Consider the following 222,529-nt stretch of genomic DNA (forward strand, 5'->3'; position numbering starts at 1 on the left):
GCACACAATTCTATCCCTGGGGCAAGGATGACAAAAATATCAATCATGCATGACAGACATTAATCACACTGTTTAATGTTCTACTGGAAGATGCTCATATACTATAGTGAAGAGGGCAGTATAAGAACTAGAAATAAATATATTTGAAGAGGAACCTTGCATGGATTTCCTTCCCTCAAAGTTCTCCACTGTGGCTATTTCTGTGGGAAGGAATGCTCCTTCTATAACTGGGATTGGATGTGGGTGTGGGCAGTGGGGGGAACTTTGCAGAGACCATCCAATGATATTTTGCAAAAAAAAAAAAAAAGTTAAAAAGAGGTTGCATGGTTTAATAGAGTAATGTCCAGTGTAGAGTCATTTTCAGAATTGCTTACTGGTGGTTGGAGCTTGGAGTTGGGAGATGAAAGCCAAAGATGGTAGCAGAGAGTAGACCTGACCAAAACTTGGGGATTTTCATTTGGGAGAAGTTCCAGTATTTCAGATTTTGCTTTTGTTCTCAATTGGAACATGAGCAAAATTGCTGACATTTCTCAGCAAACCAGACATCCTCCAGTTGGGACTTTGGCGAGGGAGGAGATGTGGCTTTCTGCTGCAGAGCTGTCCATCATGGAATGCTGGCAGGTTTTCAATAGAAACATGCCTGTGATTCAGCAAAAGTTTCCTTGAATCTGCACTCGACTTGATGGTACATTTTGCTCCAGCAAACCAGCGTTTCCAACCAGTTCTACTGCAGAGCATTATATCAGTATGGGTGCAGCTCTCAGTAGAAGCTAAGTGGTTGTGCCGGGAAAGATTTTTGCTAATATCAGAGATTGAAGGCAAAGATTTTTGCTAATAACAAACACTGTTGTTGGTGATGTCCCAGGTGCTAGCTGCTAAATTACCAAGATGATGAGTTTTGGAGGGAGAAGGGGTCACATATAGGTCTCAAATCCCGGAAGATGCAGAGTGGGCCACACAGAGAGCTCATTTTGGTTTAAATGACTGTTTATTAGAATAGAAAGTTTGGGGTGTTTATATACAGTCTTATATTTAATTAATAGTTTTCTGACCTGGAAGATAGTAGGAAAAAGGCTGAGGATGAGACAGGAGCATGAAAGCAAAAGCAAGTACAGGCCAGAAGGAAGATTTTCTATTGTGAGATTTGATTATTACTTATATGGCCTCCAAGAGGATGCTGGGTGCTCTAGGTATGTACACATATATGTTCCTGTATCATGAAGGTTACAATATAATTGTGCAATTTACAGGCAAAAAGGGGTGGAGGATGGGATGCTGTATAAGGATTGAGGGTGCGAGAAGGTTAATGTTTATTTGACCACATACCTAACGACCACTTTTTATTACTTCATGTTCTTAATCTTTTCTTCCTCACTCTTTGTTTAGTTCTTTAATGCTTGTAAGCCATGAACAAGTTAGGATTTGCTATTTTTTGCTAATACCGGTGATCCAGGTCATCCCATGGAGATCCATCCATACAGCTCCCCTTGCCAAGTGCTGAGGTGAGTGAGGGCCAGCCACATTTGCAGCATCATTCCCTTTCCCCCATCTTCCTTTCTGAAAACCTACAAAGGTTGTTTGGGATCCACTCAAGGAAAATGAGAATGGGGAACCCAGGTACAGGATTGGATGGGCAGGTCAGGTGCAGGATTGAACAGACAGATGGATTGTCACATTATTCCTATCCTATGGGAATGGTTGGGGTTCCTCATGAAATTTTGCTTCTCTTACAGAAGGGTAGGATCCAGGGCAGAGGTTAGTATGGGCAACTAATAAAGGCAGCTAATATTGAAATAGTCCAAGTAAGCTGTTAAGTTAATATCACTCTGATGTGAATATTGTGGAGGGGGAAGAATATATTTTACACCTTACAGGAATCATGAGAGATGTGGAGCATGGAGTATCCCATCCATAATTTTACATTTATAACTTTAATCCTGGGCTCATGATATGCAACAACAAATGCCTCTTACTGCCACATATGTTAGTTTTGTGCAAGGCCAACCAGTCCTGAAGATGGCTTTGCCTGGAGCAGAATTGGGAATCCATTTTAATTTTAATGGAACAAATCCTGAAGTTCTTACTCAGGTAACACTCTAACTGAAGCCCATGGGAGTTTGTTGCCAGAGTATAGACATCACCATTTGACCATTCTCACAGATGAACATGAGTGTAAAAGATCAGGATACCATGACCAGAGAAATACAGACAGCTGTCCATCCTGAGTATAGTTACTTATGGCTAAGGTGTTTTGCCATTGTTAATCTAGTTCTGAGTTGTATTCACTTAACAAATAAGATTTGCCTTTTATGAGTCATTTAGGAGACTGAGTGATTTGAAGGTGCTGAAAGGGAAACATTATTATGATGTCCTTTGCCACTTCACAGGATGCCGCCTCAGTAGAGGCCAAAACAAATTTAAGCCTCTAATTGGCTTTTTTCTGGCCTGACCAGCAGGCTGCAAAAACCTATTTAGGATCCTCCCTTCGTCTTATACCACATGTAATGGGTGCAGGATCAGTAAAACGGGGATAATAGTATTTCCTGACCTCACAGAGGTATTTATAGAAATGTAGGGCTGGCAGGGATCTCGAGAGGTCATCAAGTCAGCTGCCTGAGCTGAGGCAGAGCCAAGTAAACCTAGAGCATTCCTAACAGGTGTTTGTCTACCCTGTTCTTAAAAACCTCCAATGATGTGAGTCAAAAACCTCCCTTGGAAGCTTATTCCAGAACTTAACTACCATTATAGTTAGAAAGATTTTCCTAATATCTAACCTAAATCTCTCTTGCTGCAGATTAAGCCCATTACTTCTTGTCCTACCTTCAGTAGACATGGAGAACAATTGATTACCATCCTCTTTATAGCAGCCCTTAACATATTTGAAGCCAGTTATCAGGTTCCCCCTCGGTCTTCCTTTCTCAAGTCTTAAACATGTCCATCTTTTTTTACCTTTCATAAAAGGTTTTCTAAACCTTTTATCATTTTTGTTGCTCTCCAGCCTCCAGTTTGTCCACATCTCTCCAGAATGCAAGATTCAACTCAGAATCACCACTTTGCTTAACACCACAGCACTTCCTTAAAAGAATAAATGGACACAAGTCAGACATCAGGAATGGTAACATACAAAAGCCAGTAGGAGAACACTTCAATCTTCCTGGACATTCTCTAACCAATTTGAAAGTAGCCATACATCAACAAAAAACCTTTAAAAACAAACTTCAAAGAGAAACTACAGAACTACAATTCATTTGCAAACGGAACATCATTAATTTGGGCTTGAATAGGGACTGGAAGTAGTTCACTCACTACAAAAGCAATTTTCCCTGTGTTGGTATTGATACCTCCTCATCAATTATTGGGAGCAGACCACATCCACCCAGATTGAATTGGCCCTGTCAACACTGGTTCTCCACTTGTAGGGTAAGTCCCTTCTCTTCATTTGTCAGTATATTTATACCTGCATCTGTAATTTTCACGCCATGTATCTGAAGAAGTGGACTTTTTACCCACGAAAGTTTATGCCCAAATAAATCTGTTAGCCTTTAAGGTGCCACCAGACTCCTCGTTGTTTATATAAAAACCTAAAGTCTTATACAAATAGTTCTGTTTTTCCTGAATTCTTCTGAGCTCCTATGCACATCAGTTGGACAACACTAAAACTAGGCAAAATGTGTCACAATTAACACAAATACAGCTACATTTACTGTACATAATGTAAAGGCTGTGACAAACTAAAAATGCAGTAAAATCAAAAGTTATGGCTGGTATACTCCATCCTCCACTTCATTTGTTTGATTAGCTTTTTGCACTTCTTCACTGGTAGGTGACTGGGTGATTTCTTCGTATATGGGGATGCTTGGTTAGTTCCTCTAGCACCTGTGGATTGACAATAGAAGGATGTTTGAGTAGCTCAGTAAAGTGCTGCTTCCATCTTTCAGAGATGCCTCACTTGTCCTTGATTAAAGTGGTGTCCCCTGAACTCTTTAATGGAGCTGGTCCTGATTTTGATGGGCCATAAATGGCCTTTAGGGAATCATACAATATATTTGTGTTTAGTATCAGCATAATGCTCTATTTCTTCTGCTTTTTTCCCCCACCAGTTAGCCTGAAGGACACAGAACCATTTTTGAGCCTTGGCTTGCAGGTACTTGAATTTACCTTTCTTGTATGTTGATTGTGTCATTTTGCCTTGGATTAAGAAATATCAAAAAGAATACAGAAGCCATGCCAGGCCTTTGGACGGCTTTGCCATAGGATATTCAACCAGCATTCCATCAAGCAATCAACAAACTCATGATGATATATAATGCAGCAGTGATAGCACCCCTCGTGGTTGGCACAAAACATGGTCTGTTTACCTGCCAAGTTGCACATTAAGCAACTTGAAAAATTTCACATGCGCTGTCTCCACTGTATTTTGAAGGTCTACTGACAAGACGAAGTCTCAAGTGTTAACTTCCTTGAAAGCTCAAAAACAATAAGCATCAAGGCAATGATCATCAAAGCTCAGCTTAAATGGACAGGTCAGTTGTCAGAATGGGTGATGATAGACCCCCCCGAAAAAAGTTTAATATGGTGATCTGAAACTTGTAAAGTGCAGGAGGGGTAGTAAATGAAAACACTTCAAAGACACCCTTAAGCAGAATCTCACCTTGTGAAGCATAAATATAGATAACTTTGATTGCCATGGACAGATCTGAATGGAGAGCAATTATCAATAAAGGTTGTAAATACTTTGAGGAGGATGTGAAAAAACGATTAAAAAAAGGGGCCAAACATCATGACAAGTCTTCAGTGGGAGCCTGCACATTCCTGTGTAATATCTGTGAAGAGCAAGATCATGAACAGATTGGACTATACAGCTATGTGAAATCATGTGATGACATGACACCATCACTGGTTACAATGGAGAGCCACAAATCATCATTCACCATGAACTGAGATCTCTTCAATATCTTGGTATGGTTGAACTAATTAAAAAATACAATATCAGCCTTAACTTGGAATTTCATTGCTTTTGTTGGCTTCACTCTAATATTGACATAGTGTAAAGGTGATGATTATCTTTTCATTAAAACAATAGCTTCTAGCCAGCCTATAGTTCTGAAAAGCTTTGTAAAATCTGCAAGTCATAGATACACGTTTGAGTGTATGGGCCTCAAGCAATATTTCAAAATATTTCCTAACACATTTTGTGCATTAATGTACTGTGATACTTTGGAGCACTTTTGCCATGTATTTTTAGTATGTATTGGTGCTCATCAGACCCATTTTATAGAGGATAGATTAAGATTATCCCCTTTTTACATGGGGTTCAAATTGAATTGTCCTATTATGATGATCCACAGACCTATTATAAATTGATTTTTAAGAATCTGTTTCCCAACTGCATATAATATGGCCTCATTGAAATTTTTGTCTCAACGCATCTTCATATTTTGTTGGTGCTCTAAAGACTTATTTAATAGCTTTACAATATTAGGAGCCAGATGAAGAATCTTGGCCATTTAAATTAGCATAGACCAAGCTTCAGATTTTCAAGAACAACTTTTAAACTTTTGGGTTATAGAAATAATGCAACATTTAAATTGCACGCATTTATCAGTCTGATCATCAAATGTGTTAAACTCATGTTGAATCTGAATTATGTCTTTATAATATTACAGCTCAGAACAGTACTTATGTATAAATGTGATTGTTAACCACTTATGTTGGATTAATAAAACTCTCACTGCTTAAACTATAGGGTAGACTGTGGACTATAGGGTAGACTGTGGCAGGAATATATAGCTGTATTTTAACTGCCTGAGTCCATATTTTCAAGCTATTTAGGTCATGAGATTCTGAATATTTTCTTGGGAAGATGAAGTGAGCACTCTCTGATGAATTAGTTTATGTCATTCTCATTCTGAAAACTCCATTCTGTTTTGTGAATGCTGCTTACAGTGTGAACTGCACTGTGGCTTTCACATTTGTGCTGTAGCTTCCATCTTAAGCTGAAAAACCAAGGAGGTTTCAAGAGAATTTCTTACACCTGGGAGAGCAGCTAACAATAAAAAAGCCACCAACAGTCATCAATCTTGACAGTACTCAATTCAAATGGATCAATCCTAGGATGTGCTGGCTGCACACATAGGGTACCAGTTTTCCCAGCTGGGACTATGGAGCAGACTGGAGTTAAGCAACTGATCACTTGATGGGAGAGTTGAAGCTCCTTGGGGAGGGGTCATCTGACAGAGGAAACCAGAACTTAAGTTAAGAACTGTATCTTCTCAAGAAAGGGGTCTCTTACTGGCCATTCATTGGCTGACAGCAGGAAGACTGAGCAGGAGATGTGGGGTGCAGGAGGGTCCTGAAATCCTTAAAGGACACTAACCAAAACCCAAACAGTTCAGAGAGGTGACAACACTAAAGAGAGGAGTTTTGTGTGTAGGTGTCAGTTATTTTTCCATACATCTGTATATCTCTTGTGCTTTGGCTATGAGTAAAGTGTGTTTACATTAGAAATTCCTTTGCAAAGTCTGTGTGTTATTTGCTTTAACTGTCACAAAGTCTCCAAAGTGTTAAACTATAAACTGGAGTACCCACAACAGTGGTCCTCAGGAGAGGGTGTGCTTAAGCTAATGGGGAGAATGGTGGGGGGAGGTCAGCACTGGTCTACGTTATGCAGACTGCAGGAACCCACTTTCCAAAAAGGAACACCAGCATTGGAGTCTGTATGCTAGGAGTGTGATTGAAAGATCAAACTGAGACAATGTCTGGACATTGGTAAAACCCAGTGGGAATAAAAATAGAGCTGGGTAACCTTTTTCAGTCAAAACTTTTTTTGAGAAAAAGGCAAATTCAGGTCAACTGAAACTTTTTATGAATTCATGTCAAATTCACCAAATTATTTTTGAGGGGAAAAAATGAAAAGATCAACCCCTCTCCCCCCCAAAAAAAGAATTAAAATGTTTAATTTCAACCTTTTGAAATGAAACAATGAGTTTTTGATCTGAAATGACTTTCTTTTTGAAATTTATTTCAATTTTATTTTTTAAAATGAAAAATAAGGTTTTAAAAGGCTCAAATTAAATATTTCATTTTGGGTCAAATGAAACATTTTATTCAATCCCAAATGATTTTTTTTTTTAACTTTTCAGGTCAACCTCAAGAAATTTTGGGGGGCTGTTTGTTTTGTTGTTGTTGTATGGCCAGCAAACCAAAAAAAAAAAAACAGTTTTAATCACACAGCTTTACTTAAAAGCATATGAGATCCATGGTTGGGGTCTAATACAGCAGCCTGTTGATTGTCCACAAGGGGTAACTCTGTCAGGGCTATAACACACTGTGATGTAGGGAATATGGAAACCTTGGATAAGCATTAGCAGGTTGTGTTTCCACTGAAGATATTACTTTAAAAAAGAAGCTGACAGAATAACTCCTCCTTTTAACTGAAGGGCACATCATTTATCCAGAAAATATCTGGGGTACATTTGTTGGGATTGGCATTTCTGTCTCTTGCATCATTCTTTTTCCCCCACACTCATTTAAATCTGTTTAATTTGGGATTTATTCTAACTATGCTGTTTCATGAAACATAAATACCAATAACATTTTTAAATCCGACTATAGTAAGCTGTTTTAAATGATGCATGTTACTACAGAGTATTAATGACTATGTAAACTTTTTTCCTTCTGAATGGATATAAACAGATATGGAATAACCTCATTTTAGCTTTTTCACATTATAAATTCATTTTTCTCTCTGCAAAATGTCACTCCCTCTCCAGCAGCTTAATCCCAGGAGGTATGGTAACTGCAATTACTGCATTTAAATATTCCACATATCTGTCAAGACTCAAAAGAATTCTGTGGTGTCAGTTTAAATATAAATATATATATAATTCTAGTTAATAATCATCACTTCAAGTCAGTTTTGAAAACTGTATTACTCACTCAATATCTATGTTGTGTTGTGTATGGGTGAAGCTTATGTTGCAATTTTATCTATTGATTTATTGGCTAAAAAACTAGCCATACTGATTCTGCCAAACACAAGTGTCCATGTACAGAGTTTCTCACAGAGGTAAACTTGTCAATATCATTTTTCTCTACTCAGTCAAGAAAAAAATGCCAGAAATTGCTTAACTTTCTATACAGAACTCTAACTGATGTTGGAATTTCTATATAAATACTCTTATTTCAAGCATTTTCTAACAAAACACATTACAAGTTTTTCATTTCTATTTTCTGTCCTTCTAAAGAGACCTTTTATATTTACCAGTGTCCATACAGAATGTCAATACCTTTTTGTTCTTCTTGTGCCTTTTGATGCAAGTGCTACTTCTGTACATTTTATAATGACACCTTGTAAACTGCCTGAATGACTATGCAATGAAGAACAAGGATTTTAATGGTCCAGCAACTACAACCACAATTTTGATTCAAGATGGGTCATCAGGTTACTGTATTCACCTTTAAGTTAGATGTGTCTATGTACCTATATTTATTTATCCTACTAAATAGCCCTTGCAGTGAAGATAAGTGTAATTATTTTTATAACAATGGAAGATTCAAGATGCTAGAACTAATATCCTTGTGCCCAGCAAGCATAACTAGCACCAATGAATAGCACTTCAAGGCTTTTAATCTCCATGACAACCTTCCTCGCATTCTTCCATAAAATACCACTTTGCATGCACACAAACATACTCAGTTATGCACACCTACTATGTGTTCATAAATATCACCTGCACTGCACACCAAAAAACCTGCTATTGAATATCACTGACTTCTTTCTCTTGCAACATTAATCAATCAGGAATCCAGCTCAAAAGGAATTCCATCTGTATTCTTATGCCTATGGTTCACTGTAGAATAAATAAATGAAGTAATTTTCAATTTCAGTATCTGTTCATCTTTCAACTTTAAATATGGAGAAGGCCACTTCAATGAGTTTTGCTGTGTTACATAAACTGAAGAATGTCTACCCCCTTCACAGTCCAGTCCCAATGGGACAAATGTTTTAGAAAACCTGCCTATCCTATCAGAGTTGGCACAAACATAGTGACCTAAAGTTTTGTTGATTTGTGCCTGAATTCTGTCTAGGATCAGGCAAATTAACTGGCAGAAACCCACTTAAATTTTGTCAGCTAGGATCTAATTACATATTGATGTGAATATGGACAACACCTAGTATTGGAAAAGTCATGTCACAAGCTGCTTAAGAATTATTCTAAAATAAAGGTTCACTTAAAGCTAAGTCTAGAATGTCTAGGAAATGGGGCTTCACAGGATCTGCCTATGCAGAACTCATTGCAGCATAAGGGCCTTAACAGACACTAGTCACCATTTGGCCAGCTGGTGCCCGGTAATACTACAGTCATGCAATTTCTAATTTATGTTGGTAAGAACCAGTTGGCCAGTACCAGAACCCATAAGGTTCATCAGCCATGAAATCTGCCCTTTGCACCAAAATTTTGTTCCAGAAACTAAGTTTTTTAAAAAAATGTCCAGCTCTTGTGGTTGTGCACAAAACTTTCCAAGCTTGAACTGAAAGCAACCAATGTAGTTTTGTCTGCCTAACTCTGCAGACAGCCTTAAACAGTTGCTCTGAGATATGTTAATTTCCCCCATTCATCTAATATGGGATGTTAACTCTGACTCCTTAAAGTGGCAATATTAATGTCAATATTAACTTTCACTGATGATCATATTAGCATAAGTGTCCAGGCAATGAACTTTCCTGTAATGCAAAACAATCTCTCACACTTTCCCAGGCATCGAAAGCCCCACCTGTCCCTAAAACCTCCAACCTTACTCCCCACCCTCTACCCCATGACACCATTTACAGTACAGTGATGTGTTTTAAATACAAAATTCTGCAGCACATGTAAAATAAGTTGAATTTGCTTAATTACATTGTAAAAAGGAATGTTGCATTCATTCTATTGTTCATTTTCAGACTTCATTCAACAAAAGCCCAGATTTCACTGCATTGTTGCTAAGATTTCCTCCCTCAGCCTCACACCCTATTCCTCATGTTATTATTTCCCCTCGTGGAGTAACTCCATTATAATTGGACCAGAAACTCTTATGTATTTAAATAAGATGTTTATGCCTTGCCCATGTCTCCAAACCTGGTAAACTCCATATCACTTTCCATTCCAGGGTGATTCCAGTCTTGGATGCATCTGATGAAGTGGGTTCTAGCCCACAAAAGCTTATGCCCAAATAAATTTGTTAGTCTCTAAGGTGCCACAAGGACTCCTCATTGTTTTTGCTGATACAGACTAACATGGCTACCACTCTGAAAGCTATTCTTTGTTATTTTACTATTTTTTCTTTATTATTTAAGAGGATGGTGAGTTTGGACTTCATCTGTGCAGTGGAGTGTCTACCCCACAAAAGGCCTGAAGATGTTAAATGGCTAAGTGGGCCAGTTAACCACCTAGGCTGCACCTGAAGGAGAAGCCAGAGGGAAAGGGCTAATTAGAGATGAGGCTCAGCTGTACACAAACAGGAGGGGCCTTTATAAAGCCCAGAAGCTGAGCATAGATGAGAGCTGTAGGGAGGAAAAGTGCAGTCACTCTTGGGGTGAGAGAAGGTAAGGTAGGGGGGTAACCTTGGGATCTAGCAGTAAAATTCTGGATTGTTCAGACCTTAATTGCTTGTTGTAGGGTTCCTGGGCTAGAACCCAGTGTAGAGGGTAGGTCTGAGTTCCTCTCCCAGCCACTGAGTAGTGGCGTCATTATGGGGTAGTGGGTCCTGAGAGATTTTGATGCCCCAGAAGGGGAGGATTACAGTGAGTAGAGCCCCTTGTGACAACCTGGTGTATGGACCCATTTGTACAGCAGGTTGATAAAGGTGCCTGTTTGTTTGCATGTGGTTGTTTTTGTGATAAGGTATTTATCCACCTTCATGATAAAAGCTCATTTCACATAGGCTGCATCACAGCCATCAGATGGTAACACTCTTTGTCACAGCTGGTGCTGGGAAGGGATATAATAATAGGCTTTATATTACCAGATCCCTTGATTTGTCAAGAACCTGTAAAAGTGTCCTTTTTTGGGGTGCAACCCAGACCAGTGAAAGGTTGTGTCACTGCCTGCCCTGTACTCCTGGGTGCCTTAAATGCTCTGCTGCTGTGGCTCACAGCAGCCCAGACACCAACAGCTAGCAGACCAGCATCCAGTTCCCTGAGTGTCTGTGTTCTGTGCACTGCTGATTCAGCACTCTGACCCCAGCAACCTGCCTGCAACACCACATCCCACCCTAGTCTCCAGTAGGCTTGGTTAGTACTTGCAGGGTAACTCCAGCATACCCGTGACCTAAACTTCCCCAGAACCATCTGTTGTGAAATATCCAACCCACTCCTGGAACTCTCAGAGAATTAATAAGGTTTGCTGTTCCTTTAAAGAGGCCAAAGCACAACTTGCTACTTTAACTGGAAGTAACAATCACTTCAATTCAAACACAGCACTGGGTTAGTTTAGATTAAAAGTAAAACAAGCTTATTAACAAAAAAGCATGGATTAGTTCATACTAAACAGAAGGAATTTAAAGTAAAATGGGTTACAAACAAATTAAAGTAAAAATATGCTTTCTAGTGGCTAAGACCTAATTTAACATGCTACAGCCTTGGTTCAAGGGAGATTTATTATGAATCTTTTTCTTTCTAGCTATAGGTGATCTTTTTCTCAGTCGGGGCCTTCCAGGGAAGTACAAGGTGATGGTTTCCTTTCTCTTCCTAGGTGAAAGATCTTTGCCTAAGAAGCTTTCTCACATATACTCAGTTCCCAGAGACTTCAACCTCCTTGGTTGAAGGGCCCAACTTCCTCTGCTTGCAAAAGCTCTGGCCTCTGGTGTCTGTCTAGTGATAGATGTGAAATGGCTTCTTCTCCTTCCTTATGTCTTCTAAAACCTACCATTTTGTTCCCAGATGCAGGGTGGCCTCATGCTGTTCTTCCCTTCCTGTGGATTTCCCATCTCCCTGCTGGTTAATATGTTTTTAGTCACATCTTACTTAATTTTGATGGAGACAAGTAAATAGCTTCCCACCTGTTTAGGCATATACTTTAAAGCATAATATAAGTGAGTAGTCATAATTTCTCATAACGTTAATGCATATTACTTATATAACATATAATATTACATATTACTTGATACACTTTTATAATACAGTAATATTGTATTCAATCAGTTGATTCAATTGCTTATCATTTTGAGGTTCAGACCCCTTGTCTTTATAGCCCAGAGAAGGTTTCTTTCTCCTGCTGGGTTGTAGATGCCATGCCATCTTCTCCCCTGCTTGCTAGCTTTGTTTATCTTATATGCAAATAGCCCTTCATTGTCTGACCAGGCAGAGACAGACAAGCAAATACACATTCCTTTGTCTAGGGCGGACAGTGCTTACGTGTTGCTTGCTAAACACGTTTTAAGAACATAACTCTTGCACATATTTCTTTATACACATCCCATACATACCTCAAGCAAGAATATTAATGATTGGTAGTTTTCCAGTGATATCTTACATGACACCTTTTAGATACTACTCCTAACACACTGTTGTAATAATTTGTAAGTATGTCAGGCCTGACAATAGCTGCTGACATGGAGTAGGGGACTACCAATGGACCTGTGTCACAACAAGGAATTATTTCAAAGATCTGACTACTTATGCTGTCTTGCAGTTTATCCATAAGAATAAGTATCTTTAAGTGTACCAGTGCTCCACTTTAAGAATCTTTATATGGCTACCTTACTGATGTTTGTTTAAATTGTGCAACTAGCCCTCAATCAGAGATTGATTAATTGATGGTCCTGTAAGTTCCAGCAGGGATTCTATAAAAAACAAAATTTCCTACTGCTTTTTATTGCATTATATTCCTGTAAAAAAAAAATAGATGTATATACTGTACCTCATCAGATATGCGTGCTTTCTTTTTGCAGAGTATTGCCTCTGGAGAACAAAGTTTTAGGTAAAGATAAAGCTTGAAGCTATAGTTTAAAAAACTATCTATAATTACTTTCAATGTAAAAAAAATCATAATGAGAATAGCTTTACTGTCATATTTGTACTAGTGGGTGTGAGGAGTGATTTAACTTACAGGTACTGATTATGTAATTGTATTGATACAGGGCACACAGCCTACCCTGCCTACTGAACCATCTAGACTGACAAGAGGAGGTGTGAAAACTCTGCCTGCTTCTATTCTGCCACATACTCCTGGCTTTACAAAGGAGAGAGCTTTTTTCACAGGTGGGGATTAGTGAGCCATTAAAGATCTTGATCACAGCTATGAATGAATAGAGGACATGTCAATTCCATGTGCTATAACTTAAAAATTAATTGGGTGGTGAAACCAAGCAGCCCATATGATACACAATATAACTGACTATCAGAGCCTACCTGTGGTTTAAAAACAAAGTTGTAAACATTACAAAATTGCACTGACATACAAGTTACTGATTCTGAAATGTTCCACTTTGTTTGTTCATGTTTTACCTCTTTAGGATAGAATTGTTGCATAAACCCATCTATTTATTTAGATGTGAAGAGACACCACAAACTATTATGGTCTTAGCTACATCAGTGTGTATTAAAGTGGATTTTTAAACCTAAAGCCCTGCAGCAATAGTTATTTAAAAGAACATGAATTTAGAGTCTGCAGAATAATTGTGCCTAAGACAATACTTGACCAAACATAATTAGCTGAATTTAGATAATTTATCAATGTGGGTTTCAGCAACCCTGAATAGAAAAATCATACACTTCACTGGGTATAAATAGGTTTGAAATGAACATTTGGAATGTCTGAGACTATTTTATAAGAATAATATACCCAGGATTTTAGACATGTAATAAAGTGTAGGCTCTTTGACTCAAGAAAAATCTGTTTCTATTCTGCTTTTATTTGCTGATTTTTTTGGTTAAATTTCTTTTTGCAGATATAAAAGATGAAGAAAAGCAAAAAAAAATGAGATTTAAATAAAGGAAAAGTTATAATCAGTTTTTTACTAGGGATAATTAAAGATAAATGTTATGGTATTGTATTTGTTCAATAGCAATACAAAAACACATTTGTCATGTTCACTAATAGACTTTCAAGCTGTATTTTCCTCAACTTTATCTTATTTTCCTGGTATTAATTAAGCTATTAATTGTTCCAAAGAGTGTTGTAGTTTTTATTAAATCTTAAATAAGACAAATCCCAAAATTACATTTTATTTACATTACAGTAAGAGTAATGTTAGAGTTCTGCTGTATTAAAATAAATGGTCAAAACTGCAGTATAAAATTACTACTTTTAAAACTTAACAGTTGGCCTGGAAACAGGAACATCAAGAATGACTGACTGGATTTTACTATTAATTATTCTTAGAGAAGATGAAACAATAGCATGATGAAGAGCTAATTAAGAAAAATTCAGTGTTGTCAATAGATTTGTCCACTAGTGGTGACACTTACAACATGTTGAAAAGGGAACTCTTTCACCTGGTACAACTTCATTCACTCAGAACTGAACTGGTTTTCTCCTACAAACTCTAAGCCAAACTAAGTCTGAGCTAATAGGGGGAGTGTGTAAAGGGAGCTCCTTCCTTTCCTTTACCGCTCATGTACAAAAGGAAACCATAATATATCTGCAGCATACTGAGTCCAACCACTATGACAAGGGTTCAGGGACTGCATCCCAGATACATGCTGCTGAGCTGGGTCTGGTAGCAGAGGGCCAGAGAACACTGCCCATGAAGAGGACATAGGTCAGCATACACATCACATTGGATGATGGCTTTTGACAGCAATAAGCTCTTTTTTTTTTTATACCCATTATTACTTCAGGCAATGCCCTAGGAGAACAAGCCGGCTTCTCTTCTGGTTAGTGCATCAGCAAAACTAAGTTTCAGGTGCAAAATCTTCTATTAAGCGTGATGCGCTAGCTGAAAATGATGCAGCCTGACTTTAAGATCTCAGACGAAGCTTGTAGGGCTTGATGGCATCTTTTTACTTCTATGCTGACCACATTCTATCTCAAAGTTATTGGCAATCATGGAGCCCCATAATTGCAAGTCGCTTTCAGACCAGCGTATAACACCCCTTTTTAAAATGTATGATTGTGGCTATATTTTTAATTTCATGTTTCACATTGTAATTCCCTCAAGGAAAAATCCTTCAGAATTTAATAAGGATGAAAGCAATAGCATTCTACTGAAACTACTCTTCTAAAAATGACAACTTCTATATTTAAAAATAATGAATTTAGATATAATTGTCTATTCACTATAGAAGTGAATGGAGGATATAGAATTTTATAGGTGTGTTTACAAATTCTGTAGAAATGACAGACTTCCTCTGCCCTGTGCTGACTGGGTGTTTGCTCTAACACTCCACCTACTCATCCCTCACAGTCAGTCTCTCTCTCATATCTTCAATCCATACCTGCCCTGCCCCTTTTACCTAAATCTGCCCTGCCCTGTCCTCCTCACCTTCCTGTCCTTCAAAGTCCTTTCTCCCTTCAATTTTCTTTCCATTTAGCTTATCCTCTTCTCTTTCCCCCTCCCCCACCCCCATGGAAATAATATGCCCTTTGCTTCCACCATATTGTTAACTCTGTTTGTGTAATATATTCCTTCCCCCACTCTGGGATTTGTCTTGTAAGTTTAGGCTGTAAACTCTTTGGGGCAGAGATTGTCAGCTACTCTGTGTTTTGTACAGCAACTAGCACAATGTGGCCCCACTCTTGGTTGGTTCTTAAGCATTATTGTAATATTTTTAATAGTTTCTATTAAATTGTGTAATTTTCATGAGGGAAAAAGTTTAATAAAATTGTAAAAAAAAAAAATAAAAATCAAAAGAATAGATGTGATCATACAAGAGACAGGTGATTTGTTTAAATGATCACATTCCACTTAACAACTGCAACAGTGATCATAATCATTTTGCAATTCTGTATAATGTATCTATCTAGAATAATTTAGAAAATCACTAGCGCCATCTAGTGGTAATCATGTATAATTTTCACTTACTTCATGAGCTATATTCCAGGCTTTAGTTCTAATTTGTTATGTTTGAGGAAACAATAATGGATAACAGCAATTAACTGGAGTGATGTATGAACTGCTGTTTTATACCTTTTGATAGCATGAAAAATATGGTTACTTTTAACTATTAAATTTTAATTTTCTATAGACTACATCTGAGAAATAACTGAATTGATCAGGGAGCTGGTAATAAGGAGATGGAGGCTTTCTCCTCAGGCTGGGGTCATTGGTTCAACTCCAGACTAATATGGTATAACTGAAACTCCTTAACATAATATGTGAAATGAAATGGTGACTCTAGTTCATCACAAAAACCACCCTCATATCTGTCACAAATACCTATAATAGTTGACCGTCTTAAAAGATAACACAAACACCGAGCGGATCAGAGAACTTGAACTACCTATCCCCTCACTTCTAGGATAGGATTGAGTCAAAATGGCAGAGCCATAGAGAGAAACTTGCACTCCTACTGCCCAGGCCCCATCTATCCTGTAGAGAAGAGAGGATTTGTAGCTCTGGGAACTCAAGTCTGTCACCTTTCTCAAGCATTAAATCCACCTACAACGATTTTGAGCTATATCCAGGTTTATGCATAGATGCTCACTTGAGGATGCCTCCTGTCCATGAAGTATTATACTGACATGGAAATGTCTCAGTCAATTGTCTGTGCAGGGGTGCTGTACAGGCCACAGGACTGTCTCATAAACTTTGCAGATCTAATAGCCTAGATACCCAAAACTGTCCTTGCTTTTAAAAAGGCATGTATAAAGTTCACTAGTACAAAATTACTGGACTAGCAGAAAGTCTTCTGCCACTAGCATTCTGTCTTCCTCCCATATCACTTTTTATTTGTTGAGGTATCTTTTCCATGGTGGCCTGTGAGCACAATGTGAGGGAGGAGGCATCTAAGTGCCACTATTATCAATGGCTGCGGATGGATACCAGTTTGTTAAATGTTCCACTAGACACTGAGAGCGTAACTTAATAGCTGAGTAGGAAATGCCCTCAAAGTATTCTGGAATTCCACAGAATCCCTCTGTCTCGGAGGGAGGACCACGGAAACACTAATCCTCTAGTCTAAAAGAGGATTCATTATTGCAGATATATAAAGTTACATATCTAGTCTAGAAACCCACTTGTATTGTAATCTACATATTCTGCATTTTGAGAGGAGAAAGTACTTCAGCTATATATCTTCTTTAACCAGTGTCATCACTAATATGTAGATCAGCTTACCATTTATTTTTAATGTGCATTACTATAAACCTATGAAATTCAGAACCTAAAATAGGAGCGATTGTTTCATTGCAACAAGTGATGCAGATAATGTTGTAAGATACAGTGTTTTATTTTGCACACTAAAAAGGCCAGCATTGCAGGTTGAAGTTTTTCTGTTTGTTTTCAAGCCACTACCAAGAGCAAGCCCTGAGGCATGTATTCCTGATCCTATAATCTCACGATAACACATCCCCCTCCTGAAATCTGATCCTCATTCTCCAGTTCCACTCATATCACAGAGATCATAGAATGAAAAACTTTGGGAAAAATGCCTAAACTATTTAAGAGCCATTTTGATACATAGCATTTTTGAGGCTTGTTATAAAATAAGCCTTTGTCTACACTAACACTTTTGTCTGTATAATTTATGTTGCTCGGGGGGGGTGAAAACACCCCTCTGAGCAACATAAGTTTACACTGACAGCAACACTGCTGTGGACAGTTACATAGCTCATTGGGGGTAGTTTAATTATGTCGAAAGGAGAGCACTCTCCAGTTGGCATAGACTAGCTACAGGGGAGATCTTACAGTGGTGCAGCTGCATTGGTACAGCTATGCCGCTGTAAAGTCTCTAGTGTAGACATGGCCTATATCTTAAAATACAAAGCGATTTATTGGTAAGCATTTGAATGTTTGACAAGGATGAATGCAGTATTCCCTCATCTGTGATCCAAGAGAATGTACTTGAGAACCAAAATAAAAATCTCCGGTTATTTTTAACCCTTGTCTATCCAATTTTTGGTGGTGAGGTAATTTGTAATGTGTAGAAGATGTGGGTGACTATGAATTGGGTTTGTGAACTTCTGGTCTAAATCTTTGCAATTATATCATTTGTCTCCAACATTTAATGGTATTACATCTCAGCCATCCTATTTACTTATGTCTATTTCATGACCCCATTATAATAAAAGAAGAAATGGAAAATTAGACAGTGAAATACTTGCTTTAATGTTTATGTAACCACACCTCCTGGATGTGGTGTTCTATCCCATCTAGTAGCACCAAGACCACTTAAAGAGAGAGTAATGAGTCTGCTCTACAGTCTTACCTAAGAGGCAATAGGCTTTTAGCTCATGCATGAGCCTCTACTGCATTTAGCTTCAGAGGTTCCCAGGTTCAATCCTGCCCAGCTATGACTGGGGCCTGTCGGCCTTCCATTAACAGCTAAGCTTATGGTTACAATATAACATAGTCATTAATACATTTAAGATTTAAGGGGCAGTTTAGGCATTTGATAGATGGAAATTTAACCCCACCTTCCTGCTTCAGCAGCAATAAGTATTTTATGTTACGGTATGGCTCTTTATGTTTCCAACAAAATATTATAGCAAACTAAGACCAAAATTTCTTTCTCTGTAGTTACAAACTGGATCATCAGTCGCATATAAAGAAAATTTAGAATCCTACTCCTTTATCTTTGAAATTCTTTCAAGTCATGTAAAAAAAAAGATGACCAGGGAAGACATTAACCAATCTATTATTTTCTACACAAGGCTTATTACTAACAGGAATAATCAGGATTTTGTAACCTTAATTTTATAACTGGAGAAGACACGGAATTTGATGATTGTTTTTGAGAGAGAGAGTTTTGCTGCATCTGAAACATTGAGAAGACCACTGATAGTACATTAATAGATTTTATGTACTTCTTGCTGAACCATAATCCTACTAAATTCTTCACATGTTCTATGTTTAGTTTCAAGCATGTGATGGAATACACCCCTGCATTCACTCCCTATGCACTATTGTAATAATCTTTGGACAAGTTATGTCTTGTAAGGTAGCCTTTGAAAAGTCATACTTTTTGGTCAGTATTGTCCTGATAAAATGTGTGGCAACTTTGTATGAGAAATTAGAAGAGTCCCCTGTATGATGTTATTAACGCATGTTCCAAACCCCACACCTCTGCCCAAGCAGACATCAGAAAATAGGTCTGTCCAAAACAAAGAAATGTGTTTGCCTTAATTTGCATTTAAGTAGTAAGTCATCAAGCCTGAAGGGAAAACAAAGAAGTTCAAACAGGTGACAAAATCCAGCAGGGAATATCCTTCCACATAGACTCTGTCTCCTGGTTCTCAGCTGGAAATGTTTTTCAAGAGGGGGACTGAGCTATAAAAAAGAGGGACAAACACCATAAAGGACCCCCTCTCTTTCCCTGCCCACCTCATTCTCCACACCTGAGAAGACAACAGGAAACAGCCATAAGTCTCTGGGGGGAGGAATCCTGACCTGAAAGTTTGGTCAGTAACCTTGCTGGAAGAAGGTGGTAAGGAATTTTGTTTGAATCTAAAATAATTTGTTAAGTTAGTCACTAATAACTGTTTTATCTTTATTTTTCTTGTAACCATTTCTAACTTTTATGCCTCATTACTTATACTCACTTAAAATTTCTCTCTTTGTAGTTAATCAACTGGTTTTATTCTTTTATCTAATCTAAGTTGAAGTGTCTCAGTAAATCTATTTAAGATAATAAGATGACATATTATTTTCTTAAAGGAATAACAGACTTAAAATATTTGTACTACACAGGAGAGGGCTGGGTAGTACATGATATACATTTCAGGGAAAAATCTGGGACTGGGAGTGTGTTGCAGTATAAGCAAGGCTGGAGAGAGACATGGTATAAATGGCAAGCGGCACTTACGGAAACACTCAGGGTGTAGCTTGCTGTTTGTGAATGGCGCAGGTGGGATCTACTTCAGTAAGGCACCCCTGGTTGCGTAGCCAGGATGACACAGCCCCTCACTGGTCTGAACTGTACCCCGGCATGTCACAAAGAAGTTCTCCGTCAAGTGATTGTGAACATATACATTCCACTGCAGATGTGTATACCCCCACTGCACTCAAGTCAAAGTTTTGCAAGCAATACCACTAGGTCCCTATCATCCTTGTGTGTGGAGCTGAGGGCATAAAAGGGGCTTGACTGCCGCTTCTCACTGTTGGAGCTCCCCAATGCTCTTCAGCTTCAGTTGTATATATATTAGAAACAGATTTTCTCCTTTATACATAGTTATTGTTCACTTTAGTACAATTAGTTAATAGCTGGGGGCGGGGTTGGAATGGGAGGAAGTTGCCATGCAGCAATCCTATGGATTTAAACAATGTGCCACATGCAGGGCTTTTATCCCTGTAACTGATAGACACAAAAGTTGCCTAATTTTCTTAGGGACGGGACATCCCTATCCTATCTGTATCTTGTTCCCCATCAGGATGAAGAACCAGAGGGATTTCCACCTTTAAAGTTCATCTTCTCAAAAACACAATGTCTACTTCTCCAGAGCCTGACCCTGACCATGAGAGAGTGGAATGTTCCTCCACAGGGAGTACCCCTCCGTGGCATGGATCTGAAGCTGGTTTTGAGTGAGAAACATAGATCTTCTTCCTCTCCTGCTGCCTCCTTGAGGTGTTCATGCACTCCTCATCCCACAAAAAGGTGTTTAATAAAGTTCTAAGACCAGTCAAGGTCTGGTTGTCAGTTTCTTAAAAGAAGCTATCTAAGAGTTACTCAACTGAAATGGCAACGTTTCTTATAAACCCACCAACTCACCTTAAGAAACAGTCTTAACACAGGCAAATTAATATTAAGAATCTTAAATTGAAATTAAATCCCATATTTCTCTCTGTTGGCCATGATTCATTTATGCTTTGTCTCCAGGAGTACAGAATCTAAATAATCTGGTGTTTAACAGGAGAAACTGTTAATACTTCAAATTATAGTAGCGTTTCCATATCCCATTAAAATTATTTTATTTTTGCAATCCCTTGGCAGTACTTTTACAAACATCATCTCACAAAATATGTTGTAAATCTTGTGATAATATCATGTTGCAGAAGTATATCTGAATTGGAAAGTTGCTTCTTCTTGATGAAGCATTGTGGCTTCTTTGTTGTCTTCTTTGCTTGCTTGGATGAGCTGAGATGAACAGGATGAGCTATGAGAGTAGCTATCTCATTTCAGAGATATTTATACTCTTCTCTTTCCATAGACTTACTGAAGGTGAGACTTACTTACTTACCTCTTTCACGAGCACGGCTGGATCCAAATATCAGACAATGTCATCTTTTCATTGGCTGAACACCTTTATCTGATGGTCTTGGTAGAATCTTCAGCTCATGAACATGCAATCTGCTAATGCATATGCAGCAGGGTTCTAAATCTTCAATGTTAAGGTTATTTGCTCTTTGTGTAGGAGGAGATTCTCAGAACATTTTTAGAGTTTTAATTCTTTTATTCAGTTCATTTTCTGAGATATTCCTTTTAATTCTAAGGTTTAATTGAAGTTGAAATTCTCTTTTCTTGTCTTCTCTTCCTAACAACCTTTGGAGAGGTGGTTCTTGTTTTTCTGAGTTTGGTAAGGGAGTTGCTTAAGCATTGCCAGATAACTAAATATTTCCCAAATTAATATAAATATTTTACACTCCAATGGCTTCTTATATTATCAACCAGTTATCCAAGATAATTGTATTCCATATTGCTTGATAAAACATCTTACTTCTCATGTAATAACAGTATCACAATTATTATATTAGATGTTTGCATGTAGGTACAAAACATTTGCAAATGAACATCACAAAAGAACCATGTTAAGGGTTTAAGGAAGAAACAAAGGTTTTCACCTTTAAGGGGAAAGATTGGGCCACAACTAGCCAAAACTATTCCCCATTATACGTGTTTTCCTTAAAGTTAAATGAATGAAGACATTAGAGTGCTTATGAGAGAAATCATTTTAATGAGAAAACTTCCAGAATTCTTTATGTAGATTTAAAACTAAGATTTACTCTTTTGTGGAAGAAACGGGAGAAGGAGCGGTGAGAGGCTCTTGGCTTAGCTTTTGTGAAACTGATAAACCAGGTACTACACATCAATTCTCTTTGAGATCACAGAATAAGAATATCTTCACATTCCTTAACCAACAGTTCTCAAGATTTCAACCGACAGTAGCTTCACCTACAGTTTGCAGTTAAACTCCTACCAAACACTACATGCAAAGTAAAAACTAACATTTAGATATATCTTCCCAAGGTATCACAAAATCAATTCTAGAGACTATTAAAACAAAATTGAAATTATACAGGGGCATTCCAGAGTCTACACAATCAGAGTTGGAAGTGATAAGCACAGATTTATAACTTAGTTTTTCTCTTGAAAACTTTCCATGGCCTGTCATTTAATGGAAAAAAGCAGAGATTTCCTAGGAATATCTTGAATTAGAATGAATATTTTATTAAAAAAAATAAGCAACCAGAAACATAAATGTGAGCAAGTATTCTCTGTGTATCTACAGTTACTTTCATACAGATGATATCTCCTAAAATTTAGTAAAGGCAAAAGGAATGATGATAACCTGAAATTATAAAAATGATATTTTATCGCTAACCACTTTTGCATCAATATTGTGATTTATTTCCCACAGCTCCAGATGCATATAAGTATCTACTGGAACCAACTGGCTTGCATTTAATGGAGCTACTGATCAATCTGAAAATTCATGATGTTCAAAGGTACCAGTGAAAAAGCACCATTAAAACCTAGGAACAAAGGAGGAAGAAATGAAAAGCAATTTAGCCTGTGCCCTGTTTGACAGACCTAGGAATGTGGCAGAGTGGTGCTGCATTCATATAAACACATTATACTTGTGATCCACATGAGAACCTAGTAACGCAAACGTTCAGGCAACATCTGAGCTCTCCTTGGTGAAACCACACGGTCACACAGTAGGAGAAATATCATTCCCAAACACTGCTGCTCACGTATCTATTTATTATCTGAACAACCTGTAACAAGAGACCTGATATTGCTATTTTGTGAGGAAATTCCCACTGCCAAGAAGGTGGTGTGTTTGAATTTAGAAGTCGCCCAGCACAGTCAGGAGAAATTTTAGATAAAAAAACTCAAACAAAGATGTAAGAGATAATGAAAGAGAATTAGAAAAAGTTATGTATTGTGATAAACAGCAAGCAGATACTTTTCAAAGGGTGGTGGACAAAGTTAGCAACTGTGAAAGTTAGTGGTAAATAGGATGGAAGGGTGAGTTGACCTAACTTTCTACCTTTCCTCTTAAAGGTTAAATCAAGACTACAGACCTGACTCACTGTTGCCCTGCCTTGTAGTCATTTACACCAGTGCAGAGTGGATGTAATACACTACTATTATGATGAGTCCAGAAAAACCTAGTTTGAGCCAATGTAAAGCAGTATGGTATACAGTTTGGAGTTTTTTGCAGCAAGATGTGCGTAGGGTCTATAGAGGAGATTAGTATTTATTAGTCACAATTTTTAATATAATCAAGGGTGAAATTGTCTGTCTGAATTTCTCTCACAAAACTACCACGGCTCTGCTTTAAATAAGTGGAAAACACTGTCTCATGTTCCCAGGTAGTAGATTGTTTGTTTATCTAGAGGATAAGATCCTATTAATGCTACCAGCTAAAAGAGTCAGGGTAAAATTCTCTGCTACTGTAAACTGGTATAGTTCCACAGACTTCAGTTTACAGAAGCAGAGAATTTGACCCCTTTTCTTTTAGTTCAAGTAGTAGACACCTGTGCTTTTGGTGCTGAAAGTTCTAATTTCAGCCTCTGCTGACAACTCTTCATGGGGCTCATTGCAATGTCTATTAAGCCTTAGGTTGGGATCCTAACCTGTCTTGTTGGGGCTTTTATTTCCCTCTGCGTCCTACTTAGTAGCACCCAAAGGTAGCACCTTCTTCTTCCTCTGAGTGAACTGTGACCATTGTAGCTGCACAGGTTTGACATTTTGTAATAGAAATGGGCTACCTCAATAGAATTTTGATATTGCAAATGTTGCTACAATCCCCCAGCACATCTACAAACACACATACAGCCTCTGCCGCTGGTGTAGAGGCCTTCACACCACTTTTGGGAATGCACTTGTTCTGAGAAAGCCTAACTAGTCATTCTCCATTGTGTTGACCTGCATAGTAGTAGTGACTGTACACAGCCAGCACTAGTACAGCAGAGGCAACAGAACAATTACTCCTTACGCTGCAATCCCATGATACTCTTGCCCTTTCAATGGCAGTTTTGACCGCTCAGTGAACTAACTATGTCCCCTGTCAAGCTGTTTGGATACAGGTCTCAGAGATGCTAAGGTGGTTCTTGATTAGTCATGCTCTGCTTAGCCCCTAAGGCCCCTCTATTCAGGACAGGCCCAAGAACAGCCAAAGTATACTCAAGTAGTCTTCCCAGTCCCTTCTACAGGGCTAATTTCAAATCCCCAGAGCAGCAAAGGAGGACACAGAAACAGACTTTTTTTAAACATTCAAATTTTACAAACTATGAAAAAAACCCACAGTTGTCTCCTGTAGGGTTTCACCTGCTTTACAGAAAAGCCCAAACCCACAAAGGACAAAAAGTAAGGCTGGCTAAACACATATATGGGCACACGCATAAGCACCTCACACAATGCATGTATTTCGTTGGGAGTTTCTACAGCAGTTTCTTCATGCACTGCCTCAGTAATCACGAATGTCTGATACGAGATTCAATCCATACAGAATTAAATAGTGGTAACATAATGAATGTCAATCAATGTGGTGGAATGGAGGACTGGTCTTGTCAAACAAACTTGCTATCATTTTTTTTTATGAGATTACAATTTGGGTTGATAAAGATAACTGTGTTGATACAATGCACGTGGATTTCTGTATGGCATTTGACTTATTATTGCATGACATTCTAATTAAAAAATTACTTTACAAAATCAGTGTGGCAGGTTAAATAAAATAATAATAATAATTTGTATTATTGTAGCACCTAGAAGCCCCAGTCATGGACCAGGACCACACTGTGCTAACTGCTAGACAAACATAGAACAAAAAGACAGTCCCTGCCCCAAAGAGCTCACAATCTAAGTATAAGACAAGAGACAACAGATGAATACAGAGAAACCAATGGGTGAGCACAAGGAAGCAATGAGACAATACTGGTCAGCATGATAGGCAGTGGTCTCAGAACATCAGCAGCCTAACCGTTGTCAAGTTTTTTGTAGTCATCATGGTAAAGTAGCGTTTTGAAGGATGATAATGCATTAGTTTTGCAGCTTTTTATGGGGAGCTCCTCACAAGTATGAGGGACAGTATGGGAGAAAGTATGAAACTGCTCCTTTAAAAAAATAACAAGGGGGTGATGGAGGCTGGCATCATGGGCCAAAAAGAGGTGTTAGTTGATCTTTTGATATTGAATGAGAGATGATAGGTATGGAGGGGATAGGTGGTGAAGGGCCTTGAAAGTGAAGACAAGTAAACTTATGTTTGATGTGATAGAGAAATGGGATGCAAAGAGAGAGATGACATGGTTCAAGCAAGGGGCTAGGAAAATTATCTTTGCATCAGCCATCTGAACCAGGTATTAGTGGGGCGAGATCACATTTGTTGAGGTCACAGACACTGACATTACAGTGATGTCATCCATGAGATAAGAGTCTGGATGATAGTTTTAGCTATGCAAATGGACAGGAAAGGCTGTATGTGGTGGGGTATACAAATCCCACATTGAGCCTGAAGGGGTTAAAAGACAATCCTGGGCCCAGATAACCGCCGCCCCTTCCCCCCCCCCCCGAGCTGCCGAGAATGCTCCAACTGCAGAAGCGGGTTAGAAAGAGCTCAGAAGCCCAGGCAAAGAGGGTTGGACAGGCTGCAGGAGAGAGGAATCTTTCTCTAGGAAGTCAGATGAAGCTTGAGTGGGCTGAGCTTGAGTGGGCACCACAGAGCGGATAAGGCTCTCAGACAGTGCCTTCTGGCACCAACCTTCCCTTTGAGAACCATCAGGTCTTTCAGGGCTCTTCACCATAGGACTCTTTGTGTGAAATGAGTGACTGTTTGAACTATAGGGGCCATGCCCCAGATTGAAGGGACAGATAGGTAGGAAGTAGCCCAGGGCAACGGACTTAGACTTGCTGCAGGGAGGACCCTGCTGGTGTTGTTTCCCGCAGGGCCCTGGTCTGGGTGCAGTGGAAAGGGTGGGCCCGAGTCCCTCTACCCACCCCTTTATGGGCTGAGGCCCAGATGTAAGTTGAGAACAGAAGATCCCCAGCTAAGGATAGGTACCTCTACCACCCTGACAGAGAGACAAAAGGGTGAAAGTTGTGTGCGCTAACCACTACGCTGCTCAGCCCTCTGAACGCCCTATCACACCGTATCTTAGATATATTATGCAGAAAGAGTCAGCAAGATTTAGACATAGCCTGGATTTGAGTACCTAGAGAGAGGTCTGAGTCAAAGTTAATGCCCAGGTAACAGACCTGAGTGACTGGTAGGGTGGTGGTGGTGTCCACAGTGATAAAGAAAAGAGGTAGCAAGGAGAGAAAGCGGGGTAGGGAGCAGAGACCTAATGGGAGCTAGGTCCCTAAATACCTTCAAAAATCTGGCCATAAGAGGTTTGGTTTAGCCTTAAATGGATTTTAAACAGGTTAACTGATAGATCTCAAAATGTAATTATTAATGAAGAATCCCCCTCAAATGTGGTTCTTTCTAATAGAGTTCCACAAGGAATTCATTCTTGGTCCAATGCTAATCAATATCCTTACTAATGATCTTGAAGAAAATATAAAATAATTACTAGTAAAGTTTGAATATGACACAAAGGTTGGTGGAGTACTAAATAATAATGACAGGTCAGTTTTACAGAGTAATCTGGATCACTTGGTAAACCGATTGCAGTCAAACAACATGCATTTTAACACAGCCAAATGAAAGTCATATGTCTGGGAACAAAGACTGTATATTTACAGGTCTGGGAACAAAGACTGTATATTTACAGGTCTCCTGACAAGAATTTAGGATACACAATGGGTAACCAAATCAGCTCCAACTGTGATGCTGTGGCTAAGAAAAACTAATATGACCCATATAGATAGATAAAAATAGGGAGTAGCAAGGAGGAAGGAAGTGGTATTACCAGAGGCGGCCCATCAGCCCAGGCAAGTGAGGCACAGCCTTACCAAGAATTCCCAAAGCTTATAAAATACATTTTACATATCTTTTTTATTTAATTGATAAATATATAGATTTTCAGCTACAAAACACAGCAAAAATTGACAGAAAATTAAACAAAACTGAAATGTAAAAATATTTAATAAATTAATGGAAATAACAGACTCAATCTCCTTTCCTCCTCAGGCTCATGCTAAAGTGCTTGGCACAATAGCATCTCCAAGCCCTGTATAGTTGGTAGCAACTCAGGATGAGACCGATGGTTCTCCACCTGATTGACAGTGTCAGAGTATGTAACAAGGCACATCCCTTGCCCAGCACATACAGATCCTTCAGCAGGGCAAAACCACTCATTGAAACAAAACAAGAATGTAAACAGATACCTCATTGATAGAGAGATATTACCTCACCCACTATGTCTTGCTAATATCCTGGGACTGATACAGCTAAACTGCATACAACCAACAGATATGTACATCACATGAGATGGACATTCCGCACAGTCCAAAGCACTGTGCTACTGGTATACCAATGTACGGATCCTGTGTTGACCACAGCAACTGCCGGGCAGGGGCACAAGCATGACGGAGACCTCCATGACTTGAGCCCCCAGCACCTGGGAGTTGTAGGGTCCCCCTGTCACCGCTGGCCCCTGAGAACTGTGGGGCCAAGCTCCCAGCCGCAGAAAGCAGCAGGGGTGAGAACCCGAGTTCCTGGCCACTGTGGACAGCAGGGAGACCCCGAGCTCCCGGTCCCCGTGGGTGGCAGGGCCCCTGTGAGATCCTGGCCACCGTGGGCGGCGGGAGTGCTCCGCAGCTCCCGGCTGCCGTGGGAGCCCCGGAGCATGGAGCTGCTGTGGGCAGCTGGGGTGCCCTGGAGCTCCGAGCCACTGCGGGCGGTGGGGGAACCCTGCAGCTCTGAGCTAGGCTCCGGTGGGGTGGGGAGCCTGTAGCTCCCTGTTTTGTCATGCACATTTTTAGTAAAAGTCCCAGATACGCCATGGGCTTCCGTGAATTTGTCTTTATTGCCCGTGACCTGTCCGTGACTTTTACTAAAAATATGTGCGACAAAATCTTAGCCTTGGTGATGACCAATGTGAGCTCTGCAGTTTGCACACGGGCAGTCCCATCAGTACCGGTTGGGGCTGTGCACTTATCCAAGGAGGATGTAGGTAACTCCCAGCCCCAGGCCAGTCCCACGCCTGGGCCAGGGGAGCGGTGGTACAGGGCGCTCCGCAGCTCACTACACCCTGCCTCTGCTGGGGTTCCGTAGGCCATGCCTCGCCCCTCGCCCCCCCAGCGCCGGCTCTGCCTCCAGGGCCGCAGCCCGACACGCCCCCGCGCCAGGCTCCTCGGAATCTGCCTCGAGGGAGCGCGCGCCACAGCGCTCAGCTGCTAGGCAGCAACAGCCGAGCGCCGATCACCAGCCAAGCGCAAATAGCCGACGGCCGAGACAGCCTGCCAGGTTTGGGGCGGGCTTTGGCGCCTCGCTTCCGGGACGCCAGCGGATGTTGGGGTTTGAATCGGGTGTCGGTTATGACACTGCTGAGCCTTCGCCGTGAGGCTCGGAGCTGGCGATGCTGCTTGCGGAGCTGCCGTGTGAGTAACGGGCCCTCTTCCCCTGCGCTGCGTGTCCCGCAGGCTGGTGCCAACGAGAACAGGGTTCCCGCTGGGCCTGCCCTGACCCCCCGCTTCACGCCGGGACCCCCCCCCCCCCCCCCGCCTTCCGTCTGCAGCCCCGGGGCGCGCTCCCTCCGGCCCCTTCTCCTCTGACCCTGTCCCCGGGGTGCGGGGGCAGCTCTCCTTCCGGGACCCCTCTTCCTCCGATTTTATCGCGGGGTGCGGCTTTGCCTCCGACACCTCCCCCCTTTTCCGACTCTATTCCGGGGGGGTTGCCCCATCGACCTCGTGTTCTCCGGCCCATGGCACTCCCACCCGTACGCTGATACAGATCAAGATCTTCCTCGTCTCATGGGCTGGGGAGGGGGTTTAACGTGCAGAATAGGACCCCAGCCCCCTCTCCTGTCTCAATAGGGAACACGGGGCAGAAGAGACAACCAAATCCCGTCCCCAGAAGGGAGAAGTCCAACATTCTCCTCCCCAGAGGCAGAACGGAGCCCCTCAGAGAGAGAGAGAGAGAGATTGTAAAGGCATAATGCACCCCCAGTGGAAGTAATTCCCCCTTTTCCCTGTGTAAGCTAACTGAAGCATCTCTGAGAGGACTGAACCGTGCAGGGAATATGCTGTATGGAGTAAAGATTTTATTTTATGTTAAACTTTTAAAAGATGCTCTTTAGGCTCAAGCATCTTAAGGTCTGTTAGCTTGGACTGAATGATGTCGGAGGAGCTCTTGTTAATCTTCAAAATGCTCCATGGACGTTTCTGCTGAAGTCTGAGTATCGTTTGCTGAACAAATAGCCCAGTGGCTTTCTTGCAGGACCTGTCATTATGTTGTCACACACCACAGTGTGAACCTAAGATCCTTTCATATTTAAATTAAGGGGGCACAGTGTGAACTGAAATAGCACCGGTGAAAGCCACATATAGCACTTTGTTGTTTGAACAGCATGGAAAGCATGCACCTGAAAGCATCTTCCCTTTGTTCATTTATTGACATTTCTTTTACTTTAAAATCATAAAGACGTCAGAAATTAAAGAACAAACTTTGCCAGTTTGCAAAAGATCAATTTAGCCTTATTTTGAATGAGTGTTTCCCCCCAAGAGTAGGTGCAGTAGGTGTCTTGAGCAGAAGCTGCTTTTAATACAGATATGATGTCACTTCAATAATACCCCTGCTTTTCACACAGCTGTAAGATGCTGGGGCGGGGGGGTGCAGAGCAGTTTGCGGGGCACAAAGTGGCCGTACTCTTCCAGTCTCTTCTTAGAAACTAAGGTTTACCCATTGGAATTGTCAACATGAGGTGCCACTCACAATAGGCTGTGCAAATATTGAAAATAAGGTTATATGGTGCTAGAATATGCCAGTGGGCTAAACTAGGCTCTTTGGGCTTGGCTCCTTCTTGATTCAGGCTGTGTCTACACTACACAGCTTTTAGCGATATGGCTGTGTTGCTACTGCCGTGCCGCTAAAAGTCGTGCAGTGTACTTGTTGTTTGTTGGCTCTCCTGCCATGTCTATGCCAGGGGTTCTCAACCTTTTTCTTTCTGAGGCCCCCCACAACATGCTATAAAAACTCCAGGGCCCAGTGAGGGAGGAGGGATTCTGGGGTGGGGGCATAGGTGTAGTTTGACTTCTATTTTGGGTAGGCAGGGGCCAGCGAGGCTTGAGCTAGCTCCGCACGGTAGGGTCTGGGGAGGGAGCACCACCTACACTCCCTGACTCACCTCAGTAGGCCACCCATCCTGTTGGGTTTGGGGCGGGGGGGCACAACAAAAATGATAACTCAAAGGGGGAGGGGCTTTGCTACCCTCTCCCTGAACGATTTTCAAACATTTTGAGCTAAGGGCTGTGTGCGGGGAGGGGAATAAGTCAGGGTGCACGCAGGGGTAGCTAGGGGCCATGTGCACACATGGGGTAGCTCAGGGTGCAGGGAGGTGTGTAGCTCAGGGTGCGGGGGGGGGGGGGGGTTCATAACTGTGTGTCCAGAGGGCTCCCCTGCAGTCCTTGTTCCCTGAGGGCTCTGCCAGCCATGAAGCCGGGTCCCCCACCCAGGCGGCTTTTATTGGCTGCGTGAGCAAATGGGGCTGGGACCTGAGGAGCAGTTTCAAACCTCTGCAACAGCAGGAAACAAGGGAACGCTGCGGCTGCCTGGTCCATGGCACCAGCCAGAGCAGCAACTGTCCCTCACTGCCTGGTTCTGGCTTCCCACCTCTGACATGGCCAGGGAGCGGGGAGAGGAGGTGGAGTGGGTGTGTGGAGCTTTCCCGGGACTGCCCTGCTCTTGCACTGTAGTTTTGGCGGGGCAGGGGGGGAGTGCAACACCCCCATGTCTCCCCCATCTATGCCCATGGGCTCAGGGCTTCTGCCCCTTGGGGAGCACCGGGGCTCTGGAATTCAGCCCCGCTGCTCCCAACTCGAGCCCCAGGGGGGGTGCTGAGGATTGGGCTCTGGGTTTTAGCCGTGGGGACCCGCAACCCCCCTGAGAGAGTTCTCGGACCCCCTGTTGAGAACCACTGACCTACACTACAGAGTTAGGTCGACATAAGCTGCCTTGCATCAACCTAACTCTGTAAGCATCTACACTAAAATATTGCTCCTGCCGATGTAACTCGCCCGCTATACTGACTTAACTCTATCTGCGCAAGAGGTATAATGCTTAGGGTGACGCAGTACTTTCATCAACTTTAGTGGCCTCCAGGAGGCATCCTGCTATGCCCCACTGTGACTGCTCTGGTCACAGTTTTGAACTTGGCTGCTGGGCGGCCAGGTATACGTGTACACGTCCCTCCACTTTTAAAGCCCTGTGAATTTTTGAAATTCCATTTCCTGTTCGCACTACCTGGGGAGCTGACTTAGTAACCCGCTCCATGCGGCAAACGTGCTCCTGCCTGGAGTACACAGGATGTGGTGGATTCTCCTGGGTCTGTGGGGAGAAGAGGCTGTGCAGGCACAGCTCCATTCCAGCTGAAGAAATGTCAATATCTATGAGAAGATTGCTCAGGGCATGGGGGAGAAGGGCTACAAGAGGGTCCCTCAACGATGCTATGAGAGAGCCAAGGAACTGCGACAGGCGTACCAGAAGGCAAGGGAGTCTAACAGTTGCACTGGTGCAGAGCCACTTTTACAGAGAGCTGCGTGCCATCCTCGGCAGAGACCCCTCCACCACCCCAAGGGCCCGGGGGATACTTCGAGGGAGTTGGAGTCACAGGCCTCCGGAATGAACAGTGAGGAGGAGGAGTATGGGGAACAGGCCATCGGGGGATCCAGTGACGCAGTTGAGCCAGTCCCTAGAGTCCAGCATAGGCAAGCCTGATGCAGGGGAAGGAACCTCTGGTAAGTATGTAGTTTGCTTTGATATTGCAGGAACACATCTATTTATTCATTTACTCTTTTTTTTAATCATGCTAGAAGAGACAGCAATTCTACCTCTATTGGTTATTTCACTATCTGCTTCTCATTTCCCTGTACAGTTAGGCAGAGGGCGCCCTGCAGAACAGTTTCTTTATGTGCACTTGGATGTCCCGTGAATCCTACATAGAAATCTCAAGAAAACTTGCTTGGAGGTAGTCTGCAATCCCCTGCTAAAGGTTTCTAGGGAGGGCTGTCTTATTTCTTCTGTGGCAGGACACTTTCCAACACCACTCAGGAATTAATTCAGCAGGCACCATTGCAGCACACAGGCTAGCAGCATAGGAACCCTGATTTGCAGTCACACACATGTAGGAACTATTCCCTTTCAGCCTCCGTTACCCTCAGGAGTGAGATATCAGCAAAAATCCCCACTGCCTATGGAAAATCATGCTAATGTTCAGTTGCCCTATCTGCATATATTCATACCCCAGAGCTAGCCCCCCAATCCCATTGTCCCAACTCATCCCCGAGCTGTACTCACCATGGCTGGGACTGCTGTCGTGCTCTATGAATCCCAAGAAGAAGTAAGAATGTAGTGCTTGTAATTTGTGTGGATCAGGAGGAGTAAGTTCGGTATACCAAGTTTCCATTTATCTTGTGAATATAGTCAACACACAGAGGTACTATTGTATCTTTTGCAGCTTGAAATGTGGCCTTGAGGGGCTCTCCATCCACACCAGCGGAGCAGCTCAGCCAGATAAGAAGAAGGAAGAGGAAGCGTGATGACATGTTTCAAGAGATCCTGCAGGCCTCTGTTGCTTTGCCTATCAAGGACAGGGCTTAAAGGATCACCCTCGCAGACAGACTGGACGGGGATAAAGAGGAGATGAGAAAAGCACAGGAAAAGGAGAGAGATGTGCAACAGGAGATGCTAGTGCTTCTCAAGCAGCAAACAGACATGCTGGTGACTCTTGTTGACCTTCAGGTTCAACAGACCTGTTCTTGCCTCTCTGCAGCCCATGGACAACTGCATCCCACATCTCCCTACACCCCACCCTCCCCAAATTCTATGTGGCGCCTGGGGCTGCTGCAGGACCCCTCCCACTTCACCCTTGGGGAGAGTACAGACAATCACAGCCATGCATATGCTGACGTCTGAGAGAGATGGTTGGTGTATGTGTTTGTGAAATGAAAATGGCCGTTATTTCCCTTCAAAGGTTCCTTTTCCCTGTGTTTATAAAGTTTCATTAAATTATATGTCTGTCTGGGTTTGCAATAAAAGTCTATTTGTAGAAATTTAATTAATCTTTATTCACAACATATGCTGGCTGGGGCTGACATTCACAGATAATACAGCATTGCAGATGCCTCTATTGATATTACTACATACACTGCACTCATTATAAGGTTCACACTGGGGTGCAAAAAACCAAAGCCAGGCAGAGCACACTACAGCAATGCACATTCTGCACTACTAAAATGGTCTTTCAAAGCCTCCCTGAGCCATATAGCTCCATGTTGAGCTCTTCTTATAGCCCTAGTATCTGCCTGCTCAGAATCAGCAGACAGCTTTTCCACCTCCCCCCTGGCAGAAACTTTTCCCCTTAGCTTCACAAATATTATGAAGCACACAGCAGGCAGCTATAACCTTTGCGATATTTTGTTTTCACGGAGATCTAATCTCATAAGTAGACAGCACCACTGGCCTTTCAGATGGCCAAAGGCACATTAAAATGTCATTCTGCACCTGTAGAGCCTTTAGTTGAAGCGTTCCTTGCTGCTGTTGAGGTGGCTGATGTATGGCTTCATGAGCCATGTGAGTAACGGGGTAGACTGAGTCTCCAAGGATCACTACTGGCATTTCAACATCCTCAATGGTTATATTCTGGTTTGGAAAGTCCCTGCTTGCAGCCTTCTGTAGAAGCCTGTGTTCTTAAAGATGTGTGCATCATGCACCCTCCCTGACCATCCCACACTGATGTCAATAAAATGCCCCCAGTGATCCAACAGAGCGTGCAATACCATAGAAAAGTAGCCGTTTCTGTTGATGTACTCTGTGGCAAGATGGTCTAGAGCCAAAATAGGGATATGTGTGCCATCTGTTGCCCCACTGCAGTTCGGAAACCCCACTGCTGCAAAACCATCCACTATGTCCTGCACATTGCCCAGATTCATAGTCCTTCGTAGTAGGATGCAATTAATGGCCTTGCACACTTGCATCATAGTAGCCTTCATGGTGGATTTCCCAACTCAAAATTGATTCCCGACTGATTGATACCAATCTGGCATTGCAAGCTTCCACACAGCGATTGCCACTGACTTCTCCACTGTCAGGCTGCTCTCAGTTCGGTGTCACTGCCAGAGGACTGGGGTGAGCTCTGCACGCACTTCAGGAATGTGGCATTGCACATTCAAAATTTTACAGCCACTGCTCATCATCCCATACCTGCATAATGATTTGATCCCACCAGTCCCGGGCCCAGAACTGGTGCTCCTCCATCTGCAGCTGCTCTGTGAATGCCAACAATAACTTGAGTTGTTTCTATATCCCACAGCAAGCTAGCCTCCAAGAAATTGTCATGTTGCCTGTGACTCCGTGTGCGGGATCAGGCGCGTTGTATGCTCAATGCTCATCACAGTAGTGCAGAGCTGTTCAGGATCCATGCTTTTCACAGAGATGGCTGACGTGGGTTTGCAGGGCTTTTGAAAAGAGGCCAAAACTTTATGGGATGCAGATAAAATTATGAGCTGGAGAAAACTGCATCATGTGATGTTGAAACCATGTTCCCAGGCACCCCTGTGTGACTTGTTTGCTTCCATGAGACATCAGAAACCTTTCCCAAAACACCCTGCATTAGATGATGGCGAGTTGCACAGTGTGATAGCTACCCACAGTGGACTGCTCTGCATCAGTGCAAGCGCTGCTAGTGAGGACACACTGCTGACACAAGTTTAGGGTGGCCATGCAAAAGCAACTTACATAAACGTACATCTGTCGCAGTTATTAACTTCTGTCAACTTAGTTTTGTAATGTGGGCTTGCCCTTTATTTTGAAACTGATAGCTTAGATTCTGGAGAACGATGTAGTAGAGTTAGAGAGATGCCATATGGATTGTTTCTGAGGTTTGGTATACACTAATTGTAAATAGACATGACACTAAAATATTGTCTAGGCCAGTAGCACAAAAACAAGTTAAATCACTTATTATGGACTAACTTGCCTAGCATTTCCTTAGGTTTACTCTGTTTTTCCCCCCAAGTAAACATAGTCCAATTGCAAGGTATTGTAAACAAATTTCATTTTTAAAACAACTTTTGTTTCTGTATTAAATGTACTACAGTCCTTCGGAGTCATCTTACCTATTGCCTGCAAGTCCCCATTTCTTATACACTTCAGCTGTTGACTAAATACTTGATTTCAAAATTAGTGGCAGACTTGAGGAAACAATAATTCAGGCAAAATAGTTGACTATTGTCTCACTTTTGTACCCAGTGAGCAATGATTTAGCCCGAATCCTGCAACTGGATCCATGCAGGACAACCTTTGCATTTGTATGGAACCTCGCTGGAGTTGGGGGTTTTGTGCGCAAGCAAAGTTTTGCTCTCACAGATCCTTAATTTGTGAATTAAAAACTCCAGGGCACACCACACTGAGATAAGAGAGCAACGCACTGCTTTTAGTAACAGTTCCTCTTTCTTCTCCCCAAAACCCAAAAGAGAGAATGAAATGTTAGGTTCTGACATTTGTGCTTCTCATTGCCAACCAAACCTAAGTTCCCCCTATCTATCAGGATTTTTCACCATTTAATTAAGCCATAGGGTACTGATGTCTTGGATCCTCTTTGCCTATACAGATGGTCCCTCTGTTCGAGTGCCCTAAAAGACTGAAGACCTTGAGGGTGCCAGTGGCCATTGCTGAGTGAGGAAAAAAACATCTTTCACGGGGAGTTCCAAAGAGGTAAGATACTGTTTTAAACTCTGTTCTTGACTCCCTCACTAAAGAAGGGTGGAAAAATAACTTCTTTGTAGCTTATCAGATTCAGTTAAATTGGCAGAAATGGCATTAAGTGACCATCTTGATTAGCTGATTTGTTTGGCAGTGTAAGGGCATAATAAATGTGATCTACATTATGTAGGTATATAACCTGAAGTTAAAATTGTCCAAAAGTATTAAAACAAAATGAGATTGAATAAAAAGGTTGATGCATTAAATTGTATAACTAGTGATTTCAGATTATTCCAATCACAAGCCTTCACTTCTATAGATATTCCTGCACCAGCAGATGGATTACATGACCCAATAGGTCTCTTCTATGTCTGTCTTCTGATTCCTAGAAATGTTACAGTTTTCTTCCCATGTGCATTGCCAGCAGCTCCTTGAAGAGTGGCTATAGTTTTAAGATTTGTTGCATGTTTCTTGTTTAGTCAAGCAGTGTTTCCCATATTTTTGGAAGCTGAGCCCTTAGTAAGGAAGATGAAGTCAACTACCTTTAGCCCTACTGTGGTGTTAAATGTGAACAGGTCTATCCAGAATAATCGGTCACTCTCTGTAGATCTTCATAATATGATATTCCTCAACTTTGTCACATGTTTTAATCATTTAAATGATTGGGATAGTTCATACCTTAAATCTAATCTACACTGTCTGCAACTTCAGGGAAACACCACTGCATCAGTTATACTTGGATCAAGTTTTCTGCATAAGCATAATAGCTAAAAGTTCTGGAGAACAATTAACAAAATGGATCAGATTTCTTCCTGGTGTAACTCCACTAAAGTCCAGTGAATTATATCAGGGAAAAGTGTGGCCCACTGTGTCGTGGGGTATTTTTTTGCAGAAACTGAAATCTTGTCAGTTGATTGAGAACAAATTTGCATTTAAATAAATGCATAGTTTACTAATTTGATAGGCAAACTGCAAGTTCTTTGCCAGTGTATTTGCAAAAGCATCTTTTGGAAAGTGGACATAAAATTTGTTGTTCATGATTTGGTTCCCAAATGCTGCGGAAGTCAGAGGCAAATTGCATTAATGAAAGGCTTATTGTTAGAGCACTACCAAATTCACAGTCTATTTTCATAAATGTAATGGTCATAGCATTTTAAAAATCTTGAATTTCATGGTTTCAGATATTTAAATCTTAAATTTCTTGGTGTTGTAACAAAGCATGAATATGTATTTGAAAATGGCAAAATACAAACTTGTAAAGCTTATGATGACCCCTCCCCCCACCGCCAAAAAGTGACAACCTCCGGCCCCCACATTCCATGCCACACTTACTTCTATGCTGCTGCTGGTGGTGGCACTGGCTTCAGAGCTGGGTGCTCAGCCAGCTGCCACCTCCCTCGGGCCATCCAATTCTGAAGGAAGTGCCACTGCCATCAGCAGCGCAGAAGTAAGGGTGGCAATACCATACCATGTCACCCTGACTTCTGTGCTGCTGCTGGCGGTGCTACCTTCAGAGCTGGGTGCCTGGCCAGCAGCCGCCGCTCTCTGACTGCCCAGCTCTGAAGGCAACACAGAAGTAAGGTTGGCAATACTGCAACCCCCCTGTAATAACCTTGCGACTCCCTTTTGAGTTGGGATCCCCAGTTTGAGAAACGCTGTATAGTATAGCATAAAAGTACAGAAAAGATCAGATTTCAAAGGGGAGATCAGATTTCACCTTTTCAGCCTTTATTCTTTTCAACTTTTACCTTTCAGAGTGAAAGCTGAATTTTAATTTGTTAGGACTTTGAGGCCATCTGGGAAGCATTGTAAAAGGAAAAATGTAGAAGTAGGTTACTTAGTCTTTTAAGACTAGAGTTTAAAAGAAAATTGAATTAAATACAGTAAAATGCAGCATACCATCCTCAACAAACTGAATACTTTTGACATCTTGTTTTAATTTCCATAGTAAACAGCTAGAAGAAAGGTACTAGAATGAATGAAAATACCCTCTGCCGCTTCCAAAGCCCAGGTAAGTAAGGCTATTTAAATGATTTAGCACAGTGGCTCTCAACCTTTCCAGACTACTGTACCAATTTCAGTGGTCTGATTTGTCTTGCGTACCCCCAAGTTTCACCTCACTAAAAAACTACGTGCTTACAAAATCAAACATAAAAATACAAAAGTGTCACAGCTCACTATTACTGAATAATTTCTTACTTTCTCATTTTTACCATGTAAATATAAAATAAATCAATTGGAATAGAAATACTGTACTTACATTTCTATGTATAGTATATAGAACAGTATAAACAAGTCATTCCCTGTATGAAATTTTGGTTTGTACTGACTTTACTAGTGCTTTTTATGTAGCCTGTTGCAAAACTAGGCAAACATCTAGATGAGTTGATGTATGCCCTGGATAGGGTGACCAGATATCCCGATTTTATAGGGACAGTCCCGATTTTTGAGTCTTTTTCTTATACAGGCTCCTATTACTCCCCATCCCCGTCCCAATTTTTCACTTGCTGTCTGGTAACCCTCCCCTGGAAGACCTCTGCGTACCCCCCAGGGGTACATGTATCCCTGATTGAGAGAGACTGATTTAGCTAACTTACTGTATTTAAATGTTTACAGAACTTGTAGATGCTGCAATACAAAGGCAATAATTTTAATGTAGGATTTCAATTTCAATTCAACAGTATGGCTCCAGCATGTGGCTTGGTAATGCAATGGTTTAAAAGAATGGGTGAAATTTCAATAGTAAAATTGTGTGTTGAAACATGATTCACTTCAGGGTGAGTTCAAGGTGGCATGATATTCTTGATGACTGATTTTCCTAATTTTGTTAAAGGCTTCCCGTAATTATGTTTATGCTTAAAACATATTTTGATCGTTTTTTAAAGCAAATAAATGCTTTAAAAAAATCACTTTGGAAGTGCAACTGCTGGGTTAAACTTAGCTGTGTGTGAGACATATCTATTAAGTTGAGACTTCACTTTTCTGAAAATAGAAGAGTTTAAAATAGCACTGTTTTCTTTCTCTGTTGTGACTGTTAACCATATTCATTTAATGCTAATGGTACCTTTAGATTAATGGAAGTATCAGTAAATTGAAGAAAAACTTTAATTTATTTCTACTGCGGGTCAAAATTAAGATATCTGAAATTAATTTATCTGTTTCTAGCTTTTAGTTTTTGTTCATTTTCTGAATTTCTTGGTAACCTTAATAGTTTGTTTTTGTGTTTTAAATTTGTTAAATCCAAGGTGTTCTCGAATTTGCTAATGGATCTGTTTTGAAACACTATTGTACATTGTACGGGCATTTCTAATATGTGACTTAATGCAGTCAATGGAACCCCTTCACTGAATCATGTATTGCCAAATGGTTGCCACACATACATATGAAAAAGCAATGGACTAAAAAGTAGTAACACAGTTCTTCAAGTTACTGCACAGGCGGATCCCATTTCTGGTGTCCATGTGCCCAATCACAGGTGAAAATGTTTCATACTCTACCATTGCCAATAGGGGTCACACATATGCCCTTTGTGACTTGTGTCCCCTTCCCCCAGGGCTTAAAGGGTACAGCAACCACCACTAAGTTCCTTCTTCCCATGAGGCAAAGTCAGAACAACATACTGTCCCTTTGTAGTAATCTTGTTACTTAATAATTTGTTTATGCTTAGTAGCTAATTTACTTGTTACTGTTTCAATTAGCATGTTCTTAGTAGGTTTAAAAAAAAAAAAAGGCAGCAGCTTATGGCAGAGCCAAGGCTTCAAGCCGTGTCCTCTTGTGGGGAGATCGCAATAGATGCCTTTACTGTCTGGGTGAGGAATCTGTCATGGCTAAGTGTGAAGTTTGCAAGTCCTTCAAGAAGTGCGCACACTAGGAGTGGTAGTCCAAACTGAAGCTTTATCTTAGGGAAAGGTCCATGAGAGTTATGTCTGACTCAGCACAGACCTGATATAGAGGCTTCTGTTTTCCCAGCTCATCTCTCCAAGGCTTCTGTCACCAGAAACGTGACACCTAATTCAGGAGCAATTTAAAAAGATTCGGGTCCATTGGAGTAGTCAGAGACCCTTATTGTTCGAGGACTGAGTGCCCCGGACAGTCTTCTGCAATGCTTTCCTTGTCAGCACTGGCAGCTTTGATCAAAGCCTGCTGTGCACCAATTGTTTTAACTGCAGAGGAAGCTTCAAAGCAGAGGGACATCTATAGCATCCTCCTTGCAGGGACCTTTTATAACTAAATTTGCAGCTCCAAAAGCTTCTTTTGTGTCTTCACTAGACCTTAGGGTCACTCCAGCACCTGAGTCACCAGTCCTGGTGCTTTTCCTGATCTCAATACCAGACAGAGCCCCTCCTCAAAAAGAAAACTAGGGTGCCTCTAATGAAAATATCTTTGAACCAGTATGTCAATACAATCAAGGATTTAACACCCACTCAAATCCTTCAGTCTCCTGTCATGGCTTCTCATTCCTCTATAGACTCTAGCAGGAGTCCTCCCTCAAAGAGAAAGTCACACGGACAGAAAGAAAATAAGTTTAGGGTGGCATATGGACAAGAGCCTCCTAATAGACCTAAAGATGCCTGTTAGTTTGTTTTCAATTGTATGCAAGGTCTTAGAACAAATTTTGAAAGAGAAAATAGTTGAGGACACAGAGGCAAACAGTAATTGGGTTAAAATACAACATGGTTTTACAAAAGGAAGATGGTGCCAATCTTTGAGAAGATAACTGATTTTTTTTATTTATTTTTTTTATACCAAGGGAATGCAGTACATCTAATCTACCTGGATTTCAAGAAGGCTATTGATACAGTTCCACATGGGAAATTATTAGTTAAATTGTAAAAGATAGGGATTAATATGAGAATTGAAAGGTGGGTAAGAAAATTGTTAAAGGGGAGACTACAAGGGGTCATACTGAAAGGTGAACTGTCAGGCTGGAGGGAGGTTACTAGTGGAGTTTCTCAGGGATGGTCAATCTTATTTAACATTTTTATTAATGACCATGGCACAAAAAGTGGGAGTGTGCTAATAAAATTTGTGGATGACACGAAGTTGGGAGGTATTGCCAATACAGAGGAGGACCGGAATATCATGCAAGAAGATCTGGAGGACCTTGAAAACTGGAGTAATAGAAATGGGATGAATTTAATAGTGCAAAGTGCAGGGTCATGCACTTAAGGACTAACAACAAGAATTTTTGCTACAAGCTGGGGACTTACAGTTGGAAGTGACAGAGGAAGAGAAATATCTGGGTGTTTTGGTTGATCACAGGATGACTATGAGCCACTAATATGATGCAGCTGTGAGAGAGGCTAATGCAGTCTTAGGATGCATCAGATGAGATATTTCCTGTAAAGACAGGGAAGTGTTAGTACCATTATATAAGGCACTGGGTGAGACCTCATATGGAATACTGTGCAATTCTGTTGTCCCATGTTTAGGAAAGATGAATTCAGACTGGAACAGATGCAGAGAAGGGCTTCTACGATGATCTGAGAAATGGAAAACCTACCTTATGAGAGGAGACTCAAAGACTTGTTTTGTTTAGCCTAACCAAAAGAAGGCTGACAGGAGATATGACTGCTCTCTGTAAATATATCAGAGGGATAAATACCAGGGAGGGAGAGGAGTTATTTAAGTTAAGCGCCAATGTGGACACAAGGACAAATGGATATAAACTGGCCATCAACAATTTTAGGCTTGAAATTAGGTGAAGGATTCTAACCATTAGAGGAGTGAAGTTCTGGAACTGCCTTCCAAGGGAGCAGAGGGGGCAAAAAATCTAACTGCCTTCAAGACTGAGCTTGATGAAATTGATAAGTTTATGGAGGGGATGGTATGATGGGACTCCTTACAAGCATGTAGCCACTAGCAGCAACTATCTCCAATGGTTGTTGATGGGACACTAGATGAGGAGGGCTGAGTTACTACAGAGAATTCTTTCCCAGGTGTCTGGCTGGTGGGTCTTGACCACATGCTCAGAACCCAACTGATCACTATTTTGGGGGTCAGGAAGGAATTTTCTCCCAGGTCAGATTGCCAGAGACTCTGCGGGGTGGGGGGTTTGCCTTCCTCTGCAGCATGGGGCACAGGTCACTTGCAGGTTTAAACTAGTGTAAATTGTGGATTCTCTGTAACTTGAAGTCTTTAAATCATGAATTGAGGACTTCAGTAACTCAGCCAGACATAGTGGGTCTATTACAGGAGTGGGTGAGTAAGGTTTTGTGGCCTGCAATGTACAGGAGATCTGACTAGATTATCATGATGTTCCCTTCTGATTTTAAAGTCTATGAGATGCTAATTCTCACTATGCACCTTGGTTCCCTCTGAAAGGGCCACAATGTCCCTTTCCCAGGTGGCCATATTGGTTCTTATGCCCTCGATATCCGCAATTTCAGGAACAATATTCCTACAATAGACAATCACCTGCTGAAAACTCTTATAAGTCTGATCACTGTCTTCATCGAGTTCAAGATACAGAGGAATAGCAAATTTTAAGTAATGGTGAAATACCAGCCCATCAGGACAATCCATCTGATGCTATACTTGGTTCTTCTTCCTTACCTGATGGAACCATGTCTCCGGCTACACCTCTTTCAGCTGATGATTTAAAAAATTTTCAGGAATTATTGAAGTTCCTTTGGAGACAGTTCAGGAAAAAGCATATATAAACCTTTTGATATTCTACAGCCAGCATCCCAGAGCAGGGTTGTGTTACCTATTAACGAAGGAATATTGGATCTGGCAGAAGATCTCTGGGCTACTCCTGCTTCCATTTCAGCTACTGCAGAAAGATCAGCTATTGATCATAAATGTCAGGTGCCATCTAAAGGATTTGAGTATTTTTATACTCGTTCAACACCATTGTCACTGATGGTTGTTGCAACTAATGAACAATCAAAACAGGCTGGAAAATCTACTCCTACAGTTTGATGTGTGCTTTCTCTCCATTTGCATTGATTCCAATAGTGTTACGGAAAATAAGGCAAGAAAAGGCTTGAATTATACATTGACTACTGCTTGGCCTTGCCAGTTTTGGTTCTCAGATCTAATACTACTGTCAGATCTTGAACTTGGAGCATAAGTTGATGAAGACTTGATAGCACAGTCTGATTCTCCACCCAAATCTAGCCTCTCTGCATGTCATGACTTGGATGATATCTGGATGTCCTCAACAGACAGAGTGCTCTTCAGAGGAGCAGAGTATTCTTCTTCAGAGTAGATAATTATCTGCTCGGATTGTTTGTACGGCCAAATGGAAATACTTTTCTTTATGAGGAAAGTCTTAACGTTATGCTCCATGTCAGAGTTCTGGTCCAATAATAGATTACCTCTTAGATAGTCCCAAGTGCTTTAAATATATCTCTTCAATCAAAGTCTATTTGGTAATGATATCCGCATTTCATCCTCCAGAAGAGGGAGGTGCAACTTTATCAATCAGTGAATAGATTTATGAAATTTTTTCCCCCACATTTTTCCTCCTGTGAGAAAGATTGCTCCAGCATGGGACTTCAGATTTAGTGCTTTCTTCACTTGTGGACCACTCGCACCTGAGCGCCTTGAACCGCTATCAAATTGTCCAATTCATCTACCGTCAGTGAAGGTGGCATTCCTGGTGGCAATTACATCAAAATGTAGAATAAGCAAATTTACAGCCCCTAATGATAAATCTTCCATACAGTTTTTTAGATGGATAGAGTAACTGTGAGACCACATCCATCTTTTTTTATTCCTGACGTACTCAAATTTTCATATCTACTGATGCAGTAATTTTCCAGCTTTTCTCCAAAACCTCATTCTTCACCTTCAAAATTACATACATTAAATGTGAGATCACCGTTCTATTACCTAGGTAGCACTAGATCTTTTGTTAAAATGCCAAGACTTTTCTTTGTTTATGATAACAAATCAAAAGGGATGGCTAGAATGGGTATGGATGGTATTAGAACTGCTTATGATATTAATAAGAGTCCTCCATCAAACATGCAAACTCACTCCACCAGAGTGCAAACAGCCTCAATAGCATGCTGAAGTTGGGTTTCAATATCAGAAGTACGTAGAGCAGTTACCTGGTCTTCAGCTCATATGCTTACAAAACATTATTAAGTCACAGTTTCAAGATCTGATGCCCATTTTTGGAAGAGCTATTTTGCAGTCTCTTTACAGATAACTTCTAGTTTCCACCTCCTTCAAGAGCAGTTACTTAATCTGGGTAACCGGGGTTCTTCGAGATGTTCTTTACATGAAGATCCCATGACTTGCCCTCCATACTGGCAGTTCAGAGTCCCACAAATGAGGATTCTGGGTGATGAAGGAACTGAGTGGCAGTTGGGGTTGCTGTGCCCTTTATGCCCTCAGAGCATGTATGATCCCTGTTGGACACTTCTAGTGAAAATGTTCTGAACTCCTTTGCTGGGGCACATGGACACCATAAGCTGGATCTACATGTGCAGAACATTTCCAAGAACCACAGTGACTAACAGGTAAGTATGATTCTTTGCATTGATCTTATTATGTTATTGAGATCATCAATATATCCATTATATTTCTACAAAAAAAGTTGAGTACAATCTGTTTATATTCAGATACCAGTTACTCTACACATTTATAATGTACCGCTCACCATAGTGTTTAGGCATTCAATTGACACAATATTGAAGATACCACCTTAGCTGGCCTTTAAAACAGGGCATTTCAACTGGTGGTGTGTGGCTTGCTGATAGGTTCTGAGAGGCGCCTGCTGGGTCAGCAAAATCCCTTGTTCACTAGGATCCAGCGGGAGCCAGGGAAGGCGCAAGCTGCAATCTCTCCTCTCTTGCTCTTTCTGCTCTGCACTTCCAAGCCTACCCATGAAAAAAGAAGGAAGGCTAGGGGATGGAAGTGGAAAGCACCTACAAAAAGTGGAGAGAAACATCAGCCACTTAATTTAAGTGGAGTGTGGTAAACAAACACAACATTGAATTCCATCTGGTGAATATCAGATGGGTGGTACCGGCTTTACTACACTTATCCAGTAGCCTACCTCATACTTAATTTATTTAAGGGTTAGAAACCAGCATCTTCTGTTAATGGACCATTTCCATTAAGTGTTTCTAAATGGTGTTTTACTATTTTAGCCTGTGTCCTCTGTCAACGAACTGATGACTGTCCCGAAAAATATGGAGAAAAGAGAACTTACAAGGAATACAGTCTCACTGTTCATTACTACTGCTTGGTAAGTATTTCATATTGATCCTGAACCGAATTCTAGGAAGTTATCTATTTTTCTGATGAGAATTGGTAAACTAAACAGCAGTGAACCTGCAACTCTTTGTCTGCAAAATTCCAAGATCTCTCTTCTAATTTCCAAATTATTTGCTTTTGGGGAGATTTATTGAGCTTTTTCAGTTATTTTAAAGATACAGCAGCAAAAAGAAAACACACCATAATAGGTTGTTACTCACTGTTGAATAGTCACATTAGCAATTAGCACATTCCCAAATCATAAAAACTTGGTAAAAAGAACGAGGAGTACTTGTGGCACCTTAGAGACTAACAAATTTATTTGAGCATAAGCTTTCGTGGGCTAAAGTCCAATTCATCAGATTTAGCCCCCGAAAGCTTATGCTCAAATAAATTTGTTAGTCTCTAAGGTGCCACAAGTACTCCTCGTTCTTTTTGCTGATACAGACTGACACGGCTACCACTCTGAAAAATTTGAAAGCGTTTTTAAAAATTGGTGGTAATGGATCCATTTTATCCCATCTGACTCTTCATTTAAATGAAGATTTAGTTTCAGAATTTTAGGATCTAAGAACTCAAGCCTTCATTAAAATATTTCCCCTACCCCTTTCAGTATAATTCTGTTTTTAGCAGCATACATGTAATTATTGGTTTGTTATGTGGTGTTCCGCACTCTGCATTATCTGGCTTCATTATAGCACTAGCAGCGGTTCTCAAACTGTGGGTCAGGACCCCATTGTAATGGAGTCACCACGGCTGGCGTTAGCTGGTGGAGTATCCTGTTTGTTCTCTCTATATAAATAAAGCCTGACAGTCTTGTATCTATTTTTCTGTTTTGTTTTTTAATGTAGAAATATCAGGAATATCAAGTCCAGATACTACATTACAGCTGGCTTGAAGCCTGAACCTCACCGACAAAGCCTGAGCCCCTCCGCCCGGGGCCGAAGCCCAAGGGCTTCAGCTCTGGGTGCTGGGGCTTTGGCTTTGCCTCCCCCCGCCCAGGGCAGTGGGGCGTGGGTGGGCTCAAGCTTTGGTAGTGGGGTCATGTAGTAATTTTTGTTGTCAGAAGGGGTTGCGGTGCAATGAAGGTTGAGAACCTCTGCACTAGAAAAATAGTCCTTGTTTCAGCTTAGTAAGTTTGAGTCTTATCAGGTCACAGGTCCAGTAATGCAGCCATTTTAATAATAAAACTTAAACTGAGAACAGCTATGGATACAAGCTAACGAGATTTTAATGTTTTTCGCTGTGACAACATCAGCTACAATTGTTACTTTCCAGAATTAATATTTCATTTAGACTCATAGACTTTAAGGTCAGAAGGGACCATGATGATTGTTTAACTCGAGGCTTAAAGATGATCTGCAAATGGTTTTTAAAAGCTGGTGGGGTACCCTGTTTATTCTCTATGGATAAATAAAACCTGAAAGTCTTACATCTATTTTTCTGTTTGTTTTTTAATGTAGAAGTGTCAGGAATATCAAGTCTAGTGTTCCCTGTTCTTGCTGGAGGAACTCATAGATGTCTCCATTAATTGCATTGATAGAATGGGTTGGGTTTTGAACCTTTAACAAAGATATCCTGTTTCTAAAATAAATTTAATCGTCATTGAAGTTATAAAGTTAAACAAAATTTTAAACAGTCCCACTAAAATTTCTTTTGCTATTTCTTATGGTATTATTGTTTTACTAATTCTTTAGTTGTCATCAGGTTTCCTGGGCAGACAAGACCTGAAGTTCCAATGTAAAAATCTGGGGGGGAATAAACTACTAAATGTACACACACTTGTGTGTGTGCACATGGTTGCAGGCTGCTATTACAGCTTATGAAGATGCAAAAAGGTGAAAGCCCATAGTTTTTCGTTGTAGATTACTTTTAAGGTATTGGGATAGATTCTGGCTCTCACTGAAGCCCCTATTCACTGGTTTGGCCATGTAAGGAGGCTATGGGAGAATTTCCTGATGCAGAATCAGCATAGGGCTGATGTAAGAGGCCCTGTGCAGTCCCCTTTCACAGATCTCTATGTGGAGAGTGGGAAGGGGCATGCTTGTAGCACTAAGTGCTTCAGAGATTCTGGGCTGCAAAGCCAGTTGGGTAACGCTACTGTAAGTGACAGCTTCTTTACTGCAGGGGCCATTTTGGCCATTGACCTTCTTGCTCTGGGGAGCGCCTTCAGTTCTGAGTGCCTCTGAGGAAACAACATAAAACATAGCCTATCGTTGCTGCATAGTGAATTATCCACATGAGTCGTGTTAGTGCAGTGTTGGGCAACCTGCGGCCTGCAGGCGGTCCATCAGGGTAATCTGATTGCAGGCCGCGAGACGTTTGCTGACACTGACTGTCCGCAGGCACGGCCCCCCGCAGCTCCCAGTGGTCGCGGTTCTCAGGCACATGCTGGCCGCTGCTTCCCACAGCTCCCATTGGCCGGGAACAGCAAACTGTGGCCACTGGGAGCTGCAGGGGCCGTGCCTGCAGAGGGTCAACTTCAACAAAATGTATTATGGCCCGCAATCAGATTACCCTGGTGGGCCTAAGGTTGCCCACCACTGTGTTAGTGTCTTTAAACCAATTATGGTTTTTACTTAAGTCCTGTGGATGTACTAAGAGCTATAGGCTCCTTAAGAAATAAAAAGGACACAAGGTGAATTATTTCCTTGATATTTTTTTTCTATTATCACAGTTTCAGATATTTCATAAAAATCTGTATTTATGATTCTTACAGGTAACTGTCACATTTGTGTTCCTGGTGTTTTTTCTCTCAACATAGATCATTGTACACTTCTGTGTTATCTCATTTTCCACCTGTCAAACAAGAGTTCCAAGTTATTCTGATGAATTTTTGCTGTTTATTTTAATATTCAGACAATACTCTTCCAATTTCTTTAATGAGCTTCCAGTCTGGTAATGTATAAAAAGCCTTGCTAAAATACAAATAAAATATCTTGAATACTTAACTTGTCCACTCAATATGTAACAGTATCAAAGGGCCATCAGATTATTTTGGTATGATCTGTTTCTAAAATCCTTGTTGGCGTTACTCAGTAGATTCACCTGTTCCTTGTGCTTTCAAATAAATTGTAATCTGGGTTTTTGTTAAGAACTCATAGAAATGTAGGCCTGGAAGAAACCTCGAGAGGTCATCTAGTCCAGCCCCCTACACTGAAGTAGGATGAAGTAAACCTAGACCACCATCCCAGACAGGCATTTGTTCAACTTGTTCTTAAAAAGCTCCAGTGGTGGGGAGTCCACAAACTCCCTTCATATTCCAGTACTTAATTATTTTTATAGTTAGAAAGCTTTTCCTACTATCTAACCGAATCCTCCCTTGCTGAAGATTAAGCCCATTGCTTGTCCTACCTTCAGAGGACATGGAGAACAATTGATTGCTGTCCTCTTTATAATAGCCTTTAACATATTTGAAGACTGACATCAGGTTCTCCCCTAAATCTTCTCTCAAGACTAAACTTGCCAAGTTTATTTAACCTTTCCTGACGATAAAAGGTTTGGAAAACCTGACCAATTTTTGTTGCTCTCCTCTGGACTTTCTCCAATTTGTCCACATCTTTCTTAAAGTGTGGTGACCAAAACTAGGCACAGTACTCCAGCTGAGTACTGGTCTCGCCAGTACCGAACAGAGCAGAACAGTGTCTTACATATAACTCTCTTGTTAATACACTTCAAAATATTCATCTTTTTCACAGCTGCATCACTATTGACTCATTCATTTTGTGATCCACTGTAACCCCATAATCCTTTTCAACAGTACTACCATCCATTCAGTTATTCCCCATTTGGTAGTTATGCATTTGACTTTTTTGCAATTTCTAAGGGTAGTACTTTGCACTTTTCTCTATTGAATTTCATTTGTTGATTTCAGACCAATTCTTCAGTTGGTCACGGTCATTTTGAATTCTAAACCTATCCTCAAGTGCTAGCAGCTGCTTCCAGCTTGGTGTCATTCACAGAATTTATAAGCATTCTCTCCTCTCCATTATTCCAAGTCATTAATTAAAATATTGAATAGTACCAGATCTAGAGCAGACCCCGTGGGACTCCATTAGATATACCTTCCCAGTTTGACAGCGAATCATTGATAACTCATTGATAACTATCCTTTGAGTATGGTCTTTCAGTCAGTTATGCATTTACCTAACAGAAGCTTAATCCAGACCATATTTCCCCAATTGGCTTATTTGTCATGTGGCACTGTGTAAAAAGCTTTAATAAAATCATTGTATATATATATCAATCACATCTACTGCTTCCCCTATCCATTAGGCCAATAACACTCTCAAAGAAGAAAATTAGGTTTATTTGGCATAATCTTTTCTTGACAAATCCATGCTTGCTATTCATTTTAACCCTATTATCCTCTAGGTGCTTACCTATTGATTGTTTAATAATTTGTTCCAATATCTTTCCAGATATCAAAGTTAGGCTGTGATTGGTCTAGAATTCCCCAGGTTCTCTTAGTTCACATTTTTAAAGATTGGTACTATGATTGCTTTTCTCAAGTCCTCTGAGACCTCAACTATCCTCCATGAGTTCTCCAAGATAATCGCTAATGGTTCCAAGATTGTTTCAGCTAGTTCCTTAAGTACCTAGGGTGCATTTCATCATGGCCAGCCAACTTGGCTACATCTAACTTCTCTAAATATTCTTTAACCTTTTCTTTTCCTATTCTGGCTTGTGTTCCTTCCTCGTTGTTGTTAATATTAATTGGGTTAAGTATCTCATCACCATTAACCTTTTTAGTGAAGACTGATGCAAAATGGGCATTAAACACCTCAGCCTTCTTGATATCATCTGTTATTAGTGCTCCTTCCCTGCTAAGTATGAACCTACACATCGTCTTCGAGTAGTGCCCCTATGGGTGCTCCACTTGAGTGTGTCTGCATCCCTGCGCCTAGGATCAGATATTTTTGATAGCAGTGCCCATTTGGTCCGCACATGCTCTCCCCGTCTTGCTCCAACATGACAGCAGGACACGCTCAGCAGGAAATTCTCACAAGAACATGAGTGGGAACTAGATACCATGGTCCTACACAAAATATTCAGGCGTTGAGGATTCCCAAGCATAGATCTTTCTGCCATGGCCAGAAACAGCAAGTGCCCACAATTCTGCTCAAAAGCAGGACTGGATCATCAATTTCTGGGGGATGCCTTTTCCTTCTATACGCCTATCCTCTTTCCCATTAATACCGAAAGTAATACACAAAATAAAGGAAGAAAAGGCCATGATCATTTTGATATCCCCAACATGGGTCCAGACAAACATGATTCCCTTACCTTTTATGAATGACGATGTGCCCACCAATCACTCTTCATCCGATTTCACACTTCCTGTGTCAGGATGCAGGCCAGATTTGCCACGCAAATTTAGAAGTTCTCTATGTGAAATCATGGCTCTTTGATGGTTCCAAGATGTCGAATGAATTGTTCTGAAGACGTGAAAAAGATATTGTTAAATAGCAGAAAAACCACCATACGTTCTACTTACCTTCAGAAATTAAAGAGATTCTGAATCTGGTGTGACAATATATACATCACAGCTATATTCTCTCCCTTGATGTTGGTGCTGGACTATATCCTAGGACTAAAAATATCAGGACTATCATCAAGTTCTCTGAGGGAACATCTCATGGCAATTTCAGCCTTCCATGATAAGATCAACAGGTGTTCACGCATCGCACAACAAAAAGTTTTCTTAGAAGTATTTGGAACCTCTACCCATAAATTTGAGATGCTACACCACCTTGGGACCTTAACTTAGTTCTAAGATGCCTCACTGGTGCCCCACTTGAGCCCATGGTGACCTGCTCACTCATACATCTCTCTGTGAAGACTGCCTTTCTCATGGCCATCACATCCACACAAAGAGTGGATCCAGACTGCTGCGCTGGGCATCACAAAATGCGGAAGAGATGGCCAGCCCTCTGTGGAGATAGAGGTGGTTAGGGACTATTTAGAAAAGCTGGGCGTGCACAAGTCCATGGGGCCGGATGAGTTGCATCCGAGAGTGCTGAAGGAATTGGCGGCTGTGATTGCAGAGCCATTGGCCATTATCTTTGAAAACTCGTGGTGAACCGGGGAAGTCCCGGATGACTGGAAAAAGGCTAATGTAGTGCCAATCTTTAAAAAAGGGAAGGAGGAGGATCCTGGGAACTACAGGCCAGTCAGCCTCACTTCAGTCCCTGGAAAAATCATGGAGCAGGTCCTCAAAGAATCAATCCTGAAGCACTTACATGGGAGGAAAGTGATCAGGAACAGTCAGCATGGATTCACCAAGGGAAGGTCATGCCTGACTAATCTAATCGCCTTTTATGATGAGATTACTGGTTCTGTGGATGAAGGGAAAGCAGTGGATGCATTGTTTCTTGACTTTAGCAAAGCTTTTGACACGGTCTCCCACAGTATTCTTGTCAGCAAGTTAAGGAAGTATGGGCTGGATGAATGCACTACAAGGTGGGTAGAAAGCTGGCTAGATTGTCGGGCTCAACGGGTAGTGATCAATGGCTCCATATCTAGTTGGCAGCCGGTATCAAGTGGAGTACCCCAAGGGTCGGTCCTGGGGCCAGTTTTGTTCAATATCTTCATAAATGATCTGGAGGATGGTGTGGATTGCACTCTCAGCAAATTTGCGGATGATACTAAACTGGGAGGAGTGGTAGATACACTGGAGGGGAGGGATAGGATACAGAAAGACCTAGACAAATTGGAGGATTGGGCCAAAAGAAATCTGATGAGGTTCAATAAGGATAAGTGCAGGGTCCTGCACTTAGGACGGAAGAACCCAATGCACAGCTACAGACTAGGGACCGAATGGCTAGGCAGCAGTTCTGCGGAAAATGACCTGGGGTGACAGTGGACGAGAAGCTGGATATGAGTCAGCAGTGTGCCCTTGTTGCCAAGAAGGCCAATGGCATTTTGGGATGTATAAGTAGGGGCATAGCGAGCAGATCGAGGGACGTGATCATTCCCCTCTATTCGACATTGGTGAGGCCTCATCTGGAGTACTGTGTCCAGTTTTGGGCCCCACAATTCAAGAAGGATGTGGATAAATTGGAGAGAGTCCAGTGAAGGGCAACAAAAATGATTAGGGGACTGGAACACATGAGTTATGAGGAGAGGCTGAGGGAGCTGGGATTGTTTAGCCTGCAGAAGAGAAGAATGAGGGGGGATTTGATAGCTGCTTTCAACTACCTGAAAGGGGGTTCCAAAGAGGATGGCTCTAGACTGTTCTCAATGGTAGCAGATGACAGAACGAGGAGTAATGGTCTCAAGTTGCAGTGGGGGAGGTTTAGATTGGATATTAGGAAAAACTTTTTCACTAAGAGGGTGGTGAAACACTGGAATGCGTTACCTAGGGAGGTGGTAGAATCTCCTTCCTTAGAGGTTTTTAAGGTCAGGCTTGACAAAGCCCTGGCTGGGATGATTTAACTGGGAACTGGTCCTGCTTTGAGCAGGGGGTTGGACTAGATGACCTTCTGGGGTCCCTTCCAACCCTGATATTCTATGATTCTATAAGAGTGGTGGAAATAAGAGCTCTCATGGATTAGCCCCCACCCCTTTACAGTTTTCTTCAAAGATAAAGTTACTTTGAGACCACACCCAATTTTGTACCTAAAATACCTTCATCCTTCCACTTGAATCAGCCTATTCATCTTCCATCGTTCTTCCCCAAACCACACAGGAATAAAAGGGAGGCAATGTTCCACACAATAGACATTAGGAGCCTACTACCTGGAAAGGACAAAACCCTTCAGAAAATCACCTAGACTATTCCTTTCAGTTGTGGGGAGATATAAATGCTTATCCATATCTAAACAAAGACTCTCAAAATGGATTTCCAATTGTATTAACTATTGCTGTCAGTAACAAGACTTTCAACCCCCACCAGGGACTGGAACACACTCTGCAACATCACTTTTGACCTCTATAGCTTTCTTCAACAATGTTCTCATCACAGACATTTGTAGAGCTGCAAGCTGGGCATCTGCTCACATGTTTACAGAACATTATGCAGTCACTCAAGACTCAGCATCTGATGCGCTATTGGGACTAACTGTATTATCATCCATAAAGAATCCAACTCTGAAGCCCCATCCGCCCAACACGGGGCACTGCTTTGCAGCAACTTAAAGTGGAGCCCCCATAGGGATACTTCTCGAAGAAGAAGAGAGGGTTACTCACCTTGTGCAGTAACAAGTTCTTCAAGATGTGTGTCCCTTTGGGTGCTCCACTACGAGCCCTGTCTCCTCTACTTCAGAGTTTAGACATAGACTCTGCAGTAGATAAGGACCTGAGGGCAGTTTGGTTGCATGTGCGGCCTAAATGGGCACTGCTACCCAAAATCTCCAATTCTTGAAGTATCTCAGTTACTGCAGAATGCATCCGATGAAGTGAGCTGTAGCTTACGCTCAAATAAATTTGTTTGTCTCTAAGGTGCCACAAGTACTCCTTTACTTTTTGCAGAATGTGAGTAACCCTCCTTCCTTTGTCTTTCTTTTGCTTCTAATGTGTTTACATAGAATCTCTTCTTATTGCCTTTTATGATCACTGCTAGGTGTTATTCATTTTGTGCCTTACCCTTATTGATTCTGTCCCTGTATGCTTGTGCTAATCTTTTGCACTCATCCTTGGCAATTTCTCCATGTTTCTACTTTTGGTCTGATTCTTTTTTGATGTTCAGGTGATTAAAGAGCCATATTGGCCTCTGATTCTTCTATTTTTCCTTCTCATCAGATTAGCTTGTTGTGTCTTCAGTATTGTCTGTTTGAGAAACTGCCAGCTCTCCTGAATTCCTTTTTCCCTTAGCTCTTCTTCCCATGGGACCTTACTACCAGTTCTGAGTTCGTCTGCCTTTTTGTAATCCATTGTGCTTATTCTTTTGCTCACGCTTAAAATGACTAGATGTCCCGATATTAGGGGCTTTGTCTTATATAGGCAACTATTTCTTCCTACCCCCACTGGTCCTGATTTTTCACACATGCTATCTGCTCACCCTACTCATGCTCCTTCATTTCCTTAGAATAATGAAACCTAGCTTTTCATGATCACTTTTACCCAAATTGCTTTCAACTTTCAGATTCATAATCCTGTTATAATCGAGTCTAAAATGACTGACTCCCCTGGTAACTTCCTCCCACTTCTGAAACAAAAGATTGTCATCAATACATTTCAAGAAGTTGTTGGACATTTTGGGCGTTGCTGCATTACCCTTCCAAGAGATGTCTGCATAGTTAAAGTCCCCCATTACTACCAGGTCTTGTGTTTTGAATATTTCTGTTGTTTGTTTTAGAAATGCCTCATTCACAACTTCCTCCTGATTTGGTGAGAAGATCGGTTGTGTATCACCCCTGTTCTCTCCCTCCCCCGGCCTCTCCCTCCCCCGGCCCCCTTTTATTTACACAGAGACTTTCAACTAGCTTCCCTTTCGCCTTTTTCTGGACCTCATAACAAGTGTACGTATTTTTGATGTATAATGCAGCACCTCCTACCTTTTTCCCCTGTCCATGTTCCCTGAAAAACTGTATCCCTCTATACCAATATTACAGTCATGAGATTTATCCAATCAAGTCTCTCTAAAGCGAATTAAGTCATAATTTAGCTTATGGACTAATACTACCAGTTCTTCCTGTTTGTCCCCCATATTACTTGTATTTTTGTACAGACATCTAAGGCAAATTTCCCCTCTGTTTTCCCTCTTGTTGTTGTTGTTCCCATGACCCTACTATAATTTTCCATTCCCTGCCGCTCCTCTCCCCCCAATATGTAGCCCTCTGTTTAGGTCACCTTTTTAAATATGGGCTTTAGTCACCTGCATCCCTTGAACCTAGTTTAAAGCCCTCCTCGCTAGGTTGGTGAGTCGGTGTGTGAAAATGCTCTTCTTGTTTAGGTGGAAGTTAGACTAGTCAATTGCTGAAGGTTTTTGTTTTGTTTTTTTTTTAAAGTGACTAGGATAAGATTGCTTTTCTCATTCTGGGCACATCCATGTGTTCTAAAACTTTCCTAAATTAGTGTTGCTTGTTCTGCAACGTCCGCAGCCACTGTCTCCTGGACCCTAGAATATATTAAGTTTGGTCCTAGGAATTAGTCAAATAGATTCCTGCAGTTTCTTAGCAGCAGTATGCTGGGAGGAAGGGAAAGACTATTATGCCTCTGCAATAAAAGAATCACTGTCTTAAACATTTTGTTAAATCAGTCTATTAGAGTTTTCCATATTGATACCAACAGATCTTATAGTCCAGTCCTAGACATTAAAGTTGATTAAAAAATGGTTTAGTGTATTGGAATTTCTTACTAATTTTAACTGTATTTATAGTTGATGTCAAGTGGAATTTGGCAGAGGGGTGAAGAAGATGAAGGAGTTTATGGGTTTTTAATCAAAGACATTAGGAAAGAAGTAAACAGAGCTGCAAAACTGGTAAGAATCAAGCTCCAGTATTATCACTGTTAATCTTTGTTTCATCATTTTTGCACTTTAAACTGAATAACAAATCTGGTTTGTAATGAATCTTTAGATTTTTTTTTTTAAATTAAAGAATGATTTTTCTTTACAAATGGGAAATATTGACCGTTGCATTTTTCATAAGTACGTACTGTACTATGTGTCATATTTGATTCATTTTATGGGGAGGTATATCCTACTTTCAAGAGTCTGAATTCTTATTTTTAAATGATTGTGTATATTGGCAAGTGTGTGTGTGTGTGTGTATATATATACACACACACACAGTATACACATATATAGTAAATATTGACAATGGAAGTTGGCTGATATTTGTTACAGAAGAGACAGTGATTAAAACCCAATGAGGAAAATGTCATTTTCACCTGCCCAACAGATTGGGTGTCAAATTAATTAGAGTCTTTGGGACAAAACACAAAGGACTATAAAACAGATGGTGTGGGTAGACCCTTACATTTTCAGGATGAAACAAAAACATTTAATGTTTTTGATAAGTCTAACTCGAATAGCTGAGCAGGAACCAGTTAAGAGAGCAGGTTGTCTAAAATATCCAGATTGCCTCTATAGCATCTGTTGAGCCCCAAACTGTTTGTATATTTTTATTGATAGAATTAACATATTTTAACAATGGCTGCACTTGTACACCAACCTTGGATACCATGATTAAAATACGGAATGCCAACTTATTTGTCAGAGTTTATTTAAGTCTTTGAAAAGTACATAAAACAGAAGTAAATTAGTAATACTACAATTCTAGCTAGGTTTCAGAGTAGTAGCTGTGTTAGTCTGTATTCACAAAAAGAAAAGGAGTACTTGTGGCACCTTAGAGACTAACAAATTTATTTGAGCATAAGCTTTCGTGAGCTACAGCTCACTTCATCGGATGCATTCAGTCTAGCTAGATTATCCTCTGGAACAGTTCAGTATAGCGCCATTTCCTTTTCTATACTCCTTATGTCAGATTTCTTTTGTTAATGTTATAATTCCAGCAATTTTAATTGGACTTAAGTTTTAATGGGCTTTCATTTCTAAAACTTTCTCTTAGAAATGTAATATCTGTAAGAAAAAAGGTGCTTCGATTGGATGTGTAGCACCCAAATGCAAACGAAGTTATCATTTCCCTTGTGGGGTTCAAAGGGAATGCATTTTCCAATTCATGGAACACTTTGGGTAAGTGTTTTATTGTCAGGTATAATTACACTCCTTACTGAATGAGAGGTGCTTCTTTTTGAAATACACTTGCTCTTCTTTTTCCTACAAGAAGCGGGTGTGGGCATTATAAATGGCCTCCTAATTATCTATTTAATAGAAGAAAGAAAATCTATCATTTTTCTTACAGTTTAGAGAATCATATTTTGAGGTATATTGTCTTCTGGTTAAATTTTCCTCACATTTTCCACTTGGGCCCGAGGGGGATGAAATGCTCCTGTCTGAACCAAGAAGCAGCGAATGGATCATCTGATAGCCATGCCATTACTACAGCATACATATAATATTTGTGAAATAGTTTTTCAGTATTTTTAGGATGCAACTAAATGTTAACTCTTAATATTAGCACACATTTTAATGTTCTACATAAAATTGTGAAGTTGGACTTCAGCTTAAGTATCAGGTTTAAACTCTGAAAAGTAATTATAATAATGATTCCATTTTTGTTGTTTGACTTCAGATCAAATTTGCTCAATTTACAAATGAAAAATATTCTTTTTTTAACTGCCAGTCCTTCAACTTCATCCTGGGACCTGAAAGTCAAGCGGAATTATCCTTCAATGCATCATCACAAAAAAAGCCCCAACAACAAAAAGCCCCCTCCCCTTGGTTGCACTGAAACTACATCTACTGTTCAGTTGTATCCAGGCTCCTGCCGATAGTGTGTGAGCATAAAAAGAACAGTTGATTCTTCTTATCCCAGGTTGAGTTTGCAGGGTTGGCAATGGGGGATGAAGAATAATTTAACTGGTAAACTGAACACGTTTTATATGGAACCAGTGAGATACAATAAATATAAACCCAAAGTTTATTTTTAGAGTAGAACCTCACTTTAAATTACTGATATTTTCTCAGTCTAACACATGCTTTTTCAAAGTCTCAATTAAATCTTAGTTTCTTTGGCTGTTGTGTGGGCTTTGTGGAATTATTGAGAGATTTTAAAAATTAAAATCTGATAACACCAAAGTAATGTATTGTTATTTTAATTAGGCGACACTTTTGTTTTAAGGACCAGAAATGCTTTGCTAGACCAATACAAAACCTTTGGTGTTTTTAGTAATCTTTTTGAACAACTGATTGGGAATCAGAGAATCCGTTTTCTTGCTATTTTATATTAATTTGTTTGTGAACATTTTTGCATATTGAATATATGTTTTTTAACCTGTTCTAAAATGATTTATTTCTAAACTACATATGTGAAAAATTAAAATTAGTAAAGTCTGCAGTTATGATACAGGTTATAGTGTTACTCTCTTTAGTATTAAAAACAATAGTTTAATTGTTTTTGAAGTTTAGTGTCATTAAGCAGAGCTTTAATTTTCTCTTTAAGGTCATATTGTTGGGAGCACCGGCCAGTTCAGAAACTTCCATCTGATGAATCTAGAGGCTCTTCACAGTGCACAATATGCTTGGAATTTGTTGAGCACTTTCCAATGTACAATATACTGAAAAGTCCTTGCTGTAAAAATGCTTGGTTTCATAGAGACTGCTTGCAGGTAAGACAACCTTTTATTCTGTGATGCTCACAACATTTTGTTTTGTACTTAGAATAATAGAACAAATTAATGTTTACATTCTTATTTTCATATTCAATAAATGTAATAAAGCCACATCAAAAATATAAGACTATAACTAACTTCTTCATCTAGCGATTCTGTTGATTATAGGTCTGGGAAAAAACTAACTGGTTTGTCCATGTTATCAGACCAGCAACTTTAAAATACACTCTTAGGGACTGCAAGATTGGGAAGATTCCTTTTTAAAGATGTTCTTTGAGATCTTCACACTTCAGGTTGTCTTCAGGAAGCTTCTACAGAAAGAAAGTCTGTTGGGACTTCATAAATGCCCTCTTGCAGCCCTGAACATTTAGAGCCTATATCATAAAAGGGTGATGTGACCTTAGTTACTTCTGTTCCTTCATTCTCATGGCTCGACATGGGTGTAGGAATCTCTTCAGATGCGGAGTGAATTGGGGGGCGGGAGACGGGAGGTCATTGAAAGGAAAGCACATGCTTTCCTCCTGGAGATGATCTTACAAGCCCAGCCCCTGGGTCAGCAATTTCCCTTGTGAAAAGATAGAATGGGCCACCTTTAGCTTCTAAGTGATAAATCTAAGATGATCCTTGCACTGAACAAGTCAGTGCCAGAAAAGAATCCATGAGTATAATGCCCATCTTCAGGGTACCATGAACTTATTGGATACAAAAGGATGGAAACAGAGTAAATGTGAATAGTTCAATTAATTTTCTCTTCTGTTTTCTGATACAGTATCAAGCTCTGAGTGCTGGGGTATTTTTCTTTAGGTGCACAGTGTGCAATAATAAAGACAAATTTCAGAATGAAATGTTGAGAATGGGAATACACATTCCAGAAAAGTAAGTAACTAACAATAATTTCACAAATAATCCATATTCTATATAGAACTCTAAGTAGGATGATAAATCCAAAACCATGTACTTGTTTATGCAATATAACTAAAAATTGAATTATCATTGGGATTTCCTGGGTATCTACTAGCAATGAGAGCAGTTTATTTTTGTGTTAGGTGCAATTTGCTTCTTTTCAGAACGTTCCTCAGATTTGCAGAATACTAAATTAAGAGAAGCTGCAAATGTGTAGAGTAGGATAGAGATATATTACTACTAATCTACATTTTAGAGATAATATTCTATATATATAAATGCAATGTATTAGAATTTTTAAAAATTCTAGTATTTTTAAATATGGGCAGTTCATTTTTAAATATGGCCAGAGTATTTTTAAATTATGGACAGTTTAATTTAATATGGGAAAGCAGGTGCATTTCCCAGCAACTGCTCTCTCATCCTCTCCACACTGTATTTTCTTCACTTTCTTTGTCTGGCCAACGTGTGCTATCACCCCCTTTATACAGTAGAACCTCAGAGGTCTGAACACCAAAGTTACGAACGGACCAGTCAACCATACACCACATTTGGAACTGGAAGTACACAATCAGGCAGCAGCCGAGACCAAAACAAAAACAAACCAAATACAGTACAGTACTGTGTTAAACATGAACTACTAAAAAAAAAAAAAAGGCGGGGGAGAGTTTAAAAAAAATGATTTGACAAGGTAAGGAAACCGTTTCTGTGCTTGTTTCTTTTAAATTAAGATGGTTAAAATCAGCATTTTCTTCTGCATAGTAAAGTTTCAAAGCTGTATTAAGTCAATATTCAGTTGTAAACTTTGAAAGAACAACTATAGCATATTGTTCAGAGCTAAAAACATTTCAGAGTTATGAACAACCCCCATTCCTGAAGTGCTCATAACTCTGAGCTTCTACTGTAGTCAAGTCCTAGCTGTCTTCATTTCTTTCTCTAGGATCTGCTCAGGACTTCTCTCTTCTTCATCTTTCTTTTTCCTCCCTTCCTCCCTTAATTAACCCTTAAGAGTACTACTACAAACATTGTCAGTTCTACTTCCAGAATTGAGAAAAAGTATTTGTAATGCCTAAGGATGATTTCCTAGGGTATATGGATTAATCTATTTTATTATTTTTTACTGCTGCTTATTGCTATAGTGTCTGAATTTCTTCCACATAAACCCAGAAAGGAAAATATAGACATTGGGAACAAAAGGTTCCAACTTTAAGGTTGATAGATTATTCCAACATCTTATCAAGAAAACATTCAGATATTTTCTCTAGAGTTGTCAAACTATATAAAACACTTATGGATTTAGTTCAGAGGACAATCTTGCATAAAGATGGACTGTTTATCCAAATAGGTCCTTTCTCTCCTGTTATCTTATTGTTATTACACTGCTAAATGGTTGCATTATCTCAAATTATGCCATTATTATCAATCATATTTACATGCTCTGGGAGCTCCAATTTTAATGCGTGGCAAAGGAAAATAAAGTTATTTCAGTACATAAAGCTAAAATTATAGCACTAAAATGTTTTTTAATCCATGTCTGCAATATTTACAGAGATGCATCCTGGGAACTCGAGGAGAATGCGTATCAAGATCTTCTGCAGCGTTACCAACACTGTGACGCTAGAAGATGTCTGTGCAGGAATGGGAGAGACTATAGTAAACCTGATAGGTATTAATATACACACAGAGATTTTGAAGACCAATATGTTTAAAATAATGGGATGGGTATGGTATGTTACAGGCATCTGTCGCAGATAGAATGTTGAAGAGGTTTTTAAAAAGTAAATAATGAAAGCTACGGCAGTTTCAAATAATTTATCGCAAGCTGGACATATTTATCTTATCAATATTTTACAACATGCATCTTATTTTGAAAAGTGATTGACCAATAAGACTTAGTGTACCCAGAGTATAAGAGCCAAGAGAGTTAGACAACAGGATTTATCTTCCATATTCTATCTCTTCTCCAACACAAATAAAGCAGCAAAAGAAGTAATACCATCATCAGCATCCTTTAAAAATCAAAGAGAGGTAGCAAACTACTAAGACAAATTATTTTTTATTTATGCTTAGCTGCTAAAATATCAAGTGTATTAGAATATCTAAAATAGGTATCTTTGAAAGTACCTGGCTAAAGTATTGGACATATCGCAAAATTGACTAGTTCCAGTTGATCCAGCTATCTGATTAGAAAGTTTATGAGAAACACCCAGGTGCTGGGATTTTTAGTTAATAGGGGGAACCTATGCTTCTTACTGTCCTTTGACTCCTTCCTCTCACTTTACAAGTATACTCTGAACTTTCCCAAAACCTTACTTTGATCTCATTTCCTTCCTTCCCTTCACCTCTAAACTCATTGAATAGTCATTTACAATGGCTGTTATTAATCCTCCTCCAATTTCCAAACAAGCTTCAATCCTCTCCAGTCTACTGAAACCAATCACAATAGGATCTCTAATGACCTCTTCCAGCTCAGATCTCAGGCTCTTCATTTTGTCCATCCTCCTTGACCTGCCTGATCTTTTCAGCACTGTTGATCATCTTCCTTCTTGACATCTTTTCTTCCACAGGGTTTGCAAAATACTCTCCTCTCCTAGTTTTCTTCCTACCTCTCTGACCATTTTTTCAATATCTATTTCAATGGGTTTTCCTTCTCCTTTCCCTCTGGATATCCCCAGGAATTTGTCCTCTTCTTTATTCTCTTTGCTTTACACTTTTCACTTTTATCTTCTCTTTGATGTCTCATCTTCAGTTCTAATTTAACATCCCTAAAATTGAACTCCATATCTTCCCTCCCAAGTCCTCTCCAATTCACTTTGTCTCCATCACTGTCAACAATATCCAAGCTTCTGGTCACCACCTTCAAATTCCTGCACTGTTTTTCATCACCAGCCGCATCCCTTCTGCTTTGCCTTATTTTGTCACCTTGTTGGCTTCTTTCATAAATGTCTCAGTATTCTCTTCCACAGTTCCCATCAGTGTGGAGCTTTCTGAGCTCATCAACAAGGCCCCTAACCTCTCCATGTATAAGTCCCTCTTGAAAACCATTTCTGTTGTACTGCCTATCGGAAATCTTGCTGGCTTAAATTGACAAGATTATAAAGTTTTGGCCAAACACCATGATGGCCCATTCTAATTATGTGTACACTGCCTCATAATTGTCTTAGTTTGTGAGCTCCGTTGAGCAGGGATCATGCCTTTTTGCTTTCTGTATGGGAAGCACCTAGTACATTGTGGGCGCTACTGCAAGCAAATATATAATATAAAGATCTAGGCAAATACTTTAATAAAAAAAAAAGTTTAAATGTCTCTTACAGAACAGTCCCAGCTTTTGGAAAGTTGTTAGGTTATCAAATACTGTATCATACAAAATGCTATTTGGAAAAAACAGCCAGGGGACTTTGAAAAAGTTGGGCTGTGGATCCCACAAAGTAGTGAAGGGGAAAGTAACTGGCTGTGCAAATGTGTTGGCTTAAAAAGGGTACACTAACTGCTCCATAGCCTCTTTAAAACTGGATATTCTTCAAAACTGACTAGCATTCTAATCATTGCATTCAGATTTAGGCCTGGTCTACACTACACAGTTAGGTCAATGTAAGCTGCCTTACATCAACCTAATTATGTTAGTGTCTACACTACAGCCTTGTCCTGCTAGTGTAAGTGCCCTACTACACTGATATAATAACTCCACCTCCATGAGAGGCATAGGGCTTATGACAGTGTAGTTAGGGCTACACATATGTGTAGATACTGTGTTACTTGCATCCGCTGTGTTGCTTATGTCAGCTGTTAGCTGTGAAATTGACAAGAAAGCCGGGCAGCTAGAGCCCAGGTGCCCCTGGAGAGCGGGACCCCACTCCAGGCAGGGAGCTGTGTGCGGCTAGATCCTGCTCTCTGCAGGGAGCTGGGGTGAGAAGTCCACGTGGCTGGATCCCACTCTCGGCTCGCAGCCAGGGCAAGAAGCCCGGGCAGCTGGACCCCACTCCTGGTGGGGAATGGGAAGGTGAGAAGCCCTGGGAGGCTCCTTCCCAACCCCTCACCAGGGAATGTTGGCTGTCTTGTCAATTTACAAGGCTTCCTGGTGCAGGATGGGGGCCAAGAAGGCAGGGCAGCTGAACCTCGCTTCCTGGGGGCAAGAAGCCCTGGGCAGCTCTGTCCTCCTGCCCACCAGTGGGGAACGTGGAGACAAGAAGACCTGCGCGGCTTCCCCCTCTCCCAGTGGTTAACGGGGAGACGGAGGGGGAGCACAGTCCACCAGGATTCTGTGGGGCAGCTGGGCTCCTGGCAGGGAGCTGCCAGCAGAGCCGGGAGCCTCGGCTTACAGCTCCCCACACTGCCCCTCTTAGGTCAGTGGAAGTGCTCCTGTGATGGCTGTAAGATGACCTAATATAGGTTAACTTGAGTTTTTAGTGTAGACATACCCTTAGTGTGAATTGGGAGTGCACCCTCTTTGAAAGAGGATACTGTGCAACCCAAGGGGCTAACTATATATAATTTAACTAGAGTTTGGTAAATAATAAGGGATTTGTGGCTATCCTATAAGGGTAGGTGGATTGGATTTACAGCCCAACAGCCTTTGTTTTGACTTCTGTCGTTTCCTCTGTTAATTCTAAGTACAGTGTGTTTTTTCTTTTAGTAAATGGGAAATCAAATGCTGTCAGTGTTGTGGTTCCCGTGGAACTCATTTGGCCTGTTCCCCAATACAGTCATGGGAGGAAAACTGGGAATGTCTAGAATGCAGAAGTATCTTCGCTAAGTCAGGTAATATTATGAAATGCTGGGACATAGTTTGATGTTTGGGTTTTTTTAGGGCTGTCAAGCAATTAAAAAAATTAGTCTCGATTAATCGCACTGTTAAACAATAGAATACCATTTATTTAAATATTTTTGGGTGTTTTCTACATTTTCAAATGTATTGATTTCAATTACAGCACAGAATACAAAGTGTACAGTGCTCACTTTATATTTATTTTTTATTACAAATATTTGCACAGTAAAAACCAAAAGAAATAGTATATTTCAATTCACCTAATACAAGTACTGTAATACAATCTCTTTATCATGAAAGTTGAACTTACAAATGTAGAATTATGTACAAAAAATAACTGCATTCAAAAATAAAACAATGTAAAACTTTAGAACCTATAAGTCTACTCAGTCCTACTTCAGCCAATCACTCAGACAAACAAGTTTGGTTACAATTTGCAGGGAATAATGCTGCCCACATCTTGTTTACAAAGTCAACTGAAAGTGAGAACAGGCGTTTGCAAGGCATTATTGTAGCTGGCGTCACAAGATATTTACATGCCAGATGCACTAAAGATTCATATGTCTCTTCATGCTTCAACCACTATTCCAGAAAACATGTGTCCATGCTGATGATGGGTTCTGCTCAATAATGATCCAAAGCAGAGCGGACTGATGCTTATTTGTTCATGATGTTCATTTTCATCATCTGAGTCAAAGGCCACCAGCAGAAGATTGATTTTCTTTTTTGGTGGTTCAGGTTCTGAAGTTTCCACATCGGAGTGTTGCTCTTTTAAGACATCTGAAAGCATTCTCCACACCTCATCCCTCTCAGATTTTGGAAGGTACTTCAGATTCTTAACTCTTGAGTCGAGTGCTGTATCTACCCTTAGAAATCTCACATTGGTACCCTCTTTGCGTTTTGTCAAATCTGCAGTGAAAGTGTTCTTAAAACGAACCTGTAGTGGGTCATCATCCGAGACTGCTTTAATGGCAGAATGTGAGTAAAACAGAACAGGAGACATACAATTCTCCCCCAAGGAGTTCAGTCACAAATTTAATTAACGTGTTATTTTTTTAACGAGCCTCATCAGTATGGAAGCATGACCTCTGGAATGGTGGCCAAAGCATGACGGGGCATATGAATGTTTTGCATATCTGGCAACACCAGCTACAAAAGTGCCATGTGAACGCCTGTTCTCACTTTCAGGTGACATTGTAAATAAGAAGCAGTTACCAGTATCTCCTGTAAATGTAAACAAACGTGTTTGTCTTAGCAATTGGCTGAAGAAGAAGTAGGACTGAATGGAGTTTTAGGCTCTAAAGTTTTACATTGTTTTGTTTTTGAGTGCAGTTAGGTAAAAAAAATCAACATTTGTAGGTTAAACTTTCACAATAAAGAGATTGCACTACAGTACTTGTATGAGGTGAATTGAAAAATATTTTTCTTTATCATTTTTACAGTGCAAATATTTGTAATAAAATATAATATAAAGTGAGCACTGTAAACTTTGTATTCTGTAATAGAAATCAGTATATTTGAAAATGTAGAAAAACATCCAAAAGTATTTAATAAATTTCAGTTAGTGTTCTGTTGTTTTTAATCGCAGTTAAATTTTTTGAGTTAATCATGTGAGTTAATAGCAATTAATCAACAGGCCTCGTGTTTTTTATGTTTGTTTTGGGTTAACTTGACACCAGTATATTTTTCAGAAGAATAATCAGGTTTTAATTGTACAGGGAATTACCAAAATCAGAAAAAACGCTCGTTGGCTACCTCAGAAAAAATAGACGTTACTGGTCATTTGTTGGAAGAGCCCTCTCCCAAGTGTCCCAGACAGTCACCTGGATCCCAGCATGGCTTTCTTCTCAGGTGTGTAATTTTGCATGGGATGGAAGCAACTGCTTGAAAAAAATACAGAAGAAATTATTATATGAAATAGAAGAAAATATTTGTTTTATGAAATTTAGATGTGAGAACACCACACTTATTTTCATCCTACGTCAAATACTTCATTTACTGAATTGCAGAACTAGGCTCCCAGGCATCCATATTTATGAGTGAAGTAGTCACTTGTGGTACATGTTTCGTGAGTTGGGCATAAACTTCTAGTTTTAACTCACTAACCAGAGACTGATATGCAAACCAGTCTATTGAATTAATAATCCTTCAGTTGAGCACTATATTAAGTGCCCTTACAAAAGCTATATTAAAAGAAACTTGAATATTTAAAGTTAGGCCATTTTTAGCTTAATTTTAATGCTGCAGTGGAAAATTAGCTTTTAAAATGTATACCAAATTTCTTTTCTCTAGTAATAAAGTATATCTTAACTGCAGTTTTAATATTTTGTAGTTCAGTTTTGAAATTAAAACAAATGCAGCTGATAAGGTTCTCATAGCAATTGAAATATTAATTTATAAGGGCTTGCAGTTCAAAAATATGAGCCTGCCTTTATTACTCTTGTATTTATAAAGTTCTTTCATTTGCTTTTGAGGCAATTCCAAGAATTTCTTGCCTGCAGTATCTCATGATACTTTGTCTGCTTGTCATCTAAACAGTTAATGAAAACATTCATAAATATCAGAAAGATGGGCTGGAGGACTAATTATTTTTCTTTGAGTATGTGTCCGTGTGAAAAGCCTGTCTCTGTTTTTGGGGATCACTTTGCCCCTTTCCACCAGGCGTGGTTACTATCACAACAGACAAGTGGGTGTTGGGTGTCATCTCCCACAGTTGCTATGCTCATTTCCACACACAAACTACTTTCCCATTCCTCTTCAGGGACCCTTCTCCTGTGAGGCCATTACAAAAAGAAGGGTCTTTTTGTTTTGTCTGGGAGCTATAGAGGAGATACCTCAAGAGCACAGGGGAGAGGCTTCTACTCCCAATATTTCCGTATCCCAAAGAAGAAAGGGAAGAGGGGGGTATCTTTATCCTACCCTAGACCTGAAGAGACTGAACAAATACATATGCCATCTGAGTAACGCGTGCTTCAACCATCTCCATCCTCATGATGGGTTCATGGCTCTTGATTTAGATATCCTCTTGGCCTACAGGAAGTACTTGAGATTCATGGTGAGGAGGGAGGAGCAAATAACTCTCAGTATAAGGTACCGACATTCAGATTCTTCACAGCACTAAGAATCTTCACAAAGTGTCTAGTGATGTGCCTGAGAAGACTGTTTTCTCGGTGCTCTTCCTAGTATGAAAATGAGTGAGCTCCAAGTATTTATGGCTGACCTTTCTTCCTTTCATAACATTTCATAGGACAAAGTGGTGGTGAAACCTTACTCCAAGTGCATCCCAAGGTGGTTTCAGATTTCCATCTGAACCAACCTATTCCCAAAGCCCAATGCTACATCAGGGGGAATTTACCTATGCGGGGTATCTCCAAAGCCTTATTTTACTCACTGACAGAACCAAACTGTTCAGGCATCTCCCTGGTTGTTTCTGGCTGTACCCAGCCATTCCAAAGGCCAGGCCATCTCATCACAAAGAATATCTAAGTGGATAATACAGTGTATCTTGCTGTGTTACCAGTTGGGTGATGTACCTCTTCCACTGAACAAGAATGCTTACTACACAAGAACTCAAGTGTCATTCTCTGCCAGCTTCAGAAATGAGCCAGTTTTTGAGATTCACAAGGCACCCGTTACATTTTGTGAAGCAGCGTACACTTGATTTAGCTGTCAGGGCAGATGCCATGTTTATTAGAGCAGTACTACAATTTGTTTGACTGATGCAGCTGATATGTCTCATCCCACCATCCAGAGGGGTTACTGCTTGCCAGTTACCTACCGTAGGATCCACACTGACATTTACTCGAAGAAGGGAGAATGGTTACATACCCTACAGTAATTATGGGGGGGTTTTCAGATGTTGTCGTCAATGTGGGCTCTCACAACCTGCACTCTATCCCCAGTTTATGAGTCACACCTAATGTGGGCTTTGAATCGTGAGGGAACTGAGGGAGGATCACAGTTGCTCTGCCCTTTATGCCCTAACAAGTCCAGGAGCATGATAAGGCACAGGGTGCATGCACTGCCCAAAGAAACACCACTATTTTAAAAAGAAAAGGAGTACTAGTGGCACCTTAGAGACTAACCAATTTATTTGAGCATGAGCTTTCGTGAGCTACAGCTCACTTCATCAGATGCAATCAGTGGAAAATACCTGTCACTATTTTAAAGAATCTGATACTGCACACTTGAGGTGCATGTGCACCTACAGTGGGACCCAAACTGATATCTCAAAGAACCCGAGTTACTGTAAGATAAGTAACCGTTGTTTATCATGGTGTGGTAACACACCTACTGTAGTTAAGGTTAAGTTACATTTTTGAAGGCTCCTGTGGGACTACTGCCCTCATTCCATATGTACTAATCAGCTGGCATTCCTTCCCTTGGTTTCCGCAATACAAGAACACACATGTATGTGGCGGGAGATGGCAGTGCGATTTATCACCTCTGAACTGCAGACTCTGGAAAGTTAAAGTTTCAGTGCTAAGGGCTCAAATGCCAGGAAACTTTACTTTTTTATTTTATTTTATTTTATTTTTCTTTTGAGGGTACATGCAAGTTTAACTGTCCCTCTGGGGCATATAAGAGATCAAATAACTGATGACTGTTGTGCACAGAAATTGTACATGCAGCATTCCTCTTTCTTTCCTAGTTCTTGAGTGCTTAATTTTGCAACCTTAACATTGCTTTAATTTTTTTTGCATGTAAATATAGGAATTTTGCCATCTTTGGAGCTAAACAAAATCAGAATATGTGTAACTCTAGAAGACTTAACAGGAACTTACAACATTACTTAGTAATTAAAAGGCGAGATAAAAATTGCAGCAAGTTATTTCGGTAGTGTGTGTTGAGCTGGTGCCAACTAATACCAGCGCTGGATCATACAATGCAGTCTACCTATGGGAGTAACATAACTTCATTTTTTATCATTACTTAATGGATCTCAAGGATTCTCAAATTTCAGTGTGTCCTATCTGGGATATAACACTGTAGAAAACCATAGAACAATTATGCACTGAAAAAATGGAAGTTACAATATTTCCAAAGACAGAATTTATTCCATTTCTAGTACTGAATGGTGGTGGTAATGTCAGCATTTCTATGGTTCAGAAACTATTAGATTATATAAAATAGAGTTGGGTCTGAGGAATGCAAGGTAAATTATTGATGACAAAATTTACTTCAGTGTCTTCTAGTCGTTGGGGCAATCAATTATATGTTGAAAATTGTGGTAAAGAAACAGATTGAGTCCATGGCTTTATAGTAATGTAGGGTTCATTAAATCACATTTGAGATAAACAGATCTACTGTTACTTTCAAATGAATGTTTACATAAAGTTCAGAATGAGAAATTAATTTTGTAATAGCTTTTCCCCTTCCAGGTCACCAAAGATGTTGTGCCAGAATAGCTTGACTCCTTGTACATTATTAGACCTTCCAGCATCTAATAAAATGGTTATGTCCATATCCCCGCTGATCAATTCTTCATCAAGGAATCTGTCAGTAAGAAGAATGTAAGTTAATATTTCTTTCATATCGAACAAGGCTCTCTAGATCGGGGTAGTCAATTATTTTTTTATCAAGGCTCAAATTTCTTGGTCAAGATCCAGACTCCAGAGAAATGTATTTCACACTGCAATAATAGTGATAATAAGTAAATGAAAAGTGTTCTGTTTAAAAGCATCTGGCAGTCCGGGTCTACTCTAGATTGTATAAAATGAAATGTATTTCCTCCAGGATGGATATGGATATATATCCATATCTATCTATATAGAAAGTGCAAAATAGAATGCTTACCCTAAGAACTTGCTGAAAATCCTGATTTATGAAGTTCTTCGATTCCATTCTAGGTGTGTGCGTGCCCACATTCACAGTCGTCAGAGACTTTTGCATTAGCAGTATCCATAGGGCTGGCTGTGGCACCCTCTGGAGTGCCACACTCATGCTGCGATATATCAGGCACCGCTAGCCCTACACCCTCTCCGTTCCTTCTTACCGCCCGGGACGGTTCGTTGTAGCGTCTGGTCTCGCTTAGCAAGAGCATTAGCGGTTCTTCACTGTTCAGGTCGTTCTCCCTTTGTTATTTAGTCAGTGATTAGTGAGCCGTTAAGTGTTTTAGTAGCAGTTTAGTAGTTAGAGCCTGGGCTGGGACTTTGTCCTGGAGCGGGCATGCCGTGCTCCCCAGGCTTCAAGACACGTTCTGAGTGCAGCTGGCCAATGCTCATCAGCAACCCACACGAGAGATGTCTGAAGTGCCTGGGGGAGTCCCATAGAAAAGACAAGTGGCAGATCTGCAAAATCTTTCACCCCCAAACTCAAAAAGAGCAGGACATTTGATTAAGGGTCCTCGTCATGGAGGCTACTCTGCGCCCGGCATCGGAGCCCTCACACTCAGACTCCATGTCTGGTACTTCGGCATTGGTACACAGTGCACCACTGGTACCGGCTTCTGCCCCGCACCATTCCCCCTTGCCAGTACCGAAGAAGCAGTTCATCGCAGGCACCGCATAAGGTTGGGAAGAGGACCTCAGTTAGGCCTTGTGCCAGCAACAGAGGCTCTCAGGGGTATCTCTGATCAGACCCCTTAGCCCAGCCGGGGTCTACATACTCCTCAGCAGGCCAGAAAGCCATTCCTCCTCCACCGTCATCAAGGTCTTGGGGTACCCCTCGATCCGACTCCTACAAAAAGAAGGACAAAGATGTGTTTTAAGCGACTCCACCAGTCGTTGTCTCCTCCACCTGCCGAGCCTGGTCCTTCCAGGGACAAAGGCAGCCAAAAGCAGTCATTTTGAGGGTGCTCACGAGGACAATGCCCTAGTCACTGTACCAGATTCGTTCCCCATTTTCCTCAACCCCCTCCGCCCTTTCCAGTTGGCCTGGTCCCATATCACTTTGGACCGCTCGGTGCTCAACACTATCTTGTTGGGCTATACCCTGCAGTTTGTAGCCAACCAACCCTTCCATCCCCCTTCCCCATCCCTCTTCAGGGACCCTTCTCACGAGCAGCTCCTCATTCGTGAGGTCGAAAACCTTCTGTGCCTAGGGGAAGTGGAAGAGGTTCTGCAAGGCGTGGAAGGAAGAGGATTTTACTCCCGCTACTTCCTCATTTTGAAGGCAAAAGGGGGCCTCGGACCTATTCTAGACCTGTGTCTCCTCAACATCTCTCTCAAAATGTTGAAGTTTCTTATGGTCTCCTTGGCCTCCATCCTCTCATCTCTGGATACAGGACACTTGTACGCCACCCTCGATTTAAAGGACGCATATTTCCATATATTCCCGGGGCACTGGTGTTTCCTCCATTTCACCTTGGGCCAGCACAATTTCCAGTTCATGGCGATGCCCTTTGGTTTCTCGTCAGCTCCGAGAGTGTTCACCAAGTGTATAGCACCATTGACCACTTACCTGTGACGTCTGGGGGGGTCCAAATCTACCCAAACATCAACAACTGGTTGATAAGGGGCCAGTCCTCGGATCAAGTGCGGAGGCATCTCGCTCTGGTCTATTCCACCTGTTGCGACTTGGGCCTAATTTTCAACAACAAAAAGTCAACCCTCACTCCAGTGCAATGCATAAAATTGGGGCAGTACCCGATTCCACTCAGGCCAAAGCCTTCTTTCCCGAGATTCGGTTCTGAGCCATGGTGGACCTCATCTCGTCTCTGCGTGCCCATCCATTCACCACCACCCACATGTGCCTGAGACTGCTGGGTCACTTGGCAGCATGCATTTACATGGTTCAGCATGCGCGACTCTGCCTTAGGTCCCTACAGGTGTGGCTGGTTTTGTTCTATGTACCCAATCGGCACAGTATGGACCGGGTGCTCAGGATTCCAGATAGTGTGTTGTCGTCCCTTACCTTGTGGCAAGATCCCGCGTCGGTGTTGGAGGGAGTCCCAATTCACAGCCCCAGTCTTGTCGGTGACGGTCATCTCTCACGCTTTGGGGAGCCCACCTGGGTGATCTCAGTATTCAGGGCCAGTGGTCCATTCTCAGTTGGGCCTGCACATCGACGTCAGGGAACTCGACGGTTCGCCTAGCCTGGCAAGCTTTTCGAACTCACATACAAGGCTGGGCGGTTCAGGTCCTAACGGACAACAACACAGCCATGATCTTCTATATCAACAGACGGGGTGCCAGGTCATCTGCCCTCTGCCAGGAAGCGCTTCGGCTCTAGGATTTCTGTCTGCAGCACAACATCCATCTTGTGGCTGCTCACCTCCCAGGGACCAGGAACACTTGGGTGGTCCGCCTCGGCAGGACATTCTCGTCTTGCCACAAGTGGTCCCTTCACCTGGAGGTGGTCAGCTCTATCTTCCACAGGTGGGGAACTCCCCAGATGGACCTATTTGTGTCCAGGCAGAACAGAAAATGCCACATCTGCTGCTCATTCCAGGGCAAGGACAGGGAATCACTGTCAGACGCCTTCCTCATCCTGTGGTTGGGGGCTCTGATGTACTCCTTCCCTCCCGTGCCATTGCTCCAAGTCCTCATGAAGATCAAACAGGACAGGGACGAGGACAGGGACGAGGTCATCCTCATAATGCCGGCGTGGCCACACCACACTGGTTCAGCACCCTGCTGGATCTCTCGGTGGCAATCCTCTTCCGGATGCCTCTCAGGGCAGACCTGTTGTCCCAGAATCATGGCAGTCTCCTGCCCCTGCACCGGGTGGCGCTTCATGTGCAAGAATGGCAGTGCTTTTCCGAGGTCCAGTGAGTCCTGCTGGGCAGTAGAAAGCCCTCCACCAGGGCCACCTACCTGGCCAAATGGAAGCGATTCACATGCTGGATGGCGAATAAGGGGGTCTGTCCTGAGCGAGCCCCGTTGCAGCTCATTCTAGACTACCTCTTGCACCTCCAGGTTCCAGGGCTTGTCACTCTCATCCGTCAAAATCCATCTAGCAGCCATCTCAGCCTTCCACCCACCCCTCGAAGGCAGGTCGGTTTTCTCTCAGGATATCACAGCTGGATTCCTTAAGGGCCTGGAGCACCTCTACCTGCACGTCAGGGATCCTGTTCCTCTGTGGGACTTGAATCTGGTCTGCCACGGCTTACAGGTCCCCCCTTCGAGCCTCTGACTTCCTGCTCTCCTTCTCCTCTCCTGGAAGGTGACATTTCTGGTCGCGGTGATGTTGGCCTGCCGGGTATCTGAGATTTGGGCACTCACCTCAGAACCATCTTACATGGTCTTCTACAAGGACAATGTCCAGCTAAGACCACACCTTCCTTCCCAAGGTAGTTTCTCAGTTTCATTTTAGCCAAAACATTTACTTACCGGTCTTTTTTCCAAAGCCGCAAGTCTGAGGAAGAGTGCAGGCTGCATGCCCTGGACGTCCAGAGGGCTCCAGCCTCTATATTAGCCTCTCTAATTCTATATTGACAGGACCAAACCATTCTGTAAGTTGACGCAATTATTTGTCTCTGTGGCCGACAGGCTGAAAAGTCACCCTGTTTCCACTCAGAGAATTTCCTCCTGTATCACAGCCTGTATTCGCTTCTACTATTGTCAAGCAAAGGTATGGCCTCCCAGCAATCATCACTGCCCACTCTACCAGGGTGCAGGCCTCTTCGGCAGTCTTTTTGGCCCAAGTGTCTATTCAGGGCTGCCACCTGGTCATTGGTCCATACCTTCACGTCCCACTATGTGCTTTCCCAGCAGGCCTGGGACGATGCTGGCTTCGGTAGTGCAGTACGGCAAGCTGCCAAGCGGTGAACTCCAAGCCCACCTCCATAGATACTGCTTGTGAGCCACCTAGAATGGAATCAACATGAGCAAGCACTCGAAGAATCAAAAACGTTTACCTACCTTTTGTAACTGTTGTTCTTTGACATGTGTTGCTCACGCCCATTCCATTACCTGCCCTCCTACACCTCTGTTCGAGTTACCAGCAAGAAGGAACTGAGAGGGCATTGGGCTGGCGGCACCTGCTCTATCGCCGCATGAGCGGAGCACTCCAGAGGGCGCCACAGCTAGCCCTACAGATACTGCTAAGGCAAAAGTCTCCGACAACTGCGTACGTGGTTGCACACACACCTAGAATGGAATGGACATGGGCAATACATCTTGAAGAACAACAGTTATAAAAGGTAGGTAACCATTTTTTCCTCTGGGCATTTAGTCAAGTGTTAATAAAAAGGAGGACTTGTGGCACCTTAGAGACTAACAAATTTATTTGAGCATAAGCTTTCATGAGCTATAGCTCACTTCATCAGATGCATTCAGTGGAAAATACAGTGGGGAGATTTATATACACAGAGAACATGAAACAATGCATGTTACCATACACACTGTAATGAGAATGATCAGGTAAGGTGAGCTATGACCAGCAGGAGAGTGGGGGTTTGTAGTGATAATGAAGGTGGGCCATTTCCAGCAGTTGACAAGAATGTCTGAGGAACAGCCGGGGCGGGGGATTTAAACATGGGGAAATAGATCACCTTACCTGATCACACTCGTTACAGTGTGTATGGTAACACCCATTGTTTCATGTTCTCTCTGTATATAAATCTTCCCACTGTATTTTCCACTGAATGCATCTGATGAAGTAAGCTGTAGCTCACGAAAGCTTATGCTCAAATTGTTAGTCTCTAAGGTGCCACAAGTCCTCCTTTTTCTTTTTGCGAATACAGACTAACACGGCTGATACTCTGAAACCTGTCAAGTATTAATGTTTTTTGAGGGGGAAAAAAACAAACGTAGCCAGAAAATATACATATGTACTTATTAAAGCATATCTAGTACAGAAATTACTGGAAAAATTATCTTTACTCTTCCATGATTTCTGTATTTAACTTCCTCAGTTTACACACACAAAACAACCAGCACTAAAAACTCAATCTGAAAATAAACCTGTATTCTTTTTTGTGCACTGTACATTTGCACTTCTACAAACTTAGAAACCAACCCAGTGCCAAGACACCACATTATTTTTTTTTACATGTTCCAGATTTAATTTACCTTATTGAACTTATGTTTAAAAAAAAAAAGATTTCCCCTTGAATTTTGTGTTTAATTGCTTTTAGCAGTTTGTCACAATTATAACCTTTTTCATGAAGGTTTTTGTGTAATTACACAAATTTTGATTTTTCTCTTTTTTCCTTATTGCTCATTTTTCATCCTGAGTTCAGATACATTTTTTGTGAGGTAAAAAGAATTCCGACAGGAGTTAGGGAAATGTTCAAAAAAGCCATCCAACAGGGTGCACAAATTAAAAATGCATTTGGTTGGGGGTAAGAAATGGATAAGGAGTCTCGTTTTGATTGGTGTTTGGATTTTTTATAGATGATGTGTCATCTTTATTTTCTTGCTTTTAAATATGTTTCTTGATTCTACAGTGATAAAAAGAACAGTGTTAGTGAACGGCTGATATATGACACTTTTTAAAGAGTGAATGTTAACTTCGTTATAAATTTGTCTTGATCAGACTCTCAAATTACAAACTTTTCAAATGTTTTCATATACTTTATCACTTATTTGAACATTGCTCAAATAATATAGTGATAGTTTGGCTCAGGTGAGAATTTTACTGCAAGAAGTAATAAATACAGTGAAGCTAAGGCAGTTTATCAATTCTAATGGAACTTGATTGTAACTTTGTAACTAATTTTTTGTTACTTTAAAATATATGGTTCCAACAGTGTTCTATTTGAAATCATTTATTAGTATATCTCAGAAATTATTGAAATTGTGTTCATTTCTTAAGTTAGAGATTTTACATCAGACTAAGTATTTGGCTTTTGAGTGTTTATCTTTACTAGCGTCCAGAATGTTCATGTAACTCCATCAGGGCAGTATGTTCCAATGTACTTGTTACAGTCTGTGGTCCTTTATAGGGTTGCCACTTGTCTAGGTTTTCCCCAGGATCATCCCTTTTTTGAGATAAGTAACTTGAGAAATTTCTAAGTGTGCTCTGTACACCTGGCAAGCTGTCCAGTTTTATGGGCTCAGGCTCATCTCAGATGTTATCCCCCTTTTTTTTTTCTTCTTTTTGTACTGCAGAGAGGGCAACACTAGCTTTTAAGGTTAAGGAATTGTTGTCTCCAGGCAGTGCAAGTGATGGCAAGGGGTCTCTCAGTCAGTCAAGCATCACGTGACTACTTGTTGGAGAGTATTTAAAGGAAAGTTCTTGGCTTATTCTCAGGAGAACAAGAGTTGAGAAAATACCTTGAGAGAAATCCTAGGGGATTGCCAGGAAAGACTACCAAGAGGAAGGATGTATCCTCTCACTACATTTTTGGTGGGAAGTGGGACAAGCCTCCATTACCCAGTGTCTTGTTTTATTTTGAGACTCTTGTATCTTTTGTTAATTAATAAAACCAGCCCTGAGAAAATGGACATGGCACTGAACTTGAAAGTTTAGGCTTTATTTTGACTATTCCAGCTGGTGAGTCTGCCCATTGGCTTGCAGTAACTGATAGGAACTTGCTAAAATTTCAGTAGCCGCAGATGGGGTGGCAGAAGGATAGACTTTCTGATTCAGAAAAGTTGATCTACGATTCCTTATACTGTAATTTTCAATAACCATATATCCTGTTTCATTCAGAAATGTGCTCGTTTGTGTCTTGTAGGCAACTAAAAATACAAAAAAGAGAAGCTTCTAATATACTGAGGGAATTAAAGTTACAGGTTAATACAAAAACCACAAGACTGAACATCAACAGAGACAATATCTGGAATAGTGCCTTAAAAGGATTCAGAGGGCGAAACTTCAATCCTGCAAACACTATGGAAGTGAAGTTCACAAATTGCAAGGGTAGAGTAGAGACAGATGCTTTTCATGGATCAAAGCATGAGTTTTTCCGATTATTAATGCTTCATCTTCAGAACTCATCACTATTTGAGGGCTCTTCCTCAAAGAACTTATCTCTTGATTCTCAAGGTAAATACAGCATAAATTTTATAGTAAACAGTCTGTCAAAAGTAATTTTCAGTATAATAGACACCTGTGGGGGGGAACAGCCCTGTTAATTCTGATAACAAGATAAAATGACCAGGAGCCCCACAAAATAGAAGTAGATGTGTACCAAACTAATTTTTCCTTTTACTATTTTTAAAAAGTGAGTTTTTGGGGTAAGAATTGGGCAATGAGTAAGTTGTCTAAGTTCTTTACTGCTGGGGGGGAGGGATAGCTCAGTGGTTTGAGCATTGGCCTGCTAAACCCAGGGTTGTGAGTTCAATCCTTGAGGGGGCCATTTAGGGATCTGGGGCAAAAATTGGGGATTGGTCCTGCTTTGAGCCAGGGGGTTGGACTAGATGACCTCCTGAGGTCCCTTCCAACCCTGATAGTCTATGATTCTATTATTTGGTGTGGTTGGAATACTTGATAGTAACATTACTATATGGATGTAGACTTGCAATCAAACTTGGAACTCTTGATCTCTGGACCTAAATAAGTTGAAACAGGAAACACTCAGTTTATCTTTTCTCAGAAAGGGTACCTTTTCTTCTTTTCACTTTCTCTTCCCTCTATTTCTTCTTATCTATCTCCTCCACTCCACTGTATTTATTACTTCTCCAGAGCTGCTTGAAGTGCTATTTCTATGCCTCAAAGCTGAGTGCTGTGTAGGATGGGGGCGGGGGGAGCTCCACTGTGATTGGGCTTGGCTTGAGGAGGGGTGGAAGGATGGAGCAGAGAGCAAGTTGCTCCTTCTCTTGGTCATATCCATGAACTTTTGTCAGTGTTATTGTCTCAGCCTTAAGAGTTTGTCTTGTATGCATATTAATATGAGAGAGTAGTGATAACTGTTGCAGATCATAGTTCATTATTAATTCAACTATACTTTCTTTATTTGCAGCTATAAAAGAGAATTTATACTATGAAGCTGGCAAAATGATTGCAGTTTCTTTGGTTCACGTTGGTGTACCTCCCAGTTTCTTTTCCAAAACTCTGTTTAACTGTCTTGTTTATGGACCAGAGAATGTGAAACCAAAAGTGGAAGATGTTGCAGATTTTGATGTAGCACAAACAATAAAAATGGTAAATAAAGTGCCCCACCCAATGGCTTTGGAGCCTTGAAATGCTAGATTTGAGATTAGACTTTGTGATAGGCATGTTTCTGGCAAGTATTGAGGAATAGTATATGATTGATCACATTCAATGTATGACTGTTGTCCTTTTAACATACTCCCCATCCTATTGGCAATACATATGCCTCAGCCAAAGCTGCTCAGATACTAAGATTATGGGGGTCGTAGAAGTACTTGCTAGGAAGAGATTACTGATTCCAGACTTCTAAATTTTATATTTATTGATGGAACATATATGAAGCAAACAAAGACCTAGTAAATGTTTTATTTCCTGCTGTAGATAAAATCATCAAGAACTTTGGCCAGCTTAAAATCTACAATAAGTGACTGCTATGAATATCTTACTATTGCTGGATGTTTAAGACCTATGACAACTCTATGTGATAAGGATATGTTGGTGAACGACTTACTGATCTATCATGTAATTAAGCGAGTTCATTCACCTTTTGAAAGGTTTGTTTGGTTGTGAAAGTTTAAAGTATTTATTTTTACTTATTAAAATATGGAGAAGCATTGAAATTGCTTACGACTAGTTGTGGAATAAGGTACTACTCAATGTGGGAGAGGCTATAGTAATTGTGCATGCAAATTTTGTACACAGTTGCATGTACATTTTTGGGCATGGGATCATGCACACTGAATTCTACAAACCAGGTCTTGTACTGCATTATACATTTTTCTGAAGTTGTTTTGGATAGCCAAATACAGTTAAAATTATGTTGGATTCCTACCCACCTGTCTCCCCTCCCTTTAAGTTTACTTTAGATTTTAATATAACTATCACATTTAGTCAAAACTAAAGTTTGAAACACATAATCTGTTAGCATATAGTAGAGAATTCAGATCTGTAAACCTGTCAGTCATTATAAACTTCTAATATCCTTTAGTATCTACAAAGAAGCCAAGAGAAACCCCTATGGAGGAAATCAAGGAAGTTCAATATTTAAGAATTTTATACTTTAGTCCTAAAAGGACAAAAACCCAAATTATAAATTTTATAAAAATATTTTTTATAAAACCTAAGATTAACAGATGTCTCCTCAATTTTTGAAAAAAATAAAGTAAATTTTTTAAAAACAAACATTCCCAGGCAGTCAAAGAACCTGAAAGTGGCAGATTTAATTGTGTTTTTTATAGTGTAAACCAACTACTTGTAACTGGATTTTCAAAACTGTTACATTTTTAACAATCTCAACTGGTGTTGGTAACATAGGTTAAAAAAAAATTAAATGAATACTGTAAATGTAAAGTAGGGAAATACTTCTCATAGGCAGGACTCTCATAATTATAGAAAACTTATATGTACCAGCTTTCATAAAACAAAATGTATTGTGAAACATTTTATGGCAAAATTAGTTCTTTGGTGACTTTCTAATGCCACCTCTTTTTATAATTCCAGCTTTAGGCAAGGTTTGAAAACTCTTGGTGTACTGGAAAAAATACAGATGCATCCTGATGCGTTCTCTAGCATATTGTGTCACAAACCCGAGAGACTTTCAGCAAGAATTCTTGGTGATCTCTTTACAATCCACTGTTTATCAGGTGTAAACAAAGTCAAAGGTGTTGATTTCTGGATGGGTTATTTACAAGATGTGGAAGGTGAGTGAACTCTGTTTTTCCTCATTACTTAGTTCAGTTAGCCTCAGGAGTGGGTTTTTTGGTTCAATCCCTCCTCTGCATCACCACCTTAGATTTCCCTCAATTAACCCAACGTTTTTCTTTGCATCTTAGTGAAAACTTTTTCTAATGTAGTTTTTTTTCTTATTGCAAGTATACTCAGGTTATGGATATGCAAAAGGCTGTTAATCAGTGTTCTTCCCTGAAATGCCTATTCGGGATAACTGATGAGTAACTGTATAACGTTAAACTTTTTTCTTTTAGGTGGTGAGTCTGCAGCAACACTGGAAGATATTCTTGTCTTTGCAACTGGTACCAGTTCTATCCCACCCATTGGTTTTGAGCCTGACCCCTCAGTTAAATTTCTGCATATAAAATACCCTGTTGGAAACAGACAACTTAACTGCATAGAAGTTCCAATAACAAAGACATATGAACAGTTTAAAAACAAAATGGACTTTGCCATCAGCAGCGCACTAAGACTAGAAGTAGAATAAATTTTTTTTGCTACTAAAGTCTATGTTGCAAATTCAATTTTTCTGTTTGTGGGATGTTCCTTGTGAGCTGCTATTTCATTTCCGAGCATTGACACCCTTTTTTCCCATCTCAGTTTTCCCCCACTGGTTTACAAAAATTGCTTTTGTTGTTTGTCCATAATATTGCTCTGGTTTGGAATTTACCAGATAGTCTCAGCCCAAATAGGATTTTTGTAATCAGTCATTTTAAATTACAAAGCTGTTTTAAAAAGTTATATTGGTTTAATGCATATGCTCACAAGTCAGACTTGTTTGGAGTTTTTTCAAGTGGAAAAATATAAATGGACAAGTCACAATATAGTCACTAGACCAATAGGCTAAAAATACATTTAAATTTGGAAAGTCAGTAGTTAGTGTACTTGGGTTCTGAACTTTAGAAGATTATACTACAAGTTATAGAAATTAAAATTGATATAAAAGACATTTTCAGGCTCAAATTGGGTATGTAATATTTTTAATATCTATTGAATCATGTTCTTGTTGAAGTCAGAGTTTTCCCCTTGATTTCAAGGGGAACTGTCAGCATCACACTTAAACTGCCAATTTTGCTATAGATAAATATGCAAGGTTATAAGTATTTTCAGCATGCTGTTCCCTATCAGTAAGTATAGGTAATGCTCTACACATTGAGGTAACATGATTTATTAAAGTCAAAGCAGGCACATTTTAAGGGTGATCAGTTCTAGATTTTTATAATGTCTTTGAAATAGCGGTGATAGGGCACTGCATCAGTTCTTCTGTGGGTGTTTTTTCAGTTTAATGACATTCAGTAAATATTTTTTCCTTTTTAAATATTAATGATGTGTTCAATCCACAAAAGACAGAAAATTTGGAGTTTAAGGCTATTACACTGTGTCCTTGGAGAAATCAACCACAGTTCAGGGGAGACCGAGGAAAATAATGAAGTTTGAGAACTAAATTTGCTTTTACTCTAAATTTCTTGATTCTTCGGGATTTAAATCAAATCTTTGTCATTTTCACATGGATTTTTATATATCAGTGTTACACTATAAATTGTTATACAGAGTCAAAGGAATAAATAAAATTCAGAAGTAAAAGATCTGAAAGTGTGACTCTAATAAGTGTTTAAAAACTAAACATGAAATTGTTAGCCTTACAGATATTTCTATAGTTTATTCCCACTATGCTAGTTAGAACAGGATGTTCACATTTTACGTACACTGAATTGAGAGTAATTTTGATAATAGCTTGCACTATAATTGCTTATTATCATTTATCCTGATCCTTGTCCCAAAATTCCATTGCAATCAAGGTCCAGCACTTCCTTTTTATGCCCTTATGCTAAACACTGTTTTTTTTCTCAATTGTTACTGCCTTTTGAACAGCATCAGCTACAGTAGGTACATTTAACAAACTTAATATTTGCAATTCTATAGTAATTGTGGTACCATTCTCTTTTCAAAGATACTGCAGTGGCCATGGATATCTGGATCAATTAATGTTTAGTTTTTATTGAGGTGCACTGTCGCTCATTCATAATTAAAGTAGTACAGGAAACATTTTGATGTTGTTAATTTTAAAGATTTTTTTTAATTAGGAGGGGGATGGAGATGAGTAACTTGATTATGTATTTATACAGAAATCTCCTGTTGGAGAGAAATAAGATTGTATACTTTGTTAGTTGATTGTTTTACACTTTTGATATTTCTCTTAAAAGCTGTTTTCTTAGTATTCAATTGTAGATTGAGCTTATTCTTATTCAATTGCTTTTTGTTACTTTTAGACATCATTTTTTCCTATTAATCTGGTTATCTACTCTATATCTCAAACAAAGACCATCTTATTTATAATTCCACATTGACTCTTAACTATTCAGATTCCTTGAAAGATTAAAATATATGTATATATATATATATTATTCACTTAGAAGCAAGCTTACTAATGGCTTACAGGCAAGATTCACCACTTTGTGTTTAAAAACAAACAAAATAAAACCCAATACACCCTCCCTCCCCCCCAAAAAATCCTGCACAAATACCAATATAGTCCAAAGGAACTCTTTGTGGGAAAGAAAATCCTGTTAGTGATGCAATGGATGAATCCATTTTAAAGAAATCTCAGCTAATGCAGTTTTTTCAAACTGACTGGCTGAAGACTTTTTTTTTTTAAATGGGAGCAGATTAGTTGCATGCTTTCTCTGTTTTCAGCTACTAAACTATATTAAAATGTATAATACTTTGTAACTATCTTTAGTTAGTTCATGTAAACTATTCTAGCTGCCACTGAAATGGTCTACAAGTATGAATGGAATTTGAGGTGGTCCATGAGACACTCTGTTAAAATTTGGCACATTATGAAAAACTTGGAGAATTCTCAGACTCAGGCTCAGATTGGCTTATTTAAACATTTAAGATAGCTGAAAACTATTTTAATGACTGGTACAATTTATCTGTTAAGCCAAAAAAACCTTTTCTTCAGATTCTTGCAACTACTACATTGTTTTTTTCAAGCATTTCTCCCTGAATTGTTTTTTTCCATTGTTAAAACTACAAACCGTATCTGTCAGGAAATGTCTGGAGGGTGTGTAGTTTTTGATTTTACATCTTAGAATCTCTGAAAATGTCTGAAGTATAGACATTTATTTGTATTCTTCCATGCCATTATTTCTTTAACTACTTTGAAAGTAGTCTCCCTTTCTTCAACATTTAAAAAGCATACTGAAGTAGGTCAGGATCTTACTCTGGTTGTGGGCCAAAAGTCTGGTAGCCTCTCTTTTTGAAACAAAACTGATTGTATCTCCGAGTTCCACTGACTAGTTATTAGAAAATGTTATTCCATTTGTTCTGCTATTGTACACGCAATGTTCTTGATTTTAATTCTTGTTTTTTCTCAAGGAACTGTTCCATGTGTTCTTTCTCTCCATTATTCTGAGGATCTCAGCTCTACTTTTTATACTATTGCTTGACTTCAGAAATGTCTACTACCATTATAGTGAAGACCTATGTGCTCTGGCAAGTTTTACCTAACTTTCATGGCAAAGGTTTCTGTTTTCTGTGGTGCTCCATTGCTCAGAATTCTGCAGCAGACTATACTTACATTGAACTAAACAAGAAAATTAATGCAGCAGCTAGTGCAATATTCCTTGTTTGTTGTTGCTTAATTTGAGGTTTCACTTATTTTGTGGTGTGCTGCATATTTTTTTTGACAAGAAGTATGTAACTTGTGGATGTAATGAGGGGGAGAGCTGGTGCTTTTGGCAAAAGAACAACTGTTGGGCATTAAGCACTTGAGAAGGCACAGGAAGTGTAAAATCAATATTGACATTTAAATGTTAGATTTTGGATAGATCTCAAATTGAGATGAATGGAAACAGTACACATCTGATCTTTTTGGGTGCTATTGTTTCAAGTTTTCTGCTGATTTAAGACAACAGTTAATTTATTTATTTCTGGGTAACATTTAGAAGGCTATCTTGACAACTAAAAAAGCAGGACATTTTCATTATGGTTTAAGTTTAGATTCTGCTGCATAATTGTGTGGCAAAAGGTGGAATCTTTAGAGAATTCTACAACTTTAGAATACTCAGGGCCCTGAATATAGCTTTGAAAGATCTTAACTTCTTTAGTTTTGAAAGTCTCATAGTGGTTTGTGTTCTCATTCCTGAACTATGACTTCGCAAAGTTGGTAAAGAATATCTCTTTTCTTGTAGTGTGTTTGTTATCTTCCTGAAGCACAAACCTCTTTCATTAGAAAGTTGAGGTGTAGAAATAGTGAGCAACTTATATTACTATGTCAAGGAACTGCTAGAATTAAATTTTTAATTTATATAACACATTTAAAATTGAATATGCTCAGGTAATTTGCCATTTTACAAAAAATAAATATTCAATTGAAGCAAAACTAGGAGTTAGGAAAGCTGCTTATTTTAATCTCCAGTATTAACAGTGTGTTATCTGTTATACATACAATATAATGGCTACTTACTACACAATTTGTATAATAAGCATACCTTTGATAAGATTCGTGGTTAAGGTCAGAAGAGAGACCATCATGGTCATCTAGTCTTACCCTCATACAGAGGCCATAGAACCTCACCCAGTAATTTCTGTGTCACGCTCATAACTTCTGTTTGAGGTCTGCCATATTTTATAAACAATTTATTATTTGTTTTTCTTGGAAACTTTATTACAAATAATCTTAGATTACAATATTTTAAAAATCTAATATTAGTCTTTTGAAGTTTGTGGATCTACATTTTTGAAACTAGGAATAGTCAAAGTTAAATAAGATGGCTGAGAGGAAGTCTTGCCAAAAAATCTGTCTGGTGTCTTTTTTTTATTGTTATTAGCTAAATATATTAAGAGTGAGAAGTAACCAAGCTTATGTTCTACTTCAGGCTCTACAGCATTAAATGCAATGCAAATCTTTAACAAACTAGGTTTACAGTTCCTCATTAAATAGCTTCCTCACACTTGGATATACATACACAGAGTTTAGTATTTAAAGAGGAGTGTTCAAAATATGCACAGCAGAAAATGGAAAATTGTCCTAAATAGGGTCATTAATCCACCTCCTCCAATTCTGTGGTTTATACTTTTTTTAAAGTGCCAATTGATATAAACTAGTATTTTTTCCTCAAATAGGGAAGCAATAAATTAAATAAACTCCAGAAGCTGCAAAATATATATTATTTTAGAGTAGCTTTGTTTCCCTCTATCAGCTATATAGTTAATGATTTAAAGTTGTGGTATTATGTTGTTGGTTTAACATAAGGGAGTTGCCAATTCCATAATAGCAAAATGGGAATCAAAAACTAGTTTATGAAAAGAAGCATGTTATATATTTTGGTTTGCTAACAAAAATGAATAAATATCTGAATTGTGGAAATATTAATGTTCTCTGGTAAAAAGTGTAGTACTTAGCATTTTATGTAACACAAAGCGAATGTTTAGAAAAACTAACATCCGTTATGTATAATAATATGCATTATGGAACTTGCAATTTTATAAATATTTTTGGCTTTGGTTTTTGCCATAGCTGTGGGATACAGTGCCTGAAATCTGTTGCAGCTTCAAGTAACATACTTAACAGCTATAATATGTCAGTGTTGCTCCATGAAGTAAATACATTAATTGTGGGAGACAACTGTCATGTGTATAAAATGTTTGAAGTGCAATAAAGTAACTAATGAATCAGTTAGTAAGCAGTTGTATTAAATATGTATTTTCTTCAAAAGCAGTTTAACTTCATTTTTTCATTTTGAAAATGTCTTGGTTGTGGCATTTATGTAGCATCCATCACATAATAAGTACCATACTAATAGGCACAGGGTGGAATTTCTGAAAGTGCCTAAGGCCTAGATGTTCAAAGGTACGTAGGCACCTAACTCCCATTGAGCACAAGTTCCATTATCTGGCAGTGCTTAAGTCACGTAGGCTTTTTAATATCCACCCACATTCCCTGACCTGACCAGGGTATCTTCCTTTGTTACATCCCTGTGCCATTCAGACTCGCTTTCTCCCCATTTCCTCCAACATGCCATTGATTTTAAGTATTCAGTGAACATAAAAACGGCCATACTGGGTCAGACCAAAGGTGCATCTAGCCCAGTATACTGTCTTCTGACAGGTTTCAGAGTAACAGTCATGTTAGTCTGTCTTCGCAAAAAGAAAAGGAGTACTTGTGGCACCTTAGAAGACTAACCAATTTATTTGAGCATGAGCTTTCGTGAGCTACAGCTCACTTCATCGGATGCATACCGTGGAAACTGCAGAAGACATTATATACACACAGAGACCATGAAACAATACCTCCTCCCACCCCACTGTCCTGCGGGTAATAGCTTATCTAAAGTGATCATCAAGTTGGGCCATTTCCAGCACAAATCCAGGTTTTCTCACCCTCCGCCCCCCCCCCCCACACACACACACACAAACTCACTCTCCTGCTGGTAATAGCCCATCCAAAGTGACCACTCTCTTCACAATGTGTGTGATAATCAAGGTGGGTCATTTCCAGCACAAATCCAGGCTCTCTCACTCCCTCCCGCCCCCCCGCCCCCCCCCCCGGAAACACACACACACACACACAAACAAACTCACTCTCCTGCTGGCAATAGCTCATCCAAACTGACCACTCTCTAAGTTTAAATCCAAGTTTAACCAGAACGTCTGGGGGGGGGTAGGAAAAAACAGGGGGAAATAGGCTACCTTGCATAATGACTTAGCCACTCCCAGTCTCTATTTAAGCCTAAATTAATAGTATCCAATTTGCAAATGAATTCCAATTCAGCAGTTTCTCGCTGGAGTCTGGATTTGAAGTTTTTTTGTTGTAAGATAGCGACCTTCATGTCTGTAATTGCGTGACCAGAGAGATTGAAGTGTTCTCCGACTGGTTTATGAATGTTATAATTCTTGACATCTGATTTGTGTCCATTTATTCTTTTACGTAGAGACTGTCCAGTTTGACCAATGTAAATGGCAGAGGGGCATTGCTGGCATGTGATGGCATATATCACATTGGTGGATGTGCAGGTGAACGAGCCTCTGATAGTGTGGCTGATAACATAACATCAGCCACACTATCAGAGGCTCGTTCACCTGCACATCCACCAGCCCCTCTGCCATTTACATTGGTCAAACTGGACAGTCTCTACGTAAAAGAATAAATGGACACAAATCAGATGTCAAGAATTATAACATTCATAAACCAGTCGGAGAACACTTCAATCTCTCTGGTCACGCAATTACAGACATGAAGGTTGCTATCTTACAACAAAAAAACTTCAAATCCAGACTCCAGCGAGAAACTGCTGAATTGGAATTCATTTGCGAATTGGATACTATTAATTTAGGCTTAAATAGAGACTGGGAGTGGCTAAGTCATTATGCAAGGTAGCCTATTTCCCCCTGTTTTTTCCTACCCCCCCCCCCGACATCCTGGTTAAACTTGGATTTAAACTTGGAGAGTGGTCAGTTTGGATGAGCTATTGCCAGCAGGAGAGTGAGTTTGTGTGTGTGGTTTTTGGAGGGGGGTGAGGGAGTGAGAGAACCTCGATTTGTGCAGGAAATGGCCCACCTTGATTATCACACACATTGTGAAGAGAGTGGTCACTTTGGATGGGCTATTACCAGCAGGAGAGTGAGTTTGTGGGGGGTGGGAGGGGCGGAGGGTGAGAAAACCTGGATTTGTGCTGCAAATGGCCCAACTTGATGATCACTTTAGATAAGCTATTACCAGCAGGACAGTGGGGTGGGAGGAGGTATTGTTTCATGGTCTCTGTGTGTATATAATGTCTTCTGCAGTTTCCACGGTATGCATCCGATGAAGTGAGCTGTAGCTCACGAAAGCTCATGCTCAAATAAATTGGTTAGTCTCTAAGGTGCCACAAGTACTCCTTTTCTTTTTGTCTTCTGACAGCGGCCAATGCCAGGTGACCCAGAGGTAATGGAATAGAACTGGTAATCATAAAGTGACACCATCCCTGCCCATCCTGTCTAATAGTCATTGAATACATTTAATTTCATGAATGAAAAATTAACTACTGTTTAATTAGTAGATCAAAAGGAAAGGTGACAAACCATTCAAGAAATGCACTACCTTGAAGGTATGCTTGCTCATCTGACTTAATTTGCATAAAAATAGGTTTGACAGAACCATGTATTTGAGTGTTTGAAGCTTTCTTTGTTGGTTGTCAGTTGTGTCCAGTGCTAATAGCGTTTTTATAGCTGCTGATAAAGTATGTCAGCCTAAATAGACATAGACATAAGCAACTGTCCAATGGACTGAAAAGTTATTGCTTAACCAAGGTGATGTTCTAATAAATATGAAGCAGAATTGTACTTTGTGCATTTGGAGATACTGAGATGACTCTTACAAAAGAGGGCAGCTACAGGAGTCTTGCAGACTGCTTTCCTTATATAGCTAGGCTAACTACTAATTTCACAGTAGCCAGTGGTGCAAGTAGAAATCATTTCTTGCTGGTACTGCACACAAGGGAGGGCACATGACCCTCCATGTGACTCCTCCCAGCCTGGAGCCCCCACGCTCTTCCCATCCCCTGTGACACCCTCCTCCTTTCCTGTGTAAAATTTTACAACTGCCAGGGCTTTTTAGCTTCTGCCAAGTACAGGGAAATCTGTACTTACTGTGAAAGATGGTGTTTGGAGTCACATGGGCAAGTTACATGTCCATCACTCCCACCCATATTCTAGTTAGAACATTCACAAAAAGTCCATTAAGTGTAGACAGGCATTTTCCAGGGTCCATTGTGAGCTAAGTGTTCCTTAATGGGCCTTCAATTTGACTTGTCCCTTCATGTGCTGGCTAAATGCCTTGTGGGCATTACCACAGGAGCAAACATAGCTAATATTCATAACTCCAGATAGAGAGATGAAAAAACATGCAAAGAAATAGCATAATCATAAGTACCAGCTATTTCACCTACATGACTATTCCCAAAAGCGATTCTGAAAAATCACACCACATACCTGAGACCCTATGTGACAGCACCATGCCCCGCTGGAGTTTTGTTATCTGTTATGTAACAACAGAGATGGAGCCAGTGACATGACTCCGTTTAGCATAAAAGGGCAAGGTTAATTTTTAGTTGTTCTGGTGTGACTGCACCGTTAGTCATTGAGGGCATACTGGCTGGCACACATTCCGGTTAATGGGCTTTAGTGTTTCTTTGCAGTTACCAGGTTTATGAACATTAAAAAGTTATGTGCTGAGGTGGTTTAAAGCACAACACAGGTTTTTAGTTTGCAAATCTGCCTCTGAGATTTTATTATTTATTTATTTATTTATTGCTGGTCATATCGTGGGAGGGTATCCTCTCCGCCCTTTGCTCAGGAGGTTATATATGTGTCATGTAGCACTCTTCTGAGCACCAGTTGGAAGGATTTTTTTTTTCAGTAAGTGTGTACTGATTTTTTTCTCTTAGAAGGCATATAATTTTTTCATGTTCACACTGATTAACACAGAAAACAATTGGGGCTGTTAAACTTTCTTAAAATCCCATAGAAAATTCAGTTCAGCTATATTTTCCAGTACAGTGATGAAATGGGTATTTATATATACAAACATCAACATACTTAACTACTCACTTTCCCCCAAAATATGTAGTCTGTTTATAGGGAATATGGGAGTTGGGTGAGGAGCCATTTCAGCATATGTATGACTTATTAAAAGACAATTTTTAAGTAGAACAGTATCCTAAACTGCATTATGGTATTATACCCAAACATTGCATTTCAATGGGAGATTCAACTTCCTTTATAGGAACAGAACAGACTACTGAAACTCTTACCACAAAAGTGGTGCATAAGACATGCAAATAGTAAGAGTTTCAGGAATCTGTTAGACTAATTTGGCTGTGTCATAAATATAAAGGGAAGGGTAACCACCTTTCTGTATACAGAACTATAAAATTCCTCCTGGCCAGAGGCAGAATCCTTTCACCTGTAAAGGGTTAAGAAGTTAGGATAACCTCGCTGGCACCTGACCAAAATGACCAATGAGGAGACAAGTTATTTTCAAAGCTGTGGGGAGGGGGTGGGAGAGACAAAGGCTCTGTCTGTCTGTGTGATGCTTTTGCTGGGAACCAAAAAGTCAGGGAGTCTTAGAATTTAGTAAGTAATCTAGCTAGATATGCGTTAGATTTCTGTTTTGTTTAAATGGCTGGTAAAATAGCTGTGCTAAATGGGATGTATATTCCTGTTTTTGTGTCTTTTTGTAACTTAAGGTTTTGCTTAGAGGGAATCTCTATGTTTTGAATCCAATTACCCTGTAAGGTATTCACCATCCTGATTACATAGGTGATTCTTTTACTTTTTCTTTAATTAAAATTCTTTTTAAGAAGCCTGATTGCTTTTTCATTGTTCTTAAGATCCAAGAGTTTGGGTCTGTGTTCACCTATGCAAATGGGTGAGGATTTTTATCAAGCCTTCCCCAGGAAAGGGGGTGTAAGGCTTGGGATATTTTGGGGGGAAGACGTCTCCAAGTGGGCTCTTTCCCTGTTCTTTGTTTAACATGCTTGGTGGTGTCAGCATAAGGTCCAAGGACAAAAGGTAAAAGTTTGTACCTTGGGGAAGTTTTAACCTAAGCTGGTAAGAATAAGCTTAGGGGGTCTTTTATGCAGGTCCCCACATCTGTACCCTAGAGTTCAGAGTGGGGAAGGAACCCTGACAGGCTGCAAAGAAGAATTTTCTGTACACTGGGGACAACACCTGATACCTGTCAGGCTGCAGAACGGGGCTCACATCTAAAATCTAAACATCCTCTGGTCAGTGCAAGCAGAGGCATTCCTCTAATAATTTGGACATGATGTGATGCAGTATGAATGTCATTGATAATTCAGATCAATGGGAAGAAACAGAATCAAAACCATTGTTTAAACACCTTCTGTCCTGTCTCTCTTCCCCCTTCCCCCGCTCCCCCTTCGAGGACTCCTGGCCAATTTAGCAGCACAACGCATACATACGCTAACAAACTTAAACAAAGCATATGCATTGTGCTGTTAAAGCTCTATAAAGAATGAATGCCCTCCCTAACCCTGTTCTACCCCAAGTCTTTCTGGTACCCTGTACCCCCTAAAAAGCTCTTGCCAGTGCTGCATATTGGAGAGTACCATCCTACATGCACTACGGACAGTAGCTATGGGTGAAAAGTAAAATGTTAAAAGAGCAGGTCCTCAAGGAATCAATTTTGAAGCAGTTTCCATTAGTATTTACTTCATTAAAAACATTAAAGAGGGCTCTACCCATATCCAAATTAGATCCCGGCGGTCTATAGCACACCCCAAGCACTATCCCAGGGGAGGCTCTAGTAGTTTTCTTCACCAATGTGATTTTTGCCCAGACAGACTCTGTCTTATCCATTCCATCGCTTCTGATTTCTTTACATTCTACCTCATCACTGATATGCAATGCTACTCCACCACCTTTACCTTTATTTCTGTCTTTCCTAAACAGCACATACCCTTCAATACCCGTAGTCCAGTCATGACGACTATTCCACCATGTTTCTGTTATCCCTGTAATATCTGGTTTCACTTCCTGCGCCAGTAGCTCTAGTTCCTCCATTTTGTTACCTAGGCTCCTCGCATTGGTGTACAAACATCTTAATTTTTGCTGTTTGGCCTCGCTCACGTTCTGTATCCGATTAGGCACGGTCATTCTACAGCCAGTATAACCTATTAGACTGGTATGCACACTGCCCTTCCGCCTTATATCCATTCTCCTACCCACGGCTGTATCCTTTCTTACTTTGTTTTCTTCCCTCTCAATGCTAAAATCCGGCGTGGAGATTACCTGGACATCTCCTAACCGTCTTCCCCAAATTCCTAGTTTAAAGCTCTCAATCAGTTGTGCCAGCCTCCATCCTAGAAGTCTATTTCCTTCCCTACTCAGATGAAGTCCATCCCGAGAGAACTCTCCTCTGTCCATGAGCGCCTCCCAGTGGCCATACATCCCAAAGCCCTCCTTATAGCACCACTGCCTACGCCATCTATTGATGGTCATAATCTTGTCACACCTTTGTTGCCCTTCTCTAGAAACAGGCAGAAACCCACTAAAGATCACCTGAGCTTCGATTGCCTTAAGCGTCTTCCCCAGCCTAGCATAGTCTCCCTTGATACGTTCCAGCGAGAATCTACCGGTATCATTTGTTCCCACATGAAGGATAATTAGGAGATTCTTTCCCACTCCCTTTAGGATCCTTTTCAACCTCAGGTCTACATCCCGTATCTTAGCACCTGGAAGACAGCACACCCTTATATTCTCCCGATCAGCTCTCGTTACAGGCCTGTCTATTCTTCTCAGTAAAGAATCCCCGATCACGTAGACCTGCCTATTCCTGGTGACTGTGCTATTCTCCAGTCTATCCCCTGTTCCCTCTGCCTGCAAGTTCTTTCTATTCCTATTCTCCCTTGTAATCCTCTTCAACCCATCCTGTATCCTCCTGGGACTCATATTTGGTGTAGTCTCTATTGACTCTTCCCCTTTTCTTATAGGACTAATGTAGTGCCCATCTTTTAAAAAAGGGAAGAAGGAGGATCCTGGGAACTACAGGCCAGTCAGCCTCACCTCAGTCCCTGGAAAAGTCACAGAGCAGGTCCTCAAGGAATCAATTCTGAAGCTCTTAGAGAAGAGGAAAGTGATCAGGAACAGTCAGCATGGATTCACCAAGGGCAAGTCATGCCTGACTAATCTAATTGCCTTCTATGACGAGATAACTGGCTCTGTAGATGAGGGGAAAGCAGTGGACGTGTTGTTCCTTGACTTAAGCAAAACTTTTGACATGGTCTCCCACAGTATTCTTGCCAGCAAGTTAAAGAAGTATGGGCTGGATGAATGGACTATAAGGTGGATAGAAAGCTGGCTAGATTGTTGGCTCAACAGGTAGTGATCAATGGCTCCATGTCTAGGTGGCAGCCGGTATCAAGTGGAGTGACCCAAGGCTGGTTTTGTTCAACATCTTCATAAATGATCTGGAGGATGGTGTGGATTGCACCCTCAGCAAGTTTGCAGATGACACTAAACTGGGAGGAGAGGTAGATACGCTGGAGGGTAGGGATAGGATACAGAGGGACCTAGACAAATTAGAGGATTGGGCCAAAAGCAATCTGATGAGGTTCAACAAGGACAAGTGCAGAGTCCTGCACTTAAGACGGAAGAATCCCGTGCACCGCTACAGACTAGGGACCGAATGGCTAGGCAGTAGTTCTGCAGAAAAGGACCTAGGGGTTACAGTGGACAAGAAGCTGGATATGAGCTAGTGTGCCCTTGTTGCCAAGAAGGCCAGTGGCATTTTGGGATGTATAAGTAGGGGCATTGCCAGCAGATCGAGGGACGTGATCGTTCCCTTCTATTCGACACTGGTGAGGCCTCATCTGGAGTATTGTGTCCAGTTTTGGGCCCCACACTACAAGAAGGATGTGGAAACATTGGAAAGAGTCCAGTGGAGAGCAACAAAAATGATTAGGGGACTGGAACACATGACTTATGAGGAGAGGCTGAGGGAACTGGGATTGTTTAGTCTGTGGAAGAGAAGAATGAGGGAGGATTTGATAGCTGCTTTCAACTACCTGAAAGGGGGTTCCAAAGAGGATGGATCTAGACTGTTCTCCATGGTAGCTGGTGACAGAACAAGGAGTAATGGTCTCAAGTTGCAGTGGGGGAGGTTTAGGTTGGATAGTAGAAAAAACTTTTTCAGTAGGAGAGTGGTAAGGCACTGGAATGCGTTACCTAGGGTGGTGGTGGAATCTCCTTTGTTAGATATTTTTAAGGTCAGGCATGATAAAGTCCTGGCTGGGATGATTTAGTTGGGGATTGGTCCTGCTTTGAGCAGGGGGTTGGACTGGATGACCTCCAGAGGTCCCCTCCAACCCTGATATTCTATGAGTCTATGAGCATTCTGGTTGCAGAATCAAAGATAGGAAGAGGTGGTACTTAAGATGTGTTCCCCTAACCGCTTTCCTTTTGTCCATGGTGTATGTTATCCTCTTCCTACCCGATCCTAGGCTATGTTTCCGTATACATGCTATTGTCCCTAAATTTACTGCTCCCCCCTAACCAGGATGGAGTACTGCACCCTGGAACTGGTAATTTCTATTCATGACTTCATTTCACACCGGTTCTTACACTATCCGCCTTTACTCAAGAGGTGCAGGCTGGCATGCGAGGCTCTCCGCTCTACGCTGAGGGCAGCAGGCGCGATTTCTTTTCATTAGAATACGCGGGTCCGGGCTCGGAGCCAGGACGCCTGAGAGCGGGCAGCTCTCCGCGTCTGGGAGGTGAAACAAACAAGTCCCCCGCACGCGGGCTGTGGGTCGGCCCCCTCAGGCGCCTCCCCCGGCTCCGCTCCCCATCTCCACCCCGCCACCCTGACCAGAGCTCGGGGGCGTGGCCAGCCGGTGAGGGCGGGGCCAGGCGGAGGTCACTGAGGCTCCGCCCCCTCCCGACCCGCTTCCGAGTGCGCCGGCGCGCCACGTCGCTTGCCTGGTGCGTACGCGGAGGTGGGCGGGGCTGGCCGTGAAGATGGCGGCCGGTATTCGGGAGAAGCAGACGGGTGAGGCGCTTTCCCTTCTAGCCCCTGCCGGGCACCCGAGGGCTCGGCCTAGGGCCGTGGCCTTTCCCGTCTGGCGGCGCGAGCAGGGGACGTGTGGACCCCGCCCGGCCGGTAGCCGTGGCTGTAAGGAGGCGTGGAGCGGCCGGCAGTGGCCGTGGCTGGGGGAGCGGGGGATTCACACACCCCTCCCGCGGGCAAAGGGGTGGCAGCGCGGGGCCCGCCCCCGGGTGCGTGTGTTGTTTTTAGGTGGGGCTGTGAAGCCTGGCGCCCCCCGGGGGCCGCTGCCCTGCCAGCTGTGTAACGCTGGCTTCGGGGGCGGGGGGGGAGTCTCTCGCCTGACCTCGCCCAGGGGTCCCCGCTACCGCCCCTCTGCTGTCCGCCGCCTGCTCAGTTCCCGTTACCCCAGCGCACCACGGAGCTCGGCCTCTCCCAGATCCGCTGTCCCAAGAGTGGCCCCAACTCTGCCAGCTCGGTGGTACTGTTAGTTCCCAGCGAGTAGGGCGGATGGAAATGGTTGAGAATGAGCTTTCCTGGACTGTTAATGTGACAGAAGAAGACTATATTGCATATTGCAGAGACTTTTCTGAAATATAAATAAAATCATAACTGCATAGAGCCACGGGCACCAAAATCGCTGGGCTTTGGTCTTGCTGTTGCAGACTAAGCCCTGGTCTACACTGGTGGGGGGATTGATCTAAGTTATGCAACTTCAACTATGTGAATAGCGTAGCTGAATCGACATATCTTAGGTTGACTTACTTCATGTCCTCACGGCGCGGGGTTGACTGCCTCCACTCCCATGTCGACTCTGCCTCTCTCGGCGGTGGAGTATAGGAGTCGACAGCAGAGCGATCTATCGGGGATAAATTTATTGCATATACACTAGACACGATAAATCGATCCCCGATAGATCAATCACTACCGATCTGGCGGGTAGTGTAGACATATCCTTACCGTGGTGTCTTCACCCACAGTGAGTCGAGTGCTGCCCTATCAACTCCGCCTGCGCCTCTTGCGGAGCTGGAGTACAGGAGTCGATCGGAGAGCGCTCAGGGGTCAATTTATCGCATCTGTACTAGACCCGATAAATCGATCCCTACTGGATCAATCGCTGCCTACATGATCAATGTCAGGTGACCAGACAGCAAGTGTGAAAAATCTGGGTCGGGGTAATAGGCGCCCATATAAGACACGGCCCCAAATATCAAGACTGTCCCTATAAAATAGGGACATCTGGTCACCCTAGTGAGATGACACAAATTATGGGAAAGAAGGTGATTAGTAGGTTACGTTTGCTGTCTCTGGAAACAATTTCTGTTTGTTGTGATTATATGTGACCGGAGCTAGGGTGACCAGACAGCAAATGTGAAAAATTGGGACAGGGAGTGTGTGTGGGGGGGGTGGTAATAGGAGCTTATATAAGAAAAAGACTCAAAAATCGGGACTGTCCCTATAAAATCAGGACATCTAGTCCCCCTAACCGGAGCAGACATAAAATATGATTTGAAGACAGAAGAACACATCTTTCTTACGTGACTTTGCTGTTAGGATTAAACAAAAGACATAGGAGGCATGAGAGTCAAGGAGGTAGAAACTAGGATGGATTTGACTCTTAAAACTAGGGTGAACATTAGAGGGGACTACTATTGATAATAGGGCTAATTAATCAACCTTTTCTTAGGCCTGGGCTACACTAGGGGAGGGGTTCGAACTAAGATACGCAACTTCAGCTGCGCAAAGTCGAAGTATCTTAGTTCGATTTACCTGGCCGTCCTCACGGCAGCGAGTCAACCGCAGCAACTCCCTGTCGGCTCCGCTTATTCCTCCTGCTGAGGTGGAGTACAGGCGTCGATTCAGGGATAGATCACTACCGGCTGATCCGGCGGGTAGTGAAAACGTAGCCTTAGACATTAATGTCTCTGAGATGTGCCTCTTCTACACTTTACCCTTGTGCATTTTCCTTTTTTCTGGTCTTAATTCGTCAACAAGACTTTTTAGTCAATTTTCATTCTGTAACTTTTCAAAACTGAGCAGCAGTAATAATACTGAAGTTTCAATCATCCGTTGTCATTTAGCCATATATATAAATGAGGGAAACTTGAATGAGTAATCCAGCTTTGTGGAGCCTTGAGCCATCTGTTGGAGCATACTGTTAGAATGGGAAGCATATTGCATCATAATCCTGTTTATTTCTTTTCCTTGCTTGTGGTTTCACCAAAACCTTGGTTCATCTTCTGGTCATCTCTTATCTTGACTATTGCAATAATTGCTTTTCAGGCGTCTTGGACTCACGTTGTGCCCTGCAAGTTTATTCAACACATTGTTTCTAAAACAGGGGCGGGCAAACTTTTTAACCTGAGGGCCACATCGGGTTTCGGAAATTGTATGGAGGGCCGGTTAGGGGAGGCTGTGGCAGGCTGTGCCCTCACCCCCTATCTGCCCCCACTTGCTTCTCACCTCCTGGTGACCCCCCCAGGACTCCTGCCCCATCCAACCCCCCCTGTTCCTCAGGACCCCTGCCACAATCCACTCCCCCCTCCCCGCTCCCTGTCCCCTGACTGCCCCTGGAACCCTTACCCCTGACTGCGCTCTACTGCCCCATCCAACCCCCCCTCCTTCCTGACTGTCCCCCCCGGGACCCCTGTCCCCATTCAGCCCCCCCAGGACCCCTGCCCGCTATCCAACCCCCCCCCGCCCCCTTACCATGCAGCACAGAGCACCAGTGGCTGGCAATGCTACAGCCACACCGCCCAGAGTGTTGCCTGGCTGCCCAGAGCATTGCGCCGGTGTAGTGTAGTAAATTGCTCTCTGTAATTGCTATCAGTAGCACATTCCTACGTGGAGCAGTTTAATACACTACACCGGCAGCATGGCACACTGAGGCTGCGGGGGAGGAGGAACAGTGGGGGAGGGGCTGGGGGCTAGCCTCCTGGGCCAGGAGCTCAGGGGCTGGGCAGGAGGGTCCCGCGGGCCGTAGTTTGCCTACCTCTGTTCTAAAATCATCTTCCTTGTTTTCTGTGTTAACCATCTCAACCTACTTCTTGAGTTCCTGTGTAAGCTACAGTATCTCCTTCAGTCCTTGTTATTCCCTTTCTGTGCCTTAATCTCATCTTCTCCTATTTTATCTCTTCAACCAGTACTTAGTCTTTGCAATAATAGTGCAGTTTGATATTCCTTTAATTTCCTTAAACTACAAGCAATTCCATCCTTCGATGCTGCCCTTTATCTAGTTATCCTTGATCCTTTCTTCTGTACAACCACCTCCTCCTCCTTCCACATTTATCCTCATTACTCATTTATTTCAGTCGCTATCACTAAACTCCACTTTTTCTTCTGTTCTGGGCACAATCCATGAATCCTCTAACTTATTTTAAAAGTCCAGATCAACTAAAAAAGATACATCAGAGTACTGAGTACACTTTATGAATTTTGACTGATGTAATCTTCATCTCCCAGTATTGCTGCCTACTGTTTGATATTTCACAATGTGGTCAGTCTTAATTTAGATTGTAGACTCCTCAGAGCAGTTATCTGTAACTTATTAATAGGGCCCTATTAAATTCAGGGTCCATTCTGGTCAATTTCGTGGCCATAGGATTTGAAAATTAGTCAATTTCATGTTTGCAGATGTTTACATCTGAAATTTCTTGGTGTTGTGTGCAGGTTCTGACCCATTTCTTGGTGTTGTGTGCAGGTTGTGGGACGGGGGGGGATGTTGCAAAGCTGTTGTAGGGGGGCTCATGGGATTACCACTCTCACTTCTGCGCTGCTTTCAGAGCTGGGATCTGAAGGCAGCATCCTCGGAACTTCCTGCAGCCACAGGAGGTTCCTGGAGGTGGGTCTTATTTCTCCTGTGCTGCTGGGAGCCTAGCCCGGGGCTCCTGGCTGATAGTCCTAGCCAGGGTGGGGAGGGACAGACTTATTCTTCCCCTGCATGGCCACTCTCGTGGGGAGATCAGACCCATATCCAGCAACCTGTGGCTGCAGGAAGCTCTGGGGCTGCTGAGGTAGTAATATTTATTTTTTTTTATTTTTCTGTCCGCATGTTTGTATGGCTCCACCAGAAAAGGTAAAAAGAGTGCCTCTGCCCACATAATTTTCAGCATTCTTTTCGTATTTTCAGATTTATTTTAGCATACACTTGTTGGAATGACATATCACATATTAAAATGTGATTTGTTGCTTGAGTCAAAAATTAAGCATTTTTCAATACATAAATGTATTTTAATTCTAAACTTTAGTAATTTATGACTATCTAATCTTCCATCTTCTAAAATCCATTCACAGTATTTAACTTGCTCACCACCTGTAGAGTGAATTCCAGACTGCATGCTTTGTGAAATATTTCCTTTTTATTAGTTCTGAGTTTACCTCCCATAACTTAACCATTACTACTTTTTCTTTAAAGGTGCACACGCTAGAATGTGCACTTTTCAATATGTCGGTGCCCACCATCTGTTTATGAGTTACTATAGTCTGCCTTGATTGTCTTAAGAAACTTTTTGGCCATTATGTTTTGTGTTCTTTCTGCTATAGAAAATGCTAGAAAGGTAACTTTCCTTGTTAAAAGATTCAAACTTGCTAAGAGATTGGGGAAGTCATAGATCTAATGGACAGAGCTGAGCTGAGCTGAGTTGTGTGACCTCTTCTGGCACCTGTTCTTATTAACAAAATTCTCATTTGGCTACAATTTGTTCCAGTGATAGGAAGAAGAGATTCTGTCTTCAGGTTTAAAGACTTTTTCCTTTCTGTCAGCAATAGTTAGTTGAACTTCATAAATTCATGTTGAGATCTATTGTTCTTGACTTAACTCAAAGATTATATGGCTGGTGATGGGACACTTGATGGGGAGGTCTCTGAGGTACTACAGAGAATTCTTTCCCAGGTGTCTTTCTGGTAGGTCTTGCTCGTGCGCTCAGGGTCTAACTGATTGCTGTATCTGGGATTTGGAAGGAATTTTCCCCCAGCTCAGATTGGCAGATACCCTTGGGGGTTTTTTTGTTTGTTTTTGTTTTTGTTTTTGCCTTCCTCTGCAGCATAGGGGTATGGGTCACTTCCAGGTTTAAATTAGTGTAAATGGTGGATTCTCTGTAAGTGGAAGTTTTTAAATCATGATTTGAGGACTTCAGTAACTCAGCCAGAAGTGGGTGGGTGAGGTTCTGTGGCCTGTAATGTACAGGAGGTCATACTAGATGATCGTGATGGTCCTTTATGACCTTAAAGTCTGTAAGTCTATGGAAAAAAGGAATTTAAAATTGTCTTCTTGCTTTGGACCTTTGGAAAAAACCAATACTGAACTAACTCACAAAAGCATCTTTTGTCCTTGGAAACATATTTGGTCTCAACGGTTATCAAGGAAAAAAGTAAAACTAACATAATAGTAATTGGATGTTTTGATCTCACTATTTTTCAGTGGCCTTGAAGCGTATGCTGAATTTTAATGTTCCTCCTATTAAAAACAGCACAGGAGAACCTGTATGGAAGGTAAGAGAAACTACTTGACTTACTCTAAAAGGCAACCTTACAGCATGTCCAAAAGTTTAGATTATCAGTTTTTAACCAATTGGAGGTAAAAATCTGGCAACCGTAAGGTAGAATCAGACCAAGTGTTTCTGGTATATTATAGTAGTAACCCGCAATTTCTGACAATTTGTCATGTTTTGAGAAAATTGACATTTTATAGGCACTTTATCTTTCCATTGGGCTGATGCTTTTTTAATTATTAAAATAGTTTAATTTCTTTACATTAGAAAACAAACTATAGTATTGGAGCAAAAGAACAGAATTGGGTATGAGGTAGTAACAAATCATTGAAGGTGTATAAGTTTCCCTTTTAAAAGTTTTAGTTTTAATCTAGATGCTTGGTTGCGTACAGTTTGATTACTTTCACCAATTATCTTCTGAAAATTTGTCATGAAAAATTCACCTTTTTCAGGCCAAGTTTCCAATGACATACCTACAACTTAATTATGATGTGATGCATTTAGCCATTGTGCACAGGAAATACTGAACACCCATAGGAGACTGCGTAATTATGCCTAGCCCAGAGGTTCTCAAACTGGGGCTTAGGACCCCCAAGGGGGTCACAAGGTTATTACATGGGGGGTCATAAGCGCTCAACCTTCACCCCAAACCCTGCTTTGCCTCCAGCATTTATAGTGGTATTAAATATATAAAAAGTGTTTTTAATTTGTAAGGGGGGGTCGAACTTAGAGGCTTGCTGTGTGAAAGGGGTCACCAGTAAAAAAGTTTCAGAGCCACTGGCCTAGTCTTTTCTCCTTTGTGTTGTCAATAGTGTTTGTTCTGTTCTTGAACTTAAATTCTTTTACTTTGTAAGGGTTTTTATCCTATGTATTGCACATTCTGGTTGATGGAAAAGATACATGTTTAAAAGTACAGCATCTTAAGGAAGCAATGCCAAACTGAAGTTCTAGGAAAACTTATTATATATTTTAAGTGAGAACCTGAGAAGAAACTAGTGGAAGAAACTTAGGACCTATTGGAGTCCAGTGGCAAAGACTCATTTGTAACATGGGGGTAAGCACTGGCAAAAATTCAGAATGAAATAGGTAGAAATGGGAAAGAGAAGGGAACTCAAAGGAAGAAACTGAATTTTTAAAGTAGTAAATCTAGGGCAAGCAGAGCCAAAGATTCCTTCATTACTATTTTTTCAATATGGCATTCTGGAATGATTTTAATTCCCCCCAAATGATATTTTCCTTCTCTTCTTCCACTCAGTCCTGTACCATCAGTTTTCTCTTTTTCAGGTCAGAGGAGTTGGCCTTGTGTGATACTTGTGCACTTCACAATAATTACTTTTCTGGATGCAGAGCTTCTTGTTTGACTGACAAAAAGCACTGATTCTGGCAAGATTTCCCCATCTTTCTTTTTTGTTGCTCATTTGTTTTTTTTTCCTGCTTTATTTTCTCTTAGTAAACAGTAATGATAGGAATGAAAGAACTTACAAAATTTAATAAAATTTTCATATTAATAAATATTTTAACATTTTCATTCTGTGTTTTATAGGTTCTCATTTATGACAGATTTGGCCAAGATATCATCTCTCCTTTGCTGTCAGTGAAAGAGCTGAGAGACATGGGCATCACCTTGCATCTGTGAGTACTTTGTGTGTACATTTGTTAGTTATATCTGTTTACTTATTCTTCAAACCATGTATCAAAGACTCCAGTTGTTTATATTCTTAAAAAATCACATACAAAGTCTATTGAATCAGTACAAAGAGTCCAAAGGCGCTTTTAAAAATTTAACTGAAGATTCTGTTCTTACCACTGCCCAAATCCAGTAGGAATACTGTGGCTAAAGGATGGGTAAAGTTATCAAACTAGTCAGAAGCATTTCCTACGCAGTGGAAGATGAGGGACTCCCTCTCAAATGAATAAATAAAAATAAAATAACCCAGTATTCTTCTTCAAGTATTTATCCACGTTGATCCAACTGTGAGTTTGCATGTTCGTCAGAGAGGATTTTTTTGTCAAGTGAATGTTGAGGATGTATGTGCATCCTATGTGCCCTTGCATTTCCTTCTGGCCCCCATAAAGGGCTGAATAGACCCAACCACCTCTCTGTTCCTTCTTACTCTTCATAACAGAGACAGAACTTAGCTATGTCTGCCTGCTATCCTGGAGCTCTCAACTGTTAATTTAGGGTTAGTGTTCATCTAGCAAGTAATTTTTTTTTAATTTTTGAAATAATTGACCATTGTGTGTGTGGTGATATTGCTGAAATCAAGCTTCATAAGACATAAAGAGGAATTCTACAAAATTGGATCATCCTTATAAAACTAAACATTTTATTTTCTGATGTTCATGGTGTTAAATGAATAATAAGAGAAACAACAGTAATTGGAAAGGTAACTTAGTTTTGATTTTCCCTTAGGCTTTTGCATTCTGATCGAGATCCTATTCCAGATGTTCCAGCAGTATACTTTGTAATGCCAACAGAAGAAAATATTGACAGAATGTGCCAGGTAACTACTTTGCACACTTAATGTTTGAAATAGGAGTCCATAACTAATTCATATGAGATTGAGTGCATCTTTTATCAAATTTTAACATACTGAATGTATTAATCTATATTTGCCACAAAAAGAAATTCTGTTATAAAACTACTTCTGTATCCAGACTGTAATTTGTGAAGCTGATGTTTCCCAGAACTTTAAGAGAGAGCAATAGCCAGGAGGGGCTATGTAGTTGTGGGAAGAGGGTGATTTGAACATAGGCATCCTTGCTGGTTATGCTCCATGGTGTAGTCTGTATTTGGGTGGAAAAGTAGAGACGTATGCACTGTTAAATAGCTTAAGTTTCATTTCCTTGCTTTTGATGTTTTGTGTTAGGTATGTTATGTGTCCAGTGTTGGAATTATTATTTATGAATATTAATAAGACAGGGCACCACCAGACATTGCCCCATAAATTCCTTTATTAAGTCCAAAGGCCAGATGATAGTTGTGCGATTGCTTTAAATGTGCCTAAAAAACCGTAAATAATAAGCAATGTACTATACCCAATACAGTAACACACATCTGTAAGCATATGATCAATTATACTCACAGATAGACCAGACCAGAGAATAGTCCTTTCATCCTGTTTGTCTCAGCATGGTTGGAATGGTTCTGATAAAGAACCTTCAGATTCATGGCCCTTTGTATGCTTCAGCTAACTTGCTAGCTTGAGCAAAAACCCAGTCCTTCCTCCTCCCTTTCCTTGCTTACCTGCAGAACAATGGGAAAGTTTGTGCTTGCTTCTTTTCAGACCGTATTTCTTTGTTTTGTTACTGCAGCCTTTTATTTTATTAATTATTTTTTGAACCATGCATTCTTTGCACGTTACATTCTGGTCTTATAACTTCTTATTCTCACCAGCTTCCTTTATTTGATGATTAGGGCCTTTTCTGACATACCCGCAAATACATTATTTTCTTAACGAAACTTAAGATAACTTCTTTAATTTCATAACTATCCCTACATCTAGCAACCTCCAGTAATATACAATATAGTGTTTTTATGTATCAACAGTCAGCTGAGCACAACAGAATAATTTCATTTCAATGATAACTAGAACACTAGGTAATAAAGATTATTGAATTTTTAAGAAGTATCTTCATTTTTAGCTAGTTGCTCTGTAGTACCTATTGAGAGTAAAAGCTATTAATTTTTGCTTTCAGGATCTTCGAAATCAGCTTTATGAATCATATTATTTAAATTTTATTTCTGCCATTTCAAGAAGTAAACTGGAAGATATTGCAAATGCTGCTTTAGGGGCTAGTGCAGTAACACAAGTAGCAAAGGTAAGAAATTGTGCAGGCTATGATATTAAAGGACCTTCACTTTTAAAAACTCTGCATTTTTTTAATGTTTCACAAAGCATTTAGTATTAAAATATTAATTAAATATAAATGTTCATTTCATTTGGGCTGACCTAATTCCATATATCCTTTTAGCTTCATTTTTCTGCTCCCAAACTGACATAAATAATTTGTGATTGCAATCTTTGTTGGAAATTGAGAATGTACAACTGGAATGGACAGACAATCCATGCACAAATTATATTTAAAATTATCCGCTAAATTATTAAAAAACGAGGAAACTTAGAGTAAAGATTGACATGCAGCAGACATATCAAAGATGTATATTTCTGAAGAAATCTCTTCATATTTCAGATCACATTATTCACTTTCTCTCCTCATTTTTATAGTTTACAATTGGGGAGAGAGGAGCGGTTACCAAATTTTTAATTCAGCTCAAACAAGAACTACTATTAAACTCTCATGGTCACATCCTCAGTTTGTGTAATTTGGTATATCTACATTGGCTTCAGTGCTCAGACATCTGTTTCTTCCCTTTTACGCATTACCCAGATATTTGTATTTTCCATTATTATTTTTCTGAACATATGAATAAACAAAAGGTGTTATACAGCACACTCATGATAGTGTTGAAATTATTTCATCGTTTTGTGAAGATGAACATCTTTCAACGCAGCCAGATTGAGTGCTAAACATCTCAACAAAAGGCAAAGTCTAATTTTTATATTCTAGCTTTTATTAGTAGATTAGTGCCCTGGAAACATTTAATATTTGTTTCTTCTTAATAGTTCTGAGCAGCACTCTCTAAGATATTTCAGCTGTAGTTGTATCTTATTCAGTTTCTTTATTTGAATGTCAGACCTTATAAATTATGCTGTAGTTACTATAGATGGATATCTGGTATTGTTCAGTTTCAGATTAAAGCTTAACAAGTCATGAATATATGTTTAAGACAAGACAGCTTCACACTTTATTCTTAGCATATTGTAATGATTGTCATCCTTCAGGCTAAGATTTTGTCACAGATATTTTTAGTTAAAGTCACGGACAGGTCACGGGCAGTAATGAAAAATTCATGGAAGCCCGTGACCTGTCCCTGACTTTTACTAAAACTATCCGTGACAAAATGGGGAGCCTGGGCAGCTGTGCATGGCTGGGAGCTCTAGGGGCCCCCATCACCCGTAGCATCTCAGAGCTCCAGGGTCCCCCTCTGCTGAGGGCTCTGAGCTGTGGGGGTTCCCCCTGCCACCATCAGTGGCCAGGAGCTCTGAGATCCCTCCCAGGGAGGGTGGGAGCAGTGGAGGGTCCCTCCAGCCACCTGGGGCAGTAGGGCTACCCCACAGCTCCCTGCCTCCGCAGGTGACAGGGGACCCTGCTGGCGCTTTTTGGAAGTCACAGATTCCATGACCTCCGTGGCTAAATCGCAGTCTTAGTCATAAGAACTGCCATTCTGGGTCAGACCAATGGTCCATCTAGCCCAGTATCCAGTCTCCGATAGTCGCCAGTACCAGAGCTTCAGAGGAGTGTACAGAACAGGGTAGTTGGAGTGATCCTCCTCTGTCTTCCCCTTGCTTGTCAAAGATTTAGGGTCATCCCAAGCATAGGGTTGCATCCCTGGCCATCTTGGCTAACAGCCATTGGTGGAACTAAACTAATTCTTTTTTTGTCCCTTAATTTGTAGGTCTTTGATCAGTATCTCAATTTTATTACTTTGGAAGATGATATGTTTGTATTGTGTAATCAAAATAAGGAGCTCATCTCATATCGTGGTAGGTAAAATTTTATTTGTATAACATTTGTTACCATTGAATATCTAAAATGTAAGCTTACTCTGAAGTCAAAACAATATCTAATAATGATCTTAAATGAGTTCTGTTCTGTAATTGAGGATTTCCAATTTAGCAGATATATAAATCTAAAATCTTTTTCTGTTTTAAGGCCAGAAGAGGTCTCTGTGATGAGTTAATCTGACTTCACAAGAATTTACTAGAAATGAGGTTCAAAACCATGCAGATACATGTTAATAGGATCTTAAAATCCAATGCCTTGACCACTTGGTTATTCTGATCTTGAGTGAAAATACAGTAACTCCTCGCTTAATGTTGCAGTTGTGTTCCTGAAAAATGCTACTTTAAGTGAAACAATGTTAAGTGAATTCAATTTCCCTATAAGAATTAATGTAAATAGTGGGGGTTCGGGTCCAAGGAAATTTTTTTCACCAAACAAAAGACTATATTTTATATATTTACACACACACATACACAGTATAAGTTCTGAACAAACAATTTAATACTGTACACAGTAATGATGATTGTGAAGCTTGGTTGAGGTGGTGGAGTCAGAAGGTGGAACATTTCCCAGGGAATGCCTTACTGCTAAATGATGAACTAGCACTTGGCTGAGCCCTCAAAGGTTAACATGTTGTTAATGTAGCTTCACATTCTACAAGGCAGCACGAATGGGGGGAGGAGAGACAGAGACACACACCGTGTGAGAGAGAGAGAGACCCGTATTGCCTCTTTAAGTATGTTGACGCCACTCTAAGTACATTGCCTTTTAAAGTAGATCAGCAAGCTCCCTCCATCCTGAGCCCTGTCCTGTGTCCGTCGACACCCCACCCAACCCCACTCTGTGGAAATGGGGTAAAGGCGTGGGGGGGGGAGGGAACACCCTGACATTAGCACCCCTCTTTACCCTCCCCTCACCCCACACAGCAAGCAGGAGGCTCCCGGGAGCAGCTCCAAGGCAGAGGGCAGGAGCAGCACACGGCAGTGAGGGGAGGGACAGCTGAGCTGCCCAGCCATTGATAGCCTGCTGGGCGGCTGCGATACAGGGAACTTAGGGGAGAGGGAGCTGGTAGGAGGGCTGCCCGTCCACCCTGGTTCCAAACCCCCACCAGGTAGCTCCAATGGGCTGCTCTTCCTGCAAGCAGTAGACAAAGCAGGCGGCTGCCAAACAACCTTATAAGGGAGCATTGCACAACTTTAAACGAGCATGTTCTCTAATTGATCAGCAATGAAACAACATTAACTGGAACAACTTTAAGTGAGGAGTTACTGTATATGTTTTTTTAGTGGCGGAAGAGTACTGTCTTAAACGTAAACATTTTTAAGAATATTGTACAGTTCTAAAAAAAAAAAAATTGAAATTAGTGCTCCAAATAGAAAAACCTACTACTATAGGTTTGTACACACTCACAGGGCTTATTTACACATGGAGTTATTCAGGAACAGGTATTCTTGAATAACTCCTTGTATAGACATTCTTATTCCAGAATGTAGTGAGTTGGAACCAGAATAGAAATTGGCTAACAAGTCAGTCTTTAGAAAGAAAAGGAGTACTTATGGCACCTTAGAGACTAACAAATTTATTTGAGCATAAGCATGCATCCGATGAAGTGATGAGTTTCACTGTATTTTCCACTGAATGCATCCAATGAAGTGAGCTGTAGCTCTCGAAAGCTTATGCTCAAATAAATTGGTTAGTCTCTAAGGTGCACAAGTACTCCTTTTCTTTTTGCGGATACAGACTAACATGGCTGCTACTCTGAAACCTGTCAGTTTTTAGAGTCACTCTTCATTAGTTTTGTACATGGGTGCATGCTGCATATTTATTCAAGTATTAGCCATGGAGAACATAACTTCTTGAACAGAAGCACCTAAAAATCTGAGGTGCAGATGTTTGATCCCTGCCTTTTTTATTTTACCAGCGATCTACTAAGGAGGCTGGGAGATCAGAGAGAGGATAGTTTTCTAATTATGACAGCAATTACCAGTCTTCTAAGCAATAACCAGTCATTAAATACTTTCCCCTATCAACTTGTTAGAATGGGTCCACCCAATTTTTTGCTTCCTTTCTAAACAAATTCATTTTTCAAAATTCAAATGCTGTAATATTCCGTAGATTTCAATTAAGATATGATGAACCTAGAGTAAACTAACTTCACAATCTTTTCCTGCCCCACCAAAAAGAAAAAAAAAGTGTATACGTAACCAACTTAGGTTTGTTGTGTAAAATGATGATTGTTACCACAATGTTCTAAATAAACAGAAGTTGATAGCCAAGCTTGTCTAATACTGTTTTATTAGAATCAGAAATATTAGTTAAAGATAAAATGTATTACGCTATAGTAGAGCAGCTATAGGGAAGGTTTTACACACACAAACTCTGTGTATCTCCCTATCTATATTATAAAATACTTTGGAATTATTCCTGGATCAGAAGATTTGCATGCAGGTTGTCATTGATAGCAAAATATTTTTTAAACCATTAATGGAGTAATTATTATATATGTTACAGATCATTGAGTTTGGAACTTTCTTAATATATAAAATAACATATTGTAATATCTGTACAGATACAGAATTTTTATTCTCTAGATAGCACAGTGCGTTCCACCTCAGGAAGCTGGTTTCCAAGTGGATGTTAGTCCAAAATCACCACACGCATTGTCTTGATTCTCCATCTCCACCCATAGCTGCGGTAGTAATAGGGTAAGGTCAGGGTTGACATGTATTGTAAGATATGTGGAAGAAGATTGCACAGTGTTGGTTTTGCTCTAATCAGTAAAACTAATTTCTTCTTCATGTTTTTCCATTATTCGTGACTTTAAAAAATTAATTGGGAACAGGAGTGGAAGCATTAAGTGGGGCCTTCATCACAGCTTTCTTACTTTGGTCACTTCTTCAGTGTTGATGACTGAGAGTCACTGCTTGGCTGCTGTAGGAGATTTCCTCACTGTGTTTTATATTAGTTTTAGACTGTAACTCCACTTTTTTTTCTTTATTTTACAATGTTTTAGCCATTAACAGACCAGATATAATGGACACTGAAATGGAGGCCATTATGGACACTGTGGTTGATAGTCTCTTCTGCTTTTTTGTTACACTTGGTAAGTTTACAAGTTCCGGTATATTTCTCAATGCGCTGTTCCTTCTAAGAGATCTGCATTTTTAATTACATATTGTAAGTCTCTAAACTTCCACATATGCAGCCTGTGAGAGGAAGTAGGGTCAATGCAAGACCCCTGGATTCTGTTTGATATGTAAGTTTTGGCCAGTCACTAGGCCTGGGTTTTGCTCTGAAAACACTGTTGAATAGGCAGTAATTCCCATTATAAGAGTGGAGTCTTAGTGTCTGAAAAATTTTGTCTTGAGATCCTTGGATGAAAGGTGCTATAGGAAGTGCAAGGTGTTAGTTTAATATTTTTCACTGAAAACTGGATATTCTTTTAACTCAAACTCATAGTTCACAACAACCTTTACCTTATTATTTCAGTCATGTCCTACACAGAGTTTGTGATTGTAAAGGTGATAGAAGAGGATTTCATAGTCTACTGTAGATTTTTAAAACTGTTTCTAAACCTCTCTGTTTGTCACAGTCATGACATCTGTAACACAAACCATGACTTTTAAGGTGGGCTTTTCAAAAGTGCTTATTGTTGGCATAAGTCTGCTGCTGTTTAAGTCAGTGGTAAAAATGCTCCTGCTTCAGTGCTTCATGCTGAAAACTGCTTAATTAGGAACAGAGCTGAGTGAATGCTGAATAATTTTGAAATTCCCACCCTTAATATTTTTCATAAAAGTTCATGGTCAGTAACACCATAACTAGCTTGGTCATGGAGTGTTTTTAATTTTATGAAAATATTAAATAATTCATATTGTAAAATAAAGGATATGTTGTTCCATTACTTCTCCTTTTCTTACAATAAAATTGCTGTCATTTTTTGCCATGACAAACAACCAATCTTGATGACAACCAACAAAATAAAATGTCTCTTATTCTGAGATTTTGAGAGATTGTCAGGGTTTTTGCTGATAAACAAGTTTTTGTTAGATAGCATACAAGATATTATCAATGTTTTTCATTAATGGTTGGATAACTGTCAGAGAAATTATTGAAAAGTGTACATGTCCATTTTAATAGCAACTAAGTGAGTAAAATTTAACATGCTTAAAATTATAAGCACTGAAGTGCTAATTGACAGCTCTCAGATTTACTTCCCTTTTCAGTGCCTAAAATTGTAACTTCTTGAGGAGGAGAGTTTAGCAGTCCCCAGGGCACTCAGAGAATTAGAAGGATCCTTAGAACCTGTTGAATGCCTTAGTTTCTGTGGCAAGAAGTAAAATGTATCTTACAGAGCCCCTTGAATCTTCAGCGTTTCAAATTACATGTATTTAAAAATTCAGTATATGACAGGTGAAGCCTGAAATTCCAATGAAAAATTTATTTTAATAAATAAATATTCCCCTGCAATGATTTGCAACCCAGATCTAGCAGTATTGTCATAATGGAAGAGACCCTGAGCATCAAAAGCAAAAACAACCAAGCAAAAGCAAACTTGATTAATCTATTTGATTGTCTAATCAGCGAGAAATGAAAAAGTAAATAAACAGCATAAATAATGTAAATTATATTTTAAAATTTCTTAACTTTGAATTAGGGCTGTTGATTAATTGCAGTTAACTCATGCGATAACTCAAAAAAAAGTAATCCTGAGTAAAAAAATTGCGATTAATCGCACTTTTAATTGCACTGTTAATACCAATTGAAGTTTATTATATTTTTGGATGTTTTTCTTCATTTTCAAATATGTTGATTTCAATTACAACACAGAATACAAAGTGTATAGTTCTCACTTCATATTATTATTATTTTTATTATTATTTTATTATTATTATTATTATTTTTATTACAAATATTTGCACTGTAAAAATGATAAGCAAAGAAATAGTATTTTTCAATTCACCTCATACAAGTAATGTAGTGCAATCTATTTATCATGAAAGTGCAACTTACAAATGTAGATTTTTTTTTTATGTAACTGTTTTGTTTTTTGAGTGCAATGTAAAACTTCAGCACCTACAAGTCCACTCAGTCCTAGTTCTTGTTCAGCCAGTCGCGAAGACAAATATGTCTGTTTACATTTACAGGACATAATTCTTATTTACGCTTCTTATTTACAATGTCACCTGGAAGTGAGAACAGTTGTTCACATGGCAGTTTTGTAGCCATCATTGCAAGGTATTTAAGTGCCAGATACGCTAAACATTTGTATGCCCCTTTATGCTTTGGCCACCATTCCAGAGGGCATGCGTCTATGCTGATGACACTTGTTAAAAAAAATAATATGTTAATTAAATTTGTGACTGAACTCCTTGGGAGAGAATTGTATGTCTTCTGCTCTGTTTTACCCACATTCTGCAATATATTTCATGTTATAGCAATCTTGGACGATGACCCAGCATATGTTGTTCGTTTTAAGAACACTTTCACTGCAGATTTGACAAAACTCAAAGAAGGTACCAATGTGAGATTTCTAAAGATAGCTACAGCACTCGACCCAAGATTTAAGAATCTGAGAGGGATGAGGTATGGAGCATGTTTTCAGAAGTCTTAAAAGAGCAACACTCCGATGTGGAAACTACAGAACTGAACCACCAAAAAAGAAAATCAACCTTCTGTTGGTGGCATCTGACTCATATGTTGAAAATGAATATGCATCAGTCTGCACTGCTTTGGATCGCTATCGAGCAGAACCCATCATAGCATGGACGCATGTCCTCTGCAAGGGTGGTTGAAGCATGCAGGGACGTATGAATCTTTAATGGATCTGGCACGTAAATATCTTGTGGCGCCGGCTACAACAGTGCCATGCAAACACCTGTTGTCACTTTCAGGTGACATTGTAAACAAGAAGCAAGCAGCATTATCTCCTGCAAATGTAAACAAACTCATTTGTCTGAGTGATTGGCTGAACAAGACCTAGGACTGAGTGGACTTGTAGGCTCTAAAGTTTTACAATGTTTTATTTTTGAGTGCAGTTATATTTTTGTACATAATTCTACATTTGAAAGTTCAACTTTTATGTTAAAGAGATTGCACTACATTATTTGTATTAGGTTAATTGAAAAATACCATTTCTTTTGTTTTTTACTGTGCAAATATTTGTAATAAAAAATAATATAAAGTGAACACTGTACACTTTGTATTCTGTGTGGTAATTGAAATCAATATATTTGAAAATGTATAAAACACCCAAAAACATTTAAATAAATGGTATTCTATTATTCTTTAACAGTGCGATTAATCGTGTGATTAATATTTTTAATAGCTTGGCACCCCAACTTTTAATATTTGCATGTGGGATAGGTAAGAGAACAGGGTTTTTTTGACTATTTTAGCTGGCAATTCCTGTAACTCTCAATGTACTGCTAATATATATTTATAACATGATTTTAAGTATTTATCATTCTTACTATGTTTTTATAATACTTTGTTTAAATGTATTGATATAAACCATTTTTTGTGATCTCATGGTTAGTGACTACTAGAGCCATACTTTATATACAGTTTAGAAGCGTGTTTTGAAAATTTGGCACCCCAAATCATTTACTTTAAAAAATAAAAATCACAACTTGGCAGTATAATTATTTATGACCTGGAAATTATAATGTAAATAGAGGTCAATGTATCTTTTAATAGGAGCTATTCCTATAATCAGATGCTCAAGAGGAACTGCAGCAGAAATGGTGGCAGTGGTAAGACTAAATATATGATTGTTTCAAATAAATGTCCTAATAGCATTTTATTTTTATTTTTTACAACCCTGAACATTTAACATCAGAGAGGAAAACTGAAAGAAAATGGCCACGGTTCTCCTTCCTGACATTGCTTCCACAGAGCCTCATTGTAGAAGTTGTGTGACTAGTCACACAGACACAGAATCTTTAGAAAGCAGACTCCAATGGGTGGAGGTGCACATGTCTCTCCAGCGCAAAATGTCCCTCATCTTCTCCTTTTCCACTAGACATAGCACCCTAGGAACGTGTCCCTGCCTGCTCTGTCAGATGGTAGTTAGCATTGTGTAAAATGCTTGTGTAAATAATTGTAGTCGTACTTTTTAGTTAATGGTTGTAGTTTTTATGTGCTTGTTTGGATCTCTGGATCCCATCAGAATTTGTGCAATGATCGTAGAACGAAGTATTTTGGTGTATGTAAATTGGGAATGTGCTAATAGTAAGCAAAGGTAATTGGAGAATGAGTACAGTAGATAATTGCTTTGTTAATAAATGTTTAGAGAAAGTCTCCTTTACTTACTGCAATATTGCTTAGTAATGGGAAAGATTTGTCCCTTTAAGCTGATATAATTTTAATTTCAGCTACAATTATCCTTATCTAAATATGGCTTATATGACCTAATTAGACACATTATTATAAATAATGTTAAAATTATGTAGAAAAAATATTTTATCTGCATTTGGCTATGAAAAGTCTATGGAGAATAAATGACTAAAACAGCCTTTCAAAATCCTGCTAAGACAGGGCAATAGGAATCTTTCCCATGTGAATGGAAATAATAGCAGCTTCAACCTTAAAATATGACTCACCAAATGTGCCAATGCAGCAAATGCTGGCATAGTGAGAATTGTTATGGTATGCTGTCAGACTTATAGGATTCACTCTTCCTTAGTTTGACAACCGTGAGTGATGAAGCAGCTGCAGTGGCCTATGCTGAATTCTTTGGGTTTCCCATATCCTGTACATATAAAGAAGATGAATGGATCTTTTAGTCTCTCCTTTCCTTTGGCCAGACCTTTTCCCTCATTACCTCCTTGACAGCTGAAGCCACCTCTGCAAGCTTCCTCCTGGAGCTGGCCCCAGATATCTAACGCCTCACTGCAGCAGTCTTCCCCTCAGGTCTATGAATGGGAACCTAGGTTACTTGACTGCTTATGTCTGTCTCCTCCTTTTTAAAAAAATGAAACAAAAACAAATGGGGGGGAGGGATGGGAAAAGGGAGAGATCCAAATAACTCCCAAAACAACAAAGGGAGTGTTGTAGAATTTCTGACTCCAGTTTAGAGACTGCTGGAAAGACAACAAAACAAAACACTGTTGTTTTTAGTTACTTAGTCAATAGCACATCTGAAATGTTTTACAAGACTACAGTTACAATTTTTTACCTCTTTAATGACATCAGATTAGAGATGTGATTTTTTTCATAGAATATAAAATTTAATGGTAACTGAACTAGTTTTTCCACTGAATGTATCCGATGAAGAGAGCTGTAGCTCACGAAAGCTTATGCTCAAATAAATTTGTTAGTCTCTAAGGTGCCACAAGTCCTCCTTTTCTTTTTAAAATCATCATTTCCCTTCTCTCGCTTCCAGTCCTTAGGAAAACTTTTGGCAGAATGCAAAACAATAACAATGTAGCAGACTGTAGTGGGAACACCTGGCATTTGAAAGCTGGGAAATGCCATATTTACAGTTGTCAGTACAGCCTTAATTCTTCCCCTTGTGCATATGCATTATGATACAGGCTTTAATTACATAATCACATTTTTTCCACTGGACCCTTGCCTCATTCAGTGCACAAGCTGGACACAAAGGAGGCAGAACTCAGTTCACATGAGTAACCATAAATCCAGCATTGTCTATCTTTCAAGTGCCTGACTTTGAAACTTGCATGATTCTCTTAATTTTTTTTTTTTAATCTAACTAATATGTGCTTAGAGAGAGAGAGACAGACACTCCACTAAAGATGGACTTGGATTGTCTGGAAAATCAGGAATTTGCCCAGAACTGTCAAGATAGCAATATGGCAAGTAAGAGAAACTGTGTCCAAAGTAAGTTAGTGTGACTTAAGCAGTAGCATGACTATTAGAAAAACTAAAATTTGGAAAATTGTTGTCTTGACATCAGCAAAAGCTCATCTGTCTTAAACTTTGTCCATTGTACAAACTGGTTGAGAGAATCGCTAACCTCACCGATGTGTAAAAAGATGCTTTGCTTTTTAGAAACTAGATAAGAAACTCCGAGAGAACCTCAGAGATGCCAGAAACAGTCTTTTCACAGGTGACACACTTGGGGCTGGACAATTCAGGTAGTGTGCTACAGTTATTTTGCATTATTTTTATATATTTGTTGCAGTAACACTAAAAGGCCCCATTTGGCTTGGACTCTTGAGCTAGACATTGTACAGACACAGGCAAAGACGTGGTTCATGCCTGAGAGTAACTTGCTTTTATGAAGTCTTCAGAAATATTAAGGAAAATAAATGTCAGTTCATATTAATAGAACAAAACCCCCATCAGATTAAACACTATGGGTAGACAGAATGTAGCCCTCAGATCCTGAGCTAAAAACTTTCTTATAATTAAAGAAGACAAACATTTTGTTCAACTGTAGACCCAGAAAAATCAAATATACTGCAAAAATATCTACTATATCAACTTACAGAATGAGAATGAATGGTGTGTTGCTTTCAGACATATTCAGAACCTTCCTTTTATTTAGTCGGTAATAAAAAAGGCAGACTAACTCTCTCAGAGAGTCCTGCCATTGGTCTTGGTTACTTCAGCCTCACAAACAAACAGCAAGTTCTTCCCAGCTAATCCTAATTGCCACAGGGCAGGTATGGAGTGAAACGGTCTCTCTAATATCCCAGTCCAGGATTATTAAAGCCTTTAAAGATCATTACCAACAACGTGAATTTACGTTCGTTGGAGGGCCGGGAGGGGGTTTGGCAACTACCATTCTCTTCCACTACTCTTTTACCTACCCCTGTGGGACTGTGAGGATCACCACTTTCCATGTCTGTTTATCCCTATGACCTTCTGGGACTGTGTGGTGAGGCTGCTTCTGTTTGGTGCCCTCATACTGTATGTATCATTGGGCTGGTGATACAAAGCATCTTGCATTGCCTTTCACAGACATAAGATACCTCTTACTAACAGAACAATAACTGTCTTTCAGTTAGGTAGGCTTATTGCTCGTAGTGGCACATTGCTCTGGGTCCACTGGTCTACTCTGACCTGTCTGCCCTGGCTCCTCATTCTCCTGTCCCTAATACAGCAGTTGTATTAACTGCTTTTGATTGATGATGGTTGTTACACCTCTTACCTTATTGACAAGGATGTGAATTACTGATATGTTAATCTAGTCACAGTGCACACACTGTATCTTTTTATGTGCTGGGAAACAACGGCATGATATGTAGGGGATAAGCTGGAGTGCATTGTGATATAGGCTATGCCTTTGTAGAAGCCTGTTCTCTTGTATGTGGCTTGCAAATCCACTATGCACTGGCTTATACAGCACACAAATTTGTGCAGGATCTGGCCCTCAAATACGTAATTCATTTTAACATGGAAGAAATATTCATAAATGAGATGGGAAAAGAGTAAACAGTGACGTGGCAGAGTTTGTAGCTTAGTCTTCAGACCCTTGGAGAGTAATGAAATGATAGTATTTGGGTTCATTGAAAAGGAGATGGGATAAAACGTTCAAAAAGTGCTGAAGTCCCTGTCATAAATATAAAGGGAAGGGTAAACCCCTTTGAAATCCCTCCTGGCCAGGGGAAAGCTCCTCTCACCTGTAAAGGGTTAAGAAGCTAAAGGTAACCTCGCTGGCACCTGACCAAAATGACCAATGAGGAGACAAGATACTTTCAAAAGCTGGGAGGAGGGAGAGAAACAAAGGGTCTGGGTCTGTCTGTAGTCGTCTTGGCCAGGGACAGAACAGGAATGGAGTCTTAGAACTTTTAGTAAGTAATCTAGCTAGGTATGTGTTAGATTATGATTTCTTTAAATGGCTGAGAAAAGAATTGTGCTGAATAGAATAACTACTTCTGTCTGTGTATCTTTTTTGTAACTTAAGGTTTTGCCTAGAGGGGTTCTCTATGTTTTTGAATCTAATTACCCTGTAAGATATCTACCATCCTGATTTTACAGGGGGGATTTCTTTATTTCTATTTACTTCTATTTTTTATTAAAAGTCTTCTTGTAAAACACTGAATGCTTTTTCATTGTTCTCAGATCCAAGGGTTTGGGTCTGTGGTCACCTATGCAAATTGGTGAGGCTTTTTATCCAACATTTCCCAGGAAAGGGGGGGTGCAAGTGTTGGGAGGATTGTTCATTATTCTTAAGATCCAAGGGTCTGGGTCTGTAGTCACCTAGGCAAATTGGTGAGGCTTTTTACCAAACCTTGTCCAGGAAGTGGGGTGCAAGGTTTTGGGAAGTATTTTGGGGGGAAGGACGCGTCCAAACAGCTCTTCCCCAGTAACCAGTATTAGTTTGGTGGTGGTAGCGGCCAGTCCAAGGTGTAATATTTTGTACCTTGGGGAAGTTTTGACCTAAGCTGGTAAAGATAAGCTTAGGAGGTTTTTCATGCAGGTCCCCACATCTGTACCCTAGAGTTCAGAGTGGGGGAGGAACCGTGACAGTCCCCTTTTCAGAAGTAGGAAAAAACACCCTTTTAGGAGTTTAAATCTCACTGATTTTTCCTAATCTACTTAGGCACTTTTGAAAATTTTACTCGGAGTTGAGTATCAGCATGTTGATGACAATGTAAGCCATAAGCTCTTTGTGGCTTCACGTACAAATCAAACAGGAGAGGTGGCATGATGGGCCCCCGAGAGAGAGATTGCAGATGTGAGGTTCCTTTTGGGGCATGGGGCACAAGCAGTGATTCAGTACTACTCCTAGAATCTTTTTCAGAAGAACCAAACCCACCCAAACTATTTCATCCGTCCACCTCACCACTTTCCGTGGACGAGTCAATAATTTCATAAGCTGCTGACAAATCTAATCTAATCATCCTGAATATTTTATTAATGTCCATTGCTAGAAGGTGATTATCACCCATTGATACTAATACAGTCTCTATTCAATAATCAGTCATGAATCTGTGTAACTAAGCTATTAACTAAGAAGGCTGGTCGGTGTTGGTTATTTGACTTGGATTTAAAATTGTGTGTGGTAGCTCTTTAGTTATAACAGAAGCGTGAGAGTTGCCTTATCACATCAGACCCATGTCTATCTAATCAGTATCCCATTTTTGGCAGTGGCCAGCTCCAACATGCTTCAGAGGAAGGTGAAACAAACTCTGTAACAGAAAATTATGGAATAATCTGCCTAAACAGGAAGTTTCTTTCTAATACCTGCCAATTAGGATTTGGCTTTTGCCCTGAAATATGAAGGTTTATATGTCTTTGGGCTTTTATATGGATGATGAGAATTTAGTGTAACTTTCAGTCTTTTTTTAATATTGCTGATTTCTTGGTCTCAATCTTATCTTTGTGAATTCTCTCAGTTAATTATGTCCCAAGGCAAACTCCCTAAAGTTGTAAATTCAGCATGGTAGTACATACAATTTGCAGAATAATATTTAAAGCAGTGATACTCAGACTCAGGCTCCCGAGTTGTAAGTGGCTGTTCAGTGTGTCTCCTGCGGCTCTTTGCAGCACATGGTATTAAAACACTGTGATTTAATTATTAACCAGTCTAAATTATTAACCAATCAGGATGCTTTTACTGTGTTATTAACCAATTGTAGTTGATAAAATAATATTTGGTCAGTCATTTTGCTGTGAGAATAATATATATAAACAAAATATTTCCCCTGTCATATTGTTTAAATATGAATATGTAGTACCATAGTAAATGAAACAATGAATTCACAATACTGTTACTCTTTTGGGTAATGCTGATTGCTAATTTGGCCCCTGAATCACTAAGGTGTGAGGTCACTGATTTTAAAGAGATTGGCAGTACAGAAAAACTGCAAAGAATATCTGTGATATTTCTGAAGAGACTGAGAGACTCCTCCAAATATGTATAAAGAGTTACTGACAAAATGTCTTTTATTTACAGCTTCCAAAGGCCTTTGTTAGTCCTTGTTGACAGAAACATAGATTTAGCAACTCCTCTACACCATACTTGGACATACCAGGCCTTAGTGCATGACGTACTGGTAGGAGAATAAACTTCATTTTTATTATTGAAAGTACAGTTGCATTTTCAGTTTACTCTTAAATATAGTAACAGCCCTTATAGTAACAGCCCTTAATCAAAATCGTATTTTATATACTGAATTTATTTGGAAGCTATTTCATCTAAAACAAATCTGGAAGGTTTATTGTAAAGGGTTGGGAGTTTTGACATTGCAGTACCTTCTTAAAACATTTACTATTTAAAATGTTGCTGTAGTTATTAAGATACTGGTAATTCAGTTATGCAGGGCTGTTTTTCAGAAGTTTGGAATCATACTTTTTGTGTTAGCTTTATTTCTCTTAATGCAAAAATTTGTCTTAAATCAGTTAGATCTAAGTTTTGTCACTGATTTTCATGTTTGTCATTTTCTAAGATAAGAAGACTTGAGGTTTGTTCTGCAGCTATCCTATACAAATCTTGTGTTCTCTCATTCCCCATCTACAAAGACAAATGCTTATGACACTAAATTGTCATGATGGGAGGTTGCTGTTAGCTTGCTTTTTGGATGTTTTATGAAATGTACAGATTATAATGGTTTAATTCTATCTATTCTGAAATGTAAATATTTTGTATTGTTTTAGTAAGTTTTAAAACAGCTCTTGGTATCAGTTTGAGTTTTTAGAGATTTCTTACTTTACCTTTCTTCTCCACAAGATGGTGTAGATGTTCTATATAGAGAAATACCAGCTGGTAAATGAACTTGCTGAAAGAACTTTCATAAATATTTATTTTGTTTTGGAAGTCGCATGGAGCTTAGAACATTTACATCTTCCAGAGCTGATTTTATAAAACAACTTGCAATTAAAGGCTTTTTTTTTTTTTTTAACATAGTTCTATAAATGTCTGGCTGACCTAATATGTCTTAGAGCTCCATTGTTAATGGTGAAAAGGATATGCAACCTAATTCCTAATTCAGCTGCATGTTATATTGGAAATTTATTTTAATAGAAGGAAATCTTGTTACTTAACTGGAGAAATTTATTTATATATATGTAAAATACATAACTATAAAAACCTAATGTAAAAATATGCTAATAAAATTTTTATTTAACTGCATAGAAAAAATCAGGAAGGATATTAGTTCTCTTTAACATATATTAAAATGAATGTCACGTGACCTACTAATGTAACTTCTCTGAGTTAGTGTTTTGTATTTGTTGCTGAGGTTGTGATATACATCCACAATCTGTAGTTCATGCTAAAAGTGCAATATACATTCCTACATGCTCAGTTACTGTGAGTTATGTACGGGCACATAGAGTTGTCTGAAAACTGTTGCATCACTGAGGTGACATTTTTTTAATCTCTTGTGGGGTTTTATAGAATTCTTTTTATAGAAATTGTGCATGTGGTGTGTATTTTGCATTTACACTTTTCAGCTGATGGAAAGTCACTGCCTTTTTGAGGCTGTAAGATTGTTTGTAAAGTCAACATTTGTTGAATATGCATGTTTTGTTCTTAAAATGTCTAGTTCAACCTGTTAGCAAAGTTTGTACACCCCTTGGAAACATGAGTGATCTCTAGTTTAGTATCAAGGGGAAAAATTTAATTTCAAAAGCAGGCGCAGTATCCAGTTGAAAAAAAAAATCATGCCAGGCTCTTCACTGAATGAGCACAACATTTTATGAAATGGCTTGAATGACTTTGTTGACAGGGTTCTAAATTGTAATAGGAAAATAGTTACCAAGGTGATGATTAGGTGACAGTGACATCACTCTCCAGCAAAAGTCATCAGATTTTCTAGTATTTAGTTTCCAAATATCTTGTACACAATGTCATTAAGATAATCTGTTTATATCCTTCCTGAATGGAGTAACCTTTATGAAAATGTATGTGAAAGCATCTTCACCATTTCCCATTTCTTTGCATGTTGTAATTTGTTTACATCTGATGTCTTGCCAAGTTCAACTCCACGGGGCCTGTGGCTTAGGGGCACCATTGCCTGCAGTCACCTTTAAGCCAGGAAAAATCCAAGTTCCAATATGAAAGGATTTAAAGATATGGTTTGTGTTAAAACCATTTCTAGTACTTTTTGGGTGAAGTTTGCAATTCCTGCACTGTTTCAGAATCATCATGTATTTTGAAAAAGTTTAAAAAACAAAAAACCTAGGGCCAGATTTATAGACATTTATAAGTACACCTCTACCCCTATATAACGTGACCCAATATAATGCTGGTTCGCATACAATGTGGTAAAGCTCCAACCAGCGTGTTAAGGGTGCCGGGCCGGTGCCCAGGGGTTGGATAAGGGGCAAAGGGTCTCGGGGTGATCAGGGGCTTCCCCTTTCCCCCAGGTCTGGGAGACAGGAGCTGTGTGGGGGCACTTTTGGGGGCCCCACAGTCCCAGAGTGGCCCGGGGGATTAGCAGGGGGCCGGGAGCAGCCCACTCTGCTGCCCTGGCCCCAGCCCCAGCCGTGTCGCTCAGGGGAGGTGGTTTGGGGGAAGGGATTCCCCCCCGCATTCACCAGCAGTGGCGGAAGCGGAGCAGCCCAGCCCGCTCCACTCCGCCAGCTCCCAGCCGCAGCGTTCCGTTTCCCACCGCAGGTGAGTGTGGGACCTTTCACCAAACTGCCAACTGTCATAACCCACCCCTCCCTCTGTTGTTCGCTCTCTCCACTCTCACTCATTCGCTCATTTTCACTAGGCAGGGGATTGGTATGCGGGAGAGGGGTGAGGACTCCGACTGAGGGTGCGGGCTCTGGGGTGGGGCCAGGGATAAGAGGTTTGGGGTGTAGGAGGGTGCTCTGGGCTGGGAGGTGGAACTGAGGGGCTCGAAGTATGGGAGGGGGCTCCGGGCTGAGGCGGGGATGCGGATTCAGAGGTGGGGCAAAGGGGTTCGGAATGTGGGAGGGAGCTACAAGCTGGGGCCAAGAGGTTTGGAGTGTGGGAGAGGCCTCCAGGTTGGGACTGAGAGGTTCAGAATGCGGGAGGGGGCTCCGAGCTGAGGCCGAGGGGGTGGGGGGGTATGGGCTCTGAGCTGGGGGCATGGGTTCTGGAGTGGGACCAGAAATGAGGGGTTTGGAGTGTGGGAGGGAGCTCTGGGCTGGGGCTGAGTGGTTCAGAATGCGGGAGGAGGCTCTGGACTGGGGCCGAGGGGTTCGGAGTGCTGGAGGGGATGAGGACTCTGACTGGGGGAGCGGGCTCTGGTGTGGGGTTGGGGATGAGGGATTTGGGGTATAGGAGGGTGCAAAGCTGGGACAGAGGGGTTTGGAGGGCGGGAGAGAGATCAGGGTTGGGGCACGGGGGGAGTGTGAGGTCTCCGTCTCGGGGTGCAGGCTCTGGAGTGGGGCTGGGGATGAGGTGTTTGGGGTGCAGTAGGGGGCTCCGGGCTGGGATCAAGGCGTTCGGAGGGTGGGAGAGGGATCAGGGCTGGGGCAGGGGTTTGGGTGCGGGGGGGGGGCAGGCTCCGGGCGGCACTTACCTCAAGCAGCTCCCGGAAGCAACGGCATGTCCCCCTTCCTGCTCCTACGTGAAGGCACGGCCAGGCAGCTCTGCACACTGCCCATCCACAGGCACTGCCCCTACAGCTCATTGGCCCCAGTTCCTGGACAGTGGGAATTACGAAGACAGCACCTGCAGATGGGGCAGCACGCAGAGCCCCATGGCTGCCCAGGGCATAAGAGCTGGAGGGGGGACTTGCTGCTGCTTCTGGGAGCCGCGCGGAGCCATGGCAGGCACAGAGCCTGCCTTAGCCCCGATGCACAGCGGACCGGACTTTTAACGGCCCAGTCAGTGGTGCTCACTAGAGCCCGAGGGTCCCTTTTCGACTGGGCTTTCCGGTCGAAAACCAGACACCTGGCAACCCTACAAGCCCCTTTCATATTTTTAAAGAAGGTGTTTGTTTAATCTTATGAAACCCAAAGGTGACCCATTTTCCTCTAAAGTTATGAAGGCTGAGCAGAGGACATGTGTAGAATTTAAAATTTTGTCTAAAAGAGAATTTTCCCCTCCCCAATCACTCAAAATGAGGGCGGGGGGAGAGAGGAATAATTAATCATTCAGCATGAATGAATTAATCTCAAAACTCTGTGAGGAAGGGATTCACCATACATGGTGAGTGGAGTGGGGGAGTGTCACCATTGCGGCCCTATCTCCAGATGGTGTTCAGGATTGGAGATCTGTTTGTAGGGAGTGAGTGTGACTCATTTGCTCACCTACATTTTTTACTTCCACAACCAGGGGGAATCCATTCAATCATTATAGTCAATGTAGAGATGCCATACTGACAAGGGAATGGGGAGAGGGTTACAAGAGGCTTTTTGGAAACATTCAGACAGCCATGTCTTCTGAATGAGATCTGTAGTTTCTGGGGTCAGAATCTCGCCTGTTTCCATGTGGATTCTTCAGACAGAATCATCTGTTGAAAATACTGAGTATAACCATAGAATTTTCCTCTCGGTGATCTCCACCAGGTCCATCTTGTTCAGGTTTTTGCAGCAGGGAAAAACTTGGTCTCTCAGTACTGCATCCACAATTTTGGTGTAATTGGATCATCATCATTAGACTACAACATTTCTCTACAACACTGAGGAAACCTAAGGCAGCCCTGTACAAATACGTTCTAAATTACTGAATTGCCTGTACAAATCCCATATGAAAACCTGTGCACCTTCTACAGTGCATTTATAGAATCATTTTAAGTCAGACAACTCCAGTTTACATACAGAAAGCAAAGTAGGTTATCATGTCTACTTAGGAAATCTCTGTGTGTGCTCTTGAATGTGAATTGGACAGGACAAATATGCTTGCACTCACTGGAAATTCTTTTTCTATTATAGCTTTAAATTACTTTGACTTTGAATAAACTACACCAGGCTCCTAACTCTGCTTATGTTATCTTAGGTTGGTTAGTAAACTTCTTCGGGCTGGTGCACAGATATTTAACAAAAATAGGTGCTTTTGGTTACCCTAGAATAAATAGTAAAATAAAACATTTGCTCAATGGAAAAGACTGGTGGCAAAATAGTCTATTTTAAAACATTAAGGAAGAAAGATTATACATACAGCCTAGAGATTTTTAGAGAGGATTTGTGTTAGGATATAGATATTCAGGCCTGTCTCTAAAGGCCTATACTTTAAGAATTTAGGTGTATTCTTAACACTTGGCTAGTTAAAGGTATAAAAGAAAGAATCAAAATCACTGTCTGCCAGTGTAAGGTCCTTCTCTTACTGTGACAGTGTGAGGTTCTGTTCTTAGGCTAAGATCTTCGGCTAAGCAACAGAGGCAGCCATAAGCTGGGAAGCGACTGGTCACATCCTCACATTCCAAACTAGTCACATTGAAAGAAGGTGCTATTGGGCTGTTAGGAATACACTCCTGTCCTGATAATGCCTGTCACCTCCAGAGAAAGGGAAGTGCCTAGAAAATGTAAAAGGAAACTTAGTTTGATAGCATCCTGTCTGGCAAGAACTCACTTATCAATAGCTGGGATGTGAAATCCTCATGTCTTTGTTGTTCTGTCACTGTAGTCCCCATTTCCCTATTGTTTGTCTGTATAATCTCTGTCTGGTTCTGTGACTGTTCCTGTCTATTGTATAATTAATTTTGCTGGGTATAAACTAATTAAGGTGGTGGGATATAATTGGATATGATCATGTTACAATATGTTAGGATTGGTTAGTTAAATTTCAGGAAAACGATTGGTTAAAGTATAGCTAAGCGGAACTCAAGTTTTACTATATAGTCTGCAGTCAATCAGGAAGTGAGTGGGTGTGTGGGGGAAATGGGAACAGGGAATGGGGGTGGGGAAATTGGAATCATGTTTGGCTAAGGGCAGGAATGGGAACAGGGACACAGGTGTAAGGCTCTGTGGTGTCAGAGCTGGGAAGGGGGACACTAAGGAAGGAAACTGGAATCATGCTTGCTGGAAGTTCACCCCAATAAACATCAAATTGTTTGCACCTTTGGACTTCGGGTATTGTTGCTCTCTGTTCATGCGAGAAGGACCAGGGAAGTAAGTGGGTGAAGGAATAAGCCCGCTAATAATTTGAATTGTCCATTTCATTTGGAAGATCTATCATAGGATTTCATCAAAATAAACATATAGAGGTCTTCTAGTTATTTTGATTCATGATAAGAATATTTTTGATTCTCAGTTTTGGATTGAAATTGTGGATGTTTAATTAAGATTATTCTTTTCTAGGATTTCCATTTGAACAGAGTTAATCTAGAGGAATCTTCAGGAATGGAAAATTCTCCAGCAGGGGCTAGACCAAAGAAAAAGAATAAAAAATCATATGACTTAACTCCAGCTGATAAATTTTGGCAAAAGCATAAAGGCAGGTGAGCGGAACAATTCCAGATTTTATATTTAAATTAGTCAACTTCTAATGAAGAATTACCCTTAACATACTAATATTTTTTCCATATCTTTGAGGAAGCTTGATAGAGGGTCATATCTGTGCAAATGAGGGTCATAAGCCACATTACTCTACCCAAAGAACTTTGTGTAATTTCATAAAATTAGGTATGTCTGGTATAGTGCAATCTATGTAAATAGCGTAGAGGAATTAATCTCATTTTAAGGAATTCACTAGCAGTTTTACTTAGTTTAGGAATGTTTAAATGTTCTTTTGAATAAAGCGTACAAGTGACAAATCTGTTTGCAAATTGAGTAGATGCTTTCTATTTAATTCTAAAGGTACTGTTAGCCCAGTTTCTCATGTACCTGTGGAGTAAGATTTGATCTGTGAAAAAGCTTTGAAATGTGTTCCCAATTCAGGGGGAAAATCAGATTGGATCTATAGGGAGAAATGGAGTTCTTTGATAATACGGAAAATGCTAAATTAAACATAATCACTTAATTCTTATGATTCATAAACAAGGTAGTAGAGTGCACTGGATATGCTAAGAAAGTTTTATGTGACTAAAGCTATAAAAAAATGGAAACTGAAACTCTGCTGTGTAGTGTGGTCTGGTCACATTATTAGATTTAAAGAAAGATGTCAATCTGATCCATTTGGATATCCCAGTATTTTACTGTTCCGAATGTTTATGAAAATGAAATTACTTACGATAGAGACCTCATGACTAGTAGATTTAATTCCTTCAGGTAAAATAGTTGAGGAATTGCTTTATTACTAATCCTTACCTATTGCAGTAGCTTTACTTTTAGGGTTTTGTGGAAATACAGATAATGTCTTCAGCAATTTGAAACACTGATGTTAGTGGATCTGCTGGGATAGTAATTTTACCTCTTCGTATTCATCTGCTTTGGGGGGGTTTTTTTATTATGTAGAGAGTATGCATCTATGGTGCCATCACTATGTATTAATTTTTATAAGTGGATTTAATAAAGCATATAAAAAGTAATGGATATTTGTACTGAAAGCTTAATCATATGTTTGATTAATTTCATATATTCGTTATTTTCTGTATGTTTGATGCTTCATTATTATAGTAGTGAATTGGTATTTCATAAACCTATCTGAAAGGCATTTCAACCGTTATTTTGATCATACAAACCATATGGTGGTTCTGCTTAAATTTGACTGTTTAACAGAACCTGATATGTAATATTGCTTTAGTCCTTTCCCAGAGGTAGCAGAGTCTGTTCAGCAAGAGCTGGAATCCTACAGAGCTCAAGAAGATGAGGTCAAAAGGCTTAAAAGTATTATGGTAAGGTTTAACGTACATATATTTTGTTTAACATATTTTGTTTTTATATAAATTATGAGAATACTTGTATAGGGCTTTGTTCCATGCTTTGGAAACATCAGCATCAACAAATGTTGTTCTTTGAGTGATGGTCCCTACATGGATTCCAAGCATGGGTGTGCATGGGTGCCATGCGCCGGAGCCGGAACTATTGCTAGTAATATCCATTGATCCGCATGTGCATCAGCTACGTGGCACGTCCAAGGCTTTAAGAGGCTGTGCAGGTCAACGCTGCTCCAGTTCCCTTTTACCACTGCATGGCCAGAGTTGGAATCTCTCTTCCTCGGTGCTCTTAGCTTGATAAAAGAACTGCTTTTGTCCATTGTACATAGTTTTTCTTTAGTTTAGTAGTGGTCTGTTCATTATTAATTAATTGGCTGGTTACTTTCCGTTGGACTTCTCTCTGGGGACTTCCCCCCTCCCCCCCAGCTCTGGGACTGTACTCTGGTAAGCCGGGTTTAAATACTGCGCCTCATGCCCGTGCTCCTTCTCTGTGAGCAATGAGCACCAATTTTGTCTTAATTGCCTTGGCAAGGCTCACATTGCTGCCCATTGCTCCATCTGCCAATTATTCCCACCATGCACCCGGGAGGCTAGAGAACTGTGCCTCCGCAAACACCTCATGGAAGAGATAATGCGCCCAAGTGCATGCCCATATCCAGGACCCATGGATCCACTGGAATGGCATTCGACACCGGCGTGAGCACCTCTCTGGGGTCTTCCCACCCAGCACTGGTGCACCCACCAAAAGCCCACCGTGTGCACATAAAGCGCATCCATGGGCACAAGGGTGGCTCCCCAACGGGGACAGCCCCCAAGCTCAGTGTTGCCTCCTCAAGCCATGCCAGATTGGGTAAGAAGTCGCGCGCCAACTTGGACACTCCCGCTCTGAAGAAGTCCCGCTCCGAGCACAAGTCCAAGCTGTGCTGGTGCCAGCCCCAGTGACTGGCTCACCGCCGGTGCCCCCAGTTCCGTCCACTCCACCGGCCCTGTCTGGACTTGCCTGCCTGGTGCCGTGCATGCCAGGACTTTTGTCCCCCCACTGTCACGGTGCGGGACTCACCCCTGTGGCGCCTCCTGCTGGTCTCTCAGGGAATTAGCTCTTCCAGCCTCCAGAGCGCCCTCTGCAGGCCGGTGTCCCACTTGCCGCTGGCCCCGTGTCCCTCCCGGACCCCCAGACCTCTTTTACCCAGGGTGCTGCCCCCTGGCAGTACCCCCACAGTCTCTGGGTCTCCCCTCCCCAGGGAACCCCCACCTGCTATCCCCACCTTGCCTCAGGTTTTGGCTACTGCCAGTCAACATTGAGCCCCCGCACACTGGGGCGGACTGCAATGTATAAGCCAATCATCACAGGCAAGAGGGGTTTGGACCTGCTGCCTTGGCCTACCCGTGGGCTGCTCTGTTGCAACCCCAGTATCTTGTCTTAGGCCGTCTGCCAGGCCTGCAGCCTGGGGCTTTTCCAGTCTGGAGCCTCCCAGCTCCTCTGGCTTTCCCCAGCCCTGCCCCACTCCAGGTACCTTCTCAAGTTCCCCAGCAGCCAGGCCCATCTCCCTAGACATATGCTCCTGGCCCAGTGCCCTCTTATAAGGACCGGCTGGGCCCTGATTGGGGCGTGGCCACAGCTGAGCCTGCTTCCCCAATCAGCCTGGGAACTGCTTGCTCCCAGCCACAGCCCTCTAAGGCTGGAGCAGGTGACCACCCCGCTACACCCCCACACACACACACTGATGGCTAAGTTTAAGTTTAAGATCCTCCTACCCAGACCCCACGTTCTCACCCATGCGGTCCTTCAGTCTGGACCCTTGGTGCCAACTGTACCCTCCAATATATGCCCCACCAGCCGACCCGTGGTACCCCTACACCTTGTCACCACCACTGCCTGGTGACCCCTATGCCTGGCTCTATTGGGCTGCCTGGAAGCCCTATCATGAGCATGGAATGCCATCTCACTCATGGCACTGGGTGTCCCTGATGCACACAGCCCCTCCCTTTGTCTTCGAGGACCCTTCAGCCATCTCCGCTCTGGTGGCACCAGCAGGCACCTTCGCCAGCACCAGTCCATATGGGCGCCTCCTCGTCTCTGGGACGATGCTATCATTTTCTCCTCTCTCTCACCTCCTGCCAACCTCATGCCGTACCAGGACTTACTTTGGTCAATGGCCACATCCCTCAGTCTGCTGTCGAATTCCTAGACATCTTACAATCTTCTGGACCCTCGTGTACCACACTCCCTGTTCACAACACCCTTCTACAACCGGCCCAGACCATCTGGCACACCCCTGTGCCCCAACACCGAAACAGGCAGAACACCAGTACTTCATGCCCTCTAAGGGCACAGACTTTCCTTTCACCCACATGCCCCCCAACTCCCTGGTGGTCCAAGCCGTGACCAAGCACACCCGCCAGCAACACCTACGATCTAAGCCCCCTGGTCAGGCCGCCAAGAACGGGACACCAGATCTACTTTTCTGCTGGCCTCCAATTCCACATTGCCAGCTACCAGGCCATCCTGGCCAAGTATGACTTCTTTTCATACTCCAAACTCATGGACTTCCAGGCCTTCCTCCCTCCAGAGAGGCAGCAGGACTTCCAACGTCAACTGGATGAAGGCAAGTTAGTGGCCAAGGTCACTCTCCAGGACATGGTCAATGCTGCCTATACTGCGTCCCGCTCTCTGGCATCTGGGCTCATACTTTGCCAGGACTCCTGGCTCCAATCTAGTGGCTTCCCAAAAGAGGTCCAAACCACCCTTGAGAACCTCCCCTTCAACAACCACAAGTTTAGAAACAAAACTGACGAGTCCTTCCATTCCCTCAAGGACTCTAGTACCACCTTATGCCACGTACCAGCCCGTACCACCAGCACCCACCATATTCTTCTCAACATCGTCTGTGTTCCCAATTACCTCGCTACTCTACTACTGCTACTCCTTCTACTTCCACGCTGCCTCAAGGTTCCTTCAAGCAGCCCTTTTGCCTCCTTCCCCAAGACCCACGAACCTCCCCCATCTCTGCTCACTACTCCACGGGTAGTTTTCGGGGGTCACCTTGGCCTCATCACTCGCAACTGGGGAAAGATTACCACCAACGGCTGGGTGCTGGACATTGTCTACCAGGGATACGTCATCTAATTTCTCTCCTTCCCGCCTCGCTGCCCACCTCAGGAGCACCCTGCCATGTTATCACACTCTAACTTCCTCTGAGAGGAAGCGGATGCCCTCATCCAGAAGGGCACTATAGAACTCATTCCACAGTGCTGCCATGGCCACGGCTTGTATTCCTCCTATTTCCTCATGTCAAAGAAAGGGGATGGCTTTTGCCCTATCTTGGACCTCTGAACAAATTTATTTGCAAGTTCCATTTTCGGGTGGTCACCCTCCCTTTCATTATCCCCTCCCTTTCCCATGGAGCCTGGTTCACAGCTCTTGGTACAATTTCCATATTGACATCCAGCCTGCTCGTTGCAAATTCCTCTGCTTCACGGTCAACTGTTCTCACTACCAGTTCCGGGTTCTGCCCTTCGGGATTGCTACTGCCCCCTGCATCTTCACAAAGGTCTTTGCTGTCATGGCAGCTTACATGCGCCACCTAGGTCACTCGGTGTTTCCGTACCTAGACTATTGGCTCCTCGCAGCATCATTCCTATTCCGTCTTCTTACCACTCTTCATATCCTGTGTGCCGTCCTTGACACCCTAGGAATTTTCATCAACGGGGAGAAGACGATCATCGCCCCAACCGCTCTCTCACCTTTGTAGGTGCTCGCCTGGACTCTGTCGTGGCCTGCCCTTTCCTTCCCTCCGATTGCTTCACTGGTCTCCCCGCCCTTATCGCACAGTTCTGCCACCGCCCTCGCACATGCATCCGTCACGGCCTCTCCCTTCTGGACAATATGGCGGCCTGCACGTCTTTCACACTACGCCCATCTCGATCTGCGCTGCCTCCAACTGTGGCTCCACTCTGTCTACAACCTGCAGTTCAACAAACAGGTCCTCATTCCCCCACCAGTTCTCACCTGGTGGTGCAACCCATCCACAGTCTTAGCCACCGTTCCCTTTACCGTCATGACAGATGCCTCACTCATCGGATGGGGCACTCATCTGGCCAACCACATGGCTCAGGGCCTCTGGTCACCCAGGCAGGTGCAGATGCATATCAGCAACTTACAACTGCAGGTCGTCCACTTTGCCTGCTGGGCTTTCTTGCCCCTCCTTCGATCTCGCCATGTGCAACTTTTGTCAGACAACATGACAGCAGTTGTTTACATCAACAGACAAGGCGGAGCCCAGTCCTTTCTACAGAGGCCATCCTCCTGTGGAACTGGTGCCTCGGCACAACATCACGCTGAAGACCTGTTCACCACCCCAGCAGCAGCAACTCCCTGGCTGACGTGCTCAGCCACTCCTTCCATGCCAATCATAAGTGGGAACTTCACTACCCCACTCTTTGGTCCCTCTTCCGCCCGTGGGGCATGCCAAGTTGGGACCTTTTCGCCACACCGGAGATCCACAAGCTTCCCCTCTTTTGCTCTGGGGAGCCCTCGGCCTCAGCTCCCAGGGCAATGCCCTCCTCAATCCCTGGACCCCGGGCTACACTATGACTTCCTGCCTATTCCTCTGCTTCCCCAAGTCCTCCGCAAAGTGCAGCACGATCACGCGAATCATCTTCTTATAGCCCCCTTCTGTCCTGACCAGTATTGGTACACGGATCTCCTCCATCTCTCTGTTCGTCCTCTAATCCATCTCCCAGACGTTCCAGATCTCCTCACACAAGCGCACGGCCATCTGCATCATCCCATCCTGAGTCCTCTCCATCTCATGGCCTGGTATTTGGATGGGGCTCACGCATAGACAACATATGCTCCTCTCCTATTCGTGACATCCTTACGCATAGTCACCGTCCATCCACTAGGATCTGTATCTAGTCCATCTATCAAGCCAGATGGCACCATTTTACTGCCTGGGTACAGCACCACCAGCTCTAGTTGGACTCTGTTTCCATTCCCACCATTCTGGATTACTTCCTCCATCTTTGGCAGTGAGGTCTTGCCCACTCCTCTGTCCACATCCACCTGGCAGTGCTCAGTGCTTTCCTTCCTCCTGTGGATGCTTTCTCCATCTTCACTCACCCGATTACCTCCCGTTTCCTTCACGGCTTTCTCAGTGCCTTTCCCACCGTCTGGAAGCCTACTACTTCCTGAGACTGTAACCTCGTCCTCTCAACCCTCACCAAACTGCCATTTGAGCCACTCGCAAGCTGCTCCCTTGCCTATCTTTCCATGAAGGTGATCTTTTTGGTGGCCATCACCTCTGCAAGATGAGTTAGTGAACTGGTGGCCATGATGGCGGAGCCCCCCTTTATAGTCTTTCACCAGGACACGGTCTTCCCACATCTCCATCCCAAATTCCTCCCCGAAATCGCCTCTCCATTTCACCTCAATCAGTGTATGCACCTCCTTATCTTCTACCTTAAGTCACATGCCTCTCCCAGGAATGTGCTTTTCACATCCTAGATGTTCACTGAGCATTGGCCTTTTACTTCCAGCACACCCATGACTTCCGGGCCTTCCCCTGGCTTTTTATTGCCATTGCGGAGCGTTGCCGTGGCTGCGCCCTTTCGTCGCAACGCTTCCCTTATTGCATCACGGACTGCTACATGCTCTCCTGTACTCCATGTGGGCTCACGTTGCTACATCCATCTTCCTGGCAGACGTCCCATGACATGACATCTGCAGAGCAACCACATGGGCCTCGGTCGACACCTTTACCACCCATTATGCCATTGCTTCTACCACATCAATGGATGCTGCAGTGGGCCATGCTGTTCTCCGCACTTCTTCGAGCACTTGCGCCGGCCTCCTACCTGAGCGCTGCTCGCTACTCTCTGATGCTTGAAATCCAAATAGGGACCATCACTCGAAGAAGAAGAGGTTACTTACTGTAACTGGAGGTTCTTTGAGATGTGTGGTCTATCTGGATTCCAATCCTGCCCTCCTTCCCCTCTGCTCCGGGCTTCTCTGCGTCAACCCACGCAGCCTCCTAAAGCCTCTGACACACCACACGGCGATGCACTATGCACGCGCAGCTCAATGGATGCTACTATGAACAATTCCGGCTTCAGCACGTGGCACACATGCGCACCCACGCTGGAATCCACATAGGGACCACGCATTCTGAAGAACTTCCAATTATAGTAACTAACCCCCTCTCCTTTAGCTTATGCCAGTTCTCACTATCTTGACCGTCACATTCTGGGAAGGGAAGCACTTTGGATGTAAAATGATGATAGGGCAAAGGGTGCCATGAATTTGGGGGAAAATGAACATTTTAGCATGCAGCCAGATAAAGTATACTTTAAAAACAGGTTTTTAGAAAACTTATATTAATAAAAGAAGATCATGCATGTGGAAGACTTCAAGCCATTGTGAAATATCACTTCATCCTTTGAAGTGAATGCACTATTGTAAATACGTAAACATGATTATGTGCCTGAATTTATTGTGATGATAATGCAGCATGTCCAAATGAGACTCAGAAGGATATGTTCATAAAAGTATTCAGTGACTCACAGAGTTACAGGACTGCTGTTGTAAATAATCAGTTTAACAACACTGATCTCTTAATATGTATAAGAGACTTAATTATTTAAGTATTTGAAAAAAATTGTAATGTGGGGTAACCAGGTTCATATGTTAACAGCCACTCCAAAAATGCACAGCAATTTTAATCTGAGTCGGGTTTGAAGACAAACATGTTGAAAACAGCCCCTCCTAAATTAGTTGTAAGGTGGTAATAGACTTTGGTCTTGATCCAAACACCTTGATAATGTTCTTTCTGTACCACCATATCCAAAGTGGTCAGGGACTTCTCCATGATCTGTGAAATTCTTCAAATTATTATCTAAAATGGATTATGGCCTTTAGGAAGCCCACCTTCCTCTTTGTTTCGAATGACATCTGTACAATGTGGTTTTTCTAACTCCTAGACTTTTTCATTTATAATTTTAATTAAAATTTTTTGGCCAATAAGTTCTTTATGGATGTGCGTAGTAGAAGTATTATTCTCCCGACACTGTCAGTGTGAGAAAATAGAGAAGAAATAAATTAACATATTTACAAATATGGTTTTGTGTCTCCAGTATACATGGATGTACCTTAATGAAACTCTTTCCACAGGGAATTGAAGGGGAGGATGAAGGAGCAATAAGTATGCTTTCTGATAATACAGCTAAGCTAACTTCAGCTGTTAGGTAAGTAATTAATAAAGCACTAGTAGTGTAGATAAAATAGCTTTCCATTAGGTATATTTTCCGCTGTTCTGATTTTAATATCTCCTGATGATTTTACCAACTTTCAAAATATCAATTGGAATGTTAAGCAAGAATTTAGATGTTTGTTGCCCGGTATGGCAAAACCTCAAAAAATAGACTTTGGAGGAGATTGTTCTTTCAGTGATTATCTGCTTGGATTCTGCTTCTGGTGCACATGCAGTCCATTCGTGTGAGATTGGATTCTACTGGCCAGCAGAACCCATTGGGATTAGATGTCGTCACATGCCACACCCCCATCCAAGGACTAAAGGTGTGGAGTGGGCCCAACTGCCCCTCAGTTCCTTAACTTCCTTTTTACCACCTATGGGGGTGACACCGAACCACGCACTTTACTCTTCACACTGTGAAACTAGTTGTTAGGCTAGTTTATTATACTTGAATAATTAGTGTAGTTAGCATTAATTTACAGTTGTTGTAGTTTAACACTCATTGGCAAAATGATAAGATTAATCACTAGGAATTCCGTTTAGGTGTGAAGTTACCCCATGTAACGGGTACTTAGATGCTCAGGAAGGCTAGAGAGGTATAAAAATAGAGGACTCAACAATAATGGGGGATTTCAACTACCCCAAATCGACTGTGTACATGTCACCTCGGGAAGGGATGCAGAAATAAGGATTCTAGATACCATTAATGACTGCTTGTTGATGCAGCTAGACCTGGAACCCCCAAGGGGAGAGACAATTTTTGATTTAATCCTAAGTGGTGCACAGGATCTGGTCCAGGAGATGAATATAGCTGAACTTCTTGGTAGCTACCATAATATAATTAATTTTAACATCCTTGTGGGTTAGGGAGAAAACCAAAAAGCCTACCATAGTAGCATTTAACTTCAGAAAGGGGAACTACACAAACGTGAGGAAGATAGTTAAACAGGAATTAAAAGGAACAGTCACGAGTGAAATGCCTGCAAGCTGCATAGAAACTTTTTAAAAACCACCATAACAGAGGCTGAAACTAAATGTATACCCCAAATTAAAAAGAATCGTAAGAGGACCCAAAAAATGCCACCATGGCTCAACAACAGAGTAAAAGAAGCAGTTAGAGGCAAAAAGGCATATAAAAATTGGAAGTCAAATCCTACTGAGGAAAACAGAAGAATAAACTCTGGTAAGTCAAGTGTAAAAGTATAATTAGGCAGGCCAAAAAAAGAATTTGAAGAGCAGCTAGGAAAAAGACTCAAAAACTAACAGCAAAATACGTTTTAAGTACATCAGAAACAGGAAACCCGCCAAACAATCAGTAGGGCCAATGGGTAATCAAGATGCTAAAGGAGCACTCAAGGAAGACAAGGCCATTGCAGAGAAGTTAAATGAATTCTTTTTAAATGAATCAGTCTTCACTGCAGAGGATGTGAGGTAGTTTCCCACCGCTGAGACATTCTTTTTAGGTGACAGATCTGAGAGGCTATTCCAGATTGAGGTGTCTGTAGAGGAAGTTTGGGAACAAATTGATATATTAAACAGTAATAAGTCACCAAAACCAGATGGTATTCACCCAAGAGTTTTGAAGGAACTCAAATACGAAATTGCAAAAATACTAACTTTGACAAGGTCCCTCACCAAAGGCTCTTAAACAAAGTAAGCAGTCATGGGATAAGAGGGACGGTCCTGTCATGGATCAGTAATTGGTTAAAAGACAAGAAACTAAGGGTTGGAATAAATGGCCAGTTTTCAGAGGGGAGAGAGGTAAATAGCTCTGTCCTCCATGGATCTGTACTGGGCCCATTGCTGTTCAATACATTCATAAATGATCTGGAAAAAGGGCTAAACAGTGAGGTGGCAAAGTTTGCAGACAATACAAAAGTACACAAGATAGTTACGTCCAAAGCTGAGACAAAGAGATACAAAGGGAGCTCACAAAAGTACTTGAATGAGCAACAAAATGGCAATTGAAATTGAATGTTGACAAATGCAAAGTAAGTATAATCCCAACTATGCATACAAAATTATGGGATCTAAATTATCTGTTACCACTCAAGAAAGAGATTTTGGAGTCCTTGTGGATAGTTTTCTGAAAACATCCACTCAGTGTGCAGCAGCAGTCAAAAAAGCTAACAAGTTTAGGAGCCATTAGGAAAGGGATAGATAAGACAGTAAATGTCATAATGCCACTATAGAAATCCATGGTACATCCACACCTTGAATACTGTATGCAATTTGGGTCACCCCATCTCAAAAAATATATATTAGAAATGGAAAAGTTACCAAGACGTGCAACAAAAATGATTAAGGGTATGGGAACAGCTTCCATCTGAAGAGAGATTAAAATGACTAGCACTATTCAGTTTGGAAACGAGATGACTAAGGAGGGATATGACAGAGGTCTATGAAATCATGAATGGCGTGAAGAAAGTGAATAAGGGATTATTCATGTAATGTAAGAACCAGAGGTCACCCAGTGAAATTAATAGGCAGCAGGTTTAATACAAACATGAGGAAGTACTTTTTCCACACAATGCACAGCTAATCTATGGAACTCACTGCAGTGGGATGTTGTAAAGGTCAAACTATAACTGGTTTAATAAAATAATTAGTTAAGGTCATGGGATGATAGGTCCATCAATGACTATTATTAGCCAAGATGGTCAGGGATACAACCCCATGCTCTGGCTGTCATTAAGCCTCTGACTGTCAGATGCTGGGAGTGGACAACAGGGGATGGATCACTTGGTGATTGCCCTGTTCTTTTCATTCCCTCTGAAACTTCTGGCATTGGCCACTGTCGGAAGACAGGATAGTGGGCTAGATGGACCATTGGTCTGACCCAGTATGGCTGAGCCAAAACCCTGACATTTTAAACATATCCCTCTTGCAAGGCTGGTATATGGCCTTATGGCCCATATTGTGTCCCTCTCGTGCAATGGCTGGTCACCAAGTACCCACAGGTACCACCTGAAACTGTGGTCCATACTTACACCATGGTGAATACTCCAGGTGTCTGTTTTGTCTCAGTGAGGGACACATCTCTGACAAATGTTTAATCTGTCTCTCCTTTTCCAAAAGAATGCAGAAAGGCCTGATAGCCCTTTTCAAGCTTTCTTCTGGAGCTATCAAAAAGGGCCTCTTCAGAGTCTGAAGCTAAAAATCCTGTCAAGCTGGCTCATTTGCTCTTGGCTAATGTTCTGGTGAGATGCAGCCGTACACCAAGTCTCTGTGTTCATTCTTCATCAAAGACATTGAACCCCTAGGTCACTGAGTCTACGCCCAGTTGTTGTCAGGAAGGGGTGGGAAGGAACAGAGTTCCCAGGGTAAGCATAGACAAAGGTCACCCTCCCTAGTGCCTAGTAAGATGAGCCATGTCTCTCTGTTGGCTCATGCCCCTCAATGGAAAAGCAGTTTGCAGCCCTGACTGGATCCCTGTGATGTATTAACTGGTCACAGAGTACCGATGGACCATATTTTCCCCAGTAATAACTCCTCAGTACTAGTGTCAATACTGTAACACTTGCTAGCAATCATCTCTGAGCCCATGACTTGGCCACCGACCTTCATGGTTCAGATGTCTCTGGTGCAGACTTTCTCAATACTGAAGATGTTTCCTGCACTGAGTCATCTTATGGTGATGACACAGCTAGAGTCACCCCTGCTATCCTTATCTGCCATTTTAAGTGCTTCTGCCTCTGGACCGATGAGTTCTGGAATTGAAACTGTGACTGGATTTCGGGAAGGCCCTAAAACACCCGAATAGTGTGACTTCGCTATTTGAGTGTTCATTTTCTTCCATCTCTTCAAAACATAGTTGGAAGATATCTGCCACCCATATACTTTGTTCTCTTGGGAGTTGTATGATCTGATAGGGAGCCCAGATCATCTTTCCAAGCACATGTCAGGGTTCCTGTGGGAAACATTCTTTTTGGTTTCTATCCCCATGTCCTCCAGCCCTGTACTATTATAGCATGCAATCTTGGCCATTTTGGGCTCCCATTTAGAAAATCTTTCTTTACTGCTTTCTCCTTCCAGAGTTAGATCTTCGTCCACTCCACTGTCTGCCTGAACAGTGTACTACTATGCACGTGTCAGCTTTCCCCCATCCCTTGGTTTAAAAAATCCACTACAGCCTTTTTAGTTTTACATGCCAGCAGTCTGGTTCCGTTTTTTTTTTTTTTATGTGGAGCCAATCTCTCCTGTATAGGCTACTCCTTACCCAAATGTTCCCCAGTTCTTAATAAACCTAAATCCCTCCTCCTTGTACCATCATCTCATTCATGCATTGAGACCTTGCAGTCCTGCCTGTCTTACTGGCCCTGCATGTGGAAATGTAAGTAATTCAGAAAATGCCACCATGGTAGTCCTGGACTTTGATCTGTTACCTAGCAGCCTAAATTTGCCCTCCAGTACCTCTCTCCTACCTTTCCCAATTCATTGATACTTACATGTAGCACAACCACCAGTTGATCCCCAGCACTACCTACAGGGCCGTCTTAATATCTCGTGAGATCTGCTATCTTTACATCCAGCTGGCAATTTACCATGCAGTTCTCCTGGTTATCATAATCTGTTTCTAGTAATCAAATCCCCACTACAATTGCCTGTCTCTTCCTAGTAAGCCCCTGCACCCCGGAGGGATATCCTCAGTGCAAGAGGATATCATGACATCATCTGGAAGGTGGGTCCCAACTATGGGACTGTTTCCTTCTACTCCAGCTTGATGCTCTCCTGCCCCAAGATTTTCATCCTCCTTAACAGCATAGGGGCTGTTGGACAGGAGGTGGGACCACCCTACTTTGTCTCTAAAAGTCTCTTCTGTATACCCCACCGTCTCTCATTGTCCTCCAGTTCAGCCACTCTGGCCTCAAGAGCCCATACTCTGTCTCTGATGGATGTGAATTGCTCGCACCGCATGTGTACATACACCACCTGCTCCCAAGGCAAGTAGTCATACATGTTGCACTAAGTGCTCTAAAATGGGTAGCCCCCACTCTGCTGCTGATCTTCTACCTATGGTGTTTTATTTGGTTTTGTTTTTTGTTTTTTTACTCTTGTGGCTTTTTTTTATATAGCCTACATTTAGGGTATGTTTGTTAGGTGTATTGGGTTTTTTTTCTGTTTCTTCTGTCAGTTACTTTTCTTGGGGACTTGGTGCCTTTCTAATTGTTATCCCTTGGCCTTCTCTCTTTGCAGCCAAACTTTCCTTATGTTGGCAGCTCACTCAACTTGCAGGAGGCCTCTAAATTTATGCCTGTGGCTAGGCTGCACACTCTTCCCACTTCCTATTGATAAATTAGGTCCTGACCTCTATTAGTTATCCCTGTGATCAAGGATAATCACTAATAAGTGATTATTCAGATGCCACAGTGCCGAGCACCTTCTATGGGGCTATGAGTCACCAGTACAGTGTATCTGATCAATCCTTCTTGAATTGCATACCCCAGAACTAGACACAGTACTCTAGCAGTGGTTGCATCAGTGCCAAATACAGAGGTTATACGATCTCTCTACGCCTACTTGAGATACCCCTAGTTATGCATCCGAGGAAGCCTTTAGCCCTTTTGGCCATAGCATCACACTGGAATCTCATGTTCAGCTGATTATCCTGTGCCCAAAAGTCTTTTTCAGAGTAACTGCTTCTCGGACTAGTGTCCCCCCATCTTATTAGTATGGTCTGTATTCTTTGTTCCTAGTTGTATACATTTACATTTAGGTGCATTACTTTCCCCATACTGTATATACGTTAGTTGTTTTCTATCACTAAACTACAGCTACTTAAATTACCCACATTGAATATACTGTAAATGTTTCTATGAGAACCTTAACTCTTGTATTTCCTGACTCCTTTGTTTTTCAGTTTGTAACCTTCACCATTGCTTCTCATAATTTTATGCATTTATTATAGTGAATGAACAATTCCACTAGAATGTGCAACTCAGTGTTTTACTTTATATTTAATTTTTTCAGCTCTCTTCCAGAACTACTTGAAAAGAAAAGGCTCATCGATCTTCATACAAACGTTGCAACTGCTGTTTTGGAGCATATAAAGGTATCCCTACTGTCTGTTAAAAAAATATAGAACTCCTTTATAAATCATCTTATCTCTGTCAAACCACAATACGGTTGACATTACTTAAAACTGGAGAAATAGATCAGAATCGCATGTCTTTTCAAAAATAATACCTTGGAAAGAGTTACACATTGTATGACATCATTTGGTCTTGCAAGATAAAACCATGGGAGGAACTTTAATTTCAGTGTGTATGCACAACAGGGTGAAATAAATGTATTATGACAATCTTGGGTCAAAATTGCTCACAAATTTAGTTCATTTATCTGTGATGGCTAAATTCTAGTGTTAAAATTTTAATGTGGGGTGAAGCCTGTTACAATGATATTTTAAAGCATATTTTTGCTGTGCTTTAGTTAGGCTAAGATTAGGTCATTAGTTAATGGTTTTTCTCAAAACATTTTATATAATGGACTTGTATTAGTAATCTGAAAGTGCTGATATGAAAGAAGTTCATGACTATATGGTAAACCACATAGGGAGGGGGTAAGGAAGGATGGTCTTTTGTGGTTAAGGTGTAGACCAGGGCATCAGGAAACTGGTTTTATTCCTGTTTCTGCAGAAGACTTGCTGAATGAATCACTTGGTTCCTGATCCTATGACATCTGACTGGGCAGACCCTTGTGTCTGCATGGAGTCCGATTGAAGTCAGTAAGGTTCCATGTGGATGCAGCAGTTTCTTAAGCACTTCAGAAAATTTTACTCAATACTACTTACCTGCCTCACAAGGGGTAGGATGTTTTGAGGCTTAATTCCACTAACATTTGTCAAGTGTTTTGAGCTCTTCAGTGCAAGATGATATTCAAGTTATTTTAAACATCATGTCTATGAATGAGTTATCACTATGTTGATTTTTGTTTTGAATGTTAATGTTTCTTTGAATTTGGTTCAGCTACCAGGTGACCTGTAGTATGTTTTCTTGTAATAGTTGGCATGGAGTCGGGCATGCCAGCTTTCACACTCAGTAATTGAAAGGCAGTACAGTAGTTTCATAGAAAACGACAGTTGGCAGTGTCGACTTTTTATATGATAGTCTTGTCAGTAACCTCCCTTTTCTTGGAAAGATAATTGAGAAGGTGGTGGCAAGCCAGCTCCAGCAGCATCTTACATCTTCTACTTCTTTGGACATAAGCCAGCTTTCAGAGGGGGATGTAGAATGGAAGTAACATTAGTCTCTGTTGACTTTCCCCTCATGGAAATGGATAGAAGTCATATGTTCTTGCTAATTTTCCATTAGGTGCCATTGACTCACTTGTGTGACTTATCAGGAGTGGCAGGAATTACCTTAGGTTGGTCCCCCTCTCTCCTCCTATTGGAAAGTTCCCAGAGATTGATGAAGGATGATTTATTTTCCTCTTAGATGGTTCTCAGATGTGGGGTTTCAAGAAGCTCAATATTCTTACCACCTTATTGTGTATGTGCAGCTGCTGGAGCAAATCATGAAACAAAAGACATGCAATATCATCAATCTGCTAACAACACTTCTTTGTGTGTGTCCTTTTTGTTAGATCCAGAAGGAGCCATTTCCTTGCTCTCCAAATAATTGGCATTGATAAAGGCCTGGGTTAAGTTTGAGTATCTTAAACCCAATCTAAATAAGATGCAGGTGATAGAGCTTGGTCTCTGGAATTACCTAAATCTAAGTCTGGTGACATAAAGATTGATATATGGCATTACTGTAACTGCGAGTTGTTTTTCCTAGTCATTTTTCTATGGACAAGGCCTTTCTAGTCTCTGTCCTTTTAAAGTTATGGTACATAAAGGTGGGAGTGGTAGGGTATTAGCCCCCTTGGAAATGTTTTGACTTTAATAAAATTCCCAGTGCACCTAGATACTGTGGTAATGGGCTCTGTATAAATTATAATAAATAAAATAATAAACCAGGAAGTACCAAAGATTTCAGAACAGGGCAGAATGGTGAATGTACAGGTTATTTAGGCAATTCAGCACATATATCTGTGCTCTACTCAATTTATTCTGCAAATTCACTTTTTAAATGAGCTAGAAGAATATTTACATTTTAAAAATAGATACATTTGTCCATTTTGTACATTAGAGTTTGTTTCAGCTTCAATCTACTATAAATATTTATTTAAATATTTTTATCTCTTATGAAAATGAGTGTGAAAATTCCTTAGTAACTATTGTACTGTCAGAAATGTGTAGCTCACATTTTGTTTGCTAGTATACTTCAGGAGTTTAATTTTTATTTTTAGTGTTCATGATTTTGATGTCCAGTTACAGCTGCTTTCCGCATTGCCTTGGATCATTTTCTAAGACACACCAAGAGGAAACCAGAAATTAATCACCAGCTGTAGGGTCCTGGTAGTTTTCTGGTATATCTGTTTAGTGTAAAGTTGGAAAGAATGCACCAGTTCTTCACAAAGTAGACTAGCAAATATTTATCACTGAAGCTTTGAACAAATGAAGACTTGTTTTACACTGTTTTTGCTTTTAGGAGGCTGGTGACCTAAGAAATGTAGCCTGAAGTTAATAGTGTTAAGAATAAAATTATGGATTTGCTCTTACATAGTATTCTGGGAATTTTATTTAAAGCTTTATTTTATACCTATGTTTGACAATATTAATGTATTTTTATTCTGAATACTAGAATGTATTAAATTACCACTTGGAAACAAAATGTACCCACCCATGATGTTTTACTAATGTGTTAATGTGAGGTCATATCTTAGTATCAATCTCTATATGTTAACTTCAGTGGGAGAGTTTGTGTATGGATTGATAGTAGAATGTGGCCCTTAGCTTGTAAAACTATTCTAACTCCTTTCTTACTCCACTATACAAAATAAAGCTATTTCACTATTCTAAGACAAGTAAAAAAAATTTTTACCTTACCAGCCGAAAAAGTACAATCGCTAAAACCCCTTAAAATTATTAGTAATCATAACTGGCTATTTCTATATAGAAGATATTGATCATTCCCAGCTGATTTACTTCCTTAAAATCACAGCTTTTCTTGGGATTAATCCACTGTACTTAACATATATCATTAGTCATGGATCTTTCTGTACGACTCAGGAGAACAGAGGCAGAATCTTTTGTCTGTCTGTCTCCTCCATCAAGAAAAATTCCTCCTGCGGGCATGTTTGCAGAACTGACCACCCCCTCTTCACTATCTTTGACTTCATGAAGGGAGCTGTTATTTCCTATTGCTTTCTGTTAGTCTTTAGCAAGGACTTTTTTCCCCTGGGAAATTTATTCCAGTTAGTTTTCTTTTCTCATTGAAAATTTTCTCCTTTTCTCCTCCAGTGTGCCCTTTCTCCAGAAGGGAGAGGTTCTTCATGGAAGTTTTTTGAAGAGAGTTGGCAATTCCCCTAGTCAAATGGTAGATCCCAGTCCTTTTAATGAATTGAGTGGCCCCACTGGCAAAATCAAATGGCTCCTGCTCCAGCTTCCACACTCGAGGGAATTTTGCAGGTGTTTGGGAGTGCAGTGTAGGATAGGTTGCATTAGCACCAAAAGTTTCCCCCAATATCAGTCACAGAAAAGTAGTTCCAGCTCATGGCAGCCTACTCTTAGAGATAATTTGTTAAAATTTCCAAGATTTTTAAATACAGAAAAAAGGCACAATAACATAAAGTGTGCAGATATAATTTCAGTACAAAGCCAATATCTGAATTGACAACCAGAAGCTGCTTCTAAACTGCATCAATACTTTACTGCATGAGAGAGAAGAGAAAAAAGTTACTGCAAAATAGAATTTATGATCTTGAAAATTTTTACCACTGTTCCAGTGTGCGTATTGTTGGATATACATACAGGTAAATAAATGAGGTGCAATATATTTTGTTATGTTAAAGAAACCTTAGCTTCTCTTCGTCTCTGATAATGGATAAGGGCTGAGAAAGTCCTAACTGGGAGACAGACTCAAGCCAATCCTATTGAAGTACCTCAGCTTTCATGGTGTGGGGGGGGACCCACCTCCAAAGAGAGAAAAGAACTCTCCTATTTCAGGATTTCTCTTGCTAGAAAATGGAAGCCTCTGTGGGAAGCTGACAGTAAACTACTAAGCTATGAAGTCTGCTATGCCTTATTGTAACCTGCTTGTTCACGGGTAAATCTATGAAGAAAAATTTCTCTTATAATGAATGAAATTTATAAAAGCTAAAGGTTTCTTCATGTACAAAAACCATGTGAACAATCCCATCCAACAACTTTCACCACAAAAGTAACTAATAGTTTTAGTTGTTCTCTGTTATGAGAAAGGAATTAATGAAAAATTTAAAAAATAGTTTTCTTCAATTAATATGCCCCACAACTCACTCCCAACTGGCTCTGTGCATGTTTCTGAATGGTTTAAGTGGTTTACATGTAAACATTGGCTGGACTCCAGAATCCTGAAATGACTAATGCTTATATAGGGATCTTGTCCAACTTTCCCCCGCACTTCTAGGGGTAAGAGTTTAAGCCTGCTGGCAAACTTTCCCGAAACAGATTTCAGTTGCTCTCTTCATGCTCCTCTTTTTAGAGGGGGTTAATTTCTCTTTGGATGCTTTGGAGAAATTTCCTCAAGTGCCAAAGAGTGTACTTCTTATTTTACATTCCATTACTATTATCTCTACTCAAAAGAATAGTCTCAAATTCTTCGTCAGTCCCATAAGTTAAATTAGGTCCTAAATTTGGTCTGACCACACTCCAGTAAATATTCAAGTATCAGTAAATCTAAGACTTGAACACAAGTTACGGGTAGAAAGTTATAAACATCATTCATATTTTGAACACAAATTACCCCAAACTTTGCAGGGCAGTCAGTGGAAAACCTTAATGGGTGTGACCAAGGACTATCTTATTTCTTTATAAATCTCTTACAATAAAACATCTTATGAACAGAAAAAAACCCACTCCAATAGGAGATATTTAATCTTGAAACATTTTATTTAAACTAGAGGAAGAGGAAGAAACTGTCCTTATGAGAAATTGATTAGTGCTAGAGGTAAATTAAGTACAAATACCTACGTGGGAACAAATATTAATAATGAGTTTTCCAGCCTAGCAGTGGCTGGAAGTTGAAGCTAGAAAACAAATTCACACTGGAAATAAGACATACATTTTTAATAGTGAAAGTAGTTAACCATCACAACAATTTTACCGAGAGTTGTGTGAATTCTCCATCACTGAAGATAGACACCCATGGCTTATTTTTTCCTGTGCACTACTTCCCTGTTCACTTCACATCTCTTCGATGACTTTGCATGTAAATTGGCATTCACTGTGTTAGCTTACAATGCTTAATTTATATCTGACAGAGAGGTGAATAAATATCTGTAGTCTCAAAGAAAACTGACTTCTTCACCTCTGCTGGTGATTCATACCTTGATACAGAATCTTAGGGCTGGTCTACACTATACAGGTCAACATAAGGCAGCTTATGTTGACCTAATTATGTCATTGTCTATGCTACAGCCTTTCTCCCACAATGTAAGTGCCCTACTACACCAACGTAATAACTCCTCCTACACAAGAGGCATAAGGCTTATGTCGGTATAGTTAGGGTGACGCAGTGTCTGTGTAAACACTGCGTTACTTACATCCACTACTCTAAATATTGCGTATAGCTGATTCTAACCTTTATTGGTAATGATGTGGTGGAAGTGGAGATGTTAATAACTTTTTTGGAACTATCCACATAAACATTATTGGAAATCAAATTGCTCATCACTGCTTTCTTATTTTCAACATAATCTAGCACCAGTACTGGTTTTATTGGTCTCTGATACAGTGTACTGTGTACCGTATTATGCCCTTCTTTATCACTGAGTATTTCTCAAAGCAAGCATTATAATTCATAGTGGAAAAATTTCTACAAGTATCTCCAGCAATAAATAATTTGTGAAAACTTAGTTAAGGAAAATTATAAGCATCAAAAAGACATCTATGTAGTATATTTAACTGCATGGCAACACCTTAACGGTACAGAATTCATACAAAATATATACCACCCACTTTGTTACTTGTATCATTATTTCAGTTATTGCATCTGAAGAAGTGGTTTTTTACCCACGAAAGCTTATGCCCAAATAAATGTTAGTCTTTAAGGTGCTACCGGACTCCTTGTTGTTTTTGTGGGTACAGACTAACACGGCTACTCCCTGATACTTGATTATTTCAGTGCTTCTCCTATATAACTAGTCTCTTGCTCTGTGATTTGTGTCAGGACTTGCTGGTGTGTTTTTTCTTCTTCTTGATTATACAAGAACCTGGAAAAACAATGAATTGAAAACACAAATACCATTATCAGTATACTCTAAAGAATGAATAAGTAACAAAAGTGAAACTTGTTATTCCACAGTTTGCTGTTGGAATAACATCTAAACTCCTTCTATTGGAAATAAAAAAATAGCTTAAGTATACATTGGGAAAGTTTCCATTAAAAGTATAGACAGTGCTGTATGCAAAGATGATAAATGTAAAGAGAAAAATGTCTTGTTTTACCAAGTGGTGGTGCAATACTGCTCAAAGTCATCTTTGGTTGTTCCCTAGAGTCATAATTTAAAGACCGCTGTGTAAATGGCAACTCAGAGTGATATTCAAGTAGCACAGCTTCTGCCATACTGATGCGGAACCAGGGTCCAGGCCTCTCCCAGGAAGAGAAAAGGAAAACAAAATTTAAAATTATTTATGTTATCAATGACAAAAAGAAAAGGAGTACTAGTGGCACCTTAGAGACTAATCAATTTATTTGAGCATAAACTTTCATGAGCTATAGCTCACTTCATCGGATGCATTCCTATCAATGATAGCATATAAATTACAATAATTAAATAGATCAGAAAGCTGAAATCCATAATTTTAAGTTACCAGAGGGCCCTGGCCAGTCATTTCTTGCCTCATCCTGACTGTTAGTCCCACTGCACATCAGGATCTCTCCTTTGTCTCTGCCTGTTGTCAGAGTCCAGAAGATTACTCCTGCCCTCTAGTGTGTCTGCATGCATCCAAACGAATGAGCAGCTGTTATGCTTAAATGAAGTAAGCACTATCTGCTTTATATCAGCACTTCTGAGAACTGTCAGTTCATGGGGAAGTGGATGTCTTGAGGGATTGATAAGGCATATCTACAACATATGTCACAGGGTGGTTAGTAGCATCTGTAGTTATCCAGAAGTTTATGAAATTTAATTTGATTTCATTCCAGTTCCAAGTGAACAAGCATCAGCATCACAAAAAACACTACACTACTTGACACCCTTGTAATGGCAGTCTTGACAGGCCAGCCGTTGAGAATGCATGGAGATTTAACTACTCTTTCACCCCTAGATTTTTGACCCCCTTCTAGGTTCAAGGTTGGGACATATTGGCCGGAAGTTGACACATTAGCAGTGTAGGGAAGTTTGCACTGCTGCTACTCAGGCTATAGACCTGTTGCGTGCATCAATCAAGAACTTCCTTCACCAGGGTTTCAATCTGACTTCTTTCATTAGCATCAAATTCACATTTAAAAATCCTTAGCTTAAGCTTTTGAAGGGAGTATATGTCCCTGTACCATTGCTGCTGATGTTACATTTTTGGAGTCTAAAAGGTATATTTAAATCACTACTAGTGGGTTTGCTTTATTGTAGTAACCTATTTCGATCAGTCACCTTGCCAAACAGTTTAAAACTACTCATGGATTGAAAGAAGAACTTGTGTTCAGTGTGAGTTTAAAATGAGTTGAGAACTGTGACCATATTTTTATGATTGATAAGTGTGCGTGTATATGCCATCTGATCCTTGAAACGATGAATATCATTTTATTTAAAAAAAAGTAAAGTTGAGCATCAACCAAATACTCTTAATGGGTTATTCTGTTCATTTTTGACATACTACAATGATACAAATCAGTCTCAGCTGGGATGCCAGCTAACACATTATTCTTGATGCCAAATTCAACACTAAAGCATTTTTTTAATTAGATAAAGGTTTCATGTCTTATTCAAAATTCTTTTGCTTACCAGACACCTTCTGTTAGTGGGGGGAAATTGCATTTTTAAAGGTGTGTGGAATTTAGATGCCACAGAGAGAAATGTAGTCAAACATATGGCGACAAAGTTAACATACAGGGTAGACTAGAAAAGCTGCAAATGTCTAAGATAATTGTTTTTCATGTCGCCACATAAATTGGAAGATTTCATGGGAGACTATCAAGGAGTATAATGGGATGATGTAGAATTGTATTTCTATGATTTCTTAAATTATATTTGTGTGTTCTGACTCAGCACATTTTTCATTTAGGATATTAGGTTGGAACTGCAGTAAGGATCAAGAGGTTAAAAGCCAGCAGTCAAATTCTGCTCTGTTACACTAGAGTTAATCCTGAGTAATTGACAATAACTTCAGTGGAATTATGTCAGATTTACAGTGATATAACTGAGGGCAAAATTTGCCTCAGGATTTATGTGCATGAATTTACAGAAATATTCCTCCTGTGCCCTTTTTGCTCTGGATACAGAGAAAGGGAGAGTGGGTGGAGCATGTTGCACTCTAGCTAGCCCTAGTTGTCATATAGTTCCTTAAGAAACCATTGCTATCTGGTGCAAATTCAAGCAGCCCCTAACCTGGGCCAGGGTAGAGAGTCTGGGAGCTTTAACTGGTTGTTGGGTTCTCAGCTTCTCTTTTTTCTCTTCTCCTGGGCTGCTGTATGAGACTGTGGGAGGGAAGGGAGACATCCTTTGTTACGTGGTGCTTCCGTAGGCTTAGGCAAAGCTAGTTGAGCACCTGTCCTACTCTTCCTCAGGTTCCTACCGCTCCGCAGGAAAGCAGACAAAGGAGAAACCAGAGCTGCTTTCTCTTCCCTGCCTTGCAATGGAGCAGCCAGCCAGCAGGGGAGCTGCTGAGCAGCTTCATCAGGGAAGGCACAGCTGCTCTTCAGAGAACTCCCAGTTCATACCAGAACTACTCCTCGGGCTGCAGAGAAAAGTGGCAGAAGATGGTGCAGTCTACCTTCTCTCTGTAGTGATGGGTCTGATTCAAACACTTCTATTTTAAAAATACACAGCATGGCTCAGAAGATACATTTTCAATTTGTAGTCAAATACCCATTTTTTTTTTATTTTTTTTTAGAACAGTTGCCCTTGAGGGCCACAGCTTAGAGCCTTGAGAACAAGTGAATATAGTTGGACATAACAATGGTCAGAGACTGATTTTTACAGAAATGGGTATTTCCAATAACTGTGGAAATTCAGCTGCACAGGGACTTTAATTGGGCTTGCTGTTCTGGAAATAGTTGTTTTCCTAAATAAATGAAGGCTTGGTGGAAGCTAGTGAGGATTATTGCTAGTGCTTGTATATTATAGGGGGAACTAGTAACAATGCCTGTATTTAGGTTGCCTAACACTTTCCATTATAAAGGATTCTTGCAGCCTTTTCTTTTGGGTAGTTCTCGTACCTGTTGTTTGCAGCAAATCTTTGATATTCAGCAAGAGAAATGCCTTTGGACTAGAGAAGTGCCTTTTTGTCCTATGAAGTTTAGTTCCGCTTCACTGAGATACAAACTACGAGAAGTCGCCTTTTTCTTTCTTTCACTTGCAGTCTTCATGAAAGTTTTGGCAGTATGCCAAAACTTGTTAACACTGACTTCCTAAGGTTGGGTTCATGTTGCCATCACCAAAGCAGCAGTAGCAGTTACCGTACTTGGAGAGCCTTGAAGGTGCCAGCACATGATTCCAGTGACCCATACCCACGTGAAGAAAAAACTGGGCCAGCCTCCCCCATAAGTGCTCTGCAGTCCCATGTGGTATCTGTGGGGTAGGAGCTCCCCCAACTCCCAAGGCAGGAGGGTGAAGAGAGTGATAAAGTGTCTCTCATGTGTGCACACGTGCACACACATACTGGATCTACCTGGCTGGGCTCCCCCAACACCAACGACCCCTAGAACTCAGCACCTGGACTCAGCAATCCATCCCTTCTCTGGAATAACAGCTTTTTCCTGTTGCCAGCCAATGTATTTGGTCTTGTAACTCAAGTGGTAGCAGTCTGTTGCAAAGCTAAAGGTTGTAAACCTTAATGACACATGATGAGGGTTTCAGTTGCACATAATAGAATTTTTTACATTTTTCTTTCCTAAAATAATTCGAAAATTAAGTTCAAAGCATAAGAACAGCCATACTGGATCAGACCAAAGGTCCATCTAGCCCAGTATCCTGTCTTCCGACAGTGGCCAATGCCAGGTATCCCAGAGGGAATGAACAGAACAGGTCATCATCAAGTGATTCATCCCCTGTTGCCCTTCTGGCAAAAAAGAAAGGAAAAGAAAATTAAAAAAAGCTCATCTTACGCAGCTGTCATCACCACTTCTTGCAGTAGCTAGATAGGTTTCCTATCAAGTAGGGATCAGCTCTAACCCTACTTACGTAGTCAGAGCTACCCAGCCACTACTGCTGGATTTGGGATGCCTGATTACCTTACTTAGTTTACAAAATCAAGCACTTGAAAGATAGAAAATGCTGGTTGTATGGTTGCCTATTCATCCTTAACTTGGCCCTCTTGTGCATAGGCATTATGATACTGTCTTTAATTACATGATCACATAACATACCATTTTATCCACAGGTCATCCACTTGCTCAGTGCAAGTGATGGATGCCCAGTTTCCCCTAAGAAAGGGTCTCCAGAATTTGGCCTAGTGATTATGTAAAAACTTGGTGTTGAAATAGAGAGACATCTTTTCCAACTTAAGCCAAATGACCTTATTCCAAAGTCTTCTGCCTTAATATTAATGAATTCTTGGTATACTGTCAGATGGCATAGTGATCTTAATGCTAGCCTTCATCATTTGTATGGAAGACTGCAGACTTTTTCTCTGGAATCATGTCTTCCTATGTCTGGGGACCTGCTATGTTTATCTGGATAGCACATTTGCTAATTGCTTTGTTGACAGACTTATTTAAAATATGCTGTAGATTTAACCTAAGCTTTCACAATGATTTATTGCAACATTCTGATAGGGCTGCTTGGGCAATTGTGATACAGCACCATAGGTAACGATACAATGCTGCCTGTTGTCCAGCTCAAAACACAGTTTATGTCTGGCTTTTCCCCAACCCATAAGTTTTTGGTCATTTGTTTTTAAGATTTTTTTGTGCTGCACCCTAATATATTGATTCAAAGGAGTACTACTGATATTGAACAAAATTATTCAGAGGATTGATTGATTTTCTGCACTAAGGAGGCACAGAAGTATTTTTGTGTTAACATCATAATGAAAAACTGAGTGATTGTCATGCTGAGTGATTTATTTTTTTTTCCTTCAGTAAGTAGGAAAAGTGAATAATTTGAAAGTATCTGTGATCAACTAATTTATCTACATGTTAAAATAGGGAAGTATATTTTCACAATGTAATCATTTTAATTTTAACATTTATTCTTGAACAGGCACGGAAACTGGATGTGTATTTTGAGTATGAGGAAAAAATAATGAGCAAGTCCACTCTCGATAAATCTCTCTTGGACATGATTTCTGACCCTGATGGTAAGTACTGAAAATCTGAATTCGGTATAAACCAATTTTCTCTGTTTTTGATGGAGAATCAAGTAGGGGCCCATTGACTCTGTAATTTTCCATCTCACTTGATCAGTCAGATTAGTGGAGTGCATATACAATACACTAGACTTGTAATGAGAAGAGGTTTTTAAAACAGCTAGGAAAGTCACTCTTTAGACTAAATCCAAAATCATGACAGGAATTTTGCCACTCCTACAAAACCTTTTCTGGCTCTCGCACCAAAAGAGCTTGTCAAGTGACAATACTAAGAGAAAAGGCAGAAAGCCATGCAAGAAAAATAAGTCAGTAGCTGACTGGTAAGAGGTCTGTGCAAAAGCTTTACAGAAAATTATGCTGGGTAAAGACTGGAAATAGTAACAATTTATTCATGACTGAACATGAATATATCACTATTGATAGCTGTGAACGTAAGTAATTATCAATATATAATCTATAAAATAGTCTCATAAAGACAGTTACCGTGGATCAAAGCTTATTGGGTCAAGTAAATATTTTTGACATTGAATTTTACCCACAATTAATATTTATGATTACATTGTACTCTCAGTATATATGGCACTGGAGATAACTAACTGTGCCACAAAATCTCAAAAGAGCTTACTTGCTAAAATGCAGTACAACATAAAATAATATGTTTTGCAAAATAGGTGTGTTTAAACAATATTTGAAGTAACTAAAACTGTGCTTGTAGTACTTTAATTTGGAGTCTGTTCAAAGCATATTTGGGGCATGAAAGAAGGCACTATATTGGGAGTGGGTGAAGGATGGAGAGGTTAAGAGATAAGCTTGGTTAAAGAGAAGTTAGGAGAATGTTTTGGGAAGGGTTTGCAATGCCTCATAGGAGCAGGTTCAGCATCACATGGTGCTCCATCCCATCATTCCATGGGCATCCTACTAGGTTTCCAGATGCCTTTCAACTGGTAACCTGCCCTGGTAACCTGCAAGCCAACTATCTCTGTCAGAAAGCATGGATCCTCAATTGCTCTTCAGTATTGTACTGTGCCTTATAAACACAAGGCTATAAGAGGAGTCCAGCGGGGGAACTACTGAGCTGAGGGAGGCCTTGAAGGAGTATGTTACCAATGAGTCACAGTAATATGTTTTACAGTAGTGTGCTGAGCCTGGCATTGCTTGTTTGCACCGTGCTATGAGCCTTGTAATGATTGCTGTATGTGCCCAACTGTAACAATGCACATACACCTATTACTGTTGTCTTGAATGTTAGCAGCAGTCACCATGTGATGATGAATAATAACAATAAATTCAGTTTCTGTAAGTAGATTTTTATTCCACACCCATGCAAACATACCTATATAATGCTGAGGTAAACTTCATACATGCAGGGGAGAGTATCTTTAAAGGGGATGGAACAGGGAATTCACAAGCCTGTATACCAATGAGGCTCTCACAGCTGAGTGCACATGCGGCTGTCATATTTAATCTTCTGTGGGGTGGAGTGCCTTGGGTACTGCTGTGGCCCCAGAAGATACGTGGAATGGGAGGTGGGATGTAGGGAAGTCCTTGTGATTCTCTCCCTCTGCCTCCCTACTGTGATTTCTAGCCACAGACCCACAGCCTCATCTCCCCACAGACCCAGGAGATCCAGCACCTCCCATACACTCCAGGCAGGAGTTGTATGGAGCTGGCATGCTCGGCTGGATGATTGCTATGTGAGCTCTCCACAGCAAGCAAACAGAGCAATTTCAAAACTTCCTGGGGCTTTAAAAGGGGAGGGGCGCATGCCTAGGTACCCGGCTGGAGGGCAACAGAGTTCAAAACGGTGACCAGAGCGATCACGGTGGGCATTGTGGGATACCTCCTGGAGGCTACTTAGGGTGACATAAGCAATACAGCATTTACACTGATGCTGTGTCTTTCTAACTACATCACCTTAAGCTCTATGCCTCCTCAAAGTGGTTTTATTATGTTGGCGTAGCAGGAGAGTTAAACCAGTGGGAGGAGCATTGCACTGTGTATACCTCCATAGTTAGGTCGATGTAAGCTGCCTATGTCGACTTAACTTTGTAGCATAGTCAAGCTCTAAGTTCAGCTGGGAAAAGGCTGCTTTATACTGCACTCTGTCAGGGATGCCAACTGATACACTATAGAGGTTTGGTGCAAGGTGACTATGACAGTGCAAGCAGTTTTTTTTTTCTTTTTGGCAAGTTGTCTAAGGGGAGTAGTCGATACTGGTGATAAGTGGGAGTGAGTCTGGCCTGTATGCCTGCCAGCCACTACTGCTAACAGTGGGAGGACATCTCACTCCTGTGCCAGAAGTTTGCCACCATCAAGCCTAGCAGCTGACGTCTGAACTGTCCTCTAAAGAGTTGGAGACCAGTGGTTAGAACAGAGTGAGGCGAAAAGCAGTGTCCTGCACAGCCAAAAAAACGAAACATGTTTAGGAAAATGCAACTTAGGCACTATGAATGAGGAAGGGAAAGTGATACTAGATATTATATATTGCCAACCAGTGGATGATAACCAATACATGGTTCCAAAAGGGGACGAATCATGTGGTTCTGTACTTCAGTGGTGCAAACAAAAGCCAGATCGATAAGAGGTTAGTGAGGAAATCTCAGCGGAGTGGAGTTATGGACTGCAAAGTGATAACTAGTGAGAAATCAGCACAAGCCTCTTGTGGCAAAGACTGCAGTTCAGCACCTGGTAAGGAAGGAACTAAGCTCAAAAGAAACAGGATTAAAGTATGTAGTGTTGTTATAGCCTTGTCCATCCCAGGATATTGGGGAGACAAGGTGGGTGAGATACCTTTCATGAGACCAATTTCTGTTCATGAAAGAAAAAAGATTATAGAAGGGCTTGTTAAGGGAAAAGACCAGCAAAGAAGCTCATGCAAGCAGTACAGGATAAATATTGGGAAATAAATTTGGTATCTGTTGAAGAGGAAAGCTGGTTTGTGGCTGTGGAAGAGGCTCGTGGACAGTACGGATGGGGAAAACAGAGGAACGATGGTAGACTGAAGTGCAGGTGACAATCCAAAACAAGAAAATGGCATGTAAAGAAAAATAAATAAATTCATGGAGCATAAATTAAAGTGAATACAAAGAAGCAAAGTGAGCTGCCAAGCAAGAAGTGAAGGAGGTCAAAGAGAATGCTCTAGATAACCTGTGCAGCTACCTTGTAAATGACCTGTAACTGGCAAAAGGACGGATAGCATTGCAAAGAGATGTGAAGGGAAGGACGGTGCTATTGCAACACTATTTGTAAAAGATGACCAGATAACGAAGACTGTTACAGCAGCTGGATGTGATGACATGACAGTGGGTCGGGTGAAAGTCCTGGGCAAGAGAAGAATAAAATGGATGAGCATAGTGGTTAAAGCCTTATGGAAAGACAAAAGCATTCCCAAAGATCAATCACAAGCCTATTTTGGTCCTAATACGTAAGAACGGAAGCATCCATGAAAGCAGAAACTATTGAGGGATAAAGTTACTGTCATACGGGCTGAAGATTATGGAATACATGTTAGATGCTAAGATTAGGTGGATGGTGGGACCCCTCCTTGAGCAAGAACAGTTTGACTTTAGAAAAGAACGAGGAACCACAGATTCCATGTTTGTAATCTGGCAAGTGATAAAGAAGTGGCTAGAGCACCAGCAGGATAGCTTCTGGGCTTTTACAGACCTAGAAAAGGCATACAATAAAGTGGGCAGAAGGATGCTCACGGTGGTGCTGAGAAAATCGATTGTGTCTGAAGATTTAATAACTATAGTGAATGCTATATATATAGTGATGCAAAAATGTTTTGAAACAGAAAGCTCCTTTGAAGTGAAAGTCAGATTGCACCAGAAGTTGGCCCTAAACCTGCTGCTGTTTATCCTATTGATGGACCTAATCAGCAGGAAGATTCCAATGAGAAAAGGTGAGATGCTGCTACATGGAGATGACAAAAGTAATGAGGGCATCATCAAAAGAAGATATAGAGAAAATAGTAAACCAGTGGTATGAACAACTAAGTAGGCATGGAATAAAAATGAGTCTGACTAAGACTGAGGTCATTTGGGTCAGAAGAGGTGCACGGGGAAACTGGATATAGAGATTAATGGAGTATGACTCAGCCTGGCTGAGCAGTTCAAGCACCTGAGCAGCTGGATAACAGAAAACAATGAGCTTGCATGTGAGATACAGTCTAGATTGGAGAATGCTGGAAGAGTGAGGAATAACATCCCAGATGTTGTATATGACAAGCATATGCCACTGAAACTGAAATCCCGATTATATAAAACAGTTTTACCCCTCTATACTATATAGTGCAGAAGCCTGGGCTGTAAACAAATGGCAGGTTCAATGTCTACAGGTGTTTGAAAAGAGATACACGAAGGGACAGATTGAAAGCATTAGGTTGGAAATCAAAGTTCATGGTGTGGCTGGCAAAATCCAGGAAGCATGACTTCACTGGTTCAGGCACATAAAGCGGATGAATAAAGAGAACTTGGGGAAGATAGCATGGCAGGAGAGGGTGGTAGGAAAGAGACCCTGAGGAATGCCGAGGAAGCAATGAATGGATTGCATCAAAGATAGTAAGCAGGTGGACCTTAGTACCACCTCAAACAGACAAAGATGGCAGATGTTTGTATGATGATCTGACCCAGATGATGGGTTAAGAGGGGAAAGAAGGAAGACTAATGAGAGCTGAGAAAATCAGAAAATTGGTGGTCCCAGAAGGTGGAAGTGACTGGAAAAATTAAAAATATGGGGGGGAGATAAGGTGGTGATTAGACAAAAGGGAACTCTGAGTTGGGGGAAGGTAGTAGAGGATGTCTTCACCATGAACTGGTCAACTGAGTTCCACCTCAGTAGGTAGAAGATCCAGTCCTTGATTAAGAATAAGTGACAGGTGGAGCCATAATTAAGTTGGAGACAGTATGGTGATATAGAGGACGAGCTAAACCTGACATTGAAATCAAGAGCAGGAGAAAGTTGTTAATTATACTGACAAGGAGAGAGGTGAGAGAAGAGTTTTGTTAGAATAGACTTCCAGGGAAGGGAGGAAGTGGGATGTACTGAAAATGGCAGATGAGAAGAAAAGTGAAACAAGGCCACTGCTACTTACAGTACGGGAGAATGAGAAAGAGTAGAACTCCCACGGTGCAGCTTCTGAAACAGTGAGAGGTAGACAGTAAAGTTTCAGTGATAGCAAGCAAGTGGAAGTTATGGGATATGAAACTTGTGTACAGTAATGATTGTTGAGGAGGGCAAGGAGCAGCAGGTGAAAGTGAGATTGACTATACCAGTGGCAGAGCAGAAGGAGTGTAAAGTAAAACTCCGCAAATAATGGATGTTTCAGTTCTCTGGCAACTCTGAAAAAATTAAAAAGTTTTGTTTTGGGTCTAATGGAAAACAAATGTTTTTGAAATTTTTGGCGAATTGAAAAGTTGGAAAACATTTTGAATCACGTTGAATGAAATGTTTAGTTAAACCTGGCATTTTTTCTTTAGATTTTAGGCATTTTAACAAGTGAAGGAAACTGGGTTCAGAAAACATCAGTAGGAGGAGGTGGTGTCTCACATTGTGATCGTGCCCTAGGCACTGGGATATTCTGATGTGGGTCTTTCTCAGTCTGTCCTGTTGGAGCTGTTATATTTTGTATAAATAGTCATTGGAGCAGGGATGTCCCAAATCCAAGGTGAATTCTCTAGACACCAGGCTAAGGAAACATTCTCACTATCTGTCCTAGCCCATTAGCTTATTTAGTGTCATCATAACTGACTATGAATTGTCAATGAATAGTCATTGGGTCAGAGAAAGATAGTGAGACTGAGGTTTTGTCTACACTACACAGGTTTGTCAACGCAACGATCAAAAACTGCTATAATTACGTCACTTGTGCGTGTTGGCAGAGCACGTCCGCGGTTGGTGCTCAAGCATCAACAGTGACAGCAGTGCACTGTGGGTAGCTATTCAATTGTGCTACTTGCCACCTTCTGTAGCTAGGAGTTGTGGGAAGGTGGAGTGGATCACAGTGCAGCATGGGCGCAGGCTCAATGTCCCATGATGCAGTTTTTTCCGTCTGATCATTCGATGGGCTTCCGACTGGGTTTCATGGCATTTTTCAACAGCCCCTGTTTACTGTGCACCTGCCATCTCTGTCTGAAAAGATGGATCCCACATTGCATTCTCCTGTTGTGGTCACTGTTATGAACACATTGTGAATGGTCATGCAGTGTATCGTGAACTCCCAATCTGAACAGGATCAGAGTTGCCGGCTGTGTGCCATGGAAAGAAACAACACCAGATTACTTTTGGCATTCACAAAGCAGCTGCACACGGTGGACCATCGCTTTTGGGCTCAGAAAACAAGCATTGAGTAGTGGGATCACATCATTATGCAGGACTGGGACGACGAGCAGTGGCTGCAGAACTTTTGGATGTGGAAAATCACCTTCCAGGAACTGTGTGTGGAGCTCGCCCAGAACTGCGATGCAAGGACACCAAATGAGAGCTGCCCTCTCGGTGGAGAAGCACACCAGAAGCTGGCAACTCCAGACTGCTACCCAGTCAGTCACAAATCAATTTGCAGTCGGGAAGTCCACCACTGGGGCTGCGCTTAACGCAAGTGTGCAGAGCCATTAATTGCATCCTGCTACGAAAGACTGTGACTCTTGATAATGTGCGTGAAATAGTGGATGGCTTTGCAGCAATGGGATTCCCTAACTGCAGCAGAGTGATAGATGGCATACATATCCCAATTTTGGCCCCAGACCATCTTACAACAGCAGCAGGGACTGTCTTTTTGCTGCATGTTTGTACAGTGTCTAGCACAATGGGGTCCTGGTCAGTGATGGGGACTCCTAAGCAGTACCACAACACAAATAATCACATTTTTGCACATAAATAACTTAATTATGCTAATGAATGCTAGGTGTGTGATTCTAAATGAGAATAGATGCACAAGAATGTAGTGGTGATGCTGATGCTAAGACTTGACTCCAATGTGCATCAGACTTACAGGTAGCTTGAAATGAAGTGCAGATGACTGACAAGGATAGTGGGAAGGAGTTTGTGCCATATATCATTTTATTTTCCCTCTGAAAGACTTGCATTTGAGTGTAATTGGTAACAACTTATCCATAAAGGTTTTATCCAGACATGTTGTATTATCAACTTTCATAGTCTAAATGTTATATAATTTTCCTCAGCGAAAACTGCAATGGTCTTCAGAATTGGAACATACTTATACATAATTGGTAGCTAACCTACCAACAAATTTGTTACATTGTTAAAAATTGTTTTATTTCAAAAAATGTGCCATAGTCTGAGCCTCATGCAAATGTGCATAAAAATGATATTAAGCTTACTTCCTATTTTACAAGAATATTGTAGTCCTCCTTACGTTGACTTTGCTTATTAAAGCTATTATGGCATTTGGAAAGAAGTCTGAGTAACTTCATCTGATTCTGCAATGTTTTTTTCAATTTAACAGAATGTCTGTTTTGTTAGCATATCCACATATGCAGTAAAGGAGCTGGAAACTTTTTTTTTTTTTTTGGGTGGTGGTGGAAAAAGGTCAAAATGGCTGTATTTATAGTGTTTGCTTGACGTAAGTAGGGAGGCTTGAATAATGTCTAGCCAAGGACACCTGCTTCAGTAAATTTCCAAATAGACAGTGATCAGCAGTACCAAATGTCTCTTGTTCAGTAGTCTTATTTTAACTGAAAAGTAAAATGTTACTCTAGTCCAATAAAATATGTAGGTGGGCTTTTCTAAACATATCTGGAATTAAGTGTTTAAAGTGTTAACTTTGTACTTTCTCCTTTGTGCCACTGATACTTTACTTATGTTTACTCTGTTTTTGCAACAACATCAATACGTTATTTTTTAAAGAGTTGACAGTCGTTTTCTATATGCCAGACGTTTGCATTGTTTATTTGTATCAGATACCTGCAGGACTCTCTGTCATATTTCAGGTACCATTTCCATTCTATGTAGGGTCACCAAATAGCAAGTGTGAAAAATCGGGATGGAGGTGGGGAGTAATAGGCACCTATATAAGAAAAAGCCCCAAATATCGGGACTGTCCCTGTAAAACTGGGACATCTGGTCACCCTAATTCTATGTGAAATTTGTATTATTTTTTCTAGAGATATCAGTAAAATCAGAACTTGTATCTTCCACCTCTCTTCCCCATCCTAAAACACACATTTCAGTTTTAGGAAAGAGTTTTACAACTTTGTGTGCCATCCTTGTTTTTGCTAAGCACGTCTGTTTTGGTTGCATTTCCATTTCCAAGTTTCATGCATTTATATTCTGTTCTGTGCACTTGTGTGTGTACAGACACTTATGGGGGTGACAGAGTATTTACATTTTGACTCATGGATAAGAGAGGTGAAGAACAGAGTCAATGAGTAGGACAGAGGAAATTATGAAATCCTAGATATTGTTGGGCTCCAGATGGTATGACATTCCCGTGGGCAATGAAATGAAAAAACCCTATAAACGTGTGGGAGATATTAAGATTTATTTATTTATTTTTTGCCAAAGCCTCATGTAAATTTCTGACGTTTATGAGGGTAAAGATTTCATTTCAAAACTGAATAACTCATAGAGTAAAAGTAATTATGATATGGTCTGTCTTCTACTACAGAAGTTTGGTACATCATGGATTACCCCAGCAGAACTAGTCCAAGCCAAGCCAGTTATTATACATAACTACTCTTCAGAGGTTTTGAGCTATTCTAAGGCAGTTTTTCAGTAAAGTTGTTGAGTGGGTATTTATCACTTTATAGACAACATAAACATTTTTTGTTGTATAACCTTTTCTAAACTCATTACAATTTTTGTTATGATCCAAGGACTCAATATATGTAATACAGAATAGTATACTACATAGTAAAATAGTTTATAACTTGATTTGAAAAAAAGAAACCCTTGTTTTCTTCCATAGCTGGAACTCCAGAAGACAAGATGCGATTGTTTCTTATCTATTACATAAACTCAGTGCAGGCACCGTCAGAGGTATGTTCTTTGTATCTTAATAAAACAAAAATAATTGGGAAAATTTGTGCTAAATTGGTATTTCATAAGGAATGAAATGAATGCCTATGCCAAACACCTATTTTTTCTTCTCAAGAAAAATATAGTACAGTCTTGTAGGATTGAATCTATTTACAGTCAAAGTTTTACAGACATATTTATTACCACCAGGGATATTACTGCACAGTTATAAAATATAGCTAAACACTTGGATCATTATAATGTGGCTATGATTCAAATAGTAAGAATGTCACTTTTTAAAATATTTAAATCAAGTTTACACCAGCAAAATTTGGTACAGTTTCTGCTATTGGGGTACATTATTCAGTTGAGATGGACATTACAAAACACTTTCCACTTTTTACTCCATCCGTGACTATCCAGAAAGAGTTGCATTTACTGAACAACAAATATATTTCTTGGGACTGTGCACTAAAATGGTTTCTAACGCTTTGATCCCTTAGTAACCCAGAAAGCATTTTTTGCATATATTTCTTCTGAAACTAATCTGTGTCAGATTATTATTGTTTGTTTTTGTGCCACAGGCATGAGAGAAAAACACATAAACAATAGAACCCGAGGTTCTGGACACCAGTGTGTTGGTACCACCATTTCTGGCACCCCACAAGACACAAGCCGTACCATGCTGTGTAATTATTAAATGTTAATCTGACACATTCGCTAATTCTTAGTGCACAGGATTTAACCATATGGCTCCTGTTAAATACATTTAATTAAACTCTACTGTGTCAAATTCCAGTATAATGTAAACTAGGTTTTAAAATAGATCCAGCCTGAATTACAAATCATATTTTGGTGATGTTTTAATTGTGTGAATTATTTACAACATTAAATAACATAATAACTAAAGTTGGGGTTTTTCAAAACAGCTTACGGTAGTTAGGCACCTTGAAGTTCATTGCCATTTCAATGCCTGCCTCCCTTAAGCTTCTTTGAAAATCCCAACTTATTTTTTAAGACATTTTAAGTCCTATGCTCTTATGTTGTGGCTAAGAGGCTCAGCACAGAACTCACAGCTCAGGGAGTGTGGAGGCATATGGTGGTTTTAAGCAGTCTTATGCCCTTCTGATCCTGGGTTGCTCCAGGGACTGACCAGATCTCCAGCATAACTTAGACAACCCTGTCTGAGTTACCCGACAGGCAGTAGCACTGCCCAAATCTCTGCAGTGCTGAGTGCTGCATCTCCCAGCATACATCCTTCACTGGGGCTTGCAAAGGAATCTTTAGGAGGCAGGTTTACAGCTATGTTCATCAGAGTGTGCTACAGGGGACATCTCCCCAAGCCAGATTCAGGGCTTTTAGGGTCTCTTTATGCTGCTTTTGCCCTTTTATGTGAAATGAAGGGAACAAATGGAGGTGAAGCTCTCAAGCATTGTTAGAAATCATAATAGTTGGAAATAATTTCCTTATTTTCTTACCTACCAAAACTGTAGCTTGGGATTTGTTGATATCTTAAATAATTAGCTTATCATAAAGAATAGCTCATTTAACAATGCCAGCAGCTGCAGGGAAAAAATTTTAATGCAGATAGTTCTGCAATGTGTTCTGTACTGTCATGTTTTACAATTTTCAAATAAATGTAACTGCTTGAACATCTGCTTGAAAAGTTTAGAAAGATTTGGCTATCTCAGAAGCAGCCTAGATTTTTCTAAAATCTGTCTTCACTTTTTGCTGTTATTTTATTTAAACTATATATCTAATTCCACTTAATGTTTTAATATGGTAAGTAGAATATACAGAAATAATTTTTGTCAATACTGAAAATAATCCAGTGTTAAAATTCATTACAATATATCAGGTGATTCTAGAAGCTGTTATTGAAACAATTCTGATAAATTCAGATAGAGAAAAGTAGAATAAATATTTGAACAAAATAAGTCACCATGAAGAGTGTGATAGAATGTTGTTGTTTCTTTTTGTAGTGATAACTGTAATATAACACTTTACAAAAGTTAATTCAGTGTGAATAGGACTTCTTCACTGGCATGTGGTGATCATGGTCACTTGTTTTTATTTATAAGTTCTTATTCTTCTTCAAGTGATGGTCCCTATTGTATTCCACAAGGTTTATGCATGTTCACCATGCATCCAGATTTGGAAAATTTGAAAATAGTGTCCATTGGTCTGATAGGGAAAAAACCCAGAAAACGACCCTATAATCATGTAAAGCTACGCTGCTGTCTTTTTTCTATGCTTATCTGTCCTTTCTACTTTGTTTATGGATAGAAAGAATGTGAACTGTGTGTAACCTGCACTCCCTGCTTTTGGGGAGAGAATTCCTTATACAGATAAGCCTCCATGCTCGTACCTACCCCAGAACTTCAAACAGACTGGGTTAACCGGTTCGAACTGGAAGAGATATCACAATGTATGTTGAACCAAGCTATAAAAGCTCATCCCTGTTCTTTGTTCGGGGCTTCACCATTTTCCTCTGAAAAGGAATTGGTGAGCCCTTCAGCTGTCGTATTTGCTAGCAGTAAAGTGCCTCACTTTATCAAAGAGCCAAGACTCTGTGTTTTGTTTGGCTAATACAGAAGTCCAGGGAAGGCTACCCTCCTAACCCTAGACGGGAGGGGAACCCTTTTTCCCTAACAGGTCCATTCATATGCCCTCGCTTGTCCTGTGCTTCCATCCAAGGCGATAAAGGGTCGGGCAGACTGACCAAGTCTTTAGTTCCTTCTCACACCGCACATGGTCTGGATCAGAACTCTGTGTCCTCATCTCTAGTTGGGAGAAAAGGAAACACTCCCATAAGCATGGGACTAAATCTTTGTCCAAATCAAAGAAGATGGATTCTCCTTCCACCCACTCGGCCCAAGGACACAGAGGACGTTCTGAGTCCCACAGGCATGAGAGAAAAACACATAAACAATAGAACCCAGAGGTTCTGGACACCAACGCTTGGTACCACCATTTCTGGCACCCCACAAGACACAAGACCGTCTCTCACCAGGAAAGATCACAGTGCTGATACCAATAATTGGGAAAGAGAGTGCCTCTCACCAGGGAGATCCGAAACCGTAGCTGGACCCAGACCTTCCTGGATCCAGAATCTCCCCCTCCATCAGGCCAGTCCACTTCTACAGTGATTATATCTCCACCAAGAGACTGCTTCCAATAAGGGTTCCCTCACCCTTCGCACCGATGCTTTACACTCTTCCATTGGCTCCGATAGTACCACCATTAGAACTGGAAGCTGAAAAATGTCTCCACTTGGCAAAATGGAAATGTTTCACTTCCTGGGCTCAGTGCCATCACCTCAACACCATCTCGATCCCTACTGTCCTGGACTACCTCCTGGAACTGAAGACATCAGGCCTTCCTCTCAGGCCTGTCCGGGTCCACCTGTGGATTGGTGCGTGGTATTTACTCATCCCACCACCACCCACTTCTTGAAAGGCACCTTGAAAGGTGCTGAACAGCTTCCCGCCTGTGCTCAAACCCCTTCCCCCCCACCCAGAAAACTCAATTTTGTGGTCTCCGCCCTCATCGGGCCCCCCCTTTGAGCATCTGACCACGTGCTCCCTCTCCCACTTCTCCATGAAGGTCATCTTCCTCATGGCTATCATTTCTGCTAGGCGAGTCAGCAAATTAGCAGCTATGATGGCCAACTGTGCATGCCCCCCACATGTGGTTTTTCATAAAGACAAGATTTCCTTACACCCTTCAACCCAAATTCCTTCTGAGGATGGTCTCTGAGTTCCACCTCAACAAATCGATTCACTTCCCAGTCTTCTGTCTTAAGCCGCTTGCCATTCTTGTGGATAGGTCCCTGCACTCACTCGGGAATAAATGGTCAGTTTTCAGAATGGATAGAGGTAAATAGTGGTGTCCCCAGGAGTCTGTACTGGGACCAGTACTTTTCAACATATTTATAAATCATATGGAAAAGAAGTAAACAGGTGGCAAAATTTGCAGATGATACAAAACTACTCAGTTAAGTACAAAGCAGACTGTGAAGAGCTACAAAAGGACCTCACAAAACTGGGTGACTGGGCAACAAAATGGCAGATGAAATTCAGTGTTAATAAATGCAAAGTAATGCACATTGGAAAACATAATCCCAACTGTACATTTTAAATGATGGGGTCTAAATTAGCTATTACCACTCAAGAAAGAGATCTTGGAGTCATTGTGAATAGTTCTCTGAAAACATCCACTCAATGTGCAGCGGCAGTCAAAAAAGCTAACAGAATGTTGGGAATCATTAAGAAAGAGAGAGATAAGAAGACAGAAAATATATTGCCTTTATACAAAACAATGGTACGCCCTCATCTTGAATACTGCGTGCAGATCTGGTTGCCCCATCTCAAAAAATATATATTGGAATTGGAAGAGGTACAGAAAAGGGCAACAGAAATTACTGGGGTATGGAACAGCTTCCATATGAGGAGAGATTAATAAGACTTGGATTTTTCAGTTTGGAAAAGAGACAACTAAGAGGGGATATGATAGAGGTCTATAAAATCATGACTGGTGTGGAGAAAGTAAATAAGGAAGTGTTATTTATTCCTTCTCATAACACAAGAACTAAGGGTCCCAAATGAAATTATTAGCAGGTTTTAAACAAACAAAAGGAAGTATTTTTTCACACAACGCACAGTCAACCTGTGGAACTCTTTGCCAGAGGATGTTGTGAAGGCCAAGACTATAACAGAGTTCCAAAAAGAACAAGATAAGTTCATGGAGGATAGATCCATCTATGGCTATTAGCCAGGATGGGCAGGAATGGGGTCCCTAGCCTCTGTTTGCCAGAAGCTGGGAATGGGCAACGAGGGATGGATCACTTGGTGATTATCTGTTCTGTTCATTCCTTCTGGGGCATCTGGCTTTGGCCACTGTCAGAAGAGAGGATACTAGGCTAGATGGACCATTGGTCTGACCCAGTATAGCCGTTCATATGTACTTATGACGTCTGCTATGTGCTTGCATTCTTCCTCAACAGAACTCATGCCTGTTCATGGCCATTGTGGACAGACCCCAGGGATAAGCCCTATATTCTCAGTGCATCTCAAAGTGGGTTTCTGCATGCATCCAAGTGTGCTATACATGGCTAACACTCCACTGCCTGGCAGGATTATGGAACATTCTACACAGGTGCAAGTGGTCACATCTGCCTCCCTGGCACAACATCTGCCGAGCAGCAACGTGGCATTCAATGCATACCTTAACCACCCATTACTCCACCCAGAGGGCAGCATAATTTGCAGCTGTGAGCCATGCCATCGCGCAGACTGCAATACCTCTTGCATCCTTGCACCCCTTCCTCCACACTGATCACTGCGTAATACTCACCCGCATTTGGAATACGTATAGGGACCCTCACTCAAAGAGGAGGAGGTTACTTATCTGTAACTGAGATTCTTTGAGATGTGTGGTCCCTATTTGTATTCCAATACCCACCCTTCATCCCCTCTGCTGCAGACCATACTGCTCAATGTTAAGAGGGTGGCTGAGGGGGCGCCATCCCGCACACCCTCATAACTTCTCCTGGAACACAAGGCTACGTATGACATATGTGTGGGTCAACAGATACTGCTACAGAAATCTTCCGACGTATTGTGCATATGTGCACCCATGTTTGTAATACAAATAGGGACCACGCATCTTGAAGAACCTCCAGTTATAGGTAAGTAACCTCCGTGAGCTGTAGCTCACGAAAGCTTATGCTCAAATAAATTGGTTAGTCTCTAAGGTGCCACAAGTACTCCTTTTCTTTTTGAGAATACAGACTAACACGGCTGTTACTCTGAAACCTGTCACATTGACAAAGTTATTTGCCTTCCTGTGTTTTTTTTTCCCAAAGCCACACCAGGAAGATGCTCTCCATATCTTGGACATTAGAAAGGCATTAGCCTTCTATTGGTACAGAACCAATCCATTTAGAAAGTCTCCTAGAGCTTTTATACCAATTGCAAACAGGTCCAACAGATCCACAGTCTCCACCCAAAGACTTTCAAAGTGGGTTTCTAGTTGTATTCTTATTTGTTACCAGGCTACTAATGTTCGGCCCCACCCTCCCTCCCAACCAGAATAATAGCCCATTCTGCAAGATCTTAGGCAGCCTTCATGGCACTATTACAAAATGTTTCAGTTGCTGCTATTTGCAAAGCAGCAATCTGGGCATCACTGCACACTTTTTTCCCAAACACTACATCCTGGTATACACGTGTAGATCAGACACTGCTGTTGGTATGCAGTCCTTTCTTTAGTGTTGGATCCAGTTCCAAAGCCCCCTCTTCCTTTAGTGGCTAATCCTCAGAAGTCACCTGAAGTGGAGCACCCATAGGGACACTTCTCGAAGAAGGAGAGGTTAGTCACTTTGTGCAATTACTGGAGTTCTCTAAGATGTGTGTCTCAATGGGTGTTCAGTTACACACACCCCTTCCCTTCTGCTTCAGCATTTCATCTTGTGGGACTTTATAGTAGGGAGGGTGGTTCACCCACGCAGCTACGTATATCCTCTGTGTGAGCCATGAGTATGTTTGGAGCTTGTGCATGGGCCAAATGGGCACTGCTACTGAAAGTCTCTGATCAAAGGCACATGAGGCGCATGCACACCTGAAATGGAGCACCCATAGGGGTACACATCTCAAAAAACTCCAGTTGCTGCACAAGGTGATTGTCCTCTCCTTTCTCCTATCAACAATCCTGCAAGTGACAAATAGGCTGTCACGTGCTAGATATTTACCTAGTATGAAAGTAATTTATATTTCAGTAACATCACTTGAATGTTATACAGTGACTTTTAGAATGTAATCCTATAAATTATATTCTTGATGGAAACTACTCTCTGCCAGTGTTTTAAGTCTGGTTGCTCTTTTTTACATAACAAGAATCAGTTTATTCTGCACAAAAGAAAAATAAATATGATTTTGATTTTCTGAATGTGCTTTGCTTTTAGTATGAACACAATAAAATATGCTACTTTTATTACCGGCTATTCTGATCATGAGTAATTGTGTGAAGATGGCTTTTCTTTGGCAGATGTGGAAGAGACTGAGGATTTAGATTTAGATTTCACCGAAAACAGTCTGTTAACTTTATTTGCTTTCAAATATTCATAAGTTCATTTACACTTTATGTTGGGGGTCTGATAGGTCTAAGATTTTTTTGTGCCACCTACCCAAGACACAAAGCCCCAAGTGCAATTTCAATCCCCTAGCTGTGTGGGAGGTGTGGTAAGAATGTACAAAGCAAGACCCAGGATAATCTCTGTGTATAAATAAAGTCTGCTGCAGTTTCCACGGCATGCATCCGATGAAGTGAGCTGTAGCTCACGAAAGCTTATGCTCAAATAAATTGGTTAGTCTCTAAGGTGCCACAAGTACTCCTTTTCTTTTTGCGAATACAGACTAACACGGCTGTTACTCTGAAACCGATAATTACTGTGTAATTACCTGCAATTTTTTACCCCTCAACCCCAGGATTCATGGTAGAAGAAAGTAGCATTTGGGATAAAGGAAGTCTGTGGGCTAGTGGTGAATTAATCCACTCTAGCTATAGAGAATGGGTGAAGAGATAGACAGTAGTTGGAGGCAGTTTTTACAGATGGGACTGGCAAATCTTCTCAGTGCATTAGTTCCCCATCTGCAAAATGGGCGTGATAATGCTACCTCATTTCACATAGTTGTCATAAACATAAATTAATGTTTATGAAGCACTTAGATGCTGTAGTGATGAGCGCCATAGAAAAGCCCATGAGGAAATTAATAATTCTGTCTTCAGAGCAGGTTTTGAATAGTGTGCAGTAAATAAGGCATAGGCCACAACTGGAATAATGAGGAAAAAACAAAATATTGAATAGCTGACCATTAAGTGAGCATTGTCTTTTCTGTGGCTTTGAATGAGGCAGGGGTCCTCTGGACCAATTAGTATATGATCATGTAATTAAAGACCATCATATATATGTCCAGGAGGGCTGAATTAAGGCTAAATGTGTACATCTGGGAACAAAGAACATACTCCATACTTACAGATGGGAGACTGTCCTGGGAAGCAGTGACTTTGAAATAGATTTAGGGGTGGGGGTGATAATCAGCTGAACATGAGCTCCCAATTTGATGCAGTGGCCAAAATAGCTGATGCAATCCTGAGATGCGTAAACAGGAATCTCAAGTAGGGGTAGAGACATTATTTTACCTTTGTATTTGTCACTGGTGCAACTGCTGCTGGAAGACTATGTCAAGAATGTTGATAAATTAGAGAGGGTACAGAGAAGAGCCCCAAGGATGATTAAAGGATTAGAAAGCCTGCCTTAGTGATACTCAAGGAGCTCAGTCCATCTCGCTTGACAAAAAGAAGGTTAAGGGGTGACTTGATTACAGTCTACAAGTATCTACATGAGGAACAAATATTTAATGGGCTTTTCAATTTAGCAGAGAAAGCTATAACATGATCCAATGGCTAACAGTTCGCAAAAAGAAAAGGAGTACTTGTGGCACCTTAGAGACTAACCAATTTATTTGAGCATAAGCTTTCGTGAGCTACAGCTCAGTAAATTGCATGTGAATTTAAAAAACACTTAGAGGTAAGACTTGAACTCCTGGTCTCTGCTTTCCCCCAGATTTCAGAGAAAAGTAAAGACCAGTGCAACTTTCAGAGATTTTAAGGACAGAAGGGTGACCACTGTGATCATCTAGTCTGACTTTCTGTATAGAAACAGGGCACAGAACTTCTCCAAAATAATTCCTAGAGCATATCTTTTAGAACATCATCCAATGTGACTTAAAAATGGTCAGTGATGGAGAATCCACCATGACCCTTGGTACAGTGTTACAATGGTTAATAACTCCCACCCTTAAAAATGTATGCCTTATTTCCAGTCTGAATTTGTCTAGCTTCAACTGTTAGCCAGCAATTTACTGCGCTTATTAACCACAGTGTCAGGGTTCCCTCCCCACTCTGAACTCTAGGGTACAGATGCGGGGACCCGCATGAAAGACTTCCTAAGCTTATTTCTACCAGCTTAGGGTAAAACTTCCCCAAGGCACAAACTTTTTGCCCTTGGACAGTATGCTGCCACCACCAAATGATTTAACAAAGAATCTGTGAAAGGACCACTTGGAGTTCCTATTCCCCCAAGCCTTACACCCTGTTTCCTGGGGTGGCTTGAGAATAATATCCTAACCAATTGGTTACAAAGTGATCACAGACCCAAACCCCGGGGTCTTAGGATCATAGAGAAATCAGTTAGGCTCTTAAAAGAAACAGAACTTTATTAGAAAGAAAAAAGGTAAAAGAAGCACCTCTGTGAAATTAGAATGGAAGATCTCACAGGCAGTCAGATTCAACACATACAGAATCCCTCTAGGCAAAACCTTAAGTTACAAAAAGACACAAAAACAGGAACACACATTCCCTCCAGCACAGCGAATTTCACAAGCCAAAAATAAAATAAAATCTAACGCATTTTCTAGTTAGATTACTTACTAACTCTATAGGATTTGGATTGCTTGCTTTTTTGATCTGTCTCCGGGTAGAGGTATCACAGAGACAAACAAAGCCTCACCCTCTTCCCGCCCTCCCCATTTGAAAGTATCTTGTCTCCTTATTGGTCATTTTGGTCAGGTGCCAGCCAGGTTACTTGAGCTTCTTAACCCTTTACAGGTAAGACGATTTTATAGTACTGTATCAGAGCATCTTAACCCCTTCCCTTTATATTTATGACACACAGCCATGAACCCTAATCTAAGTGACAGTTATAGAAGAGCTGCTGAGCCCTGTCTCCTCTCACCATCTTTTAAATAAGTTAACAGAGAGCTTTTGCAAGGTCACTGAACGTGCAGAACTCAGGTCTCGAACATTACCAACCCTTATCTTATCCAGTATGCCACACTGCCTGTCAGTCACTAAATTACTTGTGGTTATCCTATCTCTAACCACTATAAACTACACTCCTCTCCACGATCCATGGATAGAATCCAAGATTATGAGTCAGGAATAGAATACTGGCAAGCAATTGTGTAACCCATTGGGAAAGCGTGTGGCTACTCTTCCTCCACTGGCTGGTCAACAAAAGAGCTAGCAGTTATTCCTGTTGTTCAAATAGTAAGGGCTTATGCTAGGGATATGAAGATTAGGGGGTTCTGGTCTGTGTGGGGAAATGGTACAGTAGTTGCATAAGATTCCCATACAACTTGCACTCTAGTTCAAAACCGTAATAGTTACCTGACACCAAATAATGTCGCAAATGCATTGAATGTGTTAGTCACATGCTCCTTGATCTAACTGATAGAAAAACATATGAGGTCACTCACTGTGAAGGATTTGCATTTCAAGCAAGTTGAGTACATACTGATTTTGGGTGTCCCTTGGAGATGGAAGTGAAAACCTGAAGGATGTGTCCTGCCATAATCTTAACTATCTCTAAACGTAGTTTTTATTTGCCAGCTCCTAAAGTTAGTTCGAATTTTTTAAATTTTCTTTTCAAAAGCAAAATAAGTTGCATTTATACTGCTTATTTAACATGTTTAGGGGAGAAAAATATCTACATATTTTGTCATCTGTCTATGCAAGGACAGTTTGATTTAGAATAGTGGAAAGCAGTTGTAATTCTCCTATATATGATTTCAGGCTGATTTGGAGCAATACAAAAAAGCATTGATGGATGCAGGATGTAATCTTACTCCCTTGAACTATATAAAACAATGGAAGTAAGTTAAATTTTTCTTCTTCATAAAACTGCAGATAATTGTGGGGAAGTTGAAAACAGATACATAAACTACTGCAGCCAGGATTTGTGCAAATTGTGTATTACTTTTAATGTCTAACGAATTGTGGTTCTTACATAATTTTGCTGTCACTTGTTTTACAATACATGTGAACACTTCTAAATCGAACTCTAACATACGTGAGAATGGTATTAAACTTGATTTTGAACAATACACTTGATATGTTTTTCTTGACACAAATGAGTAATTTGCTGAAGGCAACTGAGTGACTCCGTAGCAGAGCCTAGTTTAAATTCAGAATTCCTGGCTTTCTGATCCTTGGTTCAGTCTTGTGGGCCATCCTGCTTATCTATGTATGAAATATTAGATCTTATAAAAGGAGAAATCTATCTTTCATCCATCCTCATCCTGAATTCTAATTCTAATTCTAGGTACTATACTCTAATTTCTTTGGGTTTCTAACTATATCTCATTATAGCTATAAGCTTGAGAATGGCAAAAGCTATTATGAAAGGGATGCATTCAGTTTTTAATAAAAGGAGAGAGATGTTTGTAATTTGCTCAATTATCCAATGACAGATTTTAGAGGCAGAGCCATTTCCATTCTCAGATGGCCAGGAGGTCTTCCACAATGGTCTTCATAGAAAGAGAAGATGTAGTAGTATAACAGTGAAAACAAATTCAGCACTTGATTATAACATTTCTTTAATAGGGCTTTTGCCAAGATGGCTTCAGCTCCTACCAGCTATGGAAATGCTACAGCTAAACCATTGGGGTAAGTTTTTTAATTCATTTACCAAAATTCCTAGTAAATCTTGTATTATTTATTAATTTATTTTATAAGCACTGAGAGCATTCAGTAATAAATAACCTTTAAAATGACTGTTTTTTATTAGATTCCACATAATAAAGCTGAAACTACAGTTGAAATAAATTTAGCTATGTGTAGTTTAAAAAAAAATGAGCTCAATCTTTTAGTTCTCCTTTGAGTGATGGTTCCTATTGTATTTCAGCATGGGTGTACGCATGTACCCCGAGCCAAAGAATTTGAAATTAGCGTCTGTTGTTCTGCGCATGCGCCCTGGTTTACCTTGTACCTCCACCGGAGGGGATAAAGAGCTAGGCAAAATGACTTTCTCTCCAGTTCCTTCTCACTGCTGCATGGTCTGGGTTGGAACTTCCAGTTCTTCATAGCTTTGGCTTCATCTTACAAAATGAGATTGAGTTTTGTACATAGTTTTAACATCTTGTACAGTTTTTACAGATTGCAATTTGCTATTTTATAGACTTCTTACAGTTTACATTTAGTGTTTTCGGGGGACACCCCTCCTCCCCGGCGTACCCCCTTCAAGTACCAGCTTATGCCCAGGACTCCATGCTTCAAACTGTGCTTCCTGCCCAATATCCTTCTCAGTCAGCGACGCCCACCAGCATTGCCTGTCCTGCTTTGGGGAAGTCTACATCACAGCAAGATGCAGTATCTGCCAATTGTTCCCCAGCCATATCCGAGAAGAGCAGGAACTTTGTCTCCAGAAATACCTCATGGAGAAGGTCATGAGGCCTCAATTGGACCCAGACCAGGGACACACCTCTCCCCTCATACATCAGCCTGATTCAGCAAGGCATGTGCCTTCTACTGTGAAGTCTGACCCTGGTGCAGGAGAACCTGCCCCCACAGACCCGCTAGGGGGATCTTGGTAAGAATCCAGGAAACACTCTCATAAGCATGAGACTAATTCTTCCTCTAAATCCACTTCAAGGAAGTCAGATTAGGCTCTGAGCACACCCATCAGCTCAGAGCCCTGAAAACTTAGGATGTACTAAGTCCCAGAGTCATGACGAGAAAGCCCATAAGCATTGGGCTACATCAGTAATGAACCATCAATACCATCATTGTCAGTACCTCCCAAACCCCGGGATCTGCCAGCACCAACAAAGACCAATCATCGTGAGTTTCACCTAACCACAGCACCTTCTGCCTTGGTAGCTACACAGTCTGCCCCAGCTCCAATGGCTTGAACAAGTAAAATCCCTTTCACACCCGGGAGATCTGAATCTGTTGCAACTCCACAGGACATTTTCACTTTCCCAGATCTGGAATTCCCTCCTTCATTGGGCCCCTCCATCTCCAGAGAGATAACACCATCTCCTTGTGTACAGAAGCAGTCAGCTTATAGAGCTGGTGTGTGAGCAGTTGAATCACCTATCAGCAGCCTACCTTCCGGGGAAGCAAAATGTGCTTCCAGGCTCCATCACAGACATTTTGCAGTCAACCATGGGTGGGAGCACCACGACTTGGTCCTGCGCAATATTTTCGCTCTATGGGGAACCCCAACCAGGGATCTCTTTGCCACTCAGATGAAGAGAAAATGCATAACATATAGCTCCAGAGGGGCCACGGTCACCACTCCCAGGGTGATGCTCTGCTGCTTCCCTGGTCGGACTAGTTTAACTATGCCTTCCCTCCACTACAGCTCCTGCCATGAGTTCTACACAAATCTGGCAGCACAGGGCCTGGGTCATCCTGATCACCTCCTACTGGCCCAGACAGTTTTGGTGTCCCAACCTCCTATTAATGGCATCCCGACTACCAGTCATCTTCCCAATGTTTGCCGAGCTCCTGACCCAGTGGAACACCAGGATCAAGCACCCCGGTCTGCATTTGCTCCACCTCTCAGGGCTTGATATTTGGTTGGGCGTCATCCTTAGGATGTTCATGCTCCACAGCTGTGCGAGACATCCTTTCTTATAGTAGGAAGGACTCTACTAGAAGTTGTTACCTTGCTAAATGGAGGTGCTTTTCTTCTTGGCACATCAAAATAGCATTCTCCTAGAAACTGCAGATATTCCTCTCATCTTGGATTATATCCTTTCTCTGAAGATATCAGGCCTGTCCATTAGCTCCTTGCAAGTCCACTTGGCAGCAATCAGTGCATACTATCCACTTTCTCAGGGCTACTCGATCTTCACACATCCAGTGACCACTAGATTCTGGAAATGCCTAATCAGAATGTTCGCACCTGTTCAGAAGCCTGCTCCCTAGTGGAACCTGAACCTTGTTCTCTCTGTACTTACAAGTCCCCCCTTTGAATCTTTAGTTTCTTGCTCCATGTCTTTCCTTTCCATGAAGGTCACTTTCCCCGTAGCCATTACCTCAGCTAGAAGGTTTGGCGAGCTTGGATCGGTGATGGCATATCCTCCTTACACTATATTCCATAAGGATAAGGATTCTTTGCATCTATACCCCAAATTCACACCCAATCGATTCACTTACCTGTGTTCTCCCAAAACTGCATGCTTCCTCAGAGGAATGAAGACTCCATTCCCTCAATATTTGGTGGGCCTTGGTCTTTTACCTGTAAAGAACAAAACCAATCAGGAAGTCCCTGAGACTATTCGTCACTATAACAGAAAGAATCAGGGGGCATGCCATCGCCACTCGGAGAGTCTCCAAATGGATCTCTGGCTGCATTCTACTCCGCTATCAGCTGTCCCAGGGGGTAAAAGCTCATTTCACAAGAGCACAAGCAACAACTATGGCATCACTTCAGGAGGTGCCTCTCCTTGATACCTGTAGAGCGGTCATGTGGAGCTTTGCTCACATGTCTGTAAGACATTATACCTCGGTGCAGGACTCCTCTGCTGATGCTTCCTTTGGGGAAGCAGTCCTCCACTCAGCTCTACCATCTAGACACTAAAAATCATGGACTGAATGGAGATACTGGATTTATGGCCAGTCCATGATTTTTAGTGTCTAGCAGACTTATGAATTTAAGCTCCCAGGCTCATGTTTTGAAAGTGTTTGTGCAGATTTCCTTTAAGGATAACGACTAATAGGTCAGATACAGAGAGATTGCTTTGTAAAAAGTGTTCACCCACAGGGTGAACAGAGACACTGAATTTGTGGCTTATTACAACAATCTGTAACGTACCTCGAACTTATTCTTGTCATTGAGTCATATCAGCTGATTATTTTTATTTGTTTGTTTATTTATTATTTATTTATTTATTGTGGTACCTTGGGGGACCCAGTCATGGATCAGGGTCTCTCTGTGCCAGATGCTGCTCACATACATAACAAAAAAGAAGATCCCTGCTCTGAAGAGCTTACAGTCTAAGACAAGATACAGCAGACAGGTGGAGCAAAAGGTAACAATGAGACCAAACTGAACATCATGAAAAGCGATGGTCGCAGCACACTGGCTGTCTAACTATTGTCAAGTTTTTTGTAGAGCACTTGGCAGAGGAGAGCTGTAAGGACAAAGAAGTGGCTTTGGGGATGTGCATATGGAGTAGCATCTGAGAAAACACAAAGTTAATATTAAAAACTGCTGGTTTTGTTCAGTCTGCCAACAAAAAAAAAACTTAATATAATGGTTGAGGGCACAGTTTTACTACAGCATACCATTTTGTTTAATGAATAGCAGGTTAAAATTATATGAAAGTTCTGCAGACTTGTCAAATTCATATATTGTGTTGTCTTTGTTTTTCAGTCTGTTTTCACGTGTTATGAATACGGGCTCACAGTTTGTGATGGAAGGAGTGAAGAATTTGGTATTGAAACAACAAGTGAGTTTAAGAATGGAAAACAACAAATGATATTTTTAGACTGCTTTGATGGCACATTTCAGACAAATATTTGACCATAGTTTATCCATGTAATACATTTTATTAAAATGAATGGTGCTAAGGATACAAAATTAAGCATAACAGACCTTCTCTAAGACTCCTTATGCATATAGTATAAATACATTATTTGTTTTTTATATTTTGATTATAGCTTTTAATTTGTAAACAGATTATTTTTCACTGTTGAGAAGCTTATCGTCCATGAATAATATCCTAAATTATCCCTGTGAGGCCCTATGCTCAAGGGGCATTTGCTCCCAAAAAGTGTAATAAATGTCTTAGGTCCACCAGTTCCCTCTGCAAACTAATTTCAACACCATGAAAGGAGTAAATATGCATCTTTAGGTATTTTTTAATAAATACCCATAACCTTCATAAACACAGAATATGTGGACATGTGCTGTTTTTCCTTAGATTATCTCATATTTTGTCAGTAACCATTCCAAAATTATTGAAAGTCTAATACTATTTTGATCCTTCTGTTCATTCACATATCAGGCACTTCTAATTTAGCACATCTAAAATATAAAACAACCTCAGCCTTGAAGAACTGTAGCATGGAAAAGAGTAACAAGTCTAATAATAATACCTGGGTCTTATATAGCAGTTTTCAACAGTAGATCTCAAAGAACTTTATAAAGGAGGTCAAATATCATTATCCATATTTTACAGGTGGAGAAACCGAGTCACACAGAGATGAAATGATTTGTCCAAGGTCACCCAACAGACCAGCAGCAGAGCTGGAAATAGAAGTCAGGTTGTCTCAGTGCCAGTCTAGTGTGCTATCGACTAGGCCACATTGCCTTCTCTTATGACATTTAGCTTCACTTAAGAAAAATATTTCATAGTATAACTCACTTGTAACTCTGCCAATCATGAGTTGTCTCAAAAATATCATCACTCCTTTATACAGTTTATATGTAAATTCAGTCTTGTGGTTGAAATCTTAAACTCAGGTTATGGTTATCATAAGTTAAAAGTCAACTCCTGGGGGGATTTAGATTGGCTAAATTGTTATAGGAAACATTCATTTGAATTTCCTGAACATTGTATGATGAAAATAGAAAAGGAGTACTTGTGGCACCTTAGAGACTAACCAGTTTATTTGAGCTACAGCTCACTTCATCGGCTGTAGCTCACGAAAGCTTATGCTCAAATAAATTGGTTAGTCTCTAAGGTGCCACAAGTACTCCTTTTCTTTTTGCGAATACAGACTAACACGGCTGTTACTCTGAAACCTATGATGAAAATGTTGCAGTAATACCATTAAAATGATGGGCCATAGAAGAATGAATGGAATAAACAGATTTTAATACATTGAATTTCTCATTTATTTTTGTTTTAAATAGCCTTGGTTCTGCAACCTAAGAACTAAATAAAATTAAAACTTTTTTTTTCCAAATAGAAGGTCTTAGTATAGGCTGATCTAGTAGCTGAGCAAAAGCCAAAAGAAAAAAAAATCAAATTGATTTTTCTTCTGATCTTAAGTATTTTTTTCACTCTATTGCTTTATGATCAGAATATCTTTTGTGCATCAAAAATATTAACTGTCACAAAAAGCTTTTTAACGGGTTTCCATAGCTTTTATAAGGCAATTTGTGAGGCTAATTCTACAGGAATATGATTGTGAATAGAGGTTATGCATTAGATTATACAGTTAGGATCAGTAAGACATAATGAAATATTTATAAGTTAAGAAAATAATTTAAAAGTGCTGCTTTTACATTGTTTGCCAAAGACCTGTTTAAAACATTTATTTCTTGCAACAATGTCTAATAGTGATATTTCATATGAGACCCACTGTGACTGACTCTTGTTGAGGGAAATTACAAAAGCTTTTACACATACCTGGCTTTAAAACCTAATAGCTTAGTTGACAACAAGTTGAAACAGAACTTACTGTCTGACTTTTTTGTTTTGGAGATTCATTGACTGATTGAGAAGCTGTAAAATGCAGGTTTATAAGGTTTCTGATCTGGCTTTTAACTCTTGTGCCCAGTATTGTATATGTTAAGACTCCTTGGGATAGCCAAATAAGATGCCTTTTTGCATGATTTTTAAGCATGCTGCAAGGTTGTTGTTTTTTGGGGGGGGGGGACATTTGTTTTAATGTTAGCCTTTTTTTTTTCTGGGGCAGCACTCAGGCAGGGGTTTATGTTCTTTTTTGTTCAACATCTTTTTCAATTTAATTGGTATCTAACTTATACTTTGGAATTTCCTTTTCTGATGTATATTCTTTCAGCAAGACATTGTCAATTCAGTCATTATCTAAATTCTCCTCAAGCTTATTGTAACTCTTGCTCAGGCCCTCATCCTGATTACTACAACCGCTTCTCCCTTACAACCACATCACTACCCTCCAGTCTACCCAAACAAAGTTGCTAAGATCATTTTCCTTGTCTATGACTTTGACAACATTGCTTCCCTTTTAGAATTCCAACACTGGCTTTCATTCTTCCACCAAATCAAATTCATGCTTCTTGTCCTAACCTTCAAAGCATTCCATTCTATTTAGGGTCTTATATCCTGATCATCACAATAGTATCTGCACACCCTTGAATTCTGCCCCATACTTTTTCATTCCTGTTTTTGTATTATGCTTCTTTCTCATACCCCAACTTCTTGCTCCATCAGTGATGCCAGCCCTGTCTGCACCTCCCATAAACATCTCCACACTTACTTCCATATGCCCCTTTTGCATGGAAAGCTCCATGATATAATCTATACAGCTGCTTACCATATACTCTTTCAAATCCCTCATTTCTGCTGTGATGTCCAGTTATAGCTAGACATGTGATAAGCTGTGACTGTCCCTCTTCCCTTTCCTTCCTTTTTCCTGCTCCCTTACTCCTAATAACTTCCCCATTCCTGCCATTCCCTCCACCTCCACTTCCAATTTAAAAAATTGAAAAGTAAAATAAAAACAACAAAACATAACTAACGAAGCTATGCCAATTCATCAACATATATGTGTGTTTTGGGGTGTTCTAGATTGAGGGCCCACCAGGGCAGGCATGATCTCGTACTTGTGTCCAGAGAGTTCCCAGTGCAGTGGGGATTGGACAATTATATTAAACATAATATAAATGTTTACTAATAATTATCACCCTTGAACTGACCTGTAAGGCTATTGTCCTTTCTTCCCTCAGTTCTCTACTCGAAACCTATTTCTGCCACAACACATACGAGAAATCAGCCACTTGGAATGAATAGGACCAGGGGCAGTTGGTTGATATTTAAATAATTGTAAAACAAAAAAAAGTAAAATAACAAATGAGTGGGGGTTTTTTAATCTCTGGCTGCAACTGCCATAGATTGTGTATATTTGCCTCCCTTTATCCCAAGATTAATATGCTACTTGCCTTCTTAGATTGCAGGTTCTTAAGAGCAGGCCCTCATGTCTATCTTCATTTGCACTAATCCTGGCACCTGATTTTGACCACAACTTCTGGATACTACTGGATTATAAATATTAAATAATAATAACGAAAAGTCCACTTTTACTTACGGTGTTCAAGATAAGACTATGGGTTAAGGCTGCTAAAAGTAAAATACAAGATTTAATTCATCAGTACTATTCAGTGGTGAAAAATTAGCTTCACAAACAATTTAAGCACAACAAGTGTAAATGTAATCAAATGTAAACATGAGTTAATAAAATTACCTCACTTAACAGTTACAGTTAACTTTGAAGGCTGGCTAGTGTCATAAGCAGAAATTTCATTACAACTTTAGTGTTAACATCTTTAGTGCCAGTTAAATAACATTCAGCTAAAATAACACAAAAAATTCACGTAAGGTTAATGTAAGGAAAGTGAATAATTAAGTCTTTTATTCTCAAACTTCTTTTATACTGGGTACTTATAAAAATTAATACTTGTGTTATGTTTCTAATTCACGTAAAACAAAGAATAATAGAAAATAATATAAATAAGAAATAATATCCTTTCCTTTCATAACTGAATAAGACATACAAATGTTACCAATCATTTCACTTTTCTAGATGTGTGCTTTTAAAACATAAATCAAAGTATATGGTGATAGTAAAATTAACATTTTGCTTCTTCCTGTCATCATTCATATCTATTCTTTTAAAAAGAAGTCACTTTTATTGAAGTTATATTAGTATAGTTAGGTTATTTTCTATTTGTTTAATCATTGTATTTTTCCTGTTTAATTTTAATACTTTTTTAAAACAAAAGTGTCCGAAGAACTAGAAAACAATAATACCTTTGTAAATGCTAACCAGTTGCCTTCTAGTTGATGGTGATATTGTATATTTTTACCCCATTAAGGAATTTGAAAAGAAGCAGTTTTTCCATATAAATTTCAACTTGCTAATTAGTAGTCAATTTTACATTTTTGGTACTAGTTTTATATTTATGTAAAATTTAACTTCAGATATTTTTATCTGAAACTCATAATGATGCATATATAATAAAAACAAACCAGGGTTAAAATTAAGAAAATGAGAAAAGGTTATACAAATAGTTAGAGAGGAACAGAAAGATTTGGTAAGGTGCTAAAAGCAAAACAAAAACAAAAAAAACCCGCAGAAAATCAGTGGCAAAGCTGGGAACAGAACCCAGATATCAAGACCCCTGTTATAACAACTTTAGATTTCTTTTATCCCAACTGTAGGGTGCTGGAACAATTTTGATAGTAGGGATGCTGATAGCCATTTACAAAACTGTAAACCCTGTATATGATGGAAACCACTTGAAACCTAGTTCCAGCACCTATAATCCCAAACATTTCCCTCAGAGTTTGAGGAATTTGAGTGTTGTCAAACGATCTTATTTAAGTTACATCAAAATCAAACATTTTCATGTGAGTTATGTAGAATACATCTCCTCGCAGAGAGAAAGCACCCTAAACTCAATTTAAGTCTTTTACCTCCTTATGTTTGTTTTCTATCAGGATCCTTATCAATCCATTCCAACTCTGTTGGCTCTTTTTCTTTCTCCCTCAAACATTTTTCTACCATTCCTTCCTCATTCTAGTGGGGAAGCTATCCAGCTATTTATATGGCCCCCTCATAGTTTTAATCATAGAATCATAGCACTGGAGAGGTCATCTAGTTCAATCCCCTGCACTCATGGTGGGACTAAGTATTATCTAGACCATCCCTGACAAGTGTTTCTCTAACCTGTTCTTAAAAATCTCCAGTGATGGAGATTCCACAGTCTCCCTAGGCAATTTATTCCAGTGCTTAACCACCCTGACAGGAAGTTTTTCCTAATAGCCAACCTAAACCTCCCTTGCTGCAGTTTAAGCCCTTGCTTCTTGTCCTGTCCTAAGAGTTTAAGAAGAACAATTTTTCTCCCTCCTCCTTGTAATGACTTTTTATGTACTTGAAAACTGTTATGTTCCCTCTCAGTCTTCTTTTTTGCAGACTAAACAAACCCAGTTTTTTCAATCTTCCCTCATAGGTCTTGTTTTCTCGACCTCTAATAATTTTTGTTGCTCTTCTCTGGACTTTCTCCAATTTCTCCCCAACTTTCCTGAAATATAGTGCCCAGAACTAGACACAATACTCCAGTTGAGGCCTAATTAGCGCAGAGTAGAGTAGAAGAATTTCTTCTCGTGTCTTGCTTACAACACTCCTACTAATATATCCCAGAATTATGTTTGGTTTTTTGTTTGTTTTTTTTTTCCAACAGTATTACACTGTTGACTCTTATTTAGCACATGGTCCACTATGATCCTCAGATCCCTTTCCGCAGTACTCCTTCCTAGGCAGTCATTTCCCATTTTGTACATGTGCAACTGATTATTCCTTCCTAAATGGAGTATTTTGCATTTGTGCTTATTGAATTTCATCCTATTTACTTCAGACCATTTCACCAGTTTGTCCAGATCATTTTGAATTATAATCCTGTCCTCCAAAGCACTTACTACCCCTCCCATCTTAATATCATTCGTAGACTTTATAAGTTTACTTTCTATACCATTATCTAAATCATTGATGAAGATGTTGAACAGAACTGAACCCAGAACTGATCCCTGTGGGACCCTACTCGTTATGCCCTTGAACCACTAATAACTGCTCTTTGGGAACGGTTTTCCAGTTATGCATCCACCCTATAGTAGCTCCATCTACGTTGCATTTCCCTAGTTTGTTTATGAGAAGGTCATGTGAGACAGTATCAAAAGGAAAAGGAGTACTTGTGGCACCTTAGAGACTAACCAATTTATTTGAGCATAAGCTTTCGTGAGCTACATCTCACTTCATGAGTGAGCTGTAGCTCACGAAAGCTTATGCTCAAATAAATTGGTTAGTCTCTAAGGTGCCACAAGTACTCCTTTTCTTTTTGCGAATACAGACTAACACGGCTGTTACTCTGAAACCTGTCAGTATCAAAAGCTTTACTAAAGTCAAGATATACCACGTCTGCTGCTTCCCCCCATCCACAAGGCTTGTCACCCTATCAAAGAAAGCTATCAGGTTGGTTTGACATGATTTATTCTTGACAAATCCATGCTGACTGTTACTTATCACCTTACTATCTTCTAGATGTTTGCAAATTGATTACTTAATTATTTTCCCGGTACAGAAGTTAAGCTGACTAGTCTGTAATTCCCCAAGTTGTCCTTATTTCCCTTTTTATAGATTGGCACTATATTTGCCCTTTTCCAGTCTTCTGGAATCTCTCCCGTCTTCCATGACATTTCAAAGATAATCGCTAATGACTCAGATATCTCCTCAGTTAGCTCCTTGAGTATTCTAGGATGCATTTCATCAGGCACTGGTGACTTGAAAAATCTAACTTTTCTAAGTAATTTTTGACTTGTTCTTTCCCTATTTTAGCCTCTGATCCTACCTCATTTTCACTGGTATTTACTATGTTAGACATCCAATCGCCACCAACCTTCTTGGTGAAAACTGAAACAAAGTCATTAAGCACCTAATGTATTTATCTTCACAACTTCCCTGTGGGGTAGGGAAGTGCTATTATCCCCATTTTCTGGATGAGGAAGTGAGGTACAGAGAAGCTAAGTGACACACAGCATCACACAGGAGTCTCTAGTGGAGCAGGGAATTGAATCCAGGTTTTCAAAGTCGTAGGCTAGTGCCCTAGCCATTGGACTGTCCTTCCTCTCTGACCTTCCTTCTCTCAGCAAATCTCCAAGGGGAATTATTGCCTCCTTTCCAGCACAATATCTTTGGATGCATTTAGTTTGGTTTTTCACCCTTTAACAGTACAAGGCTACATTTTTTGTGCTTGTTTTACCATATTCCTAGCCTTTTCATCTTAGTTTGTCTTTTTTATGTTGTTGTTCATTTACAGAGCAAGCATCTAGCATCTCCAGATTTCCCATCTCCTACTTAAAATCTTACCACTTTGTTCACATCTTTTTCATGCCTTCAGATCAGTGGTTCTCCAAATTTTGAGGTTCATGATAAAAAATGAGTTAAAACAATCTGGAAAGAACCTTGTTGCTATCTTTAACCTTGAGACTCACTGTTTTCCTGATGCTATAACATTGTAGTGATGAATGGTCTCAAACTGCATTCTATTTAGCTTAAAGAAAAAATCTTTTGTCCTGTGTCACTTGCTCCTGGCTTTCTCATTGCCTCTTCTGTTTCATTTGTTATACTTCAGTTTTATGGATTAGTGAGCAGAATGCAGATGAGGCAATCAAAATTGTATGATAAAGTGCAGAACCATGTGGTACATTTTATATGGCACATATATATTGCCACCTGTAGGTGGTGTGTTTATGGCAAATTAGGAGTACAAAAAGTAGGTACAGCTAAAACTTGAATTATAAGGCATATTTAATATTGAATGGATAAAGATCATAGATTTCACTGAGAATCCCATCCTACATTGTTGAGTTGGCTTTTCATTTGGGTATATTGTACTGTAATAATAATAATTTAAAAAAAAAAAAAAAAAACCTCTCTGGCTTTCACTGAGAGCTTTTCACTTGATACGGTAAAGACAATGAAGCAGTAGCAGAGTAATAGTAAAAAGTTCAGTAGATTGCTTTTTAACAATGACTTAGATAAAAAATTAATATTTGAATAAACACACACAGCTCATTATATATTGCACTGATATTGAAATAGAATTAGGACCAAAGATAATGGTCTATCAAGAGAATTTGGGGGATTTTATTTTGCAGGCTGATTTCTTAGCTAATCCCAGGCAAATAGAATTAAAGCTACTCAGTTGAGTTCTGCTCAAGGCTTATATTTCTGTTGGCCATTAGAAAAGAACTTTGTAAATACACTTGGATATCAGATCCTTCAGCTGGCTGAACACATTTCCTGAAATTCAACTAGTTTGGCTTACAGGAGAAGCTCAACAGCAGCACGCATTCTATAAAAGTGTTAACCATTTATTGTATCAGCATTGTCTTCACTTGGTTGTTATATCTTCTGCCAGTGTTGCAAATTTACATGGAACTTCTGTTTGCTCTTTATGCAGAGAACATCTGTGGCATGAATGATGAAAGAACCTGATATTAACAAATAAATGTCTTTCATAAACTTGATAGTATATTTTGTTAACTTTTGTAATTCCTAACAGAAAATTTTGGCCTTTTCCTTGTCCCGTGGCTATACTAAGGTGGCAGGTGAGGATTTGTCTGTCATGAGGAGATGCTCTGTTCCACTGTCTCCCAGCCTCCTTAACCCCATGGAGCAGGGATGCAACCAGAGGAGGGGAGGAGGAAGGCAAGGAGACGCCAACTGGAGATGAGGGGTGTAATAACATCCCTGTTGGCATGACGGAATGGCAACCGGTTCAAATTTGAGTGGTGTTGCAAACCTTTGCACCAGGTCTGAAAGCCACTTGTTCAAATTTTGCCTGGCCATACCTCTATCATGACAGAGGGGGAACCAGGCTAAATTTGAATGTCACTGCAACCTCATGCACCTGCTTGGTGTGCGTCCCACCCCCCACTCTTATACTCCTTTCAGCACCTATGGACATTGGGCACCCCCAGGGAGAAGCAGACCAGGGGGCACCAGGAGGGTGGGAGGACTGGATGCAGGCTTTTGGTGCTTCCTGGGGCAACAGAGATCTAGAAAGAGTATAGGGTCTGGGGCTCTCAGAACTGCCTGACCCCTAGTGGGTAGGGTGCTCTTCAACATGACCACCTATCTGGGTAAGAGCTTGGGGCTGGGTACTGGGCAATGTGTGGGGAAGAGTGAGAGGCAGCAGGAGGGAGCTGGGTGCAGTGGGGAGAGCACAGTTTTGCTTGCAGAGGCATCATGAGAGAGTTCAGACCGGGGAATGGGGAAGTGGCAGGGGAGAGCTCAGGGCTGGGTGCAGGTGCAGTAGAGGGAGAGCTCTGGGCCCCCTCCTCAGGAAAATTCTGGTTGCACCAGATTGGAGGGGGGTTGTTGCCATCCTCGACCCTCATATCAATCTCTAGGGACTGTTACAAGCCAAAATAAGCTAGGATTGTCCTAAACCGTGCAGTGGATAGAACAGGCCCTAGGATTCAGAAGTTGTAAATGGCTCCTTTGTGTCTCCTGCCTCAGCTTACTGAGCGCAGCTAAGGATTCAGCCACAATCTTTGGAAAAAAGAATTGCTGTATGTCTAAAGAAGCAAACTGCAGATTTTTTAAACAAATCAAGTTTTTAAAGCATGTCCTTGCACTGCTTGAAAACTGCTAAATAAGACCAACCTCACTAGGCCTATGGTATGGCAAACCATTTCAAGCATGTGGTACATGTACTTGCGTAATTGTTATGATTTGGGTGGTGGGGGTTGTGAAATACATTGAAATTTAAATCTGTTGTTTTCTGGAGGCAGCTGCTTATTTGACCAGGGAAGAATAGCAAAAGAAAGGGAAGGAGCATGTTTCTCAAATGTAGTCTTGCTCTGGGAGATGCACTGTGCTCTTCCATGGAGATTTTAGTATAGTTCTTCATTGTTTCATTTTATTTTAATATAAAATAAGTCATTTATATGGCAAGTATATGGTTACTATTTAAAAAGCAATTTTACCTACTCCTTTTAAAAAATCATTGGTATTTTATTTGTTACTTTAAAATTTCTGGACCTATTAACTATTCTGTACAGAAAATAACCTAGAACAGTTATTTTCCCTGCAGAACATTACAGTAAAGCAGCTCAAAGTAACAAATTTGAGTGTGCTATAAATTACAAAATTCAACAGTCCATATAATATGGTTGGGCTGCAGAACAGCTTCTGCGTATTTCTTAGTAAATATTTTTGCAACTCAAGTTTCAAATTCTCTTCCACAGAATCTGCCAGTCACACGTATCCTCGACAACCTTATGGAGATGAAGTCAAATCCTGTGAGTATAATTATATTCATTTTAGGCAGAGAGAAATGGAAAACCAGATCTTTTCAATTGTGGTACACATAATATGGCTGCCACGCTGTTGTTAATGTAGTAACAATTAATTCTGGTCTCCCTGTATTTTGATTTAAACTATAACAGTTTTCACAGTTATTGTATTATTTCTATAGGGGTCCCGAGTCAAAAATAATTTGATCACATTCAGTAGTTTATGATGTATTTAAAGACTGTATTACAATGCATCTTCATAAGGGATCCAAATTAAGGTTTCACAGGTAACTTTAATTCTGGCATTTGCTAACTTTTGAGTGCTTGATTTTTGCAACCTTAATGTTCTTTACCATAGTTTTTTTGCATGTAATAGTATAACAAACTTTTTTCCATTCATCGATCTAACTGTAACCATATCTACAAATTTGGCAAGTCCAGACTTCTATGTTGCGTTGGTACACAGGTGTCTGGGCCTAAAGCTTCCCCAAATACACACACTGTTACAAGGAAAAGGAAGATGCAGGGGCCCGCTGGGCGGGGGGAGGGGAGAGACAACATATTAACAAGGTGTAAGAGGAAAGGGAAAGAGCCAGATGGTTCACCACCTAACTCCCTTCATCCTTGAAAGAGAGAGTATATTTCTGTGGTTCTATTTCATTCCTTTCCTCTGATGGGGATTGGAATTCCTGACCTTTCCAAGTCTAAGAACAGTGTTCAGGTTAGGACTGCCTCTTTCCTGTTGGAATCCAGTCCAGGCCACCATAGCTTCTTGCCACCAGCAACCCTTTTCTTGATTGGCAGTGGGGATAATTGGAGAGTTTGGGGAAAAGATGACATGATGATGCAATAGACTGGAGGGAAAGGTGATAGAAGGAAGGAATGGAAAAGTAAAGGTAAATATGGAGTGGTTAGAGAGAAGTAAAGAGAGATGCTGAGAGAGACTGAGGTAAAAAAACCAAGGCTGACAATCAAACAAAAATGAAAGGAAGAAAGGGAAGGAGAAAAACATCAAACACGTTCTGTACTGGAAAAAATTAGAACAAACCCATATATGACAATGTTCAAAGGGCAATGCAAGATTTGCCTCTTTGCCTTGCTCTTCCCAGAATGACCCTCGCTACAGAAAATATTTGCTTTAAAAAATTCTATAATCTGGAATCTGCCATTATTGTATATAACGAACATGTGATAGTGTTGTATGATTCAACTTCTAGGTTTTGTCAGCATGAGTTTGACATATCCCCATATTACTCACAAATGCTAATTGAACTTCTGTACCACACCATTCTGTTCTATATATACCACATGTTTTTACAGGCAACTACTTCAGGAAATTCTAGTGTTTTCAAATTTATTTGTATTTCTACTTCTTTTTCTGTCTATAATCCAGGTGGGATTTCATACTGAAAAAGAGAAATAGCCAGAAATACAAATGTAATATCTCACAAAAACCATTGTTCAAGCTGATGAGGAGATGAGGGGGATTTCCTTGCCTGTGATAGACTTTATCTCCTCTGGATGTTGCTAAATCATCCTCTCTAAGGATCATCTGAGCAAATTTTTGTAAATTGAATCCACCAGATTCCCCAAAGAACTGTGTGCTTTAAAAAATACAAGGTAGAATATTACTACACCCTTTGCAGGAACTTTATCCCCCTCTATTAGTTAGTTGACACTTTTGGGGATGCTCACAACTGGGCCACTTTCACCCACCATTCCATCTCCACCTCTTGCACAGAGTGGTGAGCTGGGCAAACCCAGGAAAACAACATCATTTTGCTTTTCTGAAGCCCTTCCCCACACCCAAATATCAGTCATGTGGGGATGTGCAGGGAATAACTAAAACAAGTGCCAAGAAATAATTGAACACACAAACTAGCCTGTTGTAAATGTAATTGACTGCTAAATCACAAACAATAAAAACAAATTCTCTGGCTAACACAGTCAATGAAAGAAACCAAGAAAGGAGGTTGTGTCTCAGGAAAGGTATAGGTGACCTTGTAGTAACTTCTAAAGGCAAGATGCTTCATAGAATATTTCTATAATCTACCAGTAGGTGTCACTCAGAGCATTAAAGTGGAAAACCAAAATTAAGAAATCACAGACAAGTGAGTTAAAACGAAAAATGGAAAGTTTTGAATAAACATTCAGCTTCCTCAGTCTACAAGTTTAAGAACTGGTCTGGAAAAGGTCGCATTTCATATACTTTATTTTTGCTGGCTTGGTATTTTCACATTGTACTGACATGAGAATAGCAAAGATCACTTAGATAATTTCATGTTGACCTTCTGACTAGATCATATTAAAACATGGGGACTATTGATTCAATCCCGTGGAGATTTACATGAGCTGCTTCCATGTTGGAGACTAGGGTTCAGGACCAAAATCAGGAATCCCATTCTCCAAACCAATGGAGACCAGACAAGCCCCAAAAAGCAACTCTTTTAACCTCTATGTGAAAGGCCGCCAGTAGTTTGCTGAACAAGTACTCCCTTTGGGCTGATTAAAAGAGAAGCATGAAGTAGCCTTTGGGGGATGTCATATATCTGGGCTTGCAATAGGAGCATCAATTGTAGAAAAGTAAAACTGTATCTGGAAGGAAAAATTAATGACACATGGAATTACACTAGTGTGACCTTTGTTCATGTTCTAATGCATAGGGTCCTTCCCATCCCCAAAACAGGCAAAAATAGCCACTTCTCCTGCTGGCAAAAGATAAGATACAGAAACGAAAGCTGAAAAGCTGACTTTTTCCACAGAACTTGAGGAAATCTCCATTTAATGCATTGGACTCTTACCTGCTAGGTTCCGTAGTAGATGTGTGAAACATATAAGATATAAATGTCCGTCTTGCATAGAAACTAGATAAAATACTATCTACATAGAAATGATACATTAATCATTGTGAATTATATAGCTACATTCAAATCACATGCTAAATATAAAATGCTACATTAAAGTAATGTGAAATGTAAAAGCTTTTTTACTATCGGTGTCCACAAATATTACTTTGTCAATTGTAATTTTAAATTATTCTGGAATACATTTCAGAGTGCAGTGTTTTTTTTGCCATGTGGACTTTCAGAACTCTGCTGAGCAAAACAGATATAGAGTTCTCTTAAATCCTCCTCAAATATGGTATTGTGTGTTTCTCAAATACTCCTCCTGCTGATTGTCCTCTCCCAAAGGGACAGCTACCAGGAAGGAGAAATGAGCCCCATACCTATGGTTTCTGATCCTTTCAACGGAAACAGGAACTTAAGAGTAGTTCTTAGGGGCAGTAACACTACCCTCTAATATTTTTAACTTATGCCTGCGTTGGTTGACTATAATGGCACTTTTTTCTTAGAATATTTTAACACATTAGTTCAGTAACGTCGTTTGTTGATGACTTTAGAGTGATTTGTTCTGTTGTCTTGGGCCTTACCATATATTTCCTAGATCAGTGGTTTTCAAACTTTTTTTCTGGTGACCCAGTTGAAGAAAATTTGTTGATGCCCACGACCCAACAGAGCTGGGGCAGAGGGGTTTGGGGTGTGGGAGGGGCTCAGGGCTGGGGCAGAGGCTTGGGGTGCGGGGGTGAGGGCTGCCAGGTGAGGCCAGGAATGAGGGGTTCAGAGAGTGGGAGGGGGCTCTGGCTGGGGCAGGGGATGTGTGGGGTGTGGGAGGGGGTCAGGGCTCTGGGCTGGGGATGCACGCTCTGGGTTGGGGCCGGGGATGAGGGGCTCGGGGTGCAGGAAGGGGCTCCAGGTTTCGGGGGGCTCAGGGCTGGGGCAGAGGATTGGGGCCTGGGGTTGGGGTGCAGGCTTACCTCAGGCGACTCCTGGTCAGTGGCACAGCAGGGGTGCTATGGCAGGCTTCCTGCCTCTCCTGGCACCGCAAACCGTGCTGCGCCCCGGAAGCAGCCAGCAGCAGGTCCAGCTCCTAGGTGGAGGCATGCCAGCAGCTCTGCAAGGCTCTCACCCACAGGCACCGCACCTCCCCACCCCCAGCTTCCATTGGCTGGGCTGGTGCTCAGGGAGGGGGCAGCACGCGGAGCTCTGTGGCCCCCCCTCCCCGCCTAGGAGCCAGACCTTCTGCTGGACGCTTCTGGGGCACAGTGTGGTGTCAGAATAGGTAGGGACTAGCCTGCCTTAGCCGGGCAGCACCGCCGACAGAACTTTTAACGGCCCAGTCGGCAGTGCTGACCAGAGCCACTGCGACCCAGTAATGGGTCACGACCCGCAGTTTGAAAACCACTGTCCTAGATATTGGTGTAAATAAAAAGTCACAACTTCAGGATTTTGTTTTTTAAGAGAATTCTTGATAATTAACTCATAAATCTTAGTGCGGAGAAATTAATTGTGTTGTTTAGGGATAACTTGCTTAAATGTTTGCAAGTTTAATCAATGTTATAAAGTTTGTTAAAATATTCATCTTAAGAAAAGGTAATATGGTTATAACATGTTATACTGTCAAAGAGAAGAAAGTTTTCAGCCCTTAACCCGCCTCCCCTTTGAATGCCCTTGGGTTCACACTTTTTCCAATAACCATGAGCTTGCATTTGTGTGTGCCTGCTGCTTTGCTACAACCAAGGACAGTTACCCTCTCCTTCGACTCCTTCATAAGAGATGGTGGCCCCTCTGCATCAGTAGCCGATGGTTTTTTAGGCATACAAACCAATAGAGCGCAGTTTCATTGGCATTGTATACCTGCTGTGGGGATAACTTCTCATTTGCAACTAACTGTGCAAATTCTTCAATGTACTTAGTGTCAGCTTCTGAATCTGCACTTCTTTTTTCACCGCACACACGATGTAGACTAATGCCATTCCTGTTTTTAAATTTCTGAAGCCCTCCTTGTGAATAGTTACGCTCATGTTGCAGGTTAAGTTCTTTGTGGAATATTTTTGCTTGTGCCATCATCATCTCGCCTGAAATGCTAACACCTTCGTTCCTACGAAGCTTGAACCAATGTATAAACACACTATCTAAATCGCTGCTTTTCCCCTCCTTCAATGTCTTATGAACACTAATACTTTTTTACTGTCACTTTCAGCAAAAAACTTAAGGTTTTGATTCTTTTGCTTCTTCAAATCATACACTGCAGGTGACCCTACATTGTAAAACTCACACAAGGCACGTACCGATGTGAGCTTTTCTAATTTCTGCAGCAATTCCATTTTTTGCTGTATGGATATTGACACATGCTTACACTTAGCAGAATTACCAACACTTCTACTGCTTGCTGGTCTCTTAGAAGACACATTTAGGGGTAAATTAGAGCTAAATAACAGCACAGAACATTGAGAGCCAGGACTGGCGGGACTTTGCCAGACCACGGGAAACTTGGTGATAAATTTCCCGTGATAAGCGGACATCTGGTTAACTAAAATCACGCCGGACCAGAGAGTGCCAGTCTAGAGAGGTTCAACCTGTATTTATTTGCATTTCTGATTTCCCACATAGTTAAAATGAAGGCTTTTTAAAGCAGTGATATACCTGAATGGGATGTATTCAAGAATATGACTTTGAAGAAATATTATCCCTTGCAATGAATGTAATATCTTTCAGGTTTATTATGCATCTTCTGTGACATATACATATCTATCTTATGTATATTAAAATAATTATTTTTAAAACAGAGAGCTTATTTGTATCAAATTAGTAATGTTAGCTTTTACAATCGCTTGTCTAGAAAAATCTTTTAAATCTGGAATGGAAGAATATGTGTGCTGTTAAACTAAAACTTTTACATCTTGAAAACTGAGGTGTTATATTCTTACTTTTAAATCTTAATTTGTATTTTGAGTTGCTCAAAGTTGGATTCAGCCCTACTTTTAGTAGGCAACTGGCACTCATTCAGTATTTATGACTCATGAGACCTCTCCTCTAGAAGTATCTTGTAACTGGGAGTGGGGGAGAAGGGGAGTGTTTAGTTAGCTTTTCTAGGAATTTTTAACAGTTTTAAAAGCTGTGCTTTTGAAGCTCTACAGAGAAGCCTGGACTTTAAATCCAAAATCAAGTTTTCCTATCTTGCAGAAATCTTATAGTGAATCGTTCATATCTTATCCAATTGATTAGATAACTAAAGTCTGAATCATGTATCCCATGGTCAAGGGGGATGAACATTAATTCCTTCTTATCCATTTCCTTCCTTTACTTAAAGTCAGCTGCCAAAGGAGCTAAATATATATATATATATATATATATAATGTACTCACTGTACCAAAAGTGTTTAATAGTTCTCTTGTCTTTTATAGAGGTAAGTAACTCACCTTACTTACCTCTATACATGGAAAAGATTCTGAACTTGATGTGACACCAAACATGTCCCTGCAATGAGTGCTCCTTTGCCTCTCATTCTAGACTACAAGGTAGAACTTAAAAGATCAGGACTCTCCACAAGCTCCGTTCGCATACACCTGGCCACCATCACTGCTTTGCACCCCAAGATAAGTTATTCCATATTTATCCGCACAGTAACAGAAAGATTCCTTAAGGGCCTTCAAAACCTGTATCCTCAAATACAAGACCTCACCCCACCTTGGGATTCCAACCTAGTTTTGCACTGTCTCACTGGCCCCCCAGTTTGAGCATGGCAACGTACTCCTACATATACCTATCCATGAAAACAGCATCTCTCATCACCATCACATCACCCAATGGGTAGGAGAAATGGGTGCTCTCCTGGCATAACCGCCATACATAATCTTTCACAAAGACAAGGTCACGTTATGACCAAACCCGAAATTCCTACCTAAGGTGCCCTCCTCTTTCCATCAAAACCAACCCGTCCACCTTCCCTCCTTCTTCCCAAAGCCACATGGCAACCAACACATTACACATCTTGGATGTCAGACAACCATTAGCCTTTTACCTTGACAGAACTAAATCTTTCAGGCATTCACCACGCTTATTCCTCTATTGCTGAAAGATCAAAGGGGCAGCCGTAGTCAAACAACACCTTCCAAATGGATCTCAGAGTGCGTCTACCTTTGCTACTAATGACACAAATTGTGACCCCCACATGGAAGTTGAACACATTCCACTCACTCGCTGTCCATTCAGTTGCCTTTCTAAACAATGTGTTGATTACTAATATTTGCAAAGTGGCCACCCAGGCATCCACAGACACTTTTAGCCAACACTATGCCATTACCCATGATGAGGCATCATGTGCCCAACTAGGACATGCTGTCCTATCGTCCTTGGTACACATCACTCTGAAGCCCCAGCCTTCCCTCTAGGGGCACTGCTGTACAGTCACCTGCAGGGACACTACTCGAAGGAGAAGAGAAGGTTACTCACCCTCTGCAGTAACTAAGGCTCTTTGAGATGTGTGTCCCTATTGGTGCTCCATTACCTGCTCTCCTCCCCTCTGCTTTGGAGTTCAAATGTGGAGAAGGAACTGAGGTCGGTTGGACGTCACAGCACGAGATGGGGAGGAGCACATGTGCGGCCCAATGGGCAGGGCTACCGAAGATCTCCAATCCTAGGTGCAGGGGCCGCTACTGCACCTACAGTGGAGCACCTGTAGGAACACACATCACATCAGTTAGGGTACAGGGTGAGTAACCTTTTTTCCTCAGGCTAAGATCTGATTTCTGCAGCATTCAAGTAAATATTTAAACTATTTAGCCAGCCAGTTTTCTAGTCCACTGATCTGCTTTTCATGTTTGACTTTGAATCAGCAATTTTCTCTTTGAACGCTACACTGAACATACAACAATAATATTCTCATTGGGACTGTTTATAGCATTGATTTTTAAGTATGCTTTTTACCTAGCATTAATCTGTAATGAGTTCCAATTAGCAGGAAACCTGAAATTCTTTGTCAAGGTTAAAGTGTCATAAATTCTTCTCAATTTTAGAGTTTGGCATTGACAGATATTACTAGACTATGTTGTTACTTTGAAGTTGGTATACCACCTGCATATATGAGCCTGCCAAAATCATGAATCTTGCGAGACCTCGCACGTGCTGCTGAAATTCCCAGTAGAATATATTAAACCTCTATACAGAGACTCAGGGTGACACTAGATCTAAATTGAGTTTTGAAAGCCCTAATTTTTAGGGTAAAATACTGTTTTTTAAGCTCATGTAATTATTCTGTGATCCTTAAAGAAAATAAGAAAATTTTTAAAATATCTTCTGTGCATATGTATATAAAATATTGTGTTATCATTGGGGGTAAAGGTCTGGAGTTGCTATGCTATAGTGAATCAACAAGACACAGAGACCCCAATCCTGCAATGTATACCACCACATGAGTAGACTGCTATAGCTGCATGTAATCTCAGTGAAGTTTAATGGGGTCCTGCCTGGGCACAGTTATCCATCCACACGTTACGCCTTGCAGTATGAGTATGAAAGTTAGTGTGGAAATTGTTGAAGGCCAATTAACTGTCAGAAACAGTTAAGTAGAATTTTTGCGTTTTTTCCTTTTTTCCCCTGCGGTATTTGACAAAAGTCTTGCTCACTGCCAATGAAAATATTGGATATGTCTTGGAAATGCTTTGAATGAAGAAAAAATCCTTTCCTATAATAACTTCAACCAGTCAAAACTTTTCAAGCCTTTGTATAACTCCTCTCATTTGTACCCAAACTTTTTGTTTTAATAGGAGACATAAATCATGACATGAAATTGTACAAGTGGAAACTTGATGATTTGATCTGTGCTCTATTTTAGTATTCAGTGCCACAAGGTTTTTTTGTTATAAATAGATAGTAGGTCTTATTGTGACCTGGAAAAATTTTAACTTCTGGAACAAACTACAGTATTTACCCCTAAAGCTAGTGACACCTTCGTTTTTCTTTTTGCATATTGCTTTTGCTGTTGGGATATATTAAGCAACTAGTGTATTTTGGATAGTTTGGTTGCAATGAATTTCAAATGAACCAAAAACAAAAACTCAGCTCAATAGCACCTTTTCATAGCATCTTTATTGCTGTGGGAGAATGAGTATTTCTCAGTCCTTTTTCAATGAAATACAAACATTGCAAATATACATGGGTCCCATAATTTTTATTACTTTATATAATGTAGCTTCTAAATGTAAAAATACATTGATTTGAAAATGGTGTAATGAAAAATTTTACCCAAAAAAATCACAAACAAAGTTACAGTGTTTAAGATAAAAATGTACTGATTTGAACAATCCTTCTTTTTAATAGGAGACAGATGACTACAGGTATTTTGACCCCAAGATGTTGCGAGGCAGTGACAGGTGAGTTTACCATGATTTTTTTCTTTTTTACTTTCTATATATTGAAGCAGCTACTGTAAGAATTTTGTACTTAATTTGGATCATAACATAACTGCATTAGTTCCATTATTTTATAGAAAATATTCTCTTACAAGAGTACTTTCTGCAGAATCTTTTGCAGCTACTTTCTGTAGTTTTGTGCACTTACATGGTGCTTTAAATCACAAGTATACTTTTTTTTAGAAGGAAGGCATGCATTTTAAAATTATTTTGGGGTGTTTTGCTCACCATAAGTTTTATTGTTTGGCACACTTTTTTTGTCTTTTAAATTCAACTTTTCCCTTCTTATTAATTGCTTGAAATGATAGTCAGAACCTCTAAGTCAGACAGCTGATATTAGAGGAATTTGCAGCCAAAAGCAATTCCCTGGAGTCTGGACTCCCCAGAGAGATTTCTGCAGGGTGCATTTGATTTAAATCACTAGCCAGGAAGACTCAATTTAATCATGGATTTCTACATAAAGGTGCATTCTTGATGGTTGTTATAACCTTAATACATATTATTCACAACTCAGAGATAGATATAGGTTTGATTTTTAGAAAGTACACATTATACATTTTTAAAGTGATTTATTTTGAAAACTTTTCAGATTAGTTTTACAGCTATATCAGAAAATGAATGATGGTTTGGTTATTTCATTTACCAAAGGTAACTGAAGCAGGTATTTATGCAGTTATTGGGAGGTAAACTATCTCCAATTTAACAGGTTAATCATTAATATTTGGAGGATTTTCTTGCCATGCTGTGTTAGGAGGAGAACATCAGCAGACAAACATTTAAATTGTTTTAATTAACTAAAACAACAATGTTATGTAGTCTGGATTTTTTTTATTCAACAGCAAACCTGTAGTATTTTAACGAAACAAGCATGTGAATTTTTGAATTTAGTTAAACATTCACGTTTTTTAAAATCAGGTTTGTTTTTGTTAAAATTGTTTTTAAATGCAATATTTTTTAAAAAAATCAAAAATTAAATTGACTATGTCAGTCAGGTCAACCTGAGAAACTTAAAATATTGGCTTCAGCAGCTAACTCACTCATCTTCACTTTCATTTTCCTGTTTGTTCATAATCTGGACAAGAAAAACAAGCTTTCCTGCTTTTTCAGGTCCCAAACGATTTCTCAATTTGGAATGAATTAGTCCAAAGGAAGAAAATATTCTTTCTATACCAGGAAGAAGCTACTGCTGTTAAAAGTGAGATTGTCACTTCAACAGTCTCTAAATCCAAGTGCTTAAGTGACTTCCACGAGTTCCCTTGTGTGACTTTCTTTAAAACATCATCAGCAAACATATATTTCTTGAATGATTCACCCTTAGCTCTCAAGTTTATTATACTTGGCATTATGGAGGGGTGATTGTTGGATGTCCATGACATAGCCAATTCCTCTTCTTCAGCAATTAAGGTCTGACCCTGGTACCGAGTATTGAGAACATTTGCAAGAAAATGAGCTGGAGATAGTGCTTGTCCCATTTATTTATTTAATGCTTGTAATTTAACTCTGTCATTGCATATTTCTCTTTTTAAGATCTCACTCAGTTCCTTCCAAATTTCAACAGTGCCAGCAGTAAAACAGCTATTTCCCTGCATTTTGTTCAAGGCTACAGAAATAGGCTTCAGGGTACTCAGCATGTGTTCAACATTTCTCTTAAGCCCGATGTTGAGAACTTTGGCTGTGACAGTGCCATCTATTTTTTCACAGTTTTGTTCACAAACTGTCATCAGATTAGGCCAGTTCTTGATATAGTGCCCAAAGCAGTCCACTACTGAGTTCCATCGCAAGTCTTGTGGGAGCGTTAGCTTGGTTCCTCCCACTTTTTTCAGAGCTGCTGCTGCAAAGTGGTTGTTACTGAAGTATTTTGAAATTTCAACAACATTAGCCTTTACTTCTGGAACACTGAAGTCTTTGGCTAGGAGGTGCCTCAAATGAGCACCTCAACCGTATGTTATTAGCTTGGGATTCTCTTCTAAATAATTTCTTCTTATCTTGGATTCATTTACAGCATTGTCTGTGACCAAGCTGCATACTAGACAGTTGAATTTTTTTTCAGTTTGTTATAGCTTTTACTGCTACTTGTAAGTATTCTGCTGTGTGTACATTTCCTGATGTATCAGTTGTTTCTTTAAGGAAGACATTCCCTTCTTCTGTTGTCTCACAGACACATACAACAGGATCATTGTGGACATTGCTCAATCCATCAAGACTCAGGTTAACAATTTCACCCTCTAGACCTTTTGCACACTGCTCCATTTCTCTTTCATACACTTTATCCAGCAATTTGCCTGCGACATCTGCTCTGTTGGGTGGACTGTATCCAGGTCTTAATGACTGAACCATGTTAATGAAGTGTGGGTTCTCAATCATACGGAAAGGACAGTTTCTTGCATAGCAAACCAGGCAATTTTTTCATCAATTACCTCTTTTTGTAATCTGCTGGTTCTTATCACAAACTTATCTATGGTTGTTTCTGGTTGATGGAGATTTTTTTTCTTTTTGCTACAAGTGATATACTGTGGCTATGTGACATATATGATGTGACTGAAACACTTAGCATTGGCAGATAACTCTGAAACTATAGAAAATTATGGAGACTTGAAGGTGGATGGTCTTCAGAATCCTGTATGTTGAGGATGGATTCTCCTAAACAAAAGAAGCCAATGCAGTTATTTAAGTATTATTACCACACTGCTCATTTAGTATTACTCACTCATTGCATTCACTGATATACTGATTGCATTCACTGATATGTTGAGGATGGATTCTCCTAAACAAAATAAGCCAATGCAGTTATTTAAGTATTATTACCACACTGCTCATTTAGTATTACTCACTCATTGCATTCACTGACACAGTACTACTTTAAAGGTGAAATTGTAAAAGAAGATCTGCCTATTTCAGCTATTTATTTTTTATCGCAACTACATCTAAATGATAGTACCATAGAGTAACAACTATATTTTTTGCTCAAACATGAGAATTCAAGAATAGTCCAGAAGGAAGACAGGCAGTCCTTAAGAAAGAAGTATGAAATAAAAAAGTTTACCAACCTGAAGATCCTGCATGTTCAGACATGTTCCTTTCATCATCTTCAATGTAGCTTCCTCCTGAGAAGGGACATGTCTCATGATGTTGTTTCATTCAGGCAAGCAGGCCTTGCATTTCTTTGTTGCACTGTTTGCATTTTGCACGCATACCTGTCTTGCCCACAGGTAGAGGAACTTCATTAAAATATTCCCAAACTGGGTCTCTTTTTATGGCCTGCTGCCATTATAGGTTTTCCCTGCTAGTGAGAGAATGGTATGGTAGATCTCAAATCAATGAGGGCTACACTCAGAAAGACCTCAAGACTTCTGGAATATGCTGCTCAAACAGTTTCACTTTTGTTTCTACTGCCTGTCCCTCCCTTCTCACATTTATCTCCAGACTTCTCCTTGTCCAGATCTATTCCGCCCCCCAACAATTAATTGAACTTTTTGAAACTTTGCACTTTTACAGAGAGGTAAGGGATTGACTCTGTGTACAAAAATTTGCAGAGGGACAATAGGGTTGAGGTCTGTTATTTCTCACCTCTATATATTGTGTATTTATTTATTTAAAAACATTTTTGCTGTTATCTCTGGAGACACAAATCCAGTTTGAGAACTGCAAAACTAAGCATCTCTGATGGTATCTTCTAGACTGAGCACCATTGGGTAGATAGAAAGAGTAACCTAAATCTATACAGAAGCCCTTGGAACCCCATAAGATTGGGTCTCTAATCCATGAGCTATATGAACTCATTTTCCAAATTTTTCTTAAACATTACAGGAATATATTGTCTCATACTATAGAATTAGAATTTATAATCCCTATTCCATGATGAGATATCTTTGAGCTATAATGTATCTTAATTAAAACTATCTTTAGATAGGTTTTTTCCTCAAAAGCATTTTATAAAAAAAATCCAATTTAAATTAAAAACCTCTGGGTTTTTTTATTTTTTTTTTTTAATCATTGATTTTTATCCACCCTGGATTTATGTAATACTGCGTTTGATACACTCATTCCACTGACTGAGAATGCTGCTAATACCTTACAGATAGTCAGCACAGATAAAGGAATGGGTCCTAATGTTTAGCAGCAGGATTTCTCATGATACTTTTTTACTCTGGAGTGTTAGAACCATTGACAAAAATACTGTTTGATCTCAGAATTTTTCATACTCTAACTTCTTAAAGTCATAGGTCATTAACAATGTACTTAAACTTCCCTACCTATTACTAAAGAAGTAAATATTTTCATCCATTTTTAACCTCAAATTTTGATGTCATTGTATAGTAGTTCTGTAAACTACAGTGGTAGTAACATATAGATTTCTTGTTTGTTGAGTGTGAAATGGAGAATTATCTAGACATTTTGCAAAAAGAAAAAGGAAGAAATTGTAGTGCTTACAGCAAAAATGTCATAAAGTGTTTCTTGAACTGCTACTTTTATTAATAATATCTGTAGCTGATAATCTCAGCAATAGCACTCTCTAGAAATAGAGAAGATCTTTGGTTTTAATGTACTTTAATAAAATCCAACTCAGTTCTGGGAGAACAGCAAGTTCATTTGATTTGTGGGCTTTATCATTGGGGAAGGCAGGGCCAACACTGTCCTTGGCCATTTACATTCAATAAGAATTTCAGCTGTCCCCTTTCCAGTGTTCTTCACTCCTGATGAGCACATTTACAATAATGAAAAATGATTTTCATAGTATAAGTATCTGTTTTATACATTGCACGTGCACTTTCAAAAGTAGCTTTAGGGATTAAAAAAGAGTGCTGAAAGCTGTCAAAGTTAAAATTGGCAGTGCTGTATGTTTTCCTTTTTTAAATATAGCAGCATCTTTCAGCCTGTTTTATTCTGCTATTGTGAAACATCTCGTTTTAGTGCAGTTTTGTCTTAGAACAGAAAATTGTTTAACTTATTAAAATCAAGCCAAGCTTGATTTTTTTTTCTCTTACAAAAATATACATTGATTTTAGTACCTAATTTGCTACCACAGGTATCACAGTTTGTGTGTTCATATTACAATTTGTTAGTAAAGATATGTGCTTTCATGTGTTATCATATTCATGCATCATCATACTGGAACATGCAGTGCAGATGCAAGGTTGTGTGCACATAATTCAGAAAAAATTAGTTCTTGGAGACCACTTCTTGTCTCTTTCTTCCTCCCATAAAACATGTAGGAATAATCTTAAGCATGTTGTGTATATGACTAGAGGGGGCTGCAAATTTTACTCTTAAGTGACTAAAGGTTCCAACTCATTTTAAACCAAGTCTGATGAAGGAGACAGCAGAATAAATATGGCTGTACAGGCTTTTGTCTGTAGTCATCCTTATCTTCTGAACAGTACTACGCAGATCAAACAATATTCTTTCCAAGTAGCAGCCGTGTTAATCTGTATCTGCAAAAAGAACAGGAGTACTTGTGGCACCTTAGAGACTAACAAATTTATTAGAGCATAAGCTTTCATGGGCTACAGCCCACTTCATCGGATGCATAGAATGGAACATATAGTAAGAAAATAGATAGATAGATATAGATAGATATTCACATACAGAGAAGGTGGAAATTGCCATACAAACTGTAAGAGGCTAATTAATTAAGATGAGCTATTATCAGCAGGAGAAAAAAACTTTTGTAGTGATAATCAAGATGGCCCATTTAGACAGTTGACAAGAAGGTGTGAGGATACTTAACATGGGGAAATAGATGCAATATGTGTAATGATCCAGCCACTCCCAGTCTCTATTCAAACACAAGTTAATGGTATCTAGTTTGCATATTAATTCAAGCTCAGCAGTTTCTCGTTGGAGTCTGTTTTTGAAGCTTTTCTGTTGCAAAATTACCACACTTAAGTCTTTTACTGAGTGGCCAGAGAGGTTGAAGTGTTTTCCTACTGGTTTTTGAATGTTATGATTCCTGATGTCAGATTTGTGTCCATTTATTCTTTTGCATAGAGACTGTCCGGTTTGGCCAATGTACATGGTAGAGGGGCATTGCTGGCACATGATGGTATATATCACATTGGTAGATGTGCAGGTGAACGAGCCCCTGATGGCGTGGCTAATGTGATTAGGTCCTATGATGATGTCACTTGAATAAATATGTGGACAGAGTTGGCATCGGGCTTTGTTTCAAGGATAGGTTCCTGGGTTAGTGTTTGTTGTGTGGTGTGTGGTTGCTGGAGAGTATTTCCTTCAGGTTGGGGGGCTGTCTGTAAGCGAGGACTGGTCTGTCTTCAAGATCTGTGAGAGTGAGGGATCATTTTTCAGGATAGGTTGTAGATCTTTGATGATGCGGTGGAGAGGTTTTAGTTGGGGGCTGAAGGTGACAGCAAGTGGCATTCTGCTATTTTCTTTGTTGGGCCTGTCCTGTAGTAGGTGACTTCTGGGTACTCTTCTGGCTCTGTCAATCTGTTTTTTCACTTCAGCAGGTGGGTATTGTAGTTTTAAGAATGCTTGATAGAGATCTTGTAGGTGTTTGTCTCTGTCTGAGGGATTGGAGCAAATGCGGTTGTATCTTAGAGCTTGGCTGTAGACAGTGGATCGTGTGGTGTGTCCTGGATGGAAGCTGAAAATGATCCAAGAAACTAGTCCAGCTAGTTGCCAAAAACTCAACTTTAAAATGTTGATGTTCAGTAGTATGATTACTGAAAGGCCATTATTAAGTTGTCTTTCAGGTATTCCTTAACACAAAACTAATTTCATTCCAACATACCCTTTTGCTTTGTGGACTGTTGGAGTTTCTACTTATTACTTTTAAAAGTATACAGGAATTATGTTAACCTAATCCAGTCACAGCAAAGCTAAATTTTTTCTTCCCACGTTATACCTCTGTCAGTATTTGTGAGACTTGTCCAAAAGGATGAAGTTGAATATATGTGTATTTATAGATCATATTTAAATAAGGGAGAACTATATTAGCAACGTTGTAAATGAAGAGGCTACTACTGCATTCATGCCAGAATGTCAGTCCACCTGTAATAAAGGATAGATTCCTGTGTATAGGAGAATGAGCTTCTTCTGAGGAATGGCAATATTGATTGAACTGTTATCTAGGAAGAGATTTCTTCACTTTCCCAGCTGCCTATTGGCTAGGCAATTTTGAGGGATTTGGGAAGAATTCCTGAAAAAACAGAGTGAGAAATCAATTCACTCTTTTTTTCTTTTATCCTAATTTGTTCTTGCTTTGTCATATATTTCTTTCCTCAAACCTCTCTTGGAATCATTATAACTTGCAAACTGTAAATTCTGAAAACTACATTATCTGCATGCTTGTTATTCCACTGTTTTTGGTTAGGGCTCTTGTTCCTTTCTGTGGTGTTTGCATATTTCCAGACCAAAAGACAGAGGGTTACTGTACAGTTGTAAAAAAGGACATTTATACAGAACATTATTAGAAGCCTATAGTTACTGAATATATGGCCAACATTCCATAAACTCTGACTCCATATCACAACCTATCTATGAGCCAGAAAGGGGGATGTTTGATTAAACTCTGGGGACATAAGAGTGAGGAAAGGTAGGGTAGGCTGTGCTGCTCCAGAGCCATCTCTTTCCTCCCTCCACCTTCCCTTACAATGTACAGGGAAGGGGGTTTAGGGGAGGAAGAGATTTCTTCACTTTCCCAGCTGTCTGTTGGCTAGGCAATTGGGGGAGTTAGTTGATTATTTTGTGTGCTTTCCCTGTCCCTGAAGCTCTCTGGACATGCAGCAGCCCTACTTTCCCTGTCCTGCAATGGAAATATAGTTTGCTGAGAGTCTGACCACATCACCAGATTTAGGGATCAGGAGTGAATTTTTTCCCCCAGGGCAAGATTCACAAGATGCCTAGCAGTTGTTTTTGCCTTCCTTGCAGCATTCAGGAGGCCTGGTTTCAGGTTAACAAAGAGTAAGGACAGGAATTGTTGTAAGTTTATAAGTGAAGTTTATAAGTTTGCGAAGTTGGTGTCCGGTGTGGATAAGAGGCTCAAAGAGACAACTCCCAGAAATCAACTTGAGCAAGAGACTCGGAATAACTTGTAGGACCTATTAGCCTGCAGGAAGAAGGGCAGACCATGTATTTTTTGCAGAATGAGGTACCCTTTATATTTACCCCCATCCCCTTTTATGGAGAAAGGGCAAGAATATTATGAGGTGAGCTGAATCCTAGGAATTAGGCTGAAGGGGGCCAGCCATTAACATTGGTTATTTGGCATGGAGGCCATTTAACATACACACTGGGACTGAAGTAAAGCCTGAGGGTTGGTTGGTCTCTCACACTCACACACATAGTAAAGTTTAGAAAACTAATAAAGTTGCAACCTCCTGTTTTAAAATCCATCCCTTTATCTGTTACATTCTCCTTTGTGCACTGATCAGCCTGCTTATATTCACCCAACCTCTGCCCAAGTATATTTTCTATATATAAATCTTCATAAACCACTACCCAAAAAGTGTGATCTACCAACTCAACCACACTCTATTCCTCTGTTCTCCTTCCCATTTCAGAGATACCAACATCTAGACTTTATTTCCAGAGACTCAGTGATCCAAGTTTGCAGCAACCTACAGTGATACGGAGGTCACATTGTAGCTTATTCCTAATATTCAGAAATATCTTCCGCTATTCTGGTGTGAGACAGTCTAATTTATCCCATAAATCTTCCTTTGATGGACTGGAAAACCTGTTAACCCTTCTAATGTGAATCAGAAACCCAGTTCATCTGAGACGAACAGTCACAGATTTAACTGATTTCTATGAACACTAGTGATTTATGTCACAGAATTTATTAGTTCCACAAGCTGCATCACAGTTTACAAAATCCATGGAGCTCTCACCTGTTCACACATCACTAAAAAAAAATCCAAAATTCACTTGTCTTCCAAAACTGAAGAAATAAAAGGTTTATATATTTGAGCTAATTGAATGAATGAAATTTCTATATCAAATCTTTTTTGAGAAATATGACTTTTAAAGTGTCTTTATAACTATATGTAAAAAAACAAAACACCACCAACTTTCAGAATGTACCCTGCAAATTTTGTGCATATACATATACTCGTTTAATATTTTTATATTTATATCAGTAGTTAAAACCATAATGATTCCATTTATAATGCAATTCATTTTTATTACAGCTCAGTTCCAAGAAACAAAAATCCATTCCAGGAGGTAAGTCATGTAGAAATCATATTTTTTTCCAAATCAGGGTCTATGTATTATAGTATCAGTATTTTTTAAAGTTCCAGTCATTTGATGGTCATGACTTCAGAAAATGGGAGAGTCTGTTTTCAAAATCACTAGTCTAATTATATTCATTATTAATTATACTTAGCAGTTGTGCTGGAGAGCTCCTTTCATCTTCAAAGGGTTGTATAAGCATTAACTACTCCTTACAATACCCCTGCAAGGTAATTATTAGTGATTTAATGATAGAGCCATAATTAGACCACAGCAGTTTTAAACTCCCAGTCCTATACTTAGTCCTTTAGAACACACTACCTCTCTAAATTTAGTCATCCATAAGTCCTTACACACAGCTGAATGCTGCAAAACAGTATTTTTAAGCAATAGTTCCAATAACAACTCAAATTTAATCATTTGCTGCCTTTTTAATTCATTTTCCACAAACATTTGTGGAAAGTGGTAGGGATGTTTTATTTTCACAGTGATGTTTGCTTAAAAAAAAAAAAATCTCATGATTATTTATTTTAACACATTCATGCTAAGATTCGAGGTGAAAATGTTTGAACAGCAATCTTGAAATGTCTTTGGTTTCCCTTCTCTTTTGGTTTGTATTCACTTGGAGACCAAAAACAGTACCATGTGACTTGGCTAACCATACATCATAACTAGCAAATAGTCAAAGTGAATATGTTGCAAATAACTTATAGACGGAAATATGTTCACAGAAAGTATTCAAATAATTTTGAACATTGAACAAATTAGTAAAAATCAATCAGTTCATGGATAATTGATGAATAGTGGGGGAAAAGAGGCTCATAGTTCATCCACCTCTACAGTGTTCTTGAACACAGCCCAGAAAATGTTGCTATTCTTAGGTGGTTTTTAGATTATTATACCTACTAATATTAAATGAGAATCTAAAAGAAAATAAAAAATGGTTAAAATATCTTAATAGTAACAGCAGTGTTAGAAGATAGAGCGTCTTTATCAAATTAATTCTTAACCATTAGTGGAAGTATTTTTAATCGTTGTTAGAAGGCTTATTCCTTTACCCTCTCACTTCCCTGGTCCTTCTCGCATGAACAGAGAGTAACAATACCTGAAGTCCGAAAGTGCAAACAATTTGATGTTTATCAGCGTGAACTTCCAGCAAGCTTACATCCAAGTTCCTTTTTCCTTATTTTCGAATCCCAACTTACTTCCTGTTTGTTCCTAATTTATATAGTAATATTCTTAGCTATACCTTAACCAATCATTTTACTGAAATTTACCTAACCAATCCTAACATATTGTAACATAAGTCTCTAACCAATTATATCCCACTACCCTAATTAACTTATACCTAGCAAAATTAATTATACAGCAGACAGAAACAATTAGAGAACCAGACAAATTAACAATAGAAAAGTGGGAGCCATAAAGATAAAACATACAGAAATGAGGGTTTCACAACCACAAAACCATTGAGAAGTGATTTCTTGCCAGACAGGATGCTATTAAACTACGTTTTCTTTTACCATCTTTATCTGGTGGTGATAGGCATTATTAGGACAGGATTGTATTTCTAACAGCCCAACAGTAAAAATTAGTAACTCATAGACTCAGAGTATTCCATTTTCTTCGATCAAGAAATTATTTGAAATGTCTAAAGCTTCTGAAATGCTAAATTAGATAAGGAAAATTGTACAGCCCTGTTTTGTGTTCTAAGCCAGTAGTTTTCTGTCCCCTAAATTATAGTAATTGCAGTATTGGTAATTCAAGTAATATCCTTAGTAATAGATCCTTTAAGCAGAATTCAGTTTGTAAGATTCACAAGCTGCCCAAATTATTTATTGCTTCATTGTTTGTTTGCTTTTGAAATCTCCATGTAAAAAAAGGGTGCTGTTTAATAAATCTGATTTATGTCTCATTTTTTTATTAAACTCCATATACTATATAGGAATTTGATTGCATATTCTAATTATCTCCTCTTCTATGTGTTTGTGTTTTAGGCAATTGTTTTTGTAGTTGGAGGAGGCAACTACATTGAATATCAAAATCTTGTTGACTACATAAAGGTTAAGTACATTTTGCCAATTATATCCTGTAATTAATTGATTATAATTAATTCTAGCCTATGTAACTTATCTTTTCAATCTTGTAGGAGTTTGTTATATTAAGTTCACCTGGAATGCTTATGTTTATACACGATGTGAAAAAAATTATGTAGAAAAATGATATCAATAGCAAATTTGGGTTTTGGTCTTGAAATGGTGAATGCATATAAGCTCTGACTGCAGTTTTATTACCACTAAACTTGCAGTATAGCTGAGAATTAGCTCATTCTACATTCCTCATTGTTTCACCTTAGAGTAGTGTTTTACATAATAGAGAAATTGAGATCTGTAAATGTAGATGAGATGAATTGATCATTAACCTCATTTCTCTTTGCTGTTCAGAAGCAAGGAAAAAGTATTTTCTAGATAAAATGTTGACCTCATCACTCTTTACAGCTGAAAAGGCTCAAAGAGTAACTGTAATTGTAGAGGAATTACTCAAATATACACTGCAGACAATGTTGTCAAGAGTTCTTCTCAACTGACTGTTGACCATCATCACAGATGCTTTGAGTCACAGTGTAGTTTTCATTTGCAATACATCACTACTAAAATAATATTTGAGGCCTAGTAATTGTCAGAAATATTTAGGGAACAGAGATCTTTATACATAACTGTATTGCCCTGTCAATAGCTTTAATACTGTCAGCTTTGCTAGTCACTAGGAAATATGAAGATCTAGGTAAAAGACCCTGAATTATATGTTTCGTCTCTAAGGTGCCACAAGTACTCCTTTTCTTTTTTCCTGAATTATATGAAATCGTCATATAATATGGTTGGAATACTCTGTGTAGGACATATCCAATCCCCATCGCATTTGATGCTATTTCACAACATTGTTTGATAAATTTGGATTGGTAGTAGTTAAATAAAGCAGTTGTAGCCACCTGTGAGTAAAGATTAGATGCTACTCAGGAATCTTCTTCATTAACTTTAATCTGCATGCATCAAAAGCTCTTATTAGCAAACTGCTCTGCACTTGTAGTCTACTCAGAGCAGGGTCTGCAGATAATGGCATCTTGTTTTACAATAGCCTCATTTTGGTGTGACAGTTTCTAATGCTGAATATATTGCAAACACCAAACAGGCTGTTGAAATACACATGAGGATTAACAGTATAGCAGTAAGTGTGGTGACAGCCCACCTTGAAAGAGTCTTCACTAAAAAATGTATTGAAGTAATTTACCTAGAAAGCTTTATTGGATTGTTTGTATGATTGTGTGCAAGCAACATGACATTTGGCTTTGCCAAAGAACAAACTGTATAGTATAGGAGTGCTTTCCATCTGTACTATATGCTGCAAAGACATGAACTAGCTTCCAGTTGCTTGAGGTTGGAAAAGAGAAATTTTTAAAAAAGTAAAAGTACTGGTTCATGTTGGACTTGCTGGAATACAGGCAATGCTGTTGAATGTGCATCTCAAATGGACAAGTTGTGTCCCACAAGTTGTTGAGAAACAAGCACCAAAACAGCTAATCTTTGGTGAACTAATTGGTGGTGAATGGAGATAAGGTGAATAAAGGAAATATTTTGAAGACACTAAAAAGAATGTCAGGATACTGTAAACGATAATTATAAGAAATGGCAAATGAAGCTATTTGAGGATACTTCATCTTTGCAGTGAAGAGCCTGGACTCCTTCAGAAGGTTAGCAAGGTGGTTCTTTGTGGTATAATGTAAACTTAACTGACTCATTTTACATAATACGTCTTGAATTGGCAAAGCAGATCTTTAGGACTCAGCCCAGTCACTTTCTGCAGAACTAGAGTACAGTAGTGATTAGTTTACCAAAACACTGTGTTCAAGGCTTTCTTCTCAAAAAGAAGCTAGAAACTAGTTTTCAAATAAAAGCTGAGATTCTCCTATACATTTCTACTTACCTCAAATCAAGGGGAGGAGGTGCCACAAATAGGGGTTTTGCTCTGAAGGCTTTGAAAGAAAATGAACTATGTATATTTTCCTCTTAGCTGATTGCTGAAGCCCAGCTAATACCAAAACTGCCAGGCCAACTACTGCTGCCAATCACTTGAAGGATTTGGGAGCAGTTGCTTCCCTGAGAGGTTGCTTCTTTGGAACCATGCTTAAGTTAGTCTGGTGAGAGGATTGGGCTGCTGGCAGAAACTTAGTTTTAGACACTTCAGTTTAAAGCATTAAAGGGGAACCAACTCAAGTGAAGATCACCACAAATGCTCTCAGACACTATTCTGTATGGTTAGCAAATGAAAATGTGTTAAAGAGCAATCAGGCTTCTTGAAAGATAGAGTAGATTCTTAGAGATACACAGCTGGTATATCAATCCACAGATCCTGTACCCCAGAAAAAAGACAATGTTGGAATTACCTGCACTGTACACATTTATCTGTTGAGTACCCCCAGACGTGTCGGAATAAAGTTGCAGGCTAATTAAACCAGTGGTTCTCAAACAGTTGTACACAAGACAAATCAGACTCCTGAAAGTGGTACGGTAGTCTGGAAAGGTTGAGAGCCCCTGAATTAAACCACATCCAGTGTCTCCTGTCCTCCCTTCAGCATAGCCAGACAAGGATTGTTCCTGTCTGAGGAAAGGATAGCTTTGCCTCTCTCATCTTCTGATTTGCCTATAGCAGCATTTACTAAGCTTCAAAAGAAGGTTAAAATCAGCCCTCAGGGATTAAAGAGAATCACAGTAATCTGATGCATATATGGAAATGGAAGAAAAGGTTGCATAAGGTTAATAGGCATAAACACAGCATTTTCCCTAGTATCTTTTTCAACTCCATAAAAAGGCAACTTGTGTTTTCTGTTGTAAAACTTTCTGGTCATAGGCTCTGCAGATCACTAGTCTTGATGATCTATTTAAAAGACAAAATTTTGTGCATTGGGTATTAGTAATAAAGCTCTTAGTCTTAAGCCATTTTAAGGTACTGTATCCCTGTTTACAAGACTGAATGGCATTAAGTTGAAGTCCTTAACTCTGTCAAATAGTATGCTGTATCACAGGAGATTTAGATCCAGTGTAGTTGGAGAACTGAAGGATGACAGTTCTGTTTCATGGCAACTTTGGAGGTTTTGAAATGTTTCATTCTGCACTGGAATGAAAACAAAGCCTTTTGTTTGTTTTTGAAAAAGCAGAATTGTTGAAATGTCCATTTCTCAGTCAAAATATGAACTGTTTGGTAAGGTGTGGATGAGGTCTGGTGTTGAGGGCACTGGTTTGGGATGTGGGAGACTCAGGTTTAAGTCCCTGAACCTGCCTGATTCAGGGTTTTTCATCCTAGATTAATCAGACAGAGCAGGGACTTTGAACAGGGTCTCCCATATCCCAGGCTAGTACCCTAAACATGAGTCTATGGAATGGGCCTCTGTATCTCTACCTATCCAACAAAAACTTCATCAAAACTGATATGTCTGTGTGAAAAATTTCGGCTTTGATGGATCAGCATACAGTACGACAAAACTTTATTTTGCTGAAAATATTCTGATTAGCTCTACTGTATGTTCATTCAAACAGCTGTTGCATTGCTAAATACATAGTGTGTTTAAAGAACTACAGCCAGACTCAAGTTGAACAAAATTAGGAGTAAATTTTCCAAATTGCACTTGCACAATTACCCATGTGTATACATGTCTTATTTAAGGTTCTCTGAATGCAAAACAAATGAAGTTACACAAGCAGTTTAGTGTCTATGCAAATTAGACCTCAAATAGTCACACTTGCTGTTACAGTTTTGAAAATTTTGACCCTAATATTTTGTTAGAATGTTATTCAAATCCTGCATAAATACCATTTATTTCTTAGAATCCTATTCAAATCCTGCATAAATACCATTTATTTCTTTCCAGTCATTCCAAATTGTCTTTGTAAATGGAAGTATTATTCTCTAAGACTTTCTTCTTCTACTCTTCTGTCTGAGTCATTCATTGATACTTCAATCTAATATTTATAGAATCAGAACTCATCAGCACGGAAGAAATGTTGATGTCCCAAACCCAGGACTGTGGCACCACTGGCAACATGACAACTGTAATTTTAAACAAGTGTGTTTTGAGGTGGTTCTTTGGCTAGATGCAGACGTGTATTCGAAGTAGATGTTTGCACACTGGAGCCTTTTGTCCAGCAGGACCCGCAGAGGTGAGGCACTCACACCTCATGCTTGTAGCTTGCCTATAAGAGGCAGCGCTGCCTCGACCCCACTCAGTTCCTTCTTACCTCCTGTCAGGTATAGTCGGAGCTCTGTGAGGCTGTTGCTACAACCTCACAAATTTGTAGCCTCATACAGGATCATTGCTGCACCCTGCTCCAGTGATCAGCTCTCTGTACCTTGTGGCATGGCTGCTGCATGGCTTAGAGAGGAGGAAGGGTGTTGTTTGGAGGCTGTCCAACAGGTCCTACTAAACAGCAGGAAACCTTCCACTAGAATGACCTACAGGGCAAAGTGGAAGAGATTTTCTGCATGGTCCTTGGCCCATCAGTCCCATCCAATGGAGACTTCCATCCAGGACATTCTGTAGCACCTTTAGGAATTGGGCCAAATATTGGCATTTCATCCCCGTATCCAGGGGAAATCTGTTTTCTCCAATGCAATGGTGACAAAATTCCTGAGAGCTCTCCTCCGCCTGCTTACTCCAGTCAGAAAGCTGCCCCCCTTGTGGGACCTGAACATGGTTTTAGCAGCTATAATGGGGCCTCCATTTGAGCCCCTTGCTTCCTGCCTGCTGCCCCTCTTGTCTCAGAAGACTGCATTCTTGATAGCTATTACCTCTGCCAGGGGGGTATAAGAGTTGTAGGTCCTGATGGTCGGGCAGTTCTCCAGGGACAAGGTGATGCTTCAGCCACACCAAAGTTTGTATCCAAGGTGGTATCTCAGTTCACCTGAACCAAGTGATGTATTTACCAGTATTTTTCCCCAATTTGCATTAGAATCATAGAATATCAGGGTTGGAAAGGACCTCAGGAGGTCATCTAGTCCAACCCCCTGCTCAAAGCAGGACGGATCCCCAATTAAATCATCCCATCCAGAGCTTTGTCAAGCCTGACCTTAAAAACTTCTAAGGAAGGAGATTCCACCACTTCCCTAGGTAACGCATTCCAGTGTTTCACCACCCTCCTAGTGAAAAAGGTTTTCCTAATATCCAACCTAAATCTCCCACACTGCAACTTGAGACCATTACTCCTTGTTCTGTCATCCGCTACCACTGAGAACAGTCTAGAGCCATCCTCTTTGGAACCCCCTTTCAGGTAGTTGAAAGCAGCTATCAAATCCCCCCTCATTCTTCTCTTCCGTAGACTAAACATCCCCAGTTCCCTCAGCCTCTCTTCATAACTCATGTGTTCCAGTCTCCTAATCATTTTTGTTGCCCTCTGCTGGACTCTTTCCAATTTTTCCACATGCTTCTTGTAGTGTGGGGCCCAAAACTGGACACAGTACTCCACATGAGGCCTCACCAATGGCCTCCATACGCTAGATGTTAGATACTGTCTATCCTTGCATCTGAACAGTTTCATGTTTCGTCTCATAGATATTTTTATTTATCTGACATATTTAGGTCAGAAGGGACCATTATGATCATCTAGTCTGACCTCCTGCACAATGCAGGCCACAGAATTTCACCCACCACTCCTACAAAAAAAAACCTCACACCTATATCTGTGCTATTGAAGTCCTCAAATCGTAGTTTAAAGACTTCAAGGAGCAGAGAATCCTCCAGCAAGTGACCCATGCCCCATGCTACAGAGGAAGGTGAAAAACCTCCAGGGCCTCTTCCAATCTGCCCTGGAGGAAAATTCCTTCCCAACCCCAAATATGGCGATCAGCTAAACCCTGAGCATATGGGCAAGATTCATCAGCCAGATACTACAGAAAATTCTTTCCTGGGTAACTCGGATCTCACCCCATCTAATAGCCCATCACAGGCCATTGGGCCTATTTACCATGAATATTTAATTACCAAAACCATGTTATCCCATCATACCATCTCCTCCATAAACTTATCGAGTTTAATCTTAAAGCCAGATAGATTTTTTGCCCCCACTGCTTCCCTTGGAAGGCTATTCCAAAACTTCACTCCTCTGATGGTTAAAAACCTTCGTCTAATTTCTAGTCTAAATTTCCTAGTGGCCAGTTTATATCCATTTGTTCTTGTGTCCACATTGGTACTGAGCTTAAATAATTCCTCTCCCTCTCCAGTATTTATCCCTCTGATATATTTATAGAGAGCAATCATATCTCCCCTCAACCTTCTTTTAGTTAGGCTAAACAAGCCAAGCTCCCTGAGTCTCCTTTCATAAGACAAGTTTTCCATTCCTCGGATCATCCTAGTAGCCCTTCTCTGTACCTGTTCCAGTTTGAATTCATCCTTCTTAAACATGGGAGTCCAGAACTGCACATAGTATTCCAGGTGAGGTCTCACCAGTGCCTTGTATAACGGTACTAAAACCTCCTTATCCCTACTGGAAATACCTCTCCTGATGCATCCCAAGACCGCATTAGCTTTTTTCACAGCCATATCATATTGGCGGCTCATAGTCATCCTATGATTAACCAATACTCCAAGGTCCTTTTCCCCTTCCGTTACTTCTAATTGATGCGTCCCTAGCTTATAACTACAATTTTGTTATTAATCCCTAAATGCATGACCTTACACTTCTCACTATTAAATTTCATCCTATTACTATTTCTCCAGTTTACAAGGTCATCCAGATCCTCCTGTAGGGTATCCCTGTCCTTCTCTAAATTGGCAATACCTCCCAGCTTTGTATCATCCGCAAACTTTATTAGCACACTCCCACTTTTTGTGCCAAGGTCAGTAATAAAAAGATTAAATAAGATTGGTCCCAAAACCGATCCTTGAGGAACTCCACTGGTAACCTCCCTCCAGCCTGACAGTTCACCTTTCAGTAGGACCCGTTGTAGTCTCCCCTTTAACCAATTCCTTATCCACCTTTCAATTTTCCTATTGATCCCCATCTTATCCAATTTAACTAATAATTCCCCATGTGGCACAGTATCAAATGCCTTACTAAAATCTAGGTAAATTAGATCCACTACGTTTCCTTTGTCTAAAAAATCTATTACTTTCTCAAGGAAGGAGATCAGGTTGGTTTGGCACGATCTACCTTTTGTAAAACCATGTTGTATTTTGTCCCATTTACCATTGACTTCAATGTCCTTAACTACCTTCTCCTTCAAAATTTTTTCCAAGACCTTGCATACTACAGATGTCAAACTAACAGGCCTATAATTACCCGGATCACCTTTTTTCCCTTTCTTAAAAATAGAAACTATGTTAGCAATTCTCCAATCATACGGTACAACCCCTGAGTTTACAGATTCATTAAAAATTCTTGCTAATGGGCTTGCAATTTCTTGTGCCAATTCCTTTAATATTCTTGGATGAAGATTATCTGGGCCCCCCGATTTAGTCCCATTAAGCTGTTTGAGTTTCGCTTCTACCTCAAATATAGTAATGTCTACCTCCATATCCTCATTCCCATTTATCATGCTACCATTATCCCTAAGATCCTCTTTAGTCTTATTAAAGACTGAGGCAAAGTATTTGTTTAGATATTGGGCCATGCCTAAATTATCCTTGACCTCCACTCCATCCTCAGTGTTTAGCGGTCCCACTTCTTCTTTCTTTGTTTTCTTCTTATTTATATGACTACAGAACCTTTTACTATTGGTTTTAATTCCCTTTGCAAGGTCCAACTCTACTTGACTTTTAGCCTGTCTCACTTTATCCCTACGTGTTCTGACCTCAATAAGGTAGCTTTCCTTGCTGATCCCTCCCTTCTTCCACTCCCTATATGATTTCTGCTTTTTCTTAATCACCTCTCTGAGATGCTTGCTCATCCAGCTTGATCTACAACTCCTGCCTATGAATTTTTTCCCCTTACTTGGGATGCAGGCTTCCGATAGCTTCTGCAGCTTTGATTTAAAATAATCCCAGGCCTCCTCTACCTTTAGATCCATAAATTCTTCAGTCCAATCCACTTCCCTAACTAATTTCCTTAATTTTTGAAAGTCAGCCCTTTTGAAATCAAAAACCCTAGCTGCAGATTTATTTTTATTACTCCTTCCATTCAGTTTGAACTGAATTAGCTCATGATCACTTGAGCCAAGATTATCCCCTACAACCATTTCTTCTATGAGGTCCTCACTACTCACCAAAACCAAATCTAAAATGGCATCCCCTCTAGTTGGTTCAGCAACTACTTGGTGAAGGAATCCATCAGCTATCGCATCTAGGAAAATGTGAGCCCTATTATTATTACTAGCACTCGTCCTCCAGTCTATATCTGGGAAGTTAAAGTCTCCCATGATCACAGTTTCCATTAGTATTTACTTCATCAAAAACATTAAAGAGGGCTCTACCCATATCCAAATTAGATCCCGGCAGTCTATAGCACACCCCAAGCACTATCCCAGGGGAGGCTCTAATAGTTTTCTTCCCCAATTTAATTTTTGCCCAGACGGACTCAGTCATATCCATTTCATCGCTTCTTATTTTTTTACATTCTATCTCATCATTGATATACAGTGCTACTCCACCACCTTTACCTTTATTTCTGTCTTTCCTAAACAGCACATACCCTTCAATACCTGTAGCCCAGTCACGACTACTATTCCACCAGGTCTCTGTTATCCCTATAATGTCTGGTTTCACTTCCTCCAGCAGTAGCTCTAGTTCCTCCATTTTGTTACCTAGGCTCCTCGCATTAGTGTACAAACATCTTAATTTTTGCTGTTTGGCCTCAGTCACATTCTGTACCCTATTAGGCACGGTCATTTTATTACCAGTATAACCTATTAGACTGGTATCTACACTGCCCTTCCTCCTACCCACGGCTGTATCCTTTCTTACTTCATTTTCTTTCCTCTCAATGCTAAATTCTGGCGGGGAGATTACCTGGACATCTCCCAACCATCTCCCCCTAATGCCTCATCTGTTTATATCATATTCGGACCACACAAAGGGACAGGCAGTCTCTGCGCAGAACGTCGCTAGATGGACAACGTTTTGCATCAAGTGTACATATGAGATGGCCTTGGCTATGCCTCTTCAGCGGATACGGATGCATTTGATGAGACCACAAGCAACATCTGTGGCATTCCTTAATGGCATTTCCATATTGGACATTTGTAGTGTGGCCACGTGGTTGTCTGTACACACATTTATGGACCATTATGCAATCACTGCTTCTTCCAGAACAGACGCTAATATCAGAAGAGCAGTCCTTGCTTAGGTAGACTCTGGACATTCAGTGCAAAGGAACTGAGGGGGGGTCAGCGTGGCACTGCCTCATATAGCCAGGGGAGGGGCTACAGGCATGAGTGCCACCCTTCTATGGGTACTGCTAGGCAAAAGACTCTGGCGCACGCACACTCCTACTTGGAATACACGTCTACATCACATCTATCACATCTCAAAGAACCGCAGTTACAACAAGTAGCCGTTTTATTTGAAAGCTAGATCAAAAGCACTAAACTCACAGGTATTGTAGTTCTCTATGGAACAGAAACAACACAGGGTAGAAGCCGTGCAAATTTCCTTGCAGTGCTTCACCAATGATCCACAACTCTTCCTTCTTAGAGACTATATCTGGAGTAATCAGTTCTCCAGAGCTATTAATCTTTTATTCTCTAGTAAGAATGCCCTTTTTGGAAATGTTTATGATGTGGGCATATGTCTATAAGGAACCGTGTTGAGACCCAAACTCATCTCAAAAAAGCCACCAAACTGCTTTCAAATAACAATAAATTTGATGACAATGTCAGTGATCAGACTAGTGAGCTATATTTCAGCTAATGACATAGTTTAAAAGGTTCTTCATTCCATTATATTCGTTACTATAAGACTTGCAGTACCCCCAAAGAAAGAGACATGCAAATACACATTGAATGCCCAGTGTCTTTAACTAGTTAACTCTCTCTGGAAGACATATTTTGTTATCTCCCTGTCTTTAAAAAAAACATAAAATGTTTTAGCAAGGTGCCAGGCTGCCTCCTCCCTAAGGTTTGGCACACCACTCTTTCTTCAGACAGCCAGTGTAGACCTACATGTTTTCGTAGGTGGCAAACAACATTTTGAGGTGAACCCCTCCTCCTCGTCACTGTAAATAGGATATAAAGTGAGAAAAAGCAAAATAACATCAACACAGTTATTTAAAAATACTGGAGGATCTCAAATCTGCACTTGTGGGTCTAGTTTTTGAAGGGATTTGGTTAACAGTTTAATACTGGAAATATTTTCTCTTTGTTTCTATATTTCGTATATATTTTATATTAGCATTTTGGAGGTGAAAAAATCAGATGATTTTTCAGACTTAGAAACTATGAGGAAAATATTGCTGGAACAAAAACAATTTATAGTCGCTGCAATTTGAAAATTTTTTATCCAAAGTTACTGTATTTAAATGAGCAAGACTTGTGTAGTAGATTGGCATAAGTGTGGTGCCTCTGGTTTTGGGTAAAGGATTTTATCGTCAATGTATTATGGTATTAGACTTTTCCCTGTCATGCAATGGGCTGTAGATTGGGGGTTTTAGGCTGTACTGTAATACAAATAATAATGCATTGCTACCATTCCTATAATATTATAAAACAAGGATGTATGTTTTTTCTGTGGGAGCTTGGGAGGAAGCCCTTCGGATGGAGATTTTATATCCTTTTAAAAGTTGTAACAAAGGATTGGCAATTAGATTCTGAGCTCGTCTGTATGGGAGGCTGGTCCTGATTAATTGGTCCTGATTAATTAATTAGGGTGCTTTAAATTCACACCCTACCTTAACCCAAATTAATTTCCCAGTTTAGACAGCCCTCTATTGATTTACGTGTGTGAAGAATGCCTCATTTTTCACTGCTTTCTGACTTTGTCCCATCATTTCCGCATTTCTTCCACTTAATCAGCATTGTTTATTTTCTTGTGAGGCATTTACTTTTCCTACCTTGATCAGCAACATATGTTTTATACTAGAAGAACAAGTTCCTCAAATGATTTTGACTGCTAAAGTTGTTTTGTACACAACTAGTTAATCACCCACGTTGTTTTATTAAAACTGATCTCTCCTTATCTTTTCTTTGCACAGGGCAAACAAGGCAAACATGTCTTATATGGCTGCAGTGAACTTTTTAATGCTGCACAGTTTATAAAACAGGTAAGTTACCACTAATATCATTTTAAATTTTCAGTATTTTGAGTTAATTGCCTTAATATCCCATTGCTGATTTTGTTGGATTCAGTTGTAGAAAGTGAACTATTTTAAACACTTAAACGCAAATTGAAATATAGATCAACTGGTAAAAGTAAAAAAAAAACTTCTAATAAAATTTAAGAAGCCTGAGTTGTAAATGTGTATTTAGCAAGTACACATATAACAGATTAATATGGTTTGTAATTAAGTATGCTTTAATTAAATGTCTCTGAATAACATAAACTGTTATGGAGAAGAGGGATTGATTTCACAGAACTCTTCCAAATTCGCATGTCAATCCATATTATCTGTTGAAATACCCCAAGAGGGTAAACACCTCATCTGACACTGTTTTGAAAGCTTTGGCTTAAGCTTTGCACATTTAGGTTTTGTCTATACTACCAGGGTAAGTCGACCTAAGTTACACTACTCCAGCTACGTGAATAACGTAACTGGAGTCAACATAGCTTAGTTCGATTTACCGCGGTGTCTATACCTTGCTGTGTCGACAGGAGACGCTCTCCCATCAACTTACTTTACTCTTCTCATTCCGGTGGAGTACCAGAGTTGACCAGAGAGCGCTCTGCAGTCGATTTAGCAGGTCTTTACTAGACCTGTTAAATTGACTCCCGGTGCATCAATCGCAGCAGCGTGCCTGACCTTGAGAGTGCTACACCCATGAACTGCAGTGGGAGTTGCAGGTCCCCCATACCTTTTGGAATAAGCCCTTAAATGACAGTGAGACTTAATTAACAATAATATCAATTTCTCCGCACTCCTTTCCAACGATGTACAACTGCTCAGCCTAGTTGACATTGTTGAGCATTTCTTAGCACTTCAGTGCCTCCCATCACCTATATTTCTTCCTTTGTTAGTCATTTCATGGTAGTTAAAGCAAATCAATTGGTATTTAAATACATCTGGCACAACTAAGCACATTCTTACCGCATAGGGATGAGAGTACTTAGTGTACACTATTAAGCCAACAGCTCTGTACTCAACTGTATGACTATAGATTTTTCTTTTTATGAAAGATTGGTTTTTTTAGTAGACATTCCAGAGCTATTCATTTTTATTGTACTTTCAGGAAAAAATAAACCAATGCTTTTTATACTTTACATTTTTCTCTTAACTAGCATGCTTTTATTTGTAAACAGCAACCAAATATTGTGACAAAACCAAAAATTTGCGCTTTAAACTGAATTATTGGGCTAAAAAATAATACTGGCAATGTGATTTTTTTTTCTTTTGTCTCTCTTTGTATTTAGCTGTCCCAACTTGGGCAGAAATAGGACTGAAAAACACCATTATTTGAAACTACCTGGCAATTTGGAAGTGTGAAGAAAAACATCATGACAACAATCAGCTGACACCTTCATATCTATAACCTTGTTATAACATTAAAACTTAAACCGTTCCATTAATCTGATAATTTTGAAGGAAGGCCTGTACTTAACATAGTATATACGAATAACAAAATTACATTTCAGAAAATAAAACTTAATCTATATTCTGTCTGCTGCTACATTTCTGTGGTTGGTGCATTTTACATTTTCAGATTGCAAATGTGTGTAATTGTGGTATGTCTGGGACTTCAGTGCAGTAGAAAGTGTAGTATATGCAAGGCCTACATGCAGATAATAGTATTTATCAGGTACCATATGTATTCCTTAGTTCTTGTTACAGTAATTGACACAACCATTTTAAACAAAAATTCAAAAATTAAGAGAAAATTGCTTTAACTTATAGAAATATGTTCTCCTCTTGAAAGCCAGACTATCTTTGTTAGAAAATGGAAGAAGACAAAACTGCATTTTTAGGCCTGTATGCTTATCAGCGGAAAATTCCAGTAACAATGCCACAAGACTAGGAAATAGCAAAAATCATAAGAACCTCATGGATATGTTTTGTAGAACCCAAATTAATTTTTCAGAACCAGTTATAAATGATAATTGTTTTAAATGTTTTTAAGCATTTCATAAGAACATAAGAATTGCCATAGTGAATCAGATCAGTGGTCCATCTGGACTACCTTCCCTCTCCTACAGTGGCCTGAATCAGATATTTCAGAAGAAGGTGCAACAAGCTCTGCAGAAAATGGTTATGTCATAAATCTACCCTACACAAAGTTTGTGTTTCTAACCTGTGATAGAGATCAGTTTGTGCCCTGAAATATGTGAATTTATAAAACTGTAATATTTCTTCTTATAACTTCAGATATTCTTGTCATCCATATAAATACCCAGTTCTTTTTTTTAATTTTAGACTCAATATTTTGTACCAAAGGGTTCTGCTGGTTAATTGTGCCTTGTATAAAAAATAGGGCTGTTGATTAATTGCAGTTAACTCATGTGATTAACTCAAAAAAATTAATGGCAGTTAAAAAAATTAATCATGATTAAACGGTTTTAATTGCACTGTTAAACAATAGAGTACCGATTGAAATTTATTAAATATTTGTGGAAAATTTTCTACATTTTCAAATATATTGATTTCAATTACAACACAGAATACAAAGTGTACAGTGCTCATTTTATATTATTATATTTGCTTACAAATATTTGCACTGTAAAAATAACAGAGTTTTTTTCAGTTCACCTCATACAAGTACTGTACTGCAGTCTCTCTTTTGTGAAAGTGCAATTTACAAATATAAATTTTTTTTTGTTACGTAACTCCACTCCAAAACAAAACAATGTAAAACTTTAGAACCTACAAGTCTACTCAGTCCTACTTCTTATTCAGCCAGTCGCTAAGACAAACAAGTTCGTTTACATTTACAGGAGATAATGCTGCCCGCTTCAAATTTACAAAGTCACCTGAAAATGAAAACAGGCATTCACGTGGCAGTTTTGTAGCCAGACTTGCAAGGTATTTACCTGCCAGATGTGCTAAACATTCATATTTCCCTCATCGTTCGGCCACCATTCCAGAGGACATGCTTTCATGCTGATGACGCTCATTAAAAGAAAATGTGTTATTTAAATTTGTGACTGCACACCTTGGGGGAGAATTGTATGTCTCTGGCTCTGTTTTACCCACAGTCTGCTGTTTATTTCGTGTTATAACAGTCTCGGATGATGACCCAGCATACGTTGTTCATTTTAAGAACACTTTCACTGCAGATTTGACAAAATGCAAAGAAGGTACCAATATGAGATTTCTAAAGATAGCTACAGCACTCGACCCAAGATTTAAGAATCTGAAGTGCCTTCCAAAATCTGAGAAGGATGAGGTGTGGAGCATGCTTTCAGAAATCTTGAAGGACCAACACTCCAATGTGGAAACTACAGAACCCGAACCACCAAAAATGAAAATGGACCTTCTGCTGGTGGCATCTGATTAAGATGACGAAAATGAACATGCATTGGTCCGCACTGCTTTGGATTGTTATTGAGCAAAACCCATCATCAGCATGGACACATGTACTCTGGAATGGTGGTTGAAGCATGAAGGGACATATGAATCTTTAGCACATCTGGCACTTAAATATCTTCTGACACCGCTACAACCGTCCCAAGTGAATGCCTGTTCTCGCTTTCAGGTGACATTGTAAACAAGAAGCGAGCAGCATTATCTCCTGTAAATGTAAACAAACTTATTTGAGCGATTGGCTGAACAAGAAGTAGGACTGAGTGGACTTGTAGGCTCTAAAGTTTTCCATCATTTTATTTTTGAATGCAGTTATTTTTTGTACATAATTACATTTTGTACATAATTTTGTACATTTTAAATTCCACTTTCATGATAAAGATTGCACTACTGTATTTGTATTAGGTGAATTGAAAAATACTATTTCATTTGTGTTTTACAAAGCAAATATTTGTAATATAAAATGAGCACTGTACACTTTGTATTCTGCTGTAATTGAAATCAAAGTATTTGAAAATATAGAAAACATCCAAAAGTATTTAAATAAATGGTATTTGGTTATTGTTTAACAGCGTGATTAATCAAGATTAATTTTTAATCGTGTGATTAATCGAGATTTTTAATTGCTTGACAACCCTAGTAAAAATGTTTCATTTTATCATTTTTTAACGACACCCTTCAGTTTCACTGAATGTCCCCTTTTTCGTGTGTTATGAGAGAGGATGAATGGAAAATACCAATTTACTGTCTCTAGGCCATTCATTGTTTTGTATAATTTTAGGATGTCCCTTCTGGAAGGTAAGCAGTCCCACTCTTTTCAGTTTCTTGTCATATGGGCGCTTTCCCATGCTTCTAATCATTCTTATAAGATTCATGACCTCTTGGGTGCCTACTTACTTCCCATCTGCCATCTACAGAAGCCTTCATTATAGGCAGAAGCTTATTTCTTTTTTCCCACAGATATCTTCAGGGTTTATAGTGTGCCTTTGTTCCATCTTTTGCTTTGCCAGGTAGTCCTGTATTTCCTTGTTTGTAAGTAGCCCCAGCTACAAGTCTCTTTATGTCTGTGCACGGTCTTCGCTAATCAGTTTTTCAGAAGCCTTCATTGCAGTTCACTTGGCTGTTTAAGATTCTGAAAATTTTTACAGCTGTTAACCTGCCCATTCATCTGCCTGCCCAGTCAAAATTTCAGCATGAAACTGGTAGAATCCATGGTCCTCTTAACTCACATTTATCTTTTTTGCATGATCATTAAATGTGTAACTGTTTTTTTGGGATATTGTAGCAGAAACTGTTTCAAATGTAACTTCTAAATGAACACTAAAACAAAATCACAGTACAGCTCTTAATGCTTTGTAAGTCTAAAATTGAAATACATTATAATTATAGCACTTTATGATGGATGCTGGTTCAGGGGATTTTTTTTAATGCAAATTTCTCAGGTGGACTTAGCCAGAGAGTACACAGGGGAGTTTCTTAACTAGAGCAGCCCTGTAATGGCTGGATTAATATTGCCACTTCCCCAAAATAGTATACCTCTACAGGAGGTGAGTCTCAGCCTGCCCTATTTAGAGAAATGAATGCTCTCTGACCAAATCAGTACAGTTTGAGAGGAGAACATTTCTTCAAATGAAATAATTACACAACATACCAAAAGGGAGGTTCTAACTTCCTGAAAAAGTGAAATTCTTTGGGGGAAAGGAAGCAACTATCTCACATGTGTGTTGTGTGTGCACACATACATATTTTAATATTTTTATTTAAGAACTATGAGATTCTGTGATTCATTGCTTTAATGATTGGAATATTTCAGGGTGCTTCTTCCCACAACCTTTG

General features: G+C 40.2%; 2 protein-coding genes across 9 annotated transcripts; both read left to right on the top strand.

Moving 5' to 3' along the window:
* The first annotated feature begins 28,729 nt into the window (after positions 1 to 28,729).
* Positions 28,730 to 85,564, top strand: G2E3 (G2/M-phase specific E3 ubiquitin protein ligase). Of its 6 annotated transcripts, none has more exons than XM_073348915.1 (18): positions 28,730 to 28,852; positions 36,079 to 36,182; positions 38,119 to 38,181; positions 45,278 to 45,375; positions 54,469 to 54,645; positions 55,705 to 55,806; positions 56,897 to 57,021; positions 58,391 to 58,556; positions 59,329 to 59,435; positions 61,012 to 61,128; positions 64,096 to 64,220; positions 65,946 to 66,078; positions 69,594 to 69,740; positions 76,793 to 77,103; positions 78,020 to 78,201; positions 78,532 to 78,704; positions 79,651 to 79,850; positions 80,133 to 85,564. In XM_073348915.1, exons 3-18 carry the CDS (start codon positions 38,145 to 38,147, stop codon positions 80,363 to 80,365), a joined length of 2,433 nt encoding a protein of 810 aa, XP_073205016.1. In that variant the 5' UTR covers positions 28,730 to 28,852; positions 36,079 to 36,182; positions 38,119 to 38,144; the 3' UTR covers positions 80,366 to 85,564. The 6 variants fall into 6 exon arrangements, with proteins under 6 accessions (XP_073205016.1, XP_073205018.1, XP_073205019.1 ...); XM_073348917.1 differs by having other exon boundaries at positions 69,609 to 69,740; XM_073348918.1 differs by lacking the exon at positions 54,469 to 54,645.
* An 8,772-nt stretch (positions 85,565 to 94,336) lies between these two features.
* On the top strand, positions 94,337 to 218,831 carry SCFD1 (sec1 family domain containing 1). 3 transcript variants are annotated; one of them, XM_073348922.1, is made up of 25 exons: positions 94,337 to 94,435; positions 99,849 to 99,919; positions 101,462 to 101,550; positions 102,332 to 102,422; positions 103,618 to 103,740; positions 105,440 to 105,527; positions 108,560 to 108,649; positions 112,243 to 112,298; positions 114,559 to 114,644; positions 118,415 to 118,514; positions 124,678 to 124,817; positions 126,062 to 126,152; positions 133,363 to 133,436; positions 139,415 to 139,496; positions 150,884 to 150,980; positions 159,916 to 159,986; positions 170,601 to 170,680; positions 171,411 to 171,473; positions 175,192 to 175,267; positions 185,558 to 185,611; positions 194,764 to 194,816; positions 204,005 to 204,038; positions 206,045 to 206,110; positions 217,217 to 217,285; positions 218,590 to 218,831. In XM_073348922.1, the coding sequence occupies exons 1-25, from the start codon at positions 94,405 to 94,407 to the stop codon at positions 218,611 to 218,613; spliced, it is 1,899 nt and encodes a 632-aa protein (XP_073205023.1). In that variant the 5' UTR covers positions 94,337 to 94,404; the 3' UTR covers positions 218,614 to 218,831. The 3 variants fall into 3 exon arrangements, with proteins under 3 accessions (XP_073205023.1, XP_073205024.1, XP_073205025.1); XM_073348923.2 differs by lacking the exons at positions 185,558 to 185,611; positions 194,764 to 194,816; positions 204,005 to 204,038; ... (1 more) ...; positions 217,217 to 217,285; positions 218,590 to 218,831 and adding an exon at positions 176,000 to 176,064; XM_073348924.1 differs by lacking the exons at positions 170,601 to 170,680; positions 171,411 to 171,473; positions 185,558 to 185,611; ... (3 more) ...; positions 217,217 to 217,285; positions 218,590 to 218,831 and adding an exon at positions 176,000 to 176,157.
* Positions 218,832 to 222,529: the final 3,698 nt, after the last annotated feature.

Source organism: Lepidochelys kempii, chromosome 6 (genome assembly GCF_965140285.1).
Source record: "Lepidochelys kempii isolate rLepKem1 chromosome 6, rLepKem1.hap1, whole genome shotgun sequence".
Classification (NCBI taxonomy): domain Eukaryota; kingdom Metazoa; phylum Chordata; order Testudines; family Cheloniidae; genus Lepidochelys; species Lepidochelys kempii.

What these genes read in the sequence shown, in the direction of transcription:
- G2E3 (XM_073348915.1), top strand. Translation starts at nt 38,145, where the DNA reads ATGAATGAAAATACCCTCTGCCGCTTCCAAAGCCCAG. An exon ending in AAGTCCCCCATTACTACCAG is followed by an intron (nt 54,646 to 55,704) that starts GTCTTGTGTTTT and finishes CTGTATTTATAG; the next exon opens with TTGATGTCAAGTGGAATTTG. An exon ending in CAGCATGGCTTTCTTCTCAG is followed by an intron (nt 66,079 to 69,593) that starts GTGTGTAATTTT and finishes ATTTTGTAATAG; the next exon opens with CTTTTCCCCTTCCAGGTCAC.
- SCFD1 (XM_073348922.1), top strand. Translation starts at nt 94,405, where the DNA reads ATGGCGGCCGGTATTCGGGAGAAGCAGACGG. An exon ending in CTTGGGGCTGGACAATTCAG is followed by an intron (nt 114,645 to 118,414) that starts GTAGTGTGCTAC and finishes TTTTATTTACAG; the next exon opens with CTTCCAAAGGCCTTTGTTAG. An exon ending in CATGATTTCTGACCCTGATG is followed by an intron (nt 150,981 to 159,915) that starts GTAAGTACTGAA and finishes TTTCTTCCATAG; the next exon opens with CTGGAACTCCAGAAGACAAG.